Source organism: Erpetoichthys calabaricus, chromosome 2 (assembly GCF_900747795.2).
Source record: "Erpetoichthys calabaricus chromosome 2, fErpCal1.3, whole genome shotgun sequence".
Classification (NCBI taxonomy): Eukaryota; Metazoa; Chordata; class Cladistia; order Polypteriformes; family Polypteridae; genus Erpetoichthys; species Erpetoichthys calabaricus.
Window position 1 is genome coordinate 88,146,756 of NC_041395.2, and position 288,358 is coordinate 88,435,113.

At 38.6% G+C, this 288,358-nt stretch overlaps 2 protein-coding genes and 1 long non-coding RNA gene across 3 annotated transcripts in view; all 3 read right to left on the bottom strand.

Moving 5' to 3' along the window:
- Nucleotides 1-34,548: 34,548 nt before the first annotated feature.
- LOC114646078 (sorting nexin-27-like) lies at nucleotides 34,549-202,093 on the bottom strand. Its single transcript, XM_051923278.1, is given in 14 exon segments — nucleotides 34,549-39,554; nucleotides 60,686-60,734; nucleotides 60,838-60,897; nucleotides 68,367-68,495; nucleotides 68,667-68,816; nucleotides 78,938-79,027; nucleotides 103,603-103,766; nucleotides 121,321-121,399; nucleotides 124,014-124,115; nucleotides 125,549-125,613; nucleotides 128,205-128,397; nucleotides 129,898-130,129; nucleotides 201,742-201,761; nucleotides 201,763-202,093. Coding segments are annotated over 14 exon segments (1,716 nt in total). The 5' UTR covers nucleotides 202,075-202,093; the 3' UTR covers nucleotides 34,549-39,483.
- A 73,057-nt stretch (nucleotides 202,094-275,150) lies between these two features.
- The window catches only part of LOC114646079 (protein S100-A1-like), a 349,931-nt gene continuing 336,723 nt past the window's right edge, over nucleotides 275,151-288,358 (bottom strand). The window contains exons 2-3 of the mRNA XM_051923287.1: nucleotides 288,232-288,358; nucleotides 275,151-275,370 (exon numbers count right to left, since the gene is read on the bottom strand). The exon at nucleotides 288,232-288,358 is cut by the window's right edge and continues 24 nt beyond it. Of these exons, the coding sequence (XP_051779247.1) occupies nucleotides 275,203-275,370; nucleotides 288,232-288,358 (295 nt within the window). The 3' untranslated portion in view covers nucleotides 275,151-275,202. The remainder of the gene's footprint in view (nucleotides 275,371-288,231) is intronic.
- LOC127526749 (uncharacterized) lies at nucleotides 285,954-288,205 on the bottom strand. The gene is made up of 2 exons (XR_007934179.1): nucleotides 287,726-288,205; nucleotides 285,954-286,090 (listed from the first exon to the last, which is right to left on the bottom strand). It is a non-coding gene; the product is annotated as an uncharacterized LOC127526749 (long non-coding RNA).

A 288,358-nucleotide genomic window follows, 5' to 3' on the forward strand; every position in this document is an offset into this window, starting at 1 on the left:
GGCCAATTTAGAGTCGCCAATCCACCTAACCTGCATGTCTTTGGACTGTGGGAGGAAACCGGAGCGCCCGGAGGAAACCCACGCAGACACGGGGAGAACATGCAAACTCCACGCAGGGAGGACCCGGGAATCGAACCCAGGTCCCCAGGTCTCCCAACTGCGAGGCAGCAGCGCTACCCACTGCGCCACCGTGCCGCCCAAGTCATGTCTTGTCCCAGCTAAAAAGTCTCGTGTCATCCCAGGATTTTTTTATATAATAGAAAGATAGGAATCAGGATCCAGAAAGAAGAAATCTTGAATATATACAACAGTTTTTAACACAGTGGCTAGAAAAAAAAAGTGTACAGTACCCGGTTTGTTCCTCAGCTAGGATAAAATCACGCCGACCTGGGTTTATCACACTGAGGTATGAGTGATATCATGATCACAGATTTGTTCACTCCCTTAAACTTGTGTAGCACCCCTCTTGGCACCATTTTTAAACATTCTCATTGGCTGTTCAGCTTTTAATTGTTTATTGGGCCCTCCCTTCCTATGAAAAGGTAATAACAGGGAAGCTTGACTGAAGACAAAGTGCAAGCAATTGATAACGGTGTTCACTGGAATATGGACTATTTAATATGGAATTTGTGTCAAAGAATTTATAAAAAATATAGGTGAATAAGGCATTCTGTGTAACGTTACATATTGAGGAAAACACTACAATGACAATGCTACTATAACCTACAAATATTATGCTGGGTTAGCGGGTAAGTATCCAAATGTCTACTGTTTATGTTTGTAACTCATCATTTAAAGTTCTTGCTTTTAATTTAAAACACCTATGACCTGGTGCAAAGGCGATTAGGGACTCTGGGGTGTTAAGCAAAAAACTCCATGTGGAGTTAAAATTTATTAGCATTATTTTAGGGCAATGTCTAATTTATTTAAGATCAACAGCGAGAATTTAATAAACACAAATACTTTTTTGTGAAAAACAGATTATGTAAATAAAAAAATGACAATAAATACATTTGTATAAAAAATAGAAAATCAATAATAACTGCCCCTCCTTGAACCGCCACCTTATCTTGGTGGAGTGGTTTGCGTGTCCCAATGATCCTAGGAGCTCTGTTGTCCGGGGCTTTATGCCCCTGGTAGGGCCACCCAAGGCAAACTGGTCGTAGGTAAAGGATGAGACAAAGTGCGGTTCAACAAACCTTCAATGATGAATCAAAACTTTGGACAGCGTTTTCCCTCGCCTGGACGCGGGTCACCGGGGCCCTCCTTTGGAGCCAGGTCTGGAGGTGGGGCTCAATGGCGAGTGCCTGGTGGCCGGGCCTGCACCCATGGGGCTCGGCCGGGCACAACCCGAAGAGGTAATGTGGATCCCCCTTCCCATGGGCTCACCTCCTATGGGAGGGGCCAAGGAGGTCGGGTGCAGTGTGAGTTGGGTGGTGGCCTTGGCGGGGGCCTTGGCGGTCTGATCCTCGGCTACAGAAGCTGGCTCTTGGGATGTGGAATGTCACGTCTCTGAAGGGGAATGAGCCTGAGCTAGTGTGTGAGGTCGAGAGGTTCCGGCTAGATATAGTCCGACTCACCTTGACGCACAGTGTGGACTCTGGAACCAATCTCCTTGAGAGGGGCTGGACTCTGTACCACTCTGGAGTTGCCCCCGGTGAGAGGCGCAGAGCGGGTGTGGGCATACTTATTGCCCCCCGACTTGGAGCCTGTACATTGAGGTTTACCCCAGTAGACGAGAGGGTAGCCTCCCTCCGCCTTCGGGTGGGGGGACGGGTCCTAACTGTTGTTTGTGCGTATGCGCTGAACAGCAGTTTGGAGTACCCACCCTTTTTGGAGTCCCTGGAGGGGATGCTAGAGGGCATACCTTCTGGGGACTCCCTCGTTCTGCTGGGAGACTTCAATGCTCACGTGGGCAATGACAGTGAGACCTGGAAGCGCGTGATTGGGAGGAATGCCCCCCCCCCGATCTGAACCCGAGTGGTGTTTTCTTATTGGACTTCTGTGCTCGTCACAGATTGTCCATAACGAACACCATGTTCAAGCATAGGGGTGTTCATATGTGCACTTGGCACCAGGACACCCTAGGCCTCAGTTCAATGATCGACTTTGTGGTCTTGTCGTCGGACTTGCAGCCACATATCTTGGACATTCGGGTGAAGAGAGGGGCGGAGCTATCAACTGATCACCACCTGGTGGTGAGTAGGCTTTGATGGTGGGGGAGGATGCTGGTCAGGCCTGGTAGGCCCAAACGTGTTGTGAGGGTCTGCTGGGAATGTCTGGCAGAGTCCCCTGTCAGAAGTAGCTTCAACTCCCACCTCCGGCAGAACTTTGACCACATCCCGAGGGAGGTGGGGGACATTGAGTCCGAATAGGCCATGTTCCGTGCCTCTATTGTTGAGGCGGCAGACCGGAGCTTTGGCCGTAAGGTAGTCGGTGCCTGTCGTGGCAGCAATCCCCGAACCCGTTGGTGGACAGTTGTTCCTCTCCTTGCAACCGATCTGCTCCTCCACTATGGTGGTCTTTCCCAAAGGCTTCTCATTGTAATCCTTTCCCAAATTTCCGTTGTGTGTGACATCAACTTTATTCTTCTATAGTTTCTACAATACTGAATATTGCCCTTCTCCTTATAAATGGGTACAATCACATTGTTCGTCTACTCCTCTCATATTCTCTCCTGTTCATAGATCTTCTGCATTGCATCCACAACACTTTTACTCCCTCTTCTCCTAAACATTTCCACACTTCTGCTTCTATTTTATTTGGTCCTGTTGCCTTTTCTGTTTTGCATTTTCTTCAGTGCCTCCTTTACTTCATCCCTCCTTATTTTTGATACAAGCCCTTCATTTGGGACTCCATCCCCAAATACTACCCTTGGATTTTCTTCATTCAACAGCTTTTCAAAGAACCTCTTCTCTCTATTCTTGATTCTATGATGCTCACTCAAGACAAACGCATTGTTTACCTTTTATCTACCTTTGCTGTTTTAGAAGACATTCTCTTTGTCTCCAGTTTCTCTTACACCCCCTCCAAAGCTTGAGCCTTGGCTGTTGCCAATTCCCTCTTCCCTCCTTGTTTGTCTGCCTATATGTTTCTCTGTTCTCCTCCTCCCTCCTTGGTAACATGTCATCTTTGCCTGTTTCTTAGCCTTTATCACATCCAATATCTCACTGCTGATTTTGATCTCCCATCCATCAGCACCACATTATGTTGCTCTGTCACACTTTTCCCATCTATGACCTTACAATTCTTTATCTCATTCAGTTGAGATCTTTGACACATTATAAATAAATGCACATAATAGAAATTAAAAAAAAATGGCACAAAAAGATATTACTGTAACTTTCAAAATCACCATTTGCAGGCTTTCAAATGCAGCCACTGTGTCCTCCAGACCTTTGAACATTGTGTTCTAGTGAAAATAGAGCTAGGACTGAAAGCCTTTTCTGGCACAAGGTAGATCTCAAGTAAGAATTAATCAGCTTTAAAGATGAATCAACGTCTCTCACCAGAGGCAACACTGAAAGGAAGAGTCAGGACTGCCAAGGGACTAAATTTTGACTTCTTAGTGGGTAACAGTGAGACAGAGTCTAACACTTTGGGTGGATTGTTGCTGCTGCTTTTGGCCACACAGTGACTACATTGGGGCTGGAGAGACTTCCTGAAGCCAAATCAGAAATGGCCTAAAAGTTGAAGGAGTGAGAGAGATAGTTGGCCAGTTAGAGACAGGGAGTGATTAGGGGTCCAGAATGGACAAGGCCATGGTGGGCAATTTAGCCAGGACATCGGAAACACCCTATTCTTTTTGAAAGATGCCCAGGGATCTTTTATGACCACACAGAGTCAGGACTTGTGTTTTACATCCCTTCCAAAAGACACCACCTTTTTTACACCACAGTGTTCCTGTCATTGCACTGTGGAATTGGAACCCACACTAATCTCCTAATAGCCTCACCAACACCTCTCCCAGAAGCAAACCAAGCTTTTTCTAGATAGTGTTCCATCCATGTTTTGGTTGGGTGCAAACCAAAGAGTCAGCTTTGAATGGCACATCAATTTGTCATAAGGCTCACACACATTTAAATGTTTCTAGTTCATATATGTTTTTGATGTTGGATGAATATTAAAGTTCATAGAGAAAATGTTACTGTAACACAGGGAGAACATGCAAATTCCACACAGACAAGGCTGAAATTTGAATCCAGGATGCTGGAGCTAAGGTCTGTGTAACACTCCATTAAAACATTAGACCTATTCTTATTTGTTTGCACAGACTCAGGTCCTGACTACCTTGTGCAGCTGCAGACCTAATGCCACCAGATGATGTGTTATTGCAAGAACTAATGAAGATATCAGACCACAATGGTGTGTTAAAGTGTTTGGCTATTAGTGCCTGTTCACTTTGGAAGAGCCATGATGATTATAGTGTCTTTATATGCTGGGCCTTCTCTTTTTGTCTATGACCATATATCCTACAGACACCACTCAGTTCTTTAAAGTCTGCCACAGAAGTACTGACTGACTCCTTCTTTCTTGTTTCTTTTATTTTGCAGTTATCAGGGGTTTGGGCGACAAGCAATTTTGCACACTTGTCACAATTTCTGAAAAAGTATTAATGGAGAGCTTTTTCAGGAGCAGTGCAATCACAAAATAATCTGTACTTACTGAGGCTGATCAAACTAAAAAGAACTAAACGTTTCTTTCATCTCAGCCACTATGAAATATCTTTCCATTTGCTGTTCATATGTTGTTCAGTTCTTTGGTAGTTCATCAAATCCATCTATTTTCCCATTGCCCACCACAGGTTAGTATCAGTATGGTGGGTTTTTTTTTGTGTGTTTGTGTGTGTGCTGTACAGTATACAGTATCTCACAGACATTGTTCAGTTGATTGAAACATATGTGCTGTTAATTTTTTATTCATCACTTACAAAGTTATTATTGTTATTACAATCACCCTAAGACCACTTCCTAAAGAGGTTCTAAGAGAGCGCTGATATTTCATTAAGAGAAGTGACCGCGATGTTAGCTACGGTATATTGGTTATGTACTATCAGACAAGTGCGAGTAGGAAGGAGCTAAAGGGCTTAAGTAATGGTAATACCACATCCGACCATCTTTCTCAGTTCCCTGCAGACCTTTCCCGAGAAATCCTGCCAGGTTCCGGCGCCTCCAAAGACCTCACGTCTGGTTCCAGGCCCTTCGATGTAGTCACTTCCGGTTCTGGGGCCTCATGTATAAACAGTGCGTATGCACAGAAATTTTGAGTACGAATGTTTCCACGCTCAAAACACGATGTATAAAACCTAAACTTGGCGTAAAGCCACGCACATTTCCACGGTACCTAATACCCTGGCGTACACAAGTTCTCCGTTCAGTTTTGCAGACTGATGGCACCCAGTGTCAGAGCAGTGCTACTGTCCCTGTGTGGTTACCCTTTCTTTTTCAGATTCACATCCCTGACACGACTTTATAAATACACTGAAATTAACTGCATATTGTTTATTAGTTTAATGCATCTGATTAACCAGTAACAATATAATGGTCCACGGAATGGTCAAACTATTCCAAATACCATAACTGCTTTAGCGTTGTTACTCTCACTGCACCTTCGTTTACTTCTTTCAGCTGCTCCCGTTAGGGGTTGCCACAGCGGATCATCTTTTTCCATATTACTCTCACTGCACCACTCAGAGCAGCTGATTGGAAAGAGAATTATCAGTATACAGCATCAAGCACAAGCTGCCTCAGCCATGCTTTCTATTTGAACTGCTTCTCACACGGCAAACGCTTCAAGACCTTTCCTGTACGGACCTCGTGGTTCAGAAACAGTTTCAAGAGCTGTAACCCGCACTCAATCAATCCATCAACTGCTCTTTGTAGAACTGTTTGTACTTATAAGTACAATCACCTCACTGTAAACTTGCACTACAGTTATAATATTGCACAACCTGAGCCACTTTATAAAGCGCATATTTACATATGATGACGATACCATTTTTAAGATGAAATGCAGAAAAATATGTTTATTATATTATACAGATAAAACTTTAACTTCATTTAAATAATCTATATTGTTAATAATTAAAGGACACAGTGCTGCTACGGTAGCAAGGATCTGGCGCTCGTTCCTGCCTCACACTGTAAGCTTCACTGGGATTGGCATGAAGGATAGAATAATTAAACATGTACTACGAAGATATTTCAGTGTTCCTTAAAAGTTTTGAAGAATCGGCGTTATAAGCTTACAGATGGCTTAACGTCTATTACAGAGCTGATTGCATGGTGATTGGGTATTTGGAGAAAGAAAGGTAAGGACAGGAACTGGAGGTTAGTACGTTTGAAAGAGACAGTGCTGCTGCAATAAATTAATCGAAGGTCGCATACAATCACTGCGCCACCGTGTTCCCTTATTTAATAACATGCTTTAACTCCTATCGTCATGAAAATGATATCAAGTATACATCTCAGTATTTTAATTATTCAGAGAGCTGTAATATTACGAATGTAATGGATTTTGTGTCCTGTCGGAGGAAGAGAGGGCCGGTAAGCACATAGTGATTCACGCACATAGAGCACATAGAAGATCAAATACAAAACAAAGCATTTAACGTGCTACTTTAGTTACGATGGGATTTGAGAAACTAGTAAATTAAATGATTTTAAGATTAAGTTTATGATGTTCTACTTTAGTCCTGCGGTGGGTTGGCACCCTGCCCAGGATTGTTTCCTGCCTTGTGCCCTGTGTTGGCTGGGATTGGCTCCAGCAGACCCCCGTGACCCTGTGTTCGGATTCAGCGGGTTAGAAAATGGATGGATGGATGGATGTTCTACTTTAATGACAAAATAAACTACGTGATCAAAGTGGAAATTTCGAGATTAAAGTTGACATTTCGTGCTTTTTTCCACTGTGTGCCTATTTTTTTTTCTCTGTACCCTAATAAGCTTTCATATGAAACTCAGACGGTGGGCTACGACTTGGCTTTTTACGGTGAATTTGATATCTGACAATTATCAAATTGTATTTTGGGCTCTGTGCGACTTTGTGAACTTGAGTTTTTGAGTTTCTCTAACACGCTATGTCACTCGATCAACTTTCTTTTCTTGTTTATACCACTGTTTAAACCAACAAATAGTACGTTTTTCTTTGCCTCCACTTGGTATTCGCTGAAATTCTTATATTTTCCCCTGTGCTTTTTCCATTGTCTTTTCACAGAAGGCTGAGCTTAAGGGCTATTTATATCGATTTGCATATTCAAAGAGGCATAATGCTGGGAGGAGTTGGGACGGGACAGCAGGCGCGTGCACGTGTGTTATTTTTCACACTGATCGGGATTTATGTAGCAGAACGACGTGGAAGTTTGCGTACGTACAGATTCCAGCATCTGGATTTTTCTGTGCTTACGAACATTCCCGTTTTTGTGCTTGCGCACATGTTATAGTGTGAGTTCTACACACGATGTTATACATGAGGCCCCTGGTCTCTTCGATGACGTAACTTCCTATATGGGCCTTTAAAGCCACCATCTTACCACCAAGGAATCAGTTCTGTTTTGGACTCAGTCTTGTGAACAACTCTGTTATTTTCAAAAGCCATTTACAGCCAGGGATATCATACGGGTGGCTGTCCTAAAACTTTTCACGATGTCTGGTCTGTGTTTCTATCACAGTATGTTGAATTAAACCTCAATAAACATTAATCATTAATCCTGATTAATGTGGAGAGCTGAATGGTGACTGAGACATGCTGACGTACTGGTGTCATTCTTACTAGTGAAACTGGAAATAGTAGTGAGGTGTGTGTTGTGTTGTGTCACTGTTGTCTGTGAGTTAATTAAAATTTTGTGCCTAAAAACTTTTTTTTGTTGCCCCTAAAGAGCTGAGCAGGAATTTTTTTCATCCGCAGAAGAGCAAAAGTAGTTGAGTGTTTGGGGCAACATTTGGAAAGTTGCTTGTTAATTGTACTTTTCTTGTTAGTTGTATTCAGATCTAGCATCAGTGACGTGAGGAGAGGCAGAAAGCAGTAGATGAAATCAGGAAGTCTGTAAGTAAAAAAACAATATTGTAGCAGTGAATAATTTAAAATTAAGGGATATTATTGGAACTTTGGCTTCTTTCAGATAAAGAAGTTTTAATAAATTGCAATACTTAATATTTGAAAACAAAAAAAATCTGATATTTTAATATTTTGTGAGCCAGATATCAGGATGCTAGACTATCACAGGGTCTTTGGCATTTCACATCTATTTTCTGGCCTTCCTTCCCTTCAGTCATTGTCATAGCTGCCAAACTGCATTCCTGGGTCAGTCCAAGTGCCAGATTATCTCCCAGTAACCATCACTTACATCCCAAACATGTTCACATTAGGTTCACACTAAGTTGGTCCATTTGGAGTGCATGAAAGCATCTGAGTATGTTCTGAAATGACCTGGCACCCCCTGTTGGTTTATGCTTTGTACCCAATTCTGTGGTAGTAGACATTTGTTTCCATTAACCTATAATAGAATGAATGGATTCTGAAAATTCGAATGATGACGTTAACCAACCCTCAGTGCTATTACAACTCTTATTACAGAATTACCAGCTTCAACATTCTCTACAGATATCCTGCATAATATCTATTTCATATTTAATTTTCCTTCATGAACAATTTTAGACAATTAGATATTGTAAGTGCCATGTTCAAGTTCTTTCTTGAAGCACTACTAATAATTCAAGTAATATAAAAGTTTTAGAAACCAGCCTTAAAAGATGGCCTAGACTTTGAATAACTCATGATTTTACTTATAGGCCCTGCCAATATTTGTGTTCAACTTGTGTGGTACCAATAGGCCACTAATGCTGACTACATTGGTCAAGTATTTACATGGACTTTCTTTCCATATCTTTCTTGTAGTTTTGTTTGCTAAAACCATACCAATTTCATTTTCTAATGGTTATAATGACTTTCAAACTCATTTTTAAGAGTGAATAACTCTCAACAGAGACAACATTAATTGCTTTACAGAAGCTTGGCATATTCCCGATAGACTGATATTTTACTGGTACCACCTGCCCAGCCAGATGTTGGGGTTTACACTCGTGAAATTAATTTACAAATAAATGGTCCTGGATTGACTATATACCTGCTCTAATTGTATTTCTCACACCATTGAGAACCAGCTTAATTATCATACTACATGTCAAGGAGTTTAGTATGGTAGTGCATTTCAAGGATATCCAGGGCATCCAAGTCTGCCAAAAAATCAGGGCTTTTCCCTCTACACACTGCCAATTTATTTTGACTTGGATCACACCTTTCCTTTCAATAACCAAATAACAAACTGTGAAGTCAGAATGCAACAGAATGGTGCATGAACAGCTTTTACACCACTATTTTAGAGTCAACAAGTACAAAAAGTACATTAGTGCTAAAGCAAACAGCATAATAAACTGTTGTGTTCTTTATCTCAGATTCAATGTTCAGCTCATTTTCAGACAGATACACATTTTATATGGAGTTTGCTATTCAGTACATCATTGTGTATTTAATAGCGTTGCACTCACATTCAGTGGATTCATAAAATGTTCATCTTTACTTTCTACACACTTTATTGTGTTGTAGATTCGATTTTAATTTAAATAGATACATTTTCCATATTTTGCCCATAGATTTGCACTCAATAACCCATAATGATAAAATGAAAATTCGATTTCAGAAAGGTTTGCAAATTTATTAAAAATAAGAAGTGTATGTAAGCTACCATCCTCAAATGTCTCTACAAATGTTCTATGGGTTTTAAGTCTGGGCTTTGGCTGGACCACTGAAGGACTTACTTGTTCCGAAGCCACTCCAGCATTGTCTTGGCTGAACATGCTGGAAGGTGAATCTTCGTTCCAGTCTGAGGTTGCATGCACTCTGGAGCAGGTTTTCTTCAAGGATCTCTCTGTGTTTAGCTGTATTTTTAGAACATAAGGAAAAGCTAGATGTTGTCACGCAAATGTGATTAGGAAACAGTTTATGGGCTCAAATAAATGCATGTTCTCACCGGACCAGGCTGTCCTTTAACTCTGTCTCCTCTTCTCCTGCAGAACAACCTATGAACCATCAACCTAACACCACTTCCAATCCCCAGAAGACAACCTAACAGTACTTCCTGTTCTGGTCCCAAGAACCCACTTACTTCAGATGTCATTTCCGGTGCCAAGATGCCACTCTACCATTACATCACTTCCTGTTGTTTGATTATATATGACCGCCATTTTGTAATCTCTTCAGTTCTGTTTTGGACTCCTGTCTGCAAAGACATATTTTCACACCTGCATTCTCAAGTACACGGGGTGGATCCCCAACTCTTTCACGAGGTTTTGTGTCTTTTCTTACAATGTGAACAGGTCATTCAGCCCAACAAAACTCGCCAGTCCAAAGTTATTAACCTTACCTCAATTCTGACCAGCCTCAATCCCAATCCCACGGCTGTCCCAGTTGTGGAGCAGCACCCCATATCATGATGCTATCACTACCATGCTTCACTGTAGAGTTGGTATTAGACAGGTGATGAGAAGTGCCTGGTCATCACTAGGCATAGTGCTTGGAATTCTTCTGAAAGAGTTAAATTTTTTGTCTCATCAAACCATAGAGTCTTTTTCCTTATGCTGCCAGGGTCCTTAAATACCGTTTGGCAAACTCCAAGCAGGACATAATAACTAATGGAGTGTTGCTACGATGGTCATCCTTACAACAGGTTCTCCTATCTCAGCAGAGGACATCTAAAGTGCTGTTAGAGTGAACATTGGGTTCTTGGTCACCTCAACCATAATGCTTGCAATTCTGCCCAAACAATTAAATTTTGTGTCATCAGGCCAGAGAATTTTTTTTCCTCATACTCTCAGAGACTTTTGGCAAACTTCAAGAAGGCTGTTAGGTGCCGTTTACTCAATAGTGCCTTCCTTCTAGTTAACAGAGTGTTGCTGAGATGGTCAGCCTTTCTACACGTCCTCCCATCTCAGCAGAGGACTTCTGAAGTTCTGTTAGTGTGACCAATGGGTTCTTGGGCACCTCCTTGACCAAGGCCCTTTTTACCAGGTTACTCAGTTTGACTGGATGACCAACTCCAGGATGAGTGTTGGTGGTTCCAAACTTCTTCCATTTCACAATCATGGGGGCATCTGTGTTCTTGCGAACACTTAAAGCTTTAAAACTGTTTTTCTACCCTTGCCCTGATCTGCACCTCACCACAATTTGATAGCAGAGGTCTACAGAGAGTTCCTTGGATGTGATGGTTTGGTTTTTACACTGACATGCAATATGAATTGTGTCACAGGTAGACTCCAATCAAACTGTAGACACATCTCAAGGATCATTAAAGCAAACAGGACACACCTGACAACAGTTTGGAGTGCCAGAGCAAAGGGTCTCAATACTCACAATAAATGAGTGATTTCAGTTTTTGATTTTTAATAAATTTTGCAAATTTGACATAATGGATTATTGAGCATAGATTAATGGTCAAAAGTGGAAAGGTATCAATTTAAAATTAAATCTACAACACAATAAAGTGAGCAGAAAGTGAATGAGTCCAAATACTTTCTGAATCCACTGAAAATTGCCTGCTTTTGTTAAATTATTTTTCCATCTAAAAATATACATCCATCCATCCATTTTCCAACCCGCTGAATCTGAACACAAGGGTCTGCTAGAGCCAATCCCAGCCAACACAGGGCACAAGGCAGGAACCAATCCCGGGCAGGGTGCCAACCAACTGCAGGACACACACAAACACACCCACACACCAGGGCCAATCTAGAATCGCCAATCCACCTAACCTGCATGTCTTTGGACTGTGGGTGGAAACTGGAGCGCCCGGAGGAAACCCACGCAGACACAGGGAGAACATACAAACTCCACGCAGGGAGGACTCGGGAAGCGAACCCAGGTCCCCAGGTCTCCCAACTGCGAGGCAGCAGCGCTACCCACTGCGCCACCATGCCGCCCTCTAAAATATACAGTATATACATTATTTCCGAATGTTATTATTACTGCTATTATCATTACTGTTACAGTGCTTGCTTTTCCTTTTTTATTATATATTTGTATTTCTATGCCATATAAATCCATGGCAAAGTATGTTTTTGGCTCTGCCTGGGGAAAGGCTGAGAAAGTTATTTTTCTGAGAGACTTCTGGAAAAGGGGTAGTTAAGCTCCTAGTTTGTCTTTGATTGATTTATTATACAAAAACAGCATTATTCTAAAGTTACAAAAAAGAATTTCCATATCCTGCTATTTTGAGAGCCTCACCCCTACTGGTCTCAAGATTCACTGAACCACCTGGGACAGACTTTTTTGCCTCCTCTAACCAGATCTGAATAAGACAGCAGCCTGTGCGTCAAAGCACCTTAGCTATTTTAGGAAGGGGGAGTGATGAGAAAATTCCTGACAGCTGTATGAATATTCATCATATCAATATTCAAATGGAGTTCTAACTGCATTGTCTGACCTGGACTGCATGCAGAGAAAAAATTCTGGTTCCCATTTGTTGTTGTTATGGTTGTTATTTTGTTGAGAATTAGAGGTAGCATGATAAGTGGAAAGGACTTTCGACATGCTGGACATACCTCATACACTTTCAACCAGTTTCAGGAAATGGACGAGTGGCTCTTTGTCAACTGCGGTGGGTTGGCACCCTGCCCGGGATTGGTTCCTGCCTTGTGCCCTGTGTTGGCTGGGATTGGCTCCAGCAGACCCCCGTGACCCTGTGTTCGGATTCAGCGGGTTGGAAAATGGATGGATGGATGGATGGCTCTTTGTCAAGTGGTACCTATCATAGTTTACTATAACTAAGGCTTATGTTTTAGGTTGGAATTCATTATAATAGGAGTGACTGAAAACTGATGATTGCCTATATCCTTCGCAGAGCTTTTAACTTTTTCAAAGGATGTCCAGTGGGTGTCCATTTACACTATACATATCTACTCTATACATATAAAATCCTAATCCTAAAAGTGCAACGATTTTGTGCAGCATTTTTATGTCACTTTTTTGTCATGCTTTAAATCGGGCTACATATATATGTTTGGTATCATTCTTTGCAGAATTTATCGAACTTTACTGTGATGTAGTTAGATTTTCAGATTCTTATTTCGTTTTTAAATTATAAACTAAAAAATATCAAGAACTCACATCCTGCGAGAAGAGACTTTGTGCCAAACAATTTAACCACGCCCAGGGCCGGAAATAAAAGACAAAGATTAGGTCAGCTGCTGTACAGGCTTTTAAATGTTCGAAGCGCTGCATGAGAGGCAGATCATGCGGCACTTCAGCAGTAGCAAGCCAGCAGCTGATCGAGCAAAGAGGAAGTAAAAAAAAAAAAAACTGTATTTGTTTCCCATTGTATCACAGTTTAAGAGGGGGTTTTGGAGGAGCGGCCGCGTCTCCTTGGGGTGCGTTCATCCCCCCTCTTCACAATGTGAGCGGCAGAGACGCGAAGTGGCTGGCGTGTAGCACAGAATATGGGGGTTGGTGAGCGAAGTGAGCCAGGGGGAACCCCCTAGTATAATTATAATATATTACCCCTTTCTGATCATGATCACATACAAAATTATATGTTTTTCAGAAAAAAAAAGAGAGATCAAGTTGTTGAAGAAAAAATAAGTTCATGCCTAATTAAAGAAAACAAAAAACACTCTCCTTACACTCTGCTTATCCTGGTGAGGGCTATGGTGATAACATGCTGAGCTGGACAGTCCAGTTCATCATGTCCTCCAACTAGTTTTTCCATCTTTTTCCTGTGGAATTCCCTGATGCTCCCAAGCTAGTCAAGCAATATAATCTCTCCAGTATCTCCTGCATCTACCATTTGGTCTTCTCGAAATTGGTCCTCCTGGTAAACATCTAGGGTTCTTTCCAATTATGCGCCCAAACGACCTCATGTGGTTCCTGTTTATCTGAGACACAATGGCTATACTTCCAGGTCCTTCCATATTGCTCCTCACTCTTTCATGGTTAGTGAGCGCAGGAGCCCTGCTCATGAATCATATTTCAGTGGCTCATACTGAACATTTCATTCTTTTGGTCACTACCTGTAGCTTGTGGCCACAGACTGATAAATCAAAAGTCTTATGCAAAGTCTTAGTTCCTGCTTTAACACCATTCTCAGAGATAAAATCCACAAAACGGCTGCCACTGAATCAGTTCATTGGTCAATCTCCTCTTCCCTGGCTTGAGGATCAGATAGATAGATAGATAGATAGATAGATAGATAGATAGATAGATAGATAGATAGATAGATAGATAGATAGATAGATAGATAGATAGATAGATAGATAGATAGATAGATAGATAGATACTTTATTAATCCCAAGGAGAAATTCACATACTCCAGCAGCAGCATACTGATACAAAAAACAATATTAAATTAAAGATTGATAATAATGCAGGTAAAAACAGACAATAACTTTGTATAATGTTAATGTTTACCCCCCCGGGTGGAATTGAAGAGTCGCATAGTTTGGGGGAGGAACAATCTTCTCAGTCTGTCAGTGGAGCAGGGCAGTGACAGCAGTCACTGAAGCTGCTCCTCTGTCTGGAGATGACACTGTTTAGTGGATGTAGTGTATTCTTCATTATTGACAGGAGCCTGCTGAGTGCCTGTCGCTCTGCCATGGATGTCAAACCGTCCAACTCCGTGCCTACAATAGAGCCTGCCTTCCTCACCAGTTTGTCCAGGTGTGAGGCGTCCTTCTTCTTTATGCTGCCTCCCCAGCACACCACCGCGTAGAAGAGGGCGCTCGCCACAACCGTCTGATAGAACATCTGCAGCATCTTATTGCAGATGTTGAAGGATGCCAGCCTTCTAAGGAAGTATAACCGGCTCTGTCCTTTCTTACACAGAGCATCAGTATTGGCAGTCCAGTCTAATTTATCATCCAGCTGAACTCCCAGGTATTTATAGGTCTGCACCATCTGCACACAGTCACTTCTGATGATCACGGGGTCCATGAGGGGCCTGGGTCTCCTAAAATCCACCACCAGCTCCTTGGTTTTGCTGGTGTTCAGGTGAAGGTGGTTTGAGTCGCGATTTGAGTTTCGATCAAGAAATATTAAAACAAGATTAATTAATTAAAAATGCATTCAAGTAATGAAATGTAAAAAAAATGGTTCTTTGTGAATTTTCTTTAGCATTTTTATTATCTAAAATTTCATACCAAAAGACACTGCATTAGCAGTTTCACTGTTCAATATAACACAGGCTATGGGTTGAGTATAAAATAACTTTACTATTTAAACATCAATTCATATATTTTTGAACTAGCCTTTTCTGTTAAATGCTAATCATGAATCAACCCTTGATGGGTCATCAGTCCTTTTTCAGGGGTACACTCATGCATACATCCACTCTCAGATCTACTGGCCCAGTTATCAATTGAAATATATGTAAATAAATTTAAACATTTAAGATTAATTAAGAAATTAATAATTGCTTTAACACGTCACCTAATGAGTTAGATAAAGGTCATCTCTCTTCAGTTATAGCCGTCATACTGACTTAAAATACTTCAGCCTGTTTTTAGTATAATTGAGCTAGAAGCTCATTTGAAAAAATGCCAACAACTGTTAAGAGGGTAGTGAAGCAAGGATCTTTTACTGTATAGGGTATTCACTTTGCTTAGATGTTTTAATTTCTGGCTTTTAATTGCTAATTATCATTCTTATTTTCACTTTCTAAGTAGAGTTTATTAGACTTCCATATCTCTAGCAACAAGCTCCAGCTCTTTCTAGGTAATTCCAGGATTATCCTACAGTAGGTCAGAACTTCAATCCTTGCAGCATGCCCTGGGCCTGCTTGTGAGTGTCATGTTGGTGGGCCATATCCATGTCAATTCATTCATCACCAATGCCATCCATAAAATATTTTATATTATATATATATATATATATATATATATATATATATATACAGGGTGTCCCAAAAATGTCTACACACTTTGAATGATTTTGAATACAAATGCAACTGGTGCTGTTTATTTGAACTTGCTGCAGTCAAGTTTAGGTTTAAGTTTGATTAAGGTTTAAGTTTAAGTTTAAGTTTGAGAGGAGTTTAGGGCTGAGCACCAGTTTTCTTCGCTGCAGGATGGAGCACCTCCCCACTACCATCATGATGTGAGGGTCTATCTTGACAAAAATCATGGATTTGGATAAAGAGGTAGCCTCATGTTCACCAGACCTCATGATAATGGACTTTTTATTTTAATGGGGTCATGTCAAAGATAATGTTTATCTCACAAAACCGCAACAATTGATCATTTGGAACAAACAGTCAATGAAAGAGAATGCACCCAAATACCAAATGAAAAGATCTGTGATGTCTGAAAATCCATTGGTTCAAATTACCAGCAGTGCCTGGACAAGAGCAGCCAGTAGGTGTTATAACTGATTCTACATTTGTCGAAGTTAAATTACAAAACTTAGATGTTTCTTAATAAACCTTTTATGTATAATCATTCAAAGTATGCATACATTTTTGGGACACCCAGAGTGTGTGTTTCTGTATGTATATGTTTACATATATTATATATGGCCTCAGGATCAATGCTGTATACACCTGCAAACCCAATTCTGTCTTGTTGGAAATTTAGAAGCTCTCACAAAGTTGTAAAGATTTCATAAAATACTGCATATTATAAATGAGCTTGGGACTGATTTTTAAGAGTTTTGAATTAGAAGCTTGTCAATACTTGTTTAAGAATTTCAAAAAAATTGTATTCATATGCCTTGCCAAACATAATTTAGTTTACACTCTGTTATTTGGTTTGACTTGCATGTGATGAAAAAAACTTTAAAAGCAAGCTGGCATGCGGGAGGTTGGTGTGATTTCATTACAGTAGACAGGCCAGACTTGGTCAATACCACTTAATGAGAGTTGCTTGGGAATCCTTTTCTTTTGTGAAGGACATCAGTTGGTTAGTTTGTATGTCTACGGCTATTGACATAATCCCAAATAAACGACTTTAAACGTCATACCAAAACAAAGAGATTATTTATAAAGAAAATAGTATTTTCTGCATTTCAAATAAAGCTTTTTAGCTGCCTTTGGATTATGAATTAAATGCAAGTCTCTATTTTACCCTGAACATTCAGGCTTCATTAAATACGCATTCATCCCACAGTACATTCAGCCATTTTGTTCTTGACTACATTGCAGAAAGTATTGTGCTTGCTAACCATACCAATGACTTAAATAGATATTATAGAAACAGAAAATTAATTTGATTAACTCACTAATACCCTTCCCTAACTGATTTCTAACTCATCCTGACTATATCTGGCAGAGAGTAACTTAACCAAACTGGGCTAAGAGCAATCAGATGGGGTTTATGAGGCAGAGAGAGAGACAACAAAATGGATCAATCCTGGCCAAGCTGTAGTTTGGGACATCAGAATGTTTAATTAGGAGATCCCAACAGTGTAATCAAATTACTTCTTGGACCCTAGTACCTTTCCCTGGACAAGTCTCTGCCTTAGTTCTGAAAGCTGACAGTCTGTGCCATGCCAATGTGTAAATATGTTAATAGGGCTAGAATTTAATCATAAAATATATGAAGTTTGTATTAGTTTATATACAGTATTGCCCTTCATAATGTTTGGGACAAAATGCATTATTCCTTGATTTAGCACTCTACTCCAAAAAAAAAACAAAAAAAAAAACAAATCAAACAATTCAGACGTTATTAACGTGCACGTTGCAGACCTTCACCGAAGGATATTTGTAACATTTTGGTCACATCACAACACTTTTTATACAAGGTCCTCCCATTTCAGGGCATCATAATGTTTGGGACTGTTGTTGTCACAGGTTGTTAGGTTTGTTTCTACCTAAAGACTAACTTTGGAGTTTGTAGTTGCAATTGTTCAACATGAGGACAAGAGCACTGCCAATCAAAATCATTATGGGGCTGAAAAACAAGAATAAGAACATTAGAGACATAAGTAAAATCTTAGGATTACCTAAATCTACTGTCTGGAATACCATTAACAAGAAAGAAAACACCGGTGAGTTCAGTAATCTCAAAGGGACTGGCAGGCCAAGGAAGACCTCCACTCCTGATGTCAGAAGAATCCTCACTATGGCCAAGAAGAAGCCTCATAAGATCAGAAACAGCCTTCAGGAGGCAGATGTGGATGTGTCAGAGACTTCTATCCACAGAAGACTCCATGAACTGAAATACAGAGGCCACACTGCAAGATGCAAACCACTAGTTAGCAACATAAACTGGAGGGCCAGGTTATAGTTTGTGGAAAAAGTGCTTAAAAGAGCCTGCAGAATTCTATGAAATGGCCTTGTGGACAGACAACATAAAGATGAACCTGTATGACAGTGATCGCAAGAGCAAAGGGTAGAGATGAAAAGGAACAGCCCAAGATCCAAAGCACAACACCTCATCTGTTAAACTTAGCACTGGGAGTGTTATGGGTTGGACATGTATGGCTGTATGTATTGGCACACTTTGTTGGGGCGGAGTGGTGGCTCTGAGGCGAAGGATCTGTGCTGGTATCCAGAAGGTTGCCGTTTCGAATCCCCGTCACTGCCAAAACGAGATCCTACTCTGCTGGACCCTTGAGCAAGACCCTTAACCTGAAATTGCTCCAAGGGTGCTGTACAATGGCAGACCCTGCACTCTGACCCCAAGGGGTATGCTAACAAACTAACAAATACCTAATACAAGAAATTGTATAAGGCGAAATAAAGAACAAAACAAAACAAAACAAAAAAAACAACTTCATTGATGATGTAACTGTTGACAGAAATTGCACAATGAATTCAGATGTGTACAGAAATGTCTTATCGGCTCAAGTTCCAGTAAATGTCCCTAAGCTCATTGGACAGCGCTTCATCCTACACCAAGGTAATCATCCCAAACATACTGCTAAGGTAACACAGGAATGTGCCAAACCAGTCACCTGATTTAAACCCAGTTGAGTATGCCTTCCATATGCTGCAGAGAAAACCTACAGGGACAATAATAAATGTTCCTAAAGACTGCAATTCACAGCCTATTTGTAAATATGAGAGAGGTCGCAAAATCAACCGGAATGTTCAAGCAAATTACAGAAAAAAATCCAATCTAAATCCGTTAAGTAGTTCTCTTGTTCACTAGCTAAATGGAGGCAAGGTACACTCCGAAGCTGGTGCGTGAGTGAGGACAGCCCCACCTGGCTCTCCACTACTGACGTCACGCTTTCCCCACCGTTTGGCCTGCAACGTCTCTTGGATTAGGGCGAATATATCACTCCTGCAAGCGAAAAATGATTCTTAGAGTGATGAGAGATGTTGCAAAATCAACCAGAATGTTCAAACAAATTATAGAAAAAACCCAATCTAAATCTATTAAACTAGGGGGCTCTGCCCCCTGCTCGCTTCGCTCGCCAACCCCTGGTGTTGGGAATGACAAAGAGCGTGATGTATGAATGAGATATAGAATAGTGTGACGGTGTAGATGATGCAAATAGAAAGCAAACAATAAAGTGTGTGGCACAGTGTAAAGGTTTATTGGAAAATTTCTTTGTACACGCCGTTTAAGTGTAAAAGGTAATTCCAGCTCAGAACTTGTAAGGTCAATGAAGATGGTCATTGTTGTGATCAGAGTCAAGTTTGTCAGAGCTTAGAAAGAGTTGTGTCTCTCCAGGAAGTAATGGAATGACTTGGGTATTTATGTTTTCCACATTAATATTTTTTGGACCTAATATAGTGCGTTTTGTTTAAAGGGGCATTTGGTCTAATGAGATTGCTGTTCCAAATATGTCTGTAACTAAGTCGTCGCAGATAAAGGCTTGAGGAATTGTAATAATATGTGGCTGAAGTCCATCTGTATTGGTGAGTGTACCATCTCTCAGTTGTAATAAGCAATTGTTATGATCTGGTAATGGACATCGTATCTTTTTTACTAACTGTATCTTTTGAAAGTAATGCCAATTGTCTGCGTATTTTAAGGTGCACTGAACAATAGCTGAGTGCATGGCATCTGGAAGAATAGCTAATCACTGTTTAAAATCTCCTCCTAATAAAAGTACCTTTCCTCCAAATCGAATATTATTATTCATAAACGTTTGTAGAAGTTTATGAATGGTGTTGAGTAAGTGACTTCATGCCATTGAACATTCATCAATAAACAACATTTTTTGAAGACGGATGTCACGTGCAGTGCAACCGTTAATGTTCATAGTGGATACCGATTTGTAGGATCTAATGCAGTTGATAAAGATTTCACTTTCAGGTACATCGTCAGTTAGAAGCTTCTGTAGATATTCAGGATATGAATGTAAAGAAGGCAGTCTAATTTGACCCTTTTGACAACAACGTCTAAATGTATTACTTGTATTGCCAGTTGTTTCTTCAGGGAAGTGAACTGAATGACAATGATTGCAAATGACATTCATTAATCCGAATGAATTTTCCTGGTGTATGTTTTGCTTGTGCCGTTTGAGAGGCGCGTTGTTGAATATGTAGTATTTGGGACGTGTTGTTTTGGAGCTGTAATCGATTTGCCTGTGCTGTGTGAGACGCCCGTTGTAGCCTTCCTTGCCGTTAACGTATGTCTGAGACGGGAGGTGTTTCGTTTTGAATCCGTGCCTGTTGCGATGCAGCACTTTGATTGATAGTTTGCGTCATGTGGATCTAGGATGTAGATTTGTGCATATTTGCGTTGTTGATTTGTTTCAGGGTGCACTGTTCCAATGCGATGCAGTATTTGTGCACATATGGGAAAGCAGTATGGGCCATTGCCGTTTGGTGGCCTGATATTTACTAAAAGCAAATGAACTATTGTAGGATCTAACGCAGTTCATAAAGTTTTTACTTTTAGGTACATCGTTAGTTAGAAGCTTTAGTTGAGCTTTGCGTTTTTGGAGTCGAGACATTTTTTCTTTTAGAAATATGGATAAGTAATAAGAAGTATTGCACTCACTGTTAATATGGAGACTTTTCTGCGGTTGAACGGTTAATAGTGCCTTATTGTAATGAGATCCACCTATGCTGCATAGCCGTCTATTTTGTTGTTTCTTTCGTGTTCGTGTGTTTGTTCCTGTTATCCTTTCCTTTTCGTTTTGTACCCGTGACCGTGTATTCATGACTTGTGTCTTTCTCAGCATCCGAAATATGGATAAGTAATAAGGAGGGTCGCAGTCACTGTTAATATGTTTCCTTTTCTGCAGTTGAACGGTTAATAGTGCTTTATTGCAGTGCTCCGCAACCTTTTCTCACCTACGACACACCAAATTTCTTCCTAGAATTCCGCGGCACATCAAAAGCCAAAATATATAGCAGTGGCGTAGCTAGGGCGGGGAGGTGTGGCGGTCCGCTTCGAGCGTCAGCTATTTAGGGGCGTCCAAACTACGGTAGTTTCCTTTTTTTTTTTTTTTGTTCCTTGAGGAGGCACAAAAAAAAATTTCTTTCAGCTTTGGGGCGTCAAATTTTTCATCGCCCCGGGTCAACATGATCTCCAGCTAAGCCACTGATATATAGATATTAATTTAATACACAAATTTTACAATAAATTTTCATTTTTTATTAAGTATACATTTATTATAAGTATACATACATAAAAACTATACTATATTTACTTTTATGCAATCTTAATAATTATTATAACATAATGACTGATTAATGTGATACCTGCGCTTGTTTCAATGAACACAAAAGTTTTATATTCGGCTCAATATTTGACAGCGCAACCCGAAGTTCTTGGTCAAGATCTTTTAAGCATGACCGCTTATCATTTTTTAATTAACACAAGAGTTGTTTGTCTTTTTTGGCGTAACTGGGATGGTTTGAATTTAGATGGCGATTTAGTTTACTGGGTGCCATTGCCTCGTTTGATAGCTGATCACCGCAAATGATGCATTGTGGCTTTGGAGCCGTTTCGTCACCACACCACGAGAATCCATATCGAATGTAGTCTTCGTTGTACTTCCTTTTCACAATCTTCTTTGTTTTTTTTTTTTGCAACATTTGTGCTGGGTTCTTCATCATCTGTAAGTGAAGACGAATCTTTTCCATGTAAAAATTTATCCATATTTAAAGGGGTATAAAACTAAATATGAATCACACGAAGAACGTTAATCATACACAATTCAGCAACACAACTAATAGTAATGAATGATAACTACTGTCGCAAGACGAGTGAATGCGACGTAGCACGACTAATACGTCGGCTTGAATTGAATCTAGGTGAGGGCATGGAGCGATCTGCCTATCAAAGAATACTACGGAGTTGTCTGGCGACTACGTAGGGCCTACGTCGTAGGTGTCAGGCACCAGGCGATGGGATTTATTATTTCAGAGAAATGACACATAACATTATGAAACCTTTAAAAGGCTATTTACGCGAATATTTCATTGCACGTATTCTCGTTATTGTGTTTCTAAGGAGGACCGTTGAAATATTATTTAGTTAGAAAACTGTCTAATTTGACCGCGTCACACCTGTATCTGCTCAAGGCACACCAGTGTGCCGTGGCACACCGGTTGCGGAGCACTGCTTTATTGTAAGGAGATCCACCAATGCTGACACCTATGCTGTCTACTGTGAAGGTGCTGACGTTCACTTTAGAATATGTGGCTTTGGGTGTCACTTCTTATGGATGTGGGTGGGGGGGGATTGTTGAGGATTGTTGTTGCGCGAGCGTCTTCTTTCTTTTTGTGTTCCTGTGTCTTGTTGAATCCCCCTCTTTGTGTGTGTCCCGTCCCTCGCTTGTAGGGTCTGTGGGGTGGTTTTGTGTTCTTTTTTTTGTGTTCCATGGGCTTGTTGAATCCCCCTCTTGGTGTGTGTCCCGTCCGGTGCCTGTAGTGGGGGGGGTGTCTTGCTGTTGTGCGCGAGCCTCTTTTTTTTTTTTTTTTTTTTTTTTTTTTTCGGGTCTAGTTTCGTGTGCAATGTGTTTCGTGCTTTTCCTGCGTTTGACTTTGCGCCTCATTTCTCCTTTTTGTATGTGCTCACTCCTTTTTTCTGTGGTCTTGTCCGCCACTCACGGCCCCTTATCCACCTTTGTCGCCCTCTTTTCTCCGCCTTTCTCCGACTCTCGCGGACTCTTTTTGCGCCTGCGCAGTACGTCTTTTTGCAGCTACGGCCCATGGCCGGATGTGCCTGCGTCCATCATCCGGTTTAGCATTCTCGGTTAGTAATATGGATACCGTATATACTTACATATAAGTTGGATCTTGAAACCCAAAAAATCGATCATAAAATCAGACCCTGACTTGTACTCCCATTCATGTTAAATTTATGCTTACATGTCAGTCAGTCATTGTCTAACCCACTATATCCTAACACAGGGTCACAGGGGTCTGCTGGAGCCAATTCCAGCCAACACAGGGCGCAAGGCAGGAACAAATCCTGGGAAGGGCGCCAGCCCACTGCAGGGCACACACACACATACCAAGCACACACTAGGGACAATTTAGGATAGCCAATGCACCTAACTTGCATGTCTTTGGACTGTGGGAGGAAACCCATGCAGACACGGGGAGAACATGCAAACTCCATGCAGGGAGGACCTGGGAAGCGAACCTTGGTCTCCTAACTGCGAGGTAGCAGCGCTACCACTGTGCTGCCGCTTACATGTCATCAGTGTGAAATTGCTCAGGGCCCCTGTCTTTCTCCATTTTGCATTTTCACACAGAAAGGGTGGCCACAGACTCTGAGCCTTAGAGTCAACTGATCTATAAGGGAACTCCTCTTAGGTCAACTTGGTACTTTCTAACTGCAACTGCAAGGGTGGCATAGAAACAGGGCTATCTCACGGTCTCTGAGAATACGTCCCCTGACAAAGCACATGAATCTGCATGTCGTCACTGCTCAAAGAACAGCCCAAATATCTTTAAGTAAACGGCAAGAAATAACTCATGTTAAAATGACAAAAGAAACGGCAGATGATCTGCAAGTTTAATGCTTCTTATTCACGTGAGTTTGTTCATCTTCTGAAGGTACTTGCATGACAACACAGGTGTAATCTATTGAAACTAATTTGGAAATCTCACTGCTTGCTCAAATCCCCTCTTACTTGGAAACTGAGCTCTTTCCTCAACGGATTGACTGATGAACTGTGTGGTGACAAGTGAATGATAACCTTCATGATAGCAAGTAAGTTTGATTGAGAGTAGACCAAGATGCTGCCGATCTAGCTGCATATTCTTATCTGGAGGAGAGAACATCCACTGCGCATAGTGGAGAACTCAAAGGGTGAGATGCAACTGATGGCAGAGGTCTGTAAGGATTGTTTATGCTGAGCCACTCATTGTCATTCTCAAAAAAGTCTAACTGACCTCAAAAATGTGCTTTCTGCCTAATGCAGAGTTGGTGAAGTCCTCTGGTAGAAGAGAGGCAGCCAGGGTTCCGTACTCTTCAGAGATCACTGTCCATGTACAGTATATGGTAAACCCAGTACCCTAGTTCATTTTATATGATGCTAGACTGGTGAGGTGAATGTCTGTATCCAGTAGGAAATGCAGTGCCACGATGACCCAGATTCATTGTTGTGAAATGCACCATGGGTAGCTCACTCCACTGACAGTACCATCTCAAAGCCACAATGGCGGCAAAACAACACAAACAAAAAATAATCATGACGCAAATAGAAAGTTTAACTTATGAATTAATCAATCAGCACTGCTGGAAAAACACCATCTGGAGTTCAGCAAAATGAATGCAGCAGCAGCAGCAGCAGCAGTTAGGACACTCGTTTTTCTCTCTCTCCATTTCTTTGTTTGTTTGCTTTTACTTGCACCATTATGAGTAAGTCTCCTGACTGGAAAAAGACTGAGTGTGCCCAAATATAAGTTGCTACTCAGTTTTTTCAAATTTACATACAAATAGAATAAGAAAGTTTTTAAATCGCTTTCAACTTTTATAAATGATACTTTGTTCATCAATTTTTATGCACAATTAAACCCATGAAACATTTCGATTAAATCTTTTTGCAAAATGGTTTTATAAATAAGGCCTCTAGTGCACTCATAAGAATGTAATTTGTTGGAAAAAAATATGTTTAAAAAATACTCAACTCTTACTGGGCGATATCTTCTGTTTTATATTAAAATTTTAGCTGGCTCAGTCTGTGATAAATGATGAACTACAGCCGCGTTTCTCAACTTTTAAGTATTTGCGACCTGAGTTTTCATAACAGTTTTTATCGTGGCCCCCCTAATGTTTTTTTGAAAGGAGCCCACTAATATCAATTTGTTCTTTTTTAATTAATGATATATCATAGATGCATATTTTATTATACCTACTTAACTTTTATCGACATTTATCTAACTCTATATTTATTTTTCTAGTATCAGAATGTAGTTTAAGTTAATTTGTTTTGGTTTCAATTGATGTATTTTTCATATTTTCAATTCTTGTTTTCTTTTTTACACATCTTTGCGACCCCCTAGGGGGGCCCGCCCCACAGTTTGAGAACCACTGAACTACAGGATTCTCAACAGCAGTGCTACTGCATGTAATGTGCCATCTGTTGGAATGAAAAATGCAATGTTCTTAATTACTATGTGCGTGACAAAATACATTCCACTAGACGGTGCACCACTAGTAATGGGCGATTCATTAAAGATTTGTTCGTTTTGAGCTACCTTTTTTCAGGGAATTATATGATTCATAAGCTTGAATGAATCAATCCAGTGGAGCTCAATGGGACTGCTAAAGCGCATGCGTGTTCTGCGTGATGTCTTCAGTGTCTTTTGTTTTGCTGATGTCAGTAAATGTTTAAAGCACATGCACAAGAATCTCACCTCATTTGATTTGTGAACGAGTCACCACCTGAGGTCCAGCCTAATAATTCTCATTTATTTAACTCATGTAAATTAATTGAATTGATGATTGAATAAATCATCATGAGTTGCATAATTTTCATTCAACGGCGATTCTGTAACACAATGTCTGATTTTAATTATGCATTTTATCATGGTTTGTTTACTAAAATGTCATATGAATTATGTTAAATATATAATTATTCACATGCATATATATCAAAATAAGGTATGAATTATTATATATATATATTAATTCCAGGACTTCCCATATACACCAGACTCTCTAAATGAATCAAAATTAAATGGGTAGGTTGGAAGAATCGTCAGTGCGCACCATAAAGGTTAACACTTTGTACGCCCAGCAAAGTGTAACTGTCAGACAGACAGACAGAAACTGGCTCATATTATATAGTGGTACTATCCATAAGCATTATAAAAGCTACACACAGAATTACACATGAATAAATAAATCTCTACAATATGGCAACTGAGGGGCGGAATGGTGGCGCAGTGGGTATCGCAGCTGCCTCACAGTTAGGAGACCCAGGTTCGCTTCCCGGGTCCTCCCTGCGTGGAGTTTGCATGTTCTCCCCGTGTTTGCGTGGGTTTCCTCCGGTGCTCTGGATTCCTCCCACAGTCCAAAGACATGCAGGTTAGGTGGATTGGCGATTCTAAATTGTCCCGTGTGTGTGCCCTGCGGTGGGTTGGCGCCCTGCCTTGCGCCCTGTGTTGGCTGGGATTGGCTCCAACGGACCCCCGTGACCCTGTATAGCGGGTTGGATAATGGATGGATGGATGGCAAACTGTCATGCATGCATGTCACAGGACTTCCTCATAGGATCAGTTGAGGTACGTATTAACAAGCTGAGATGAGAGGGGGTGCTACCACTATCTCCTTCTTTCTTCACAGTGCTGAGAAACTGCCCACTGAGGGCAACTGACACCCCCCCCACCCCTTTCCGGTCCAGTTGCCATAAAAACCTGGACGTCCCAGAAGGAGGTATCATTAACTGACTGGAGCAACCCGTCGGATGGAGTGAATATGACTTTGGTGCTCCTCCACCAAAGGGCGTTTTCTTTTTGCTTTGATTTACTTTGTCTCCTGACAATAAAACTGGACAACCCAGCTGGCATTCCAAAATTTCTTGGAGAATTGGAGCCATCATTCCTGCACCCAGCCAGAAAACATTATAATTAGTCCTAAGTAATTTACAATGAGTTTCAGTAAAGAATAATTTATATATACAGTATGTAAATTATATGCCAACTTCTTTCTATCAAAGTATTTTGAAGTTTTAACAGCTAAAAATTATTGCTGAAAAGTTATACTGTTTTGATTTATTACTTTTTCACTTTTTGAAAACTGCCTGGGGGATACATTGTGCCCTAAGAGTCGACTCGTTGGGAATTATATGAAGGAGGAAAACGTGGAGTGATTTTTAATTATGCGTTTCACATTTCTTCTCTGGTAATTTCAGATCCTTTGAGATCCGAATGATACACATTAAAATGAAAATATTACTAATTTACAGATCAAATTTTTTGGTAGCTGTAATATAACCTAACATTCTCAGGATTCGATGCCAGCAGCTCTGGGTATACGGCAGGCAGCAGAGCTGGACGGGGCACCACTTCCTAACTCACGTATCCACTCTCTGGGGCCACAGCAGAATGTCAAGTAACCTAACCTCATACTTTGAAGGATTATCCTGGTTTAATATTCACATAGACGTGGAATTGTCTATCTTCCCACTTGACTGTTCAGGGATTTTCAAAATAACAAAAAGTGCAATGTATAATTAATATATTAAAATTAATATTCACTCATGATGTTGACATTGAAAAATCTAATTATCTCTCCTGTTAATAAAAGCATTTCAGCTCATTATGTAATTAGGGGGTTTTTATCTGCTGCTGTCCTCACCAATAAATATGCAGGAAAGAAGCAGAATTATACAGAATCCAAATACATTACCTTGAATTTAAAGCTTTCTTTTTGCTTTTTTGATTTTGTGAAGATACATTTCAATGCATCTGCGTTATTGTGGTAGAGTCCTTGGCTGACTCAATTCTCCCCTTCATTCTCTTTATTACGTGGACCTTAACAGAATGTCTCAAATCCTATCCATTGCCTTTATATGCTTATTCTTATGAACCTTGTTATCGCTCTGTTTCTTTTACATCTATTACCCCAGGCGATTAGAGTACTAGAACAGACAGGACAGAAAGTTACATATTTGTTCATCATGTATTATAGATAATACGTTTTAGGGGGTTGTTGTTTGTTTAATCACTTATGTATTATTTATATGTTTTCCTCTCTCTCAAGCTTCTTTAAATGGTATAACTAGTGCCATAAAAAAGCAAACAGAATGTGGCTTTGCAAACCTGATACAATCACACAAGCAGCTCGTCCAAAGATAGAAAGAATATACAGCAAGGATAAAAGCGAGGCTGAAACGACTCAGAACTTGCCTGTCTCCATAAATGTGGCATGTGTGATTGCTGTTTAAAGAAGTTGGATGAACTTTCACATGCTATGACAAGTCACGGACTGTTCCTGGTACTGTGGCATTTGTTTATGGCGGAGAACCGGCTTAAATATATTTCAGATGCTATTTAATGGTGGACGGTTTTCATCTGATAGGATCAGACAAAGTGCTAAAAGCAGGAGAGTGTCTGAAGGAGATGTGAGCACATTACAATTAAAGCTGATAAGTGTGATCCAGACTTCAAATAACTCGCTGACACTGAATTTGTCCACGCTACTGACTAGGAGCAGTTGCAGCATCCTGCTGATGTTTATTTTTAAACTCGGAAACAGAATGATGAGTAATGCTGAACCAACGTCTAATGGCATGTTCCTTTTTCAGACACAACAAGCTGGACCTGCTTTGTTCAAATGCCTTCAAATGAACATCTCGACAGGTGTGACCATCTTACTGCCACCTGTAGTAATTGATTGCAGCAGTTCTCAAGTATCCTAGCCTGATGTTCTTATGTGTGTTTAGGGGGCTACTGTTTGTTTTATCACTAACTAGCTGTCCCCTGTGACTCCACCAGCATAGTAGTGAAACAGAACAAACTTTAAAAATCAATAAACCAACAGGTATCACTAGCTAAGCAGAGGCAAGGTACGCTCCAAAACGTGGCCACAGGTAGACAGATTCGAACGGAGGCTGGCATGTGAGTGAGGAGGGCCCCACCTGGCTCCCCACTCCTCTCAGCCCTCTGTCTCGGATTAGAGCGAATATATCGCTTCTGCAAGCAAACTATGATACATAGCGCAATGAGAGAGGTCACAAAATCAACCGGAATGTTCAAGCAAATTACAGAAAAAGAAACAGATCTAAATTCATTAAGTAGTTCTCTTGTTCGCTAGCTAAACGGAGGGAAGGTATGCTCCAAGGCAGGTGCATGAGTGAGGAAGGCCCCACCTGGCTCTCCACTACTGACGTCACGCTTCCCCCTCCCCTCGGCCCACTGCCACGGTCTCAGATTAGTGCAAATAAATCTCTCCCGCAAGCAAACTATTATACTTACCGCGATGACAGAGGTTGCAAAAAGAAAAGAAAAATACCCGATCTAAATCTGTTAAGTACCATATATACTCGCATATAAGTCGGGTCTTGAAACCTGAAAAATCGATCATAAAATCAGACACCCGACTTATACACCCGTTCAGAAATGCAACACTTATTTTTTATTTTTTTTTACATCTTCTTGCTTCCTCCAGTCTCACACCAGTTTCTCAGACACATCGAATTTTGTTGCAGTAGCGCAGTTATCAATTTCTTTCACCACTTCAATGACTTTTAATTAAAAACCAGCTTCATATTTTGTTCTGATTGAACGCTCAATCGTAGATAAGGGATGCTCTTATAATAAAGGTGGGTATGAGGGTATGAGATACAAAAAACACAAATCAGTACAAATGTCATTTCGGAATAGTTCGGGTATTACGTTGTGGTCATGTAGGCACAATACATAGGAAAAAAAAGGCAGTGCGCTCTGTGGTTAGTCTCTCAGGTGAGCGTTAGCATTTCATAATCTTTTTAACCAATAGTGTGAGTTTTCCGCATTCGACTTATACGACCGACATTATAAAATACCGGAAATAATACGGTAAAATCAAGTCCTGACTTATCCGCGGGAGAACTTAAACTTGAGTTTATATGGAGGTTCTTTTGTGAAAAATGGACAGACATACAGACAGACATTGTCCTCGCAGGTGGCGCAGTGGTAGTGCTGCTGCTTTGCAGTAAGGAGACTGTGGAAGATTGTGGGTTCGCTTCCCGGTTCCTCCCTGTGTGGATAGCGCTTTGAGTACTGAAAAAAGTGCTATGTAAATGTAATTTATTATTATTATTATTATATGTTGGATTTGATATATACAGTATATATTATACATATAAAGATAAATTATTTATATATTTTCCTCTCTCACAAGCTTCTGTAAAGTTCTAATTTCCCCTTGGGAACATATAAAGTATACTACATCTGTCTGTCTATCTATCTATCTGATAGTGCCAGATGTATAGCTAAAGATGGTAACTTGTAGTTAAACTCGATTTTTCTCTGGTCGGCTCTCTTCTTAGCCAGCTAATCATCTACGTTTATACAACTCTGACAACATTTATTTCTATAGCACATTTTCATACACAGGATGTAGTTCACAGGGCTTTAGAAGATGACAAAGAAATAGTTAAATGTAAAGAAATCCAAATAATTATTGAAGATGAATAATAATGAACAAATAACACAAAAAATAAATACTCCACACTTACTGTACATAAGATAGATATCTAATTAAAGACTTGACTTCTCTATTATATATAGAATCAGTTTTTAAGTCTCTAAAGTTGGGTCAGATGGCCAGGGAGGACAGAAAGAATAAGACCTCTCAACAGACTCGAGCTGAAATCTTTGACTGCATATTTAACATCAAACCTCCCACCATTATAAAATCAACATTTCATAGGAAAACTAGGGTGTTGTACCGTGTTAGCCATTACGAATGTAGGGAGAAGTCAAGCAAAATGACATCTTTTATTGGCTAACTGAAAAGATTACAATATGCAAGCTTTTGAGGCAACTCAGGCCCCTTCTTCAGGCAACATGTAATACAGAGACTGGAGCTCCCTGTATTTATAGACACCAAGACAAATACAGGATTGGAAAACCATTAAGTGAGACATCTTAAATAACAGAAGACTTTCACTCTGGAACTGCTGGATAAATAATAACTAAATAAATAACTTAATGTAAGAGAGGTAACAGTAGGACATCATGTACAGTAGGTTTAGACACTTTCATCAGTCAAAATACGTATGGCCTATGGGAAGAAGCAGCACCTTCTCAGTCTCTCTGAAGTGGACTTTAGGCAGCACTACTGTTTACCTGACAACGGCACAGAAAAGAGGCCACTGTTGGGATGGCTGGTATCACGGATAATTTTCTTTGTTCTGGTCTGACGTCACTCGGTGTTGTTGTTTCTGAAGTTAGCGAGACCTCATCCAAAGATCCATTCATCTGACTGCACCACTCTCTACAGAGCATTCTGGTCCCACTGTGTGCTGTTGCCAAACCAGGCAGTAGTACATCCAATCAGGATACTTGCAATGGTGGATGTGTATAAGTTCTTTAGGATTCTTGCAGGGCAGCCCTGAAATCCCAGAGGCATCTGAGGTAGTAAAGAGAGACGTTGTGGTGCCTTCTTCACTAAAGTATTGATGTGCTTGGACCGGGTCAGGTCCTCTGTGATGTAGATACCGAGGTATGTGTTCTAAAAAGTGCACTACTAGCGATTTTATTTCTGTTTTGAGTTTGTATTGTTTGCTTAGTAAACAAATTGTATTTTCTAATTATAATAGTTGTGGCTATTCAACACATAGCCAGGACTTGCCGTGGCTGCACTGAATTGGGCACAACATAGAAAAGTACAGCAGTGCACAGACACCTCATCTTGCCAAACCAGACTTCATTTAATGAAGAGCTGTTAACAGTTCTCCGAAATAAAATGCCTCAACCACAGCGTTGGTGCCTTTCTAGAAGAGTCCTTTCTCAGTGCTGGGCCTTCCATCACTTGGATTTCAATTGGATTTGAGTGACTTTTCAGACTAGCTGTTTTCTTTCTTTAGTATGAGACATGTCTGCAATCAGTCATTCAGCCTGTTTAAATAAAGAAAAGTAGTCATTGTGCTGTTTGGTGTCATCATGTGTCCCACACTGAACACAGACCAGAGAAAGTAAATGACAGAGTTGTCCGAGGTGATCAGAAAGAAAATTATAGACAAGCATGTTAAAGACAAAGGGTATAAGTCCATCTCCAAGTAGCTTGATATTCCTATGACGACGATTGTAAATATTATGAAGAAGTTTAACGGAATGTGTACAAAACAATATTCTTAAAATTAATGATATGCATATATTCAGAGAGGATCATAAGCATATATGAAAATAAGTTTTCAATCCTAATGCACGCGAGTACAGTAAAGGGTTAAACCATGAAAAGCCCTTGCCTGCATATTTTATTATTTTGCTCTTTTCAGCTGCAAATCACCGATATCTTGTTGCTAAGCTCAAAAACTTTAGTCAAGGACACTGTGTACTTTGAGAGGGTTAAGCAGGCCATTGTTTTAGAAATGTAGCTGCTCAAAAAACTTCAACCTTGAGAGATGTGTGGACGTCAACTAACTTTCATTTGAACAGCACAGTGTCTCATCTGTGGGTCTTCCAGGTTTCGACTTAAGATGTGTTCTTGATCAATGAATTAGTTTTGGACACCTGCAGAAGTAATGATGGCAATTTCAGTCAAGTGATGGACATTAGGTAATGATGGGAAGAACCAAAAGAAGGAGAGTTTATTGCATAAGTGGTAAGAATTGTAATAAATTAGCTGAATTGGCTAATTGCTCATCTCACTTGATTCAAGTCAGTGTATGCATCACGCAGTAAAGCTCGATTCTGCTATCTTCCTGAGACTCCGTGTGCCTTCTTTGAGCAGTTTGTTTCTGCCACAATGAATGTAGGCAACTTCCCTGAACCACAAGAAGAAAATCGACCTCCGAATGGGCACAGTGGCAGACAAAAAGCCAATGACAACTTCTAAAGAGATACAAGCTGAAGTCCAAGGTCAGGGTCTCTCAGTGTCTGATCATACCATCCATCACTTTTTGAGTGACAGTGGGCTCAATGGAAAGAAAAAACATAAAAAGGCCAAACTGGAATTTGTTAAAACGCATATTGATAAGCCACAATACTCCTGGGAGAAGGTCCTTTGACAAAATTGGAGCTTTCAGGCAAGTCACATCAGCTCTATGTCCACAGATGAAAAAGTGAAAGCTTCAAGGAAAAGAACACCATACCTGTTATGAAACATGGAGGAGGCTCACTTATGTTTTAGCATGGCTTTTCTCCGTCTGGCATGGAGTGTCTCGAGTCTGCACAGGGAACAATGAAATCTCAGGACTATCAAGACATTCTGGAGCCAAACATGCTGCCTAGTGTCAGAAAGCATGGGGTCTATCGCAAGTCGTGAATCCTCCAACAGGATAATGACGCCAAACACACAGCTAAAGTAAAAGCACCAAAGAATGGCCAAGAGCAAAGCGTCGTGACTATTTCTGAAGTGGCCTTTTATGAGCCCTGATTTAAATCCTATCATCTATGAAAGAAATGAGACATGCAGTCTGAAGAAGACCCCCTTCAAGCCTGACACAGCAGGAGTATTTTGCTCAGGAAGAGCGGGCCAGAAGTCTTGCTGAGAGCTACAGAAATCTCTTATCTGCAGTGATTGCCTCTAAAGGATGTGCAACAACATATTACATTAAGGGTCCCATTATTTTTGTCCAGTGCAATTTTCATTTGTGTGATTTGAAATATTCTGTTCAATCAAAACTCTAAAGCAAAGTCTGATTTTTGTTAAACGCGGAATAAACAATCATGGGTGCCAATTACTTTTGTCACTTTCATGTTATTTTGGAGGCAATTGTTGGCTCTTCTTTTTTCAAGGTGGGGTACAAAAAAATTTGTCCACATCTGTACATCAAACTGTGAGATTGAATTGTAATCATTTATAAGGTAGCTCAAGCATAAGCACTTTTCAGGAAGCCACACAGCCCATCATAGCTCATCAGTCTCTGCTCATCTAAACTTTGAGTCAAGATGTTAAGTTCCCAAACTACTACCATCATCATTCTGTCCTGGGAGTGCGTTTTCTCAAATTTAATTACACCAAAGGCTGTCACAAGCATTTTTACAAGGAACGTAAATAACATAAGTTTTTTATTGCCATCCCAAAACCCTTCTTAATATGAATAAAAAGTGCTACTTTGTTAACTCCATTGCGAAAGGTGTCCAAAAAAAAAAAAAAAGCATCAAGGGGTCAACTGAAAAATGAACGATTGACAACGGGATGGTGTTGAACGAGAAGTCAATTTCACTCAGCCTGGGCCCTGCGTTCTAAGTCAGGATGAGCCTCTAAGTGCAGTTTGCCCGTTCTTCTGGCCTTTGGGTGTTTCCTGTTGCGATCCAAAGGCATGTCGACTAGAAGCTGACCCAGTCCATGTACACTCCATCTTTGTATTAATATGTCTTGACGGAAACTAATGGAAGGCGGCATAGCATTTCTAAGCACAACGTAAAGTGGCAGACACTTCACAGCTCGGAAAGTTTTTTCTTTGTATCTCAAAGGATGGCTGCTTTACATTGTAAAGCAAAAACAAGAAAGAGGAACATCTCCAAGTTAAAATACAAAAAATAACAACTCATCAATAAATCATTTTATTTAAAAGAATATGTTACAATTTATTACACTAAGTGACATTACCAAACAGGTTTCTTCTTCTGTCTATTTAGAGCAGTTAGGTATTTTTCTTTTTTTCATTTTTTTTTTTGTTAAACAAGAAATTAAACACTGTTAGAATTTTTCTTTAATCTTTTCACATTTTTTTAAACAGATCACAAACAAACATACCATGATGAAAACACAATTAGAATTTTTTCAAATAAATTTTAACAGTGCAGGATTGCAGTCTGGTCAGAATGCTGCTAGAGGGACAGTGTAAGGCTGCAGCCGGAGGGGACTGGAGAGCCACCCCAGGCGCAGGCTGGACCGGGCCCACCGTCACAAGATGATAAAAATGCCAACTAATTAAGAAATGCACAAGGATTCTCTTCCTTTTCTTGGTGCTACAGTATGCATCTTGAACAAAATGAAGGAGGATATGATGGCATGAGGCTATGGGATCTCGATTAACAAAAATAACATTTAGAACAGGCACTGAAATCACTGCTTTGTCTAGAATGCCAGTTACAGAGGCAACACTTTTAATGCCAAATGGTGACACTGCCATATCTAGAATTGTAATACCCAACAACTGCTTCCACCCAAGCTGTTATAAAAAGCAAATTTTTGGGAAACAGTAAATCAAGCAGTCTGGTTGTTTCTTTTAGTACTTAGGAGTGCAAAGCACCCAGCCAGTAATGGCAACGACTATTTTGGGGGTACAATTATGGGGGGCTGCACTAAAATCCAGTGCATCCAAACATCTCTGCTTTGAAATGAAGCCTGTGCTTCCTAGCACCAACATCAAATTACACAATCGTGATTAAAGAGAGTGAAACACCACGAGTCTGTGCCATCAGAACATGATTTTCATTTTACAAAACACATCAAAACTATAAAATGCGAGTATCTATAAAGGTCCATAATAACCCTGTCTGTGTAAGTAGCCAGTGACAAATGTCTCCTGTGAGCAAACTGCTAGAGTGACTTGCTCGAAGAATAAGCTCAAACACACCAAACCCACAACTGGTGCCGCAGTTTTCTGTCCCAGAAGGTCTCGCTTTTCTTCAGTTTATAAGATTTCAGTTTCTTAAACTATCTGGCTAACAGTCTTTTTTGGGGCACCATAAGAAAATGTCTTTTTATCAACCCACATAAGCACAGTCACATCTCTTTCTCTCGCTTTTTTCCATTTATGCACATTTTCTCAAACTTAGAAAAGCTCTAATTTTAAACACAATAAAGACAAAAACTGCATTTGTGGTGCTGTACTCTGCGCTTCCATCTTAACCAAAATCTCCCACTGATCAACAATAAAAAGGCAGAAGATGCTCAGAAAATATTCCAGTGATGTCAAGATGTAACTTTACTTTAAATAATTCCTTTTCATTCATTTTTAACATGCTCATTCAAGGACTGACGTTGCCTGCATGCCCAAGATCAAAATCAGACATGTTGAGCTGGGCGCTCTGTCAAAGTGTCTGGATGCCCAGCTCGTGGATCATTGACAGCTGGCTTCATTTCACATGTCTGGTTAACCCTGAGAAGTAAACTGGTAACTCTATTAGTCCACCAATCTGTAAGATCTGTGAAATGTTTGAAGGAATTTAAATGGCGTCCATTAAAAAGAAAAACGTTTCTCAAAGTGAATTCTGTCAGTCTTAAGAATTGACTGTCAAGATTTATCTAAGGATTTATTTTATTGTGGATTATTGTAGATCTATTTTTGCTAACTGCTGCCCTTTTCAGAAGTATGACAGCTCTGGATTTGTGTATCTCCGGATGTTCCAGCAGTGCCTGGCTTTTTGAAGTGTAGGTTCTGAACTCTACAGGACAAAGCTGACAGGAGTGCTCAGTTGGTTTCTGCTAGGGAGTCTGTTAGTGAGCATTGGTGCATTAATCAGTCAGCGTCCAGCTTGCACGGGTTAGCCTCTCAATCCAGCCTCAACAGTTTACAGCCCTGAGGGACAGGCCAGCTGGTGAATATTCGGCATCAGCACGGCCCTCAGAGAGAAAACTCTGCTTAAGCAGATCAACACAGATAACTTCCCCAAAGCTGACAGCAGAAAAAGACTTCAAGTCCAATGAACAAGCTCATTTGTTACTGAGCGCACTGATAACCGATGGACTTTTACCTTGATTAAGGGCTTTTCTCATTGATTAAGGCAGCATTCCATTAAAGCTTGCCTGTCTCACGATGAGTGGTGGATGTGTATTTGTGTACCTTTACAGCCCCTAAAAATCAAGGCACTGAAAATACAGAAGAGGAAACGGAGAGCAGTTTCTTTGTAGTTGGACACTTAACATTTCACTGAAGAAAAGAGTAAGCAGAAGGTAAGCCAAGGTTAAACATGTTTTTTCCTTTAAATCCAGAAGTCAGTCAATTTCAGCTTATGAAGAAAACTCTTGACACAATATCCACAAATTAAAAATTAGAAACATCTTTAAAAGCAAGAATGACTTCAAGATGAATAGTTTTCTTGCTGAGTTGTGGCTCCATGAAAAAAACGTCAGCTCTCAAACAAACCATGTGCAAGTCACAGAGCAAACTCTCAATGCTGGGGACACCTGCCATTCTGCAGTTTATTATATGAGCGGCAGGATAGGGAATTCTGTAAAACTGCCACGGAGCAAAGAAGGCGAGAAATTAACATCTGGATACAGCAGCAGTAAAAACATACAGGAAAGAATAGAACACCACAAAGTGTTCCTGACAGATGTCTGGGTCCAATAAATTGCTCTGTACTATAGATATTGTGCATTAAAATAAGGAGTGCTTGTACATACAAAGTCTTTTCTATGGTCTTTTATTCACAAAAGGGTGCATTAAATATGTGAGGCATACTACAGGATATCAAAGCAGTAATAAGATCCAGATGCATAAAATAAAAACAAGTATGGAGTCACAAAAGGCTGTGCACAAACGGCAATCATGTACAGTAGTCTGACTGCTTTGACATCCATGAACTACCAAAACTGGCTTGGAAATACTATAGAAATGTTAAGGATAAAAAAAGCAGCTTGTACATTCTTTGGTGATGAAAATGTTAAGTAATACTATTCTGGCAAGCAGCCTCAGACTGCCAGGCCAAGTCAAGTACTCAGCAGGGGATCTTTGCAAATCCATTTGTGTGCAGTAACTGTGATTACATATATTTTTTCCTGCTGACTTCAATGAATGTGATGCATTAAGTTAAAAAAAAAAAAAAAAAAAAAAACCTCACTTCAGTATGTGATTTTTTTTGACCAGGCTGCTTCCAGCACCTTACCTGCTGTGAAATCTGTAAAATGACAGAGCTCTTCAAGTAAGTCATCTCTCTCTCTCTTATCCTGTCTTGGGGTTTCTAATATTAAAAAAAAAAGAGGAGGGCTGCTCCTGCCAAAGAGAATTGTGGAAGCGGATGATTTGCTGGATTTTTGGCACTTTCGTGTTAGTAACTTTATTCGTTGCTTATAAATAGTAACTTGTGTATGGAACACACCCTACCTCCCTGTTTTGAGTTTCTCGTCAACTTACTTTATATTGGAAGCCATTTAAAATAGTGCAGAAAAAAAAAATACTCAAAGTACAGCAACATTATGCAAAGTAGCCTTTATAACCAATGAAACTTCTTCCTCCTGATCAAGCACCTCACCCAGATGACTGGGTGCAGATGGGGATGTTGAGCAATGAGATAGCGTCTAAGCAAAAACATTCCAGAGGGCCAATGCTAGAAACAGATTAAGGCCATAATGTCATTAACTCACAGAATAAATTAAAAAAAGGTTGGTGTGTACAACTTACGACAAAAAAGGTCTCCACTTGTCATTTTTGTAGAAGAATCTTTGCTTCATATGATAAATTTTTTTTTACAGGTTTCATCGGATAGCGTAATTCCATATTTCAGTGCTTAAATATGTGGTCCTCACTGTTTTGTCTGAAATCAGTTAGGGATTGAGAAAGAAAAGGTAACAACAAAACCAGGAGATTGACATATAAGTAGCTTCAGTTTCCTTAACAATTTAGCTAATTTTTTTCTTGGTTTGCAATTACTACAGAGCAAGAAAGCCCCTGGTAAAGCATTTGAGACATAACATGTAATTCACGGGGGCCGTTTTCCCAAGAAACTCTTGAATCCCTACAGTACTAGTAATGCCTGTCTACTTCAATTTACCCGATCTGGACCAAACTCGAAAACACAAAAATAAGACAAAAAGTTAACAAAACTTCAAACAAAAAACCTTTCACTTGAGGACTCTTTCTGAACGTTTTCCCTATTTACAGAAGGTCTTAGATCAAATCAGCATGAAACTACAACAAAGATTTGCTGAAGGTACAGGCAGGACAGAAATCCAGAAAGAAGAACCTGTAATACAAAATTTTAGTGTTCTAAGTATAGCAGCTGCTTGGATGAGATACAGCGAAATGTTTTCCACCATTGCTCTTTCAAACACATCCTTGGACACATTCACCTACTTGAAGCTTGTTGCTGAACAACGGTGCCATCTTTTGTGAAGTGCAGAAAAGGTGCAGATCTGCTACTTGTGTTACCTTCTGGTTCTAGGTTCACACTTTTAAAGGCCCAATATAATCCTTAGCATTTGATCTCTGCTTTGTTCCACTCTGTGGTGCCCCACTTAGCCTCCAGGCACTATGCTGGGCACATTCTGCCTATCTCCATGTGAGCCAGGACCTGTGAGAGGCTATCGAACACCTTTTGAGCGTCCTCTCACACTTCCCTTCAGTTCAGGATGCCGTAAATGACAAATGACATTTGACCAATGATACCGTTGATTCGAGGACAATTCTGGCCTGGGTTTAAGTACTCAATGAAGACAACACCTAGGATGTTCTTAATGTTTAAATCTCATTGCTCAATATTTTTTTCTTCCATGTCCGTGGATTTTTGAAACTAATGATTTATCTTTTTTGCTTTTATGATGTTGCGATCTCTCCTCCTAGGTGGCACCATCCCTTCTGTTTGATCTCAACAGCAGGAAGATATTCTGAAATAGACGAGAGAAAGAAATGTTTACTCGGACTACAAGTTCTCAGAAAGAATCCCATCTTAAAAAATAGGCAGGTATATAATAAAAATGTTAGTACTTTTGAAAGTATACCACAAAATGCACAAAACAAGGTTACAGAAGATCATACTCATCATCGTGATGTTGATTATTGTTAGTCACTACTGACAGAGATCATTCAGAACCTCTTAAAACGATTAAACTGTTGACTCAAAATACCCCAGTATATCTGTACAGCTTATGTAAGTACAGAAAATATAAAATAAATGAAGAAATCATACTAATCTAGGGTTACTGACACAATAAGTGAAAGTCAAAATATATTGTTCATTGCTATCAGCAGTCTAAAAATGATCTAAGATGGGAAGCTGATACTATTACAGATGACCAGTGGTGCAGACACACCATCTGTCATTTAATTGCTTGACGCTAGAAAGATGAATGTCATGCTGATTATGTTATTAACAATTTGAAGTTGCTAATACTGTGTGGAAAACTTTAAGCAGTAAAAGGCAGTCAAGGAAAATTTAAATGGGCAAACACAAACAAAGCATAAACAACTAGATTAAACAAAATTTCATTTTAATTTCTGTTTATAATCAAAATTGATGCCTTATGTAAAAAAAATGTTTAGGTGAGACATGAATTCTGCAAAAAAGAAAAAAAAAACTCGAAACAGAATGAATTTAAAGCAGTTACAATTTATTCCCTAACCTAATGTCTGACACTGTGAAGCTAATACCTTGTAAGAAAAATAAATATCACCTCTTAAAATTGCTTGTTGGCAACTGTGCAGATTTACTTAATTTCCTAATGTAGCTTTTTTTTTGTACATTTGGTCTAAATTCCTAGATTCATTGCAGTTAACACTTGAATGAAATGACATACACCGATAAAAAGTGTGTCAGCAGTGATGCTCACAGCAAAATGACAAATCACAGAGGGGAAGTGATTTAGCACGTCACTGAAATTTGGAAATGATTAAAGGGGAAAAAAGGCTGACTGGAAATACTGCCACTTAGTACTGTGAAGAGTTTCTGGAAAAATAACCTCATGCTGAGATAAAAGTGACAAAATTGATGGCCACCACTAAATAGTAAGGGGCAAATGAATTGTATATTACACCTTGCAAAAATATTTAGATCCTTCAAAAAATTTCAGATGTTGCTGGAGAAACAATTTAAAGATATAAATGTTTGTCAATAAATATTACAAAATAAACCAAAAAATGAAAGGTGTTTTGTGTAAGTGGAAAATGTGCATACTTATGCAACGCACAGTGTGTTTTCAGTCAAAGATGTAATTGTATTTCCTTGTAAATGAGGCAAAGGAAGACATCAGAGAACTTGAAACTCTAGACAGCCAGATAAAGGGCTTGTAGTAATCAAAGACAAAACTCTTGTGCTGAGCATTGGCTAATGTGTTGTATGCTGTGCTCAGCTTGGGAAGTAGTAACTGTTTTGGATATACCAGATATCTGAATAAACCAATCAGGAAGGCAACATTACTCACTAGCAGAAAAAGAGGATGATGGCAGAATTATATGCCAACAAGAACAATGCTTATCCTTTCTATGAAGGTACTGTAATAGAGCACATTTAGCAACCTGTTTCTCCCACCATGGCATGCTTAGAGGTGCTACTCAGGCTCTTTTTGCTTAAAGCTTTCACTGTCCTGCTCCACTGACAGACTGAGAAGATCATTCCTCCCCCAAACTATGCGACTCTTCAATTCCACCAGAGGGTGTAAACGTTGAACATTATTCAAGTTATTGTCTGTTTTTTTTTTTTTTTACCTGCATTTTTTATTACTCTTTAATTTAATATTTTTTGCTGCTGCAGCATGTGAATTTCCCCCTGGGATTAATAAAGTATCTATCTATCTATCTATCTATCTATCTATCTATCTATCTATCTATCTATCTATCTATCTATCTATCTATCTAATTCCTCCTCACATTGTACCTGTCTTTACCCAATCTGGATATAACAGCCACAATTTATTTTGGGATGTCATAAATTCAATATACACTGGCTTTATTATGAGTATTGTTCTCGTACTTGTGTATCGGTTTGCACTATGTTTATAAACACTTTCTTATACAATGTTGAACCAGGATTGTAAATTTCCCTTCAGAGATCAGTAATGTAATATTAATTTATAATCCATAATGGTCACAAATATTCTGTATTCTGTACACTAGGTGTGTGCCTCTCCATAAACACACTTGTACACAGTCTCTCAAAGAAAAGACGAGAACATTCACCTGCACTCTCTCTTCAATGAACTCCATTTCAGTGACCACAATATATGATGTGAGGTATGCGTAGGGGGGTGGGGATACACTCCTATTAGGTAACAATAGCAGGAATATTAAAACACCACTGCTGTATTTTACAACTCCCCAAAATGGAGCCATCATTACTGGAGATAAGCAACTTACATTTCTGAATGCCTAACTGTAGGACTTGGAATGCTGACACTCAGCATGCCTCACAATCTGTAACAGTAATGGAGATAAGCAGCTACCACCTATGGCACCTACCTAAAAATACAGAGCACACATGCCAACATTCTCAGTCACACAGTTTGGGGTTTGAATGCATTACACTGGGACAAATTTAGGTCTAGAAATTCTTCTTTAATGAGGCTCTACACATGAAAAAGTAAACAATATATAAAAAAAAACACTTTGGTCTGTGACCTTTCATACTGTTGGTTGATTTATTGTTACATTAAGTTTAATTACTTTATTGATTGTCAAGCTATGTTTGTAAATTTATTAGTTATTACATCTTTTCACTTGTGGCAATCTACTGTTTTTTTTTTTTTTTTGTACCTGTCCTACTACACTTGCTAAACAAACACGCCCTAGCCTAATGTTACTGAATTAAGTTTACCTGTTTTATAAGTGGATAAAAGTGTCTGCCAAGCAAATAAATGTATATGTTTTTTTTTTTTTTTTTTTTTAAGTATTATACTTAGTTATGTACTTTGTTGAACTATGTGTAGCAGCTACAGCAAGCAGATACTATTTTGAATAACACAATAAACACTTGACAACACTTAGGGCTCGTTTATACTTCATGCTCAGAACACGTACGTGCCCACATCATGGCTGCCATGCGTTATCAGCGTTCATTTGATGCGTCCTCTGGGCAGGTCCTCAGAAATTAATGCGACGCGTGTGTGAGTTGCAGTACCAGCAAAAAGTCGGGGGGCGCAGTGTGCTAAAAGTTGGAATGTGACGTTAGAGTCTCTGTTTACTATCTACATGTGACAGAAAGCTTTGCGGATCCTACGAGATCGGTGTGCGTGCTTCGATGTTTGATGAATGGTTCGATGTGGTGAAGCAAAATGCTGACATACAGATGTATCCGTGGTGCTTTTATATTCAAGCGTTGCATATTCCCGATTGTAAATGACACGATACATTTTAAAAGTCTCACATACCATCTTCTGTGCCGTCTTTTTTTCTAGGGCTTCAATCCGGTCCTGACAGCAGCGGATCGCCACATCGAGCACATTAAATGTATGATATTCTAACTCTCTGCACATTTAGAATCCTTAGATTTATACTTGATATCACTTTCATGATGAAATGCATTAAAGTATGTATGTCACATGTTACAGATAAATTGGTAATTTCGTTTATAATGAATACTGTTAATAATTACACACATGGGGGTTACAGGGTGGCGGAGCATTAGCGCTGCTGTCTTGCAGGGAGTCACATCGCTGATATTCCCTGCTTGGAGTTTACATGTTTTCCTGCTGGGTTTCCACAGTGTGCTCCGGTTTCCTTCCAAAGATATGCAGATTTGGTACACTAAAATTATGCTAGTGTATGCGAGTGCTTGTATTCACCTTGCGATGAGTGGATGCCTTGTCCAGGGATTGTTTCAGCCTTGTGCCCAATGCTAGCTGAAATGGACAAATCCCTGGACTGATGGATTTAATCATTAAACATCCTTTTCAGAGATATTGTGGTAAGGTGTCATCGGAATTTAATGGGTGTTACAGGCAATTCACTTCACAACACAGTGAAGCCGAATCTGTTCTCACCATGATAATATCTCGTACTGCCACGTGGTGGATTCCTCCTGATTTACGCAAAGCACGCACGCAAGTATAAACACTACAACGCCTGCGTAGCAGGAGCGTCTGCTGCAGCATGCGTCGCGTGAAGTATAAATCCAGCCTTGGTTAAATTGGTTGGGAAAAGGTGATGACGAGGAGTTCTGAAGTCTTGTCAAAAAAAGTGTGATGAGATTAAATTTAGGACTCTGATCAAATAATTCAATCACATCAGTATTTATTTTTTAAGCCACTAAAATGCCAATTTGGCAATATGCTTTACTCATCACCCTGATCAAAAACAAATGTGTTCCCCCAAGTCGCTTTTGGCAGTGGACAGCAGTCTTAATTCTTTTGGTCAATATGTTGTCCTCTATTCATCTTTCTCTCAGTCCTGACAAAAGCATCCCCTCCCCACTGAATGACTATGCCACTGTAAGGATTGCATGAACTGGAGAGGCCTGCAGGATTTGATTTGTTTAACATTCAGATCAAAAGTTCTTCATTTTTTTTTAATTGAGTTACTTTCACATATCTGCAAATCAGCTCTAGGGCTTCTTTCATCTGGGTCATCCATAAAGGTCCATTCTTATGGAATGCATTAATGATTATTGATCCATGACCAACATTTTTACTCATAGCCAGTGATATCTGTTAACTCTTTCAAAAAACTTCTTTTGCAGTAGCTTCCGCAAAATGTGGCCTATTCTAGGGCTATTAAGTTTATGGAAAATGCAAGTCTACACAGTAAACATTTTTTTATACTTTTGGGCTATGGACTACATAGAGCTGCAAGAGATGTTTTATCCCCTTAGAAGAAGCATTTCTAGGATACCCCAGACTTTGGTTTTTCTGTAATCAAATCTCAGACTTGGTTCCATTTTTTCAGCGTTTATTTTATATAATATATTGTGAGACCTAATAGAATGAAAGAATTTGTTTCTAACAAACTAATGCAAAGCTAGTGATAAACAATTTTCCAATAATATATTGTGTAAACTGCACAACACTGATTCAGAGCACACTTACAATTACAAAGGAGATGAAACTCCTTTAAGCAGATTATTTTTATTTTACACTTTTCAGCGCACACTTGCAATTACAAAGGAGATGGAACTCCTTTAAGTAGATTATTTTTATTTTACATTTTGGGTGAACACTTGCAAATCCTGACAAATCAGATTTAGTATATTGAGCAAAGCTTTGCAAATCACAGAAAAAAAAAATAATTCAGTCTATTACAGGTTTAAAGTCACACACAACAAAATGAAGGAATTTGAATACACTTTCAAGGACTGAATATGGAAGCAAATAAACCTCTGCAGTCCTGAGTAATTCTGCTCACAATAGACTGATTCTATGTAATATTTTATCCCTAGTGAGTAATAACTGAGTACAAGAAGAAAATTGGTAACAGGTATTTACCTCCATAGAATTACATTTACCCCAGGAAGAATGAGCCAAAAACCATGATTTTATTTTTTCAGCAAGGAAAAAAATGTTATTATGTGTAACAGAAACATGCACATATTCAAATCATCAACATAAATACTGATGCGAATTTAGTGCACGTCCTTTGTGAGGTATGTTTTGAGACAGTCACCAATGTAAAGCCTGATATTGTAATTGAGACAGTAGAATTCATGGGCCTATTAGAGCGGTTTGGTCGTACAGTGTCATATCATGTGTCAATATTTGATAACCGATTCAGATCTTCACCACTATCGCTCGATTTGAGTGGTGATTCACTTTTTTGCTTGCCATTGTGCTTTTCTTTAGTGGCTCTGCCTCACTCATGAATATTGATGAGTTACCTTAGTGTTATCATAAAGAGGCAGAAAGGACAGAAATATTCTTTTTTTGTTTTGCAGCATGATATTATATTATCCATTAGATAGCAGCAGAAAACTGTCCCAAAGGTTATTTGGTTTTAACACTAAAGATTACCACTACTCATCACCCTGAGCCTGAATTGGGTTTAACAGTTAATTGCATAAAATTCCAAGTAAGGAGGTTAAAGAGCATGAATATTGAACAAAACAAAATGTATTTCATGTATAAATAAAATGAACTGTGTGTTTCAATAGCAGCAATAATTGGTTGCCATTACCAAATTACCAAAGTCTTACACTTAAATTGTAACTACAATAATCCCTCGCTGTATCGCGCTTCGCCTTTTGCGGCTTCACTCTATCGCAGATTTATATGTAAGCATATTTAAATATATATCGCGGATTTTTTGCTGGTTCGCGGATTGCTGCGGACAAGGGGTCTTTTAATTTCTTGTACATGCTTCCTCAGTTGGTTTGCCCAGTTGATTTCATACAAGGGACGCTATTGGCAGATGGCTGAGAAGCTACCCAACTTACTTTTCTCTCTCTATCTCTTGCGCTGACTTTCTCTGATCCTGACGTAGGGGGATTGAGCAGGGGGGCTGTTCGCACACCTAGACGATACGGACGCTCGTCTAAAAATGCTGAAAGATTATCTTCACGTTGCTACCTTCTGTGCAGCTGCTTCGTGAAGCGATGCTTTGCATACTTAAAAACACGAAGGGCACGTATTGATTTTCGATTGTTTGTTTTTCTCTGTCTCTCTCTTTCTCTGCTCCTGACGGAGGGGATGTGAGCTGCCGCCTTCAACAGCTTTGTGCCGCGGTGCTTCGCATACTTAAAAGCCAAATAGCCCTATTGATTTGTTTGCTTTTCTCTATCTCTCTGACATTATCTGCTCCTGATGCGCACTCCTTTGAAGAGGAAGATATGTTTGCATTCTTTTAATTGTGAGAAGGAACTGTCATCTCTGTCTTGTCATGGAGCACAGTTTAAACTTTTGAAAAAGAGACAAATGTTTGTTTGCAGTGTTTTAATAATGTTCCTGTCTCTCTACAACCTCCTGTGTTTCTGCGAAAATCTGTGACCCAAGCATGACAATATAAAAATAACCATATAAACATATGGTTTCTACTTCGCGGATTTTCTTATTTCGCGGGTGGCTCTGGAACGCAACCCCCACGATGGAGGAGGGATTACTGTACTGTATTCATGGGGAATACAGTGCTAAGAATGAATCATTAAGTGAGTTCTTTAAAATGATTTTTTGGACTATGACAATTTTAGATGTGCATATCCAAGGATTTATATCATCAACACTCTCAAAACACTAAAACACACAACCCTACCAAATCCAGTTCAAGGTTGTGGGGGCTGGAGCCTATTCTGGCACCATCATTTTATACTTAGAAACTTTACTTTCATTAAGAAAACTTTACAATCGATGAACAGTTTCAGCTTTAGATTAGGTACTGCAAAAATATCTATAATGAATAAAAGATATATAAAGATGTTAATGACTTATTAATAAAGTTTAAGTGTTACCAACATATGTTTTATAATTTAATGACATTTAAAAGAATGTTAGTGTGCATGAACATATAACCTGTTAAGAATTATATTTGTTAATGAAAGTATATTATACAGTGTTACCTGAACAAGATCTGGCCTCTTTGAGCCATTAACGCACAAACCCACATATACATGAGGTCTAATAAGAATAGTTATTTAATAAAATATGCATATTTTAAGATTGTGGGAAGAAAATCTGAGTGCCTGGAGAAAAAAGTACACAGCAGTTTGAACCCAGAATGCTATCTCTATGAGGCAATCAATCTCAATTTTTATGGCGTCCTTCAAACCGTGGACTATCATCAGGCAACTTATAGGGATGACAAGATCTCAATACACTTTTATGTTAAAATAATTGAACCTCTCTCTATCTATACATACAACCTTCACACAATATTAAAAATACATAAATAAAATAATAGTTTCAAGAAATATACCAGTGGAAGACACTAGTAGGACCGTGGAAGTATGTGTGACATACTTTTAAACAGCAAGTGTGAAATTAAACTATCCAGGAGACATATATACATATTAACATTAGTGATACACAAGGTGACCTGAAGAGCAGAGCCAGCACAGTTACAAAATGAAACAACAAAACTGGGCACATATTTACAGACTCCTGGGACTTTTCAGTTTCTAGGCTATGAACCCAATTTAATACTGTACACGTCCAGTGAGGCAGTGACAGCAAAACCAAAATGACTAACAAAGGCCATGTGTCAAATTACACTTTTAAATAGATCTGCACAACACTGGATATTTTTAAGGCAATTAATAAAGTAAAATAAATCTGAAATACAATGGCATAATTTTTAAACATTTTTCACCTAAGCTCAAGCATCATCCTTAACCTGAAAACAAATTTTATCTTAAAATAAATAGCCCAGTACTAGATGGGATTATAATTTCATCTATTATCCTTTACTTTCACATTACTGCATCTTGTTTTATGACAATCACATGAATCTTTATGATTTCAATCTCCTATATACTATAAAGGAGTAAAAATCAACAGATTTATTAGCAGTCTAGAAGGATACAATATAAACTACCAGAGTTTCAAGACTAAATAAATCCACTGGTACTGTGGAAACGACAAAAAGACCATTTACTATCAAAGAGAATTTCAAAACTCTTTGGGAGCTTCAAGGCTGCCATAAATTCAAAAACAGCTATGTTAGTACCCAATGAGCTGAACAAACTTTACTGCCTTTTTAGGCTCAGAACAAAGAGCAATCCATCACAATCGTTATGAGCCACAGAGCTCTATACCTCACTGAATATGATGCCTACACGACCTGTAAGAAAAAGTCTGTTCAAACCATGGTATGTTGCGCATCCTGAAAATGTTTGTATATCAACTAACTCGTTCACTTGGCATTGTGATCACCTCATACATACTGTCAAGGCAGTAATTTCAGAATGCTGTTTATAGACTACAGCTCTTGCCTTAAACACAAATGTACCCACAATGTTGCATATAGAAAAATAAAGAACTGGCAATGTCTACCAACATATGCTGGATTTTTGAATGGCCACAAAAGGACTGTAAATGTGGATAGATCAAACCTTATCCAAGCATAACTACACAGTTGAGCTCCTCTGGGATGCTGCCACAGATCCAGACTATACTATTTTATATATTTAAAATTAACTATAAAGCCACCTTATTAACAGACATGATAAACTACATACAGTAGGGTAATTATGTGGCTCGGAGGCTGAGGGTAAAGGTCTAAAACAGGAGACGGCTTAGTAGGGTTTTGTTTCTAAATGCCAAGCATAAAAAGACCCTCATTATTGTTTATTGCTATTACTGCTGCAGGCAAGGAATCTTAAAAATGAATGTCTTGCACGAATGCACCGTTACTGAAAAGAAGGGGATATGGTTCCATAAACATAAGACACAAAAATCAGGAGATTCTGTGTGCATTTTATTAATATCCTAAAGTAAAGATCATAAAGCTTTGGACATCTATTAACTAATGGACCCACTTTCCAGTGTTGTCATTTCTTGAATGGCAGTAAATCTATTTCAACAGCATCAAATTATAACTCTCTCTGAAAACCTCCAGTTAGTAAAGGAATCAAAGCATTAATAAAAGTTCACTCTGCCCTACACTGAATATGCTGGCATAAACTACTACTGCATTTTCAATTTCCCAATGATAGGCATAAAAAAAAGAAAAATAATGTATTTGCAAACAACTTCTTAGGTTATCAGTGTAAATTGCTTGGAGTCTATACAACAGATATGTTTACAAAGAAGGCATGTGATCTAGCTCCACTATAAAAAGAGCAGTTATAGCTGACAGGAGTGGCACCCAGTGTGGTCTCCTGCTGCTGCAGCCCATCTGCTTCAAGGTTTGATGTGTTGTGTGTTCAGAGATGCTCTTCTGCATACATCAGTTGTAACAAGTGGTTATTTGAGTCACTGTTGCCTTTCTATCAGCTCGAACAAGTATGGCCATTATCTTCTGACCTCTGCAATCAAGAAGGCATTTTCACCCAGAGAACTGCTGCTCACTCGATATTAAACTCTAGAGATGATTGTGTGTGAAAATCTCAACAGGTACAGTTTCAGAAATACTCAGACCAGCCCATCTGGTACCAACAATCATTTCACATTTAAAGTCACTTAAATCACCTTTCCTCCCCATTCTGATACTCTGTTTGAACTTCAGCTGGTTGTTTTGACAATTCCTACATGCCTAAATGCATTGAGTTGCTGCCACATGATTGGCTGATTAGATATTTGCGTTATCAAGAAGTTGAACAGGTGTATCTAATAAAGTGACCAGTGAGTGATACCACAGTGAGCACAGCTGAAGTAAACTGTGAAGCGCCATTTAAGATTAAACATGGTCTTGAATGATACAAATTCAGTCATAAAGGATTATTGCAACAAAAAAAGAAGAAAAATAGAATCCCGAAGGACAAGGTCTGAAAAGAAACAGATTTGTGCTGCTCTAGACAATGTATTTCAGAGTTTTTCAATGTAAGCCTCTTTTATACAAATTAACATTGCAAGTATAGTGGTTTAGAAAGCATTGCTTTTGTGATCATGTAAGGGATTTGATGTAAACATTTACCATTTGAAAACACATTCATTATAGTTACAGTATGATAGAAGTAAAAGAATGATTAATTACAAATAATTAGTAATATTTGTTCCAGTTGCAAATAAACCTGACCAAGGGCCCATAGAAGTTAAGGAAAAATGAATAATGAATCATCCTTGAAATAATGCTAACAAGATTACAATATGCAATATGCACAAAGAATAACACTGCACAACAAAGTTTTTGCTTCTTTAACACTGTTGGGTGTTTCTAATAGATATTTGGGTGCTGATCACGAATATCACATCAAAATTTACCCATCACGTACCATTTCAGTTTTGTCATGATTCTTTCTTATATTCGTATCCAAACATTTTCGCTCCCGTAAGTGACTTATCAACAATGCTTTGTGCAGCCTGGACATGTCCAGGCATGGAATCAGGCCAGGTTGGAAGCTGTTCTGTGGAAGTTGACATCCTGGGCAAGTCTGAACGGGCTTAATGCTGTCTCAACATGCAATAAAGGTGGCTTGCATACACTGATCCTGCTCATTTGGTTAATATACTGTAGATAGTCAGTGTGTATAGTAAAGTATAGTATCAGTAGCAATATAACAGTAAGCAAGCTTGATGCTATAGACGTTTTGGTGTCGGGCGGTATGTCTCGTCAATGTCGTAACAGCCGCGATACATTCTGCAATATCTGGGCAAATATACACTTGCACCTCATAGACATTGGATGACTGCTCTTGTGAAGAAAAATTATCATCTGTATTTTAGCTGCATAATTGGTGACCAAGACAAGGAATGGGCACCTCTCATTTGCTGTTCGACATTTGCTGTCAGTCTGAAAGCCTGTCTCAGAGGCACTCAAAAGAAGATGACGTTTGCTGTTCCGATGATATGGCGAGAACAGAAAGACCATGTGATGGACTGTTACTTCTGTTTGACTAATGTGTCTGGTTTCTCTGCCAAAAACAAGAAGTCAATTGAATATCCTAATCTGCCTTCAGCAATGAGACCCATGCCACATGACAACAGTCTTCCAATTTCCGAAACCACCAGAGGACCTTAGACGAACCAGATGAAGAAACTGCAATGCAGGGTACTGACAGTGACACTGACCCGGATTTTGAACCGTGCTCATCAGGCGATCCACATCTGATAACAGTCCGAATAGAATGATTTGGTCAGAGATTTGGGTCTGTCAAAATCAAAAACCGAACTGCTGGGTTCGAGACTGTAGGAATGGTGTTTGCTGTCACCAGGAATTAAAATTTCTGTGTTTCGAGGCCGACATCATGATATAACCAAATTTTTTCCACAAGTCGACAGTCTCTGTTTCTGTTGTGACATTGAAGGATTGTTCTTGGCCTTGGGTTGTGATCACAAACCGGAAGAGTGGCGTCTCTTCATTGATTTGTCAATGTTAAGCCTGAAAGCTGTTCTGCTACATAATGGCAACATTTATTCTTTAGTACCTGTTGGCTATGCAGCACACATGAAAGAAACGTATGAGAATATGGAACTGTTGCTGATGCAAGTCCAGTATAGCAGGTACAACTGGAATATCTGTGGAGATCTTAAAGTTGTTGCTCTGTTACTAGAACTGCAGCTTGGCTATACAAAGTACTGTTGTTTCATCTGTGAATGGGACAGCCGTGCCAAAGAGTCACACTATTCTTGACAGAACTGGCCACTCTGTAAAAAGTTAGTTCCAGGACAGAAAAATGTGGCAAATGAATCGCTTGTCGACCCGGCAAAGATATTTTTGGCTCCTCTTCACATAAAACTGGGACTCATGAAGAATTTTGTGAAAGCACTGAACAAGGAAGGTAAAGGTTTTCGTTATTTAGGCCAGATGTTCCCAAGAATTACTGACACCAAGATCAAAGAGGGCAATTTTGTTGGTCTCCAGATCAGACATGTTTTGAGTGACAAGCAGTTTGAAGATTTGTTACTTGGGCCGGAAAAAATTGCCTGGAAAGCCTTCAAAGACATTGTGTGACAATTTTCTGGGCAATTACTGAGCCCCAAACTACATTCAGCTGGTAGACAAACTTCTCAAAGCATACAAGACAATGAAGTGCAACTTGTCACTCAAGATTCATTTCCTCCACTCACACTTGGACTTCTTCCCCGCAAATCTCAGTGCTGTCAGTGATGAACACGGTGAAAGGTTTCACCTGGACATTGCTACGATGGAGAAACGATACCAGGACAACTGGAATCTGTCAATGCTTGCTGACTACTGTTGGACACTGCAACGTGATGCACCAGACATTGAATACAAAAGAAAATCAGGAGGAAAAACACTCTTAATTCTATTGAATTTAATAGCTTATGAGAAACATAAATGTGACTAATATGTTATTGTTAGTAAACATATAAATGTCTATTTCTCTGAGTTCCTACGTGATGCAGTAAAACCAAAGCTATATTAGTGCATATACCTGTCACAATCAGCAAAAACATTTCAGGAAGCAAGACTTTAAAAAAAAATTGTTGTGCAGTGTAATATGCATAATTTGCATTAATGTCAATCTTACAACAGAATCCACCATATCCGTCTGTCCTGTTATAGAAGCATTACAGAATATTGGAAGTCACAGTTTAATAACAAATATATGCATGTTGACGTTATGAAGTTATTATGAGATACAAGCTTTGAGGGAATACAGATAAACAAAAAATGTGAAGTATCTCAATGTAAGCTCTGACACCGATCGTACAGGGACCGAACAGCCCTTATCAGGGGGTCCAGTACCCCGTACTCTCGGAGTACCCCCCATAGGATTCCCCAAGGGACACGGTACGATCGGTGTCAGAGCTTGGTCCGCATTGCTGTCAGAAAGTCGAACCCATTTCCAGTGAGAGTTGGACTCCGCCAGGGCTGCCCTTTGTCACCGATTCTGTTCATAACTTTTATGGACAGAATTTCTAGGCGCAGCCAGGGTGTTGAGGGGGTCGGGTTTGGTGGACTCAGGATTGGGTCACTGCTTTTTGCAGATGATGTTGTCCTGTTTGCTTCATCAGGCCGTGATCTTCAGCTTTCTCTGGATCGGTTCGCAGCCGAGTGTGAAGCAGCTGGGATGGGAATCAGCACCTCCAAATCCGAGACCATGGTCCTCAGCCGGAAAAGGGTGGAGTGCCATCTCAGGGTTGGTAGCGAGATCCTGCCCCAAGTGGAGGAGTTCAAGTATCTCGGGGTCTTGTTCATGAGTGAGGGAAGAATGGAGCATGAGATCGACAGGCGGATCGGTGCGGCATCCGCAGTAATGTGGGCTCTGCATCGGTCTGTCGTGGTGAAAAAGGAGCTGAGCCGCCAGGCGAAGCTCTCAATTTACCAGTCGATCTATGTTCCTACCCTCACCTATGGTCATGAGCTATGGGTAGTGACCGAAAGAACGAGATCGCGAATACAAGCGGCTGAAATGAGTTTCCTCCGCAGGGTGTCTGGGCTCTCCTTTAAAGATAGGGTGAGAAGCTCAGTCATCCAGGAGGGGCTCAGAGTAGAGCCGCTGCTCCTCCGCATCGAGAGGAGTCAGATGAGGTGGCTTGGGCATCTGATCAGGATGCCTCCTGGACGCCTCCCTGGTGAGGTGTTCCGGGCACGTCTAACCGGGAGGAGGCCCCGAGGAAGACCCAGGACACGCTGGAGGGACTATGTCTCTTGGCTGGCCTGGGAACGCCTTGGGATTCTCCCGGAAGAGCTAGAAGAAGTGGCCGGGGAGAGGGAAGTCTGGGTATCTCTGTTCAAGCTGCTGCCCCCGCGACCCGACCTTGGATAAGCGGAAGAGGATGGATGGATCTCAATGTAATTCCAATAATATGATCACAGCAACTAATCACTATGCATTTCCACTTTCATTAATATGTTCACTCACACATACCAGAAAAATGCAAAATCTAAAATTGTAGCAATACTGGGGAATAACAAAACCCTTTTAAAACTGTTGGGGGGAAAAAGACCACCAGAACAGACAGTTCAGGGAATTTTACATTATAGCAAAATTACTGTAAATATGTTGGTTCGCCTCTACAAAACACAAAAATTTTAAGAAAAAGAAAAAAAAAACCCTAAATATGATATGGAAGTCTATTTACTACTTAAACAGCACTTTCAAGTAACCTTGCAATGAAACGGCTATATTTGCACAACTGGTAAAAAAAACTCATCATTTGCCCACCATTATTTAGAGGATAATTACAATAGAACTTTCACATGCAATGGACTAAAGAACCTCACTAGCTTGGACTGTGCTTAAAAGAAAAAAGCATTATCTACTTACTCCGCAACAAAACAGACATACTGATGCCAGAAGTCTAAATATTAAGTTCTGCTTTAATAATGTCAGGTGGCTTATCCAAATTAAAAGTTTATACACTGCCATTATAAAATGCAAAAATATGCACCATATGATACATTATTGTAAGTTTAATATTTTGGGTAACCATTTCTTGACAGGAACTACTCAACATTGATTTTATCTGTGTCCTGGTAACATTATGTGCACTTATTTGGATGACCTGAAAAAAAGCAAAAAAACTTTTTAATCTCTTATGGCTGTACACCTGAATTTAGATTGTACACTTCAGTAGTCATCCATACATCCTAATCTAGCAGTCTTCTATCATTTACATTTAATAAAGCAAGTCTTAAAAAAAGCCATAAAGAGATTTACATAAAATAAACAGTTTTAAAAATATTTTTAAATGTAATAAATTACCTTCCAATACTTAAAAATTGTGACTTTTAATACTACATTGGGGACTACTTTGGAGAAAAATGGAACTTGTGCAGGATGAATTGAACATGACATTTTCATATTTTGCTTTTAGGGGGAAAATATTAAATGATAAGAACAATTAAAATAATAAATGAGAAAGCATTTATAAATACATACATTTACGGGCCTGTTCATATTCAACACATTGGCTGGTTGCAGGCTGTTCCAGCAGCACTGGGGACCAGTCCACTACATCGTCTTATGTCCTGCACCACATATGTTGGGTGTGAGGGCAGAAAATGACCCAGATGAAATCCCATGAAGTCATGGGGAAAAATGTTCACAGAGGCAATGACTGGAGAGAAAATGGCTGGGAGCATGCGCGGATAGTGTTGCCGCATCCACCACACAACAGCAAATGACACCTCAGCACCACACTAGAACAGTGTGAGCTTTTTTTTTTTTTTAAACAGTGGCTAGAGTGCCAATCTTGCCACCAACCCCCACATTTTCCCTGTGAGTTGGAAGACCTGCTTGCAGGGGTGGATGCAGATTAATGTCACACCCAAGATGAAGCAATTACCGGTTAAGGGCCGTGCTCAAAGGCCCAATGGAGTAGAGTCACTTCTGCCATTTACGGGATTCTCTAGCCTCAGAGCCACCACTCCACCCTAATAGCAATGACTGAGCATGGGACTTAAACCAGGACTTGGCAACTGCAATTCAACAACACTAACTACTATGTTACCATGCAGCTCATGAGTATACGTTTCACTTTAATGGTGAACAAATAAATAAAAACGAATAAGATAAAATATGAGGTCCATGCCCAGTGTTAGTTCCTGTCTGGTGCTTGATACTGCCAAGACAGGCTCTGGCCATGCTGACCCTGAAATGGTTAATGTGTTAAGATAATATACAGTACACTTTAGGATTTTAAGCTCTTGAATGTGGAAAAACAATTTGTATAAAACAAGTTTTACAATTATCATAAGTATAAAGTTGGCATGGTTTATAACTAAAATGAGATTACTCTGTGTGATGTCACATGAAAGGACCGGATTATAAAACAGTGCAATTGTTTAATAAACAAACAACATTTAATGGCATTTGTTTAAAATACTTTGCCGTGATTCTTTGGTGTCTAAGATGTAATTTTAAAAAGCAATGTAAGATTTATTTTTCACTGGAGACATTTACTGTACTTTATTTCTTCCTAATGAGTACAGAGTTTTGCTTAAAAAAAAAAAACCAAAAAAAAAAGATCTTTAATAAAAGTGACTTGCCACTGAAAAATCTCTAGGAACTCAGACAGCCTTATCTTTTTAAAATGAAAATATAAATGTGTCACCAACATCTGGCTTGCTGCTCCATGCTTACCTTATCATATAATACCATAACCTATAATTCATGTGAAATGTATTAATTTACATGCACTATGGCTGATGTTGATATCTGGACAATTCTGTAGGACCACAAATGATTAACACGTGAACTGTCAAAAGAGAAAGAATAATGCTGTGCATATGGATTGTGGCACTGTGAAAGGTGACAGGAAAAGCCCTTGGTTAGGTCCATTAGGATCTGGAGTGAGGATGCCACCTTGTGTTTAAAGGAATGTTTGGATTCTATGTTATAAATGCTTTTTCAGTGTCTGGATATAAAAGAAATAACAGTGTGATGTCAGAAATGTAAGGCTTTGAATGGACTGGGTTGTGCCTATAAAGATAATTAAACTTTTGTCCCCCATTACAAGCCCTGGGTATCAAAAAATGTAAAAAGTATGAAATAAAAAGAAACTGGTTTATTGTCAACATCATGTGATAGCTAAGGGAGACACAGAAAGAGAAATTAAAAGACAAATTAAAATTGAGAAATACATATACAGATAAAAAAATGACAGTGTTCTTCATAAGGGAAGGGGAAATAGCCACACTGGATCTGAGAGTACAGATGAACAAGGAATGGCTAACATGTTAAGTGATTTTGAATGTGTTTCTCATTTTGAACGTGACAGCAGCAGGGAAGTTGGACAGATTAACACTTTTCTTACGTCTGCACATGCCTGATGTTATTAATGTACTCAAACATTATATTTTAAAGCACCTAAGCCCTGCTAACATCTGTGGTTATGTGCTGAGACACTGTGCTGTTGTCTCCTGTTTTAACTTCTATTTTTAGTCTGTCAATCAGAGTATAATATCATTTCTGTGGAAAACCTCAATCATTACTTATAAAACCACTTTGGGAACTTTGTGAAAAAAATCATTACAGTCCCCTCCACAATTATTGGCACCCTTGGGAAAAATGACTAAAAATGGTTATAAAAATGCACTTTTTGGTGAATTAGCTTAATCTAACACTGAAAAAATTAGTAGATTTATGAGAAAAAATAATGCCCCAACAAGAAATAATTATTTTTAACAAAACCACATGTGCCATAAGTATTGGCAATATAATGAAGCATTATTTCCATCTATATCTGACTTTAGGTTGATCAGAGTATGTAGGAGGTTTTAAGCAATTATTCATGACTTCTGTTCACTGGGGTATAAATATGAGGTGGCACAGAGGCAAATTCCCTAATGCATTCATCAACAGGGTAAAGATATGAGAACATACAATTTAAAAGAGGGAAAGTGTGTTGACCTTCATAAGTCAGGGAATGGCTATAACAAAAATTAAAAAGATCAGATCAACTGGGACTGTTACTAACTTGCCTGGAAGAGCACCCACATTTAATTTGACCCCCATGTACAGTGAGCAGGAAGATAAAAGACATAAATCCCCAAGGATCACTGTTTAAATACAGATAAATACATAACAAAAGTAGATTCTTGTGGTCACCAACTCTCCAAATATACCATCAGGCGCCACCCTCCATGCCAACAGCTTTGGAAGCCATAGCAGAAAAAAAAACTTTCATTTAACCACACACATGGAGTTTGCCAAACGCTACTGGAAGTTTGATTGGACCCATGTTCTATGGTCAGAGAAAGCGAAAATTAAGCTTTTTGGCAACAAGCACTCAAGGTGTGTTTGACATAAAATCAAGAATGGCTACACCAAAAAAAAGCTGATCCCACTTGTGAGGTACAGTGGAGTCTCTGTGATGTTGAGGCTATTTTTCCCCAATGACCCTGGAAACCTTGTTTGGGTGCATGGAATCATGGACTCCTTAAAATACCAGGAGAATTTACATTTAGATCTGGCTATCTCTGCCAAGAAACTAAAATTGAGTTGATGCTGGATCTTCCAGTATGGAAATGATCCAAAACATATGTCCAAACCAATACAAAAATGATTAAAGAAATCAAGCTTCTGCCTTTGCTGTCTCAGTCCCAGGACCTATGTCCCATGGAAAACCCATGGGGAGAGCTGAAGAGGACAGGGCACGAGAGATGGAACACTGGATGATCTGAAAAGGTTGGAAAAAGTATTAAATGCAGTGGTGGCAATAATTCTGGCAAGTGTGGTTTTGTAGTTATAAGGAATTATTTTATTCTGTATAAATTTACTTCAGTTAAATGTTAGATTTCTCCTATGTTTTTTAGTATTTGGTTAAGGTAATTCACCAAAAGTAGACTTATTTATAACCCTTTTCTCATTTTTAATGAGGGTGCCAATAATAGTGGAGGTCATATCCATTCCTAAGAATTTATAATGATCTAAGCATAATAATTAGTATCCCATAGCTTTAACTTTCTTGATTAAGAAATGCTTGGAGAGACTCTTAAAACATACACCCAGCAGCTACTTGATCCTTTACAGTTGCCCCAGAGTGTCAATAATCCCTGTTTAACTCACATGTGCATGAAGCCTCAAAAATGCATATTAAAATAGTACTTTTCTTATGATTTTAATACTATTTAATCTTATATTTTGGTTCAGAGAGACCCACATTTTTGCAATAGTCCTTCCGCTTTCTGGTTGTAGGTTCCAGTTGCCAGCCCTGTTCAGAAACAGAGCAAAACATCCTTTTATGAATATAGCAATTAAACGATTTTTATAACAGTGTGGAACTATAATCATCTGAGACTAGGATAGTATAACAAAGTTTGCGTTTGTGTTATTTATTACTGATCATTGTGTTTGTGCATATAGGATGGTGAAATAAATGTGGTTTGATAGGGTAGTTTGAATTTCATTTTATTTGTGTTTGTCATACCTATATAGTCTATCCAAAAGGATAATTAAAGTTACTATTACTTCCAATATAATTTAAACAACAAAAACCAAAAACAACCACCTACTAGATGAACGTGTTGATCCCTGACACCTACACATCTGCCATGCCATTCAGATTTGCAAGCAGGCACAACATGCTGGAAGTGAGAGTCAGATCATTGAGGAAAGATCTAAAATCACAGGCATTGCAGGAATCTGTGGGTAAGAAATAATATGCTCTTCAACTGGCAAACATCCACCTTAATAAAAGGACACGTGTCTGTATGTGTGTGTGTATGTATCCATCCAACGGCTAAAGTTTAGGAAGAAAAATGTACAGATATGCAAATATGTACAAGACTTAAAATAAATAAATAAATAAATAAAAAAAAACAAGGGTGTAAAAATAAGAAAATTGCTTAGTCTATTCCATTGTCTGGTGTTCTATGCAGGCAACAATAGCATGATAGCAACTTTCTTACACCCGCTTGAACCACGTGACTGAAGCTCAAAGCCACAATGTTAACGATTGATATCTTCATGCGGTAGGCAACGAGTGAGTGAAAATAATGATAAATAATGGGAAAACAAAGCCCCAACACAACTAGGCTAGAACTGCTAAACCAGGCCAGTGTGGTAGCAACCACCACCACATTTCCTCAGTAAACAGTTTGACTGTAAGAGTTGTCAATTCATTGAATGACAGCGAGAGGAAGCGGTGAAAACAGGCACTCTATCCAAACAGGAAAAGGCTGTGAGAGGGAAAGGGATCGGGTGTGTATAATTATACCTTAGCAAATGGACAATCCATATATCAGATAAAAAAACACAAGGTCTATGTTGATTAATTAGATTTCAATCTATCTTAGGTGAGTAGCACAGGTATTATTATTTACCTGTGTAAAGAGTACTGTTGGCATTAATTTTGTATGAGGTGTAAAAACAAGTATGACTGTCTGAAAGTGATGTAGCAAACTTATTTATGCATAGACTTTTTTACACAGTGCTGTGTACTAGATCTCTGGCAGTTTTTTGCTCTTGTATGAATAATTTTTGCAATGGCAAAAATATGGTGGCCAAAGCCTATCCATTATTAACAAACTGAATGTACAGTGGAATTAAATGAATGCAATACATAACAGAACATCTCTCTTTAAGCATGCTATCAGGACAGTAGTTTACAACTTGGCCGGATTCTTATGGATTATATGTCTCACCTGTCAGCTACTCATGGTCTAATCCATTCTCTCTCCCCCTTTGTTCTACACTCACCAGTAAAAAGATTTATTTAGCAGCATCAATTGAAGAACTTGCTAACTACCTGTGGTTAAACAACACGAAGGGTGAGCCTCGAAAGGGATGCAATGGGAGAGGTGTTCAAACATTAAAAAAAAATGTCTTGTTCTGTCATTAATACTCACTTGTTGTCAAGAACTTACAGAATAAAGACATTAAGAAAAACCAACAGTACACAGCAAAGGAAACTTTGGACCAATTAGTTACATGGAAGAAAGCAGTTATACTGCAGTTAATAAAAACCACATACATGGAACTTGATCTTGCCTTTTCACATTAAGGCTTATGGAAACATTTCATTAATGTTCCAACTTTCCTAGAAACAGCCTTATTGTGTGACATTTAGGCAAGGCCTTACCTTGCCACACATACCATCTTTACTGCAGTTCTTGTTGTCCTTGTCAGTCACCTCCTCTTCCACCTGTGAAGATGCAGACAAGATAGCCTTATTATTATTAAACTGTTTAAGTCAGAAGTCAAAGTACTTCATTTTGGTATGTTAGCAGACTGCTACAGGTACTCACCTCCTTTCGCCACTTGAGTTCACAGAATACTCTCTCAAAGCACTCATGCATGTAGTTGAACTGCAAAGCAAGCAAGAGTGACTTTGATATAGGGGCACAAGGTTTTCAGTGGCTTTACATAAGTCAAATATGCAGTCAGATCAGTTTTGATATTCAAATAACTACATAAACATTTATTTTCCTGCAGAAATTAATATTTCATGCTTTATCACATTCATAGAACTATACTAAAAATTTAAATGATAATTGGGAACAAGCACATGTTAAGTCCAAAACATAACCTAATTACATTTTTGCAAACAATTATGTACTGTACTGTTGTAATACTAGCTCCTGGTTGTGTTTTTATGGAATCTGTACAAAAATAATAATTTTGATATTATAGTATTAATTGTAGATTTTTTAACATACATTCTTTTTGCAATAAGTAGTATTCTCCACTGCTTGTGCCCTGTAATTGCTAACTTACATACCCAACCTCAATAAAAAAATCTAATTTATTTGGTACTCATGTTGCATTTATTGTTAGATACTTCACGACTTATTCCATTAATTTAAGTATATCCACTGACAACTGAAAACAAAATCTGGCAACAGCCATGCTGAATTTAACATTTTTTTTTTAAACTGGCTACAGTAACATATGGAATTATTGAAGCCTGTTTCCACCAAACAAAGAAAAATAAATCGAACATTTCATAATTACGACAACCTACTTCATATTTTTCATTTAGAATTTTATTATTATGTTTGATGCTGCATTCTATTTGAACTGGGAAGTCAGCTTTTCCAAGTTCCTTGCCAGAATTTTCAACAGGAATGCCCACTCAAGTCAGATTTCCTACTTGGGCCTGGTCTGTCAAATCCGAGTTTGTCTGACTTCAGATTATGACATTAATCCAAAATGGTAATCCAAAAATATACTGTTTACTGAAATTTCTGTCTATTTGTGTCTAATTAAATCAGTTTCACACACAGTATTGTCCAACTTTTATCTATAGACGTTCTGCTATGGTGTTTAGATATGCAACATACAGTGAAAAGGTTGTTATCAACTAGTATTAATTCCGTAAAAGCAAACACAACAAAGGATTTCCTAGAGGGGTCCATATTAGTTTTCTTGAATGTTTTACTGGAATGCAGTCAACTCGGGTGTGACCCCATTTGCAGGTTTTACATCTGACTTTCAAGGTAAATGGAATGTAACATGAGTCTCATAATTATGACTTCCCATCTCTTAATTCTGATTTGGTATTTTAATATTAAGACTTACAAGTTCATAATTTCAATTACTGTATCTCTTATTCTTAAGACGTACCACCTCATAATTTTGATTTACTACATCATTATAAGGACATAACCATCAACCTACTTAGCGTTAGACCCAAGTGCTACTCGGGCTGTAAAAGCAGTGCTAAAAGCATTAGTCCCAAGCATCACTCGGGAAACTGTATAGACGTGTTTCATGTAAGCGTGAGACCCAAGGATTACTCTGGCTATAAAAACTCTGTAAAACACTTGCATAAGCGACAGGCCTGAGTGTTACCCAGGCCAACCATGCAGATACGTCTTCTCACAGCCTCATAATAGCATCTCATAAGAAAAGTTTTTCAGCAGCCCAGATGTTGCACGCACTTGATAGTGATATAAGCAGTGATGATGAAATGAATCTGTCTTTAGGCAGTGAAAATGAAACAGACTGTGAAATCGAAAGTGATTCTGATGTTTCTGAAAGTGATGCTTGTGTCAATCACACATGTGCAGTGTGCTGTTCAAAAGTTGATCAGTCTGGAAAGAAAATCCACCAAGGAATCACGCTACTATTGTCCCGACTGTGAGGTTGGATTATGTATTTCACTGTGCTTCAAGATATATCACACAAATCACAAATTTTGACAGTACATACGGAATTAGTGTTATTATTATTATTACTTACATCATTGTTATACTTTCTACAATTCTGACTTTGTGCTTTTAGTGTTTTGCACATTTTATATCAAGAAGATGAGATTGAATAAATATGTAATTTTTCATGCCAAAAACAATGTTTTTTCAAGAAAAAATGTGACGCTAACGAAACTACGTATCCTACTTTCCCACCCTATATGTCTCTTGTGTAATACAATCAGTGCAAGTGTTTTGAGAATGCACAGACCCTAAGGAACACTAAGAAAAAAAGTGTCGAGGTCAAAGGGTTGATGTCAGAATAGCACGCACACACATCCATTCATCCATCGTCCAACCCGCTGAATCCAAACACAAGGTCATGGGGGTCTGCTGGAGCCAATCCCAGCCAACACAGGGCACAAGGTAGGAACCAATCCCAGGCAGGGTGCCAACCCACCGCAGGACACACACAAACACACCCACACACCAAGCACACACTAGGGACAATTTAGAATCGCCAGTCCACCTAACTGGCATGTCTTTGGACTGTGGGAGGAAACCGGAGCGCTCGGAGGAAACCCATGCAGACACGGGGAGAACATGCAAACTCCACGCAGGGAGGACCAAGGAAGTGAACCTGGGTCTCCTAACTGCAAGGCAGCAGCGCTACCACTGCGTCACCGTGCCGCCCCACACACACACACACACACACACGCAACATCAAAGCAAATAAGAAAAAGTACTGTTTAAATGGTAGCAACATTGGCACACTGGTCGTTATTTGAATGACATCTGTTAAAATTTAAGATCAAAGAACAGACATTTTTTAGTTTTCTTTAATGTTTCCATCATGTTGACATCTTCTTAAGGAATACAAAGTGAATATGGGGCGGCACGGTGGCGCAGTGGGTAGCGCTGCTGCCTCGCAGTTCAGAGACCTGGGGACCTGGGTTCGCTTCTCGGGTCCTCCCTGCGTGGAGTTTGCATGTTCTCCCCGTGTCTGCGTGGGTTTCCTCTGGGCGCTCCGGTTTCCTCCCACAGTCCAAAGACATGCAGGTTAGGTGGATTGGTGATTCTATATTGGCCCTAGTGTGTGCTTGGTGTGTTTGTGTGTGTCCTGCGGTGGGTTGGCACCCTGCCCGGGATTGGTTCCTGCCTTGTGCCCTGTGTTGGCTGGGATTGGCTCCAGCAGACCCCTGTGACCCTGTGTTCGGATTCAGCGGGTTGGATAATGGATGGATGGATGGAAGTGAATATGCAAATAACTGTCAGACAAAAGGATGCCAACATCATATGTGTGTGTACTTTAATATGCTCTCAAATTGTTCATTTACTTATTAATAATACTTTTGAGGAAAACAACTCTTTCAATGATAGACTTAAAAGAAAGCATTACGGTAGGGTCTGTGGTCCGGCATTAGGTCCTATAAGCCTAAGCACACACTTTGTAGCTGTCATGAAAGCTCTGGCATGCAAAAAGTCTGTGCCACTACAGACAAGACACACCTTAGTAAGAAGAGTTAACGACGTTGACCAACAGCACATAAAACATTGCCAGCATTTAACACTATGCTAGAAAAGGAAGCACTAATATGTGTACCATAATTGTGTCTTTCAGTACAGTTATGGCAAGTATTAAAAGTATTGAAGGGGATGGTTTTCAAATTAGCACATACATTCACCGGCCACTTCATTAGGTACACCTGTTCAACTGCTTGTTAATGCAAAAAATATCTAATCAGCCAATTACATGGTAGCACCTCAATGCATTTAGGCATGTAGACATTGTCAAGACAACCTACTGAAGTTCAAACCAAGCACCAGAATGGGGAAGAAAGGTGATTTAAGTGATTTTGAACGTTTCATGGTTGTTTTTTGCCAGATGGGCTGGTCTGAGTATTTCAGAAACTGCCGATCTCCTGAGATTTTCATGAAGAACCATCTCTAGGGTTTTCTGAGAATGGTCAGACAACGTGAAAATATCCAGTGAGTGGCAGTTCTCTGGGCGAAAATGCCTTGTTGATGCCAGAGGAGAATGGCCAGACTGTTAGAAAGGCAGCAGTAACTCAAATAACAACTCATTACAACTGATGTATGCAGAAGCTTAAGGTACACAGGCTATAGCAGCAGGAGACAACACCAGGTGCCACTCCAGTAAGCTAAGAACAGGTAAATGAGGCTGCCATCTGTACGGGCTCATCAAAATTGGACAACAGAAGACTGGAAAAATGTTGCTCGGTCTGTTGAGACTTGATTTCTACTGCAACACTCAGATGGTAGGATTAGAATTTCGTGTCCACAACATGAAAGCCTGGATCCATCCTGTCTTGTATCAATGGTTCAGGCTGGCGGTGGTGGTGGTGTAATGGTATGGAGGATATTTTCTTGCCAAACTTTGGGCCCCTTAGTACCAACTGAGCATTATTTAAATGCTACAGCCTATCTGAGTATTGTTGCTTACCATATCCATTCCTCTATGACCACAGTGTAACCATCTTCTGATGGCTACTTCCAACAGGATACCACACCATGTCACAAAGCTCAAATCATCTCAAACCGATTTTCTGAACATGATAATGAGTTCACTGTACTCAAATGGTCTCCACAGTCACCAGATCTCAATCCAACAGACTACTTTTGGGAAGTGATGGAATGGGAGGTTTGCATCATGGATGTACAGCTGACAAATCTGAAGAAACTGTGTGAAGCTATCATGTCAATATGGACCAAAATCCCTCAGAAATGTTTACAGCAACTTGCTGAATCTATGCCATGAAGAATTACTGCAGTTCTGAAGGCAAAAGTGGGTCTAACCTGGTACTAGCAAGGTGTACCTAATAATGTGGCTGGTGAGTTTATACTATAACATATTATAAAGAGAAGAGACAAAAAAGGGGCTTGTCTTTCTGATGTCTTGTGCTTTATGTACCATGACAGAATGGAAAAAAGAATAAAAAAAGGCTAAAATTGCAGCTGAAGTCTTCATACCTAGAAAGCATTTATACAGCATTGGTTCCGTGTGGCAGCATGTTATTGGCTGTTAGAAACAGGTGGTGCAGTCATGATCCTTTGGATATGTCAAACTGTTCTGGAAAGTTGTTTTTGAGCCGTGTAATTTGACATTCCCTCTGACTAGGAGTTGTGTAATGTGATATCGGATGAAGTCTATTCTATTAAATAATTTTAATATTACTGCTTAATCTGTACTTGCTACTTAAGAGATGACTGCAAAATTGATTTTAAAATTTAATGGGTTTTATGTATAGGATAAACTGTCAATATATATTAACAATGTTGTCCACATCTAAGACAATACTTTTCACTATTTAATTTGGTGTGTGTGTCTGCTATTATAAAAACAATCTCAATACAACACACTTTTTTTTTTTTTTAGCTCTCTTGTGAGTCGTAAGTATTTATAAAATCTGCCTGAATTGGACAGTATAGCGCAAAGTTTACTCACACAGACAACATACTGCAGCTTGAACACTGGTACATGATGTTCAGAACATCATAACCTTTGAAAAGGTAGCAGAAATGTGACATAATACCCTCCAATGATAAGGAGAAGACAGTAAATAAAAATTATAAGTTATGTTATAGTAAATCAAAATTATGAGATAGTATGTCATAATAAAGAGATAGTAAGACAAAAAATTAAATAGTATAACATAATAATGATAAAGTCATAGTTATGCGTCAGCATGTCATATTTATGAAATTATAAATCCAGATTATGAGATTCACTTGGTTTGGTTTTTTTTCCCAGAAGAACGGGCCTCCATATGAAATAAAAAAAGGCCAACATAAGTTTAATTATTGAAACCAATGCTTTTCTTGTACACTCAATAGCAGTATACCAGTATTTCAGTGTTTACCAGAGGTGATCAAAAATCTACCATAATCCCTTGGCAGTGCGGGCTAGAAGTCAATTTACTGTAAAATTCACATTTTGAGCATTGTTTGGACTTTGCATGTGGCTTCACTGAGTAGTGTGTTATAGAAATAAAGTGAAATGGTTATGTCATAGCACAATACTTGAATGCTTTCTGAGTTTACTTCCAGAAAAACACTGAAAAGGACAGAGCTAAAACTGACTCAGAAAATACAGAGTCAACTATCAGATCTGCCTTTTTAACTCACATTCCATGCTACTTAAACAGACTTATTCTGAAAATCCAGGAAAGAGTTAAATATGTAAGTCACCTGCTGTGTAATAAGCATTTCAAAAGAAAATTGCAGCACTGAGCGTACCTGCTAAAGAAAATGCTCATTTTCCAAACAGGATTAACACAGAAAACATAAAACTGAATACACTGGAGGAACTGTATGGTGATTTATGAATTAATTTTCTGCAATGTAGTGGAGCACAAGATGTTTTTCAATTTCATTGATAACTCTTTACATGGGAATATGTTTGCCATGACCTCAGTTATTACTCATTGCTTTTCTGCTGAGCAAGCTACATTATTGTTGAGTTGCAGATTAAGTGACACCCTATATGTTGACCTCTGAAAAGGTAATGATTGTTTTTGCAATAGTGGAAAGCCTGTCTCACAGTCTGGCATGAAACAATAAGTTCCAAACTTGTTGCCCTCTTCCATTAGTATATACTGAATTGTAATGAATCCTTTCTCAACAATAATCATGATGAAAAAAAAAAATAGAAGCAGACTGACCAACACGATCAGCCAACAGATACAATAGCATGACTGTCAGAAAGGCCATGTCACCATTAAACTTAAATATTGAGAGGCTACATAAACTTGGTACAAGGCAGAAACACACCTACCTGTAGACTGTGGGCCAGTCAATTACATGGCTCATTCTCAGGCATACATGCCCATGAGCCAATTAAAAGTCAACAAGTAGTATTTCAAGCATGTGTTTGGAAATGTGAGTGGATAACCCATGCACAGGGAACAATAAAGAAAACTTGAAAACTTCATATTGACAAGACTAGACACTGCACTCAAACTCGGGATACTGGATTCATAGTGCAGCAGCGCTAACCTCTGTGCCACTGCAAAGTGTATATATAGAGCATTTAAGTCGAATATTATGTAGTGTGGGAAAGCACATTCTGACATATTTTCTAAATATTTTTCATGTTGGTTTGTGCAGTGTGTCTCTTTATGACATTTTCTCTTTCAAATGCATATACTTTGATAAAAACAGTGGACCACTGGTAGTCACGAGACCTAGCAGCGGATATTCATCAAAATATTCCTATAATCAAGCATTACTTCTTTCTGTTTTATCTTTAATGCAGAAACCTTTACTACTTTAAGATTAATTTATTTTCAAATTTTCAAACACAGTTTTTGCCATACGTTATCTGTAACTTGCACTTTCAGTAAGAAGCCACAACTGAGAGCCTTCCAAGGGTCACTCTGTTATCCAATATGGTGGACACTATACAAGGACAGACAACATTTTTAACCTGCACTGGGCCTTTTGATGTAATAGCTGTGTTAGAAATACATTTAAGTCTGCAGCCTGCTGTAATTATAACACAACAAATAGCCAATTCTATTTCAGAAAAGCACTGTGACCTGTTACTTCTTTTGCAGAACTTGAGAGTATTCATCTACCTTGCACAAAGTGTTATGGGCTTAACCTGAACATTTACACATACTTACATATGGAGTGAAGATCTTGACCCATCGTGGTTTCTTCTCGCCACGTGCGTACTCAAAACAGAATGCCATGCCCTCCTCATCTGTATCCCACCTCTGCATCTCATTCCACTCAAACGCAATTACCTGGTTCTAGCAGAGAGAAAAAATGCAGGCATTATGTACTTTATTTGCTGAAAATCCTATGAAAACTGTGCATAGGATTGACACCTGCACAGGGTGAACTTTAAGCCTATTTGGAAAATTTGCTAAAGCTTCACAAGTGTCCAGTATCTAGCTACTTTGAATAATCCAGGTACCTACCTCCAACTGTCCTTCTTCAGTGCAGGCAAGTAGTTTAAAGTGCTTAATACTAATTGCGGTGATCACGTGCCCCTTTCTCCTTGAGTCACATGCACAGTGAGGGAAAGTAATTTCATTGTATCCTTCACAAGAACGAACAATATTCAGATACTGCAAAATAATAAGATATTTTGTTACAAAGTATTTTAGCCAATTTTAAGAAATGAATACTTGGCCAAAAGAAAACACATACAATTTTACACAAGTTAAACAGAATATTAGAATGTTTTTGACTTTCACAGCTATGATCATTTAAAATGATTAGAACAATATTTGTGACCCAGGCAAAGTGACTTAATCAATCTTTACTTTTTTTTCAGCCCTCCTGCACCAGGAGCCATATAAAATTACAAGGTTAAAAAAAATTTAAATAACAAAAGTAAAGAACGAGGCTAACAAATAATCATATTATAAGGAAATAAACTGTGAGGTATCTATAAAACTAAACAAGAAATACATGGCAGAATCACATTAGAACAGGGGCCCTCAAGTCTGGACTTGGTGGGCTGCAGGTTTTTGCTCCAACCCAATAGTCAAATTAGAAGTCAATCCTTGCAAATAATGTTTTTTATTTTATTGCTACTAGTGTTTTCAAAGTCTTTAGGGATGGTGTATATCATGACAGATCAGCTGCAAGGCAAAAACCAATCCTGGGTAAAGCACTGGTTCATAGGGGGAATGGCAAACTCATAAACATACCCATAACCCACAACCCCCACATTATGGAGATCATTAACAACAAATTCCCTCTATTTATTTATCCAGGGATGTGCAACTTAATGAGTACAAATGTGAATGTAAACAATAATATCTGACCTGATACAGCTACTGCTGCACTTTGTTACTTACTGTAGAAAACACTGTTTAATACCCAAGTTACAGTATAGTTTCTATAGTATGCAAGGAGTAAATGTCCCTGATACAACATATTTTAAACAGTGTGTATTAACAACACAAATAAAGATCTGTAAGGTTTGAAGTAATCAAAGTAAATGATATTTTCCAAAATGGTCTCTGTATCAACCAACCTAGAAACCTCTACTTTGGACATGTTCATATTTAATCTTTTAAGATGAAGAACAAAATATCATACTCAATATTAGCGACTTGTTATGGGGAGGAGGCTGTCTATATACTTGAAATATTTATAAAGGGGAAAAGATTACACAGAATGCAACCGATCATATATTTCAAGCTACTTTTAATTAAGACTCTGCATTATACATATGATAAAATTGGAAGGTATCCTAATATAAAATGTATGAAGCCTGCACAAACAGAAGGTTCCTCAATTGACAATGCAGAGTTAAAAGTTTAATAAAGAATAAAGAAAATTAAGCACTTATATTCTTTGTGTACTATTAACAGTGGCAACGTTCAATCCATACATCATGAATTAGTGCAGCCAAAAAGAAAAGTCACTTCAACAGCCTGAAGCTTATTTAATGAACTAGTTTGGATTAGAAACCGAATGGTAATATTCAAGGTCTAAAAAAACAAACAAACAAAAAAGGATAAAACCATAGTTGAGTTCTGTTGAAAATGTTAAAATTAAACAAACACCATCTCAGTAAATTAGACTGGACAAAGTATGCAAAACCACAAGAACCAAGTGGTCCACGGCGTCTCTGACATATGAAGTCTCCAAACCACCACCCTGCTCTCTTGTGTTATGAAATTCTAATTTACAGACTTTAGTACAGTAAATAGGTACGCTTTTAAGTAATTAAGTCTTTGAACTTCTTGTTAACTGTCACCAAAAATAAGATAAGGAAATGTAAATAAACATGGTGAAATGTTCGCTTTATATATTTTTGCATTTAATCTACCTTTCTTTATACCTCTGCCTCTCTTAATTCTCAAGTTGCCATAAAGTGATTTTAAATAGACTGTCCTTTTAAGGTTAAATGTTGTTAAAAGCATGCACTGATACAGTATGTTGTTGTTGGCCTCTGACATGCTGCTCAGTCTCAGTATAAAGCCTGGACGACTGATGAATTTAAACACAATTCTCTGCAACAGCGATGCATAATCGCAAGACCAATTTTCTTTAACACTTGTACTTTAACTGTATTATAGAGGCTATACATTAGAAAGGAAGGACATTAGACCTCAGACCATTGTGTTTTAAATTACATGCATAAATTTGCTGTGTACTTAAATAAGAAATAAGATTATTATTATTAATCCAGCCTTGACTTTTTATTGACTTGGAATTTAAGGGCTTCAACCTAGCAACCTAGGTGCCTTTTAGGAGAAAAAAGTACAGCTATATTGAAGCTAGATAGATGGATAATCTTTATTAATTCCATGGGGAAATTCAAATGCATAAAGCAACAGAAACATAAAAAAACAAGAATACAGACTCACAGGACAGATAGTACAGCCAATCAATCAATCAATAAATAAATAAAAATAAACTTTATGAGTACATCGGGTGGAAGCATTGCATTGCCTGATAGCAGTGGCCAGAAAAGATCCAATGAGGTTCTTCTTGAATGAGCCTGTGTCTAAAAGTACTCCAAGAGAGCACCTCTGGGAGGGGATGGAGGGAATCTTTCATGACTGCATCCAATATCGCCCTCATCCTCTTTTCCACAACAGCCTCCAGGGTGTCCAGGTTTCACCCTGTGATGAAGCAGTTGCTTTCCTGATAAGTTTGCTCAGGCATTCTGCTTCTTTTGTGCTCAGGTTGCTTCGAGAGGAAACTGCAGTATACTATGGACTGATAGAATATTTCCCGCAATTTGCTGCACACATATCCTTAGCAAATTGAGTCTGCTCTGGCCCTTCTTGTACAGCACAACTGTGTTGCCAGAGCAGTCTAGTTTGTTGTTTATGTGAACCCCAAGGTACTTGTGGTTCTGCATCATTTCCATGTCTTCCACCTGAACGGTGACTGGTCTCAGAGGCTTCTTGGCATGTTGGAAGTCTACCACTAATTCTTTTGTCTTGAGCCTATGATGGAGGAGTCATCTAAAAATTGCTGGTATTGTGCTGGACGTTTGTTGTGTACAGCATAAACAGGAAGGGAGACAGAGCAGTTCCCCGAGATGTTCCAGTATAACACACCACCATTTCTGACACAGAGGTCTTCAGTCTCACTAACTGCTGTCTGTTGATCAGGTGGTGCAAGATTCAAGAGATTGTGGGAGCATCAAGTTGCAAAGCCTTGAGCTTTTTCCCCAGTGGATGAGGCAGAATGGTTTTAAAGCCAAGGGAAAGTATATATAAAAAAAAAAAAAAAAAAAAAAATTATCCTGACTGTGGTACTGGCCGTGTCCAAGTGGGTGGAGGCTCTGTAGAGCTGGTAGATGAGAGCATCCTCCACGCATATACATGCACAATTGGCAATCTACTGAGGATTCTGACGTTCTGAAACCACGGGTTGTAGCTGTTTAAGGACCAGACTTTCAAATGTGTTTGAGATGTATGAAGTAAGAGCATCTGGTCTGAAGTCCTTAAGATCACTAGAATGCCCTCTGTTTGGCACTTGGGCCACACAGTATGTTTTCCACAGCTGGTAAACCTTCTGCAAATTCAGGGATAAGGGGGACAGGTATTGAAGGACACCCCCAGACCTGGCAAGCACATGTTTTCAGCACCCTGGAGCTCATTCCTTCTGGCCCTGAAGCCTTGTTTACACAGAGTTTTCCCATCTCTCTACACACTTGATTAGCAGACACACAGTCCAGGGAGTGGAGGGGGTCTGGAGACCACAGGTGTTTTGTCATTGTAGGGGACAGTTGTTCAGAATGCACATGGCAGTTGGGATTCCGGAACCTACTTAGCTTGCACACAGAGGCTAGCAGTGTTTGTTGGTACATGTACTGATTTACATAAATATTGAATAGCATACATGGATTTGATGGAACATGTGTACACAATCTTACAGACAGACCTCAGTATGTGCGTCTCGGGAACTGCAGGCCTGACATTGTGGTCAGCCACACAGGAGCTCCGCAGGGGACTGTACTTTCTCTGGTCCTGTTCAGCCTATATACATTGGACTTCCAATACAACTCGGAGTCCTGCCATGTGCAAAAGTTTGCTGACGACACTGCTATCATGGGCTGCATCAGGAGGGGGCAAGAGGAGGGGTATAGGAACCTCATAAAGGACTTTGTTAAATGGTGCGACTCAAACCACTTACACCTGAACACCAGCAAAACCAAGGAACTGGTGGTGGATTTTAGGAGACCCAGGCCCCTCCTGGACCCCGTGATTATCAGAGGAGACTGTGTGCAGAGGGCGCAGACCTATAAATACCTGGGACTGCAGCTGGATGATAAATTGGACTGGACCGCCAGTACTGATTCTCTGTGCAAGAGAGGACAGAGCCGGTTATACTTCCTTAGAAGACTGGCATCCTTCAACATCTGCAATAAGATGCTGCATATGTTCTATCAGATGGTTGTGGCGAGCACCCTCTTCTACGCGGTGGTATGCTGGGGAGGCAGCATTAAGAAGAAGGATGCCTCATGCCTGGACAAACTGGTGAGGAAGTAAGGCTCTATTGTAGGCATGGAGCTGGACAGTTTGACATCCGTAGCAGAGCGACGGGCGCTCAGCAGGCTCCTATCAATTATGGAGAATCCACTACATCCACTAAACAGTGTCATCTCCAGACAGAGGAGCAGCTTCAGCGACAGACTGCTGTCACTGTCCTGCTCCACTGACAGACTAAGGAGATCGTTCCTCCCCTAAACTATGCGACTCTTCAATTCCACCCAGGGGTGGGGTAAATGTTAACATTATTCAAAGTTATTGTCTGTTTTTACCTGCATTTTTATTACTCTTTAATTTAATATTGTTTTTTTTGTATCAGTATGCTGCTGCTGGAGTATGTGAATTTCCCCTTGGGATTAATAAAGTATCTATCTATCTACACATGTAAAGAAAACCTACTGTTTATTGTTGCATTTGAATACTTTGTTATGTCTGCCATGTCTGTGAAAAAATTACAAGTGAGCTGCTCCACTCTCAGATTGTTCCATCCACAATGTGCATTCTGACATCTGCATGTAAAACTAATGCTGGCTGTACACTTTGTATACTGACAGCACTGCTGCTTTATCAGCCACTTGGCACACTTTGTGCAGAACATGCATTGTAAGTATGAGCATACATATTAGTTGATGAACAAGAGTTCAATTTTATATATTTGGGAAGGGAGGGTAGGGCAGCCCTATTCAATATTGGCTACTACAGCTCTGTGATGTTATGCTGGTCTCACAAAGCATCATGGGTCACTGAGGGAAAAAAAAGTCTGCCTAAGCCAGTTGCAAGGCAAACATTGAGGAAAAAAGTCAATTTAGGTCCCCAGTGAACCAAGCAAATTTGATGTGAAAAACACATTTAAGAATTTCGCTGATCAACAATATTCCTGTTGAAACTTCTATTCATGATGTTAACATTTAGAAGATGGAGTACAACTTAATTTTTTGCAATTGAAACCTTTACACTAAACTTAATAAAATGTTACACATGTTACAGTTTCTTTCAGTTTTAAAAACTAGTGAAATATATGATTTAGAAAGCAATAAAAAATCATTGAGGGTATGTAGAGCTTTAGATATCTGGTTTTCCCTTAATCGAAAAGGCACCCACAATGCTGCTTTCTCCTCTACAACTTCATGATATATGGTTACTTAAATATTAAAAGATTCTACTGGGGTTATGACAACTGCAGACTCATTTCGACTGTTCATACCTGCCTGGGCAATCCAAATCATCCATTACAATATGGGCTTAAATATTAATAATTTAGTACATTTAAACAGCCACATTGCTGTGCTAGGTTGCTTTTCTATCCAGGATCTGAATTCTTTACCAAGAATTTCACGTGTAAACTTACATTTTCTGCTTTATGCAAACTTAAATTTTATTGCCATGGTGAAAATATTGCTGTGGAAATTAAAAATACTGTACATTTCAAGCAGGAACAGAGTTAATTGTAGAGTATACAATGTGACATGATGCGTAAGACTTGAGTTTGTAACAAAAAGAAACCATGCTGATCTGTGTTTTACTGCTGGAAGGATTTTTTTTTTATGAAATTTGGTGCTTATTTATAGGATAGATCAACTTAAAAAAAAATGCTAATAAAATTTGTTTGATGTCATCTTGAAACGAAACAGAGTCCAGAACTTGACATTCATACAAAATCCAAGTATCAGTCTATTGATCTCCTAATTAGTATATACTGTATATTATACATACTGTAAATAAAAATATTGGTCATGTACAGACTGTATCAGGTACATTTCAATACAGGCTAGAGGACGATGCTCAATTTGAGCATATTCCATCCATCCATCCATTATCCAACCCGCTATATCCTAACTACAGGGTCACGGGGGTCTGCTGGAGCCAATCCCAGCCAACACAGGGCGCAAGGAAGGAAACAAACCCCGGGCAGGGCGCCAGCCCTCCGCAGGGGCATATTCTCATTATTCAATTTATGTCCTCCAAAACTGTATTCTGGGGCATGACTTTAAGTTACCTCTACACCAAAATATGGGTGTTGTGAGACAATGAAGGTGGTGTGAATTCAAATTAATAGTTTTAATTGTTAAATCCTTTTTAGTACTGGCACAACCTGTGCTACCCAGGGTGATGCGGGGGCGTGCATGTGCTGGCTTGTGTCGGTGTTAATTGCCGGGCGGTAGTTGCATGATAGTCAGGAAGTACCACCCGAGTGCAAAAGGTTGCATAAAAGGGATCACATTAGTTCAGAAAGGATAGAAAAGACAAAAAAAAAATGGAAGAGAGTGATCGCCAGTTTGGGGGAGGTAAACTGAGGAGTGCAGAATTGGGCAATGCCATACTGCTGATGAATTTATGTGGAGCAGGACAGAAGGTTGGAGGAGATCTGAGAGGTGTTTGCACACTCAGTAGCTAAAGAAGCTGAAAGGTGAAGGTGTCGAGAGAGTAAGTGTGCAGGAAGAAGGATGGAATCTCAACAAAGCGGCATCCAGGAGAGGGCATGGTGCTCTAGGAGGTGCAGTGACCAAAGGAGCTAGATGGATGTGACGTAGGATGTCTATGGGCCCTGAAGAGGACCAGAAAACAGAGTAAGAAAAAAAAAAGAACATGTGATTTTTAACTTTCCTCATTGGATTTTAACCTATTTATTCAAATATTAATTTTAAACATCCTGAGACACTTTATTAGTTTGTATGGGAAAGAGGTACAGAGCAATGAAAACCAGGACAAAATGCTTTAAAAACAGCTTTTATCCAAAAGCAATCATGGCCCTGAACTCAGAATAAAACTGCTCCGTATCATTCTCCCAATGTGCAATATAGACCTTAAGTCAACTAGTGCAACTTGTATATATAACAAGTGCAATTTGTATATTTTGTAAAGTACTTTTATTACTATTCGGTTTGTTATTATTTTCTCTCTTCGTCTTTTTAACTCTTATGCCTCACACTGAGTCGACTGCACCTTCAATTTCGTTGTTCCTTTGTAAAAGTGACAATGACAATAAAGATCTATCTATCTACAATGCATCCGGAAAGTATTCACAGCGCATCACTTTTTCCACATTTTGTTATGTTACAGCCTTATTTCAAAATTGATTAAATTTTTTTTATTTCCTCAGAATTCTACACACAACACCCCATAATGACAATTTGAAAAAAGTTTACTTGAGGGTTTTGCAAATTTATTAAAAATAAAAAAACTGAGAAATCACATGTACTTAAGTATTCACAGCCTTTGCTCAATACTTTGTCGATGCACTTTTGGCAGCAATTACAGCCTCAAGTCTTTTTGAATATGATGCCACAAGCTTGGCACACCTATCCTTGGCCAGTTTCGCCCATTCCTCTTTGCAGCACCTCTCAAGCTCCATCAGGTTGGATGGGAAGCATCGGTGCACAGCCATTTTAAGATGTCTCCAGAGATGTTCAATCGGATTCAAGTCTGGGCCACTCAAGGAGTTGTCCTGAAGCCACTCCTTTGATATCTTTCTTGGCTGTGTGCTTAGGGTCATTGTCCTACTGAAAGATGAACTGTCGCCCCAGTCTGAGGTCAAGAGCGCTCTGGAGCAGGTTTTCATCCAGGATGTCTCTGTACATTGCTGCAGTCATCTTTCCCTTTATCCTGACTAGTCTCCCAGTTCCTGCCGCTGAAAAACATCCCCACAGCATGATGCTGCCACCACCATGCTTCACTGTACGGATGGTATTGGGTGGTAGGGATGGTGATGAGCAGTGCCTGGTTTCCTCCAAACGTGACACCTGGCATTCACACCAAAGAGTTTAATCTTTGTCTCATCAGACCAGAGAATTTTCTTTCTCATGGTCTGAGAGTCCTTCAGGTGCCTTTTGGCAAACTCCAGGCGGGCTGCCATGTGCCTTTTACTAAGGAGTGGCTTCCGTCTGGCCACTCTGCCATACAGGCCTGATTGGTGGATTGCTGCAGAGATGGTTGTCCTTCTGGAAGGTTCTCCTCTCTCCACAGAGCTCTGACAGAGTGACCATCGGGTTCTTGGTCACCTCCTTGACTAAGGCCCTTCTCCCCTGATCGCTCAATTTAGATGGCCGGCCAGCTCTAGGAAGAGTCCTGGTGGTTTCGAACTTCTTCCACTTACGGATGATGGAAACCACTGTGCTCATTGGGACCTTCAAAGCAACAGAATTTTTTCTGTAACTTTCCCCAGATTTGTGCCTCAAGGCAATCCTGTCTCGGAGGTCTACAGACAATTCCTTTGACTTCATGCTTGGTTTGTGCTCTGACATGAACTGTCAACTGTGGGACCTTATATAGACAGGTGTGTGCCTTTCCAAATCATGTCCAGTCAACTGAATTTACCACAGCTGGACTCCAATGCTGCAGAAACATCTCAAGAATGATCAGGGGAAACAGGATGCACCTGAGCTCAATTTTGAGCGTCATGGCAAAGGCTGTGAATACTTATGTACATGTGCTTTCTCAATTTTTTTATTTTTAATAAATTTGCAAAAATCTCAAGTAAACTTTTTTCACGTTGTCATTATGGGGTGTTGTGTGTAGAATTCTGAGGAAAAAAATGAATTTAATCCATTTTGGAATAAGGCTGTAACATAACAAAATGTGGAAAAAGTGAGGCGCTGTGAATAGTTTCCGGATGCACTGTATTTATCTGAATCCATTATTTATTGAAGTGTTTATTAATTGTACTGTTTTGCACATCAGTTTGGAATGCACTCCATAATTTCTCCATGTTTTGAATAAACCATCACTTGTTTTTGCTAAGCAAGTCTCATTTGTTTACTCACACATGACTACTGATGCCGTGGGAAGAGGGCAGTGCCAAACAAGAAAGCACACAAGGCATCACAAAAAGGTACAAATTTAAAGGGATGTAGCAAAAGGAAATCTGTATTTATACACTGAACTGCTTTGCCTTTCCAGTTCAAACACCACCGATTGCCTATCATCTACTACGCCAGGATTATTAATAAAGTGCAGGCCCAAACTTTGAAAAAACAAGCACTGTTTCTTTCACAATCAGCTTTATGTGGCATGCCTGAGGGTGAGAAGCAGGGAACAGTTTATTTTTCATCCAAATGTAACTAAAAATGTGCTATACTTAAAAATGTTGCATTAACATAAATTATGTGACAAATCATGGAAAATATGTAGTGTAACCAAGCTTCAGGCGTTTTTGGAAACTTAAAAAAAAGATTTTGGTAACTAAGGATGACTCTAACACATTAAGATAAAACCTAAGGGATACATTTCAATAATTCAATGCGGGCATGTCCAAATAGCTCACTCTATAAGAATGTTTTAGGAATTTGCAATTCAGTTTTTAAATAGTACTTTAAAAAGTGTGTAGATGTGTAATTACCTTACCTGGTTAATAAAAAAATAACTGCATACTTAATGGTTCACTAAAGCAGAGCACCAATATCCATATTCAATTTTGATGGTTGGAAGCACTAGAAAATCAGTTTCCTGTTCAAAAACCACTTCCAGATATTCTCTACATCTTAGAAATGGACTTGGACAATGGACTGAGCATTAATGGCACAATTTTGTACATGCCTATGTTGATTTTCAAATTACTGCTAAAAACAAACACGGAGAACTGCATAAACAGTAGCCCACTGATGACACAGTGAAGGAAACAGAGCCCTGACGGTGGTAGGGGGTGGCAAAAAATGGAAGGAGTGTAAAATCCCTTGCACACAGCTCATTAAGCCCACAGTTGCACAAATAATACATACTTCACTTACCATTCCCATTTTTCTCTGCTCTGCCAGTTTCTGAAGCTGGTAGGCCTTCTCCCCAACTTTAATGTAGCCTTTTTTTACATCATCTACTGCCTACAGAAATTAAGATCATAACAATATGTGATTAAGTGAATACAGCCATTTGATTTTCACAAAATAATAATCACATTATATATGCTCTGTAAGTATGATTGAATCAAAAAGTGGCATAAATTCAATATTTGACACTCTAGAAAAATCTCTTCCACATTCTTCATCTCATTTACATTTTTATATGGTATCAGGTAGGTAAGAAACTCAACTCTTTGTTTATCCTTCTTAAAATGTTTTTTTGTGTAGAGATATTCTTTACAATACACAGAGTAAAAAACATCTTGATAAGCAAGGTATAATTGTATCAAAAAACATAAATAAACTGCCTCTGTGATTAATGCTTTAAGTGGCTTGCATATTATATAACTTGTTTATAGACTAACTGATTTATGAATTTTAAAATGCTGGGATATGTGGAATAATCTGCAATTTTTCTATTTGGGATGTTATGATCTTTCTTCTTTTACAGTTGAATGAATGGCCCATAGTTAATACTTAAAAGCATAATCAGTACAAACATTATTAAAAGGGTGGTTTCTAACTAAAGGGTGGTTTGGTATGATTTGAAACTGAGACAATAATTAAAATCACCTGCAAAGTGTAGGTAAATCACTTTCATCACTTGCAGTTTTACTGAGTAATCTATTTACAATAAAAGTCTGAAAATGACAAATCACAGGCAAACTAGCTCCAAACACTGCAAGAACAAAAACAGTCCATCATAAACCATTGGACTTTTTATGACAAAACTCTTGTCTCTCTTTTCATGCATGTATTTATTTGATGGTTTAATCTGAAGTGACTTCTAAAATCACAGTTTAACTGTCTCTATATTTCTACAGATGAGCCACTGGGAGGTTACTTGACTTGCAGAGGGCACAGAAGGCACTTTCACTTGGATTCTTGAGCAAAGTAAATCTGCTGATAATGGCAAAATTAGTGACTAGACGAGGTGATGGAAGAGCTGCACAATGCAAGAACAAAACTTTGGGATGGAAATAGGTTTGGGTTTATATTTACACAGCAGTTTAACTCCCAAATAGTTAAATAATGAATAACAATAACAGACAACATGAAGAATAAATGTGACTAAACTTTTTTTTAACAATAGTGTCAGTTTATTATGAAAAATATAATAAACTAAGCTGGAGCAGTACAGTATGCTGAAAGGGGCTTGTGTGTCAATGCTGGGAATCTAACCATGAGGTTTATCCACTAGACATCATCGTGATTCTGAAAGTGATTGTCAAGTGAAATGACTGATGGAAGTGACATACAAAACTGGCACAACAAAACAAATTCACATTTGTGTTCAGAGAAATGCAATGAGTTAAACTATTGGTCCTGTAAACCAGGGGTTCCCAACCACTGGTCCGCGACCCACTACCGGGCCGCAGCTGTCTGACAGCCGGGCCGCGAGAGAACTGCCGGCAACGGAAACTCATTCAGACTTTTCAGAATGCTTGGCGGGCGGGGCTTTGCAGCGGCACAGAGAGAGGAGAAAGACCGAGTTGAGAAAGTATTACAACAAAGTATTTTTATGGTCCTGACAGTTTCCCCATATGACACGAGTCTATAGAAATCTCGTTACTACGAAGTACATTCAGCAGATGCTTTCATTACAACGAAGTGACCTTGAAATGCTTGAATGAATCATCCACAGAGCAGTTAGATCTGTGGTCGCAGCTCAGTCGTACACATTTACACAACGATCCCCAAACAGAAACATTGTTAAAAAAAAAAAAAAAAAATCTTTCTTTGAACTTTCCTCGTACTGTTTTTTTTTTGATGTTTTTGTTTTCTGTGGTTTTCAGTGATACCTTTTGCTTACTGCTTGTCAACATTTGAAAAACATCCATTGGAATTTAACTCATTGTCAACCTCCTATAGAAACGGCAGACACGAAAAAAACGATAACAGTGTTAATGTTTGTGATGTGCAGTCTGTTGGAATGACAAATGCAAGGCATATGTCTTTGTTATATGCAAAAAAAGAAGAAAAATCTCGGGTTGCAAACATATGCGAACTGCTTAATAACTTAATAATAACAGAAATGTTATGTAAATTGTGTATAAAACTAAAACCCGCCCCCGACCGGTCCATGGAAAAATTGCATCTAATAAAGTGGTCCTTGCAGTCAAAAAGGTTGGGGACCACTGCTGTAAACGATACAGCTGGATTAGGCTTTTTACTGAAATCCTACTCTGCTTGATATGTTGTGGGACATCCATTTCATAGCCTTTTCAAATCCAACCATGGAGTCTGGCCAAGTTCAAGTTTACTTAATTAACTGGACTAGCCAAGATATTTATCCAGAGTGCACATGCTGTGATTACAGAAACAGTATGTGAGAGTTTGCCCTTATTAGGTGTGTTGTGAAACAAAGGGAAGATATTGCAGGAGGGAATATCAGAAAATATTTTGAAGTTAAACTTTCTATTAGACTCCTGTCCAAGGCTGTATTCTATACTGGTCCACTGTTTATATATTTGTCATGTGTCTATTTAAACACAAATGTCAAAATGTTACCTTTGATATAACTACAACCCCCTAGTGACTGGGTAGTTACACTGCAACTAGCAGCTCTTGCATACATACTAGGCTGGTTTCATAGCAACAATATTTCCAGACATTGCAGAGAAATCCCAAAATAGCATCATGGTTTCATACAAAGATTTTTAATTTGCTTGAATATGATACAAGATTTTTAGCATATTAGTTTAACATTGTTTGCTTTGCAGGTGCACGAATAACGCATGGTGACTTGACACAGCTATATACTCTGAATGTGTCAGAATAACAACAGAACAGAAATGCTATGTAATAAGGTTACCTAGAGTAAGAACCATTGCAGTAAATACAAAATTGTAATTCATTGGACACATTAGATACTATGATTTTGAAACCAGTCCTCCTTATTGTATTTTATATTTAATTATTTTAAAATATCTACTGTTATCATGCTGACAGAGTCCCGACCAGAACTGATGAAAGTACAGGTAAGGGAGGGAGAAGACATGTTTGGATAACAGACAACCATCTCTTTTTCTGATGTCAGTAGCAACTGCTGTATTCATGCCAAGAAGAAGTACTGCAATCCAGGAAATGGAAACTGCAGAGTTAGATATAATTTCGTTTTTCTTTAATGGTCTTTCAGCACAGCATTAGATTTCCTAATTACTGCATTTCAAAATTTAGTGCTGTTCCACAAAACAAAAGAAGAAATCAACGGTATTATTTCCTCAAATGAGAATAAGGATGTAGGGTTTTGAAATGAAAGGTCATATTTATTTTTGGAACAAAGACCATGTAAGCACATGTTTAATGTTACAGGCTATAATTTGTACAGCATTTTAGTTAGTTTATCATTTTCTAAAATAGTCCCGAAGTCCCAAAAATTATGAATGATTTTCAAATGAGAATTAAACATATATATTATCTTGAAATCCATGAGTCATCACATGAGGGAAAAAAAAAATAAAATCAACTGCCAGCATATTTGATATTAGTATATTTAAGAACAAGATCGGTTTAGTATTTGCACAGTTGGCATACACACATGTACAGTATGCAGCACGGCAGGAACCATCCCAGGATGGAGTGCTAGTTCATCTTAGGGCTTACTCATGCTTAAAAAGAAAACAGCAATGGAATGCTGAGTGTACTTCAAGGTCAAGTTTAAATTTATTGTTACGGGGACAGTGACTTCCTACTTGTATGTATGATTAACAAGCACAAGTTTGTTTTCACTTATTAAATATTTCAATGCCTATGAAGTATGTATTACAAATTTTGGGCAGTTGGTAATATTATGTAGGTTATCAGAACCTGCTTATTTGAACTTCAAACAATTAATAACTAACATTAAATCTTTTACTGGAGTTTCCTTATTTCTGACAGCCTTGTAGTTGCCTTTATTTTCTCTGCTCACTTTGCTAAAACAGGCAAACCACGCAGCTACTTTGCTAAATGAACCACTCTGTACTGAAACTCTCTCCATATCCAGGGACTGATGGCACCACTAATGCAGTGCTTTCTGAGCCTATTCATTACATCAATTTGAAAAGCTTAATTAAAATATCAAAATACTATGTGACCAAGAAATGCATTTTAAATTAGTGAAAAGATTTGTACAGCAAAATCAGAAACTCTAACCTGCCATTTTTTTTTTTTTGCATTTGCTGATTATATATACATGTTCTCAATCATTTCAAATTCTGTTATGTTGTTGTCCAAATAAAGATAGTTTGAATCTAATTTTTAATACTTCAGTTATTGTACACACACACTAATAATAATAATAATAATGATGATGATTACGGTCATAGAACTTAATTTGTCCCTGGGGGAAATACAGCCATATGAAAAAGTTTGGGAACCCCTCTTAATTCTTTGGATTTTTGTTTATCATTGGCTGAGCTTTCAAAGTAGCAACTTCCTTTTAATATATGACATACCTTATGGAAACTGTAGTATTTCAGCAGTGACATTAAGTTTATTGGATTAACAGAAAATATGCAATATGCATCATAACAAAATTAGACAGGTGCATAAATATGGGCACCCCAACAGAGATATCACATCAATACTTAGTTGAGCCTCCTTTTACAAATATAACAGCCTCTAGACGCCTCCTATAGCCTTTGATGAGTGTCTGGATTCTGGATGGAGGTATTTTTAACCATTCTTCCATACAAAATCTCTCCAGTTCAGTTAAATTTGATGGCTGCCGAGCATGGACAGCCTGCTTCAAATCATCCCATAGATTTTTCGATGATATTCAAGTCAGGGGACTGTGACGGCCATTCCACAAAATTGTACGTCTAACTCTGCATGAATGCCTTTGGAGATTTCCAACTGTATTTTGGGTCATTGTCTTGTTAGAATATCTAACCCTTGTGTAACTTCAACTTTGTGACTGATGCTTGAACATTATCCTGAAGAATTTGTTGATATTGGGTTGAATTCATCCGACCCTCAACTTTAACAAGGGCCCCAGTCCCTGAACTAGCCACACAGCATGATGGAACCTCCACCAAATTTGACAGTAGGTAGCAGGTGTTTTCCTTGGAATGCGGTGTTCTTCTTCCGCCATGCAAAGCGCTTTTTGTTATGACCAAATAACTCAATTTTTGTCTCATCAGTCCAAAGCACTTTGTTCCAAAATGAATCTGGCTTGTTTAAATGAGCATTTGCATACAACAAGCAACTCTGAGGCGTGAGTGCAGAACAGGCTTCTTTCTCATCACCCTGTCATACAGATGCTCTTTGTGCAAATTGAGCTGAATTGTAGAACGCTGTACAGATACACCATCTGCAGCAAGATGTTCTTGCAGGTCTTTGGAGGTGATCTGTGGGTTGTCTGTAACCATTCTCACAATCCTGCGCATATGCCACTCCTGTAGTTCTCTTGGCCTGCCAGACCTGGGTTTAACAGCAACTGTACCTGTGGCCTTCCATTTCCTGATTACATTCCTTACAGTTGAAACTGACAGTTTAAACCTCTGAGATAGCTTTTTGTAGCCTTCCCCTAAACCATTATACTGAACAATCTTTGTTTTCAGATCTTTTGAGAGTTGCTTTGAGGATCCTATACTGTCACTCTTCAGAGGAGAGTCAAAGGGAAGCAAAACTTGCAATTGACCACATTAAATACCTTTATTCATGATTGGACACACCTGTCTATAAAGTTCAAGGCTTAGTGAGCTAATCCAACCAATTTGGTGTTGCAAGTAATCAGTATTGAGCAGTTACATGCATTCAAATCAGCAAAATTACAAGGGTACCCAAATTTTTGGACAGCCAGTTGTTCACATTTGATTTAATTTCATACAACTAAATACTGCTTCACTAAAAAGCTTTATTCGGAAAACACGCCAGTACTCAGATGTTCCTAGGAAATGAAAGACATACCACTGGTTATCTTTTTTGTTGAAATTAAATTATTATGCAGGCTGAGAGGGGTTCCCAAACTTTTTTATATGACTGTAATAAATTCTATTTATATAGCACCTTTCCAAGGCTCAAAGTGCTACATAAAAATTCAGAAATAACAGGGTATATACAACAATGTATACGAGTAACATCCACATGAAACACTAAATAAAAATACATATAGGATATACAAGAAATATTGAAATAGAGTAAGAGACAATAAACCAGAATACAATACAAAGTGCAAATACTATAAGAAAACCCTGAATCATCCTGAGCATCTGGACAAAGACGGTAAACTAAAAGCAGGCATAGAAAGTTAAATACCTTCATCAATAAACAACTTTTAAGTTGTTTTTTTAAAAAATAATTAATCAAGTCAGCTGTCGGTTTGAAGGATTCCCAGTAACATTTGACACACTTCTACTGAATAATTCGTTGGCTGAAAGTCCTCAGTGTTATTGTGTCAGAGAAAGAATGTACAGCATTCTTCATAATGGCACTCTGATTTGTTTTAATTCTCTCCTTTGCTACTACCTCCTGAGGGTCCAGAGTGTGTCCCATAACTAAGATGTACAAACTGTCATTGATGTGGACCCCAAGTACTTGTAAGAGTGCACCATCTCTACATTCACTCCCTGAAGAGTGACTGGGCATAGAGGCTCTTAGGTGTGGTGAAAGTCAACAACTAGCTCCTTGGTTTTGTTAAGCTGCAGACAATTCTTTCTGCACCAAGAAAAAAAAATCTCTGTCTGACTTCTGTTGAGTCACTTGAGAACTTTACCTGACCTGGTGATATATTTATAGTCTGAGGTATACAGAATGAAGAGAAAAGGAGACAGAACTGTTCCTTGTGGTGCTCCAGTGTTGCTCACATCCATATCAGAAACACAGTTCTCGAGTCCCACAAACTGTGGTCTTGCGTGACAGATAGTCCATTACCCCAGACACCATAGGCTCATCCACCGATTTATCTCAGAGTTTACCCTTTAAGTGGGATGGCTTGATGGTACTGAAGGTGCTAGAGAAATCAAAAGATATAACCCTCACAGTACAGTTCTGCTGTTGTCAAATGGAAAAAATAAAGTTCCTGTTGCAAGCCTGAATGGAAAAACAGAACTATTTTTTTATAATGACTCAACACCAGTTAATGGCAGTTTGGACGGCTAGAGCCTGACACCAATCCAGACAGAGTGAGTAATGTTAACCAGTTATTTACGCACTTCATATTGGACACTATAAAAAAAAAATTCAGTTTCTAAAAATTTTTGATCCATCAAAATAACCTTATCTTTGCACATGGGAGAAAGATTTGGTGCCATTATGGTCTTAGGTAAGATTTGTTAGTCCTCCTATGGTGCTGTTTGTCTTGGTTTACAATATGGTTACTGAAACACATTCCTTCCAGTAACCATGGTTTTGTCTTGACAGCCTACTGTCATTCTAAACATTCTAAAGCCGTGTTACATAGTCATATAGCTTTTTCCACTCCACAGATGTAGGTAGAGGCTGGGGAGGTGAATGCATTACACCGAATTAACTATAACTCAAGAAAACACCACAGAGTTTCATAACTTTCTCACAAAAACAACAAACCAAACATCATTAACAAAAACCTTAATTAACAAATTAAAGCAGAATGGATCTATGTCCTTGTGAATCTGTGCCATATCCAGCACATCCTATTAATAGGCATTTGCATTCATCACGCAAGTATTGCTTTTTTAGTCCTCCAATCGAACCCTTTAATTTGGAACCTTATATACACTATAAATGACTAGATAAAACAATCATTTATCTGAAAGGATTTTTAGCCCACTGCCACACTGATCTGCAAGCTTGCTGACTATAGTTGTGTTAGCTTCTTTTGGCCTCTTTCTTTAATCTGTTCCTGACCACTGGGCTGCTGCATGACAGATGTCCATTCTCATGGTGATACTGTTGTAGCTGAAAACATCCAAGCATCAATGCAGTTCCTAATACGTTCACAAACAAAAGCAGCAGCTAATCATTTATGCATTTTTTTTTTCTTTTGCAGACCCATGTTCCCATTTCAGGTTTGTCCTGGCAGCACTGAACACAACACAGGAATCCACCCTGGACACGAGGCCAGACTATTACGGAGGAAACTTCCACATGTAACAAGAATCTATGATCTATGGGCCAATTTAGAGTCTACATTTAACCAAAAATACAAATCTTTAGGACATGGAAGGAAACTGATATAATAGGATAGAAATCCATAAACACTTAGAGAGAATGTGCAAACTACTACACAGACAGTGACAAGCCCTGGGTGTATGAAAAAAATCTCTTGGAAATGTGAAGTTATAAATACTACTAAAATATTCTTAATGGAAACATTTTGCCAGCATATGAATAGCACTGGGCCTCGGATAACCAAGTGTATCTGATTAGGAACACATGGATTTAAATGGAGATTCATTGCGTACATATCTATCGCATACCTTTTGCATGTTAGTGTATTTTTTGATAAATAATGACAAAGTAAATTTGTTATGTGTAGTATGTTTCTTGAGGTTGGCGGAAACTAGACGATGATTAGTTAAGTCATGATTTGTAAAAACATAGGAGGGCAAAAGGTGTGCATGCTTTCACACTTATATATAACCTATCTCCCTATTATAAAAAAAAAATCTTGGGGAGGGAGACAGGCAGGGAGACGAGATGTGATCTTCTCGGAAGACAATTCCTGCAAGAAACACTTTAACTTGCTCCCAGCTCTTAAAAAAACGACAAGCAGTAGAAAGCCAGCAGATGATCCGACCGCTTCTCCTTGCGTGCATTTATACACACTAACCCACCCCACAATGCGAGTGGCTGAGACACACAGTGGCAAAAGGACAGCTGCTGTACAGGCTTTGAAATGATTGGGCAGCGCAACAAGCAGAACAGGCAGCTCGCCAGCAGCAACAAGCCAGCAGATGATCCGACCACTTCTCCTTAGCGTGTGTTCAGCCCCCCATCCCTGCCCCCGATTAACAAAGTGAGCGGCATAGACACGAAATGGCAAAAAGGACAGCGGCTGTACAGGCTTTAAAATGATCGACGGGCAGTGCAACAGCAGAAAGACAGCAGATGATCAAACTGCATCTCCTTAGCATGCGTTCAGCCGCACCCCCTTCACAACACGAGCAGCGTTGTATGTCCTGCGAGAAAGATGTAACCACGCCCAGAGCTGGAAATAAAGGACAAGTATTGTTTTTACAAATGTTTTAAAGTAAAAGTGAAAGTAATGCATATGTAACAATTCCCATGAAAATAATCTCTTTAAATTGTATATCCGGTAAACCAAACCCGGGGGTGGGCGAGCGAAGCCCCCTAGTTTAGTAACAAAATCAAAAGATTTCACTAGTCCCAAAGCTTATATCACAAGTTATCAAATTGCCTTAGCTCAATGGTAATTTTAATGGACAGAGATTGTTACGATACATTTTTCGAGTTACTGTGTGTTTAATTTATACAATATAGAGAACAAAATTTTATCTTTATGTAAAGTCTTTCACACCTGCTAATAAACCTAATCTTTCTGTGATTTTCTGCTTGTTTAAACGAACCTCAGTGCTAGAGTACACTAGTGAAACTCCAATTTCCATAGCAGTGAAATCAGTTGGTGGACTCCTCAGTAATCTCAAATGCCCACCTAATCTTCTGAACATGGACTCAAAGAAGGAGTGAAAAGGGATTGTGACATTCAAACTTTAAATAAAATAATCATCATGAATTTTCCATGGGACTCTGACTGCAACTAAGTTGTCTATGGTGCCTGTTCATATTTGTGTGGTGCTTTTGTTCTTATTTATGTTGATTTGTTGGGTCAATCCATATGAAATCAACAGAGGCATTCCCGCTAACCATCTCTGATTTGAATCATACTTTATGGAAATAATTGTGTTGTTATACGCAGAAACAAGTGTGCCAACTTTTAGGCTTCAACCTTCATTAATTTCTGAGATATGCAGACTCTAAAAGGGAGCACTGCCTTAACTATTTTGAAAAGATGAGGGCTACATGCATTTAACATTTAAAATAGTTGATCCATAATTGTATATTTGCTAATTCATAGCTTGATGAAAACTGCATAAAAAAAAGAAATATCTTTCATGCTGCAGAATACCTTTTGGCTCTCTATAGCTTTACCCTAAACCACATCAGATCTTTCAAATTTTGATTTTGATTTACAAAATCTCTTAAAATAGTGTATTACTCATTTTATAGATCTTCCTTAGCAACTACATGTGTCCGTCTGATGGAAATCAAACCTTTTGATTTATGAGGAATTAAAATGAAAAACAAACAAAAAAAAAGCACGTCATGTCTATATTTCAAATACACATTGGCCATGTGTGACAAAGTCTACCATAAAAAGACTTACACAACTGGAAAAAGCTTGTTTAAATTAGCAAATAGACAAAATATTAAGTTAGTCCCTGAACCAAATTATATTTAATAAGGAATCCAACATGGCATGTTTGAATACAAAGAGAAATACAATGTACGGAGATACTATATACTGCTTATAACATAATCACAGACCTGTGTAAAATTATTCTAAAAATGCATCAGTGAAATCATAGATAGATAGATAGATAGATAGATAGATAGATAGATAGATAGATAGATAGATAGATAGATACAGTGGTGTGAAAAACTATTTGCCCCCTTCCTGATTTCTTATTCTTTTGCATGTTTGTCACACAAAATGTTTCTGATCATCAAACACATTTAACCATTAGTCAAATATAACACAAGTAAACACAAAATGCAGTTTTTAAATGATGGTTTTTATTATTTAGGGAGAAAAAAAATCCAAACCTACATGGCCCTGTGTGAAAAAGTAATTGCCCCCTTGTTAAAAAATAACCTAACTGTGGTGTATCACACCTGAGTTCAATTTCCATAGCCACCCCCAGGCCTGATTACTGCCACACCTGTTTCAATCAAGAAATCACTTAAATAGGAGCTGCCTGACACAGAGAAGTAGACCAAAAGCACCTCAAAAGGTTGACATCATGCCAAGTTCCAAAGAAATTCAGGAACAAATGAGAACAGAAGTAATTGAGATCTATCAGTCTGGTAAAGGTTATAAAGCCATTTCTAAAGCTTTGGGACTCCAGCGAACCACAATGAGAGCCATTATCCACAAATGGCAAAAACATGGAACAGTGGTGAACCTTCCCAGGAGTGGCCGGCCGACCAAAATTACCCCAAGAGCGCAGAGACGACTCATCCGAGATGTCACAAAAGACCCCAGGACAACGTCTAAAGAACTGCAGGCCTCACTTGCCTCAATTAAGGTCAGTGTTCACGACTCCACCATAAGAAAGAGACTGGGCAAAAACGGCCTGCATGGCAGATTTCCAAGACGCAAACCACTGTTAAGCAAAAAGAACATTAGGGCTTGTCTCAATTTTGCTAAGAAACATCTCAATGATTGCCAAGACTTTTGGGAAAATACCTTGTGGACTGATGAGTCAAAAGTTGAACTTTTTGGAAGGCAAATGTCCCATTACATCTGGCGTAAAAGGAACACAGCATTTCAGAAAAAGAACATCATACCAACAGTAAAATATGGTGGTGGTAATGTGATGGTCTGGGGTTGTTTTGCTGCTTCAGGACCTGGAAGGCTTGCTGTGATAGATGGAACCATGAATTCTACTGTCTACCAAAAAATCCTGAAGGAGAATGTCCGGCCATCTGTTCGTCAACTCAAGCTGAAGCGATCTTGGGTGCTGCAACAGGACAATGACCCAAAACACACCAGCAAATCCACCTCTGAATGGCTGAAGAAAAACAAAATGAAGACTTTGGAGTGGCCTAGTCAAAGTCCTGACCTGAATCCAATTGAGATGCTATGGCATGACCTTAAAAAGGCGCTTCATGCTAGAAAACCCTCAAATAAAGCTGAATTACAACAATTTTGCAAAGATGAGTGGGCCAAAATTCCTCCAGAGCGCTGTAAAAGACTCATTGCAAGTTATCGCAAACGCTTGATTGCAGTTATTGCTGCTAAGGGTGGCCCAACCAGTTATTAGGTTCAGGGGGCAATTACTTTTTCACACAGGGCCATGTAGATTTGGATTTTTTTTTCTCCCTAAATAATAAAAACCACCATTTACAAACTGCATTTTGTGTTTACTTGTGTTATTTTTGACTAATGGTTAAATGTGTTTGATGATCAGAAACATTTTGTGTGACGAACACGCAAAAGAATAAGAAATCAGGAAGGGGGCAAATAGTTTTTCACACCACTGTAGATAGATAGATAGATAGATAGATAGATAGATAGATAGATAGATAGCTAGATAGATAGATAGATAGATACTTTATTAATCCCAATGGGAAATTCACAAAATATGTATATGTATATTATGTCTAAATACTAAAAGAAAATATGCTTTTATTCTGTCATATTCTGCTAAACCCATTTCTACAACTGAAAACAGACTGCAAAGAAACAGTGTCTACTTTAAGAGTTTGAACAATGCATAGATATCCTTTTTCATGTCCTTTGGAAGTTAATCCTGCCTACCCATTTATGTAAGTAGTATATCAATGACCTTAAGGATATGCATAAGAGGGACCCATAGGATGCATAAGAAAGATGTTCATTTTGTTTCTCCTCTGATGATGCATGAATGTTGGCCTATCCACCACTACTGGTCAAAGACAAACACAGCACATTTCCCAGGAGCTGCATCTGTGAGACACTCTCCTGATTTAATGGTATTTGAAAAATTGCTTTTTGGTGATTCCCAAAACCACACTGAAGTTAGGACCACTTGACACCCTTCTGCCCACAGATGGTTTAAATGAATGGCACAAGTGGATGGTTGTCTCCAGAAATGATGGTTGATCTAGAAAATCTTGTCTGCAGCTCCTTTTTCCCCCCACTCTGTGACACTTCCTCTTTAGCAACTCAGATAAAATGGATGTTCTTGATAGTTTGATTCAAGGTACCAACTTCCTATTATGTGCATTTATTAATTAAACAAAGCTCTTTCCAGTATTAGAATTATTTTTATGATATACTTTATTATACATGGGCAATATACCTTTGAAATATAGGCCTGAAATGATTTTGTTCCATTTTTAATGATTCATAATGTCTCAGAAAGCTTGATTTCTTTCAGACAGACACTTAGTTACTAAAGAAGAACTGATATGTGACCAATACCTATCAATATTTGAAAGATCGGAAGTGGTTTAGTGTGGAGATACAGAGAGCCAAAGTTGCTCAAAAGCACCAAAAAAAAAAAATACAATTTTCAGCAAGCCATAAATTGGCAAATATGCAACATTGGATCAATTTTATGTTATATTACGTATTATAGTTTACATTAAATACTAAATAACAATCCCTTAAATTTTCATGCATCTAGCAATAACAGTTTAAAAGTTATGACTTATGGAATAATTTCATTTTATAGCAGCAAAATATAGTAAAATTATGGCCGTAGGCCCTTTTTAAAGTCTTCATATCTCAGAAACAAATGAACTGTATGAAGAAAATTGGAGATGGTCAATCTGAAACATTCTTTAAAATTATTTGACAGATTAACTGTTGTGAAAATGACCCTACACTCCAGCTACAAATGCACCACAATATGTGGGGACATTGTAGCATCTACAGTACACAAATACAATATGCTTTCAGTCTAAAACTCATTGTGAGTTGTTTTAAAACATACCTTCGACATAGACTTTAGGCAATAACATGATACCACTCCTGCCACAAGTCAAATGCATTACTGCAATTCTCATATCTTTTCAAAAATATAACTTATAAATTGATTATGTTGACATATATTAAATATTTTTGTAACAATGAGTTGTATTCAAGAATAGCTAGTGACAAAATGCTATTTGAATTATTTAAGTAGAGTATGTGAAATAGATGCATTTTAAAATGCTATTCTGTTACATATTTAAAAACGGAATATAGGTACCATTTTAAGCTTTGAATTTTGTAAAAAATGATGTATACCAGAAGAAAGCCCTTATTGACAAATAGAAACAAACAAAAACTGCAAGTCTTTCTCAAATCCTTCTGGACTTTAATAGAAGTGGGATTCTTTTAAAAATAGAATAAAAGACAAATTTCTTGGTCACAGTCAACACATTCACAAACATCGTAAAACAACATATGGTATATGTACAATGTTTTCTGTCCCTGGGTCTCTATTAATAACACAAAAATTAATCAAAAAGTAATGGCAATATGCAAATTACAGGTGGCCACAATGGATAGAAGCTGATGTACTACAACATGACCTCAATGACTTATGGGTAGTTTCAGCATGTACAGTGCAGCAATATGGTATTAGTCTAGTTGAACCCAATGTCAAATGAACACGGGATGCTACGCTGCAGTACTGAACCATTGTTGTACAAGACACCATAGTAAGATTTCTTTGGGAAGATGGAATGAAACCTTCTAAAATTCACTGATGGATGTTAGGCTCAGTACAGTGATGAAAGCAAAAATTCTCAATACAAAGTTTATGAATGGGTAGAAAGGTTTAAAGTAGGAAGAACAAGTGTAACTGATGAAAATCAATCTGGTTGACCATCAACATGACACACATAAGCCCATATTGATATGGTGAATGCCTTCATCAGAGAAAACGAATGGATTATGTTGTCCACTGATGCTGCATATTTGGTATCAACTATCTTCACTTGGCATTGAGTATGATGACTTGGGGTATTGTAAAGTTTGTGCAAGACGGATACTCAAACAGCATTTGATGTTGACTTCAACTAGACTAACACCATAGTGCTGAGCTGTGCATGTTCAAACTAACTATAAGCCATTGCGAATGTGTTACTATTGTTTCAGCTCCTATCTGTTGCAGTTCAAATTGCCTTACTTTTTGATTTAACCTCATATAAACAAACAGTATTTCATGTCATACTAGTAATGTGTGCTTGAGAAAATAGCTGTAAAAAGAAAAAGTGCTCCAGAAACACAAGGATACTTAATACTTGTTAACAATGTTTACTTTTGTACTAAATTTGTTACTAAGTTATGAATTTGCTACTTAAGGACTAAAGAAAAATAATACGTTATAATGGAATAAAGCACATTAACAAAGGAGATTTTCAGGGAGCTTACGAGTCACTGTTGGCCAATAGTTTTGAAGGTTTGTGAAGTGTATTGTTAAAACTAGTGCTACCAGCATGAGGAGGTTATATGTAGAGCTCTGTGAGCAACACTAAAACACAATTTATAACTACTGAGTAAAGATTGTGTGCAGACTGCAATGCAAAGCTCACATGCGATCAGTGACCAAAATGCATTTATACTTGTGGAAACCCATTCAATTGGTACCTCGCTATTCTCCTTGTCAGTAGGTGACAGTGTTTGATCAGTGTCACATACCTTTCAATTTCACAACAGAAGAAGTGAATTGTTTACATGGCTGTTGAGTGAAAGATTTCGATAGTGTTTCAGCTGTTTGTAAGGCATTCACATGAAAAGATTAGTGTTAATTTTCTCCCATGCTGCACAACTGTTTATGGTAAGATCCTATGATTTTTAATGTGATTTGTTTTAAAAGAACAGTAACAATATTTTTGATTAAAGGATGCATACTTTTTTTTTTTTTAAACTTGATAGTAAGCCCAGCCCTAGATCAGAACAGAAAATTGATTCACTAAGGACGAATACATTATAATTGCAGCAGTTACTCTACGTTCACCTCTTATACTCCTTGGGATGCAGATAATATTTTCAGTGACATTTACTCATTGTCCCTGTAGAAGAGGTATTTTAAAGCCAAAAGAATTGTGATCATATTCTTTAGTTAGTTTCATTTTCACATCTAGAAAGACATTACAGCTGCTGTGAAATTGTGTAAACATTGTACAACAAATATGAATGGATGAACTCTGGTTAATCCTCTCATCTGAACCCTGGCCTCTCTTACTGAGGAAGAGCTACAGAAGACTGAATTCTGGGATGTACACAGTAAATATCAAAATAGTTGCACATTGTATTAATAAAGCACCTCTTCCTTACACAAAGCACTGAACAAATATTTAAAATGGAACAGAAGTATGATCAAAAAACAAATCTCAATAAATGTAGCTGCACAGAAGTTGAATACTGGAAAATGATTAAATAACACAAATACAATCAAACCAACAAGTTAGCACCAGTATAATGATGGTCTGAGCAAAAGCCTGGTTGCTTCTGCCAGTAAGCATTGACTTTTTTTTTCATAGACCTGGAACATTTAGCATGACAACAATCCAAAACATACCTAAAATCCACAACTGACATAGATATGAAATAATGGAGAAATAAAATCAATGTTTTGCAATAGCCATTTCAAACAGCTAACTTAAACCTGCTTCAAATCCTGTGATCAAGTAAGATATTAAAAATTTGGTAACACTTTACTTTAGATACTGTAAAAATACATCTATTACTCATTTAATGTTACGAAACAAGACCTTAACAAACCCTTCTTTTTGTGTTAATGATAGTTACAAAGCATCAGTAAAATAACTCATTCATCTCTATGCAGCGTGGCATTTATAATGCTGGCAAAATTACTTATGAATATGAAGGATTCACAGACCATATGTTAAAGTATGAAATATCAAGAGAAATATGTCCCACTTAAGTCACTCGTGACCATTCAAAGTGTAGTTATTTAAGTAGGCCACATCACAGAGATGAATAAACACTTTGCTTTGTAAGTAAAATAACCCTTTTGTTAAAGTCTTGTTACACAAGATTAAATGCCTAACAGACACATTTTTGCAGCACCTAAGACTGAAGTGTTACCAAAAATTTGGGAAAAGTAACACATGGATGACTGGAGAATGTTTTGGAAGAATCTTGGACTGACCTTATTAAACAATATAAGAAAGTCTATATATATGCTGTAGCTCATGCCAGAGGTAATTGCACCAAGAACCAGGTACAGACATTAGAATACTTTTGACACAACTTTGAGAAGAAAACATTAAAAGTAACTTGTGACTTTCTTTTAATAACCCTAGGTACAGAATATACATTTTTGAAATAATAAATGTCTAGATCTATTTGAATGCTGCCAGGGTAACCTCCTACATATTAAAAGCCCTGATGTCTGAAATTACTGTGTTATGTTACAGGATAATACAATTATCCTCAAGGACAGCTCTCCAGGAAAGCTCCAAAGATAGTGTGGTGTTATGGGTCCACAGCTCTTCCAGCAAAGGCCGTTTTGTTTTAAATAAATAATCGCCGCGCTCGCAGCTTAGCGAGGGGGCGTGGTGACTGTAGCGAGCTGCAGGGTGATCTGCGGTGTGGGCGTTTCTCACCTAAGTGCACAGGTGAGAGAATGCCCACATCCGTGATCGTTCCTGTGGCTAATGGGCTGCAGCTGCCATGTCCTCTCCGCCTATATAGAGAAGCGCGAGCCGGTTAAAGGGGGAAAAAAGAAAAGAAGGAAAGAGAGAATGGGAGGTAGTAGGAGAAGACAGGAAGCAGGTGGAGAGAGCCGGTGTGAGGAACAAGGAGAACGAGCGAGGGGTGCTCCGGTTTCCTCCCACAGTCCAAAGACATGCAGGTTAGGTGCATTGGCGATCCTAAATTGTCCCTAGTGTGTGCTTGGTGTGTGTGTGTGTGTGCGTGTATCCTGTGGTGGGCTGAAGTCTCTGCCCGGGATTTGTTCCTGCCTTGCGCCCTGTGTTGGTTGGGATTGGCTCCAGCAGACTCCCGTGACCCTGTGTTAGGATATAGCGGGTTGGAAAATGACTGACTGAGTGACTGACCATTCAGGGTCAGGTACTGGAGCCTATATTGACAGCATCAGGTACAAGGCTCTGGATAGGGTGTCAGACTTGTTGCAAAGCCCTCACATACGCACGCTCACCCACCCACTTGCACAAAGGTCTAATTTTGAATCATCAATTAGCCTAAAGCATTTGCCTTTGGAGATGTGGAAGAAAACCAGTGTGCCACTGTTTCACATTTAAAACTGTTCATGTTATATGTATTATTATAATTAGATCAATCAACAGTGTAAATAATTAGCAATAAATTTTATTTTCAATAGTTGCCTTGTTACATATTAAGTATGTCATATTATTGACCACGACATTTAGAGATATGACATAAACAGAAGATATAATAATAGTGAAGGGTCAAAGAATGCAAAAGCATAGGGACTTTTTAATTTCACGTCTGGTTAGAAATCCAGGAGGACCTGATAGAAAACACTTTTGAATAATGTTTATCTCTCTCTCTCTCACAGATGGGGATAATTTAACAACACTCTCAATGTCACTTTCTTCTTGAGCTCACTGACTATCTGACAGTGCAAAATCAGAGTAATCAACTTTGGCAGAGTATTTCCTTTAATGATAGTGATGACTGGTATTTCAAGTCATACTGTAAAGAAAAAGGAGGTTCAAACTATGTGACACTTAGATCATCTCATTGTCTTGCCATTATACTGATAAAAATCAAGCAATACACATTATAAGGAACGCCTGGTGATGCTTAAAAATGTTTTCACACCTCTTCCCCTTGCTGTCGACAACAGCCTTAGAAGTATTAAACACTTAAAAATCTGCAGCAAGACTTTCTGCTTTGTACTTTTTCAGAAAATGTAACTTAAGAGCATACGTGTGCTAATGTAATGAACACTGTCTAAGGAATACAATTCTTTGAACTAAATAATTGCACTTTTACACAAATGTTGCATCAATCGAAAGTTTAGTCTTCAACAAGTGAAATGCATGCTCAATTGGGTTAAGATCAGGTGACTGACTTGGCCATTCAAGAATTTTCCACTTCTTTGCTTTAATAAACTCCTGGGTTGCTTTGGCTGTATGTTTTGGGTCATTGTCCATCTGTATCATGAAACGCTGCCCAATCAATTTGACTGCATTTAGCTGGATTTGAGCAGACAGTATGTCTCTGAACACCTCAGAATTCATTCGGCTGCTTCTGTCCTGAGTCACATCATCAATAAACACTAGAGTCCCAGTGCCACTGGCAGCCATGCACGCCTAAGCATCACACTGATCCACCGTGTTTTACAGATGATGTGGTATGCTTTGGAAAATGAGCTGTTTCCACGTCTTCTCCATTCTTTTTTCTTGCCATCATTCTGGTAGAGGTTGATCTTGGTTTCATCTGTCCAACTGTGCTGGCTTTTTTAGATGTTCTTTAGCAAAGTCCAATCTAGCCTTTCTATTCTTGAGGCTTATGAGTGGCTTGCACCTTGCAGTGCACCCTCTGTATTTACTTTCATGCAGTCTTCTCTTTATGGTAGACTTGGATATCGATACGCCTACCCCCCCGGAGAGTGTTGTTCACTTGGTTGGCCTTTGTGAAGGGGTTTCTCTTCACCATGGAAATGATTCTGTGATCATCCACCACTGTTGTCTTCCGTGGACGTCCAGGTCTTTTTGCGTTGCTGAGTTCACCAGTGCTTGCTTTCTTTCTCAGGATGTACCAAACTGTAGATTTTGCAACTCGTAATATTGTAGCAATTTCTCGGATGGGTTTTTTCTGTTTTCGCAGCTTAAGGATGGCTTTTTTCACCTGCATGGAGAGCTCCTTGGACCGCATGTTGTCTGCAACCGCAAAATCTTCCACATGCAAGCACCACACCTGAAATCAACTCTAGGCCTTTTATTTGCTTAATTTATAATGACATAACGACGGACTTGCCCACACCTGCCCATGAAATAGCCTTTGAGTCAATTGTCCAATTACTTTTGAGCCCCTTTTGAACTTTTGTGTTAAAAAAATGCTTTAGTTGCCTCACATTTTTATGCAATCATTTTGTTCACCCCACTGAATTAAAGCTGAAAGTCTGCACTTCAACTGCATCTGAGTTGTTTCATTTAAAATTCATTGTGGTAATGTACGGAACCAAAATTAGAAAAAAATTGTCTCTGTCCAAATATTTGTGGACCTAACTGTATGTGTTACTTATAACATTATAATGCATTTCATAAAACTTTAAAAAGAATGTTTCTCATGGTTAAATTATTTCTACAAGTACAAATGCACAGTTTAAAAAAAAATGCCAATGCAGATTAAGTGACTTGCTCAGAGTTATTTAGTGAGTCAAAAGTGGAGGCTAGACTGGCCATTCTGGGGTTTAAAGATAATTAGTAATTAATTGTTCTTAAACACAGAAAAATGTTAAACTCAGTTGTAGAGGGGAACTTCAAAAAAAATACTATGACTTTTTGAATGAGAGTTCTTGAGAATCATTTTTCCTGAAATAGTACATAATTTAACGGTTATCTTTGCTTATCTTTCTTTTCCAGTCTGTTTTTCTTACAGACAACCTGTCATGGTACATGGTTCTACTGTGATTTAACCAAGCTACTATTTCTGGACACAGAATGAGATGTTAGAGTGGTTATGCAACCTGTAAACAAGCAATGCACTTTTTTATGGCTACTGAGGGTTCAGGGTACAAAAACACAAGGAGCCGCAATATGGGCTACTCGCCTCATGTCCATGTAGCTAAAAGGTGGTTTACTCTGAGCCATGAAGTGATTCCTATGCTATGCTACTGATGGGGTTAGGTGTGGCTTTTTACCACTTCCAGGTGAGGTCAATCCATCATGCAATATTTCTCTTGAAGAAATTAAGAAATAACAAAGAGCTAAATAAATGAATAGCTTAAAGCTGCTGTGATACATTCTTGGGCAGCATGCTACCACCAAGTAGAGGCCACTGCAGCTTGTGCAATTAGCATAAAAATACTACTGCAAAGGTGTTTTTTGTTGAGTTGATGTTTTCAATGACCAACATAATGGCAATGATTTAAAAGGAGCATGTTGACGCTGTGGTCTTTAACTGATCAAGCCAATAACATTTTTGGAAATTACAAATTGTTAAATGTGAAATTGGTAGAAATAAATACTTCATGAAGCATATCAATCATTTTATTGGAGCAGCACACCTGAGCAATTACCCAAGTTATCAGTTTGAAAACAGTGTCTGCATTTCCAGAGCAAAACCAAAAGGTGGTGCTGAAAAGGGAATTGCATTTTTATCTTAATCAAAGTGAACAAAGCAGCATGGTGGTGTTTAAGGTTCAACAGTTTAGGTCAACCATCACTGTAATTTGTGGTTATTGCTGTTCTGCTTCCTATTCAGGCAGGCAGTGAGATAAACTACTCCAGCAGAAATGATTTGCAATACTGGACCAAAAGACAGTGAAGAAAATTGCATGAAGCAGCGCTTCCTTTCAGAGTAAAACAGCAAAGCTCTTATTCATTAAGTGTTTAGTGGTTATACCTGAGTAATGTTCACCCTTTCTCTGTGTTAAGATTAAGACAAACTCAGCATTGCACACTTTCTCTACAGGGCTTATATTTGTTCCTTCATCCAAAGAAAAACAAATTCCACCTGTTGATTTAGAAATCAAATGTGCTGAGAAAGAAATGAACATTTAATACCTAGGTCTCAACAGAACAGTATATACAACACAGCTGGGAAGAAGATCCGAGCATTCTTGTCAAATCTTTTTGTTATATATTTGCAAGCAAGATCATTGTTACTATCTGCGGTATACAAAGAGCTATTTCATTCAACAATAATTTGTTCATTTCGTAGTGCCTCCTGTTTGGCATACTATCTCAGAAAACTGAAACAATAATGCAGCAAATTATACTTCATTAAACAAAAATAGTGGAAATATTGGGTCATATTAATGTTATCTATCCATTGCTAAATTGAGGGCTACGGGAAGTAAAAACCTCACTTGACAGAAACGCACACTACAAAGAAACGGGTCAGGTATATAAGTCAAACAAAAGAATATGTATAAAAAACCAGTTTCAGAAACTTGTAGTGTAAGATTCAAGCAGGGCAACCGCATGTTTGGGACTTTGCATATTTCTCTCCATTATTCATTCTGCCTCCACTTAGCAGATTGCTATAATTTGTGTATATTTGAGGTTAAATTTATTCAAATCTATTATTAAATAGGATTAATTCATTTTGCATTAATTTAAAGTACTTCTGTCAATATCCATTAAGGATGGATATAACAGGATAAATGTCTGTGCGTCAGTTGTTATGTGTCTGTCATTCCAACAGATGGCGCATCACATTTGTCAGTTTAACAGATGGAACATCACAGATATTAAAACTGCTTTTACAAATCCCATACCAAATGACATAACAGAGACATATACACTGCATTTTTCATTCCAATAGATGGTGCATCACAAAGATTTATAGTAATGCATTTCATTACTACATGAATTACAAAATACATTCGAATAGATGGTGCACTACAAATGTTAGTGCGGAGGTTTACGTTGATTACTTAAAATTTGATCTCATAATAATAAAAAGGTACACTGTTGAATTTTATATTTATCCAGAAGGACACTGTGTACTATTACAGATGTGAGAAGAAACTGTACATCCTTAGTGGAAATTCAATTGAAAAATAAATCATGTAATTAAAATAAAATTAATTCTTTCCTAATGCAGAGCCTTGTTACTAGTAATGAATAACAAAGAATGTCAATGGCAGGAAGGATTGCCAAGAAATGACATGAAGAATGAGGGAGAGTAAAAAGTTTTGAAAACCTTCTCTTTTCCAGTTAAAGGGTGGAACCAGAAAATTAGGCAACATTGCTATGGAATGAGCTGACCGTTTTGTCAGTTGTAGATGCCAAACTGACTACTAAAGTCACTAAAGGAGGATTTTTTGTCCTTTGTTTCTGACAGTTCCTTTAAAGATCAAAATGAAGTTTGAAAGTACTGCAAATCCACAAAGTACAGTACAAAGCGTTTTAAGCACCACAGACCTCACTTTACAAACAGCCACAAGCGGTGTAGGTCACAGATGTGAAATATTGAATGAAACAGGGAGTTTTTTTTTTCCCCAATCAGACATAAGTGTAAAGGTTCTAGCATTTTGTCAGTATTGCTGGCAATAACAATGAAGGCAACCAAATAAAGGTGTCACTTCAGATCTACACATTTTTGCATTATTGTGGCTCTTGTAAACCATGCTGAAGTTCTGGAGAAGGAGAAGAAAATAAAGTTTAACAGGTTTTAAATTTCTGAATACTGTGAATTTATACCACAGCAAATACACACATACAATACACAGAAGAACAATACATTTTTTCACAGATAGGATCCTATTAAAATCTTTCATTTGAATGCACAAATATTTATTGTTCTGACTGAAATAATGACTGATGCAGAAAAAATAGAAGCAAAGAATATAATTAAAAAAGCATGACAGCCTTAATATAAAATGTTACTGGGTCTTCTGTGTACTGGTAAGTACTTCAAAACCTTTACTACTTGAATAGTTAAATAAGGTTCTGATCTTTGTGACAAGTGTTCCACTTTTGCTTAGGGCAGAATTTTTGGTTGTTATCTACACTTAATGTATGTAAAGGTATATGTTCCCTATTGCTCTCCTTAGATGTGCAGAGCATATTTGCATTTTGCAATTAAGAGAGAAAAAAAACCAATAAAATTATCTTTAACCAAGCAAAATGAAAGCCTAAAGGTACAATAGTGTTCTAAATACATATGTATTTATTCATTGCCAGACCTCCTCACCCAGTCAGCAGTAGTAGGTTCAAGGCAGGAACCATTCACACACAATTAGAATTACTTAACTTGGGAAAACTGGGTATCCAATCAACCTAACCTACCAGACATTTGGAACAAGCAAGATTAAAATGCCACAGAGACTCTAGAAGAGACCGGGCCTGGGACTTGAATCTAGCATGCTGGAACTAAAAGACAGCAGCGCTGTCCATACCACTCTTCAAAAGTACAGCTAAAACAAAATATTACTAATGGAAACATTGTTATTAAGATATTAATTTTAAGAATTTGACACTACAAATTATTATCAGTCTGCCTGCACTCATTGGCATAAATATTTTAAATTAAAATAACAGCAGAACCTTATATCAAGTAGCTACAGTAACAGTACTAAAGCATAAAACCTAAATGCCACTGAACATCTGTGTCTATTTGACCTCTCATCCATCACTCATCAAAATAATAGTTTGATCTGTATAACACAAGTACCACAATCAGAGTGATAACGCTGTCTTAGCTTTCACACACACTACTAACAGCATTTACATTGAATTCTTTTTTAATGATTAAATATCTTTATCCTTTGAATGATAACACACAACATCATTCAAGTAAATGAGATCTGTAGTCTGTTCATCAATTTGTGACCTTTGAGCAAGTCTTTTTCTAATTTATCCTCATGTGTATATGGTAAATGGCTTGAAATTACACTACTATACCATAACATGTCATCATGTACATTTTCTATGTTGCCTCTTGTTTTTTGCCACTTGCAACCTCTTAGATCCAACAAAATATTTTGAAAATGTATTGTGTGCTTGAATGTCACTTTTTATGACATTTATTGTGGTATGTGCAATTTCACAGTACTAAATTGAAAACCGATATTTTTATTATCTTAACACAATAGAACTTAAAAATAAATACATTAAAAATGTGATCCCCTGGAAAGAAACTAGATGACAGATCATGAGCATTCTATTTATAGAATCTATGTGAAAAACTGAAATGGAGAACTCTCATCTTGTAAAAGCACATGAGGAGAACCTAAAATCTGTACCTGATGGAAGCAATATGCAATGGCGAGGTCATTGTCATTTAACAACACTTCCTCCTCTGTAGTGAATAGCCATTTCCTGATTGCAAGACAAGTTCCTGGCATCGCAGAGGTGTAGTTCTGAATGTATATCTTGTGAGGAAATTCATTGGGAGCCAGCTTCCGAACTGCAAAACACCCAAAGCAAAAGAAAATAATCTAAAGGATTAATTTAGACACACAAGAAAATTACTTTTAACAATAGTTATCTATTATATATTTTTGCTTGAGAAAAAACTGTGTAAACTTTGAATAAACACAAATAAACATTGATATAATAAAAAAATAAGAAAAATGTCTTATGTTTTCCAAAAGACAGTATATATTTTGTGAGATGGCTAAAACACTACACTGCATGCTTGCCACAAACACATACAAACATATACATACACAGAGGACATGTATAATGAGCTTCACTTATCTACAGACAATTTCCAATTCTCCTCAACACCAGTGTAAAACCAATGGTCTTTTAATACCCAGTAAATTTCGTCATCAGTGATGATGGTTGGTGAAATAAGAAAGCACTTGTCCTCCTGGGCAGATAGATACCACAAGATGAGGTCATTTGCTGCTCATGCAATAAAGCACATTAACATTTAAGATCTGTTTCTTTCTAAAAATCAGTCAACATTTTTCTTGCAAAGATAAAACAGGCTCAATGTAAACAGGAATGGAATCTTTAATTCAATGCACCGTTGATACATACAGACTCCAAAATTTATTATTACATTTATTATTGCTGAATTTCCTACAGAAAATACAACATAGTGCTGAGCTACAATTTTACCTAAAATGGCTGGGCTGTAATTAGAACTGGGTTTGTTTTCTGTAGTTGAAGAGCTGCCAAGACAGTTAATTTGTGTTGCAAAAAACTAGTTGCTGATATAAAGAATTACTAAAGAAAAGTAAAACAACATTTAGTCATAATAATTTAAAATTAGATGATCATGCCTTCATAAAACTTTAGAGAATTCATGAAAGTACAAGAGAATTAAAAGTATGGACTTCACTGCCCATCAGAAAGAAAGGTATTATTGTTTCGAGCAGTGAGGTTAATTTCATCATGGAAAGTCACATTTTCAGACAGACAGACAGACAGGCAGACAGATAGACACTTTATTAATCCCAAGGGGAAATTCACATTTCCATGGCTTGTTGTTAGCATAGCAGCGCACAATTCTTACTGGAACTACAATGTCCATACAGAAGTTGATGTAGTCAGTAGTGCAGTCAACAACCTCCTCAATGTTCTCACTATGTGATCCCCTGCAGGATATCCCAGTCTGTAGTCCCAAAGCATTCTCTCAGAGTCTTCTCTGCCTCAGAGGACCACTTCCTGAATAAGCGTGTGGTTGTAGGTAGGACTCTCACTCTTGGTTTGTAGTGAGTCTGAAGCAGAACCAGGTTATGTTCTGATTTCCCAAGGGCAGGCAGCTGGGTGGCGCTGTATGCGTCTTTAACGTTTGCATACAGTAAATCAATAGTCTTATTTCCCCGGGTGTTACAGTCCACATACTGGGAGAAAGCAGGTAATGTTTTGTCCAGCGTCACATGGTTAAAGTCTCCAGCGATTAGCACAAGCGCCTCAGGGTGCTACGTTTGTAATTTAGCAACAGCAGAATGGATGATGTCACTCGCTGCCTCCACGTCTGCCCAAGGAGGGATGAAAACAATAACAACAATGACGTGTCCAAACTCTCTGGGCAAGTAATAGGGACAGAAACTTACGGCCAACAGTTCGATGTCCCTGCAGCAAGTGGAGACTTTGACGTTAAAATGTCCACAGTTACACCACCGTCTATTAACATAGAGAGCGAGTCCTCCTCCTTTGTGCTTCCCGCAGGTACTTGCAACTCTGTTCAGAGATTATGTTGTTTTTGGGTAACTTCTTTTAAAGTTTGACATGTTACACTGGTCATTTCTGCCATGAAGTTTTAGCTTTGTCTCTGGGCTATACTCATACATACAGTGCATCCGGAAAGTATTCACAGCGCATCACTTTTTCCACATTTTGTTATGTTACAGCCTTATTCCAAAATGGATTAAATTCATTTTTTTCCTCAGAATTCTACACACAACACCCCATAATGACAACGTGAAAAAAGTTTACTTGAGGTTTTTGCAAATTTATTAAAAATAAAAAAAATTGAGAAAGCACATGTACATACAGTGGTGTGAAAAACTATTTGCCCCCTTCCTGATTTCTTATTCTTTTGCATGTTTGTCACACAAAATGTTTCTGATCATCAAACACATTTAACCATTAGTCAAATATAACACAAGTAAACACAAAATGCAGTTTTTAAATGATGGTGTTTATTATTTAGGGAGAAAAAAAATCCAAACCTACATGGCCCTGTGTGAAAAAGTAATTGCCCCCTTGTTAAAAAATAACCTAACTGTGGTGTATCACACCTGAGTTCAATTTCCGTAGCCACCCCCAGGCCTGATTACTGCCACACCTGTTTCAATCAAGAAATCACTTAAATAGGAGCTGCCTGACACAGAGAAGTAGACCAAAAGCACCTCAAAAGCTAGACATCATGCCAAGATCCAAAGAAATTCAGGAACAAATGAGAACAGAAGTAATTGAGATCTATCAGTCTGGTAAAGGTTATAAAGCCATTTCTAAAGCTTTGGGACTCCAGCGAACCACAGTGAGAGCCATTATCCACAAATGGCAAAAACATGGAACAGTGGTGAACCTTCCCAGGAGTGGCCGGCCGACCAAAATTACCCCAAGAGCGCAGAGACGACTCATCCGAGAGGTCACAAAAGACCCCAGGACAACGTCTAAAGAACTGCAGGCCTCACTTGCCTCAATTAAGGTCAGTGTTCACGACTCCACCATAAGAAAGAGACTGGGCAAAAAAGGCCTGCATGGCAGATTTCCAAGACGCAAACCACTGTTAAGCAAAAAGAACATTAGGGCTCGTCTCAATTTTGCTAAGAAACATCTCAATGATTGCCAAGACTTTTGGGAAAATACCTAGTGGACTGATGAGTCAAAAGTTGAACTTTTTGGAAGGCAAATGTCCCGTTACATCTGGCGTAAAAGGAACACAGCATTTCAGAAAAAGAACATCATACCAACAGTAAAATATGGTGGTGTTAGTGTGATGGTCTGGGGTTGTTTTGCTGCTTCAGGACCTGGAAGGCTTGCTGTGATAGATGGAACCATGAATTCTACTGTCTACCAAAAAATCCTGAAGGAGAATGTCCGGCCATCTGTTCGTCAACTCAAGGTGAAGCGATCTTGGGTGCTGCAACAGGACAATGACCCAAAACACACCAGCAAATCCACCTCTGAATGGCTGAAGAAAAACAAAATGAAGACTTTGGAGTGGCCTAGTCAAAGTCCTGACCTGAATCCAATTGAGATGCTATGGCATGACCTTAAAAAGGCGGTTCATGCTAGAAAACCCTCAAATAAAGCTGAATTACAACAATTTTGCAAAGATGAGTGGGCCAAAATTCCTCCAGAGCGCTGTCAAAGACTCATTGCAAGTTATCGCAAACGCTTGATTGCAGTTATTGCTGCTAAGGGTGGCCCAACCAGTTATTAGGTTCAGGGGGCAATTACTTTTTCACACAGGGCCATGTAGGTTTGGATTTTTTTTTCTCCCTAAATAATAAAAACCACCATTTACAAACTGCATTTTGTGTTTACTTGTGTTATATTTGACTAATGGTTAAATGTGTTTGATGATCAGAAACATTTTGTGTGACAAACATGCAAAAGAATAAGAAATCAGGAAGGGGGCAAATAGTTTTTCACACCACTGTAAGTATGTATTCACAGCCTTTGCCGTGAAGCTCGAAATTGAGCTCAGGTGCATCCCTGTTTCCCCTGATCATCCATGAGATGTTTCTGCAGCCTAATTGGAGTCCACCTGTGGTAAATTCAGTTGACTGGACATGATTTGGAAAGGCACACACCTGTCTATAAAAGGTCCCACAGTTGACAGTTCATGTCAGAGCACAAACCAAGCATGAAGTCAAAGGAATTGTCTGTAGACCTCCGAGACAGGATTGTCTCGAGGCACATATCTGGGGAAGGTTACAGAAAAATTTCTGCTGCTTTGAAGGTCCCAATGAGCACAGTGGCCTCCATCCTAGACTCTAGACTCTTCCTAGAGCTGGCCGGCCATCTAAACTGAGCGATCGGGGGAGAAGGGCCTTAGTCAGGGAGGTGACCAAGAACCCGATGGTCACTCTGTCAGAGCTCCAGAGGTCCTCTGTGGAGAGAGGAGAACCTTCCAGAAGGACAACCATCTCTGCAGCAATCCACCAATCAGGCCTGTATGGTAGAGTGGCCAGACGGAAGCCACTCCTTAGCAAAAGGCACATGGCAGCCCGCCTGGAGTTTGCCAAAAGACACCTGAAGGACTCTCAGACCATGAGAAAGAAAATTCTCTGGTCTGATGAGACAAAGATTGAACTCTTTGGTGTGAATGCCAGGCGTCACGTTTGGAGGAACCCTGGCACCATCCCTACAGTGAAGCATGGTGGTGGCAGCATCATGCTGTGGGGATGTTTTTCAGCGGCAGGGACTGGGAGACTAGTCAGGATAAAGGGAAAGATGACTGCAGCAATGTACAGAGACATCCTGGATGAAAACCTGCTCCAGAGCGCTCTTGACCTCAGACTGGGGCGACGGTTCATCTTTCAGCAGGACAACGACCCTAAGCACACAGCCAAGATATCAAAGGAGTGGCTTCAGGACAACTCTGTGAATGTCCTTGAGTGGCCCAGCCAGAGCCCAGACTTGAATCCGATTGAACACCTCTGGAGAGATCTTAAAATGGCTGTGCACCATTGCTTCCCATCCAACCTAATGGAGCTTGAGAGGTGCTGCAAAGAGGAATGTGCAAAACTGGCCAAGGATAGGTGTGCCAAGATTGTGGCATCATATTCAACAAGACTTGAGGCTGTAATTGCTGCCAAAGGTGCATCGACAAAGTATTGAGCAAAGGCTGTGAATACTTATGTACATGTGATTTCTCAGTTTTTTTATTTTTAATAAATTTGCAAAAACCTCAAGTAAACTTTTTTCACATTGTCATTATGGGGTGTTGTGTGCAGAATTCTGAGGAAAAAAATGAATTTAATCCATTTTGGAATAAGGCTATAACATAACAAAAGGTGGAAAAAGTGATGCGCTGTGAATACTTTCTGGATGCACTGTACCTTCTGAGCTTTCAAATTAATTTTTATAATAGACTCATAACTATCAAAAGGTTTTTTAGCATGATTTTGATTTTTTTGGATTATAACAGAAACAAGACACAATGCTTTGTGCCTTTGAAATAACTGACAAAGCCTAGGAAACACTTTTATCACTGAGATGAATGGGATAGATGGATAGATAGGATAAATGGAGTTGAAAAATAGCACTTTATTTGTTCCAAGGGGGAAAATGTAGCATTTTACATAAGCTCAATAAATAAATTATAACAACAACTACACCCCTCAAATACACTACAGACTTACTAAAAAGAAAGGAAACCTCCCGACTTCGCCAAAGATAAAAGGAGCAGTTACAGTCACCATGAGGCATTATAAAGGCATATTGCTGTTGGTAAAAAGAACACCAGCAGCATTTGCTTGCAAACTTCTGCTGAATAATTTTTCACTAAAGGTGAATATTCAGTATTAGTATATCATAGAGAGGATGTGCAGCATTGTTTATAATAGCACTCAGTTTTGTTTTTATTCCCTCCTTCATTACTAATCATAGTAGGTTGAGGGTGCATGCTATAACTGATTACCACAATAATTGACCGTTTCTAAAATAACATATCCCAGTGGCTCAGACAGCTTTTCATTTGATATGCAGGCAGCAGTAGTCTTTTTGGGCATGAATTATGAATCAAAGCTGTAGGCCTGCTGAAACAATCTGCTGAACGGACTGGATTTGCTGTTTTCAATGATAGCAATGTATGCTTTACTTGTAGCAAATAACTTGCGAGTGCAAGGGAGTGACAATCCTGTATCTCATTCCTAATTGCTGTTTTTTTACTTCTGTGTAAAACTGGAAAGAAGACAGTCTTAACATATCATAAGTGGATATGTTTATCCAAGGGTGAGCAATGTGGATTCTGTCCAAGCCACTGAACAATGACCCAGCTCTTTATCCTCATGAGGATCCTGGGGTATGCCCATTTGGTCTATATATGTTTTATGGACATGGAGAAGGCGTATGCCCATGTCCCTCGAGGGATTCTGTAGGGTGGTGCTGGGAGAGTAGCACTTAACAATAGATATTTGGTCCCTATATAACTGCAGTGAGAGCTGTGTCTGCATACTTATATCTGTACCACTCTGAGTAGGTGTTGGAATCTGCTATGGTTGTGCTCTGTTTCTTATCTTGTTTGTGATTTTCATGTACAGAATATCAAAGAGCAACTGTGGAGGGGAGGATGTCCAGTTTGGTGGTCTTAGAATTTGTGTCACTGTTTTTTGTACATGATGTCGTCATTTTGGCTACATTGGGCTGTGAACTCCAGCACACACTGAATTGGTTTTTCACAGAGTGCAAAGTGGCAGGGATGTGAATTAGCACCACAAATTCTGAAGCCATGGTCTTCAGTAGGAAAAACATGGACTGTCCCCTCCAAGAGGCAGGTGAGTTACTGCCTCAAGTGGAGGAGTTTAAGTAGCTCAGGGTCATGTTCACAAATGAGTAGAAATGGGATAATGAGATCAACAGATGGATATAGGCAGTAAGCACAATTATGCAGTTACTATATCAACCCTTAGTGGTTAAGAAAGAGCTAAGCCTGAAGGCAAAGCCTTTGATTTACTAGTTAAATGTTTACTACATTTCTACCCTCACCTATAGTCATGAGCTTTGAGTAATGACCAAAAGAACAAGATCATGGGTATAAGTGGACAAAATAAGCTTTCTCTGTAGGAAATTGTTAAATTATTACTAATATATAATTATATAATTATTATTATATATTATTATTGGTTATATGGAGACTTGTGCAAGCTGCTGACATAATGTTAAGTTCCTGTCCACCCAAAAGACATTTTGAGAGCATTTCAATAAATGACATTGGCTTTGCTAACATATGTGAATAATAAATTATACATCAGTCATTTTAATAGTAATAGGGACTAAGGAATAATGATCTTACGCTGATACCATGCAGAAAAAAAATCAGAGTATAAGAATATAAACATTTTTTTTAACAATGACAAAAGATAAATGCTGTGGTAACTGGTATGCCAGACGCACAATATTGAAATTTAACACAGTTTCAGTCCTGTATGTTTGAAAGCTGGCAAAGCTTAACAGAATAACATCAGTATTTTTTTCTTCTTTAACAAACAAAAAAAATCCATGAATTGCATTTGCCATTCAGGGGAGAAACCATGCTGTAAATTAAAACAGATTTCACACTATATATGGATTCAAATTAATGCCGTTCACTTTAAATTCTAAATACAAAATCGAAAAACTGGTTACACCTCAGATTTTTTTGCAATGTACTGCATTCCTCCTTTCTTTCCAAAAAAATGATTTTTTTCATTTAAAGGTTCCACAAACGGTTCCCAAAAATTAATTTTAAGACATCCCTAATGAAGGCACTGCTTACTAGATATGCTATCAAATTACCAGCTAATGCTGGCAGAAAGATGTACCACAAAGTCTCCTTTAACTTCACTGCAAAAACATTTAAAATAATATACTTTTAAGCATCCAGAAATTTCAAGGGTGGTGTCTCATCTCAAAAGGAATAAGAAGAACCAGAATATAATACAATAGACTTTTATTCTATATAAATATTTGGGTGTAAACCAACGAACCAAACAGAGTAAAATGTATGCACTGATTGACACCGTGTGTAAATTCAACAGTTTATAAAATGGACCTCTATCCTTTGTTTCTCTGACCATTCCGTAATGGACTGCTTTTGAAGAATGCTCCCTCCAAGGCATTTTGCCAAGTAGTAATTAAAAGATACAATGAACAGCTTTTCTCCTGCCTGATTACTGAATTGTTCTATTAGATGATGTTTGTTTCTTTAATAAGATGTTAAATTTCGACCACAGTTTTTCGCACCCAACGTTAAGGCGATCCGTACCCCGGAGGGAACTCCCAGCAGAATATGAAAAGATGCGAAGCCGACGAGATAATTATGGTGCATCCGAAATTAGGACCAACTTGTCCCCATCTGTGCGGGACTCCCCTCCAGAGGACACAATTGTCGGACCTGAAATGGTAGGAGGAGGCATGTTCATTCATTCTTTTGGGGATAAGGGGCTGGGTTAGATGTCATGCAATAGGAGTGTTTTTTCTTAGAGTTAGGATAGTTAGTGTAGTTAGGTAAAGAGCCTTTTGCAGAATAGACAGAGCATTAAAGAATAGTGCAGAGATCACTCCTCATCACGCAGCGGATTATTTTGGGTTGCCGTCCGGAGGAAGTGACCCACTATTGTCTGGGGGAGTTGCCCAGATCTCTCTCTGGGTTTGGCAAAAGGTCTCAGTAGACAGTAATGCTGTTAAATGGATTGAGAAGTCCTGGATTCAAGTCCCAGGCACGTAGTAAGGGTGATAGCGTTCCCCGCTTCAGTAAAAAGGATGTTAAAGTTCTCCCTGAGGTAATAAGGTTGCAACCAGTGGGAGGGAGAATCCCACAGTAAGATCGGGCTAAAGGTAGAGTAAAATAAATGAATAATAACTAGAGTAAACAATTTACCCTATGCGTTATGTAGAAAATGTTAACTAGTAAGAACAAGGAATATGTAAGGTTTATGTAGACTTGGTATTTTCTGTGAAAATAAATGAGTCCGTATTTTTTTTTGTGCCAGGCATAGTGTGTAAGTAAACAGACATCTTACTGTGCAGCGAACTGAAAGAAAATAAATGGTGTAACTATTGTGACTGAGAGATTGCATGTGTAAATTGATGTTGTAGGGCTGGGAAGTCAAAGGCTGATAATAAATATGTAGAACAGAAGACAGGTCTTGAATTTAGGAAACCGTGTAATGGCCGGTGGCCGAAAGCAGGTTTAGGAAGGAAGATTTTGTACAGGGGAATGTACCTTTCTTTGACTGGTGTTTTTAACGGCAACAGCAAGTGTTCCGAACGTGAGAGTAAGTGGAGTGACGATGAAGTAGGAAGGAGGGCAAGAAGGAAGATCCTATTAACATATTGTGATGAAGGTGATTGGTTAATAAATATTTTAAAAATAGTCAAATCTGAATGCGCTGCGAAGTTGCACATGCAAAGAGTGCAGCTAGAAAGTAAGAGAAATGTATAGGGGAAGTGTGAATGGGACTTCTTTGTCTAAAATGTACTGGTATTAAATTGAGTGTTCAGAGTGTCTGCTAAAAATATATTGTGCACACAAATTTAGAAATATTTAATACATTTCCAGAGCGCTGAGTTAATTTGGGTTAAAATGTGAGTTTTGAAAATGTGTAATATTTGATAAAATGAAAACGTCTCCCCTTTGCTTATAAAAATGTTTATACCGGTATGTATAAAGCATCTTCCCTTCAGACCCTGATGAAGTCTTAGGGAAAAATGCTCTTTGCTAATTTTAAAATATAGAGACAATTTCTTTCAAGGATAAAATACTGCTGGTATATATGTGTGTGTTTGTACATGCGTGAAGGTGCATATTTGTTATGGACATTGTTTTAAATGCCTTCCATGAGCTGTTAGGTGATTGAAGTATGGTGGCGCAGTGATTGGCATTGTTGCCCCAGTAAAATAAATGTAAGCAACAAGAGGAAAAGTGTGTGTAAATGCTTTAAATAGTGCATGCTAAATAATAATAAAACTTGAGTAAGTATAATGTGTTAAACAAAGTGTAAGTTTAAGTATGTTGTGCAATGTGAAAGATCTCTATGACTGAAGTACATTTCAAGGAATTTAAGTGATTTTGAGAATATGTTTGGTTAAAGACTTTGTATTAAAATATATGGCGGTGTTTTAAATGATGAGGAAATGGACAAAGGCGTACATAAATATGTTTTAAATTTTAAACTTAAAAAGTGAATATGATTAGGTCCAATGAAATTGATTACTAAATTAAAATTCCAGGTTTAGTATAAATGTGTGTGCCTTTTTCCTTTGAGTACTGGCCATTCCCAAATGGAAGAAAGTATTATTATTATTTTTTTTTTTTACACTAAAAGACATTCTCCAGGATAGCAAGAAAGCTGGTTATGAGCAGTGGCTTCCAGTCTAGGTAATGTTGTGTACTAAGATATGCTTTACAAAAGGGGGGTTAACTAACAAAATGGGTAGACTGTGCTTTTTCTGCAGATCATCACTCTGGAGAAGCTGCAAGAAGCATCTCGGGATGACATCAATGAAAAAAGCATGCATGGACTATAGCCTTAAGAAGAGGTCATGGGTAAAAGAAATCAATAGCTAAATTTTATATATCAAAATATTTTCTTTAAAGTACTGTATGTAATGGTGTGATGCACTAACTACCCTGAGAGTATTTTTTTAATAAAAACAAGATTTTAAATTATAAGGCATTCGATACAGTATGAGATGTTGATTTCTTTTCCCATCACTCCTTGTTCACAAGTAATTTGAATATCTTAAATGTGAATTAGAGTGTTAATGTTTGAATGACTACATAGCTGATAATAGGGTTCAGCTTCATTTTCTATAACTCGATGCTCAAATGAAACATTCCGGACACTTAAATTTCTACCTGTGTCAATTTAATTAGTAAAATATTAGGTTAAAGAAAAATAGCTGGGATATGAATATAGAAACTGTTTAGCTTTAAGACTAAAAGTTGAGAGGTAATAATAGATGTATTTTAAGATAATTGTAACTTTTGAAAATAATCTGTTAGCCCTGGATGAAGTGAAATACAAATTTCTTTTCTAAATAATGTAAATCACAAGACTGCACATAATTGACCAATATTCTGTAAGTAGAGCAATTGGGAAAGGGAGTATGGAGCTTAACAGGGGTGGAAGTAACGAATTACAACTACTCACGTTACTGTAATTAAGTACTTTTATCGGGTACTTGTACTTTTATGAGTATATTTTAAAATCTGTAATTTTACTTGTATTTAAGTACGAATTAAAGTAAAGAATCTACTTTGCTACAATTAAAATGACAATTCGTTCCTGAGTACGCCAAAAATTTGAATTAATATTCAAACTTTTGACAGGCATTTCGGTAGCCAATAAAAGTATCCGATGGCAAACGGACCAATGGCCCCTGATATTTGGACTTGAAAAAAGCACCCGCCCCCGCTGATCATAATCGCACAGTGAAGGAGCTCGGAGTAATTTAAGGATTGAAGGTTTGGAGAAACAAACTTCATGGAGGACAGCAACATTCAAAGCAGTGAAAAAGATCAAGAAATACTGGAGGATGAGTGCCCCTGGCCGCACCTGGAGGAGCTGTTCACGTACAGAGGGAGGAAAGGAGACAGCGTGCTAATGCAGTGCAAACTTTGTTTGCCATCAGCGATGATTTCGGCATACAAGACTTCAGCCTCTAATCTCAAAAAACACATTATGGTAAGAAAACTTACAGCAATTTTTTTGTTATACTATTTTCATTTTTTAATATGTCTAAGGTAACTAGCTTGTCTACTTGAAGCCAACAAATGTCATCTGTTAGCCTGCGATTCAAGTATAACTGAGCTAGCTAACCTATGTACGCGCTCGCACGCGTGCATATTTTATATTAAAAAATACTATCACAAAATATTAGGGGAACCACTGTAATATTTATATGTCATTGAAATGTATTATTATCAGGCATGGTTTAGACATCTATGTCATCAGGAAGGCACCAGAAAAAGGGACCTCAAAGTTTACTATTATTGAAGTTAATTTAGAGCACGGATGCCGTGAATGTCAGAGCTGTAATAAATAAAGTTCCCCTGCATACTTTAAAAGAGTCTCGCCATCATTTCATTTTTCACAATTTGTGAAAACAAGACACCACTCTCATTATCTTAAGGTTATCTCAGTATTTTCAGTCACTTAACCCTCAAAGATCCGCTGCAGCGACAACACAGTCAGCCACATATAGAAGCTGTAGCAGGCTCAGTTTTAAAGCTAAAGAAAAGATACTTGTATCGCCTAAAACCATAAGAATAAAGGTGCCAGCTATGCACCCATGATATTTAGAGCTAATTTTTAGTGATGCCCTTATAATCTCGGGAATTAAGATATCAGAATGAAATTGCTTGTGGTGCTACCCAAGTATCAGCTTTAAAGACATGCCCACATAATACTAATCCCACGCAATTTGGGGCAAAGAAAAAAAAAATTTTTTTTGCATGCAGCATTTATGTAAAATTTGCCTCATTTTTAATATTCCTGCACACTGGGGCCAAATACACAGTATTTAACTGTACTGGAATTGCATAAATGGGTTTGACTGGAGAAATTTCCCCCCCCCCCCCCCCCCCAAAATATAAAAATGGATGTATGGTTGGTTTCTAATGATTAAACAAATTTACCACACTTCATTCTAAACAATCAAAGTTTAGCTTAAATAATTACTCTAGGTGAATGATTTTTTTAAAATGTTTTTTCTTTAGTGTTGAAAGTAGTGATATGAGGAAGTGATGTTTAGAGTCTGACTGATATATCCATCCATCCATCCATTTTCCAACCCGCTGAATCCAAACACAGGGTCACGGGGGTCTGCTGGAGCCAATCCCAGCCAACACAGGGCACAAGGCAGGAAACAATCCTGGGCAGGGTGCCAACCCACCGCAGTGACTGATATATAGTTTGGCTGATATAATTTATATTTTCCTTTGTATAATTCCTCTGTGATCTTTCCAGAGGAAACATCCATCAAAGATTGATCAGTACCATGACATCATTGCGACATCAGCTAGTCGTCAACGGAAGACCACAGCCACACCAAATAAGCTCTCAGCAAGTAAGCAAGCCAAGTTACCAGATGTGATGTTGGCACCTGTAAGCAAACGTGTCCCTCAAGCAGCTGTTGACAAGCTTATCATCAATTTCATATGTGAAGGTCTATAGCCATTTGCAGTAGTTGAACAGCCAGCTTTCAAAGAATTAATTACCACATTGCAACCTCATGCCAAAGTCATCTCCAGGTCCACCGTTCGTACCAGAATCTGTGACGCTGCTGAGGACATGAAGACAACTATAATTGCAGAATTGGGTAAAGCCAAATTTGTTGCAACCACCACTGATTGTTGGTCAGCTCATCAGAAAAGCTACCTTGGCGTCACTTGCCATTGGATAGAGGAAGAGTCCTTGGAAAGAAGATCTGCAGCACTAGCGTGCAAATGATTGAAAGAGTCTCACACATTTGACATGATTGCTAGTGCTCTTGATGATGTCCATTGCCAATACAAGATTAGAGACAAAGTTGTAAGGACGACAACTGATAGTGGATCCAACTTTATCAAAGCTTTCCATGTGTTTGGGGCACAGAATGATGCAGAGGTAGATGAGGATGAAGCAGACTTGGATGCTCTTGATGTGAGTGACCATATTGAATATCATGATACAAGTGTAATCCTCTGCGGTGGGTTGGCACCCAGCCCAGGATTGTTTCCTGCCTTGTGCCCTGTGTTGGCTGGGATTGGCTCCAGCAGACCCCCGTGACCCTGTGTTCGGATTCAGCGGGTTGGAAAATGGATGGATGGATGGAGTGTAATCCTTGATGAAGACTCTGGTATGGAATATCAACTACCTCCACATCAACGATGTGAATGTCACCTGTTAAAATCTTGTGGCAACAACAGATACAGCTCTTGCAGAGTGCATGAATGACGCCTACAAAAGGCTTTTCTGTGCAACCTTTGCAAAATGCCAGGGCATTTGGAACAAAACTGGGCGATCTCATTTGGCTAGTGAAGTAGTAGAGGACAAGGGTGGGCTACAGATCATTCGTCCCAGTGCAACACGGTGGAATTCAACCTATCTTGCCATTGAAAGAATAATACGCATCATTGACGAGAAGGGGGAAGATGCCATGAGAAGTGTATGTGACGAATTCAAGGTGAAAATGTGAGTAATATTAAGTACCATTTATGCAGTCTCTTCCTATTAAAGTCATAATTGGCTTAGTTGTTTATGTTATACACGTTTTATCTTCCAGGTTGAGTCCTGCAGAAGTTGCATTCCTCCGGGAGTATTGCATCACCATGAAGCCGCTGGTAAAAGCTTCAAACATTCTCCAGTCAGAGTCCAGCACCTACATGGGATGGCTGCTGCCAGTAATCCACCAACTTCTATCAAAACTGAACAGGCTGGAGACATCAAGCAAGACCTGCATGCCACTCATCAAAGCCCTGCAAAATGGCCTGCAGAAGCGTTTTGGACAGATGATGGCGGATCCAGACTTGGCTGCTGCTGCAGTCTTTTTACCCAAGTTCAAGACCTCCTGGACTGACAGAGCAGATGTTATAGAGGCTGGTAAGTTCAAATTTATATATTTGCATGTTGCTATGACTGCATACTGGTATAAGTGTATATATGTTATATCTCAGTCATGATAGTTCCTCAAAATATTAAAGTATCATTTGTTGTGGGTATTTAAAAATAGTCACATAAATTAAAGTAATTGTGTTCCAATTACAGCCTTGACATACCTGAAACAACATCTTGAAACCACGGAGCATGAGAGTGAGCATCAGCAGAGAGAGTCATCTGATGATGATGATTTCTTCTCCAGACCACTCTCCAGAATGATGCAAAGTCCCATTGAGCTTGATGGTTACCTTGCATGTGCATCGGACAGCATGGAGCTGCTTCACTCCTTCCCAGCCATCAAGAAGCCGTCTCTTAAGCTAAACACAGCTCTGCCTGCATCAACTGCATGCAAACTGCTTTTTAGCTGTGCTGGTCTACTATTCACATCCAAACGAAGCCGGATAGACTCTATGAATTTTGAAAATCAGCTTTTGCTGAAACTTAACAAAAGGTTCAGAAAGTGAACTGTCCAAGACATGTTTCTTATGTCCAAGGCTTTAAGGCCCTTGCCCAGCTGTTTGTTTGCAGTACTCTGGTAAAAGTTTATACTACAGGCAAAACTCCTGTTTAATCTTTGTTTGTTTAGAAAACAAATTTCTTAAATTTGATCCATTCATATACTTCATTAGTAATGTAGAAATATTTGTAGTAGCTGTTTTCCACATGGTTCTCCGATTTGATTCAATGGTTTTTGATAATTCATTAAATATCAACATCCAAAAAGTAACTAGTAGTCTGAGTAGTTTTTGAGATGAGTAATTTGTACTTTTACTTAAGTACTTTTTTAACACTAGTACTTTTACTTGTAATTGAGTATTATTTCAGCAATGTAACAGTATCTGTACTTAAGTACAAATTTTCAGTACTCTTTCCACCACTGGAGCTTAACTGTTTTGGGTTATTTTTATCTTGTTTCTAGAAATAATTAGGAATTTACCAGTCCAGACTGTGGTTTTCTTCTTTGACTTCTGCTTGCTATGCTGGCTGAGAGATGTTCTCTGGAGGACACTGGTATTATATTACATTTGTGAAGAAAAGTGGATCGAGAATGCCTGTCTAGGCTCCAGTTCAAGACTGGAATAATAAAGTAAATACTTCAAAATTTTCTACAGGAACTGCCACAGAACACAACTATTTAACTAATAACCTCCACACCACTCTACTTTCTTTCTCTTTTCTTTGGTTTGGCTTGCTACTCCTGGACATATTCGTGTTCTCTATAGGAGAACTATAACATTTGGCTCTTATGAACGTGTAATATTGTAGTGACTAAGGAGGGTGAGACACAAAACAAGTGCTGGAAACGTGGTGCTCCAAAGATGCTGAGTTTATTAAACAAGAACTGAACAGAACAGCAAAAAAAAAAAAATTCCCCAGCCCGCTATTTAGGATCGCTAGGCATACCTATAACAAAATGTCACTATTTGTTTTGTCTTTACCCATTTTTCATACACTGTTGACTTTTGAGACTTTCTCTCTCCTCATCCATACACACATGTCCCCACACCCCCTTCCTTCCTGTCTCCTCCCTCCCCCTGCGCACACACCTTCTGTCTTTCTATGTAGTTGTAAAAACGCAGAGCCTGCCCTAAACAAAGTAAACAGAAAACATTAACTACAGTACGTCGCAATATTAATGGGACTGGTTTCAGCATTCCTGCATGACTGATAGATACCATACTGCTCCACATTCCCTCTGTGGGGGGTGGGGGCTAGATTGATATTTAGTTTGCAAAGTTATCTGTATAACAGCAAATGGTGGGGGGGCTAGATTGATATTTACTTTGCAAAGTTATTTGTATAACAGCAATATAATTGCTGAGGAGTAATTAAAAGATACAATGAACAGCTTTTCTCCTGCCTGATTACTGAATTGTCCTATTAGATGATGATTGTTTCTTTAATAAGATACTAAATTTCGACCACACTATTGAGTCAACAGTGATGAATAGCGGATTCTCAAGAGTGTACCTAATTGCTCTTTAAAGGAATGTGGCAGGGGTGTTCAGTGATACTTTAATTAAAAAGTTCCTTAAATAAAAATAAACATTCGTTATTATCTGGTATTCCTACACACTAGTTGTTTGTTTTTACAGTCCAGGTTGTGCTGTATACACATGGCTGGCTACATGCAGATGGAAAACAAAAATACAGAATGGCAGCAGGAGGCCTAGTCTATTTTCTCTATCAAGCACCTCTGACAAACTCCATCTTTTATCAGTCACACAGTTTTGATAATGCCTATATGTGGATTTTAACAGTGAAATGTTTCCAGTTTTTCTAAGGGTAGTCTTATTTTAAAATGTTTTGCTCAACAAAAGATTTGCAAAAACAGGAATCAAAACACATATATTCTGTTATTTCTTATGCAAAAACTGTCAACGAACGAAGTTATTGCAATTAACATTGTACTTCATTTAAGTTTACTATCTTTGTTATGCCAAGCGGAAGGAAGGCAGGAAAGAAAGTTCTAATTAAAGAAAAACAGTATGTTTGTCCATCCATCCATCCATTATCCAACCCGCTATATCCTAACTATAGGGTCACAGGGGTCTGCTGGAGCCAATCCCAGCCACCACAGGGCGCAAGGCAGGAAACAAACCCTGGGCAGGGCGGGCACACACTAGGGACAATTTCCATCCATCCATCCATTATCCAACCTGCTGAATCCGAACACAGGGACACGTGGGCCCAGCCAACACAGGGCACAAAGCAGGAACCAATCCCGGGCAGGGTGCCAACCCACCGCAGGACACACACACAAACACACCCACACACCAAGCACACACTAGGGCCAATTTAGAATCGCCAATCCACCTAACCTGCATGTCTTTGGACTGTGGGAGGAAACCCACGCAGACATGGGGGAGAACATGCAAACTCCACGCAGGGAGGACCCGGGAAGCGAACCCAGGTCTCCTAACTGTGAGGCAGCAGCGCTACCACTGCGCCGCCTCAGTATGATTGTTTAAATTTATATTTTTTTTACAGTGGGAACATAGATGGGTTAAGTCACTTGCTCAGGGTCAAAGAGAAGCTTTTAACCTTTAACCTAGGAAAGTTAAGGTTTAAGTACAATATTTAACCATTGGACTACAATGCCATGAAAATACTGAAACAAATTAAAGCCTTGTAAGAACATTTAATATCTTCTAATACAATTTACATGATTCTGAAATAAATGAGAATACAACTAAAACTTACCAAAGGAGTGATTGATAACTTCAAACAGTGCAAAGTAACTTGCAGTAATGCTGTCCATGCCCACTTTAGAGGCGACTGCCTGTAGAAAAAACATGTTTTGAGATAAGTATTGAAAGTTACACCATTCCTTTCATAACTGGAACATCTATTTGTATTTTGTTTTACATTATTTTATTATATGACAAATGGAGACAAACGTCTGTCCTGTCTTCACTTACTTCCATATATCAATTTACAGTTCTTAGTATATAAATGTTAGTGAATTGTGTTCTGTAATTGTCAAGGGGTACAGGGAAAGTTGTTATTAAAAGAGAAGCAACATGAATGCAATTGATGCAGGCTATACCAGTAATTTACTAGTAAATTGCTGGGTCAAAGTCATGTGAGAATAACACCCAAACTGAGCATCCTGGGAAAGGCAACTTGGCAATTTCTCATTAAAAGAAAGTAAAAATCCCAAGAATCTACTGGGCCTGCTTCTGTTTGACAGATGGATAAAACAGCTGGCTGAAGCTTGCAAAATGTCCTATTGGCCACTGATAAGACATGCAAACAGTAAGGCAAGACTTTCTTCCTCCATTTGGACTGAGTCACAACTACAGAATTCTACTTAAGACTTTCTTCCTTGTATTCATAGTGTGTCCAGAGACTGAAGTAAGGGAGCTACACTTCACTAAAGCCAAGTTGATAATTTGTAAGCATTATCAAACTCTGATGCATCCATGCATTTCTGACTTCAGAGCCTCTATTTGCTAAAAAGGCAGTAGATGGTTAGAAGAGCCTGTGCTCATACATAGTCTATAATGGCAATTCAAAAAAACCAACACTCCTGAAGTTACCCTTCAACACTATTTTCTTTATTCCTTTCAAAAGTAACTGTAGAGTTTACAGCTTGGTTAACTTCTCTGTTCCCTTAAAAGAATCAATCTCGAGTAAATAAATTTATGGAAACTTACTGGGGCTTATTTCTAACAATGCCTTAGAACAATAAAATCATAATGGGTGAGGCTACTAAGTTATTACATCATAAAATAGGAGTTATTAGGCCTGCAAGCTTTGTATTCTCATTTGGGCTGCCTATGTAAACACTTCTAAGAACCATATCCCAAAAGTTTTAGTTGGCATGCCCCCAGAAAGGACAAAAATTAAATAGGCAATAACTAATATCATTGAAAAAACTTACTTATGGTTAGTAATGTAATTCTCACATTTGTTTTTAGCAATTTTTTTCAAAATCTGTCTTGCCAGAACTGCTAACATTAATTCTAGCCACAGAGGCTTTAACTTTGTCATTCTAAAATACTAAATATCTTCCCTTTCATACTTGGCAAATTTTCTGTAATGTTTAGAAGGATTTTCATGTTAGAAGTTCCACTTTTAGCTCAATTTCAATTGATACGGGCCCAGAGAGTCTTGTCTGAAATATTCTTTTAAGGCTTTATGTTTACAGCTCCCTCAATGACATTTAGATCCATGGGCAAAATAGCCATAATTAAGTAAGATAAACAAAGATAACTCCACTAATATGTTTGACCACAAGGATATGGCGAGTTTAGTGATATGTAGTGTTAAGTGTTTCTACTGTGCCAGGTAGTTTTAAAATTTCTTCTTCAGAAGACAGTGTTACATTATATTGAAAAATTCTAAAATAAAAAATTTCCTATGATTTTAAAAACATCTACAGGCAAAGCACCTTAAAGCTTCATGCTGAGGTCTTCTCTGGTCTTTTTAGACAAGGTTTCCTCTCTTAATAGAATAAATGCTGCATTCATTTGCACCCAGACTATAGTGTTTTCATATGGACTATTCAATGAAATGCGAGTTAGCTGTTGATTTGTTACTTGATCTGCCCAAAAAAATTAGAGAAAAATAAGCAGCATTTTATATGGAAATAAAAATCAAAATAAACATATTTAATGTGTATCACTTCGCTCCAAATGCAATTCGACCAAAAAATTGCATTTCTCGGTGATCAGACTATATAGTTAAATTTAAACAATTGACTAAGGTGAAAGGTCAGCGTTACGTTGCAACTTGAGATTTTTCAGGAAGCTTTGTATTGTCCGACATACATTTCCCAGTTGGTAGAGCATTCATGTAGAATTTCCAACTTGGCAAGTTGGATGTACTATCTCTTTGAGAGCATGTCAACACAGCAAAATGGTTTCACAAACTGTTCTGATTCTTATTTTTGCAGTTGGTTAAAACATACCTAATTAACTTAGCCAATGGACCATGTAGTTCAGTTTTTTTTTTTTTTAAAGCACAGGAACTTATTCTAACATTTTTCTTTATCATTTCTCTAAATTTATCTATAATTTATTGATACAGATCCTGTCTTCTGGTGGAAATAAGGTTTTGCTTAAACAATTTTACAGTAATGGTGTAACACTGACAGAAAAGTAATATGGGCTAAAGTGGCATGACACTAATTTTTTTGTCCCCATAATGAGGTTTTTGCCCTGCAACCTTTAACATGAAAACATACACAAAGACGAAATTCTTAAATGATTCTGTATGTCTAGATTTTATTATACTATTCGCAGATTTGCTTAAATCAATTCATAATCATATAATAAGAAAAAAAACAGCCTACCAAGAGAAATCAATTGTTTAGATATTGCTTTTACACAAAGGTCAGAATGCACAGCTGTATACCAAAATTTTTAACAAGCAGCAGTCAATTTACATACCTGATAGACCTGGTCTGTGGTGCTGTTCTTCACTCTGACTGTAATGGTTGTTTTATCTGGTAGTGCTATTCGAAGTTCAACATCTGATACTCCATTATAATTCTAAAAGTAAGAAAATGACGGATCAATTTAAGGTATTAAAATCAAACAAATTATGAACAGTTTACAAAGTCAAACAACTGAAAATTCTATTTTGAAAATAAAATGGTGTGTACTTTAAAAACTTAAACTTTCAACAATAGAAACAATTCAACCCAAATAAAAAATTATTTTTGAGAAAGGGAGACAGAAAAATATAACAAAACAGTAAAGCTTTGTATAGGAATAAGCCAAATCTGTGTTTTATACCATTTTATAAATAAGTACAACTAAGCGTTTAAAAAAAATACTGGCGTAAAAAAAACAGTTCCACATGAGTACAAACCTTCTACAAGATGTAAAAGCGATGAAAGCTGTTAATGCTTAGCATTAAAAGTGTTATTTACTTTTCATACAGTATATACTACAGGTTGAGCATCCCTAATCTGAAATGCCTAGCACAAGGCGTATTTCAGATTTTTGGAATATTTGTATATACATAATAAGGCATCTTGGGGATGTGAACCAAGTCTAAACATACAATTTATGTTTTACATACACATAGTCTTAAGGTAATTTTAATACAAGATTTTTAATAATTTTGTGCATGAAACAAAGTTTTGTGTACAGTAGAATCAGTAGAATACCCATATCAACTATTAAGTTGCAACAAACAACTGTAAGCTTTTAACCTCCACCTGTGTTTTGATTAAAAGGTTACTGGACATCGAGAATAAGGAAAAAACACAATGAGTAATGTACGTAGGTGTGGCAGTGACGATGGTCAATAACAGACTCGCACCAGCTGTTCATTCTAAGCTTCCTGGACTGCATTTTCCAGTGTGCCATGAAGCACTTTTGAACCGACGTGCAGGTGTTATCATGCTGCTCTCTCCCCAGCTGTGCAGACGTTTAGATGTGTTGAGTAGCTGTTACCATGCCTTTCAACCTTTGGTAATGTGCCCATGGCTCCCAAAACTCCCTCAAACACACCCTCACCCCATTCCCCCCCCCCCCCCCCACCCAATTCATATGTAATTCAAATTACTGGGAACATTGGTCAGAGCTCCATATGGGCAAATGAGGTTGTGTGTGGAACTTTCCACTTGTGGTGTCATGTTGGTGCACAAAAAGATTCAGATTTTGGAATTTGAGATTAGGAACTCTGAACCTGTATTATATTTCATAATATACACAGATCAAGGCTGAAACAACACCTGGTATTTTCAATGTACTTTCTGATATGAAAAAGATTTTTTTACAGTATGTAAACAGAATTAATAATTTTTTGTTAATTTGTTTTTGGCTGCTTTAACATCTTAGTGTGTATATATAAAAAAAAAAACACATTGTAACATGTACTGTATGTTTAGTCATTATTTTATTGGCACAAATAATGACACTCAATGAACTGGTGAAAAATGTTTTCTTGTCTTTTGTAATGAAAAATGTTTTACCTCATCAGACTCTGAAAGAAACTCCTGCATGATGTCACTTTCTCCAATCACCCGTACAGAACAAACTGCAACATGAGTAAAAACAACAACATTAGATACAACCAGTATGTAGGCCGTGAAGTACTACAATACAGAGAACTAAATTTCTCAGAAGGACCACAAACAATTCTTCGAAATAAAAGCCAAAACAACTCTAGCTTTCACAATTGTAAATGTTATATTGAATTAGTCAATCTTTATGCAATATAACACCTTTCACATTCAGCTGCATCACATATCATTTCATGATGTAACTAATCACATTATCAACATATTTAATTTGTTTTGTTATGCCTATATTGATACATCAGTATAAGCTGCATTTCATTGTTTAGAAGAAAGGTGTAGCTGAAGGGCAAAAAAGGAGAGATGTATAATAGCAGGAAAGTTTCAGACCCGCAATACTGATGTCAAAGGAATTTAACTGAGAATCAGGGTCAACAGAAACAAATGCAGACATGCAGTACATTAATGTTCATTTTTAACATTAATGTTCATTTTTAAAGTGTAAAGCTGACATATTAAGAGGAGAGTCTTAGCAATGTTGAACAAATGAATCAGTGGGAGTATTTATTTTCAAAAAGCTTGTGCATGAGGATACTTTGCTTGTCATAGTGCACCAGTCAGACACCTGGAGAAGGTGCTGCGGCGTAAGCACAATTAAGCAAAGGTGTCTGTCAAAAGAGGCAGAAACCTTGATACTGGCCATGTCCACATCAGCACAGTTATTTAAATTAAAAACCAAATATATGCAATCTTGCATTGTTTTTTGTTTTGGTGGGCTATTTCTTGACAGGATCATGACCAATGTTATAAGAATTCAAAAAATGAACAATAGAAAATAAAGTTGAAGTCTGAGACTAAAGTATTATGTACACAGCCCATAAGACATGGTGCAATATTTTTTTTTCTGGAAAAATAACTTGTGCCCACTGCATACTTTAAGGACATACCAGGTAATATCACACGTGCATCACATAGCTTGAGATGAGCACCAAATACCAAAATTCACATGCAATCCAATTGTGAAATATGAACTGTTCCTGTAATTTGTGTGAATAAGAAATTGGTTGTGAACTACTAAGTACTGTAGCAGCAAGTAGTTAGCTAACTAAATTAATTACATTTTTTCTACACAGTGGTGCAGTGCTTAGCACTACTGCTTCACGAAGCCAATGACCTGGGTTTAAATATATACTTTTATAAATTTCCAAATATCTATTTTTGTAGAGTGTAACTGGGTGCATAACATCAAAGTGTTAAGCAGTATGTTCTGTTCACAGAAAAAGATGTACAGTTGCAAGCGATGGTATTTGGTGGTCTTCTCAACATATACGATGTGCATGTAATATTACCTGGTGCAACAAAGTATCTGGTGCTCAGGCTAGAGTAAGCAGTGCACACCAGATTGTTTCCCAGAAAATAAATGAAACCATGTCCCAATGTTCTGTAACTACAAATTAAACAGGGAATGATTCATTTTGAAAGCAACGGGGAAGTGAGAGATTAGCTGAACATGAATGTTGACATACAAGATGCAGTTTAAAAAAAATAAAAAAATCACACACACACGGAGAACACCGAGAACAGATGCCACAAAGGAGAATAAAGTCTGCTATTAGGTTTCAGGTACAGATCATCTCAGCAGTCATGCATGTTTATAAGGAAGAAAAGTAGTCAGGTATGCAAGGAAGATAAATTTTAGCCCCCTCCATAGCATTTCATACATTAATGACGGTCAAGTTACACTGCATGCTTACAGGACAGGTGTCAATATTTTGAAACTGCTTATTGAAGAAAACTTTTCTAAACTATCTCAGAGGTAAAGAAACAACAACAATGGTCTTCTGAGGTGACAAGATAAGGAAATGCTCTTCACGTGTTTTATAGAAGGGACAAAGTTATTAAGTAAAAAAGGATGGAAAAAATCTTCCACTATGAAATCAAAGCACTACAGTTACTCAGGCACTGGAAGTTTGGCAGTTACTCAACCCCTGCAAAGCAAAATACAGAAATATGGACACGTAATAATGGAGAATAAAACTTAATGTTGCATATCTATAACATTCCTTAGTGTTTTTTTTTTTTTATTTTATTTTTGGACTTAAAATACTAATAACAGAATTAAAATCTGCCTTTACTTTCTAATGCTACTGTCTGAATGATGCATCTTTTTCATATTCTAGGATAGTACAACATGTTCATTTTAATTCATCAATCTCTGGGCTCATAAACTAGCATTGTTATGCTTACAATAATCAGCAAATTTTAAATAAGAACGCACATTAACAATATTTATCCACTGATTTTTAAACATGTTCAGATAGAGAATAATCATAAAGTGAGTAAGGATCTCAGCCAGTCAGTGACACAGCTTCTGCTTTTAATTGTATCCAGATGTTAAAAGAAATAGTTTATCAATTGATGGCTACTGTATATAAAAAGCAAATGAAAATGTTTAAACATGCAAAAACAACATACTGTAAACCAAGATGCAGCTCATATCATATAGAGTATTTGCTTAGGCAGTTAGCAATCATATGAGTTAATATTAATGAATCGTTTTATTTTAAAACAAATCTCAAAAAGTCAGCTTCTAGTGTTCAACTGATCCTACCTTTCTCCAGGTATTCTTCTAGACCACGTCGACGCGCATCCAACTGCTGCTCAGAAAGGGAGAAGGGCCACTTGCCTGGCAACCTTGGGAAGGTGAAATTGGTAAACTCTCTCTTCAGGTTTTGATGCAGAATAGAAAATTCACGGTACCGCTTTGAACACAATTGCCGACCCGCCATGTATATGTTATATACCTGTTATGAGGGGGGTAAAAAGTGTATTACTGCTACTTAAGGCAGACGATAAACACAAAAAAAAATAAGCACTCACATTCCTTATCAAGTTAACTTTATAATGACAGAATAAAAAAAAAAGCCTATACAAATGACTGCAAAAATGAAAAAATTTTATTGCTTTCTATGCTTTAAGTCTTTGAATAATTATTTATTCAGTTGTGGGCAATGCATGCTTCCTTTCACACTAAATAACTAGCATTTAGCCAGCAAGTTTTGCTTTTGCCTCCAATTCTGTTTTGTGCGGTAGTCCAGTTCCTCAATGATCAGTTCAATGCAAGCCTAGACTCAGAGATGCATCCAGTCTGCTAGACTGGATTATAAATGATTATATTGATTATAAATGCCCAAAGTAATACATATTTTTAAAAATCCTTTCTCAAGTACTTTCGGAGTTATCAACATCCAAAAGGTACCAGGTTTATATCGAAATCTTTAAGAAAATAAATCTTTCCAGAAAATAACTGTGCCTCACCTGATCAATTGAAATGTCAAATATCTACAGTATTTACAGTCCCATCTGTAAGTCACAGTCTCTTGAGTGGCTGTTTTTATCATTGCCTGCTATTCTGTACAAATTCAGATTAGACACCTTCTCAACAGTAGTTCTTTCCTGCTCTATTATGATTTGGAATGCTGCATACAACTGCACATATAATGCTGAAGAGGTAGGCCGCTAGCCAAAGGTTTAAGACTTGGTAACAAATAAGAACCTTCAATATGTTAATTATACAATGATAAGAAGCTATTGAAAGGATGTCTAATAGGTATGGTGCGTCTCCAGTAAAAGGACTAAGAATATAACACTGTACTGAAAGCTTTAAAAAAAATAAATAAAAAAAAACCAAACCATAATCAGATCAGCCACTCTATTCTAGAAGGCTATTAAAAGTACTATTAGCTAGTTTGCTATGTGATACCATACTGTATTATACAGTAGAATACCCACAAACAAAATGGGTAAGCGGGTAGCCACATACATTGAATATTCACATACAAAAATACCAGATGTTCATTTTTTTCTAGGTATGTTATCTGAGATGTTTACTTTTGTCTTCTCTATTGCTAATAGGAAACATCCTCTTTCGTCTTTTAAATAGCTTAAATGTTCTTACTTTGGGAACAATAAAAATATTATGGAATTTTACATGTACTGTACTACTTTATTACTAAATATTTATTAAAATACTTGAATTTCCCTTTGGGAAATAAAAAAGAATTTCTAATCTATAACAAAATAATTGAAATAGAATACTTTTTGAAAGAAAGCTTTCACAAGAATAATGAGTTCATCATGTAAAACATATTTTGATTACACAATCCATGTTTTTGCTGCTATTTCTTGTTTAATGCCAATGATTTAAGTCTAATCATGCCCACTTAAATATCTGAACAATGAAAATTCACGTATGACAAATGTAAGGCATGGACATGCAAGTTACATTTTAAAAATCCACTAACCACAAATTTTTCTCCATTTTGCTCAACATGCTTGTATGTGGGAATAGAAATGGGCACAGCCTGTTTCTCAGTGTAGTCGTAAAAGGACTGGCCAGATGAATCATCCCCAGGATCTAAACTATCTGCTTCGTGTTGTGGTACTGACAGGACAGTTAGCAGAAGCTCTTTTTCTCCAGCACGGATTAAGTCCACTACTTGCTTATGGGTTGCACCTTCCACGTTTACACCATTCCTGTAAAGCAAATCAAAAAGCAGAAATCATTTTAGAAGTATCAACTTACATCACAAGTAAACACGAAGCTCTTTATCAACAAAATTTTGCCGTCTCTATGGAAAAAATGAAATAAGACTTGCATAGATGGTCAACTCTTCATCTCACTCTAGCTAGAAGAATTAACATTGTTAAGATGAATATTCTTCCTAAGCTTCTTTTTTTATTTCAAAATATTCCAATATACATCAATAAATCATTTTTTAAGCAATTAGATTCAACAATAACCTCATTTATTTGGAACTCAAAACATCCACGTATCCAAAGAGCGACCCTACAAAGACCTAAGGCAGAAGGCGGCATGGCTCTACCTAACTTTCAGTTTTATTACTGGGCAGCAAAGCTATATATACAAGCTATAAAAACCTGGACACAAATAGTTGAACATACACAGACCTGGTCCGCAATAGAAGTAAAATCCTGCAGTACTTCTTTATATTCTCTGCTTTGTGCCCCAATAAATGCAAGGTATCGGCAATATACTAATACAGTAATCCCTCCTCCATCGCGGGGGTTGTGTTCCAGAGCCACCCGCGAAATAAGAAAATCCGCGAAGTAGAAACCATATGTTTATATGGTTATTTTTATATTGTCATGCTTGGGTCACAGATTTGCGCAGAAACACAGGAGGTTGTAGAGAGACAGGAACGTTATTCAAATACTGCAAACAAACATTTGTCTCTTTTTCAAAAGTTTAAACTGTGCTCCATGACAAGACAGAGATGACAGTTCCGTCTCACAATTAAAAGAATGCAAACATATTTTCCTCTTCAAAGGAGTGCGCGTCTGGAGCACAGACTGTCAGAAAGAAAGAGAAAAGCAAACAAATCAATAGGGCTGTTTGGCTTTTAAGTATGCAAAGCACCGCCGCACAAAGCTGTTGAAGGCGGCAGCTCACAACCCCTCCGTCAGGAGCAGAGAAAGAGAGAGAGACAGAGACAGAGACAGACAGAGAAAAACAAACAATCTAAAATCAACAGGTGCCCTTCGAGCTTTTAAATATGCGAAGCACCGTGCAGCATGTCGCTTCACGAAGCAGCTGCACAGAAGGTAGCAACGTGAAGATAATCTTTCAGCATTTTTAGACGAGCGTCCGTATCGTCTAGGTGTGCGAACAGCCCCCCCTGCTCAATCCCCCTATGTCAGGATCAGAGAAAGTCAGCGCAAGAGAGAGAGAGAGAGAGAGAAAAGTAAGTTGGGTAGCTTCTCAGCCATCTGCCAATAGTGTCCCTTGTATGAAATCAACTGGGCAAACCAACTGAGGAAGCATGTATCAGAAATTAAAAGACCCATGTCCGCAGAAATCCACGAACCAGCAAAAAAATCTGCGATATATATTTAAATATGCTTACATATAAAATCCGTGATACAGTGAAGCCGCGAAAGGCGAAGCGCGATATAGCGAGGGATTACTGTAACCCAATTGTGCTTTACAAATTCAGAATATGGAATCAATGTAGAAAGCATTTTAAGATGGAGAAGCTTCTATCTGTGGCACCTCTGCAAGAGAACCACCTCTTTCAACCCTCGCAAACATATGCAGTTTTTAATATCTGGAAAAAATTTGGGATTAAATTGCTCAGAGATCTTTATATAGACAATATCTTTGCATCCTACAAACAATTACATTCCAAATTTAACTTTCCAGCTACACATTTCTTTCACTATCTTCAAATTAGGAACTTTGTTAAACAGAACCTGCACCCTCGTCCATGCTGGAAAAAATACTGCTCAATACTGGTCACATGTTTTGGGCCTGCGCCAAATTAACATCATTTTGGACCAAAATTTTTAAGTGCCTCTCAGACAGCCTCGGTGTCACAATCCCTCCTAACCCATTAACATCTGTGTTTGGTGTTCTTCCAGATGGGTTTAAATTGGAGAAAGACAAACAAACGGTGATTGCATTCACTCCACTTTATAACGCAGACTTATTTTGCTAAACTGGAAGACTCCTAACTCTCCTCTTTTAAGTCAGTGGGTAACCAATGTTTTGTACTATTTGAAATTGGAAAAAATCAAATATTCAGTTAGAGGATCTCTACAGAATTTTTTTTAAACCTGGCAGGATATAATCAATAAAATTTTAGAATAAACCCTTAAAGCACCGAGGAAGTAATTATCTCCGCATTTCTTTTTCCTCTCCATTCATCTCTACTGGCCTATTAAACTCATCAATTTAAGTTTTACCCCGTTGGCCATGCTCTTTCTCTCAGGAGTGGGGGTCGACTTGCTTTTCAATCCTATTTTTTGTAAAAATTGATCTTTTGTATGATTACAATAAAATTAAAAAAAAAAAAAAAAAAAAGTATCAACTACTGAATATGGAAGTCCCAGTTCTAACTTTGTACCACTGTACATAGAATCTCAAATTTCCTAAAATTTTTCCTGTGAGAGAGATTGTGAGTATTAGTATACCTGTAAAAACTTTGCTTATGAAAAAGGCAGCTTTTTGAACTGGACCAAATACTAGAATGGCAAAGATGACATCACAGCAGAGACCACAAAACATAAAAGAATAAGGTGGATCATTATTTCATATTAAAGCATACCATTATTTTTAAAACGGTGTACCTTATCTTGATAATTCACTTACAGTGGCTCCCAAGGCACTTTAGTAAGAATAAATGTACAATAAATGACCCTTGCCTAATAATTGGGGAAAAAAATATTAAGAAGTCAGGTGCAACTTTTCTTTTAATTCTGAATAGATAATGTCTCACTTTTAAAGAATGAGTAATAAAATCTAAAACACATGAAAAGAATAAATCTCTTCTACTCGGCAACCCCACACTCAAGCATTAAACAAAAGGTCAGCTTTTCATTTTCAGTGATAGTGCTCAGAGAAACTAAACTAAATGTGCTTATGAAAGAAAGCATACACATGACTTCCTCCGGTTTGTCAAACCTTTCATTTTCACGAAGGCTGAATGCTGCTCAGGCCCATACTGCACTTGCATTACAGATGGGTAAATGCAAAATTCAGCAATGCTATTTTATGTTTATACAAATGCAACTGTGAAATAGTCTGTTTTATAACATCTACACAGCCCAATCATGACAGGCAACATTATACAAACTAGCAAACCCAATTTCACCCCAAAAAAACACAAGCTATACAATGCTTTTAGGCAGACATAAATTTTATGTCCACATAAAATAACATTATCTGATCACAGTGCTGTTAAAATAATACAATAATACAGTTTTCAATTTCTGAAACAAGGATAAACACAGATTATACTAGAAAGAGTCGGGAAAGTACAATATAATGGCTTGTCTTTAAATATGTAAACATTGCAGCTTCTCTGAAGGACTGAGGATGTCCATTATTAAAAGAGCAAGAATAAAATTGAAAGAGAGGAAAAAATCTTATTTATTAAAAAAAGACAAAGAGGATAACCAATTGTAATGATCTTAAGTAATCTGAAAAAGGACAGGAAGAGGGAAAGAGGCTGTGCCTGGAACCTACAGTAACTTTGGCAAGAGATACAATTACATAAGGACAAGCTTATATACCTGTAAAGTCTAACTGAATGAAACAGCACGTGCATGGTGTACATATGACATTTGCAGAATGTTTCAGTGTAACCCTGAAAGAGAGTTAGCAGAATTGCACCTAACAAATGATCCCTGCTGTCTGCTTCTGATCTTGGGCAGACAAGCTCTACTTCACGGATTTTTACACGGCACTTGGTTAATTTTCACATTCCAGTTCTATAAAGGGGCAGCTGGTCCCATGAATATTGAGAGGTGCAGAGCCATTACAGACTCTCCATTACCTCGGCAGCAGGATGTTTATTCCAAAGAAGGAAAGAAAAAAAGTTGGAGAACAGACTCGCCCAGTGTACTGAAAACAGCTTCTATTAGTTCACACGGGGGTGGGGGGGTGGGGACTTTAACAGAGCGGAAAAGGATTTTACAGTAGAACGGCTATATAAGAGGGAAACACAAAAAAACAAACATTTCAACTTATAAACCCTCACAGTAAAATGTGATTAGCAGTAAATTACTGCTGAAGAAGAGTGGACCAATATGAACTGTTTTGTTCTGGCACTCCACAAAAATTGCTTTATGCTCAAAGAGATTTTGTTTTAGAGCAAAAATTCATCACTTGAATATGCTAACCAAAAATTAACTAAAAAAGTAAGAACACATGCTTAAACACATTGTCTAGATCTACAAGTATGGGCAAACAGGTTATAAGTAGCTTCTACTGTGTTAGTTTTCACCTCAAATTATCAGCTTCAGTTTGACACGTCTTTGCTTGGAGTATGAATATAAAATTTTAAATACACGACATCCAATACAGTTTTTTAATCCTATTTTACAGTACCCCAGGCACACAAGAATACAATAATAGTAACACGCTAGATGATAGATTTCTGATAAGGTGCTTTGTGTATAAATAAAGCAGCCTGTTACTGAGCAACAGCTACTGAAAAACACATCTGATTCTGGTTTAAAATGTTGCTGAAATCCAAACATATACCAACAAATATAATCTATCACCACAAAAAACTTAACCCAAAAGAGCATCCTGTCTGAATGAGCATTACTTTCCACAAACAACCAGCCACTACGCCTCTGTTATGCCCAATTTCAAGAATTCACCATCTGCCAAAAGGTACTTCCATCTGTTGATATTTAGCTGAAATTAGTACTTTTCTTTAAAAATCTCTTATAATTGTACAGACGTTTCTTACCCTCCCACACAGAACACTACAATCACAAATATGTTTTATCTTTAATTTTTGTCCGTCTGTAAGAGAAAAGTGAGTCTTTGGTAATTTTTTAATGTATAGGCTACACAAGAAACTTTAGTCTATACTGGTGGTTTCTTGAGAAAAAGAAAAAGAAAAAAAAAAGAAGAAAAGGACACCCTTCCTTCCAGGAGACAATTACAAAAAATTCTACTTTATTAATGCAAAGATAGGGGAAGCAAAATGATTCCCCCATCATAGACAAAAACAGAGCACACTATAGCCAGATTGCTTCAATTTGGTTCTTATAGCTAAAAAAAGCCAATTTAAAGATTCAAAGGTTTAACTTAGCAGTAGAGGATGACAAAACAATATCAGGAAAAAGCTAATTCTAATATAGATTAAACTAGTAGATTATTCATTCTGAAAGTTACCTCCATAGAGTTTTGAAATATGAGCCAAAAACTAGAATTTTTTTCAACAAGAAAAAAAATCCTATTATGTGTAATAGCAACATGAAACTGTGATAATGTCAACATAAATACAGTGAGAAATGCATGTCTAGGACCCACTGCTGTACTGATGCAGATTTAGTACACATCCTTCATGTCACAGGTTTTAAAAATTCACCAACGCAAGGCCCAACATCACAACAGTGACAGCAGATGCATGTTTCTTTGCACACTTCTCTTATGTTTTTTCTGTTGCTTAAGCATAAGAGGGTAGAATGACAGTGCCTGATCTGCATGGCCAACACACCCCTTGTGTTAGGTTACCATAGTGCAAGACTTACTGATGTCTACATCCCATCTGACAAGAATGACAGCTGCTGCATTGTGAACAGTGCCTTTCACTCTACGTAATTGCAATCATTTTGCTTTACATTTAAATTAGCATTGGAAAATTTAATTGACTTGCTGTATTGCTTTGACTGATACAGACTTACTTACAGTACATTGATAATTTAAATAGATACAAGAGCAGCACTTAAGTTATACATCTGATAGTTTTACATTATGAAAAACATAGATGCTGTCAACAAAAATAAGGTGTGCTAAATCGGGCTTGGATTGAGAGCATTTTGAACAGAGCGACAACATTTTCTTTCAATCTATGTAATACTCGCCTGAAACACAAAAGCTGTTCCCCTACAATGTATTACCACGTTAACACTAAAATTACCAGAGCCTATGAAAAAACTTGTAAATCCGGCCCACCTTAAATCCCATCGCACATCTTCGTCAGCGTCTTTTGTCCTGTAAATGTGTTGATAAAGACAAGCAGCCTGCTTTTCCATCCCCCTACCACCACAGAACGTGCACAAAGTACTCCCACCTCATACCTTGATTATCTGGGAGTGAAGTGCTGGAGTTTTAGAGTGGAAATAATAGATCGTTATTTGGAACAAATGCATTTCATGTGTGTTCCGTTTCTACAATAATCTGTGTAAACACATTGTTAAAACAGAAACGTTTTTCATATTTTAGTAGTAAATGACAAAATGTTGGCATAAACTATATAATGTGTGAAGCCTGAAGTCCAAAGATCAAATAAACACTTTCACAAAAGGTTCAAGGATAAGACAACAGCTTCCGTCGTGTAGCGGTAAGATTTGCTGACTGAGATTTGCTGATAAGCTGCTCTTATTGTTAATATTATACAATAAACACATACATTGAGTTTGCACGCGGTCACTGATTACAACCAAAAGATGTTATGCGAATGAATATGAATAATGTTGCATCCGTGCCACAATGTTTTCTGAAATGTACTATACAGGTCATAAAATGAATAATTCCAAATATCATTTATAGCTATGTCTCTGTTTTTTTTTTTGTCAGTGCGGCTTTGACATCATAGACCATAACGTGCATACTAATTCAGAGTGAGCAGGAACATTCAATAAAACTGAATAAAAAGAAATCAAGTGACCATGAGATACCAATAAGGCAGATTCACCAGTGTTTGTGTGTCAGCTTTTATCCCTCCAGATCAGAGAATTTCCAGTTCCATTGCCTCAAAACACCACTCACATCTACAGTTATTCCCAGTTTCAAATAAAAAATCACAGCATCAAATCCCTAGGGTGGTAGGTAGTATGTATCGTGATCGTGACAGAAAATAAAAGTGAAAAAAAAAACCTGTAACTTTTACAAGTACTATAAATGTACACCGTCTGTTACAGACGCAAACCAAATGTATGTGTGTACTGCATAATATTAACAAGAGCCGCTCACTACTGAAAACGGCAAACACAGGAGTCAGTCGGGATCGAACCGGGGACTCTTGATTACAAGTCAGCAAATTTTGTGAAAATATTTATTTGATCTTTGGACTTCAGACTTCACACATTATATAGTTTATGCCAACATTTTGTCATTTACTACTAACATATGAAAAACGTTCCTGTTTTAACAATGTGTTTACACAGATTATTGTAGAAACGGAACACACATGAAATGCATTTGTTCCAAATAACCATCTATTATTTCCACTCTAAAACTCCAGCACTTCACTCCCAGATAATCAAGGCATAAGCTGGGAGTACTTTGTGCACATTCTGCGGGGGTGGGGGGATGGAATAATAGGCTGCTTGCTGCCTGTCTTTATCAGCACATTTACAGGACAAAAGACGCTGATGGCGAGGTGTGGTGGGATTTAAAGTGGGCCGGATCTACGATTTTTTTCGTAGGCTCTGGTAATTCTAGTGTTAAGCTTGATAATAAGAATAACCAACACTAACTAATGCTTAGTCTCAGTCAAAGGAAGTCAGAGCATGTGCACAATGAATAAATAAGGCATCTTACCAGTCACCATAGTAATTGACAAAGGCTTCAAGCAACTAACCAGGTTTACCTTGAGTCAGGGTAGCACACTGCACCTAGAAGCACTGTTACCAACTGTATAGAAAAACATTCTGCTGAAAACTCAGCTAGCCACAGCCAAAAACATTCCACTTCCAGACGATTTTCAGACTACACTAATAAAACTGATGGTACTACAGACACTAAATATTCCAGTGAGATACACAAATTACAGACTTACTAAGTATCTAATTGTTGTGATTTAGACATGGGAACTCTCACACAAAGCAGTTGGATATATTCAAGACAAAATATTGTGGCCAATATTTCAACCAGTCTTGTGAACTTTAGCATGTTCTGCTCATACAGTGTAACTTAACATGTATCTTAATTGTAGCAAAAGGCTACCTGGACATATCTGGACATTGGTTCCATCATGGTGGGTTTTCTCAACTACCATCTTAACAATTAATAGAATGATCACAAAACAGTCTCTTGAACATGCGGACATGATAATATTCCTAAATGTTTTTCAATAATGTAAAGAGATAATTTGCAATTAGTTTGCACTTAATATTAAGGGACATTCTTATACATTTAATGCATAACTAAAATTTTTTCTAGGAAATGTATACTTGCATGTTTGTATGATATAAAAGTGTGTATTTTTTAAACAAATAGCATTTAAAAATTAACCAAAGTGGGTTAGTTAGGGTCGTATGGTATACTGGTAGTAACAAGACACCAGTAGAATTATGTCAACTGGTAGAAATTCTTTTGCTCAATCGCAATAAAAATCATACATATAAAGTTTTGTCTTGTGACATAGCGTCAACTTTGGAGATGAAAGCCCAAACAGGCCACATCTTGCTATAGCTAAATTTGAATGTTCACAAGCAATTACGTAGTATATAGCCTATATATCCTAAAACTAACAGTGTGTTTGTTTATCAGCAGGTGAATTTAAATAGACAGATGTATTGCAGAGAATGCATGCTATAATAATAATCATGGCCACATTAATCAGACAGCAGTAGAATACTTTTGTTAAAATTTGTATTTTACGTCGTTATTACAGCGGCTCTACCTGTGACAGAAAGGGTACAAGTCTCTGCAGTGGGGAGGGCAAAGCCGTGCATGCTAAAGTAACTTAAAAGGAGGTGTGATGAATAGCACGACAGGTCAGATGGTCCAACTTGGATTCGGCAAAGGAAAGAAGGCATCTGGTGTGAAATAAAGGCTCATGAGGACAGCGATCCCTTTGAAGAGGAAGAGCGGGGTCTAAATGAGCTAACAGTGGAGCTGATCATGGTCCTTTCTTGAAAGAACAATAAAAGGTCATTTCAATTAAACAATCATTTCATATTAATCAGCAGCTTGTGTCTTTGTTTCAGTCCTTCCCCTGCCGTACCTCAGGTTGTTACATTAAATTTCTTGTGCTGCATGATGTGATAGAAAATTACCGTTTCTCTCTCATCAAAACTTAAAACACTTAACTTGTGAATAGGGTCAGTTCAAACTCACCACTCGTTCAAGTTATCACACTCTTTATACACTTTCTGTAGAATGCTCACATATGCATTTTATAAACATTAAACGGCAGAGCAGATGAAAATAATGTGATGCAAAAAATTAGGAAATAAAATACTACAAAAACCAATGCCAGTTATTCTGTGCTGCCAATAGAAAATAAATTTGTAATTTGATGTAGATAGTTGCATGCATATAAGTGTTTGTTTTTGTTCAATGGGAAACCAGAGCAATTGGGAAGAAAATCTTCAATCTTATTTCATGTTTTACTATTTAGTCTATACAGTACACATATTTTCTAAGATTCTGTGTCTTAAAAAGGCACGTGCAATATATGATTGCTTACTTGTTGTTCAGTTCTTATTTTATAATTTTGCACAGTACAGATGATAATTTAGAATTACTTCAGTGATTAAAATGAAAAGAAACATCACAGTAGAACTACCCACTGTTAACCTATGAAATGAGACTGACAGAAGCACCTAAACTGGATTAAATCTCAAAAGTATATGCACATAAATTATGTCAAAATTTATACTATACTGTGATCACTTTTGATTACATTGTAATAAAATCGTCTGGCCATACCATAACCTCTAAAGTCAACTAGTGAATAAGAAATTAACATTTCTATCTCTAGTTACATCACATTCTTTAATCATGTATGAAACATTTTATGAACTAGCATGATAATAGTATAAAATAAAAAAAACCTGTGATTATTGTTTTTTGTTTTGAAAGAGCAGTGGGATTTCCTGCTTTATTAAAGTAAACTATACAGTATAGGTAGTGTTCCATAAAATGCTTGATTTAAGCAATCTTGTATTTACAAATACAAATTTTTCTCATCCTTGTTATGACACTTATAAACAAGTTCAATACTGCCAGTCTTAGGTATGTTAGTACTAAAATGGCATCTCAAAAAGGAATATTGAAAATATAACAGTATAAGATGCACTCTAAAGAACTAAAATACTCAAGTACAAAAAAAAGTATAAAATGGCAAAAGAAACAGTTAACAGTATGAATGACAAAAAATACAAACTTATAAACGGATACCAGTCATGTGGCCACCAAGAGGCATGTGGAAACGGTACATTTTCAAAGACTAATGACAGAAATGGTGCTAACATCAATAATTGATAAAGTGTTAATAGATACAGGCTTTTTAGGACAGTAAAAATAATAAAACCTAAACCACAGTTTGCTAGAAAAAATGCAAGTGACCAATTGTAAGAAATTTTAATAGACTGATGAAACCTTCATAAAATTGAGCATAGGGCAACAATATGCTATTGACATGCTTCTCTTTGTCAAGACTTGAAATGCTAGAAACACAGAAGGAAATGATGAAGCAAGAAAATGTCTATGCTTGCTCGTTTTCCCTGCAACTACTTAATTTTCACAAAAATATTCATTACTACAAATGCTTGAAAACAGCTATAAACTAGTTAAATATTCCTATGCAAAATTCAAAACTTTTTAAGTGTCACAATGATGTTACAAGTAGAAAATTCCATGCTGGGGGTCACTTTTAAAAAACTTTGCTTGTATTTGAATGTAAAAATAAGCATCAGAACAAAGAACATGAAATGTGCAAAAAAATAAAACTTTTTAAAAAACCTGGCATGTACACATTTTTGTACAATTTACCTTTATAAATCTGAATCATCTTGTAGTGTGTCCCCTGTGAAGCTTAGATACACTATGAACATTCCATGGGCTGGGATATCGCACGTAACATTCAGTGCAGGGAGGAAAGAACACACAATCAACTATCAGGCAGTCTTGGGGATCGGAAACTCCAGTGAAGCATTGGAGGTAACTAAGCAATGAAATGCAGTTGACAAGCTTTGTTCTCTGTGAAGCGACATAACACCTGTATGGCCGTTCAAAAGTGATGTGCAGTATTGCTGCACAGTTTAATAATAATAATAATAATAATTAGAGGGAACATTAATTGTAGTGCTTCTCCTCTGCATTCAAGGGATTCATAAAATGTCACTATTGCAAATTGTCTTTTTATGTTGCCAAAAACATTTTATGTTTTATGTATTTACAACCACAATGTATGAAAACTGAATGTAGCATCTTGGTTAGTTGGTTAATGGCTTCAAGCACGGTGGGCCTGATGGCGTGAAGCTTGGCTGAGATATTCCTTACTTTTCAGCCAGTTCTCTGAGAAAGACAACAAGTAGCTGATATAAACTGACAGCAAAAACAAAAAAGCCAAACTTTTCAGGTTTAGTATGTTTGAACCAATGAGCGCAGAGCTACCAGACTCACCCAGAGAGGTATGCAAAAGGGAAAGCGACAACTGTAGCTGGATGAACATTATGAGTGACAGCGAATGGAGAAAAAGTCTCATTTTAGTTTGCCGTGTATTATGGGTTTTCAAACAAGAGTTAAGTGTAGCCAACACATCTTGGTGAAGGTGTTCCCCTCAGCCAGAACATTGGGGAAGAGTGTATATAATTTAGTTTGCCATTTCTTCTGAACCAGTTCTGTCCCCCACTACGCTTGACTCCCTTATTTTGAACCTCTTACCCTAATAAACTGTTCTTTATCTTTTCTTTTTTTTTTTCTCTGGCTCTTGTGTCTTCATTTCCTTTACCCATGAAGAAGTCACTACAGTAATGGCTGAGTTCTGTGAATTAGAATATGTAAGAGTCATCATTTAGCTGGTTTGGCTGCATTTCCATACTTGTTGTCCCACGATATTTCATAATGTATATGCAAATATTAAAAAAATCTGAAAATATTGAAGGGCGGCACGGTGGCGCAGTGGGTAGCGCTGCTGCCTCGCAGTTGAGAGATCTGGGGACCTGGGTTCGCTTCCCGGGTCCTCCCTGCGTGGAGTTTGCATGTTCTCCCCGTGTCTGCGTGGGTTTCCTCCGGGTGCTCCGGTTTCCTCCCACAGTCCAAAGACATGCAGGTTAGGTGGATTGGCGATTCTACATTGGCCCTACTGTGTGCTTGGTGTGTGGGTGTGTTTGTGTGTGTCCTGCGGTGGGTTGGCACCCTGCCCAGGATTGGTTCCTGCCTTGTGCCCTGTGTTGGCTGGGATTGGCTCCAGCAGACCCCCGTGACCCTGTGTTTGGATTCAGCAGGTTGGAAAATGGATGGATGGATGGATGGATGAAAATATTGACATAACTTCTGGTCCCAGTAATGTCGGATTTAGAACGCTCAACCTGTACTTTGTGGAGTTTACTTTGTACATCTGCCCATGACAGAGTGACTTTTTCACGCTGCCAATCTTTTCCCAGGTTTTTAAACTGTGCATGTATTTAATGCTTTTTAGATTATCAGGAAGAAGTTCTCCTCTTTCTTCAGAAGATTTTACTTTCACCTATCAGACCACTTTTAGCTGAGCTTCTTTGGAAAGCTTTCATGTTGAATGTAAACATATGCTTTTGTTTACAAATACGAGTGTCAAAATGTGTCTCTACGTAACCACCAATTGTTTTGATGCAAATAGACTGTTTAATATGCTACTATTAATAGGTTACTGTTTAACATTCTCATCTAATAGGGGAGAAGCACAGGCGAATATAAACTAGCAGCTACTGGAGAGATTAATTTCAAGAAATGTGTGGGAAATTTTCACATTACAAAAGATGCATGGGTGGGACTAACTAAAGTTCTGCTAGGTACCCACAATCATGCACTGAAATTAAAATCCCATTTGCTATTAAAAACCACTTCCCAAGTATGAACAATTGACCTAAAGAAGATCACTGAACCCAGAAAATATCAATTACTAACACTGATGTCTAACACTAGAATTACCAGAGCCTACGAAAAAACTCGTAGATCTGTCCCACCTTAAATCGCTTCTTAAATCCATTCGTACCTCTCCGCCATCGTCTTTTGTCTTCTAGATGTGCAGATAAAGACAAACTGCAAACAACAGACTATTCCATCCACCCACCGACTTAGAATGTGCACGAACTTCTCCCAGCTCATGCCTTGATTGATTATCTGGGAGTGAAGTGGAGTTTTAGTGTGGAAATAATAGATCGTTATTTGGAACACACGCGTTTCATGTATGTTCTGTTTCTACAGTAATCTGTGTAAACACATTTTTAAAACAGAAACGTTTTTCATATTCTAGTAGTAAATGACAAAATGTAGGCATAAACTATATAATGTATGAAGCCTGATGTCCAAATATCAAAGAAACACTTTTACGAAAGGTACAAATATAACAGAACAAGTGTGCTTTTATTCAAAAATATAACTGCAGAAAAAAAAAAAAAAGCATTGACACTCCTTCAATACAATGGCCCCGTGGCGCAACAGTATCAGTTGCTGACTGGGAATCAAAAGGTCACAAGTTCAATCCTGCACAACTCCCTTTTGAGAAGTGAATTGCTCTTATTTTTACTATTTTAGAATAAAAAGATACATTTGATTTCAGTCTGTAACAGCCGGTGTAATTTATGATACTGTATTTGTAAAGGTTAGCTTTGTTTTTGTTTTGTTTTTTTTATTCACTTTCCATTCTCTCAGTCGCGTTCAGGATCCTTCCCTACCCCATCTGACACTGCTGTTTTCACATAAAGACGCACTATAGCTCTGCAGTGTATCACGATACATACGACCGTGTGTTTTTTTTTCCCCAATCTTGCCAGTCCCTACATGTTGCTGTATGCTGTTTCTTTTGTACTCCAGGACATGCTGAGGAAACATAGTAAAGAGCAGTAACTTCAGCACTATATGCAATCATCAGACACTCCCCATCTGACACTGCTGTTTTCACATAAAGACGCACTATAGCTCACCCAAGGAGCGCCCTTCCTACATTTATGACATGTGTACTTGTTGCAGTGTACATACCTCTCTGTGCTATGGGTCCTATTACACTGAACAAGCACCTGTAATTTGCAGCTCTATTCATTATCTCAAAACAAATATGTGTGACGTTTTGAAGAAATCATTTTATAACACGAATAGTACCAATCAGAAAACATCGTCGAAGTAATGCAATATTATTTGAAAACGAACAGCGTCAGATTGGGTGTGATTTATACTGGCGCTGTTACTTAGAGTCAGATCAGAAGCTGACTCTAAGTAAAAAAGCATGAATTAATCAACAGAAATAACTGCGATCGACATTTTAAATTTAACGATTTACAGTGCATACCAATTTATAAATTTTATGTCCGTTTGAGGCTACAAAGAAAAAAAAAAAACACTTCCTCCTCAGCAGGGAATTGAACTCGGGTCTCTACGGCACGGCAGGGCTGCTCGGAGTCAGCAAATCTAAGCATTACGCCACGGAAGGTGTTGTGACATTCTTGAACCTTTTGTGAAAGTGTTTATTTGATGTTTGGCCGTCAGGCTTCACACATTCTATAGTTTATGCCTACATTTTGTAACATTTATTACTAAAATATGAAAAAGTTTCTGTTTTAACAAATGTGTTTACACAGATCTATATTACTAAACCACAGTTTAATCTATGCACGGACGGCGGACGCACCGCATGTGCACTGTGCCTCAGAGTCAAACCCAGCGGCTTCCCAGAGTCAGTAGGTGGCGCACAAACAACACAACCTGTGAACTAAACCTGCTCTAATCCACTGTGCCAGCGGTCTGTGTGGCATATTTGAGTTACACAACGGAAAGAGCTCAATGATTTGTAATACAAAACCGAGCCCGTAGTTCCCAGAGTCAGTGCGTGGCGCCCAAAGACCACAACCTGTAAACTACACCTGCTCTAATCCACTGTGCCAGCAGTCAGTGTGTGTAAGTTGGAGTATGCTTCCTAACAGTAAACGACTTCTACCTAACGACACAGCCACAGAACAACAAAGATGAGACCGCATGGATAAAAACAATACACGGAGGCTCCTACGACGCGCCTCAGACACACCAGAAGCAAAGATGTCACGGCTCCACAATGAAAGAGCTCAACTAACAAAAGAGCTCAACAATTTGTAATACAAAACTGAGCCCGTAGTTCCCAGAGTCAATGCATGGCGCCCAAACACCACAACCTGTAAACTACACCTGCTCTAATCCACTGTGCCAGCAGTCAGTGTATGTAAGTTGGAGTATGCTTCCTAACAGTAAACGACTTCTACCTAATGACACAGCCACAGAACAACAAAGACGAGACCGCATGGATAAAAACAATACACGGCAGCTCCTACGACGTGCTTCAGACACACCAGATGCAAAGACTTCACGGCTCCACAATGAAAGAGCTCAACTAACGGAAATACAAAACGTGCCCGTATGGATAAACACAATGAATGAATGCACCCACAACGCGCTTCTGACACAGCAGAGGCAAAGGAGTCACGGCTCCAAATGGAAGGAGCTCAACAATTAGTAATACAAACACGAACCTGTATGGCTACAACCTGTAAACGAGCCTGTATGGATAAAAACAATGAACGAAGGCGCCTAAACAAAGAAACCGCTTTAGTACAAATATGTTTATTTAATTAAATGAAAACTTTACCATGGCTACGACCTGTAAACTAAACCTGAGGTAAAGCGTGCACGCCAGGTTGTACAGCCACCCGAACGTGACCGCCCACACCACCGCATATACCATGTTCATTTAGTAATGTAGCCCTCCATGCCCGGATCCGCCACCATGGTCACTTCAGCACGTGAATCCGCTGCCGTCAGCAAACGACTTCTCGCTGACGACACAGCCATAGAAAAACAAAAAAGAGACTGCATGGATAAAAACAATAAACGAAGGCAACTACAACGTGCTTCTGAAACACCAGAATCAGATGAGAAACAGCTCCAAAAAGAAACCGCTTTAGTACAAATATGTTTATTTAATTAAATGAACTTTCCCAGGACGCACCCACCCTCCATGATATTTCATCCCTCCAAGTATCGGAGGGAACAGAAAGTGATTGCCATTCTTGGATTTGCGATTCTTTCGAGAATCGCGGGCTTGCTGGTTACTGTAGAAACGGAACACACATGAAATTTGTGTGTTCCAAATAACGATCTATTATTTCCACTCTAAAACTCCAGTTCGGTCACTCCCAGATAATCAAACAAGGCATGAGCTGGGAAAACTTAGTGAACGTTTTGCGATGGTGGGGGATGGAATGGCCGGCTTTTTGCTTCTCGTCTTAATCGGCACATTTAGAAGACAAAAGAGAGGTGAGAACAGTTTTAAGGTGGGCCGGATCGACAAGTTTTTTCGTAGACTGGTAATTCTAGTGTTAAAACATTACTCTTACTATTTATACTAACTCCATTTGGCTCTTCTTTCCAGGAAATGTACGCAACTGAGTTACTCAGAAGCATGTTATGGTCTGTAAAAAGACAAATAAACCTGCAGTACAGTAAAAACTAGACATACTGTTGGAAACATAAACCTTCCTTGTTAAATGCATAAACGTATTAGAAACATACATGGAGAAAATCATTAAGACTTAAAATGCCCAATTAGGCCATTAAGTGATAGCCATGGAGTAAACACACTTGTAGTCTAACTTAATCAACAATTACTGCAACCACCATGAACATCTTTAACCACAGCTCAGATATACAGTAAATCTAGTTACAACCAAGAAGACGAATGCTTTTCTTTAAAACACTTATGTATTTGTGCCACACAACACTAACATTGTGTGAGAACTTGCATACAGATACACGAGTGCAAAAGCTGAATTTGCTCAGTGAAGTGGGCAGATGTGCTTCATGAATACAAAACTATGAACAGACTTCTGTCCCGTCCTATGAAGCAGTAAATAAAATTACTTAAGTGACTGGACATTATTTACTGGGACTAATCAGCCTTGCAAATATTAATTCTAAACTCTCTTCCTTTTTCCATTTCATAATTGTTGAAAATTTTACTTGGGCAGCTCTAGCTGCAAAACTGAACCAACATTCAAGTTTTCCTAGATTCTTCTGGCATATTGCCAGAAATCACCAGCAGGCGCTCAAGTCACTTACTTTAAAGTTATAAGTCCTCATATTTAGTTTCTGCTTACTAAGTTTAGCAAACTTTGCCTGAATGTTTATTAATTGCATGGTTTATTACATCCATGATCTGAAGCGAGGTTAACATTCACAGCTAAACATCCAAAATACATATGTACAGTATAAGATATACAACTGCTTTAAAATGCAGTTTAATATGATTACTAATTTGCAAACTTTTGTTTTAACACAAGCAGACACTCAAGTCTGTCTTAAGGCAATTTCTGCATGTGCTCAAATAAACGCCTAAATGTTTTAGATAAATTTTGATGCAACCATTTCTTGCAGCTATAGTCAGGTGCATTTTTTCACTTGAACTATCAACTACTGTGTTAATGTCTGCGTATTAAACACCAACATCAAAAAGAAAAACAAAATCACAGAAGGTATTCTTCCAAATCTTTTATTTTAAATTCAGAGAGTTATCAGAGATCAGTCTTCTGTCAGCTAGCTGCATGAAAAAATATTTGATTCTGGGTTACAGTATATAGAAATAGTCTATCTATTATAAAAAGAAATCCTGTCCCCTGTCCTGATAGTCTACGATACGTGATCTTCTCGGAAGATAATTTAAAGACCCGCGAGACGAAAGAGACCTGCCACGGTACGTCTCATGGGAACATAGAACGAGAGTCTTGCAAGACACACCCTACTTACAAGCAATATCAAAAAAATCAAATCAGTAGTGTAAAGGCAGTCATGCAGCACACACAGCTCCAGGGCTCTCAGTGCATATAAAGTGTATAAAGTCAATAGGGTAGAAATGAAATGTCGACGATTAAACGAAGAAGAAAGAAAAGCGTGGAGAAAAGAGACTCAAATGCGTTGGACAGAAAAAAAGAGCAAAAAAGAATAATCGAGGTGCAAATTCAGAAAATAAGGAAAGTAATTATCAGCCCGAAACAAGTCGAATTGAAAAAAAGCACGTCCAATCCGGCTCAGAATTAAATGACAGTGAGTAAAAGACAAAGTAGAACTTCATAAAGACGTTTACAAACGTTGGCGCTAAACACATGCAGAGCAGGTTAGAGACTATGAAACCAGGGAAATTAGAAAGGCTCAAAAAAAAAAACGTTGGCACTATACACATGTGGAGAAAGTTAAAGGATATGAAATTAGGAAAATTAGAAAATATAAAAAAGTAAAGATCGCAGTAGCGCAAACAAACAAACTGCCTCATTTAACTATGCACTATGACTTTTTGTTAATCTAACTGATATTCTTCTAACTTTGCACAGTTTTTGATAAGCGGATCAGGATGCATTTCACTGCATGTTGTCTTGTATAACTATGCATGTGACAAATAAAGAATCTTGAGAATTTCAAAAACGGAGCTTACTGCACATGCATTTATTGGTTACTTTGTTAATATATATATATTTATCTGTCTGCTTATTTAAAAACCTAAATTTACCGCAGGAGTCAAAAACGTTCTGTCTAGCCCTTGTACAAAAACCTAGACAAAAGCTGGGGTATCACCTTGGTAACCCCATGTACTTTTGGAACTGTGAGAGGAAAACAGCAGACCTTGCTAAGCTTTGTCAGATTTCACTCATCATTCCTTATGACCTTTTTCCATCATGTTTAATGGTTTGCCTATCTGACATCCAAAAATGCTCTTCTATAGTTTGCCACCTACCTTTAGTACCACACTTTACTCATCCAGATTGGACCCTTTCACCTTTCCTCAAGGTAGGCCCTTATTACAACCAAGGCAGACCATGTGGATGCCTCATCTGTACCACTCAGGGAAGGTGAGACTAAGACTTGCCCCATGCATGATCCAAGTGTGTTGCTTTACAAAAACAATCTCCCATAAACCCACTTGCTTGTGCAATAAATGTGATTAACAAACTTTTTTTTTTTTTTTTTTTTTTTTTACACACCAATTACTAAACAGGATTCCCATTTATTACATAGTGTATGGTCCGTCTCAGCCCTGATCACTATTTCTTTGGTCCTGAATATCCTTTAATATTCCATCAAACAGTATTTATAATAAATAAATGTTTAGAAAAAAAGGTGCATTTTATAATAACATCTGGTGAAGCATATCGTGATTGTACATAACATGAAGTAATTGAAAGTAGAAGTTCAGAAGAAACACTGTAGAAAAATTATCTGAAAAATGTACATTGTTAAAAATACAGAATAACCTTTTTAGTAACATTTAAAAAAATATGTTTTTCAATAATAAGAATAATAAAAAAAAGTGTTATTTAAAGAAACTTTCACACTAACTGTAATCCAGACTGTTTTATTTTTTAAAACCACAAACATACTAGGGTTAAGTTTTTTTTCAAATTACACTTTCAAAAACAGTTTGAGCTTCATGGTTAAGTAGCAAGGCCAATGTTTGTGGCTACAAAAAGACTATCAGTAGGCAGAATTCATTAATGCTGTGTTTCACATGTAGAAGGATAATGAATTTTACAACAAACATTCATTCTTTGTTGTCAACACAATTTCACCTCATCTACTGCCAACAACAAGCAGAAAAGTATGTGTTTCTCTGCCCTATCTTTGATCACATATTTTTGTGCATGGGGAGATGCCAAAAGTTGCCTCTGCACAAAATACACAAAAAACCTACAGTTATGTATACCAGTTTAAATACTACGAATCTTTCACCAGACTCAGCCGTTTCCTCTAATAGAAAAGAAGGCTCCCATCAACAATTCTGTCTTTGAAAAACAGGGAATCCACCTTAATAAAAAGAAATATATGTGCATCTGTGTGTCTATCCTGTTGCTGTGTGCCTGTTATATGCCATTTAGTATGGGATTCGTAAAAGCATAGCTAATTTTTGTGATGTGTTGTCTGTTGAAATGAAAAACGCAATGCATTTTATTAATACATGCATTAAAAAATACATTCCAATAGATAGGTCACTGAATACACTGAGGTCTACATGGATTACTTAGATTTCAACTAGTCTCAGAAGGTACCACAGTTAGTTCATTATGATAGTTTTGTCAATTTGTATAGTACCTATTCAACAAAAAGTACAGGCAGGCAATGGTGTTAAATAGCGACATTGGAAGTTCCATGAAGCTGATTTGAGTCTTTTAAAATATATACAGAGACAAATTCTTAAGCAAACAAAAACCACATAGGGTAATGACATAACAGAGCAATGCAGCTCATCATAACAATTCAGGAGAGTCATGTGAGATTTAGTGAAGATCAAAATTATAATAGTATCAAAAAATAAACCTTCTTTCTAGGAATAATTTTTGTTTAATGTATTAAATCTAACACTTTATTATTTGTTTCCCATCTGATAGTTGGACCTCAGATGAAGGAGAAGCAATACTGACTCACTCCATGCTGGAAACAGTGAACCACCTTTTTAATAACAGGAAGTCACGGGAGTTTGCCAAGTACACATATTTTTTTATTTGTAGAATGCCTGTGATTTCAGGCCCTGAAGTTTACATTAACACTGACGTGGGTAACTGACTACTCAAACAATACTGAACAGAACATCACACACGTTCTGGAAAGCCCAAGGGCATCTCCTTCAAACAAACAGTATGATGCATGGCTTGTAACCTCAGTGCATCAAGAAGTACACTATAGGGTAGGTTTAACAGTAAGATGATACTGTAGATGTGCATCAGTGTAAAAGAACATGTTTAGCACAGAAATTGATTCAAGACCAAACCAAGCCACCTTTATACTGGACATGGGTATTCATGCAAGGTGAAATCAGTCCTTCACAGATTGCCTTGGAGAAATAAAGTGTCAACTGCCTGGCACTGGCACAATAACAGCTGTGAGAAACCCATCAACAAATCTAAAATGTCCCCAAAAGTTTTTTGCTTTTTTATGAATGTATTAAATTGGCCCTCAAATACCACCTATGGATGTCTAAATACAGCATTATTCAAACATTGTCATCACTATTTCCTTGTTTGAGATGGAACTAAAATATGGGTTTTTCAGGATGTTGCTTAATTTTTCTTGGTACCTTTATTAGCAGAACAGGAGTTATTTTTACATTTGTACCTTTAAGTAGAATGCTATTAAAAGACGTGCAAAACTCGTGCATCCACTAGAGCAGTGTTTCTTAATTTTTTTTTTCTTGTGACCCAATCTTGCCCTTCTTAGTGGCTTTGAGATCCATTCCATGGTGAGTGTCAGATCATGGGGCCCTGGGAGAATTACCTCTGACACGGCAGTCATATCGAAGCAATGTCAATTGCTTAAACTGCTTGCGGTGGCCCATCTTGAGAAACTTTGCAAATTGTTTCCCATTGAATAAAATTCTGAGTGACGACCAAAAAGGCAGCGACCTTCATTTAGGAAACTATGCTCTAGAGGATTTCATAAACAGGATACCTTTGTGAAACCACACCTTAGGATCATGCACTTGCAAATAGTACCTTGCTGCTGGCTGTTAATGGTTGGGGGAGCATGTTCCCAGAGTGCAGTACTTTAACTATACCTGAAAAAAGGGTAACAGGGATTATAAGACTGACCAACAGATTAGTGCTACGATAGCATTACTGAGAATTTAGTCAGAAAATGAATTTCAGGCAAAAACTATAAATAATGACAAAATGTTTTGGCACACAGGAGGAAAGAAACTTGTGGAACAACAAAAAGGAATTTTATTTGTAACACAGCATAGCTGTTTTTTTCAATCTAAAAAACTGTTGTAATCCTGATCCAAGTTGTTATAACAAAACAAGCAATAAATGTGTTCAGCAACTGAAACATTACATTTAATCATTTGCCCTTCTTTTATATAATTCATAATACAAGGTTTATAACTTGAACAGTACACTTTAGCAATTCACAAGAGGCTATAAATCACAGAACAGCAGCTACACATAAAATAGGTTTTAATAAATGCTCAGAATAATATGCAGCCACTTTCAGATCCAATAATCTCGTCTATATTGCCAGAAAGGTAATTTGTTTGTTTATAGAAAAATAAATTGGTTTTGTTGAATGAATTATTTGCATTATATATTCAATTATTAATGTACTGATTTATCATTTTTATGTTGGACTTCAGGTAAAGAATTTGCAGAAGTGCCATAATCTTAAGAAATGCCATTATAATAAAAACCAAGTAGGCATGGATTATCTACTTAATTTAGTTCATATTGTCAGTGGGGCATAAAAGACCTGGCAAGATAGCGGATGTCTGCTAGATAGCAGCTTACTAATTTCAGAGAACACTCTGCAACAGTTAAATTAGATGTGCATATGTACAATGCCTAAGTAGACATGGCTAAATGTAAAGCTGAACAATAAGAGAATGTGGAAGTATAATATTCGCTGTTATTCCTGTTCATCAGCAGTATTCATTATGATAGGCTGTACTGGACTGAAGAAGTGACTGACAGGAAGTAAAAATATCATAGGAAGTGTTCAAGGCAAAAACAGAGTATGTTAATAGTAAGAGGAAACAGAGAATTAAAAAATATTTCTTAAAAATAAATCACTTTGGTAACAGTAATATGGATGAAGGTTGTTTCTAATCACATCCTTATGAGATGGAAGGCCAAGCTGTACCCAATACTTGGCACTGAGTCTTCAATTTCAGGAGTGAACAGTACAGCATTTAATTTAGAAGAAGTTGCTTCTGTATTTTTTGGTACACTAAAGTCTATTCAGAGTCTATATTATACAATTCTGGACAAGCAATTAAATTAATATTTTTTTATTATTATTTAGGTTTTCTAAACCAAGCAGCCACACAGTACAAATAAGGAATCCAACTATTAATTTAACTAGGTACTATATACAAAATATTTAGAAAAACTGTGATAAAGGGGAACTGATTAATTCCAATTTTCAAAAAATGTTACTTTTCCTAGAAATGTAAAATATGCACCTGTAGAAAAGTCTTATGCAAGACAATGATAACTAGACCAAATTATCAGAATTTCCAGTTAATAAGAAGAACTTGTTTCTTACTGTGAAATATTTTGGAGAAAATGTCTAAAACCATTGTGCTCCCCCAGTAATAATCACTAAAGTGATAAGAGTGTATACTCTGATTCTGTAACAGGGAAGTTTAATTAAAATTTTAACTTTTGATGATACTTTATTAATAAAATTATCAGCAGCAGAAAAACTGAATTTTTGAAGCCCAAAAACTTTACATTACCTTCTAGTAAATATGAGGAATTTCCCAATGTTCTCAGTATTTAAAAAATGTTTTCCCCAAAAATGAGGACAACCACTTCATTATTTGTACAAAAACAGTTTTTTAATACCTTTATTCATATTATTATGTGCTACAGTGAATGTGAATTTTCTCACTTAAGACTAAGTTTGTGACTGTTTTCAAATGAACCTCTTGTGATAAGGCCTGATAATTTTTGCAGTTTTTCCAGACAGCACAGAAGTGTTACCAGTACAGACATCTCCTAAAATACGAGGGTTTAAGTTATGAGTTTTCTTGTTTACAAGTGGTTTTATTTAATACCCCTTTTAAAGTCAAGAGACGTCTTCTTCACAGTTATGACAATTGGCATTTTCCACTGATTGTGCCTGTTAGCTATGCGAAACAAATGTACAATAAGCCAAGAAGACCAGCATGTTGTTGTTTTTCATCTAGCTAACACATCTGCTGCTCCTACCACAGCCCGTGCCTTCAACGTCTTGCTGGTCTGGTTAAGGGTACTTTATGTATTTTACCCATGTATACATTATCTACTATTAAATATATACTCATCTACTGTATAAACTACAGTTAATCAAAAAACATTTGTATTATGAAACATTGACTCAATTATTGGACAGATATCAAATCTAATAGACAGTGACTGAACCACTAATCAGTCCTAGCTCCTTTTGACTGTGAATGCAGCATTGTTAACTAGTGGCTCACTGTACTATTCTTTTTACAGATAACTAGAGAACAACCACCACTTCACTTCAGAATTGAAACTTTTTGGGCCTGTATACAGTCATATGAAAAAGTTTGGGAACCCCTCTTAATTCTTTGGATTTTTCTTTATCATTGGCTGCTTCAAATCATCCCATAGATTTTCGATGATATTCACGTCAGGGGACTGTGATGGCCATTCCAGAACATTGTACTTCTCCCTCTGCATGAATGCCTTTGTAGATTTCGAACTGTGTTTTCGGTCATTGTCTTGTTGGAATATCCAGCCTCTGCGTAACTTAAACTTTGTGACTGATGCTTGAACATTATCCTGAAAAATTTGTTGATATTGGGTTGAATTCATCCAATCCTCAACTTTAACAAGAGCCCCAGTCCCAGAACTAGCCACACAGCATGATGGAACTTCCACCAAATTTGACAGTAAGTAGCAGGTGTTTTCTTGGAATGCGGTGTTCTTCTTCCGCCATGCAAAGCACTTTTTGCTATGACCAAATAACTCAACTTTTGTCTCATCAGTCCAAAGCACTTTGTTCCAAAATGAATCTGGCTTGTCTAAATGAGTATTTGCATACAACAAGCGACTCTGTTTGTGGCGTGAGTGCAGAAAGGGCTTCTTTCTCATCACCCTGCCATACAGATGTTTTTTGTGCAAATTGCGCTGAATTGCAGAACGATGTACAGAAGCACCATCTGCAGCAAGATGTTCTTGCAGGTCTTTGGAGGTGATCTGTGGGTTGTCTGTAACTATTCTCACAATCCTGCGCATATGCCGCTCCTGTATTTTTCTTGGCCTGCCAGACCTGGGTTTAACAGCAACTGTGCCTGTGGCCTTCCATTTCCTGATTACATTCCTTACAGTTGGAACTGACAGTTTAAACCTCTGAGATAGCTTTTTGTAGCCTTCCCCTAAATCATGATACTGAACAATCTTTGTTTCCAGGGGCCTCATGTATAAACTGTGCGTATGCACAGAAATGTTGCGTACGATCGTTTCCACACTCAAATCGCAATGTATGAAACCTAAACTTGGCATAAAGCCACGCACATTTCCACGATACCTCATACCCTGGCGTACGCAAGTTCTCCACTCGGTTCTGCAGACTGGCAGCACCCAGCGTCAAAGTAGTGCTACTGTTCCTGTGTGGTTACCGTTTATTTCTTAGATCCACATTCCTGAGGCGGCTTTATAAATACACTGAAACTAACTGCATATTGTTTATTAGTGTAATGCATCTGATTGTAATTAACCTGTAACAATATAATGGTCCAGGGAATAGCCATAGCATTCCAAAAACAATAACTGCTTTAGCGTTGTTACTCTCACTGCACCTTCTTCTTCTTCTTCTTCTTTCAGCTGTTCCATTAGGGAACACAGTGGATCATCTTTTTCCATATTACTCTCACTGCACCACTTGGAGTATTTATATCACTATATTGGAGTTTGGAATCACAGAGATACAGCATCAAGCACACGCTGACTCAGCCACGGCAAAACGCTTCAGAGCCTTTCCTGTACAGACCTCGCGGTTCAGAAATAGTTTCATCCCAAGAACTCTAAACGCACTCAATCAGTCCATCAAGTGCTCCTTGTAGAACTGTTTGTACTTATAAGTACAATTACCTCACTGTAAACTTGCACAACAGTTAAAATATTGCACAACCTGCGTCACTTTATAAAGCGCGTATTTACACACGACGACGGTATCATTTTTAAGATGAAATGCAGCAAAATATGTTGATTATATTATACAGATAAAACTAACTTCATTTAAATAATCTATATTGTTAATAATCAAACATGTGAGGACATGGTGCCGCAGCGCTGGCTAGTTCACGGATTATTCTATACCTCGTGCTTTATTCTTGCTGGGCTGGTGCGACACTGGTAGAACAGATAGATAGAATAATTAAACACGTAATACGAAGATATTGTATTTCAATCTTCCTCAAAAATTTTGAAGAATCGTCGTTCTAAGCTTACAGATGGCTTAATGTCTATTACAGAGCTGATTGTGTGGCGATTGGGTATTTGGAGAAAGAAAAGTAAGGACAAGAATTGGAGATTAGTATGTTTGAAAGAGATCAGTACTGCTGTGATAAATTATTTCATTGAAGGTCGCGCATGGCGCAGCAAACATCTTGCATGAGACATGAATAAGCACTGTGCTACCGGGTTCCCATGTTTAAAAACATGCTTTCATTCCTATCATCATGAAAAAGATGTCCCGTATACATCTCATTATTTTAATTATTCAGAGAGCTGTAATATCAAAAATGTAATGGATTCTGTGTCCTTTCGGAGAAAAAGAAAGCCCGTTTAAGAAGCAGGTACAGTAATCCCTTGCTATATCGCGCTTCGCCTTTTGCGGCTTCACTCTATCGAGGATTTTATATGTAAGCATATTTAAATATATATCGCGGGTTTTTTGCTGGTTCGCGGATTTCTGTGGACAATGGGTCTTTTAATTTCTGGTACATGCTTCCTCAGTTGGTTTGCCCAGTTGATTTCATACAAGGGATGCTATTGGCAGATGGCTGAGAAGCTACCCAACATACTTTTCTCTCTCTCTCTCTTTTGCTCTGACATTCTCTGCTCCTGACGTAGGGGGTGTGAGCAGGGGGGCTGTTCGCACACCTAGACGATATGGACGCTCGTCTAAAAATGCTGAAAGATTATCTTCACATTGCTCCCTTCTGTGCAGCTGCTTCGTGAAGCGACATGCTGCACGGTGCTTCGCAAACTTAAAAGCTCGAAGGGCATGTATTGATTTTAGATTGTTTGTTTTTATCTGTCTGTCTCTCTCTCTCTGACATTCTCTGCTCCTGACGGAGGGGGTGTGAGCTTCTGCCTTCAACTGCTTTGTGCGGCGGTGCTTCGCATACTTAAAAGCCAAACAGCCCTATTGATTTGTTTGCTTTTCTCTCTCTCTCTCTGACATTCTCTGCTCCTGACGCACACTCCTTTGAAGAGGAAGATATGTTTGCATTCTTTTAATTGTGAGACGGAACTGTCATCTCTGTCTTGTCATGGAGCACAGTTTAAACTTTTGAAAAAGAGACAAATGTTTGTTTGCAGTGTTTGAATAAAGTTCCTGTCTCTCTACAACTTCCTGTGTTTCTGTGCAAATCTGTGACCCAAGCATGACAATATACAAATAACCATATAAACATATGGTTTCTACTTCACGGATTTTCACCTTTCATGGGGGGTCCTGGAACGCAACACCCCGCGATCAAGGAGGGATTACTGTAGTGATTCACACACATAGAGCACATAGAAGATCAAATACAGAACAAAGCATTTAACATGCTACTTTAGTTACGATGGGATTTGAGAAACTAGTAAATTAAACGATTTTAAGATGAAGTTTATGATGTTCTACTTTAATGGCAAAATAAACTGTGATTAAAGTGGAAATTTCGAGATTAAAGCTGACATTTTGTGCTTTTTTCCCCACTGTGTGCCTATTTTTTTTTGTCTGTACCCTAATAAGCTTTCATATGACACTCAGACAGTGGGCTACGACTCGCCTTTTCACGGCGACTTTGATATGTGACTTCTTTTTTATTTTTCGGTCACTGTGCGACTTTGTGAACTTGAGCATTCGAGTTTCTCCGACACTCTGTCACTCGATCAACTTCCTTTTGTTGATTATACCACTGTTTAAACCAACAAATAGTATATTTTTCTTTGCCTCCACTTGGTATTCGCTGAAATTCTTATATTTTCTCCTGTGCTTTTCCCATTGTCTTTTCACAGAACGCTGAGCTTAAGGGCTATTTATATTGATTTGCATATTCAAAGAGGCGTAATTCTGGGAGGAGTTGGGGCGGGACAGCAGGCACATGCGTTACTTTTATGTAGCGGAAGAACGTGGAAGTTTGCGTACGCACAGATTCCTGCATCTAGATTTTTATGTGCGTACGCACATTCACGCTTTTGTGCTTACGCCATGTTATAGTGTGAGTTATACGCACGGCATTATACATGAGGCCCCAGATCTTTTGAGAGTTGGTTTGAGGATCCCATGCTGTCACTCTTCAGATGAGAGTCAAAGGGAAGCACAACTTGCAATTGACCTCCTTAAATACCTTTTCTCATGGTTGGACACACCTGTCTATGAAGTTCAAGGCTTAACGAGCTAATCCAACCAATTTGGTGTTGCAAGTAATCAGTATTGAGCAGTTACATGCATTCAAATCAGCAAACTTACAAGGGTACCCAAATTTTTGCACAGCCAATTTTTCACATTTGATTTAATTTCACACAACTAAATGCTGCTTCACTAAAAATCTTTGTTCGGAAAACACCCCAGTACTCAGATGTTCCTAGGAAATGAAAGACATACCACTTTGTTGTTGAAAGTAGAGTAAATTATTATGCAGGCTGAGAGGGGTTCCCAATCTTTCATATGACTGTATATGAATTAATATTAGTGTGGGAAGTAAAATATTTTTCCAGTATACAAAAGAACTATGATTTAATATTACCAGTTTAATAAGAAAAAATATTCTTATCTAATATATTTTAAGTGCGTTAAGGATGTCTCTCTTTTAACAAAAAAAGGACGTCTCTCTTTTAACAAAAAATTGATCAACATCTCTTAACAGGAAAGCATTAGTTAATGAACCTAATAATGATGTGCACATTACCTTCAGAAAAAATCAAAATAACATTTGCTACAATTAAGCCCATGCATATATGTATTCAAATAACATGCTGAGAATTTGTAGAGACATAGCTTTCTGAAATAAAGCCAAGGCTGGAAATTTGATCACAGTAGTGAAATGCATATTTTGGACTAGACTCTGTATGAAATGGGAAATAGGAGTAATGGATAATGGGTTGAGCCACTGACTAAGTAATCACTGTGCGATCTTACAGCTTGGCATTGTAAAATTTTTTGGACTGTTGAAAAATATCAAATGTCATGGCAGACTACATGAGTATCTTTGTAAGACAGCTAGCTATGCAGTCTTCAACAGTGGACAGCTTCATTGTATTTAGAAAACTGTTGCTGTATTTGCTGTGAATCTGTAGAAATGTGTCTGCTCTGTGACAGTGGTTAAGTTTTATATCGAGTATGACACATAATTTGAAACATTATAAGTGCATCAATGACAAGACATACATAATGCAAATATTTCTCTAATATCTGTAGACATGCTTTTTCAGTAATAATTACATACAAATCTGTGGCTCCACTTTTGCAAATGACAGAAGGTATCTCAATATTTCTTTACTAGGTGGAATAATCAGTGAAGTAAAATTATACCTTTTATTGGCGAACTGAACAGATTACATTATGCAAGGTTTCAAGGCAGGTTAGGCCCCTCCCTCAGGCAAGTATTTTATTTTTTCATTTCTAGTCCTATCTGGTAGGTTACTAAGTGAAGGTCCATATCAGAAAAAGGAAAAGTCAGGATAAATTCTATACACACTAGGGGGCTCCGCCCCCCTGCTCGCTTCGCTCGCCAAATCCTGGCGTTGGGACATGACAAAGAGTGAGATGTATGAATTAGATATAGATTAGTTGTAATTTCTGTCCATTTAGGATTGCAGGTCATAGTGATAAACAGATCCGGTTTTCCAAATTTTCTTACGATAGCCATGGCATCTTGGTAATGTTGTTGCATATTGCCTGGGCTGCCTTGAAAGGATGATGGTAGAATAACAGGTTTTCCAGCCGGGTGCTCCATGACGTCAGCATCCCGATTAATGTAGTCCAGCAGCGATTTGTATTTATCGGCTGTAAGTGAAGGCTGGTTGTTTTTTATCCACTGCAGATCATTTGATTCCGCTCGAACATAAACGTCAACGATGTATTGTTGAGTCAGCTTTCCTGCATTGAGTAATGGATTAAAGTCGTCCCTTACTGAGAGTCTGTAGGAGAAATATTCTTTCATGGATACACGTGATCGTCTCTGCGCCTGCTGTTTTTTAATTCTTGAAATTGTAGCACTCCATCCTTCCTGTCCAGTTGGAAATAATATGGGGTATGTTAAAGTATGAAGAAGCGGAAAGCAAATGTCCATGCGTTGGAATGCAGGTGTGTTGTTTTTATCAGGACGTAAATGTAGAACAATATCTCTGTGAAATGGAGGCTCACCATCTTTACTTTGAAAGACAATTGCCACTTCATTAACGACGGGCAGATTGTATCGTCTTGGATCTTGTTCTTTGTCCTTTATCAAGACCAAAGCAATTGTAGTTGCCGCTATACCTTCTGCATTTGCTTTTGTATTTGCCTCCTTTTCAAGTTCATGTAGCATTTTTTATAGACTTAGCTAATGGGTGATTGTTTATGACATGAGTGACGTTTCTCATTATAAGCTCTGTGCATTGTTTGTTTTCAGGAAGGTTCATGCGTTGATAGATTGCCTCATCTGGATCTAGGATGTAGATTTGTGCATATTTGCGTTGTTGATTTGTTTCAGGGTGCACTGTTCCAAAGCGATGCAATATTTGTCCACATATGCGAAAGCAGTATGGGCCATTGCCTTTTGGTGGCCTGATATGTACTCCGGTAGATGCAAAAGCAAATGAACTATTGTAGGATCTAATGCAGTTCATAAAGTTTTTACTTTCAGGCACATCGTTAGTTAGAAGCTTCTTTAGATATTCAGGATATGAATGTAAAGGAGGCAGTCTAATCTGACCTTTTTGACAACAACGTGTAAATTCATTATTTGTATTGCCAGTTGTTTCTTCTGTGAAGTTAAGTGAATGACAATGATTGCAAATGACATTCATTAATCCCAATGAATTTATTGTTTGTATCGAGCCTTGTCCGTTTTTGTATGTCGGTCATTTGAGCTTGGTGCTTTTCGCGTCTTGCTTTTTTTTTTTCTGTCAGTTCATTTGCGCGTTGTACACGTCTCCGTTCATTTATTCTGTCTCTTCGCTCCCTTTTTTGTATGTCTGATACGCGAGCTCTTTCGGTTTGAAATCGTGCTTCTTTCGATGCAGCACTTTGACACGCGCGCTGAATGCGTCTACGTTCATTGTGTCTGTACATTTGGGCACGTCTCTGTAACGGTGTCACTTGTGCTTTGCGTTTTTTGATCCGAGACATTTTTTCTCCCGGTGTTTCAGAAGCGCGTTTTATGCGCCGCCGTCTATTTTCTTGTTTCTTTCGTGTTCGTGTGTTTGTTCCCGTTATCCTTTCCAAATCGTTTTGTACCCGTGACCGTGTATTCATGACTTGTTTCTTTCTCAGCATGCGAAATATGGATAAGTAATAAGGAGGATCGCACTCACTGTTAATATGTATCCTTTTCTGCAGTTGAACGGTTAATAGTGCTTTATTGAAAGGACATCCACCTATGCTGACACCTATGCCGACACCTATGCTGCCTAGTGTGAAGGTGTCGACGTTCACTTTAGAATATGTGGCTTTGGGTGTCACTACTTATGGATGTGTGGGGGGGATTGTTGTTGCGCGAGCGTTCTTCTTTCTTTTTGTGTTCCTGTGTCTTGTTTGAATCCCCTCTTTGTGTGTGTCCCGTCCCTTGCTTGTAGGGTCTGTGGGGTGGTTTTGTGTTCTTTTTTTTTGTCTTCCATGGGCTTGTTGAATCCCCCTCTTGGTGTGTGTCCCGTCCCGTGCCTGTAGGGTGGGGGGGGGGGGGGGGTGGTCGTGCCTTGCTGTTGTGCGCTTGTCTGTTCTTTTTTTTTGGTGTGTTTAGTTTCGTGTGCAATGTGTTTCGTGCTTTGCCCGCGTTTGACTACCTTTTTTATGTGCCTTTTCCTTTTTTCGGTGCTTGTTCCGCCTCATTTCTGTGACTCCTTTTTGTATGTGCTCACTCCTTGTTTCTGTGGTCTTGTCCGCCTCTCGCGGCCCCTCATCCGCCTTTGTCGCCCTCTTTTGTCCGCCTTTCTCCGACTCTCGCGGACTCTTTTTGCGCCTGCGCCTCTCGCGGACCCTCATCCGCCTCTCCCGCCCTCTTTTGTCCGCCTTTCTCGGCTCCTCAGCCGACTCTCGCGGACTCTTTTTGCGCCTGCGCAGTACGTCTTTTTGAAGCTACGGCCCATGGCCGGATGTGCCTGCGTCCATCATCCGGTTTAGCATTCTCGGTTAGTAATATGGATTATTGCAATGAGCGCGCGTCCACACACACACACACACAGATCCATATTACTAACCGAGAATGGTAAACCGGATGGACGCAGGGACATCCGGCCATGGGCCGTAGCCGCAAAAGACGTACTGCGCAAGCGCCCCCCACAAAACCCCCCCTTCCAAGCAACGGAAACCGGATGCAAAGCAACGTAAAATAAGAAATGAGGCGCCCATAGCACACAGAAAAAAGGAGTCAGACGCGAAATGGAACATACACAAAGAAGAGAATTGAGACCCACGACACACAAATGAGGCAACGCCCCCTAGCACAAAAAAAAAAAAAAAAGAAGTCAGACGCGAGTGCCACACAAACCCATTGGACACAAAACGGGACAGACTACGGACATAGCACACGAAACATACACAAAAAGCAGGATTCGGACCCACGACCACACTAACATAAATAAGAAATGAGACACAAAGCACCATTACTAAACGAACCGTCCGTATTAAATATACGTCATCTGAACACATTCAAATTATGCAGCATAGGTCGATCTCATTACACTGATGCACTATTAACCGTTCAACCACAGAAAAGGCTCCATATTAACAGTGAGTGCGATCCTCCTTATTACTTATCCATATTTAGACACCTGCTAAACGATTGCGCCACTTAGCTGACAACGCGTTCAATAATGAGTCCACTATTCATGAAAATTCATTGGGATTAATGAATGTCATTTGCAATCATTGTCATTCACTTAACTTCCCTGAAGAAACAACTGGCAATACAAGTAATGAATTTACACGTTATTGTCAAAAGGGTCAAATTTGACTGCCTCCTTTACATTCATATCCTGCATATCTACAGAAGCTTCTAACTGACGAAGTACCTGAAAGTAAAAACTTTATGAACTGCATTACATCCTACAATAGTTCATTTGCTTTTGCATCTAATGGCATCCACTCACTTACTCAACACCATTGATAAACTTCTACAAACGTGGATGATTAATAATATTCCCTTTGGAGGAAAGGTACTTTTATTAGGAGGAGACTTTACACAGTGCTTAGCTATTGTTTCACATGTCATGCGCTCGGCTATTCTTCAGTCCACCTTAAAATGCGCAGACAATTGGCATTGCTTTCAAAAGAGTTACGGAGATATTTGGAACAACAATCTCATTACACCAAATACCCCTTTTAACACAACGAACTATATTCTGTCCAAAAAATATTAATGTTGATCACATTAATAACCAGGTCATTTCATTACTTCCTGGAGTGGCACAGCTCGGACCCACGACCACACTAACATAAATAAGAAATGAGACACAAAGCCCCATTACTGAACGAACCGTCCGTATTAAATATACATCATCTGAACACATTCATATTATGCAGCATAGGTCGATCTCATTACACTGATGCACTATTAACCGTTCAACCACAGAAAAGGCTCCATATTAACAGTGAGTACGATCCTCCTTATTACTTATCCATATTTCTAACGCTGAAGAACAAACAAGTCATGAATTCATGCTCACGGGTACAAAACGATACGGCTCGAGTGACGGGACCAAACACACGAACCCGCATGAAAAAAAAAAATACATGTCGGACGACTAACCGACATACAAAAACGGGCAAGGCTCAATACAAACAATTAACGCCGTAAACTGCAACGGGCTTCTCACACAGCACAGGCAAATCGATTACAGCTCCAGAATAGCACGTCCCAAATCCTGCACATACAACGACGCGCCTCTCAAACGGCACAGACAAAACATACACGTCAAGGACATCAACGACAGACACCTGCTAAACGATTGCGCCAGTTAGCTCACAACGCGTTCAATAATGAGTCCACTATTCATGAAAATTCATTGGGGTTAATGGATGTCATTTGCAATCATTGTCATTCACTTAACTTCCCTAAACAAACAACTGGCAATACAAGTAATGAATTTACACGTTATTGTCAGAAGGGTCAAAATTGACTGCCTCCTTTACATTCATATCCTGCATATCTACAGAAGCTTCTAACTAACGCAGTACCTGAAAGTAAAAACTTTATGAACTGCATTAGATCCTACAATAGTTCATTTGCTTTTGCATCTAATGGCATCCACTCACTTACTCAACACCATTCATATACTTCTACAAACGTTGATGAATAATAATATTCCCTTTGGAAGAAAGGTACTTTTATTAGGAGGAGATTTTACACAGTGCTTAGCTATTGTTCCACATGCCATGCGCTCGGCTATTCTTCAATCCACCTTAAAATACGCAGACAATTAGCATTGCTTTCAAAAGAGTTACGGAGATATTTGGAACAACAATCTCATTACACCAAATACCCCTTTTAACACAACGAACTATATTCTGTCCAAAAAATATTAATGTTGATCACATTAATAACCAGGTCATTTCATTACTTCCTGGAGTGGCACAGCTCTTTCTAAGCTCTGACAAAGTTGACTCTGATGACGACGATGACCATCTTAATTTCCCCTTAGAATATTTGAACAATATTAACCCAGCCGGATTACCACAACACAATCTTAGCCTTAAAAATGGAACAATAATCATGCTATTAAGAAACCTTAACACTAAACAGGGTTTATGCAATGGTACACGTTTAGTCGTCAGCACCATGCCACACAATGTTATTAAAACAAAACTTCTTACAGAATCACATGCTAACAATACTGTTCTAATTCCTACAATTACCTTACAACTTCTGACCTGGAATTACCTTTTACACTTAAACGGCGACAGTTCCCCATTAGACCTGCCTTGACCATAACCATCAACAAATCACAAGGACAAACCATACACAAACTTAGCATCTACCTCTCTGAGCCCGTTTTTGGACATGGACAACTTTATTTGCTTCCTATATGCGTCATCTACACCTTCACCCTATGCTATATCTCATTCATACATCACACTCTTTGTAAATTCACAACACCAGGGGTTGGCGAGCGAAGCGAGCAGGGGGCGGAGCCCCCTAGTATAATTTTAACAAATTTACTTTATCAAATAAGTTTAGGGGAAATATCTTAAAAATGGAAAGATCAAGGACGCCTGAAAACAGCTCAGAGAAGTTTTGGAAATGCATAAATATTCTAGGACTCGCCAAAAGATCCTGGCAGAGATCAAAGCTAACTTCTAAAACAACATATCACCTGTGGTCATATTTATTACTCTTTATGTTATGTATTCTAAACAGGCTTATTATCTTATTTAAAAAATCATTATAACTTTGTCCCCAAACACTATGTTCTGGGGTCTATTTTAGAACGGAGGATTAGTGTGAAATCTGGCTAATTACATTCCAGAAAAATCTAGATTTAGCCAAACCTATATTTCTGGAACATACTAAACCTGAATTAGGTGATCCATGAGACCAATGATGAGGATTATTCGCTAATTCTTCTTTTTGAAACAGACTCGGGCTAGCCCAGTAATTGAGCTAGATTTCCTCAATCTTTGTTTGTGGAACAGAGAAAGCCTATGCCCTGAAACTGACCTGCAAATAGCAGGTTTAATGTGAATGAATAATGCTTTGAGGCCACAATAATTAATAAGCAAAGAATCTAAATCACAGGATGAAATATTGAAAATGTCAGAAATGCACATCCCGGCTACACTATTTAAGAAGCAGAAAAAGCTGATGAAATGTTGAAAATGTTGTGGCCCTTTGCAATCAAAACTGAAGACCAATTTCTTTTCCTAATACTGGCAAGGGAGAGGCTAGAGAAATATCAGAACTTGATCAGACATTCTAGAATGCCCAGAGAAGATCCTGTAATAAAGTTATTATACAACATCAGAAACTGTAATATATCTCAACAACCTTCTAAAGTATGACATCTCCGAAGTAACACATATTGGCTGTGAGCTGACATTGATGAAAATCCTATGCACTGTTCAAACTAACTTTGAAACGGTACCTGCACACATAGCTTGTCTTTCCAGCACAGAAATATGTCCACAATTAAAGAGAAATTACAAGAATCTTAGGTAGGTCAATCCAATTTAAACATGTTCAGCATTTCTAAGCAAAAGTACGGATGATAGGCTACCTGGTGGAACAAGCTGCCCAACTTCTTCCCTTCAGCAGAGTCCTTCAACATCTGATGAAATGCCTCCAATGACTTACCTCTTCCATAAATACCTATACCTACATGCTTATCAATGCAGTTTTGATTTGGGTATCTATAATGGGATAACGCTGCTACTACTTCTGTGTTTTATTGTAATTAATTTGTTAACTGCTTTTACTATTGAATACAATACTTCTGGCTACAAGTTTAGTTTTTCCATTTTCCTCATTTTTTTTCCTAATCATTTAGGTACCTTGCTTTGAGACATTTGTTGCTATACTAAAAAGATGTTTACTCAGCTAAACTTTAACCCTTGTAAGCTGCTTTGGATGAAAGAGTCTTCTAAATGGCTAAGGGTGATGGAACACAAATTTGTACAAATGCACCAACCATGAACAAAGAGAGACTGTGTTCTTCTCTTTCATGAAGCACAAACAACAGAATCATGATGTGACTTTCAACATGGTTCTTCTTTTACTGTTTGTTTCTTTTATCGTGATCAGCTTAGAATTATTTATCTACTGTATAAAAGTGCAGCAATAATCATGACTGCAATGTACAAAAAATACATAGGGCTGAGCTGATGATATAGCCCAATGCCAATTGGCTAGACACATTATCAATGTGAATCAACATGGTTGATTGGCTCCAAACATTTGCATTTCCCCAAAATGCAAAACTGCAGTGTTTTTTTTTTTATTTTAATGTGCAATTTTCAAGGAAGTTGTCAGGCACTTATATTTGCAGCAGGAAACACGTGAAATTCCTGTGCTTTGCTACAAGCAGTTAAGCAGCAGTGCATAGTTAGTTGAGGGGAGGCAGCCTAAACAGTGCATCACGTGAAAAGTTTGAATAGAAAGAGCACAGGTACTTGTATACTGTGAAATTCAGGTGACAGACAAGGAAAGTTGCAGTGTTGAACGACAAAGTGAGCACTGACTATTATGCTAGGCTTTAGTGGCACACCACACCTGTTAAACCAGCAGATATAAAACACACATCCAGCAGCGTAAAACCCTCATTTACATTCCAAACTAACTGACTAGACTTCAGCACACACCAGCATAACTGAATACCAGTACCGTAATCTGATAACTAAGGTATACATTAGAGTTGAACTGACATCTTTGCAAGTTTTTTTGGGCCAGATGGCATAATAAAAAACTCAAGCCAGAACACCTCAGGCTAGGTTGGGGAAGCATCCACTGGGACAGCGCTTTGTCACACCCATCACATGATGAAACAGCTTGGGATCCCAGTTTGCAACCCTCCAGGCAGACACGCGGTCCAGTCCCACCACCCGGAATTGACCATCTACAGTAAACCCTTGTTTATCACGGTTAATCCATTCCAGACTCTACCCCGATAAATGAATTTCCGCGAAGTAGGATTCTTTATTTATAAATCGAATATTTTCGCAGTTAGAGCATAGAAAACCTGTTTATGGTCTTCTAAATACATTTTTTAATATTATTAGAGCCCTCTAGACAGAAATAACACCCTTTAGTCAAAAGTTTAAACTGTGCTCCATGACAAGACAGAGATGACAGTTCCGTCTCACAATTAAAAGAATGCAAATATATCTTCCTTTTCAAAGGAGTGCACGTCAGGAGCAGAGAATGTCAGAGTGAGAGAGTGAGAGAGAGAGAGAGAGAGAGAGAGAGAAAAGCAAACAATCAAAAATCAATACGTGCTGTTCGGGCTTTCAAGTATGCGAAGCACCGTGTGGGAAGCATATCGTATATCATTGAGGAATTTTATTCAATACGTATGGTTGGGTAGCTTCTCAGCCATCTGCCAATAGCATCCCTTGTATGAAATCAACAGGGCAAACCAACTGAGGAAGCATGTACCATAAATTAAAAGACCCCATTGTCTGCAGAAATCCGTGAACCAGCAAAAAATCTGTGATATACATTTAGATATGCTTACATTTAAAATCCGCGATGGAGTGAAGCTGCGAAAGTCGAAGCACGATATAGCGAGGGATCACTGTATTTGCCACAGCCAGATGTTACGTGGGCATCCTCTTGGCCGGCTCCAACCACTTAGGTCCTCAACAATGAGGGTCCTGTGAGCCATATCACCCTCAGGGAATTGCGCCACATGACCACAGTGCCGTAGCTGGCACTCCCTCACAATGCAGGTAATGTGCCTCATTCAGGACTCCGTAAGCAACTGCTCGTTAGACACAACATCAAGGCAGTGGTACCCAAGGATTCCCCTTCTTCAGGCAAGATATAATAGAGACTGGAGTTCCCTGTGTTTATATACACACTCTAGGACAAGAAACAACATTGGTAAATCTTTAAATGAGAAATTTTAAATGTGAAAAATTAATAGATTCATTCAGGCTAGGGTTAATTTAACAAGAGAGAAAAGAACAATGTATTGTCAAGATCTCTGGATAAGATAACTGTCCAACAAAGTCTTTTGAAGTTTGTAATGAGTTTTTTCAAAACAATGTGGATCTGTAGACAGGTTGTCTGTCATTCTGAGAGATGTAAACAATCCTTATATCTGGCCATAAAACTCTTGTCTCTGTTCAATCCATGTTGTAATATATTAAATTTTAGCATGAGTTTAACTTCCCATTCTTTTCTCTCTTGCTGTGTTTTGAAGTTGCCCATAAGCACTGTGACTTTAAAGTCCCTCTCAGTGTCTATGGCTGTTGAAGTGGGCCGCTACAGGAACTGTCTGCTTTAGGTCCCCTTACCTGACGGAATCTTACTGGCCACAATGGATGTTGAGGCACTTTACACAAACATCCCCCATGATGATGGCATATTGGCATGTGAAATGTACCTCAAACAACATGATTTACCCACAAAGTCAGTAATAGAAATGATAAAATTCACTCTGACACATAATCTATTCTCTTTTGGACAAGATTGCTACTTGCAACAAATGGGGACTGCAATGGGCTGTTGGTTTGCACCTCACTATGCAAACCTATTTATGGCAAAATTGGAGGAAGATTTCATGTCAATGTGCATCGTAAAACCAATGTTGTATCTCCGTTACATAGATAACATCTTCATAATCTGGACTGCCAGTGAGAAGGACCTCCTCCATTTTCATAATGAATATAATTGTTTTCACCCCAACATAAAGCTGAAGCTGAATTACTCAAAAACAGAAGTCCGCTTCCTTGACACCACCGTTCAACTGAAAGACAACACCCTTGTAACTTCTGTTTTTCACAAACCGACAGACAGACGGACCTACCTGAAAAGTGATAGCTTCCACCCCAAGCATATAAGGCGCTCCATTATTTTCAGCCAAGCAATACGGCACAATCGTATTTGCTCAGACCCGACAGACCGGGAACAACATCTGCAGGAGCTCAGACAAGATTTCATCAGACAAGGTTACACCCCCAAAACAACAGACACTCAAATAAAAAGAGCTACTGCCATACCCAGAGACAACCTTCTGGAATATAAAAACCAAAGACAACAAGAACCGCATTCCCCTTGTTGTCACCTACAACCCACATCTTGAAACACTTCGAAAAAATTATAAAAGAACTTCAGCCAATACTAAACAATGACCAAACACTGAAAAATGTATTTCCTGAACCTCCTCTCCTGGCATACAGACAACCACCAAACCTTCAACAACTAATTGTCCGACGCTCCCTAAGTGAACCAACAGAAAATGGCACATCTCCATGCCTACAGAAAAGATGCAAAACATGTGCCCACATCTATGATACAGACCGTATAGTTATACCACACTGCCGACTTGAACATCACATAAAGGGATCATTTTCCTGCAGGTCATCTAATGTAGTCTACCTAATTTTCTGCATGAAATGTCCTGACACTGCACTCTATGTGGGAGAAACTGGACAAACACTCCGCCAGAGAATGAATTTACACAGGTTCCACATTAAACATGGCAACACAGATGTTCCTGTAGCGGCCCACGTCAACAGCCATGGACACTGTGAGAGGGACTTTAAAGTCACAGTGCTTATGGGCAACTTCAAAACACAGCAAGAGAGAAAAGAATGGGAAGTTAAACTCATGCTAAAATTTAATACATTACAACATGGATTGAATAGAGACAAGAGTTTTATGGCCAGATATGAGGATTGTTTACATCTCTCAGAATGACAGACAACCTGTCTACAGATCCACATTGTTTTGAAAAAACTCATTACAGACTTCAAAAGACTTTGTTGGACAGTTGTCTTATCCAGAGATCTTGACAATACATTGTTCTTTTCTCTCTTGTTAAATTAACCCTAGCCTGAATGAATCTATTAATTTTTTACATTTAAAATTTCTCATTTAGATTTACCAATGTTGTTTCTTGTCCTAGAGTGTGTATATAAACACAGGGAACTCCAGTCTCTGTATTACATCTTGCCTGAAGAAGGGGCCTGAGTTGCCTCGAAAGCTTGCATATTGTAATCTTTTCAGTTAGCCAATAAAAGGTGTCATTTTGCTTGGCTTTTCTCTACACAAAAGACCTATAATGACAGCAACTTAAACAGACACTGCTAATGTAAATAAGATATGAATCCAAAGGGAATAAAATTCTAATCATAATTAAACTACAGTGCATAAACATTACAGTCTGGATAAATAAACTGCTCTGCTGTAAGGCGAATTGTGCAACAAACAAGCAAGAACAAAAATCTAACATATTGTACTAAAGTGTAAAAGTTCTTTCAAATACTATAGTTTCTTTCATATGCAGTATTTGTAAACAAGTTCTGTCGTTTATTGCACAAAGATACAAAAAAAAACCCCAAACCTGTAACATTTTTAAACAATTTTACTAACTTCAAGTTCTGTCCAGTATTACACAAAGGTATCAGAAAAAATAAAACTATAAAATTCTACTCAGGAAACTTCAAGTTGTGTGACAGAAACATGAGTCTGTCCAGAGCATCTGAGTTATATGTTACAACATTTAGTCCGGTTCTGAAAGCCCTCTCAGAAGGGCTGCTTGAGGCAGGGATGCACAGGTACTTTTTTTCAAGTTTCCTCAATTCTAGGAAATGTACTTCTTGTGTTTTCCACCACTCAAGTGGATTTACATTACTGTCCACTTCAGGTATCGCCAAGTAGCTCTTAATCTCTTTTTCAATGTTAGTGTACTGAGACTCGCCTTCTCTGAATTCCTGTACTTTTTTTTTTTTTTTTTTAAACAGCTGCTAAAAGATTATTTTCTTTTTTTGCTCCCTCACTTGTGTCATCACTTGCTCCAACTTCTGCAGCCATAGGGGCAGGATGGAGCAGGTCAAGGAAGTGGGGATCATTGCAAGTGTTTTAAATAATGAAAGAAAAATATGTGCTTTGGAATTGGGGACATCCAACCAAGACGGCATGTGAAATAAAATGTGCACAAGAAGCATATGCTTCTTATGGAAATAAAATTAATCCATTTGAACGGATTATGTAATTTTTTTTTTAATAGATTAATAATTTATTCTGTCCCCACCCCCCCCCCAAACACCTACAGGGCTCCATACTAGACAAAATTCACTTAAATTGCATTTTATCGAGGAACAACACTTTTCCCCATGCCAACTCTATATGCCCTTACTCATTCATTTTGATCTCAGTTTATTACGGTTTTGACTAAATTCAGTTACATTTGTCTTACAATTACAGGAAAAAAGGCAGTTTATATTGACATAAAAATGAAGGTGATCTGGCTTTGAATCCAGTTAACCTTTGAAGCTTCCGTAATGTGATTCACAATGTGCCACTTTGAGCAAACCACCATGAAGGGGTAATGAAACTACACTAAACTCCTTTATCTGTTAATGTTTATTATTAACAGTCTGAAATGTTAAAACTGAGAACATTCGAGTGTTAAAACTCTGCCGGTACAACTCCTCCTCTCACAGTTAACACAATGAACAGACAAGAGGGAGAGGCTCATACTGATGACATAAGATAACACAGACAAAGAAGTGTGTTTTTGATTGCTTTTTACAAAATAAGGGACATACTAGATAATTTCAGATTGCACATTGTTAATACAAAAATTATGATATTATATATTTACATTCCTGTAAATCATCTTGACATATGAAGTATGTTTTGTGAATAAATTGTTTCCGCCATTCAAATGTTAACATCATTTTTACTCGCCCTGTATAAATATACACACACACTTATATTTCTTTAATCCTTGAGTTTATCAATAAACTGTATTATTCTGTTTCTTAAAACGAGTGTACTTCAGCTACCTTGATATAAGTCCAACAGGTGGACACCATCTCCTACAACAGAGAAACGTAAGGTAAAAAAAGTAGGAGGTGCTTTACGGAATCATTTAATTAATTACCGGCATTACAAAAGACCAAGACTGATAATTAAATAACCAAAGTTAAATTCTCATACCAGTGCTTGAAGTTGGAAGGCACCAGCAGAGCTCAAGGGGACTCCCACTCCATTCTCTTTTGATATCATACATACCTCTGCTTCAGCATCCAAGGGAAACCTTCTATCCCATTGTGTAAAAGTAATAACAAAATCGGGAGGAGGAACAATGCGCTGACTAAGCAAATGACTGCCAGTAGTTTGGTTCCACTTCAAGCACTGCTTGCAGGCAAATAGGAATGTAATTGTACTGTGCACACAAGATAATAAATCTGAAATAAAATTATTACACTATATATCAAAGCAGTGCCTTACATTTTTTTTTTTTTTTTTTTTACAAAGCCAGTGCTATTGTCCTCCTGCATGCACACTGTACATTGTAAGCTAAGAATACCAATCAACATTCATCTTTATGAGCTTTTTTGTGGCATGTTGTCTGCACGCATAATGAGTAAAGAAAAAATATGCAATATCCATGGTATGATCAAACAACTTTTTTTTTCTTTAATAAAGCGTTGTAGTGTTGCTTTTCTGCTTAAACGGTGGCAGAAAGTGAACTGAGAACACTGTGTTTAAGTAAGTAAAAGGAATATTAGTAACTTCTATTTTCTTAAAAAAAAACAAAAAAAAAAAAAAAACACTTAGCTTCCTGTTGGTAGACATTTATTCAAGTCTGTTTTATGATGAGGCAGATCTAATTTTAGAGATTCATTAAAATATGGGATCGTGATTTGTACCAATTTCAAATGAATTTGCAACTAATCCCCATTGACATCATACAGAACACTGCTACATGTATCAGATTGCTACAGCCCAGTATCACGTCCCAACCTAAAATGCATATGCAACATTCCCATCACCACAGTGTAGATGCTTTCGGTGGCATATGGGCAGAGCAGCTAATTATTCTCTCCATCTTTCCACCCATGGACTCCCACATCAGCCCAAGACAATAGTATCATACATTACAAGTGTGTTGATCCTGCAGCACTGAATAAGAGTGCGTGAGCTTATTCAGTGCTGCAGGATCAACACACTTGTTGATCTTTTTTTCTTTCAGTAATAGCGTCAACATAAATCCACACCCGACCTGACACTGTTCGTTTTCAAATAATATTGTCTCTTTCTTTCAGGTGTGTAATAGGAACCACAGCATAGACAGAAGCGTGTACATCGTAACAGGTACACACGTTGTAAATGTAGGAAAGACTATCCTTGCGTGTGTGTGAACAGTTAAAATTTGAATCTGAAAGTGGTAGTATATATTGTGATTTAGAGAGAAGTAAAAAAAAACGGTAACTTTTACAAGTCCTATAAATGCACACCATGTGTTACAGACGCAAACCAAACGTATGTGTGTACTGTATAATATTAACAAAAGGAGCAGCTCACTACTGAAAACGGCAAATATAGGAGTGAATGGGGATCGAACCGGTGACTCTTGATTACAAGTCAGCAAATCTTACCGCTACGCCACCGAAGCTGTTGTATCATCCTAGAACCTTTTGTGAAAGTGTTTACTTGATCTTTGGACTTCAGGTTTCATACATTGTATAGTTTATGCCTACATTTTGTCATTTACTACTAAAATATGAAAAACGTTTCTGTTTTAAAAATGTGTTTACACAGATTACTGTAGAAACGGAACACACATGAAATGCGTGTGTTCCAAATAGCGATCTATTATTTCCACTCTAAAACTCCAGCACTTCAGTCACTCCCAGATAATCAAACAAGGCATGAGCTGGGAAAACTTAGTGAACGTTCTGCGGCAGTGGGGGATGGAATAGTCAGCTGCTTGCTGCTCGTGTTAATCGGCACATTTAGAAGACAAAAGAGAGGTGAGAACGGTTTTAAGGTGGGTAGGATCTACGAGTTTTTTCGTAGACTCTGGTAATTCTATTGTTAATTGTTTTATGTATGACCTCTGTCACTGTTATTCCTCCAGACAATCTCCCTTTCCTTGCACGTTTTTCAAACCATGTGCCAATAACCTTCATTGAGTTGACACAAGTGTCTCTTGTTCTGCTGGCATTAAGGCTGTTGCCAAAGGTTTATCATACTTGTGGTCCATAACTCTATGGCTGTTCAGTGCTCAATGGTTTCCCGTGAGTCCATGAGTTTCCAGGGTCGCATGAGTCAACAGAAATCTAAAGTTCTGACACAGGAAAATCTGGTGGTGTAAAACAGCACTATTTGTTTTGAAATCCAGAACTTTCTAATGTCTCTTTCTGAAATAGATCCTAGGTAATTTTTCACTCTGCTAAACTAAATTGTTCAAAAATGTGATCATTATCTCAATAAGAGAAGCTATAGAAAAAAAACAATAGGAAAGACTTTTTAATGAAAGAAAGATTACTCTTCAAAAAGGTGCAGGTGAGGCAGTTTATACTACATTTGCTGGTAATCATTACAGCCAAGTCTGCTAAGTTACAATAGGTACTTTCGCATTGCAGGAACTGTGCTTTAAGGAACCAATGAGCCCCCTGCATGATGTGAGCCCTAGGCCACTTGAGGGCCCTAGCCACTTTGATGTGTTGTGTTCCTACCACACAACAGAAGCTGTAACCTTTATGTAAAATATGTGACGTGCAAAGAAGACAGTGAAACAGTGAGAACTGAGATAAATTTGGAAGTTCACAGTGGACTTACTGCTTTGATGCGGTGCATGGTATGGCACACCACGCAGGCAGCTATGAAGAGTTATGAGGTGTAAAATGCGAGCTCAATCAGAGGTTATCGGAAAAATTACTGCTTTGATGTGGTGCATACTGCGGCACACTAGGAAAGCGCCTATAAAGAGTGATGCAGTGCGAAGTACGCCGCTACATCTTTGCCAATAACTCTCCAACAACTAACAGATATGTAAGTTGTCACCAGTGCACTTGGTCAACTAATTAGCAGAATTCATTGCCTGATTCCCACCCACTATAGTTCCTGGTTGAACAAAAAAGTACATACCCAGAAGTAGGAGCTTAAAATAAATCCATCCATCCTCTTCCGCTTATCCGAGGTCGGGTCGCGGGGGCAGCAGCTTGAGCAGAGATGCCCAGACTTCCCTCTCCCCAGCCACTTCTTCTAACTCTTCCGGGAGAATCCCAAGGCATTCCCAGGCCAGCCAGGAGACATAGTCCCTCCAGCGTGTCCTGGGTCTTCCCTGGGGCCTCCTCCCAGTTGGACGTGCGCGGAACACCTCACCAGGGTGGCGTTCCAGAAGGCATCCTGATCAGATGCCCGAGCCACCTTATCTGACTCCTCTCGATGCGTAGGAGCAGCGGCTCTACTCTGAGCCCCTCCCGGTTGACTGAGCTTCTCACCCTATCTTTAAGGGAGAGCCCAGACACCCTGCATAGGAAACTAATTTCAGCCGCTTGTATTCGCAATCTCGTTCTTTCGGTCACTACCCATAGCTCATGACCATAGGTGAGGGTACGAACATAGATCGACTGGTAAATTGAGAGTTTTGCCTTACGGCACAGCTCCTTTTTCACCATGACAGACCAATGCGGAGCCCACATAATTGCAGACGCCGCACCTATCCGCCTGTCGATCTCACGCTCCATTCTTCCCTCACTCGCGAACAAGACCCCGAGATACTTGAACTCCTCCACTTGAGGCAGAATCTCGCTCCCAACCCTGAGAGGGCACTCCACCCTTTTCCAGCTGAGGCTTAAAATAAATAAATAAAAAGTACTAGGAACTACAAATGGGCAACTTTCCTGCAGTGGAAATGCAACAAAATCGAGTTTCCAAAAAGGCCCTAGATCCTGAAAAATGTTTGTGCAGTGGCACAGTGTCAGAAGTCTTTTTATATTTCCATCTCTTCTGTGTCCTGAGGTGATGCTTACAGTATATCATCATTGCAATTAAGCACAAGTGATTGGAATGGGACCTTAGAATGGATTTGTCATCACCAGTGAAAGAACTAACATCAGTATTTTTCATGTTTAGCCAAAATTATTGTCATATGGCCTCACTGCATTATGTTGGTAAATGCTCTTGGAGGGGCTGGACACACAGCTGGTCAAACGCAGATGGAAAGCATTCATATATATTTAAGTGCTTTAAGAGTCCAACTAAAGAAGAATATGCAGATATGTATATATTTGGATATTTATGTACATATTGTACTTTTTTTAATTTAGCATTGCTTTTCTTGTTTGGTTGAATCATATTTTAATATTTTATTGTATTTATAATTGTGCAGAGCACACTGGGCTTGTAAATGGAAATGTGCTTACAAATAAACTGAATTGAATAGTATAACTTCTATATGGAAAAATCATTCTTCAGTCAATGAGAAGTTTTAATTTGCTTCTTTACAGAACATAATTTGACATCCTAAAACAACCACCTTTAATTTAAATATTTTGCACTCATAATCAATAGAAGCCTGCTGGGCTTCTTCTAAAAAGCCTGAGAGTACACATTCTCTTCATAACATTGACCATATTTGACTGTTAGTACTGCACTAAGAAATGAAAAGTGCTTTAATTTAGTGTGGATTAAACACCGATTTCATTAGATTCAATTTTTTGACAAATATATACTGCTCTAAAGGCTAAGGGAAGAAAACATTAATTTTTCTAGGAACACAATTTTGTGATGAAGAATGGGCAAACCTTAGAAATGTCAAAACATACTATAAAACCTTAAAAAAAAAACCACAGTCCCTTCCAAAGCTAGGGTAAATTTCTTATAAAAATGTTCACTTCCCCTTTGGCCACATGGAAGAAGAGTGTGGGCGTTTACACTTCTTTTTTTTTATATAATCGTCCTTGGCCATATCAGCTTGCAAATGATTTGCTTTCTTGTAATATATTTTTCTTTCCAAGTATTAAATCTGGGCAGCAAAATGGCACAATGTTAGAGCTGCTGTCTCATAGGTCATGTTTGGAAATGTATGTCTTCTACTTTCTGTATGTTTTTTCCTGGGTAATCTGGTTTTCCTTCTTCCACATCTCCTTAATTTACTAAGTATTTTCAGCAACACAGCTCAAAGCCAATTATGATTATTATTTATTATCTTGGTCACAAATTACATCTAACCTATTTTTTAAAATAAACTATTGTGAACAATAAAATAGAAAACATCAACATACCAATAAAAACAGATAATGATTAAAAAAAAACTAATTCCAGAATAAACAGATGAGCCATACATCAGTCCACCACTAACTCCCCCTTACACTCCTCCTACTCCACACTTTAATAAGAATATTAAATTACCAGTTCAGCACGAGTTCACCTCCTTTAACAGCACACAGTACCTGTCCTGTCCACTACGTTTCATTGAACATTTCTAATTTGTTAGTTAGATTGCGGTACATAAATTCAAGCTTCAGTCTACCAACACATCTAACCTATTTGTTCTTAGGGCTATCTAAAGTTAGTTAATCTGATGCTCTGTTCAAAACCGGCATAGTTTAAAAGTACTTCTTTTGGTTTGCAGACAAACACGTGCCTATGTGAAGCTAAAGAAGCATTTAGAAGGAGGTTTCAAAGACGACATGGTATTGAGGATTAGCTTTTACAACAGAGAATTTTTCTGAATTACTGAAATATGAATTCAAGGAACCTTTAATATTTAGGGAAAAATAAATATTTCTGCCATTGCCTGCTTTCCTGAATATTTTAAAATCACATTTCATTTATTGAAATATATCAGAGGAAACATACAAACTCCATTTTATATTTATAATAGCCAAACCATCTGCACCATCTGAACATTGGCAATTAAAGTGATGTGCTCAGGATACGAGACCAGGCAGTGAGAATGACCTGACTTGAAGCAATAAAATTTAAGGCCAGGACCCCTAACAAGTCTACTTCTGCAAGGATTTCCACAGATGCTTCTATTTATATCACAAGTCTTACAATTTCTCTTTAATTCTAAGTATACTTTGTTTTTAGACAAAACAATGAGAGAAGCATAAGGAAAAAAATAAACATAAAAATTGACAAAAGTAAAAGAAAAAAAAAAGTATCACTACAGAAAATTGTAAAATATCCAAGGAGGCACAATAGAGTTCTCATATAAAGTGGGCTCTATAAATACAGGCCTGACTGATTTGTTAGCAGATGCTGAAAACAGAAAGTGTGGTTGCCTTGGTGATGCTGAAAACAAAAGCACACCTGGCTGAGGTTTTAGGCTTCCTGCAGACACCACTGAAAATAATTTCTAGATAATTAATGAGCCAATATAGCTAAGTTTCCATCCAGTTTTTTGCGACGTTTTGTTATCGACAAACAGAATATACGTAAAAAAAATGTGCGAAATTTGCTGTCTCCAGCCTGTTTCCATCAAACTGGCTTTTTATCGATAAAATGGTGTGCGTGATGACGTCACCCCCCCCCCCCAAAACGAACTGTCGCATAACTTTTGTTGTATCGCGAAAAAAATCTGTCCTTGAGCCGTTTCCATACATAATTTTGTGTATGTCGCAAATTATCTACCTTTTGTTTTCCACGTTACACCCCCTCCACTAAACAAAGAAACAAAGAAATGGAGAGATTATTCAGACAGTTTTTTGAAATTTGTCAGCTTACTGTTATTTCAGTTTCACAAATAACTGGAATTGTACATAATATCCGAAGACGACAGCAGAATGAAGCAGTTGCTTGTCTGATAGCCCTAGAAGAAAGTATCCCAGTGCGACGAAACCCACGGGTATGGGAGAGACGACGGAATAAGACCTTCTGGGAGGAGGTGGTGGAGAGACACTTAACAGAAAATCTCTGGCTGCAACATTTTATAATGACACGGCCGACGTTTGAGATGTTGTGTGGATTCATCAGTCCTGATGTTGCGCCCATCACAGGTTGCCACCGACCACCGGTTCCAACCCAAAAGCGGATTGCCATCGCCCTTTACAAGCTGGCAACCTGCGCCGAGTATAGAGTAGTTGGAGAAACTTTCGGGGTTAGTAAAACTACCGTCCATCGATGTGTATATGCTGTGTGCACCGCTATTAAAGAAAAATTAATGCGGCGTTATATCAGACTTCCGACTGTAGCGGAGGCCAATGAAATTGCATACCGCAATTCCTTGGTGCATCTTGTGCCACAGATTTACGGTGCGCTGGATGGCACGCATGTGCCTATTCTTCCCCCGACAGAAGGCTACCGCGATTACATTAATCGCAAAGGGTGGCCATCTATTGTTCTCCAGGCCCTTGTTGATGACAGGTGCATGATACGAGACATTTGCGTTGGCACTCCTGGAAGTGCCGATGATGCAGCTGTGTTTGCAGCATCGGATCTGTACAGGTGAGCCTACCTTTCAACATCCCTTCACAGTGCGATAACAACTGAATTAACCTGCTTCCCTTAAGGTTTTTAATTAAAACTGAAATTTGAATTAATACAAAATAACGACGTTTAATCAAAAAAAAAAAACTCTCTTCATCAGACCATGCGAACCGCTCCGCCATTCTCGTTTTGATTGCACGTGATGAAAATGTGACACATTTATTTGCGTTAAAGCCCTTTTTTCCGACAAAAACTGTTTCCAATGTAGTTTTTGCGACATCTGAAGTATCGATATGGAATTTATGCGCTAAAGTTAAACGGAAAAATATTATGTCGACATGTACAACATTTTATCGATAATTAGCATTTCCATCAGCTATATCGGTAAAAAATTTGAAGCGCTAAATATTTTTTCGCAAAAACTCCTTGGATGGAAACCTGGCTTATGACAGTGTTCCCTGATATTACAGTCATACTGACTACTGAATGTTATATTTAAACATTGATTCCAATTGATATGAAATATGTAATACCACAAATAAATGTGCTGTCATCAGCAAATAATACTTAGCATACAATTTTTACAAACAATTCCTTTTAGGGAAGAAACAACCTTACACATAGCAGGGGTCTGTTCCAGAAAGCAGAATTAGTGTAAAATATGATTAAAGTAAGTTGGGGTTCACATAAATTGTGCCAATTCTGTTCAGAAAACCTGAACTTAACCAAGCCTGCATTTCTGGGAGAGGTTAAGACAGAATTATGTGATACATTAAAAGACATAAATGCAAATAAGTTGCTAATCCAGCTCAGGATTTATCTGTTCCAGAAAGAAAGAGTTGATGAAATCCAGCTTCTTCACTGGGGCAACCAATGCCCTGAAACTAGCCTGCAAAAGAGTAGTTTAGCATGCAGGATTAACGCTGTACAGCCTCAATAATTAAGAAGCAGAGACTCCAATTAAAAGCAAAGGTTATAAATGTCCTGTCAAAAATCAAAAAAGCTGACAAAATGATGAAAATGTTGTGCCTTTCTTGAACAAACAATTGGCACAGAAATACAACTTCTTTGCCAAATTCTGCACAGAGAAATGTAATTAGACCTGACAGAGCAGTGCTTGCATGGATGTTATCCTTTTACATCCCATACTTTGATTAAAACAGCAGCTTCCTTTACAACACTGGAGATGCCACACATATTGGCAAGGTGTTCACAGAAGTGTGCCTAACTTTGGAGCGGGGTCTGCACACACACAGGCTGAAATAAATAAACACGATCAAAGTGTAATTCTACAGAATCACAGACAGTGCAATCAAATTTAAACAGCAGCAGTTACAGTATTTCTGAGCAAAAACAATTGACAATAGATTCACTGCTGGAAAAAGCTGCCCAATTCACACCTTTTGTGGAGCCTCTTGCTTTTTAAAGAAAAAGACTGTTCTCTTCCACAAATCCCTAAAATGTTTTTTTATGCAGTTTCAATTTGGGGTACTGTAAAGGAATAAGGCAATGATATGACTTCTGTATTGTACTGTAATTCATTTGGCTGATGGCTTCTATAGCACTTGCCATTTTCCCCCTCTCATTTTTACTAATTGAGGCAGCTAGCTGCATGGCACTTGTAGCCATTCTCACCCCGACAGATGGTTACTCTGCTAGATTTTATTCCTTGTAAGTTGCCTTGGATAAAATCCTTTATTAAAGGAATAAGTGTATTACAGGACTTTCCAATGCAATTGGATGTGTAGTTAGAACACATATATTTACCAAAGCACTGAATGTGAATTAAGGAGACAATTGCACTGTTCTTTTTATGTTTTTTTTTTTTTTTTTTTTAGCACAAGCAACATATACATTAGATACATTGTCAATCACTAGTAATGAGATCAAAACAGATAACCTTACAAGCTGTAAAAATATTTTTTAAGATTTATATAAAGAAAATTACATGAAATCAGCAGACATGCATGAGAATATATGTAAATTCTGCTAAAAAGTCTTTGCGTCACTGAAATATGCTTATACACAAGTCAAGTCTGGGAGCATGCACTGGTACAGTGCGTTACCGCACAACACTACACGTCGAAACAGCTCGGGATCCCGGTTGGCAATCCCCCAGCAGACACGCAGTCCAGTCCCACCCTCCGGAAATGACCCTCTATCTGCCGCAGCCAGGTGTTACGTGGGCAACCCTGGGGCTGATCCAGCCATTTGGGTCCCCAACAATGAGGATCTTATGAGCCGGATCACCCTAGGGGAAACGCGCCACATGGCTGTAGTGCCATAACTGACGCTCCCTCACAATGCAGGTAATGTGCCTCATTCAGGACTCCATGAGCAACCGCTCATTCGACACAAAGTCAAACCAATGGTACCCAAGGATTTTCTGAAAAGACACAGTACCAAAAGAGTCCAGTCTTCTTCTCAGGTCACTGGATAGCGTCCATGTCTCACAACCATATAGTAAGACAGGAAGCACCAGGACTCTAAAGTCTTTGACCTTCGTCTAGGGGTGGGCGGTATGACCAAAATTCTATATCACGGTATTTTTCAAAATTATCCCGGTTTCACGGTATTCGACGGTATTTTTTTCCCCATGCACGAGTGGATGTTAACCACATTTTCCACTGCAATTACTGGCTAAGAATAACCTATTCCACTGTCAAGAGCACTGTACATTGTACAAAAAAACCATTTTAATATGCACACAAGTATTAATACAGGTTTGCATGGCCCCATAAAGTGATAGTTTTCAAGGGGGTGGCACTAATGAAGAGAAGGAATCACGTTGCATGACAGATGCAGTCAAAATATAGAACCTTTTTATTGAACAAATTTTGCAAAAACTTAAACTATAATTTTGACAACATATTTTCAACCATCCAAAGAGGCATTTAGACTTAGTAAAATATCCAGAAGTGCTTGTCAAAAGATGTATTGCACTGAACATGTCTTAGAAAAGGAATAAATAGTAAATATTTTTTGTAAACCAACTACACTTTCTGTTAATGTTAACAATCTCTGTCCACTGACACGTTAAAGCGACTTTTTAAACAACTTCACCATCATTAAACTGCATAATATTTAAACTAATAAATAATAACAATTAAATAAATAATAGTATTACTACTGATAGTTGCACTATTACTTCAAGGCTTCAAGCCCAGGTGCATTACACAGTATTCACCAAATTAAAATAAAAGAAAACAAGTACAACTTGGTGATGACATCTTTACCAACTAAACCATCATTTAGGCAAACTGCATTAATACGGACTGCAACTTGCATTTATAATGCTATTTGTGGTATAGCGGTACGGAATCATATTAGGGCCATGGTGAAGAAAAAAAATACGGACACAGGGAAGAAAAAAACAAACTATATGTCGAGAATAAAGTCGACATTTCCACTTTATTCTCATAGTTTAGTTCATAATTAAAGTAGAATGTCGTAAACTAAACTTCTTCCTAAAATCAATGTTTAATTTACTAGATTTTGTCAAACTCCGTCATAAGTTAATGCAGCACATTAAATGCTTTGTGTTAAGTGTTCCCCGACCCAGTTGTTAATCACTACGCTTCTTAAACTGACTTCCTCCGCACTAAGATGAAACAGCGATCACCGCACAGAATCCATTCACTTCATTATATTCTTGCTTTCTGAAAATTTAGAACGCTAAGATAAATACTTGATATCATTTTCATGATGAAATGCATTAAAGCAGGTATTAAACATGCACGGTAGTGAGGTGGTAGTGCTGCTCCCTCGCAGTAAGGGGTCCCCAGGTGTATGTTCAGTGTAGAGAACTTTATGGCAGGTGTGACGAGGCTCCAAAAAACTGGATGTATGAATGGGTATTGCACAGGTTTAACTTAAATATTATGTAAATGTTGGGTTTGTGATCTGGTGGTCGGAGACACGAACACAGAATTCAATGCATGTTCTTCTGAGCGGGCTTTCTTTATTGCACGTGTGCTGTCTCTATCTGACATACCAAAACCCCAATTCCTATCCTTATTTTTTCTTTCTCCACATAAAAAAAGAAAGAAATCACCACACGATAAACGTCTTTGTGAAATTAAAACTAGTTATAAACTTAGCCCATCGAGTGTTCAGAACTTTAAAAATATCTTCGTTATACATGTTTAATTATGCCATCCATTCAGGGTTGTGCCCATCCCTGAACGAGTCGCCAGTACATCGCAGGGTGAATACGAGCAAAACATACACTAGCAGGGTCAATATAGCATAACAAAACCCCACATTCTACAAGACTTTGAAAGGAAACTGAAGCACGCCGAGTAAACCCACCAGAAAAACATGCAAATGCAAGGCAGGGTACATCCGAGACACCCGTGCTGTGAGGAATCAGTGCAACCTCCACGCCGCCATGCCCCCACATGATTAATGCAGGCTTTAATGCATTTCACCATGAAAATTATATCAAGTATTTATCTTAGCATTCTAAATGTTCAGAGAGCAGGAATATCATGAAGTGAATGTATTCTGTGTGGCGATCGCTGCCGGCGCCTCCTCTTAGTGCAAGAGGAAGTCAGTTTAAGAAGCTCGGGGAACACTTAACACAAAGCATTTAATGTGCTATATAACTTATGACGGGGTTTGAGAAAATCTAGTAAATTAAATATTCATTTTATGATGAAGTTTAGTTTACGATGTTCTACTTTAATGACAAATTTCGAGAATAAAGTCAACATGTCATCACACTATTATACAGTACCCAGGTAAATTACACTGTATTGAAAACAAATAAAACAAGTACAACTTGGCTTGCAGTATTATCCAGTAGTATAGAAACAGTATTTACACATTTGAACATAATGGTCCATATCCGACCTTTTAAAACCAAAGTATCTCCAGGAAACGGACGCAATTCCTTTTTTTCGGCAAAAGTTCTTTTGTGTCATTATGTTCAACTTTATCGTCAGCTTCAGTTTCGGAATGTTCTCTGTCCATTTTCACCGCGCAATACCTACACTACCACTACCTATTTAGTGGAGTAGCAGTGAAAAAGAGCCCCTGTGCAACAAATCTGTGTTTAGCGGTGTAACAGTGAAAAAGGTCCCCACTTGAACAGTTTCCCGCTGCGCCACGTTCCGAATGTCGTTTAGGCAATTTAAACCGGTGTTGCAGTATAAGAAAAATCCTTATCATAAAAAAAATAAAAAGCGTTTTTTGGTATGAACCGGTATACCGCCCAGCACTACCTTTGTCCTTTTGCATAGATATCGGGAGCGCCACATCCGTCTACTGACTTCACGGGAAGAGTCACCAGAGACATGAATGTCACTGCCAAGGTAAATAAACCTCTCAACAAGGTCAACACTCTCTCCGCAAACAGACATACTGCTGATGGCTGTGCCCAAAACATCATTAAAGGCCAGGATCTTGGTTTTTATCCAGGACACTCGCAAGCCCAGACACTCAGACTCCTCGCTCAGTCTCTCTAACGCCCCGATCAGAACCTCCATTGACTCCGCGAAGATCACAGCATCGTCAGCAAAGTCAAGATCTGATCTTCTGCTTATACACACTTCAATTAAATTAAGGGTATGTCAGTTCAAACAATGCAAAGGGCAGATCTAATGCCTTGATGCACTCAGACTTGCCTTTGACTCTGGGCTATTATATAAATAAGAACTAGCTGGTCCAAAATAAATAAAATCTCCTGAGTGAAGTATATTTTCACAGGAACCTGGTTTCTACATTATGGTTTAAAGACCTCTAAAGACTCATCAGTAGACTGACCCATCCTGAGTAAGTGAGGTTGTCTATATGCCCTACACTTGACTTGCATTCTGTCCTGGAAGCTTTCCTTGTTTCTCAGAAAAATAGGAACATAAAAGGAATGGATTTTGAATGAATTCACAGTAGTAAAAGTCAAGGACCAAGATGTTGAGGAGTTTCTTCCCTTAAGACTGATAAACTTCTTTTGATTCACTTTGGTAATCTCAATGAAAACAATAAAATCAAAAATTAGTTTTGGCTTGAGTTTGTTCAATTTATGATAACATGAAATTTTATCTATAAAATGATTATTGTATACAAATATTTTCAAATAAAAATACATTTATTTACACTATAATGGAAAAGTATATAGTTTAAGGTTAGTTTTTACATTGTGAGAGCTAATTCATACACAGGAAGCGTCATATTCTGAGGTCACCCAACAACTTTAGTTGGCTTTAAATGGCTTTAATCACACTGACCTATCTGTCTGTCATTAGTTGTCACATTGATATATATTAAACAATAGTTATTTAGTAACAGAAAAAGTATAATATTATTATATATATATAAAATATTCTCATAGATAAGTGCATAGTTGTTGTGAAATGAATATTAATGGAAAAAGGGTTTGCTCTTACCACTTACAATTCCTCAGTCCCAACCTGGGATAGTGTTATTAATATCTACAAGGGCAGAAGCCATCATTGCACCAGAACAGACTTGTATGGTGAATACTTAGTAACAGCAGAAAAGATCTCTACACTGAGAATTGTTATGCCATCCTATACAGAGTCAGAGTATAGGAGTCAGCTGTAGAATTTTTGTTACTTGATGTAGAAAGAATTGTCTGCAACTTAACATCAGCAAAAATGAGCTTCTTTGTCAATGAATCAATCAACTAACTAAAAAGTCAGGCTCAAGTATAAGACACACTCTTGATCCACTGGAGGCAGTATGAAAACAAAACTGAGTACCTATATGAACTATGCTTCATGTCCTCTCTCTGACACATTAACATGGAGTAAATTTTAGCCGATGAATTATTCGGCAGAAGTGTATCAAGAAACACTACTGGGGCTCCTTTATATACCAGCAAAAATATGCCTGTATAATGCCTCACTGTGACTGCTCTTCTTGGGCCTCATGTATAAACGGTGCGTACACACAGAAATGTTGCCTAAGAACGTTTCCATGTTCAAATCGCGATGTATAAAACCTACACTTGGCGTAAAGTGACGCACTTTTCCACGGTACCTCATACCCTGTCGTACGCAAGTTCTCCGTTAGGTTTTGCAGACTGGCAGCACCCAGCGTCAAAGCAGTGCTACTGTTCCTGTGTGGTTACCCTTTCTTAGATCCACATCCACGAGTGCTCCTTGTAGAACTGTTTGTACTTGCAAGTTACCGTGAGGTAATTGTACTTATGATACAGTTATAATATTGCACATCCTGAGCCACTTTATAAAGTGCGTATTTACATATGATGACAATATAATTTTTAAGATGAAATGCAGCAAAATATGTTGATTATATTATACAGATAACACTTTAACTACACGGTGCCGCAGCACTAGAGAGCTTGAGCTTCGTTCACGGTTTGTTCCTACCTCGCGCGGTTTTCATGCTGTGGCTGGCGCGACACTGGAAGGATAGATGGATAGAATAATTAAACATTACGAAGATATTTCGATGTTTCTTAAACATTTTGAAGCTTACAGATGGCTTAACATCTATTACAGAGCTGATTGTGTGGCGATTGGGTATTTGGAGAAAGAAAAGTAAGGACAGGAATTGGGGGTTAGTACGTTTAAAAAAGACCGTACTTCTGTAATAAAGCATTTCACTGAAGGTCACACATGGCGCAGCAAGCATCTTACTGTAAGACATGAACAATCACTGCGCCACCGTGTTTCCATGTTTAATAACATGCCTTAACTCATATCATCATGAAAATGATATCACGTATACTTCTCAGTATTTTAATTACTCAGAGAGCTGTAATATTACGAACGTAATGGATTCTGTGTCCTGTTGGAGGAAGAGCTCGTAGTGATTCAGGCACATAGAGCACATATAAGATCAAATACAAAACAAAGCATTTAACGTGCTACTTTAGTTACGATGGGATTTGAGAAACTAGTAAATTAAACGATTTTAAGATGAAGTTTATGATGTTCTACTTTAATGACAAAATAAACTACGTGATTAAAGTGGAAATTTCGAGATTAAAGTTGACATTTCGTGTTTTTTTCATACTGTGTGCCTTTTTTTTCACTGTACCCTAATAATCTTTCATATGACACTCAGACAGTGGGATACGACTCGCCTTTTCACGCCTACTTTGATATGTGACAACATTTTTATTTCGGGCACTGTGCGACTTTGTGAACTTCAGCTTTCAAGTTTCTCCGACACGCTATGTCACTCGATCAACTTCCTTTTGTTGCTTATATAACTGTTTAAACCAACAAATAGTACGTTTTTCTTTGCCTCCATTTGGTATTCGCTGAAATTCTTCTATTTTTCCTCGTACTTTTGCCATTTCCTTTTCACAGAACGCTGGGCTTAAGGGCTATTTATATTGATTTGCATATTCAAAGAGGCGTAATTCTGGGAGGAGTTGGGGCGGGACAGCAAGAGCGTGCACGTGCGTTTATTTCCACGCGGAGCAGAATTTATGTAGCGGAAGAACACGGAAGTTGGCACAGATTCCTGCATCTGGATTTTTCTGTGTGTAAGCACATTTCGGCTTTTGTGCTTACATCATGTTATAGTGCGAATTCTACGCACAGCATTATGCATGAGGCCCCTTATCTTTAGCTAAATAAGGAATTTTCTTTTTGTATTTTTTAGTCATTCTGGTGTGTATTTCAGAGGGGGTTTCTTTTTTGTCATAATATAATAGTATTTTTTTATGTTCTGAGTCTCTGTAAAAAGTCAAATTTCTCACCGGGGGACAAATAGAGTACTAACAATCTGTGTTTCTTTCATCCTTATGCAAGTGGACTCTTGTCTTCTAAAAGACCAAAAATTGTACAATTACAAACTCCTATAAACATGTGGCATGCAAAGATTGAAACTAAAGTATCTATCTATCTATCTAAGCCATGAACTCAAAATTTAAAACTTTAGATTGAAACAGAACGTACTGTAGGTAAATTAAATAAATGAGCAAAAAATGATTTTAATGCCTTTAGGACTTTACCAATAGATTTGATTAATTAGTATGTCAGAAAACCTAATTTAAAGCACATTGACAAAATAAAGGTTTAAAGAAAAACATTAATACCAATAGTCAATTACATTGTACACGGTACCTTAACAGAATTCCAGGATTTTTTTTACATTATTTAGTTGGTGTGAATGTGACATAATGAGGAAGGAACTCAAGTGGCAATATGCAGTTCTAAATTTTACAGCTTACACCCTAAGAGAGAGACAAGTGTGAAAGCACTGCATTAAAAATAAATAAATAACAGACAATATACATTCCTCATTATTTTTGGATATGTTTGCAGCTCAGTCTCCGAAAAGCATCTGACTGAAAGAGGAACAAAAAAAAAAAAAAAAGCACAAACACAACATCATATAAGAGGAACATAATAGTGCAATAATCATGTTCTACTCTTGCCTTCTTCAATTTGCCAAAAAAACAATCTTAGATTTATCACTGTGTTACCATTTAATTTGGGCCTAGATAATAACAGCATTTCTAAATACTGCCTTTACAAGATGTGCTAAGGCTCAAATAAATAAATTCTGTTTAAAGGAACTTGGTTTTCATCCCTGTCCTCACCTATGGTCATGAGCTGTGAGTAATGACTGAAAGAATTAGAGTGTGAGTACAAGTGGCAGAAATTAATTTTTTTTGCAAGTCTGCTGGGCTGATACTCCATTATAGGTTGATAAGCTCAGCTACTTGGGACAGTCTCAAAATAGTTACTGTTGCTCCGGATCGAGGAGAGCCAGTTTAGGTGGTTTGGACATGTTGTAAGGATGCTCCAGGAACACCCTCTTGGTAGAGACGTTGCAACAGGCCCAGGACAGCTGGAGGGGTTATATCTCTCAGATGGCTTGGGAATACCTGGCAAATCCCAAAGAAGAGCTGGAAACTGCAGGTGGGAACAGGGAAAGCTGGGCTAACCTGCTGCCACTGTGTACCTTACCAAGAAGAGTAGTATGAGATGATAAGATGAAATTAGATGTTTGAAGACAACATTACCACTCCTTTTAGAGGTGGGCATCGGTCTGGGTTTTGTAGCAGTAAAAAGATGCATTTTTGCAGATCTAGGTCATTAACTGGAGATTCAATAAGATTTGTGAATTTATTAGTATTGTCATTAGCAATCATGGGCTATACCCAAAAACCTTTCTTCAGGTTTATTATGGCAACGCCTCTAGTCAAACTTCCATGTCTAAATAAACAACAATAATTAAATCTGGAGTTTTCCTTCATTGGAGCATTTACTTGTGCCATTTTCATATATTTCAAAATCAAACAAAACACTGGGCATACTGCTTCTGTATCTTAGCCTATAATGAGCCTGAAGTCAACAGAAAGCAGCAATAATGCAGTTACATGATGATTCCCCATTTAATTACATGGTAACTTGTTACTAAACAAAAAGTACATTCATATTCAGAAAAATCACTTTCACAGTGTTTTGCATTTCCTTTTATTTCCAGTGGAGATACTGCAAAAACTGTTAAAAGTGCAGAAGCTACCAGTAGCAATGGCACAGTATGTCTGACCCTCTTCAATCTGCCTTCTTTCACCATCAGTCATTTAAAAAAAGATGTGTACAAACTCGTGTACAATTATGCTGAGCATGAATGGATCTACAGAAGAGCTATAATTAGAAGTTGACTCCTCCTGATGCATAAGGAAGATCTCAAGGTCTAGCAAACTGCACACTAAACTGCACTGTTTTCTCAAACTAGTCACTTCACTCCACCTTGTTAGGTCATCATTTATATTTTGTTTTGAGTGACAAACCCTAAATTACAGCAGACTGTTTGTTAATATACAAATAATCTACTAAATTAATATATAAGCAAGCACCAAAGATGACTGCATATTTTTCCATAAACTTTATTTGAAATTATTCCCTAAACATCCATATATTATATTAATGAAATACAGATAAATTATAATGTATTTATTTATTTATTAGCCTAATGAAAATAACAGCCAAAACCAATAAGCCAAATAGGATAAGATAACATCATTGACATTGATGAAAACATCACATGCTACATGGTCATTGCAAGCTTACTGAAAATACTATCTTAATGTAACATCCATAAAAACCTAAAAATTTAATCTATTTTAAAATTGAACTGCATTTTATTCATGCAGATTATTAACCCTTTTCAACCCAATGCACTGTGAAAATAAGAACTCACATATTTTTTTCTTTTTTGAATCAAAATGTGCATCACAGCCAGATGCTGCCTTCATAACACTGAATACAAAGCAGTACATAGGAGGGATATACAGTATTTGTTCAGACTATTTCATAAATGAGTCACTATGGTTTTTAGTTAAAAAAAACTTACTGTATTCACATAATTTTCATTTCTTCTTTAAAAACCTTTCACAAATACAGTGGTGTGAAAAACTATTTGCCCACTTCCTGATTTCTTATTCTTTTGCATGTTTGTCACACAAAATGTTTCTGATCATCAAACACATTTAACCATTAGTCAAATATAACACAAGTAAACACAAAATGCAGTTTTTAAATGATGGTTTTTATTATTTAGGGAGAAAAAAAATCCAAACCTACATGGCCCTGTGTGAAAAAGTAATTGCCCCCTTGTTAAAAAATAACCTAACTGTGGTGTATCACACCTGAGTTCAATTTCCGTAGCCACCCCCAGGCCTGATTACTGCCACACCTGTTTCAATCAAGAAATCACTTAAATAGGAGCTGTCTGACACAGAGAAGTAGACCAAAAGCACCTCAAAAGCTAGACATCATGCCAAGATCCAAAGAAATTCAGGAACAAATGAGAACAGAAGTAATTGAGATCTATCAGTCTGGTAAAGGTTATAAAGCCATTTCTAAAGCTTTGGGACTCCAGCGAACCACAGTGAGAGCCATTATCCACAAATGGCAAAAACATGGAACAGTGGTGAACCTTCCCAGGAGTGGCCGGCCGACCAAAATTACCCCAAGAGCGCAGAGACGACTCATCCGAGAGGTCACAAAAGACCCCAGGACAACGTTTAAAGAACTGCAGGCCTCACTTGCCTCAATTAAGGTCAGTGTTCACGACTCCACCATAAGAAAGAGACTGGGCAAAAAACGGCCTGCATGGCAGATTTCCAAGACGCAAACCACTGTTAAGCAAAAAGAACATTAGGGCTCGTCTCAATTTTGCTAAGAAACATCTCAATGATTGCCAAGACTTTTGGGAAAATACCTTGTGGACTGATGAGACAAAAGTTGAACTTTTTGGAAGGCAAATGTCTCGTTACATCTGGCGTAAAAGGAACACAGCATTTCAGAAAAAGAACATCATACCAACAGTAAAATATGGTGGTGGTAGTGTGATGGTCTGGGGTTGTTTTGCTGCTTCAGGACCTGGAAGGCTTGCTGTGATAGATGGAACCATGAATTCTACTGTCTACCAAAAAATCCTGAAGGAGAATGTCGGGCCATCTGTTCGTCAACTCAAGCTGAAGCGATCTTGGGTGCTGCAACAGGACAATGACCCAAAACACACCAGCAAATCCACCTCTGAATGGCTGAAGAAAAACAAAATGAAGACTTTGGAGTGGCCTAGTCAAAGTCCTGACCTGAATCCAATTGAGATGCTATGGCATGACCTTAAAAAGGCGGTTCATGCTAGAAAACCCTCAAATAAAGCTGAATTACAACAATTTTGCAAAGATGAGTGGGCCAAAATTCCTCCAGAGCGCTGTAAAAGACTCATTGCAAGTTATCGCAAACGCTTGATTGCAGTTATTGCTGCTAAGGGTGGCCCAACCAGTTATTAGGTTCAGGGGGCAATTACTTTTTCACACAGGGCCATGTAGGTTTGGATTTTTTTTCCTCCCTAAATAATAAAAACCACCATTTACAAACTGCATTTTGTGTTTACTTGTGTTATATTTGACTAATGGTTAAATGTGTTTGATGATCAGAAACATTTTGTGTGACAAACATGCAAAAGAATAAGAAATCAGGAAGGGGGCAAATAGTTTTTCACACCACTGTAAGTGCAAAGCAGTGAGGAAATTAAATTTGATTCATTAGAATTTTTTTCATATTATTAAGGTCTCTCACTCAATGACATACCTATCACTTATTCATGTCTATGTCTGCTACTAGAGTTCAAAGTCATAGGGAGAAGAAGCCAATTCTGTCAGCAATGGAGGGAAAGATGGCAGAGAACAATCCCAGACAAAGCCAGCAGATGACAAAGGACTTGCATATAGTTATTTCTGAGCAATTTAGAGTCATCATTCAATATTACAGTATATATTTATGAGTAAAATATGTGGATGAAACTAATGAAAACACAAAGTCTATGCAAGCTCCATAGATAGGATATACAATGATCAGCCACAACATTAAAACCACCTGTCTGATATTGTGTAGGTTCCCCTCATACTACCAAAACAGCTGTGACCAGATGAGACATGGACTCCACAAGACCTCTGAAGGTGTTCTGTAGTATTTGACGCAAAGATGTTAGCAGCAGATCCTTAAAGTCCTGTAAGTTGCGAGGTGGGGTCTCCATGGATGAGACTTTTTCCAGAAGATCCTACAGGGACTGGATTGAGATCTGGGGAATTTGGAAGCAAAGTTAACACTCGGACTTTTTTGCTCTTTTCTTCAAACCACTTCTGAACAATTTTTGCAGTATGGTAGGGTGCATTATCCTGATGAGAGGCCACTGCTATGCGGGAATACGACTGCCATAAAGGGGTGTACTTCATCTGCAACAATCTTTAGGCACATGGTATGTGTCAAAGTAACATTCATATGAATGCCAGAACCCAACAGTTCCCTGCAGAACATTGCCCAGAGCATCACATTGCTTCCATTGGCTTACCTTTTTCCCCATAGTGTATCCTGCTGCTGATTGGTATATATAGTAATTGGAAGTGATCCAGACTACATGTCAGTTTTAACTATTATATAACAGTGTCAAAAGACTAAGAATTAAATTACCCACAAATAAATAAACTTGAATTAAAGGCAAACATACTTCTTTAAAGAATCTGTACACAATGAATGATTTTCAGCATATGCACTCAAAAGCAGCATGCCACCAGTAGTAAACTGTTGCCACTATTTCTCAAAGGAAAACCAGCCAATTACTGATACACACTTTAGACAGCCATACCCTCTTATGCATATTAATCACTAAAGAGGTCCCCATGCTTTTGTATTTGTGCTTGCATTTGGCAAAAGTCAATTCTATTCTGACTACTGACGTGGATGCCCTTCAACCCCCCAAAAAAGGGGCACACCTATTTTGCCTGGCTAATTTATTAAATTTCTTCAGAAAAGCTGTCATAAGTGTATACACCTGTATAAATCAAAACTGCAAACCAAAAAAAAAAAAAAAAATCACCTTTTTCTTCCCCTCTTAAAAACAACTCGGCAAATAACCACAGGCAAATATTAATCTAAACAGAAGAATACTTACAACCTGACCCCTGCAATGTATCTGAAAAAAAACAGACTAGTTTCCAAGAGGTGCCATTATATTTTTATTTACTTTTACCATATATGCTGACTCTTATGCATGAGTATATACTGAATGTACAGATGTAAACATTTTAACAGTAAAAAAATATACATATTTCCCTCTAAATAGAAGGGATGGATTTTCAAACTTGTTTTTAGAAGACAATTTACAGACATTCCCTAGAGTCAGTAATCAATAAACAGAATGCTAGTTTTTTCTGTCAAAGTTATGAAAGGCTGAAACTGACATTTTATTGCAAAAAAGGGCATAACAGATGACAAGCACATACCCAGCGTCTTTTAAAACTATCTAGCTTTCTCACTGTAAGCAGAAAAGCAATTTATTTACAAGTTTAAAACAAACAGGGGGCATTTGATCAGATAAACTACCTGAGTGTAGGTGTTTGATGGTAATTAAGATCCTTTGTCAATACTTTGTTGGTAAAAGTATCTTTCAATACACAAAAACTGCCTGATGGTGAACACAAATTCAGTACACAACATCGCACTTTCAGATATTTTAATTTCATATTTCTCTTAGCTACTTCTTTAGAAGAGAAACAGAATGCAGATAACAAAATGGACTTAACATTATAGAAGTAAGCAAAAATGCAATTCTTTATTTGTATCTTTCCAAATAAGCCTCAATTTACCTATTCCAAAACAGCATTAAAATCCCCATTTTTGCCAGATTTTTGGTGCCACACTTTTATATTATCTACAGATGAATCTTCACAAGTGATAAGCAGATACTTGAAATGAAAGCCATGACCTCTGAAAATACAGTGTAGTAGTTGTTAAGCCTAAGCAGGAAATTGGTTTATTAGGCTAAGTATTAACTACAAGTACTGAGGCAAACAGTGGAGAAATGAAGTGTTTAAAAAGTCAATATCCAGCATACCAAGGTCAAATCTCTCACTCAGTCATTGTCTGTGTAGAGGATATATATTATGTCTGCATTTATGAGTTTTTTCCCCAACATTTCATCCCACATTTTTCATACATACATAACAGGATGATTGGCAATTCTAAAATGGCCACAACAAATGTGCATTTGTTCAGAAGTGGTTCTCTCATAGTGCCTTGTTCAGGATTGATTCCTGCCATGTCTGCCTTCACCAACCCTAAACTGGATTTTGAGTTTAAGAATATTACATTATGTTGCTATAAAAAGGATGCAAGGAAGAAGTATGTATGCTCGTACTGCACTTACAGCTACACTTTTGATGCCCTAACAGCTTTAATAAAAGAAAAGGACTGTCATTGTATTGTGAAAATTAAGATATCTTACATCACTACTTGTAGTTGGCCTCTCAAAGTATTTGCAATTTCAAGTGTGATGGTTACTTAATAAAAACTTGGTGAACACAGCTAGTTGCCAAAAGCACCATATAAGGAAATAATCTATGTTGGAAACTATGCTGTGTCAAAAGCAAGATATTATAATATCAATGGATTATTATAGTATTATTTATTTTGGTAACAGCTATTCTCAGGTGACAAGAAGCAGATAAATTTACAAGTAGTTCATTATTTCTACGATTCCAAAAGTTAAACTACAGATATTGTAGATTTATCCTTGTACAACATCAACTAAGATACTTAGATACTAAAATACTACTTCTTTGTCTTGTCTTTGCAAAATGTCTTTTCTTGTTTGTGTTTTCATTTTTAATTTTAATCCTATTTTTAATTTATTATTTGCAATTCATGTTGTTACACTGTGAACCCTGAGCTTCGCAATTTCGTCTCTCTGTATACTTGTATATGGTTGAGATGACAATAAAGTTCGTTTTGACTTTGACTAAAGTAAGGGTTTGTTCTTTCTTTCTTTCTTTCTAAGTTAGCATGTCACACTTCTTTATAAAGGACAGAGACACTGGCCTATACAATTAAATATTAATTTGTATTTTAATTACTAATAATGAAAGCCAATTTCTATTTTTCACCTTTCATCACTGTCCAGGAAATTACTATATCCTAAAATTGTAATTTAAACAGTTTCACCCAGAAGCACTAAAGAATGGATGCTTCAAATGGAAACAATAGACCAGGGTCCTTATGTATAAAGTGTCTCAGATTTACCAATAGGAATTGCAGTAAAAGTCACACTAGGATAAGAATTTGTCCTACCTCGGAGTAGAACCTAAGAAGTATTTGCAACACGTCTTAGTCCCTGACCCAGTGATAAGTAGGAATTCACATCTGAGAATAAATTCTGTTGCGACTTTACAGCAGGCCTTGTCATAAATTGACAATTATAATTACATTTTGTCATTTTCTCAAACTAACACTAAGGCTTCACTATAAAAATAATAATAATAATCATTATCAAAGTAGAATATGTAAAACACAGTAAGTTAGGATTGTACGCTAAGCTGCATGTAATTGTTGCCATTTTGCAATATCATGAGTTATACAGTGATCCCTCGCTATATCGCGCTTCGCCTTTCGCGGCTTCACTCCATCGCGGATTTTATATGTAAGCATATTTAAATATATATCGCGGATTTTTCGCTGCTTCGCGGGTTTCTGCGGACAATGGGTCTTTTAATTTCTGGTACATGCTTCCTCAGTTGGTTTGCCCAGTTGATTTCATACAAGGGACGCTATTGGCAGATGGCTGAGAAGCTACCCAACTTACTTTCTTTCTCTCTTGCGCTGACGTAGGGGGGTGTGAGCAGGGGGGCTGTGTGCAGCTGCTTCCTGAAGGACATGCTGCACTGGTGCTTCGCATACTTAAAAGCTCAAAGGGCACGTATTGATTTTTGAGTTTGTTTTTCTGTGGTTCTCTCTCTCTCTCTCTCTCTCTCTCTCTCTCTCTCTCTCCCTCTCTCTCTCTCCCTGACAGAGGGGGTGTGAGCCGCCGCCTTCAACAGCTTTGTACCGGCGGTGCTTCGCATACTTAAAAGCCAAAAAGCCCTATTGATTTTTTTTTTTTTTTTTTTTTTACTGCTTGCTTTGCACTCCTTTGAAAAGGAAGATATGTTTGCATTCTTTTAATTGTGAGACAGAACTGTCATCTCTGTCTTGTCATGGAGCACAGTTTAAACTTTTGAAAAAGAGACAAATGTTTGTTTGCAGTGTTTGAATAACGTTCCTGTCTCTCTACAACCTCCTGTGTTTCTGCGCAAATCTGTGACCCAAGCATGACATTCTAAAAATAACCATATAAACATATGGTTTCTACTTCGCGGATTTTCCTATTTCGCGGGTGGCTCTGGAACGCAACCCCCGCGATGGAGGAGGGATTACTGTATTGTAATGAACACTGAGATGGAAAGACTGAGAAACATACCCCAAATGAGAGTAAAGCCTGATAATGGGCATGTTTATTTAAAAATGAATGCTCCAGGGATTGCTCCTGCCTCAAACCCTTGCTGGAACAGATTCCAGCTTCCTCACAACCCTGCTCAGGTTAAAGCAGGCTGGATGGATGGGTGATCTACAGCCAAACTTTCAGAAAATGCCTTATAAAGTAACAGTCTTACTGAAACTAGCCACAGTAATCTTGCGCTGCTTCTGTAGTCACATTCATTCTTCCAGTGTTAATCATTTTCCACTGTACCATGCTATTCCTTTCTCTGGAATTTTTTTTTTTTTTTTGTATGTGGTGGACTGCATCATTCCCAATAAACCCAACCCTTGGTGAGGCTCTATTTATCCAATACCCCAGGAGTCTCTTGAACCTCCCAACCTTGTAAAATGTAATGGTGATGTTCCAAGGGTTCATGGAATGCAAAGTTCGGAGTAACTGTGTGGCACTTCGGTATCACTCATCAACCAAGCCCTGTCTATCTTCAGATTAATATGTTGGCTACTAAAGTAGAGTATGCAGATATGACCACCTGTGTGTTAATACAGTGATATCACTTGTGTTTCACACATGCTTGACCATCCACACTTGGGATGATGATTTTTATATGTGTACCAATTTACATGAACTCAGCTTATTTTAACATTGCCTTACACAGAGTTGTTGGAAAATTTATAAATCTGTGTATTACCTCACGCGTTGTATCAGTATCTTTTTATTAGTTCATTGTTGTCCAGTATTTCCAAAACAGTCAGCCTTTCCCAGGATGTGCATGCTGAACTCTGTCTGAACGCCATCCTCTGGCAGTTTCTAGCAAGTTAGGGCAGCTCAAGAGCTCTTTACATAGGTTTAGTTAATTTTAACCCGCATTTATCTTACAATGTACATTTCAGCGTGTACATAAATCCTCACTTTTGAAATAAAATAAATAAAAACATTTATAAAACAGCTCATTGCTGACAAAGTGCTTTGCACTTGATGTTTTCTATGTAAAGACTGCACATTATCCTGAGGACTATCTAGATTTTCAATTAATATTCATGATTTCTTCCAAAAATGTGTTAGGCTACACTAATAAATCTAATAATGATCTAAACTCAACACTGAGTTATGGCGAGACATTGCCTATCCTGGCATCATGGGAGGCCTAGTAGGGACCAGAATTGAAAAGGACACCAAGTACTCACATGTAGCAAATTTGGATAATCCAAATTACCTAAAACTCATCCAGAGTATAAATCCAAACAGATACAGGAAATGTATGCAAATACCGCACAGAAAATAACCACTGCACCACCATGTTAGGTAGGATCTCTAAACTAGTCCATTGAGAATGAGTGAGTGTGTGTAAGAGTGTCTTTTGTAATGAATGGAGACACATCCAGAGGTGGTTCCTGCTTTGTACCCAAACAGGCAGGAACAGACTCAGGGTCTCCATGAAACAGAGGTTAATTTCATCAATCAATGTGATGGGTCATAATCATGGCTAAACCTCAGCTCCCACTTTATTACGAATCTTGTGCTTATGCTCACTCTACAACCAACCATAAGTTCTTCCGGGGCAGCTCTCTGCCATGCTGATTTTTGAGTGTATACTCAAAGAGGAATGGTTAGGAGGTGAGAGGAAAATACATTGTCTATCCTGAGGTTAAATGCTAAAATAACTTTGCAGTCTCTTTTGGAGTAAGGGACAGTAGTATAATGTCATTAAGTCATCAGGAGCTTTGGAAGCTGCCACTTCCACTTCACTTCTGAACCTTTTCCTCATTGCTGCGAAAGGTCTGCTACACCACAAAAATCAAAGTCCCAGAGTTGCCCTAATGGGACCTGCAGGTGTCAAATATAGGCTTGGGGAAATGATAGACAGTCATGTTAAACTGTGCATAGCATTTTAATTAGCACATTGCTCCAGGTATATATTACAGAATGAATGGCCCTAAGAGGTATGTGGTTAATTACTCTAGAATCTTAAAAAAGTTGTCCATTAACAATGAAGCTTGTTATTTTGGCATATGGCAACTGTTGAGCCCTCATCTTGTCTCAAGCCCACTGTACCCCTGGCAGAGCTGCACTAAACATACATACTTTTAAATCTCATTCAGGTTACATAAAACATTTGAAAAACATAATACTTGCAGTGCAAAAGCAATGTTGCATGTATATAAATGATGAGAAGCTTTTTTTTATTTTCATGTCAATGAGTTACAGTATAAAGCAAAAAGTGGCAAACTTGGCTTAATAAATGACTTAATTAGCCAGACTTTTTATTGACTCTAGGCTAGGCTCAGGAAAAAGTGACACAACTCTTAATGGGCCATGGAAGTGATAACAATCATCAGATTGGTGTGTGTTTAAAAATAAACAAGTCTTAAGGCAGCCTTTTACACTTGCTGATGGCAATTTGCATTGAAATACCAGAATACAATAATCAGTTCTTTCAGACAGGGATCATTCTGTCAAAAGGACAAAGAGGTGCACACATTTTTTTTTCATAAGAATGAAAATAAATAAATAAATAAATAAATAAATAAATAAAGGCATTCTCAACTTTAATCCAAGCTTGTTTTGACTAAAAAAAAATCAGTTCTATAAAAGGTAGTAATGCTTATATTATTTCTGTTTGCTTTTGTTCTCTCACTGACTGATCCTGGAGAGATATTTTAAACAAATTTGTTTGTAAACCCTTTAGGTTGTATGGATGAACTGAACACTTGGACTTTCTAGTAGACTGAAACGCTGGAAACACTTCTCTTAAAAAAACATTACGGAAAGCTCAACTTGGACATGGGTAAATACTACAATACATTACATGTCCCAAACACTTTTTAGGACACAGAGAAAATACCACATATGTAATGTGTTACTGTTGTGCTTCTTCCTGAAGAAATGGCAAAAATAAAACTTTCAATGTTTAAGTATTACTTTTCAATGTCACTACCTTGCATGACCAAGCATTAGCTTAATTGTGTGTTGGGGTGCCTTCTGTGTCAGGCATAAATGCATGTTTCATTGCAAAAATCTTGATAAATGTACTGGTGGCTCTAAACTGGACCACAGTGATTAAGGGGTGTGTAAAAGACTGGAAAAGTACCTGTAACCATCAGGACTGGTTCTGGTATATGACTGGTTCTGGTATATGGAATTGGAAAATGAACAGGAAAACTAAAGCATAGCTAACAAAATATCCATTAATTCTTATTTTTGAAAATAACTAAAAACACTTGCTTTAGTAATTAGAAATTTTACAATTCCTAAGTATCTAATACTAAAAAAATAAATAAAAAAAAACCTTTGCCCACAAATACACAATATCTCCTCACATATATTTCTAATGATAACTTTTCCCTCCACCTCTGTCCAAGTCCACAAAACAATGCGTTATGTAGGAATTCACATAAATACCAGCTGCTCTATACTAAGTGTGAACACTGGGTGGAAAGGTAACTGTAGGTTATCTAATTACCACTGTCATCACAATGATGATATACTCGAGCAGCCACTGACGGCTCGACTTACAGCATTTAGATGAATATAACTACTTGGGCAGTGAAAAACAGAGGCAAAATTTAGGCTTCTTAGATATAGATTTGGCCATGTCAGGAGGAAGCATCAATTTAATGGCGACCATTGCCGAAATGCATTTTAAGGAGTGCTGTGTTATACAAGCATGTGGCTGGCTGGATTTCACAGGGCTCGGAATGCCTGTATGTGCAGCTGTTGGCAAGCCAAACTCGATGACAGCCATCGAAGCCACCATGAATGCCTTCCTGTATCGGGGTGCAAGGAGCTATGCACGAGACACTGAAAGATAAGCTATTGGGGCTCGCGAGCAGACGGTGCACTGCCCAGAAATTTTAACATAAATCAGCAACCCATCTGCGATAACACACTAGCCATTAACTGTCCGAGTGCATCTCGGAGATGTAATGCATAAAACAAACCCAAGTTAAATTAATCATTCTTTTTTTGGTTCCGTTTTACTTAACGCATTAGTTACTTAAACGCTGCACCTAAATGTGAGATAACTAACCAGTGTCACTTGTGAAGCATCCCCTTTCTGCTGCAATAACTTTAAAAGAATACAGTCTGATTTCAAACATCTAGCGGTCATCAATGAATGCTGTGCATGCATACCAAGATACTTACACTTCCAGAATGCGGTCCCCCCTTGGAGATCCCAGCTCGATCTGCGGCTCCCCCGGGCAGGACGGCACTGACGTGCTGCAGCGGTGCGTATAGCTCGCCGTTGATACTCCGGAGCTGACCCCCTTCGCTCACCTGGCCTCTAACGTTAAATCCATACCCCGAATCCGATTTGACAATTCGTACTAGTCTGGGCCCTGAATTGACCCCAGGAGATGGGAGACCGGCTGAGCCGGTACTCGAACTATTTCTCGGCAGCGGCGGCCCGGAGCGGATTCCGTCACCCACTTCATCCGCCATCTTCACAACAACATTCCCGTCGCCAGCTGCCGTCATCACGAGACCGGCTCGAAAGCCCGCTTTCTCCCCCCTTATCCGCACTGATAGCTTTCAAGGGAAATGTAGTTTATGACTTCTCTAAGGTGGTTTAAACTCGATAAATTTGGGGAAGTATGAACTTCATTTCCCATGAACGCTTGTAAGTAGTAGTGACGCAGAGCGCCGCTCTTGATAGCAAAGGATCGTGGGAGTTGTTGTTTTGGCAAAAGGTCAGCTGTTGCTGTATGCCTAAGTTTATGCTTTACGATGCTCTCACATGAATCGGTCAATGCACTTGTTTCATGATAGTACCAACAGAGACACAAATGCAGATATGCACTGCACCAACACCAGTATACCATTTTCACCTGATAAACCCTTATAAAAACAGTATTTAAAATCTCACGAATTATAGGCATTTCAAACACCTACATGCCAAACTACATTATGTCAATTACTGTATAGTTATATTTTACTTTATATTTATAAGTTCACATTTTGGAGACAGTATTTTATATTTGACATCATATAAATAAATACATTTACCAATAAAGGAATGCCACAGCTTCAACCAATGCCCCCCTGGAAGCACGAATGGTGAAGCAATTGAAGAAAAGACATCAAACAGTAGTGAAGTTTTCATGCTGTAATGCAAGTGAAATTCACAAAAGCGAGAATATAGATTGATTGAATGTCATGCCTAAGTTGGAGAATAGTGCCAAAGCCTGCTATTGGCTTCATGGGAACGAAGATTGTAAAATGTCTTCATACCAATCCCCTTTGCTGTTTTAATGACGCTAAAGGTATGATACATGTACATCCCTAAATTAGATGTACTGGTAGTTATGATTTCATGAGTAACAAGAAATGTTCAAGTATAAGTGATAGGCCAGATCTTATAAAAGGCTTTTCATGGCTTAGAACACAACAGAAGGTAAATAACAGAAGGATGATTTTTTTGGGGGGTGGAGATGGAGTTTGGGGGGTGTGGTCAAAAAGAGAGAGAGAGGAGGGGATTTTAAGGTGCATGAAAGGGAGACAGCAATTTTTAAAGTTAAAGTAAGTAGCTGAGTACTTTTCTGAATAAAATATTTTTTCACTTAGGGGCTAATATTATCAGTTTACTGGAGCTCCTTAATCATGAATTTTCCATACTATTTTGCTTAATCTTGACCCAGGGTTTCAGGAAACTGGAGCCAGTAAGCACAAGGCATGAATCAAGAACAATCAATGGACAAGAAGCCAACCCGTTGCAGGGTGAACACACATACTTACACACCACGGCCAGTTTAGCGTTGCTAACCCACCTATCCTGCATTTCTTTGGACTGTGAAAAAAACTTCAACACCTAGAGAAAACCCATGTAGACACAGGGAGAACATGCAAACTTCACACAGATAGGTCCCAGGACGCGAACCCTGGCCTTCTTATTGCTCCACCGCGCTGCCCACTCTTGAACATGCTATACACAACTGCATATAAGTAAAACATTCCTGTCATCGATCAAGAATTCTTGCTTTTTTTAGTGACTTGGCTTTTGTTGATGGTCAATACAAAACACAATTTCAGAGGAAACTATTCTTTTGAAGAAAAATGTAAGTAGTAAAAATATAATTAGTAGGAATAATAGGATTTTTGTCCATCCATCCATCCATTTTCCAACCCGCTGAATCCGATCACAGGGTCACGGGGGTCTGCTGGAGCCAATCCCAACATGGGGCACAAGGCAGGAACCAATCCCGGGCAGGGTGCCAACCCACCGCAGGACACACAGAAACACACCCACACACCAAGCCCACACTAGGGCCAATTTAGAATCACCAATCCACCTAACCTGCATGTCTTTGGACTGTGGGAGGAAACCGGAGCGCCCGGAGGAAACCCACGCAGACACGAGGAGAACATGCAAACTCCACGCAGGGAGGACCCGGGAAGCGAACGGTCTCCTAACTGCGAGGCAAGGATTTTTGTGCATAAATATAATTTTATCCTGTAGCAGATCATGTAAATGTGATAGCTTCAGTAAGATCTAAATGTAACACTTTGATCTGTAATCTTGTACTATTACAAAGTTTTGGAGGGTGTATCACACACAGCATTGACTGTTTGCAGGCTGCACATTTATGTGTCCCATGGAATTAACTCAGCGTTTTATGAACTGTACAAATAAGAACAAGTGAAAAAAATACCATAAACTACATACGATGCCCTCCTCCTCTGTGTTCTATACGTGAGGAACAGCCCTGTTTCTCACAGCCCTGTTTCTCTGTGAGATTCCAGCATCACCTTGCACAGTGCACTCTGCGAGGTCTTGGAATGGGTGACACATTCTGTTCGTACATTAGCCTGATGTACCGAGACATCTCCAGCACGGTGCTGGTGAACGGCTGGAAAACTGACCCCTTCTTGGTTCTGTCCGGGGTCAGACAAGGCTGCCCTCTCTCCCCTCTTCTCTTTGTCTGTTGCATAGAGCTCCTGGCGGAACGGATCATAGGAAGACCGGAGATCAGAGGGATCACCGCACCGGGACCGGACAGGCGAGAGATCAGATGCTCCCTCTACATGGATGACGTCACAGTGATATGCGTGGACCAGAGATCGATGACGGAGCTGGCGGAGATCTGCGAAGCCTTCGGATGAGCCTCGGGGGCAAAGGTCAACTTCAGGAAGTCAGAGGCAATGCTCCTCGGGGAATGGCACCTGACGCCCTCCGCCCCCCTCCCCTTCACCATCAGATGGGACTCCATCAAGATCCTGGGCAGCTGGTTCGGCGGAGAGAGAGCGTCCCTGAAGACGTGAGACGAGAGACTGGCCAAAGTCAGGCAGAAGATCGGGCTGTGGAGCCTCAGGGACCTCACCGTGGAAGGCAAAGTGCTGGTGCTGCGGAACGAGATCCTCCCAGTCCTGCAGTACCCAGCACAGATGTGGCCACCCCTCACCACTGTCTGCAGAGCCATCACCAGGGCAGTCTTCCACTTCATCTGGAGCTACAAGATGGACAGAGTCAAGCGGGCAGTCATGTACAAGGAACCCCAAAAGGGTGGGAAAGGCATCCCTGACATCCCCACCCTGCTTAGGGCTTTCTTTGCCTACAACTGCATCCGCAGGACACTGACGGAGTACAGCAGCGCATCTTCCGGAAACTCCATGTCCCGCTTCTTCCTCCTGCCAATCTGGAAGAGGCTCGGCTGGGACAAGTGGGACAGCTCCTACCCTTATAACTGGGACACTCCATGGTTCTACATGGATGTCGTCCGCTTCGTAAGGGAACACGGACTTCAGGAAGTCAAGCCGGACTTGTGGAAGCCGAAGACCATCTACAAGCTCATCAGAGCCAAAGACACGACGGAGACTATTGGAACCCTACCATCCGCGACAGCCACGGTGGTCTGCGAGAACATAGCCTCCAAGCAACTGACAAACAGGCACAGGGACCTTGCGTGGATGGCCGTACGGGGGGGACTGCCTCTCCGCTTGTTCATGCACGCCAGGAATCTGTGCAGATACAGACATTGTCTGTGGTGCATCCTGCGGGAAGAAGATGCACTGCACCTCTTCTGGGAATGCCCAGTGGCACAGTCACTACTTGATGCCCTAGAAGAGGAATTGGAAGAGTCGGTACCCAGAGACAATCTTTCGCACCTTTCGGTGCTCTATGGACTTTTCCCGGGTACCCACTCACTGGAAGCCACCGAGGAGGCATGGCGTTTCATGTGCTGCGTGAAGGTCGCTCAATGGGTCGCCAGGAACCTCCTCGTCCTCAGGAGGGAAAGGATGACAATACAGGACTGATGCAGATACATCCGCAGCCTCCTCAGAGACTATTCTAACCTGGACTCCTTGAAGAACTGAGGATATGCAAAGCCACCTCTCCCTCCAAGAGGTTTATTAATGTAACCTTTGTTTTACCGCAGCCCTTGGCAAAGCCCCCCGCCTTGAAGACAGGCCTTCAAAGATGGGGACCAAGTCGAGACTGCAATAACTTGTAAAAAGTAATAGGATGCAAAACACTGTATTGAATGTAGTGAATAACCAAATGTTATTATGGCTTGTAAGATTGTAAAGGACTATGTTTTTTTCATATATATTACCAATGTACAGTATATGTAAATAAGGTGTAGTAGGTAAGGGATAGTGTAAGACTGTATTAGACTATAGCTGAATACAGTCATTTCTATTTTGAATTAGTAGATAATTATAGATTGTAAGAGTACTAGATTGTGTTTTATATATATCACCCAAACATATATGTAAATAAAGAATATTTTTTCAAAAAAAAAAAAGTGGTGCTTGCTGCTTGCAGTGTTCATTTGTATATACCTTGTTTCCCTGAAAATTAGACCTATCCCAAAAATAAGCCCCAGTCAAGTTTGTCAGCTGAAAAGTAAGGCGCCTAAGATCAGGTTTATACTTCACGCAATGTGACGCGTGTGCCCGAAACATCCATTAAATTCTGAGGACACCTTGCCACAATGTCTCTGAAAAGGATGTTTAATGATTACATCCATCAATTCCAGTAGCATCGGCGAAAGACAGAAACAAAATTCCTGGAACGGGGCATCAGCTCATCGCAAGGTGAACACAAGTACACACATACACTGGCATCATTGTAGCTTCACCAAATCCCCAAACCTTCATGTCTTTGGATGGAAAACTGAGCACACTGTGCAAACCCACCAGGAAAACATGCAAACTCCAGGCAGGGATCACAAGGGATGTGACTCCCTGCGAGACAGCAGCGCTACCACTCTGCCACCGTACCACCCTATATGTGTAACGATTAACTGTATTCATTATTTAAACAAAGTTAACAATTTATCTGTAACTGTAACATACACATTTTAATGCATTTCATCATGAAAGTGATATCAAGTATAAATCAAAGAATTCTAAATGTGCAGAGAGCTGGAATATTATAAATTTAATGTGTTCTGTGTGGTGATTGCTGCTTGGAGCATGTTGCGATTAACAACTGGGTTGGTGTTAAGATGACGTTTACAACAGCCTACTTTAATAACAAAGTAAACTACGGGATTAAAGTGGGCATTTCAAGTTTAAAGCCGAAATTTCCACTTTAATCACAAAATAGACATTTTCATTATGTCATTTTTTTTATCTGTGGCTCAAATACGCTGCCATACATTCTGATGGTATTATAAGGTACAAAAAAAAAAAAAAAGACGGCACAGAAGATGGTATGTGAAACTTTTAAAATATATCGTGTCATTACTTTGGGGAATATGCAACACTTGAATATAAAGGCAACATGAATACATTTGTATGTTGGCATTTTGCTTCACCACATCAAACCATTGATCAAACATCGAAGCACGCACATTGATCCTGGAGGATTCTGAAAGCGGCTGGAGTAGCAAGAAATTCAGGCTGAAATTCAGGGTTTGAATGTGGAGAGTTATGACGATATTCCAGAAGATGACGACATGACTGTATTTGGATAAATGTATATTGTTGTACTGTACATGAATAAATATAAGATATCCCCTGAAAATAAGCCCTAGTGCATCTTTTGGAGCAAAAATTAATATAAGACCCAGTCATATTTTCGGGGAAACATGGTATATACTGCATATATATACTGCATATATATATATATATATATATACAGTATATATATATATATATGTGTGTGTGTGTATGTGTGTATGTTTGTGTGTGGGTGTATACTGTATATATATCCGTCCCCCGCAGCTCTGCCCACGTAGAAGTGAAACAGGACAGCGAGGAGGGCCCTGTCCAGCTCCCTACTCCTGACATCAAGCTTCCCTCTCCCCAGTGCCTGCAGCCTCTGTCTCGAATTAGCATGAATATATCACTCCTACAAGTGAATGATAATTCTTAGCATGATGGGAAAAGTCACAAAATCAACCGGAATGTTCAAGCAAATTCCAGAAAAAAGCCCGATCTAAATCCGTTAAGTAGTTCTCTCATTCGCTAGCTAAGTGGATGTAAGATATGCCCTGAGTCTGGTGTGTGAGTGAGGAGAGCACCACTCCCTCCACCCCACCCCCTCTCCTTGGCCTGCCGTGTCTCTCTCAGATTCATGCAAAAAAAGTGGTGCCTCAAGCGAACTATGATACTTAGAGCAATGAGAGAAGTCACAAAATCAACCATAATGTTCAAGCAAATTATAGAAAAAAACCCAATCTAAATCCGTTAAGTAGTTCTCTCGTGAAAAGCGGACAGATGTACAGACCGACAGACAGACATTGGATTTTTTATATATATAGAGATAGATAGACAGATAGATAGAGTTAGGGGTAACCCCCTAATTGATAAACTAAAGACTCCAAAATCTCAAAAAACCTTGACAGATTTGACTGTGTATCAAATTTAATTAGTGTGTGTCTAGTCCATCAGAGCAATATGATTGGGTAGTTTGGCTTTAGTGTGGTTGGTCAGTTTGTCTTGGGTGATGTGCTGAAAAAGGAAGTGTGAGTGTGAGACATACACAGTTGAGTAAAAGCACATGTTAAAAGAGTTGCCTTCAAAGACAGAAAAAGTATAAAACGAGACAGGAGGCAAGAAAGGCACTTTGAAAATAAAGATGGCGTCTGAAGAACAGGCTTTATGGGAACATGCTCAAGAAAAGGAAATGCTGATAAAGAAAGGTTCATATACATGCGAATACAGAGGAAGGGTGTTAAAAGTACATGTAGGGCAAGAAATAGCAAATATTTTAAAATTCTTCTGTTATCTGTCTTCAACAGGTACTGTGGCTAGTTTAGTAATATTATGCAAACTTAATGTTCTGTGCAAGCTTTATGCAAATGAAGGACACAGCAGAAGTAGTGGATGGGCTACTCAAATAGCACCACTAACCAATAGGGTGGAGGGACAACTGATGACGGGGTGGTGTTCTAGACAGGAAAAGAGACCCGATCATGTTGTAAAATGTAAAGAGAAAGTTTGGTTAAGCTCAAGGAAGATGCAAAGCTCAATGATTAGCAAGCACTGATTTTTTTGCTATTGAATACAGCACTTTTGGATGCGTATCATCTCTCATCATGGTATTCGTTCCACTCTGTCAACCTCCAGCCCCTAGTCATGGCGCTATAAACCGAACCCCCTCATACCCCAACTGTGGTGACTGTGGTGCTTAAAACATTAAGGGAGAACTCAGCTCTTTGATTTGTGGTGCTATAAACTTAACAAGTCTTCGATAGTGGCATTTGAATTTCTAATGGGGAAGCCACAGAAATTGTGTTGTGATAGTCAAAGCTAATGATCCACTGTCCTTGATCTTTACGATAATACATCAGTGTAACACATAGGTTTTGTGTATATACATTTCAAGCACTGCTTTTCATATACATTAACAACTGTGGAATTTAAAGGGGGACTACAAAAATGAAAATCATAAACATTTAATAATAATAATACTACTATATACTAAATTTGACAATATTCCTATGATTACCCATATAAATTCCAAAAAATACACTTTCGTGTAAAATGTTATTTTGTATTGATCATCAACAAAAAACAAATCACTAGGAAATACAGAAATTGATCTAACGAAAGGAGTGATTTTCTCTAGGACAATTGTGTATAGCATGCTCAAGAGTAAGAAGCTCCAGTGAACTAATACTACTTATTATTTGACTGATTCTTTTATCCAAGGTGACTTACAGCATTTGAGGTACAATTGGTTACATTTCTTTTGTTTTCTCAATTGGAGCACAAGCAGGTGAAGTGACTTGCTCATGGTCTCATGGTCACACAGTGTCAGTAGCAGGATTTAAACCCACAACCTCAGAGTCTTATATCCTTGGTTCAAATCCTTAACTACTACACCACACTGTCTGCCAATAATAAAAGACCTTGGCAAAACTAAAAAATTACAAATATTGTATACAGAAAAGCACTTTGTTACATAGTACTTCTAAAACACCTGATTAACCGATGAGACTATAACAGAGGCCCATTGTCTTATGAAATTTCCTGGGTGAAGCTGGGTAACAGAGCTAGTAATTCAATAAATGAGGCCATGTGTGCCAGTTTATCTTACCTCCCCACTAGCTTCTTATGGTAAACCAGGGCTGAATAGCATAAAGTATTTTTACTTTACCTTACTTTATTGCCATGACAACAACAGTTGCCTGAAATTTAATTTGCTTAAACTCACACAATAAAACAGTACAAAATACAACATAAGGACACCAGTAATCTTCATTCCCCAAATATTCACAAGTACCTAGTTTAGCAAAAGCCTCACAGATGTTTATCAAATTATTTCAGAAGGTTCAAGATCAAGTTATTAAGTTTATGGATCTCACTGCTTGTGAGTAAACACTGTGGGACTGGGCCAGGGAATAGTTTAGAGAATCAAGTCAAAAAGACTCTTCTTCAGATTTTGAAGGACAGACCTGTGCTTCTTCCATTGTATTATATGCTAAAGGAAGAGAACTGAAGAGCTAAAACAAACACTATCACCTTTATACAAATGACACATGCACTTTGTTTATTTCTTTCCTTCAACCTGCAGATCTCCAGTTGTCTCTCTGCCATCTCACCATGGATGAATGAACATAATCTTAACCTTAACTGCTCTAAATCCAGCATCTTTTAATTTTTTATCACTTTTCTATCCACAGATGATTCCTTAAGAATTATCTTTGATGGTGTCAACCTTTCATCACTGGACACTTTCAGAAATGCTATCATGACTCTGGATGATTTATTCTCATTTTATCAACCCGTTGTCACACACACGTGTTTAGGAGACAACTAAAGGGCTTGAGTATATGTAATTCCACACTGGACCAGGGGGTGGCGAAGTGCACTAATTCTCTCTCTCGATCTTTTACAGACCATTCTAGGGAAATCCCGCCCAGTTCTGGGGCAGCCAACGACGTCACTTCCGGTTCCGGTCCTGATGACATCGCTTCCCCTACTGGCCTTTAAAGCTGCCATCTTGTGGATAATAAGGCAGTTCTGTTTTGGACTTGATTGTGTGAACATGTCAATGTTTTGCAACGGTTTTGCAGCCGGGAAAAATTATACAGATGGCTGCCCCAAACCTTTTCAATGTCTGATGGTCATTCTTCTTACACCGTTTATTCAAAGATCCAGTTCTTTTGCTTCTTTCTTAATAACACTCATAGGACTTGACCCATCCTCACTGTTATACTGTATCTGTACTTCCTTGCACCTATGCCATACTTTATGCATTCTTGCTTGCCTTCAGGCGGTACATGCCTTTTAAACTTTGGTGATGAAGATACAGCTTTCATTCTCAGAAATTTTTCCATTCCCCCGACTGTCAGATAAGTCCTCAATGCTGTGGATTCACTGGGTTGAATTTTTCATAAGAACATAAGAAATTTGGTAAATGAAAGGGGACCATTCAGTCCATCAGGCTCATTTATTTAGCAAATAGCTAAGCTGTCCAAATATCTCCAGATTCTTTTTCCAGGTCGTCAAGGTTTCTGCTTCAACTAAATGTCTTGGTAGTTTGTTCCAGAGAAATGCATTTAACAGCCATTGGTTTGAACAAGATAAGCGATGCACTTAAAACAGCCACACTTATAAACTGCCTAGACATAGAAAGGCAACATGTCTTTAAAACCCTTGAAACTGTGGCTAGACATTCTGCATAGATGAACCTCCTGGTATCTAATTTCTCTACACCTTAGAGCATCATCATCCAATGAATCCTCTTCCCTCAATGCTATCAGCATCCCTGCCAGTCATTCAGTTTAATGGCTGACTTGTAGGGTTTAGTCAGTTTCTGGAAGTTTAGTGAGTTACAGGACAAATTCATCAAGGGTTAACTTGCAGAACATGCCAGTAACTCTAGAGTTCATGAAAAACTGCTGATGGCACTCGATGACCTGGGCCTCGCAAAAGATATTGACATGACATTTCAAAGTGAATCATTCATCAGACTCCTCATTAAATTTGTCATTTACTTTATTCAGCACTAGCACAACCTTTGTTAGGTGTGATGCTTCTAGTACAGTGCTGGCCGTAGTGCTTTCCCAGCTTCAGAATGGTATTAAATGACCCATTGCCCTCCTGGTTCTCAAGTTCAGCTGAATGAAAAGACTCTGAAGGTGAGTGAAAAGCTCTAGTTTTTACTTTCTTGTATACATAATATAGAGAAAGTACAGGAATCGTGAAAAAATTTGACCTTGAGATTTTGATGAATGTTGATGTTTTATTGTCTGTGGGCTAGTAAGCGATGACACATGTTCCTCTATGAGCAGGTATTCGCTTTATACCCTGACTATCTATTGATGACATCAGGCACTGGGCACAAACCCCTCAGGATTTTTTGCTGAGTAAGGAGGTTCCAACAGTAAAACCTTATATTATAATTCACCCATAGCCATGAAAATGTGGTGGAAGATCCACTGTTCCATACCTTTCTCTACTTGGCCATAGACCCAGTTGAATTTGAGTCAAATGTAGTCTTGGCAACATTTGAAACTGTATGTTTATGAAGAACTCCATTTGGGTTCACATCACCAGCACCTCTTCACATGTGCGACCTGTAGTCCAAATGCTGTAAAGTGCTCTCTGCAGGGTCTAATGGAACACGGGCAGTGACTAATTTCCTGGAATTTTCTTTTGCCCACTAGGCAACATAACATTGGCCCCAAGTAATCTTAAAACATATCATTAGGACTCATTTGGCTGAACTTTGCCTGTTCTCAACTGCTCTTCTCCATGCTCTCCTCCAGACATGAACTGCTACTTCCTGTTGATCCATAGTGACCTCACTTTCTCAAAGCTTGACCGAAGCACAGTTTACAAATACCAGCACAAGATAAAGTTACTTTTCTTATGATTCTGGCTTTTGTTTAAGATTTTATGGATTTATGTATCACTTAATTCATGTTCTGTGTCTCTTGTTGGGTTTTGGAATATGGAGAATCAACATTTAAAGTTTATTTTGTGCTAAAGGTAATAAATTAAATTATTAAAATATTATTGTAACATCATTTTGTTTCCTGTGGGTGCTTCCATTTTGGACTTGGCTTCTGTAAGGCTGCTAGCCATTTTGCTATTTGGGACAACCATAGATCATTACATTGAAAAGATTTAATTGAAAAGAAGGTCAGGGGTCATGCACTTCCTTATTATCCAAATTGGATAGAAACCTAAAATCTTTCAAAGTGTCTCTATAGTTATAGTCTTCTTGGTTTCAGAATTTGTGCAGTGATATTATTATTAAATTTTGATATTTTGACTACATCTTTGTTTATTGGTTTGGCTGTTATGACAGATAGGAGAGATTCACGGTTTTGACCTTTGCTCATTTTGTGACTTACTGTACATCTCTTCTCTTGAACTCTATTCAAAAAATGTCTCTGCCTTTACCCTCTGTAAACCATAACAACATTTTAAACAGATGCATACATTGAGGGTTTCAATCTTTATAGCTCTTGATTGGGTCTGTGTTTCTCATCTGCAATCTTTGTAATCCTCACCACAAATAGTTCTTGAGCATCTTCTGCCTGATACTTCCTGTCTCTTGAATGGATCATGATAGCATGCAGACTACTTCCACAAGGTGGCTCCACCAATCACTGCTGATACAGAGATGAATATAGAACTGAATCCTTTCAGCCCTACCAAATGCCCATCTGAACTCCCAACTGCACCTAACCTTCAAACAGTTAGAGCTCAGTCTGGCTCAGCCAACCTCAAGGACTGTATCACTGACTTTTATAATAATTACTAGTGATGAGCGAACTCCATACTCGGTGAAATGCATTGAAGTCAATGGGGAAGGACTAACTGAACTAGATTCGACTGGATTATTATGGTGCAATCATCTTTGAATTGTCACTGAGGGCTTAGAAAACATCTGCCAAGTATACTGGAGCAATTATTGTGGCCGAAAAGGTGTACCCAACCACTGCACTACAGTGCCTCTGTGAGATCAGAGAAGAAAGAAAGCAGTCAGAGACATGCAATATTATACAGTATTTCATCAAAACAAAGCAGAAATGCCGAAATTGTAGTTAGAAGTCAGAAAAAATATGTACTGTATGTCTTTTAAAAACAGAAAATTCAAAGAAGCTTGTTATGATTGAAGCCATTGGCTCTCTAAACTGTATGTGCTGATGCTTTGCACTTTTTCTTCTATCAAAAAGATAGAAATATCTTGTAAATAGAAACAAATCTTTTGTTGTTATTATTATTTCATAGACTTTCCTGTGTTTGGTTCAGGCTCTTTTAAGGTTTGTTATTTATCTCCTCATGGCCAATTATGCATGCCAAGGGCACATGTCTCCTTCTCTTATATTGACATGGAACACAAAGATTCACCTGCACATTTGACGACAAGCACAGGTAATTTGTTATTTATGCTGTACATGTTCCAAAAACATAATATTGAGAACCTGCATTATTTACTTATCTGTTCTATCACTAACTAAGTCCTACAGAGTCTGTAATGCAAATGATCAACATTATATACCCGATGGGCGGTCACATTTATTGTTGGCTGTTACAGCTCTGGGGATGTCACATTGGCCTCTCAAAGCATTATGGGCGCTGAGGAAGAAAGGATCTCTTAAACAGGCTGAATAATCTGTAAATAATTCGCCCCGAACAAGGATGAACACAGCAAATTCACTACGAGTAACGCTTTAACAAAATTTGATGGTCAACACTAATAATCACTCTTTGTGGATTCTAGTCCTCTTGTTTCTGTTTTGCAAGTTTGTGAATTGTTTGTGTGTCATGAACTTGTGGTTCCTTAGCACAATAAGTTTCAAAAATTATTCAAAATGCCCACTACAGAGGTACAAACCATCAAAAAAACATTGTAATAATCAAAGCCCCAAAGAGCACAAAAGGCAAAAAAGGAGTTGTTTAAAATATGCAATCCTATAACAAACTATGTCCCAAAAACACAAATCCAAAAAATGGTTAAAAAGTCAGAGCACAAAGGTCAAAAATCTAATTCACAAAAAGCACAGAATAAACACAAGAGAAACTCACCAACGCAAGCACAATCAATGAACCACAAGGGACTGTGGGTTTTTCTTATCCTTTAGAGGGTTCAGGGCAGTTGGTCCTGTTCTTTGATGGACCACCCACAAAACGCATGGTGCATAGAAAAAGATACAGTACATAGACAAATACAAACTGAATGATCAATAATGTAAACATAAAAAAATTAAGAAAATAGACATACATAAGACATTTGAACTCCAGCCAGTAGGAGGTTTATCTGACTGAAACATAACATTGGAAAGGAAGCCAAGTTTTTTTCTGGCCTTTCTTGCTTGCCTTGGGGCAACATGCTCTTTTTTGAATGATAAGACACTGTATTGAGGAAAGACCTATGCATGTAAACTAAGTGTTCTGCTGTCTTCATTTTGGCAATATAATACTCACCACATTTGACACTTAGCTCCTCTTTTAGGCTCATGTTTTCTTTTAGCACCTATTACCAGACCTCTCTGGCTCACCTAAAATGCAGCTGCTCAACTGGTGTTCCCTGTTTCTCATTTCATCTTCACTCTTCTTTGACTTTTTCTCTCCATTGGCTTCCATTTACAACAAGAATTCAATTCAAAGCCTTTGTCTTGACCTACATAGCTCTGTTCCTCAATACTTTTGTTCTCTGTCATCTCCTTATGTGCCTTCAGGAGATTATCATCCTGCTACAGCCAACTTACTAACTGTGTTTCACCTCACTGAATGTGTTAAAATTGTGAAATGGTTCTCAGTTCAAGGTACACAATGAGCTTCCTATGACTATCAGAAATTTTTCCAAATATACAGTGCATCCAGAAAGTATTCACAGCGCATCACTTTTTCACATTTTGTTGTGTTACAGCCTTATTCCAAAATGGATTAAATTCATTTTTTTCCCTCAGAATTCTACACACAACGCCCCATAATGATAACATGAAAAAAGTTTACTTGAGATTTTTGCAATTTATTAAAAATAAAAAAAACTGAGAAATCCCATGTACATAAGTATTCACAGCCTTTGCTCAATACTTTGTTGATGTACCTTTGGCAGCAATTACAGCCTCAAGTCTTTTTGAATATGATGCCACAAGCTTGGCACACCTATCCTTGGCCAGTTTCACCCATTCCTCTTTGCAGTACCTCTCAAGCTCCATCAGCTTGGATGGGAACCGTCGTTGTACAGCCATTTTAAGATCTCTCCAGAGATGTTCAATCGGATTCAGTCTGGGCTCTGGGCTGGGCCACTCAAGGACATTCACAGAGTTGTCCTGAAGCCACTCCTTTGATATCTTGGCTGTGTGCTTAGGGTCGTTGTCCTGCTGAAAGATGAACCGTTGCCCCAGTCTGAGGGTCAAGAGCGCTCTGGAGCAGGTTTTCATCCAGGATGTCTCTGTACATTGCTGCAGTCATCTTTCCCTTTATCCTGACTAGTCTCCCAGTCCCTGCCGCTGAAAAACATCCCCCACAGCATGATGCTGCCACCACCATGCTTCACTGTAGGGATGGTGCCAGGTTTCCTCCAAACATGACGCCTGGCATTCACACCAAAGAGTTCAATCTTTGTCTCATCAGACCAGAGAATTTTCTTTCTCATAGTCTGAGAGTCCTTCAGGTGCCTTTTGGCAAACTCCAGGCAGGCTGCCATGTGCCTTTTGCTAAGGAGTGGCTTCCGTCTGGCCCACTCTACCATACAGGCCTGATTGGTGGATTGCTGCAGAGATGCTTGTCCTTCTGGAAGGTTCTCTCTCTCCACAGAGGACCTCTGGAGCTCTGACAGAGTGACCATCGGGTTTCTTGGTCACCTCCCTGACTAAGGCCCTTCTCCGCCGATCGCCTCAGTTTAGTGGCCCGGCCAGCTCTAGGAAGAGTCCTGGTGGTTTCGAACTTCTTCCACTTACGGATGATGAGGCCACTGTGCTCTTTGGGACCTTCAAAGCAGCAGAAATTTTTCTGTAACCTTCCCCAGATTTGTGCCTTGAGACAATGCTGTCTCGGAGGTCTACAGGACAATTCCTTTGACTTCATGCTTGGTTTGTGGTCTGACATGAACTGTCAACTGTGGGACCTTTTATAGACAGGTGTGTGCCTTTCCAAATCATGGTCCAATCAACTGAATTTACCACAGGTGGACTCCAATTAAGCTGCAGAAACATCTCAGGGATGATCAGGGGAAACAGGAGCTTCATGGCAAAGGTTGTGAAATACTTATGTACATGTGCTTTCTCAGTTTTTTTATTTTTAATAAATTTGCAAAAATCTCAAGTAAACTTTTTTCACGTTGTCATTATGGGGTGTTGTGTGTAGAATTCTGAGGAAAAAAAATGAATTTAATCCATTTTGGAATAAGGCTGTAACATAACAAAATGTGGAAAAAGTAATGCGCTGTGAATACTTTCTGGATGCACTGTATTAAGACTGCTTAGACTTTGTACTTCTCTGCTCTTGTGGATATCAGTGGTTTTACTGGCCCAATTAATTCAGGTTTTCATTCTGGAGAATAACCCATAACAGAGATAGCACATGCCTTATGATCTGTTTGAATTCTGCTCTCAATTGCATGTGATCTTTGTACTTCCCAAACAACTCATATTGTATGTAGTGTATTGTGGTTTGCTGAGTGAACCCTGCTTAGGTAAAGGCATGCTTCTAAAAAAACTAATTATAGAAATAAACTAATACTGCAGTGGGAGGGTTGGGAATATTCTGGAATACCAATGCAGATGAAGGAGAGCAAGGCAGTCATTAAGTGAAGCATGATTTATTTGAGTTTTTTTTTGAATATGCACACAGATTTCACTTTGCAGATTTGACTTTTGATCTAGTAACTAGTGAGAAGAGATAAGGGATCACAAAACATAAAATATCACCCCATTACCATGCTGTTCCTGATTGCTGAAATGTGGGCTAAAAGAGGAAAAGCATTTAGTCTAAAAAGTGAAAGTTCTGGTAGCTGGAGGAGGGCAATTAAGATTTGGGATTAAAAATATACTGTACTGTGCCTGTTATGGAGGGTTGCTTATCTGGCAAGAAGTTAACAGTAACCAAGAGGGTTTGTCACAACACAGTATTCTGTTCCACAGAAAACTGCCTAAAGAGTGAGTGACAGAATTGTTCTGCGGCCCAGAAAGTGGAGTAGAGCTTGCACCTATTACCCATGCCCTTGAAGTGAAACCTCTTGGGATCTTAAAAACAAGAGAGAATGTGGGCTGGAAGGGAAGTTAAAGGAGGTTCTCCCCAGATACTAAGAGACAGGCAACACACACAATACTAGAATTACTAATCACGGAGCAAAAGTTAGAAACATATCTTGGCATGAGGCTAGAAGACCTTCAGCTTGCTAGGTGCTTGTTTATGTTGGTTAGCCAGGAAATATAGACTCTGTTGCCCATTTAAGGATCAGGACAAGTAGGAATTGCAAAAGGCCAGCACTTTACTGCCCAGCAAGTAATGGGGCAGCACATAGTTTTTAGGTAGGATGAATTAAACTATTTTGTGACCTTAAGACACTAAGTTACAATAGGTTCAGAGGTGCATAGAGACAGTGAAGTTTTAGTCTGGTGTTAATGAATTTAAAGAAAGCCACACTTGACTCTAGAAGTTATTTTCAGGCATGGTGTGGAAAAAAGTCAAGATTCTGTCCAGAATTTGCCTTTTTGTCTGATAATCATGAGGCTTAAAATAAGAGGAGAGCTTAGGAAAAGGCTTATTGCAAAGTGGAGCAGGATATAATCTTGAGTAAGAGAGACAAAAGATGAGAATGGAGCACTGAGGAGGTAGTTGACAAGATGGCAAGTGAATGGGTCTCCAATCCAAAAAAAAAAAGCATTAAAGCTTACATACAATAGGGAGGTATGGCAGGTTCTCTTGTTTCCTCTGTATGTTTTGTATTTTGAGTTCTCCCCTGTGCCCTTAATTTGAATACATGCAATCATTTTCAGAGGTAGAGGGACACTGTTATGGCAATCTCATATTACACCATATCCAGGTATCTGAAATGTGAAACAGCAGAACTGTTATGAGAGAAGTCAGAAGACTCACATTTTCAGTTCAGGTTGGGGAATCGTACTGTACCATGACAAAAGGAAACACAGAGTACAGCTGAGCTAGAGCAACTTTCAACTGATCCCCTTTTTAGGCATCTTAAGACATCATATACTGTACCACATACTGAAGTCCATAATTATAAACGTATGAGGTTCTAGTACTAACCTCTGGCACCAAGGGTTCACATGTACTCTCATGTCCCATTCCTTAGTCATTCACAAGAGAATTTTGAGTAATTCATTTTTTTCCCATCTATATAGAGAGCAGCTCAGACTAAATTAACAAAAATGTTAATATTAAATAACAATTGTGATAACAATGGATACCTGAGTTGCCTCGAAAGCTTGCATATTGTAATCTTTTTAGTTAGCCAATAAAAGGTGTCATTTTGCTTGGCTTTTCTCCACATTTACTAAAATATATTTAATGCATTTACAAAACTGAACAAATGAAAAAATTGCAATGAAAAAACTTGTATGTCACACATAAAGGGGAATAACATCAAGAATAAACAAATGTTATTAAATAATCTCTTGGTTTTGCAATAGGAACTTTGATTAACTGATTTAAAATACAGGAAAATTATATTTGCTGGTGTGCCATAATTACCACTCTAAATACAAAGAGAAACACACAGTAACTTAAAAGACATGAAATACAAGTAAGGAAGAAGAAAATAGTTTAATTTCTGGGGTCAAGCCAATACCTATCAAAGTGTACAGTCCTGTCTTCAATGATCATTTACAGTCACAGGAACTTTTGATAATCAATAAAGATGTATTATTTTTGTTATTTCCACTTATTTTCTTAAAACCGCTTTATGCAGTACTGGTTGATTTCATTTTAAAAATCAGAATATCCTACACTGTTATTAATTAAAATTACTAAGGTGATAAGCATGAGAAATTATATAGTCTGACTAAAATGTTTACATTTTCAAACTGATTTCCCTGTCTGTTGTGTAAACTGTCTTCTTCATCACTGGAAAAATAAACAAAATCAATCCTACTTACATTGGTAGGAATTGTACCTAATAGTTTAGATTTTTATTTTCTCTAATTATTCCCTTTTCTCTACAGTATGTGAAGGTTTTTTTTGTTTCCATGTATTTAGAGTAGTATTGAGAGCAGGCCAAAAAAGAGATTTCTTACATTTTTTAACACTGTCTGCCTACGCTATTAGGTAAACCTGCAATTTAATTGTTCTCTATCTAAGAGGAGGTCTACAATCATAAACTTTGGTAAGTTTCTTTATACTTTAGGAACTTTTGCTTTGAGATGAGTTATCCTTTTTTTTTCGTCTCTGGTTCTACTAGTCATCAAGGCCCTTAGCCTCCTCAACTATCCCCATCCATGCTTCCCTTTTACTAGCTCTTCTTCTGTAATTCCATACACTGATCTTTTGGAGGTCATCTGTTGCATCATCCAATCCTTCTTCTTTTCAGTCTTCCTGTTCTTCCTTGTCCATCTGGGTAACCATGCAGTGCCTTCCTGGGTCTGCAACAAGTTTCCATCCTTCCTAGGTGGTCACCTAATCTGTCTGATGCCAACTAGGTGGGGGTTCTATATACTGTAGTTGTTTCAGCTCATCATTTGTTCTTATTCTAAACCCTTGCTCTATATCAGGATCATACATGCTCCTTAATATTTTCCTTTCCCAGGTATTTATTTTCTTTTCATCCATTTTGGTCATGACCTACACTTTACTACCATATAAAACTACTTCTCTTTTAATTATTTTGTATATAACTAGGGGGTTTTGTCCCCTGCTTGCTTCGCTTGCAAACCCCCCTACCTGCACTGTCTACAAGTCTCCAACTTAAAGTGTAAAGCCAAACAATATCTACATACTTCTGACATATCACCTATATCCATATATTCAATCTCTTTTCACTTTAACCTTTTCGTCAATATCTCATTGAATTTTGATTCCATGTTTGGAATTACATCGTGACAACGCAACGTATAACTGCCCATGAGTGAATATCATTTCTTTCTCTTTACAAGAAATTTGTCTGACAATAGCATTCCCACAAATGATAAATGATTGAACTGTGTACGTGGTTATGTGGGCAGGACTTTTTCCAAATCTATTTGCATAAGCTTCTTGTCTCTCTGGGTTTGAAATTTTCTCTTGTGGGATTTCACTTTCATCCAACAACAAATCTTTTAATTCTTGCGGATATGCCTCTTCATTGGGAAGAAACACTACTTTTCCCTGATGGCAACATGAATTAGACAATCTACAAGTCTCCGACTTAAAGTTTAAATCCTAACAATATATTCAATCTCTTTTCGCTGTTCCGTTATTTCACCAAGTAATAATTTCTGTTTGTTTGCTCTAATACGATCTTTACTATAATTTTTTTGAGACTTTCGAATTTTTGTATTTCCATTATCTCTAATCTGCTCTGCATGTGTATCGTGCCAATGTTTTTGAATTCTTTACGACGTTCTACTTTGTCATCTACTCTTTGTCTTTTATTTCCCACCCCAGGCGTGGTTAAATCTCTTGGCACAAAGTCTTGTTTCGTGGGACATGAAATTATCTCTCTGAAAAAGTCATGTGTTGTCTCTCTTCCCAAGATTTTTTTTATAATAGAGAAATGTAGTTTATTTAATCTCCCATGAGGCTGACTTACTGTAGTGCAGGTGATATTCTGAAGAGCATTGTAGCACATGTCCCCAAGGTGCAACTTTGCCTTTATTTCTATTTTCTGTGAAGTGCACTCCCGAGAATGGAGTCAACCATTTTGAAGATGTAGTGATTGATAATACCAGAACTTCTGCCTTTAAAAATCTTCCTAGATATGTACATACTGTATTGTAAGGTTTTACTTTAACTGATGCAGAGATCTAATTATCTAGCAGCAAGTTCAAATTGCTCAAAAGCCTCATGTGATGCCTTACCTTCTATTATGGTTAAATCATTAGTGTATGCTAGGTGTTGGCAGAATCTGGTATAAATTGAATCATTTGGATAGAATGCTATTTTCTGATGGCCTTTTCTAACAGTATATTATCTAAACTATTGTGGTAATAATGGATCTCCTTCCCTCAGGCCACTATTCACTTGAAAGGCCTTCATGGTTCTTTCAGTAGTCTTACTTTCCTTTCATGTTAGTGTAATCCTTACTAGTTTTATGAGCTTGGTTGATACATGACATTCTTGCAATACATTAACTATCTGTATGAAATCTAAATACAGATGATGTGGGCTGACATCATACTCATGGAATTTCTCCATATTCAGTCTAAGAGAGAAAATGAGATGTATTATGGAGTAGCCAGGTCTGAACCCATACTGATAATCCCCTAAACTCTTTCAGTATATTTAAAATACACTTTGTTAGTACTATTGAGGATATCTTGTATACAACATTAAGAAATGCAATCCCTCTGTAATTTTCTTATTAAATTTTGTCTCCTTTTTATGTATAGGATGTATTATTGCCATATGCCAATCCTGAGTCATTTCCTCTGTCCCAGATTTGAAAGATTAGTTGGTGAATCTTCTCATGCACTACTTTCTCCTCATATTTAATCATTTCTTGAGTGATCTTATCTTCCCTGGAGCTTTATTATTTTTTAGTAATCAGATGCATTCTTTGAAATGAATGCTGTGAGGCGTATTATATTATTATCCTCCTCCAGGTCTGCTTGGATTCCATCATCTGTGTTACCCTTTCTTCCTAAATTCATGTTAAGCAGTAAGTGAAAATATTCTGTCCAGCTTGCCACTATCTTCTTCTCTCTCTCCCATTAAATGGCCTTCATTTTTCTTTGCAGATACTGGTTTGGGATTCATGTTTTGATTCAACACTCCTTTGAAAAACCTTTGGACACCTCTGATCTTTTATTATTCTGTCAATTAATTGGGGAGTTCCCATTCCCTCACTCTCCAATTCTGGTTACAGATGGCATGTCTTATCCTGTTTGTTCACCTGAAATGCCTGGACACTTCCTCTTCATTTCTTTTGGAGAATGATGAAGCAAGGTTCTAGTCAATCCACACTTCCTGGCATTCCTTATCAAACCAATATATTCTTTTCTTCTGCTGTTAAAGGCCAAGTACTTCTTCTGTGCAATCTTGTAAGGTATGCTTGAGTAGTGCCCATTGCCTTTCTGTATCCAGTGATTGCACCTGCCATTCTTACCTTAAATTCCTTTTTGATTTCTTCATTATTGAACACCTTAATATTGTTTATTCTTCCCTTTTTTAGGCTTGATTTTTCCACCCCCCAGGTTGTTCAATGTTTAAACTTTGCATAACTAGAAAAAACTGGAGTCCATGTCAGCCACTCTGAAGTTGATTATATCATTTGTTTGCCATGCTTCAATAAGAACGTTGTCAATTTCATTCCTTGCTTGTTAATCTGGTGACTATATTTGGTACTGCTGATTCTCAGATTTTTTGCAGATGCAACATCAATTAGCTATGTCCCATCATCATTACTCTCTTTGTGTTTGCTGTGTATCCCAATAATATATCAATATGATGACTATTATTCTACTCAGGGCTGGCTCTGCCATATTGGCAAACTAGGCAATCTCCTTGGGCATCTAAGTTTTTGAGGTCCGGCATTTTTTTAAGTAAAGTAGACATAACCATTGCCATTGAGAGCGAGTGGCTTCAGATGTTGGTGCTAAACTCCTATTTGTGTGACTTGCATGAATCTCCAAGGGTGACCATGCCCTTTAGTATTGAAACATTCCAATAACAAGTCAGAATAATTTCCAAATTATGAATTTATTTCAAACTTTATTTAAACAACAAATGCTATACAGTAATCCCTCCTCCATCGCGGGGGTTGCGTTCCAGAGCCACCCGCGAAATAAGAAAATCCGCGAAGTAGAAACCATATGTTTATATGGTTATTTTTATATTGTCATGCTTGGGTCACAGATTTGTGCAGAAACACAGGAGGTTGTAGAGAGGACAGGAACGTTATTCAAACACTGCAAACAAACATTTGTCTCTTTTTCAAAGTTTAAAACTGTGCTCCATGACAAGACAGAGATGACAGTTTCTGTCTCACAATTAAAAGAATGCAAACATATCTTCCTCTTCAAAGGAGTGCGTGTCAGGAGCACAGAATGTCACATAGATAGAGAAAACAATCTCTAGCAAACAAATCAATAGGGCTGTTTGGCTTTTAAGTATGCGAAGCACCGCGGCACAAAACTGTTGAAGGCGGCAGCTCACACCCCCTCCGTCAGGAGCAGAGAGAGAGAGAGAGAGAGAGAGAGAGAGAGAGAGTTTCTTTTTCAGTCAAAAATCAATACGTGCCCTTCAAGCTTTTAAGTATGCGAAGCATCGTGCAGCATGTCGTTTCAGGAAGCAGCTGCACAAAAGATAGCAACGTGAAGATAATCTTTCAGCATTTTTTAGACGAGCGTCCGTATCGTCTAGGTGTGCGAACAGCCCCCCTGCTCAATCCCCATACATCAGGATCACAGATAGTCAGTGCAAGAGAGAGAGAAAAGTAAGCAATCTAGCTTCTCAGCCATCTGCCAATAGCGTCCCTTGTATGAAATCAACTGGGCAAACCAACTGAGGAAGCATGTACCAGAAATTAAAAGACCCATTGTCCGCAGAAATCCGCGAACCAGCAAAAAATCCGCGATATATACTTAAATATGCTTACATATAAAATCCGCGATGGAGTGAAGCCGCGAAAGGCGAAGCGCGATATAGCGAGGGATCACTGTACATAGTTACTCCTGCAACCCTGAGTAGACTGGGGCCTTCCTACACTTAACCACAAGTATCCCTGCTGCCTAGTATGCCTGCATACTTGCCTGATTAATAATCCAACAGATCATCCCTTAAGATGACTTTACAGTCTCAGTAATGCTGAATTGGAGAAATAAAAAAATAATAATAACAATAACAACAACAACAATAATAATTTATCAACTTCCTGTGCTCAGTTAAGTGCACTGGCTTTGCTAACCACCTATAGAAATAAAATAATCCCGTTCATGTTCAGAAGTAGTCTTTCCAATAACCTGGGGCCTCATGCATAACACCGTGCATAGAATTCACTGTAACATGGCGTACGGACAAAAGCGGAAATGTGAGTACGCACAAAAAAATCCAGATGCATAAATCTGTGCATTCGCCAAATTCCACATTCTTCCGCTACATAAATCCCAGTCAGCGTGAAAAGTAACGCATGTGCACGCGCCTGCCACCACTCCCAAACTCCTTCCAGAATTACGCCTCTTTTGAATATGCAAATCAATATAAATAGCCCCTTAAGCTCAGCATTCTGTAAAAAGGCAATGGCAAAAGTAGGGGGGAAAATAGAAGAATTTCATGGAATACTAAGTGGAGTCAAGGAAAAACATACTATTTGTTGGTTTTAACAGTGATATAATCAACAAAAGGAAGTTGATCGAGTGACATAGAGTGTCAGAGAAACTCGAAAGTTAGTTCACAAAAGTCACACGAAATAGCTCGAAATAAAAAAGAAGTTGTCATATATCAAAGTCGCCGTGAAAAGGCGAGTCGTAGCCCACCATCTGAGTGTCATATGAAAGCTTATTAGGGAACAAAGAAAAGAAAAAAAATACGGAGAAAGTGGGAAAAAAGTTCGAAATGCCAACTTTAATCTCGAAATTTCCACTTTAATCACATACTTTATTTTGTCACTAAAATAGAACATCATAAACTTCATCTTTAAATAGTTTAATTTACTAGTTTCTCAAATCCCATTGTAACTAAAGTAGCACGTTAAATGCTTTGTCTTTTATGTGTTCTTCTATGTGCTCTATGTGTGTGAATCACTACGTGCTTCTTAAACAGGCTTTCTCTTCTTCTGACAGGACACAGAATCCATTACATTCATGATATTACAGCTCTCTGAATAATTAAAATACTGAAATGTATACTTGATATCATTTTCATGAAAATAGGAGTTAAAGCATGTTGTTAAACATGGGAACATGGTGGCGCAGTGATAGTGACGAGCTGGCGCCCTGTCCAGAGATTGTTCCTGCCTCCTGCAAGATGCTTGCTGCACTGTGCACGATCTTCGATGAAATAATTTATTGCAGCCGTACTGTCCTCTTCCAAATATACTAACCCCCAATTCCTGTCATTCCTTTTCTTTCTCCAAGCTCTGTAATAGATGTTAAGCCATCTGTAAGCTTAGAATGCCGATTCTTCAAAACGTTTAAGAAACATTGAAATATCTTCATAGTACCTGTTTAATTATACCATCCATCTGTCCATCCAGGGTCCCGCCAGTCCCAGCAAGCCTACAGCATGAGGCAGGAACAATCTCTGAACGGGGCACCAGATCGTCGTTAGCACTGTGCCAAAGTGTCCTCACATGCTAAATTATTTAGTGCAGCCACTGAAGTATAAGGCGAGATCAAGCACGGGTAAAAACACATGCCAAAAGAAATCTCTCAGTCCAAAAGGTTTGTTTTAAAAATATTTAGTGAAAGTTAAAAGCAAATAATCCATATTGGAAAGAATAAATAACTATTGCACTATTGGGTTATTACACATAATTTAAATATTACACAATAATGATGATCATGTGCTGTGAGTAGTGGATGTTGGACCCTGAGAGTATTGATACTGTACAGTATACAGATATTACACAGTTATTATCAGTACAATTTAGATATTGGATATTGCACAGTTGATGGATAGAAGGAAGTCCAGGGGTTGGGGGGTTAGACTGTGTAGTCAGTGCATGTGTGAGTTTAGAATGGTTATGACTTTTGGGACAAAACTGTTCTTGAGTCTGTTTGTCCTTGTTGTGATGCACCTGTAGCGCCTCCCTGAAGGCACCAGGTCAGAAAGATCAGAGCTGGGTTGGGAGCTGTCCTTGATGATGTTTTTTGCTCTGTTGAGGCAGTGGGAAGTGTAAATGTCCATCAGGGAGGGGGAGATGGCAGCCGATGATCTTCTGTGCTGCCTTTACTGCTCGCTGAAGCCTCACCCTGTCTGCCATGGTGCAGCTGCCGTACCATACTGTGATACAGTATGTCAGCAGGCTCTCGATGGATGAACGGTAGAAGGTCAGTAGCAGGTTGGAGTCCAGGTTGTGCTTTCTGAGGACCCTCAGGAAGTGTAACCGCTGCTGAGCCTTCTTGATGACTGCTGTGATGTTGTCTGTCCAGGAGATGTCAGCGGAGATAAGGATGCCGAGAAACCGGAAGGTGGGGCTAAGTCCGTGCTGTGCCTCCTGAAGTCGACAATGATCTCCTTGGTTTTCCTGGTGTTCAGAGCCAGATTGTTCTTTGAACACCAGGCTGCCAACTTCAGGACCTCCTATCTGTAAGCTGCCTCGTCTCCCTTTGAGATGAGTCTGACCACTGTGGTGTCGTCAGCAAACTTGACAATGAGGTTGTTGTTATGGGCCGGACTGCAGTCGTGGGTGTAGAGACAGTAAAGAAGGTGGCTCAGCACACAGCCTTGTGGGGTACCGGTGTTCAGTGTGCGAATGGAGGAGTGGTGGGGGGCCGAGTCTCACAGTCTGGAGCTGGTTGATTAGAAAGTCTTTTATCCAGACACATGTGAGAGGGGGGAGGCCAAGAGTGACTAGTTTGGTGATGAGAATGTCAGGAATGATTGCATTAAAAGCTAAAAGCTGTAATCCACAAAGAGCATCCGGACATAGCTGTGCTGCTGCTCCAGAAGGCTCAGCACAGAATGGAGAGCTACGGCAATGGCGTCTTCTGTGGATCTGTTCGCGCAATATGCGAATTGATAGGGATCGAAGTCTTGGGGGAGATAGTCCTTGATATGGTGGAGAACCAGTCTCTCGAAGCACTTCATGATTACTGGAGTGAGGGCCACAGGGCGATAATCATTTAGGCTGGTGATGGGAGACTTCTTCGGCACTGGAATGATTGTGGCTGATTTTAGGCAGGATGGAATGACTGCCTGGGCTAGGGAGAGGTTGAAGATTTTGGTAAAGATAAAGGTGAGCTGGTGGGCACGCGCTCTGAGCACCCTACCAGGCACTTCATCTGGGCTGAAAGCCTTCTTGGGGTTCGCTGCCAGGAGCACCTGTCTGACATCGTGCCCCTTTACAGTGAGTGGAGTAGTGCAGGAACCCGGTGAGGGTGGGAGCAGGGCTGGAGCAGGTGAGTGCTGCTGTTGTGATGATTCAAAGCGAGCAAAGAAGCAGTTTAGCTCCTCTGCTAGCTGCGCACTCAGATTTTCTGTTGTTGCATCACAGCCTCTGTAGTTTGTGATGTTTTGTATTCCCTGCCACACCTCCCGTGTATTGTGGCTGGACAGGTGGGACTCTATGCTCCTTTTATGGTCCGTCTTGGCTTTTTTAATTCCACTTTTCAGAGCGGCTCAGGCAGCCCTGTACAGAGCTCTGTCACCTGACCTGAAGGCAGCGTCGCGGGCTCTGAGGAGTGTACGGACCTGGCTGGTCATCCAGGGTTTCTGGTTTGGGAAAACCCGAATGTTTTTGTCCACAATCACACTTCTGATGCAGAACCTGATATAGTCCAGTACCGTTCCTAAGCGTACGGCTTTGCACTTAAATAAGCACGAGTTACTTCACACACTTAAAAGGTTCATAGGACAGTAGGCACATAGGCACGGGCATGGTTTAAAACCTTGTGCCCTCTACACCTTACACATGGCAAGGCTGGTCACTAACTGAAGATTAATATTAAGTCAAAGCTATAGAAATGGCAAGAATATACCAATACAATTTTACTTATGGGGGTTATAGGAACCTCCCATAGATTATGCTTTGTCATCTAGTAAAATATTATGAATCTTATGTAACTAGGAAAATGTCTCTTACATTAACAATATAGATTATTTAAATGATGTTAACATTTTATCTGTATAATGTAATAAACATATTTTACTGCATTTCATCTTAAAAATGATATTGTCATCATATGTAAATACGCTCTTTATAATGTGGCTCAGGTTGTGCAATATTACAATTATTGCAAGTTTACAGTGAGGTGATTGTACAATCAAGTTCTACAAGGAGCACTTGATGGACTGATTGATTGTGTTTATAGTTCTTGGGATGAAACTGTTTCTGAACCACAAGGTCAGCACAGGAAAGGCTCTCAAGCGTTTGCCGTATGAGAGCAGTTTCAACAGACTGTGCGCATGGCTGGGGGCAGCGTATGCTTGATGCTGTATACCGATAATTCTCTTTCGATCAGCTGCTGTAGAGCTGTGATTCCACACTCAGGTACAGTGGGGGTGGGATAAATACTCTGAGTGGTGTATTGAGGGAAACAGCGCTAAAGCAGCTATGGTATTTGAATAGTTTGGCCATTCCATGGACCATTATATTGTTACAGGTTAATTACAATCAGATGCCATAAGCTAATAAACAATATGTGGTTAATTTCAGTGTATTTGATAAAGCCGCGTCAGGGATGTGGATCTAAAAAAGAAAGGGAAAACCATACTGGAACAAAAGCACTGCTTTGATGCTGGGCGCTGCCAGCTTGCAAAACTGAGTGGAGAACTTGCATACGCCAAGCATTTAGCTGGCGTGAAAATGTGCATGGCTTTACGCCAAGTTTAGGTTTTTTACATCATGATGTGAACGTGGAAACGGGCTTATGCAACATTTTTGTGCGTACGCACCGTTTATTCATGAGGCCCCTAGTGTTTTCCTCAGTTGAACGGGATATCTTTGAACTGCTGAACTGTCTCTGTCCTGCCTTCATTCTCCAAATGTGGGCCACTAGACCCTAATGAAATTTCTTGCATAGGAAAGGGATTAATGACTGGGCTGTCTCCTGCATGTTCTGTCCTCTGACCGTCATCCACCAAAGGGGCCAAGAAGTTATTATGCGTCACTGCTCACTGTCCACTGGGTTGGGTCATAACAGGGATGGATATGGTCTTGGTGTCATTTAACCACATGCCCATTTTCTGTCTCCATTCTCCAAGAAAATAGGCCCAGTCTGCTCGATTACTGTCCCACATATCCAACATTTCCCTGATGTCTAGAAATTCTAAATATAAAACAGGTTGTCCCACTGAGAGTGTCCTCTCCTTTGCACGATTGTCATGATGGCTCTTCATTTTTCACTTGCTTCTCTGCCACTCTTTCCCCCAGCTTCAGATTAACTAAGCCCAAATGTATCTGTAGTTTCTGCCTCATTTATTAACTCACCAGGGGATAAGCCTGTGGTCATCTATGGTGTTGTCCTATAGCGTAACAGGAAACATGATAGTCTAGTTTCAAGTGACCCACTTATTATCTTCCTCTGGCCTTCTTTAAATGTCCTAACTGCTCTTTCTGCCAGGCCATTTGATGCCAGATGATAAGGGGCTGATGATACATGTTTAATGCCATTCATTTAAAAAAAAAGTTAATCTCAACACTTACAAAACTGCTTCCATTGTCTGTGACTACAACTCTTGGTAAGCCATTTTTGGCAAAAAAAGTTGAGTACTGTATACCGAAACAGCCCTTTGTTTGTATTGTTTGTGGTGAACTTGCGGGACTCTAGCACTAATAGTTGATAGGCCTTGGAGAGGGCTAATTTCATATACTTCTAACCATCACCTAACTCTGCCAATAAATCCTCTGTTTTAGGAATTGGATAATTATTCAGTCTGGAAACCCGGTACACGTTGAGCTTGTTACCCTCCACAGATGCAAATTGTTCTATCAGCCTTTACTAAGGCTACTATCAGTGAGGCCCACTCTGAACAATATACAGGTTCTATAACACCATCACTTTGAAGCCTCTGTAATTCCTTTTCTACTTCCTCTTTCAAACTGCAATGGCAATGGATGAGCTTTGAAGAATCTGGGCTGAACCCCCCAATCCACATATAGCTTTACCTCTGTTCCCACCAGAGCTCCTAGTCCTTCCTTTCATACTCTTCTATGTCAGAAATTTCTAACTTCTTCTTCTTCTTTTGGCTGCTCCCGTTAGGGGTTGCCAAACAGTGGAACATCTTCTTTCATATCTTTCTGTCCTGTGCATCTTGTTCTGTTACACCCCATCACCCGCATGTCCTCTCTCACCACATCCATAACCCTTCTCTTAGGCCTTCCTCTTTTCCTCTTCCCTGGCACCTCTATCCTTAGCCTCCTTCTCCCAATATACTCAGCATCTCTCCTCTGCACATGTCCAAACCAACGCAATCTCACCTCTCTGACTTTGTCTCCCAACTGTCCAACTTGAGCTGACCCTCTAATGTACTCATTTCTAATCCTATCCCCAGTGCAAATCTTAGCATCTTTAATTCTGCTACCTCCAACTCTGTCTCCTGCTTTCTGGTCAGTGCCACTGTCTCCAACCCATATAACATAGCTGGTCTCACTACCATCCTGTAGACCTTCCCTTTCACTCTTGCTGATACCCGTCTGTCACAAATTACTCCTGACACTCTTCTCCACCTATTCCACCCTGCCCGCACTCTCTTTTTCACCTCTCTTCCACAATCCCCATTACTCTGTACTGCTGTTACCAAGTATTTAAACTCATCCACCTTGCTCCTTGCATCCTCACCATTCCACTGACCTCCCTCTCATTTACACACATGTATTCTGTCTTGTTCCTACTGACCTTCATTCCTCTCCTCTCTAGAGCATATCTCCACCTCTCCAGGGTCTCCTCAACCTACTCCCTACTATTGCTACAGATTACAATGTCATCAGCAAACATCATAGTCCACGAGGACTCCTGTCTAATCTCGTCTGTCAACCTGTCCATCACCATTGCAAATAAGAAAGGGCTCAGAGCTGATCCCTGATATAATCCCACCTCCACCTTGAATTCATCTGTCACTTCTACCGCAGACTCTTACCACTGTCACACTTCCCTAGTACATATCCTGTACAACTCTTACATACTTCTATCAGAAATTTCTAACACTGACTCCAAAGTCACAGGGTCAGAGTCTACTCTGTATATTTTACCCCATGAGATTTGCCCCATTACTTCTCACAATCAACAAAGGCAATTCCTTCTGCTGTTCTTTGAATTTAACCCGAGCTCATAGTCTGCCTAACACCGGGACAATATCTCCAGTATATGTCCTTAATGTCACCCTAACTTCCTGCAGTTCGACAACACCCAGTCGTTTGCAAGTCTCTTTACTCAGTATGGTGAAAGATGCACCTGTGTCAATTTCCATTTCAATGTTCTATCCATTTATTTCTTTTGTGGCTTTATATGGTGAAACTTTGTTGCTTGTTAGTTGGTAGAGTGAATGCCTTCTTGTCATCTTCCAGAAAATTTGCTGTCTTTTCCTTTTTTGCCATCCTATTTTCTTGTTTGTCTGTGTGTTGTGCTCTGGTTAAACATTTCCTTTCTAAGTGCCCCCTCTTGTGACGCAAATGGCATACTGCAATTATGAAACAGCACGAAACACTATTGTGTCCCCCATGCCCCCCCAAAGACAACAGGAAACTGTATTCTTCTCCTTGCCCTAAGATGTGTGGAGTTTATGGACTTCTCCAGTGCTTACAAGCTGCTGTTGCTGTTATAACTCCACTACATCTCTGCTGCTTCTATAACCAGTGCAATTTCCACTGCCTTTTTCAATGGACATTCCATTTCTGCAAGCACAGTAACCAACTTTGCATTCGATCATCATTAATCTCTAGGTTTCCACCAAACTCACAAAACCCAGCTGTCCTTCACAGTTCGGCTACAAAACCCAACACAGATTGGCCTGATTTCTTCATTTTGGAATGAAATTGGTATATCCAAACAATCATGCTAGGTTTGGGGGGCAAAATGAACCATAAGTAACTTGACTATTTGAATAAAAGTGAACTCAGATGGTTTGGAGGGCTGACATAAGTCTTTTAAAAGGGAATACACTTTACCACAACATGCACTTAGAACTATTGCTCTTTTTTAGCAGTCAGTGATGTCATTGGTTTCAAAATACAATTCTAGTAATTCTATAAATTGTTGCCAGATGTCTGTCTCTGAATCAAAATCAGAAATTTTCCCGTATGTCACCATTCCATACGGTATCACTATCTCTGGAGATTCCACAACCTTGTCGCCAATGTAATATTCCAATAACCAGTCTGAATAATTTCTAAGTTATGAATTTATTTCATACTTTATTTAAACAACATTTGCTACACATAATTAATCCTGCAACCCTCAGTCGACTGGGGCCTTCCTGCATCTAACCACAAGGACCCCTCCTGACTGATCTGCCTGCATAGCTGCCTGATTAATAATCCAACAGGTATAATACACATGTACCACTTGTTTGTATCACCAAGATCTCCTGTTTCTACTTTATGACGTTCAGTTAAGAGAATCTTCAAGGGGGACTCCCTGTCCTGGTATTCGATCTGACATCAAGGGGAAAGCTCTGTATGATCTGCACTAATATGTATGCCAATTGCCTTCAAGACATCATGGTTTGAGTGCGACACTAATTTTTGCCTATAGTAGCAAAAAAGCTATAGCTAGCCTTGGTTCACTGAGCTTAAAAGTAATTAAAGCATTAAAGTCATTGAGGAGTAACCTAATATTTCTTGTAGGTGATTTTTTAATAAACCATACCCATGGATTAGGAGCCAGACCAACCAAAGGCACACTCCTCGATCATTTATAAGAGACCAATTCAGAGTCTCCAAATAATCTCACAGAAAAATCTTTGGGATTTGGAAGAAAAACTGGAGTACCTGAAGAAAAAACAATGCAAACAAGATTCAATGTGCAAACCTCTTACAAAGAGTGGTCAGCTTTGAGTCAGATCTAGTATCTTGGAGCTTTGAGTCATCCAATTAACCATTGTTGTCATGCGTATATCCATCCATCCATCCATTTTCCAACCCGCTGAATCCGAACACAGGGTCACAGGGGTCTGCTGGAGCCAATCCCAGCCAACACAGGGCACAAGGCAGGAAACAATCCTGGGCAGGGAGCCAACCCACCGCAGGACACACACAAACACACCCACACACCAAGCACACACTAGGGCCAATTTAGAAACGCCAATCCACCTAACCTGCATGTCTTTGGACTGTGGGAGGAAACCGGAGCGCCCGGAGGAAACCCACGCAGACACGGGGAGAACATGCAAACTCCACGCAGGGAGGACCCGGGAAGTGAATCCAGGTCCCCAGATCTCCCAACTGCGAGGCAGCAGCGCTACCCACTGCGCCACCGTGCTGCCCCATGCGTACATCAAAAATAATTTTTTTAAGTAAATAAAATGTTTTAGTTGTTTTTACCATCATTGTTTATTACATTTAAAAATTTCTTTTGATTAACTCTCACTTTCTCCCTCTACTGATTTGATGTGGGTAATTAACAGTACCACGTGTAGTACAGGCAGACGATTACATTTACAGTATATCTTTAACATTTTGAACTCACACATTAGATGCCTAATGATGTATTCTTAGAAATAATAGAGTAACATCTTTAATATGGTAAGTATGATGAGTGGAATAATACAAATGAATACATTAATGGATGGATATTACTTAGGTGGCGCAGTGGGTAGCGCTGCTGCCTTGCAGTTAGGAGACCCAGGTTCGCTTCCCGGGTCTTCCCTGCGTGGAGTTTGCATGTTCTCCCTGTGTCTGCGTGGGTTTCATCTGGGTACTCCGGTTTCCTCCCACAGTCCAAAGACATGCAAGTTAGGTGCATTGGCGATTCTAAATTGTCCCTAGTGTGTGCTTGGGGTGTGTGTGGGTGGGTGTGTGTGTGCTCTGCGGTGGGCTGGCACCCTGCCCGGGGTTTGTTTCCTGCCTTTTGCCCTTTGTTGGCTGGGATTGGCCCCAGCAGACCTCTGTGACCCTGTAGTTCGGATATAGTGGGTTGGATAATGGATGGATGGATGGATATTATTCTGAATACTGGAAAAGGGAACTTAGTGAGTCTGAGAATAACAGTGATATTGATGAACTTCCTTGGCTGGAGGCTTTTACCTTGGAAGAGGAGGCGATATATGAGATTAACAGTTGGGGAAAAATTAAGTGTCTTTACAACATTGATAATAATCTTTTTTTAAGAATTTGTGCTAAAGAAAAAAAAAAACACACGTAAGGCCATTTTAGAGAATTAAAAGCTTTTTCAACACCTGGGATTAGGAGTGCAGCAGGGCTTTTAGAACTAAGTAAAGTAATAGTATTTATTGTCAACAAAAATTACCTGACACTAGATCGGAAAGACTAAAAACAATTTGATTGTGCTGCACTAATTTATGAACACTGATTTTGCTAAAATTTCTCTAAACAATTTGGTCTCCTCATTCATCAATGGGATGGTCCTTTACTTCCCAACCATTGTAGGTTATTCTGTCATTATTTAAAGTTATGTCAGCTCAGTGACACCTTATTAATATATGTGCAAATTATTGCTAACAAACGGACTAAAAGTTCTCCAAGAAATCAGAAAGAATCTTTAAATGGAAGTTATCAATGCCCTTACTTCATTGAGGACAGCATATTTATAAAATGCTGCCTGGAGATTCAGGTGCAGTGCATAATAATTTCCACCACTAATATGCACGATAGTATAACTGTGACAAAAATAAGAATTAATGGCTTTGGGTATTAAGTGATTATGTGCAGATAAACATTGAATTAAAGAAATTCTAAATCAATGCCTGTATGTTAGTTCTCTTTTAATTGTCTAATCAAAGTGAATTAAGTGGCTAGACTAATGTATTATACATTAAACAAACATATATAATATTTTAATAATTAGTTCATTAAAAAAATGAATGATAATAACAATTAGTGAATATCAAAGGAAAAGTTGTCAGTCGATATTTGATATTGGGTTATTGCTTGTTAGAAAGTGTATACTTTTGGCTGCCACTAGAGGGCAATAGAGTTTTTTCTTTTCTGTAATATGAATGTAGAGAAAAGCCAAGCAAAATGACACCTTTTATTGGCTAACTAAAAAGATTACAATATGCAAGCTTTCGAGGCAACTCAGGCCCCTTCTTCACCTGAGTTGCCTCGAAAGCTTGCATATTGTAATCTTTTTAGTTAGCCAATAAAAGGTGTTATTTTGCTTGGCTTTTCTCTACATTCATAATGGCTAACACGGTACAACACCCTAGTACTGTAATATGAAGATATTTACTGCAGGTTAAGGCAGGCCAATTGGAGAATTCTGTCAGAGCCAGAGTTAATTATTCATTGTACATGGGTTCATCTGGGACAAGCAGGTGAAATACTCTTTCATTCCGCTAGACAAAAGATTTACATTTATCTTGGGCTACAGTCCTCCTAAAAGAGTTTTAAGAATGAGAAGTGTAGTGTTTCTTCAACCACCCATCTATTATTGAACCTGAATAATCCAGTTGACTGATAAAAGGGACCAAGAGGCTAAACTATCAGCATCAGGCACAAGGCAGGAAGTCATTCTGGAAAGGGAATATTCGACCGCATCGCGCATTCACATACACACTGACATTTGCTTATTTTTATTTCACATTTGTTCTGCTTTTCCTTCTCAAGGTCATGGTACCAACATGTCAAAGTGGACAGCCTTGGCCAATCTATCCTCAGCAACATTTTCTGCTCTTCCTGGGGAATTCCATGATGCTCCCATGACAAGCAGAGAGCTACAATCCCTCTAGGGTATCCTGGGTCTACCCTGGCCCTATTCCCAGTGTGCTGAAACTTAAAGAATGTAGTTTATTTCAATTTAATTTATTCTTATTATGGACACTTCCATTTATTAACCTGGCATGCTAGACACTAATTGCAAAAATACGAAAAAGTGACTGAAATATAGACACATACTGTATAATGTTTTTTTTCAATATAAACAGAGAAACTCAATATAATACTGTATATACAAAAATATAAATCAATACTGTATACATATACTGTTGACAGGGAGTTGTATGTCCAAATTCTATCCCTCCTTTGACAGCTGCATTCTGAAAATGATTTTTCATTGACAACTGGTAACAATTTCATTGAAGAGATGTGCAAAAACAGATCTATTATATATGTGCATTCTGTCAAAATCAGATGAAGTGCTCCTAAGGATATTCAAAGGAGAAAGAGATAATCCAGAACTATTACTTCAAAAATTCAACAGCAGCATAAAAGAGTTATATGACACAATCTAAGCAGCAGCTATAACAAGAGTCTGCTTTACTAAGCCTCTAATTAAATTCTGAAGCTCATGGGGCTTCTCTAATATTGTTCCAGACTTAAGGTGCCCTATAGCTAAAGACTCTTCCTCCTTTACTTGTTTTACTTATCCTCAGACTATTAAGGATCCCTTAATTTTCAGATTGCAATGTACTCCTTGGAGTATAGAAACTAATAAGGCCTGTAAAGTGAGTGAGGATAAACCAACTACTGCTTTATTAGTGAGAATAAGGGTTTAAACATGGTCTCTAAACTTAACTGGAAGGTAGTAAAGAGATTCAAGAACTGTAGTTACATTGCCTTACATCTTAGTTTAAATTATGAACGTAGCTGCAGTGTTTTAATGAACTTCAGTGCCATAACTGAATGGCATGAACAGCTTAACTATAAAGAATTATGCTAGTTAATTCTGCCTGAGACAAGTGAATGAAATACTTTGTCAATATCTTGTATTTTATTGTCTGGTTTCTGTTAACATACTGAACATTATTATTACTTTCCAACCTAAGACACTCCTCTCTGCCTTAAGCTTGTCTGGCCTCTTCTCTTCTTTAACTCTTGTTTCCCTCCACAGACTGCAAATACACATTAAAGGTCCAGTGACTTCAGCTAAGACTAGGTTACCTTCAAGAAACTGCTCCTACTCCATATACTAATGAGCTATGAGAAGGTGTTATGAGCTTCTGACTCAAAATAAAGCAACAAACAAGAAAAATGTAAAGCCTAAACCTCCAAGTGAAGCCGCAGGATTCTTTAATAGTAAGCGTCTAGCTCACAATGCTAAAATGCTTTCCTGAGGCCTAATCTCTAAAGTGGGCCTTTCCCCAAATCATGAGACACACAAAAACACCTGAAACAACCCTTGGTTAATATTCAAAGGAAGGTGAGGAAATTGTGAAATTAACTAATTAAAAATAATTAAATAAAGTTGTTTGCAAATTTAAAATATTGCAAAAAATAAATATATACAAAAAAAAATCAAAAAAGTAACAACTGAAAAGTTCTGCCTAGAAGCAAACAAGTCAAGTCCACAATACAGAAACCAAAATCCAGAAAATTCCACAAACCAGAGTATTTACAATGATTATTCTCCAAAACTGCCTATCTGGAGGACCTAATCCTCTGCTTGGACTTAAATAGGTAGAGGGTGGTCCTCCTTCAATACGTCATGGTGGTCCTGCCCTCTGAAACTCTATTTTAAAAGGAAAGGGCTCAAAATTAAATACACTAAAATATAATACAAAAATAAAAAACAGTTTTCAAAACACAGTATAAATATGACAAAAATATAATCTATGGCAAAATATGCATAATAATGATATTTAAAGAAAAGCAAAAGATCACAGAATATAAAATTGCACTTAGGCTGAAGCACAAGAGAAGGTTGGTTAGAGTCTGGAGTGAAAATGAAAATGTTCTGCTGTCTCTGTCATTAAATGAATCTGGCCTTTCCACCTTTGACTCTACACAAAACAATCACCTGCTGTAGCCAAGGGAAATTGTGTGATAAATAGGGAACATGGCAATTCTATCATTTGATTTGAGAATATCACTAGATTTTTCATCATCTTTACCATTCCTGGATTTTTCCTTATTTTTTTCAAGGTAAGACTAATGCTGTTTCTTATTACTTACTACTTTTTTGTCTCTACTCAGCCTGTGCTCACTTGACAAATCCATGTTTAATGCTTTCATGATGTGCTAGATCTCCTCTGTCATTCCAGTCTGACCACTGATCCTATTCAGTGTCCTATTGCCCATCACTTAAAGCAGTTTTGATTAATTCATCATAACCCCCCCAAAACACACACACACACACACACACACACACACACACACACACACACACACACACACACACACACACACACACGCACACACGCACACGCACACACACACACACACACACACACAGTCTGTCTATACCTTCAGATGTGCAGTAGGTCTGCTGCCCTCAGGTTTACAGAGGTGATGCCAGTGCTCTAGTAATCGACCGCCAACTCCTTTAGTGTACTGACTGCCATGAGTTGCAACAGTTTAGAATGGAAACAGAATCAGGAGAAGTAGCAAAATCAAAATAACAAACCTAGGGTCATAACTGTGAATAAGAAAAAAATGTCAAGAATCTAATACAATTGGCAGTTTTTGTTCATTTTTTAAATTAAATTCTGGAGGCTGTTGGGTTAATGTTTATGCTCTTTCTGAGGTTTCCAACTCATAGAATTCCTTTTTGAATTGTATTATTTTTTATTTTGCTGCTTTTAAATATTGTTTATTTTTTCAGTTATTCTGCAGCATGATTTTGGTTTTCTGATGGGCACTGCCATTTTCAAGCTATTGTGTGATTCATTTCCTTGATTTGAGTAGTTCTGTGGCTAGACAAAATATAGACTTACATTCAATCTTTGCACAGCTTCTGTTTATGTGTCTTATTCCTGGTCCTTAACTAAAAGAATACTTTGCAGTTCTTTGAGACAGAACAAAATAAGAGTAGGGAAACTGTGTGGAATAACTGAAGGCATATAGGGAAAACATAACCAGTGAAACATCGACAGCATGAATGAATACTAAAGGTTTTTGTAGGAATAATCCATAGTCTCAAATGACCAGGAAGTGTACTGTATAACACCAAACTTGTGCAATCATAATAATGTCATCACATGTTGCACATTCCTGGTTATTTTTCATAAAAGCTGCAAAGCAAATATTAACAAAAACAAAACTGGACAACTCTATGGGAGAACATAGTTAATTTTCAACATTGCTAAGAAAGTCTTGACATAAAAAATAAATGTAACCAATAAATTGCTTGGTTTTCAAAACAATGGAAATGAATTTCAAAAAATGTTAACAGACCAAATAACCATCAGAAAAAAAATTTAAATTTCAAGACATATCATGACATCTAGTCTTACTGACTTTCATATCTTTTTGTCAGTCTAAAACTATTTTCACATATTTCTGGGATACTTGATTCACTAGCCTGACCTCAAAGGCAGATGATAGCTAATATTATATGAAGGTTACTCCTGGATGTGCATCACTCTTAAGTTCACTGCCTACCATGGTGACCTTACATTAAGAACATAAGACAAAAACATATGAAATATAACAAATGAGAAGAGACTTTTCAGTCCATCAAGCTCATTTGGTTCACTAACTTGTCCCAATATCTCATCAAGATACTTTTAAGGGTTGTAAAAATTTTGACTTCCATTTTACATAGTTGAGGTTTGAGATGCTGAGCCTGTCAGAGTAAGGCATGCCATTTAATCCTGGGATACACTTGGCTGTTTCCGTCTGTACAGCTTTAAATTTTTCTGCACTATGTATTGTTTGCAGCACAGTGACCAGGACTACACACAACATTGGGGGTAGCACTTTATTCATATTGTGTGTAAAGCCTTCTATGGATTTTGGGCCCTGGTACACCTTCAGCCCATAAAAAGTGGATCACTGCTTGGTACTTTTCTTGATGCAAACCAAGAGAAGACTGGCCATGTTTACTTCTATAAAACAACAAGAGGCAAACAAAGGCATAGAAGAGTTTTTCAACTTAAAATTACATATTGAGCGCATCTCTCTTGTTTAAAGTTGTCCAAAATGTTTCCAGGGCAAGACCCAACCTGCGAATGCTGCAATCAAGTTCCAGCCTCACTGGGTCACATGTTTTGGGCCTGCACCAAATTAACATCATTCTGGACGAAAATCTTTAAATGCCTTTCAGACAGCCTTGGATGTCACAATCTCTTCTAATCCATTAACAGCTGTGTTTGGTGTACTTCCAGATGGGCTTAAAGTAGAGAAGGACAAACAAACTGTAATTGCCTTTACTACACTATTGGCATGTAGACTTATCTTGCTCAATTGGAAGAATCCTAACTCTCCTATTCTAAGTCAATGGGTAACTGATGTTACAGTGGTGTGAAAAACTATTTGCCCCCTTCCTGATTTCTTATTCTTTTGCATGTTTGTCACACAAAATGTTTCTGATCATCAAACACATTTAACCATTAGTCAAATATAACACAAGTAAACACAAAATGCAGTTTGTAAATGGTGGTTTTTATTATTTAGGGAGAAAAAAAATCCAAACCTACATGGCCCTGTGTGAAAAAGTAATTGCCCCCTGAACCTAATAACTGGTTGGGCCACCCTTAGCAGCAATAACTGCAATCAAGCGTTTGCGATAACTTGCAATGAGTCTTTTACAGCGCTCTGGAGGAATTTTGGCCCACTCATCTTTGCAAAATTGTTGTAATTCAGCTTTATTTGAGGGTTTTCTAGCATGAACCGTCTTTTTAAGGTCATGCCATAGCATCTCAATTGGATTCAGGTCAGGACTTTGACTAGGCCACTCCAAAGTCTTCATTTTGTTTTTCTTCGGCCATTCAGAGGTGGATTTGCTGGTGTGTTTTGGGTCATTGTCCTGTTGCAGCACCCAAGATCGCTTCAGCTTGAGTTGACGAACAGATGGCTGGACATTCTCCTTCAGGATTTTTTGGTAGACAGTAGAATTCATGGTTCCATCTATCACAGCAAGCCTTCTAGGTCCTGAAGCAGCAAAACAACCCCAGACCATCACACTACCACCACCATATTTTACTGTTGGTATGATGTTCTTTTTCTGAAATGCTGTGTTCCTTTTACGCCAGATGTAACGGGACATTTGCCTTCCAAAAAGTTCAACTTTTGTCTCATCAGTCCACAAGGTATTTTCCCAAAAGTCTTGGCAATCATCAAGATGTTTCTTAGCAAAATTGAGACGAGCCCTAATGTTCTTTTTGCTTAACAGTGGTTTGCGTCTTGGACATCTGCCATGCAGGCCGTTTTTTGCCCAGTCTCTTTCTTATGGTGGAGTCGTGAACACTGACCTTAATTGAGGCAAGTGAGGCCTGCAGTTCTTTAGACGTTGTCCTGGGGTCTTTTGTGACCTCTCGGATGAGTCGTCTCTGCGCTCTTGGGGTAATGGTCGGCCGGCCACTCCTGGGAAGGTTCACTACTGTTCCATGTTTTTGCCATTTGTGGATAATGGCTCTCACTGTGGTTCGCTGGAGTCCCAAAGCTTTAGAAATGGCTTTATAACCTTTACCAGACTGATAGATCTCAATTACTTCTGTTCTCATTTGTTCCTGAATTTCTTTGGATCTTGGCATGATGTCTAGCTTTTGAGGTGCTTTTGGTCTACTTCTCTGTGTCAGGCAGCTCCTATTTAAGTGATTTCTTGATTGAAACAGGTGTGGCAGTAATCAGGCCTGGGGGTGGCTACGGAAATTGAACTCAGGTGTGATACACCACAGTTAGGTTATTTTTTAACAAGGGGGCAATTACTTTTTCACACAGGGCCATGTAGGTTTGGATTTTTTTTCTCCCTAAATAATAAAAACCATCATTTAAAAACTGCATTTTGTGTTTACTTGTGTTATATTTGACTAATGGTTAAATGTGTTTGATGATCAGAAACATTTTGTGTGACAAACATGCAAAAGAATAAGAAATCAGGAAGGGGGCAAATAGTTTTTCACACCACTGTATGTACTATTTGAAGCTGGAAAAAAATCAAATTCGCACTTAGAGGATCTGTACAAAACTTTTTAAAAACCTGGCAGGATCTGATAAATAACATTTTAGAATAAGCATTTAAATTGAGGAAGCAGGTTCTCTCCCCTCTTTTACTCAATTTATCTCTATTCATTTATTATTTTATCTATTCATTTGTCTTTACTAGCATGAAGTCTTACACTTCTGGCCTAGCTCTCTTTTTCAGGGGTGGGGGTTGATTTGTTTCAAACATTTTTCTTTTTTTTTCTTTTTGTAAAACTCGAGTTATGTGTATGGAGTGTTATGTGATTTTAAAAAATTAAATAAAATTTAAATATAAAACAACAAGAGAAACTGACTGACCAAGATTAAAATTTTACCACTTGACCACAAACACACCATGTTGTCACACATGCAGAGGGAAGGCTGTACAGCCAACCCAAACAAAATTATCACAAAAGTGTGGATAATTATTCATTTATCGTCATATAATAGTTTTTTAAAAAAAATAAATTTAAACACACTCATCTATATCTTAATGCAACATTGCGTAAGATTATGGGGGCTCCTCCTCCTTGGCTAACAAGCACCTTCCAGATACTGACAATTCTCTTTAAGAGCCAAGAAGTAAACCTGTGATCTGCTGTTTTGATTTAAGGATTATTTTTTCAAATCCCCTCTCATTTAGTAATCATTATGGCATGATATTTAACTTTTTTCTTAACAGGGATATTTAAAATTATTAAAAAATCCCTACATGTTTCTACAGAGTCAAATTCACACTTGTCAATATTTAAGTGCAGATCTGATGCCAATGGGAACTCATTACAATACTCACCTCTAGGATTTTTTTCTTCTGTCTTTTAAAAACAAAATGCTGCCTTCTGCTAAATTACTGATAAGGATAGATAGGCCTAAGATATTAATATATTTTAAGTATAACCAGAGAATCTGAATATCAAAAAGAAAGAGATAAAGTGTTATAGGACATCCTTGGTGAATTTTTTGCATTATATCTATCAGTTGTGCTACTGGATGTGTTAACAATGTGTGGGAAACGGAGCAACGACTTTTTTTCTTTTATAATTTAGTATGCAAATGTGTTCACTTCCCAAACCCCCCATACACAATTAATGCACATTAGTTAGTACAGTAAAATAGAAAGGGAGAAAAAAAAGGGACTGCAATAAAATGATCTACATTAAACAGCCAAAGTTTATGGGAAAAAAATTATTATACTAGATGGAGCTAAATGAACCATTTTGTATATCCAGAATTTTTTTAAATTAAATGTCAGCTGCATTAATATATTTTATTTATTGTGATTTACAGCCTTTTAGGCAAGCATTTACTGAGGCAAAAAAGTTTTGGCTATCCATTCATATAGGATACGGTAAGCGTTATGTGTCATAAAATGTAGCAGCATATCCTGACTGTGTACTTTTACTCCAGTTTCCTCCAACAGTCCAAAGACATGCAAGTTAGGTGGACTGGCAAAACTAAATTGGCCCTAGTGTGCGGTTGTTGTGTGTGTGTTTTCACACTGTCCAGGGTTTCTTTCATGCTTTGTGCCCTATGCTTGATGGGATAGACTCCAGCACTTCCTGCTCAGGACTAAGCAAGTTAGAAAATGACTGGCTGGTAAGGTAATTGAGTCTTTACGTTAATTGTTAATGAATTTAAGCCAGTTAATCCCAAAATAAAAATGTGTTGTTTTTTATCGCCCCATGCCTTTTTAGGTGTGTTTGCATGCAATGCGCCAAAGCACCTAATGAGAAAGCCCATGTCTGTCTGTCTGTTTGTCTGTCTGTCTGTCTGCATGAAACAACTTGGCCATCGACCATCGACCATTGACCAGTATTGGTGAAATGTGGCACTCTTCTTTCTTCAAGGAATTTTTGTTGAGATATTTCAAACAGATTGCGATTTAAACAGTTTTAAAATTTCAAACGTTCCCATTGAAAAGCATTGGAGAATTTGTGAACTCGCCATCTTGAAACGAATAAACATTGTGTACGACTTTAGCTATGAATTAGTTTACTGTATCAATTTTTGTCTTCACAGTAGTTACACCAACTTATAAATTTTGAACATTTTGGTGTGTGGCGGGTGACGGGCCCGGGGGTGATGAGCTTAGAGAATCTTGCTCTGTGTTTTCGTCTGCCTACCTCCTAGATGCCGAGGGACAGGATACCCGTTGGAGGCCGGATGACGTGTGTCTGTGGCGTGTCGGCGGAGTAAGCTCTGGGGAGAGCGAGGCCGACCTGGGTCTTTAATTTGGCCTCGGACATCCCTCAGTGGATGAAAGCCTGGATGATCTCCACGGCGCGGTGTCCCTTGCAGAGGAGCAGGGAAACCACCCAGATGCAGGTAAGGGGGTGGGGGATGTGTGTTGGCACCCCGCTGACAAAAGAGAAGAAGCGGTCTCCACTCCTGGAGACCTCCCGAAGGGGCCTGCCGGGACCGCGGAGGACAATTTGAGTCCGAGTCCGTATAGACCTTATTCCAGGTCTTCGGATTGCTACAGGAAACGCTGGAGAGGCTGGAGAAGAAGGTTGGTGCATCGTTAGGAGCCATTCTGACTTGGCTGAAGTGGTGCGACGCTGGATTCCCCAGCCTGCAAAATGTGGCGGTACAGGTAAATGACGCCTGTGCCGTATATGAAGGGGGAGGTTGGAGCGAAATGGCAGCAGTATTGGTTAGTTCTGCTTACCAGGTAGCCCCACCTCCTACACAAGATGCAGCCGTGATGACTGACAGCACGGCAGAGGAGTATGCGCGGAGGCAGCTGGTGGATATTGGCTGCCAAACAACCTTTCCCCGACTGCCAGCACCGGTCTCGCGGGCGTCTAAAGGGGTGCAGATGGCACAGGTCCCTCCTTTTCCCATAAGGGGACCCAGACCGTCAATGCACCCCAGAGAAAGAGGAGGACCCGGAAAGGGAAAGGGGCGGAGTCACCAGGTGCCCTCAGCTATATGGACGAAGGGGCAGGAGTTTCCATCCTGCTTCCGTTCGAGGATGTCCGGAGTGTGTGGACATCGGGGCAGCACCCCCAGACCTGTTGTTTATGTTTCCACAGGGCAGAGCCGTGGACCCGAAGATGCCGACTCCCCATCCTGGAGAAGACCTGCCCTCCACGGGGCTTAGCTGATGGAGGAGTAATATGGGGGATGGCCAGGACTCTTGCCCGGCTGGGACACCCCTGCACTATATGTTCAGGGGGAGAAACCAGGGTCTCTGCAATACTTCCCCCTGGACGCTAGATGGCAGCCCCCCTGGGTTGGAGCAGTGCCTCAGCTTCCCGCAGGGCACCATGGGAAATGGAGTTCTCCACAGCCCTGTTGGGATCTGGGGTGGCCACCAGGGAGCACTGCATGGGTCCCTGAGCCTGGCTGGATGAGTCTTCAGCCCCACCTGGAAGTGCAACTGGAAATAGGTGATCAAGCACCAGGAGCACTTCCGGGTGGGTCATAAAAGGGGCCAGCAACCACCACTTAATGGTCAGAGTCGGGACGAAGAGGACGAAGCTTGACGGGAGGAGTGGTGGTGCCAGAAAGGAGTGTGTTTTTGCTTGTGCTTGTTGGGACTGTGTTGAGCATGTGGGGTCCATGGGTGAAGAAACAATAAAAGTCTTTGTTTTATTTTCACGCGTGCCTCCGTGTCAGTCTGTGTCGGGTTGGGCGCAATATAGTGCCTTACGTTACAACTGTTTTTTACCAATAGCTGCTACTGACTGTGATCGACTTTTCATTAAATAAAGAGAAATTGACAGGATATGAACGGAAGCAAACATACAGTGCATAGGAGCACAACCCACCCAGCCTAAGCCAAGAAGTAAAATAAAAATGTAATTTGAGAAAATCCAGTTAACAGTGAAGAGAAAAAACAAACTAAAGAATCATGTCACAGAAGAACAAAGTCAAGACATTACAAACTGTGGGAGAATATATGATCGATTTGTATGTGTCTCTTCAGGGTTTGTATTCTGCTCTGTTAGCTTTTAATCCTATTACTAGGAAAATGTATATAATTGTTTAACAATAAGTAATGAACTGGGTTTCATATATGTTAAATTGTTTCGTACTAGCTATTTTCTTCAAGTGTTGGCCAAATTTGATTTTTTTTCAAACTCTTTAATTTGTAGGCCCTTTCTTTAAGTCTGACAATTCTCTTGTCTCTTCAAGTCGTATCTTCTTGATGAACCAATTTGAGCTTCAGGTCAGAAACTTCTTGGTGGAGCACCTTTATCTCCAAATTTTGATGGGATAAGGTGGATTGTAAGGCTCTGACATCATTATTCAATTTTGCCTGTTCCTCTTTAATAGCTTTCAGCTGGCCCTGTATCTCAGTGAAGTTGATCTGCATTGTAGTATTTAGTGTGCTGGTGTGTTCAAGGAGGAGATTTCTCATTGAGTTCCAGTAGGTGTCCATATTGTCACTGGATTCTGCTGGAGGATGTTGTGGCTTATTTAGAAAATTAAAGTACTTGGTGACATTAGGGAAATATGGTGCAGTCTAATGATTTACTATTTAAAGTAAGTGTAGCTGCTCCTGAAATTTTTTTCCTGGTACAGATGAGACCACGCTCTGACTGATGTTTGAAGAGTATTTATTTGCTGTCTCTCTCTTTTTACAGCTCTCAAACACCATGAAAAACTAAAATAAAATAAAACTAGTAAATTAAACAATAAATGAGTTACACTGGTGTAGGGATAACAAAATTAAAACATAGTGTGTGCACCTTCTGACCAGAAATTCAGGAGTCTTTATTACAGTCTCTCTGATACTGAACTTATGTCTATTTTTTTTTTAAACAAACACCTTTCTTCAGCTCAGCGTCCACCATGTGTGTCACTAAGTGCATTTCTGCTCCACCAATGACCTCATCACGTGACCACAGCGCCCTTCCATTCAGACCAACTTTGTAAACTTATGTGCAAATACAATGAGATCATAGAATAAATAAATTTACAATTAGAAAAGAAAATATTATCAACAATAAGATTGCACCACATTATTATGATATACAATATAATTTACAAAATATATTTTACAAATTCAAATATCAAATTTACAAATATATACACACACATATTTTGCGACAGCTACAGTAAGGTTGGAGAAAAGGCTGAAGATGGTCTCTATTGGTGTGGGGGAATGGAGCTCAAGCCCAGCCAGTCATCAAAGTGAAATGTCACATGACTCCCCTGACCGTCAATACAAGTTAATGAAACACTAGCAGACTGTGTGCAAGGGTTGGAAGTTGCTGTCACTGGCTGATTGAGTGAGCGTGGGTTTGAGCGAAAGCAGCAGAGAACAACTGCATCAGCACCTCAGTTCTCCTGATATTTTAAATCGTAACAGATAAGTTATATGATCTTCCTAACCAGGAAAGTATAAAATGCAATCTAGGAAATCTATCTATCTATCTATCTATCTATCTATCTATCTATCTATCTATCTATCTATCTATCTATCTATCTATCTATCTATCTATCTATCTATCTATCTATCTATCTATCTATCTATCTATCTATCTATCTATCTATCTATCTATCTATCTATCTATCTATCTATCTATCTATCTTTATGTAAATAATGGGCCCTATGGCATGTAATCCATTATGCACAGAGTAAATGAACATTTACTCAGTATTAACTGTACACTCGCACCTCCATTATCTGCAGATTATGATTAACTATTTCACTGACACTATAACATACTAGGGTGACTGAACATGACAGGGACAGTCCCAATTTTACGTTACCCAGCGTCAAAGCTTTTGTTCCAGTGTGGTTTCCCTTTCTTTTTTAGATCCATATCCCTGACGTGGCTTTATAAATACATTGAAATTAATCACATATTGTTTATTAGTTTAAGGCATGTGATTGTAATTAACCTGTAACAATATAATGGTCCACGGAATGGCCAAACTATTCCAAATACCATAGCTGCTTTAGCGTTGTTACTCTCACTGCATTTTCTTCTTCTTCTTTCAGCTGCTCCCGTTAGGGGTTGCCATAGCGGATCATCTTTTACCATATTACTCATCACTGCACCACTCGGAGTATTTATATCACTGTATCTGAGTGTGAAATCACAGCTCTACAGCAGCTGATCGGAAAATGAATTATTTGTATACAGCATCAAGCACACGCTGCCTCAGCCATGCTGCCTATTTGAACTGCTCTCACGCGACAAACACTTTAGAGCCTTTCCTGTATGGACCTTGCAGTTCAGAAACAGTTTCATCCCAAGAACTATAAACGCACTCAATCAGTCCATCAAGTGCTCCTTGTGGAACTGTTTGTACTTATAAGTACAATTACCTCACTGTAAACTTGCGATACAGTTATAATATTGCACAACCTGAGCCACTTTGTAAAGCACTTATTTACATATAATGATGATATCATTTTTAAGATGAAATGCAGCAAAATATGTTTATTACATTATACAGATAAAACTTTAACTTCATTTAAATAATCTATATTGTTAATAATTAAACATGTGAGGACACTGTGTCACAGCGCTAGCAAGGAGCTGGCGCCCGTTCAGGGATTGTTCCTGCTTCGCGCTGTATTCTTGCTGGGGCTGGATAGATGGATAAAATAATTAAACAAATACTACGAGGATATTTCAATGTTCCTTAAAAGCTTTGAAGAATCGGCGTTCTAAGCTTACAGATGGCTTAACGTCTATTACAGAGCTGATTGTGTGGCGAATGGGTATTTGGAGAAAAAACAGGAAGGACAGGAATTGGGGATTAGTACGTTTGAAAGAGACAGTGCTGCTGCAATAAATAATTTCATTGAAGGTCGTGCACGGCACAGCAAGCATCTGGCATGAGGCAGTCTTTGGACAGGGTGCCAGCTCATCACTATCACTGCACCACCGTGTTCCCATGATTAATATCATGCTTTAATTCCTATCATCATGAAAATGATATCACGTATACATCTCAGTATTTAAATTATTCAGAGAGCTGTAATATAACGAATGTAATGGATTCTGTGTCCTGTCGGAGGAAGAGAAAGCCCGTTTAAGAAGCACATAGTGATTCACACACATAGAGCACATGGAAGAACATATACAAAACAAAGCATTTAACATGCTACTTTAGTTACGATGGGATTTGAGAAACTAGTAAATTAAATGATTTTAAGATGAAGTTTATGATGTTCTACTTTAATGACAAAATAAACTATATGATAAAAGTGGAAATTTCAAGATTAAAGTTGACATTTCAAGCTTTCTTCCCACTGTGTGCCTATTTTTTTTTTCTCTGTACCCTAATAAGCTTTCATGTGACACTCAGATGGTGGGCTACAACTTGCCTTTTCACGGCGACTTTGATATCTGACAACTTCTTTTTTATTTTGGGCACTATGCGATTTTGTGAACTTGAGCTTTCGAGTTTCTCCAATACTCTATGTCACTAGATCAACTTCCTTTTGTTGTTTATACCACTGTTTAAACCAACAAATATTATGTTTTTCCTTGCTTCCACTTGGTATTCGCTGAAATTCTTCTATTTTCCCCCGTGCTTTTGCCATTGCCTTTTCACAGGACACTGAGGTTAAGGGCTATTTATATTGATTTGCATATTCAAAGAGGCATAATTCTGGGAGGAGTCTGGGGAGTGGCAGCAGGCACGTGCACGTGTGTTACTTTTCATGCTGACCGGGATTTATGGAGCTGAAGAACATGGAAGTTGGTGAACGCACGGATTTATGCATGCTTGATTTTTTTGTGTGTATGAATTTTATGCACAGTGCTATGCATGAGGCCCCATGTGTTTTCTGTTTGTTTTATTTTAAGATACTAAGATTTAGTTTTCATTAAGAATTCCTTTGGTGAACTAAAATCCTTTGCTTGCTGGTTCATATGTTTGAAATGGCACAGTGCTAATGCAAGTTCTGTAGATTACTTGTTCATCTGCTCAATTCATGTTGTTTGTAGGCATCATCCTGGTACTTTTCAAATGGTGCATATTTGCACAAGTTTAGAGATTATTCTCAAAACTAAACCCAGGAACCAAACTCAGAACAACACAAAAGTCAAAAACCGGGAAACAAATAGATATCTTGTCAGAACTTAAAATCGATCAAAAATTCAGAGTGATAAAACAAGAGCAGTGATTGGGCAAATTGGAAATAATCAAAAAAAGTATCAGTAAATCAGGCAGAGAAGTGTCAAACAAATTTAAATAAATAAATAAAATAAGAGTACACAGGATCAGGCATTGTACAACTCTAATATGATACTAGCATACAGCAACTTACATGTATAATTAATGATGTTTCAAACCTATACGTACTGACAGAAGCAGCATAACCAAAAGTGATCATATCACAAAACAATGCACTGTAGACTTTTTCCATACACTGTTGCTAACATGAAACATATATTCATTTTTGTAAAACGCACAAGACTAAATGTACAACAAAGTTTTCAAAATGAAAGGCTGAAGATCAAATACACTGATGGCCTGATTTGTAAGTACCTGTAAGCAGTACTGTAATGACAATTCGGTTATTGACCACAGGAGGGCAAAAGAGCTCTATAGATAGGTGTTCTCAACCTTTACTTAATGTGAACCAATGAGACTGCTGCTGTCCCTCCCCTCCAATTTATTAATGCAGGTGTCACACCCAATTAAACCACACTCAGTGAATTTCTATACATTTAGTTTTTCTTAATACAAAATAATATAGCAAAATGAACACACCTTTTATGTTCATAAATCCATGCAAAGCAAAAAAAGGAGTTCTTTAATTCTATAATAAACACAAATAATGATACATTTTTCTGTTGATACTTATTTCACTTTTTGGACAAAATTCTATCTATGTACCGTAATGTAGTGTCCTATCTATCTATCTATCTATCTATCTATCTATCTATCTATCTATCTATCTATCTATCTATCTATCTATCTATCTATCTATCTATCTATCTATCTATCTATCTATCTATCTATCTATCTATCTATCTAAGATGGAAAGGCCATAACAAAAGCAGTGAGAGAAAAGATTGCTTTAAAAAGTTGCATGTATCAGGTAGAAATCAAAACTGGATTTCCTGAATGAAAGATAATCATGCTAACCTTTGCATCCAGCACACCATTGTTTTTCTATTGATGGATTGCACACTAGTGTATCTTCTCACTTGCACAAATTCCCCTCAGGGATTAATAAAGTATATCAAACTTAAAATATTAAAAATGTGATTACAAAGACATTTGCGCCTAATTGATATATTAAAGGAAACTTTAATAATGCTTGTAATACTCCTAAAAACATTTATGTCCCCAAACCCTAATGTATGCATCAGATTGGGAGGTGTTGATGTACCCTTCATTTGTATAAAAGTATTTGATAAAGTGGAAACCAAGTAAGGTATAATCTGTTTGCAACATGTCCCAAACTAACAGGTGGTAGCAAAGAAGTCAGAAGAAGATCTAAATGTCATTGTATTGGCAATAAGAAAGTGGCTCAGGAGAAGTTCTGTATGCTTGGCACATGTGCAGGACTCCATGATGCAGGGATCATGGACTGAGGGAGGGTATGTGTGACTCTTTTGCCCCATGTCCTTAGGCTAAACCTCTAAACCCAGTAACAACTTCTCATTATTCTGTATGCAAAGTCTAGGGATGGCTATAATATTATATTTTTTATCCTTCTTGGAGGTATGACAAAAACACTCATTTCACAGAGAGTATGATGTTTATTATGTTTTACCAGTCCATAGTAGCCAGTGTGTTGTTCTTCGTGTGATCTCCTGGGGAAGGAAGTCACGCTCAAAAGTCACACAAAAATGATCAGAAGAGCCTGCTTCATCACAAGGCTAACCCTGGACACACTGGAAGCTGTTGTGGAAAAGAGAAGGTTGGCAAAACTGGATGCCATCGTGAAATATCATTCCATTGCCTCTAGGAAGCACTTTCAGAGAAACTGGTTTTAGCCACAGGCTTATTCCTCCATGGTGTACTACAAATTGCCTCTGGGGATCTTTTTTGTTCACTGCTGTCAGGCAATTTAATACTTTCTCCCAACATCCAAGACTAAATGCTTATACTTTTTAAGTTCATTTTGATATTTCTACACAATGCACTTTATTTATTTACTATTTACTTATCCATCTATCTTTTAATTTATTGATTGTATTATTTGTACTGTGAGTCTGTATCTTTGTTTTTTATGTTTCTGCTGCTATATTTAACTAACTTTACCCTGGGAGTAATAAATCGAATCTAATCTAATATTTATGTACAGAAAACATGAAAACAATGTCAGCAATGACAGCTGAAAAGAAAATTTTATATCAAAACCTGACTTCATTGTTACTGACAGTTTTATGTTAGTTTACAAAAACATAATTTAACCTTCTGTTTATTAGCTAGAGGTGCAGATAGTCAACAGTCTGAGAAATTAATGAATTTTTCACTTAAACAATGTTATGGGCACCTGAGGATCACCTTCCAGGATCAGACAAGGTATGTCATACCCCCAAAGGGGAAAAAGGGAGTGCCAACACTAACAATGTCGTCATAGCTCTGAGAAGCTGCGCAGTGAGGGTACCTAAGCCACATCCTCATTCAGCTAAAGGACGGCTCTTCCGGTCGGAATGACATAAATTCAAGAGCTTATGGATGATGATGTTTCAGTCTGAGGAATACGATCCCACATGATGGAGCTTCCCAACCTAGACCTGCTTGACTGAGATGATACTATTGAGAAACCACAGAGGCTAGCAAGGCATCTGTTGCGCTTCACTTCCGTTGCACCACTGCACATTGTAATCTTTTCAGTTAGCCAATAAAAGGTGTCGGCACAACACCCTAGTACTCTTTGGAAAAGACTTGGAGCGGCATTTTTTAAATGAGAATGTGATATAGTAACAAAAGTTGTTGTTGTACTGGCCCATAAAATGGCTGGAATAGACAGTACTCATATCCAGCTAGTTCTCAATAATTTCATAAATGTGGGGACCTAACTTTCCCATCTAAGGGTACTGTTCCAGTGCCTATTGGTCAGCAGTTCTTGTGACTGCTTGCCGGCCATCAACGTCTACTCTCTCTCTTTTTTAAATAAGGTCAGACAAATTCTGAATGCCCTGCCATACATACAGTGTTAGAATAGAATACTATGGCTTCCACCCCAGCTATATCTCTTTCTCTCCCTGCTGGTTATTAATTGTAGTGGTTTACACTGTCTTATGATGCCTTTGCAATGCCTTTTCCAAACAACCTCTTGCAATCTGGCTACCTCTCATCTGAAATAACTGGATGCAGTTAATGAACATAGCATTAAAGTTTTGCTAAAGAGTTTAGCTCAATGAAAGTATTATTTATTTGTTCAGAGCAGTTAAAGAGCCACTTTATAAGCTGAACACCTAAAGGCACCAGCAAAATACTGTTAATGTTGAACAGATTGTGTTTTATCTTAAATGGAAAATCCAAGAAAATTAACCTCTTGAAAATAAGTTAAATCAGATGGTGCCAGAAGCGTAGTGACTCAAAGTACAATTAAATCAAGGAAATCCAAAGAGCTATAGATGACCCTTAAATCAGATGTGATGAATTAAATGGAAGGGACCTCAGGATAAATAAGTTGATTGCGGCTTCATGTGACTGCATGTGTGACTCTTACCAACAGAATTTGTCTTTTTAATCTAGTTCTAGCAGAACATGAGTCACAGATCTTGGCAAGGACTTTCTTTTGAGCAGTTAAAATACTGTTTTATTGGTTTCATGAGTGGAAACATTTTTTGAGTTGTATTTCTGGGACAAGTCTGCAATTCTGTGGTACATTTGAACATTCTAGTTTTTTTGTGGGACCAGGAGGAATGATAATAAATAGTAGATTTCCTTTGACTACCTCTGTCTTCCAAGATATGGACCAGATGTGATAAAAAAAAATCCATAATAATAGTGAACAATTAATGTTAAATATATAGGCCAGTATGTATACCATATATACCTAAATTAAAAATAAACAACAACTATAATTCACATCATGTTGGAAACACAAAAAAACAGGAAAATACAAAGTAGCAATTACATCATACCAGTAACGGCGTACTGTATGATAACATGCAGTGAATACGCTTGACTTATACTTTTCATACTCTCTCTGTACATTTAGCATTCGTTTGCTCAGAGGCTGATGCTCTTGCTGGTTACTGAGCAGCTCTTCTTTTCTCCACCCTAGCGGCCCGCTTTTTCTCTTCTTCCGTCACACTCTTTTTGCGTTAAAACTGATTAAGTCAGTGTTTGTGTTGCAATTACTTAAATTTTTCTTAATTGTTCACTTAAGCTCGCACTTAAGTCATCAATCTGCCTCAAGAATGATTTAAGATATGAAGTGGTCGGTGAAGTGACGGTGAAGGTGGTAGGGATGAGAACAGCGCCTGTACACATATGCCGCATTGCTGCCCACTGCAGAGAGTTGATTCTACAATAAAATAAAATAAAAATAAAAAGAGTAATAAAAGTCATCACTCCGAAAGCAGATAGTAGACGTCACGTAGTATATGTGTACCAAATTTCAGGTCTACAGTTCAAACAATTTGCAAGCTACAGGTGATTTAAAATCCTGGACAGACAAACGGACAGCCACGGCAGAATATTATACTGTATAAGAAGATATTCTAAACATAGAGAATGATGATGTCTCTGAAAACGGGCACTTAGTGTTTCAAAACAACTGAGGAGTTCCTAGACATAACAACATTCTGTCACATGATATGCTGTTTATTTGAAATATTTCTGTTTTTTGCGGATTTTTTGATACTTTTTTATTCTTGGATTGTGTCTATTGGATTACATTTTGGGACTCGTTTTCCTTGGACTGCTTTTTTGCTATTTTTGTTCTTTTTTTATTTATTTCAAATTAACACTTTAAATACTGCAAAAATGCATTTATTACTCATTTAATCTTTGTAACAAGACCGTGACAAATACTTCTGTTAGTCGTAATTACAGTTATAAGACATCAGTAAATAACGTATTCATCTCTGTGCATTATGGTATTTGAAATGCTGATAAAATTACTTATGAATATGAAGGATTCACTAGTCTTAGACTTAAGTATGCAATGTAAATAGACTTATGTCTCACTAAAGCTACCTCTGAACGTTCCAAAGAGAAGTTATTTTAGCAGGTCACATTGCACATTTAAATAATCGCTTTTGCTTCATAAGTGTCATTAGCATCAAAAGAAGCCTAATTTAAGGTCTTGTTACATAAGAGTAAATGAGTATAAATGCAATGTGTTACCATTTCAATAACTATTTTAATGTAAAAGCATTTATTAGTAGAGTGTTTCTTAAGTCAAGTCAGGCTGCCTGATGTGAGATCTATTTCTAGGCAGGCTAGAATAGGCCCTGGCCTATCTTATGGGTCTTTTATGAAGCCTCACGCCATTTTGCTATTTTTGTGCACTCAGTTATACCAAGGATCATTGTGTTTTGGAGTGTTAGGACTTTTATGCAAGTATCATTTGGATTTTCTGGTTTGAGATTTTTGTTTTATTCTTGATTTCAGATCTGGACTTATTTGTCTTAAATTGCCTTTTTAGACATACCTGTTTTTCATATTGTTTGCTTTTTATTTGTATTTCATTTTTAATTATTTTTGAATAAATTACCTATTTATAAAAATTCGTCATTGCCATTGTTTTCTCTAGCTAGAGGTTTTCAGTTTTCTCTCCCTTGTATGGCCTGTTTGTAGAATTGGGATATTTAAAATAAATTTTAAAACTTTACAAACCTAACCCCCATTGTGGGCCTGTGCAGGCCTCCTGCTTGTTGAGTTTGGAGTCAAACCTGGGTTGAAAGCCTGCTTTAGTATTTTAAATGATGGGAGGTCTGGTTTAAAATATTTTGAGGCCTGCATCCCATTTTGGGTGGGTGTCTTGCTCTTTATATGCTGAGCCTATTTAGCACGTGTGGTGGTTGGCTGGGGGCTATGCCCAGTCGCGATACCTGGACGGGAAAAAGTGAGACCCCACACTGTCTGCGTCCCCGTAGAGCGGTGTGAGACCGACGCTCACATTTATTAATAATAAAGTCCACAGCACACAATGCCCTCGCACCAATCACCCACTTCTTCAAGTCTTCACTGCCTCCAATCCTCTCGCCGAGCTCTGTCCTCTTCCTCCTGACTGCAGGTCCTGACTGGAGGGAAGCAGTCCCTTTTATATCCACCCAGATGTGCTCCAGGTGCTTTCAGATGGACTACCTGCGGCACATCCTGGTGTGGCGGAAATGCTGCATGAGCACCTGGAAGCACTCTGGGTGTCCTCGGTATACCTTCTGCCAACACCTCCAGGTGTGACGGAAGTGCTGTCATTGGAAGCTTCACCATCGTCTGTGCCACCCCAGGTCCATGAGAGGGCAGCCGCCCTGCCTGGTTTGGGGGCCACGGGGTCTGAGCATGGTGGAACCTCGGATGATAGCACTTCCGCCACACCTGGAGATGTTGGCAGAAGGAATACCGAGGACACCCGGAGTGCTTCCGGGTGCTCATGCGGCACTTCTGCCACACCAGGAAGTGCCGCAGGAAGTTCATCAGCACCTGGAGCACGTCCGTGTGGATATAAAAGGGACCGCCTCCTTCCAGTCAGGAGCTGCAGTCGGGAGGAAGAGGACAGAGCTCGGTGTACATGAGTGGAGGCAGTGAAGACTTGAAGAAGAGGGTGATTGGTGCAAGGGCACTGTGTGCTGTGGACTTTATTATTAATAAATGTGTACTTTGTGTAACCATCGGTGTGTGCCTGTCTGTGTCCAGGGCTGGACTTGCACACACTATTTAAGAGACATCAGTCCCTAGAAGGGCTGTTCCTGCATTGTTAATGTTAATATTTCTTTGCATCTGCTCAATTCTTTGGATTTTCCTTGATTTCTGGTGGATTCTTTGGTTTACTTCCTGGTTAAGTTACTCATTTCTGGACTAAAGGTTAGCCTTTAGTTTAACTGCTGTTGTCATACTTTTTTGGTTTTGAGCACCTCAGCTTTGTTTTTGCTTTGGAAGTTTCTCTTTTTTAATAATAAATCTTATTAAAAATCGTAGTTTAAAGCTTATCTACTTACTTTAAGGATTTAAAGGAATGTTTTTTAAATGTTACACCAGTCTACCTTTCTGGGTATTTTGACTTTAAAATTCTCAGCCCTACTTCTGGGTCTGTGCAGGCTGCCATGCTGTGTGTTGAGTTAGGGCCCAGACTGATCAACTCAGACCTGTGTGGTGGTACACGGCTGACCTTCTTTTCCAAGGCCTATCACTGTTTGGAGTTTTGTGAGTAGGTAGAAATCTCAACATTAGTGTGCTACTGAAATTTTCAAAGAGGTAAAAACTAAAGAAAACAAAAATATTGAGCATTTGATATTTGCTTTTGTTTACATTTTATAACCCCCAAAATGCTATTGATACTCCTCCCATGCTGTAATTGTGACCTTTTATTTACTGCTAAAATACTAGAAGAACCTGTTATGTCTGTTCTTGCATTTCTCTCAGCTGCCTTTTTGCATTTTCCAATTTGCTTTTTAACAATTGATCTCATGTTCTTTTAGTTTTTGTTGTTAGTGTTGTTATATATTCTGCTCTTTTTTCAGATGGATTACCTCATTGGACAACAGCCATTTTCCTTTAAGATTTTTATTGGTGATCTTTAGTGGCTTTGTTCAGCTTTTTTGAATAAACAACAAATGATGAGTATTTGTGTGGTAGAAAATATATAGGAAGGATTTCAAAATTGACCAGATGTTATAAATGCATTGGCAGAAGATATTTTTTACTTCAATTTATTTTTACATAGAGTCTCTGCCATCACATCACCTTAGAGAGTTGTACACATTTTCAAACAAACTACATTTAAAGTAAAACAATGTTTTCATTACTTGCATAATCTGAGTTTCATTTATTGGTCTATAGGAATGCAGTTGCCATTCACTCCATGTCTTTCTTGTTAACAGTAAGATGCTCTCCATCTTAATAAAAGGATAAATGCCTGTCTGTCCATCCAGTTGCTATGCCTGTGTCATTCTAACAGACAGGGTGTGCATCACAAACATTAACGCTGCCTTTAGAGCGCCTAATATTGCTTTTCACTTATTTGTATGGTGTTTTTCTCTCACATTGTGTCTTGTCACTTTTCAGCTTATCATGATGGTATTTATTAACCCAGCCACAGGGGATGCACAAACCAGTGTGTTTCTTCGTGCCGGTCCCAAGCCCAGATAAATGGGGAGGGTTACATCAGGAAGGGCATCCGGTGTAAAATTTTGCCAAACCAATATGCGGACAACAATACAAATTGCCATTTTCCCCGGGTTAACAATGACTGCCACCAGTACTGTTAGTCAACAGGGTGCTGATGGAAATTGGGCTACTGTTGGCCGAAGAAGAAGAAGAGGGGGGAGACGTGTCTGGAGGCAGGAGGAGAGGAGGAAAGTAAAGAGAGTGGAACTGAGGGTAGGAACTTTGAATGCTGGCAGTATGACTGGTAAGGGGAGAGAGTTCGCAGATATGATGGAGAGAAAGAAGGTTGATATATTGTGCATGCAAGAGACTAAATGAAAGGGGAGTATGGCCAGGTGGATCGGAGGTGGATTCAAATTGTCTATCATGGTGTGGATGGGAGGAGAAATGGCATAGGGGTTATTCTGAAGGAACAGTATGTCAAGAGTGTCCTGGAGGTGAAAAGAGTGTCAGACAGAGTAATGATTATGAAGCTGGAAATTGGAGGTGTGATGATGAATGTTGTTAGTGCATATGCACCGCAAGTTGGGTGTGCGATGGGTGAGAAAGAAGATTTTTGGAGTGAGTTGGATGAAATGATGAACAGTGTACCCAAGGGACAGAAAATGGTGATTGGAGCAGATTTCAATGGGCATGTTGGTGAAGGGAACAGTGGAAATGAGGAGGTGATGGGTAGGTATGGTGTCAAGGAGAGGAATGAAGAAGGTCAGAGGATAGTGGATTTTGCCAAAAGGATGGACATGGCTGTGGTGAATATGTATTTTAAGAAGAGGGAGGAACATAGGGTGATGTACAAGAGTGGAGGAAGATGCACACAGGTAGATTACATCCTATGCAGAAGAGTTGATCTGAAAGAGATTGAAGACTTCAAAGTGTTGACAGGTGAAAGTGTAGTTAAGCAGCATAGGTTGGTGGTCTGTAAGATGACATTGGAGATCAAGAAGAGGAAGAGAGTGAGGGCAGAGCCAAGGATCAAATGGTGGAAGTTGAAAAAGGAAGACTGCAAGGTTGAGTTTAGGGAGAAGGTGAGACAGGCACTGGGTGGTAGTGAAGATTTACCAGACAGTTGGGAAACTACAGCAGATGTAGTAGGTGCAGATAGTCAACAGTCTGAGAAATTAATGAATTTTTCACTTAAACAATGTTATGGGCACCTGAGGATCACCTTCCAGGATCAGACAAGGTATGTCATACCCCCAAAGGGGAAAAAGGGGTGCCAACACTAACAATGTCTGACGGAAGTGCTATCATTGGAGGCTCCACCATCGTCTGTGCCACCCCAGGACCATGAGAGGGCATCCGCCCTGCCTGGATTGGGGGCCACGGGGTCTGAGCATGGTGGAACCTCGGATGATAGCACTTCCGCAACACCTGGAGATGTTGGCGGAAGGAATACCGAGGACACTACAGCACTGCGAAACTACAGCAGATGTAGTAAGGGTGACAGCAAGAAGGGTGCTTGGCGTGACATCTGGACAGAGGAAGGAGGAAAAGGAAACCTTGTGGTGGAATGGGGAAGTACAGGAGAGTATACAGAGGAAGAGAATGGCAAAGAAGAAGTGGGATAGTCAGAGAGATGCAGAAAGTAGACAAGAGTACAAGGAGATAAGGCGCAAGGTGAAGAGAGAGGTGGCGAAGGCTAAAGAAAAAGCATATGATGAGTTGTATCAGAGGTTGGATACTAAGGAGGGAGAAAAGGACTTGTGCCAATTGGCTAGACAGAGGGACCAAGCTGGGAAAGATGTGCAGCAGGTTAGGGTAATAAAAGATAAAGATGGAAATGTACTCACAAGCGAGGAGAGTGTGTTGAGCAGATGGAAAGAGTACTTTGAGAGGTTGATGAATGAAAAGAACGAGAGAGAGAAGAGGTTGAATGATGTGGAGATAGTGAATCAGGAAGTGCAATGGATTAGCAAGGAGGAAGTAATGACAGCTATGAAGAAGATGAAGAATGTAAAAGCCGTTGGTCCAAATGACATACCTGTGGAAGCATGGAGGTGTCTAGGAGAGATGGCAGTGGAGTTTTTAACCAGATTGTTTAATGGAATCTTGGAAAGTGAGAGGATGCCTGAGGAGTGGAGAAGAAGTGTACTGGTGCCGATATTTAAGAATAAGGGGGATGTACAGGACTGTAGTAACTATAGGGGGATAAAATTGATGAGCCACAGCATGAAGTTATGGGAAAGAGTAGTGGAAGCTAGGTTAAGAAGTGAGGTGATGATAAGTGAGCAGCAGTATGGTTTCATGCCAAGAAAGAGCACCACAGATGCGATATTTGCCCAGAGGGTGTTGATGAAGAAGTATAGAGAAGGCCAGAAGGAGTTGCATTGCGTCTTTGTGGACCTGGAGAAAGCATATGACAGGGTGCCTTGAGAGGAGTTGTGGTATTGTATGAGGAAGTCGGTAGTCGCAGAGAAGTATGTAAGAGTTATACAGGATATGAGTCCCCGTGGACTATGATGTTTGCTGATGACATTGTGATCTGTAGCGATAGTAGGGAGTAGGTTGAGGAGACCCGGGAGAGGTTGAGATATGCTCTAGAGAGGAGAGGAATGAAAGTCAGTAGGAACAAGACAGAATACATGTGTGTAAATGAGAGGGAGGTCAGTGGAATGGTGAGGATGCAGGGAGTAGAGTTGGCGAAGGTGGATGAGTTTAAATACTTGGGTATTTGATTTGTGACAGACAGATATCAGCAAGATTGAAAGGGAAGGTCTACAGTGAGACCAGCTATGTTATATGGGTTGGAGACGGTGGCACTGACCAGAAAGCAGGAGACAGAGCTGGAGGTAGCAGAGTTAAAGATGCTAAGATTTGCAGTGGGTGTGACGAGGATGGACAGGATTAGAAATGAGTACATTAGACGGTCAGTTCAAGTTGGACGGTTCGGAGATAAAGTTAGTGGTAAGATTGTGTTGGTTTGGACATGTGCAGAGGAGAGATGCTGAGTATATTGGGAGAAGGATGCTAAGGATAGAGCTACTAGGGAAGAGAAAAGAGGAAGGCCTAAGAGAAGGTTTATGGATGTGGTGAGAGAGGACATGCAGGTGATGGGTGTAACAGAACAAGATGCAGAGGACAGAAAGATATGGGAAGAAGATGATCTGCTGTGGCAACATCTAACGGGAGCAGCCGAAAGAAGAAGAAGATGATGGAATTTATTGCAGATGATGTTCAACAAACTTAGAAATGTCTTGTACTCTTAAAAAATCAGCCTCCATTACTCCCCCCCCCCCCCCCCCCCCCCACCAACCTTCTTCTAATCCAGTTCTTTGCTGAGATTTTGTATACCTTATTTGTTTTTAGAATTCTGTAAAATAAACAGAGTAAATGTATTCTTTTTAAGAACCACTGTTAGGTATATACCATTACCGTTTCATATAACCTGCTAGAGAGTCGCAAGACTTGAACATTTTTAATTTTGATCTGTTTCATAAAACTTTTCAGTTTTTAAATTTTGCATTAACATTCCCAATTAATGAATGACTTGATTACAGATCTAGCCACAGGGATATACAATATGTTTATACGTAAACTCTACAAACACATGTGTTGGTATGGTTGATTGACCATTGTGTGTTAAACCGTCTATATTGAGACATCCTGGAATAGCATCTACCCAGTGACTAAACTATGTCTGTAGTGGTGACAGTTCATTTTAGGGTTAGATTAACGAAAAGGTACAATTTATAAAAACTCCTAAGAGATTAGGGGCTGTTTTTTAATTTCTTTAATGTTTACTTTACATTGCCGTTACATTTCTTCTCCAATGCTGTACTTTTTGTTTTTACTATCCAAATATTTTTTTCACCCCAATCCCCTTTATATTGTAAAACATTGTCTATAATACAAATGATAAAAACCATAAGTGGGTTCTGAAATTCACCAGGTTTATACAACTATACAATTTTTTGTTGCTTGTAATTTATTCTAGAATTGTTTGAAGACACAGTAGGATAATTGGATAGACTTTCTACACATCTCATTTTTCTCCGTAATTTCCAGTTCAATCAAATTCAATAGCCTTGGACCAGTTGTTACAGATTAAGTAACTTTGGGAATAAACTAATAAACAATATCCTGTTGCTTTGTCCCTCAAATAGGAATTTTTATAATTGTTTAGTCTAGGAAACATTAGGGAACATTATAGTAATGTTACTTTTCTGCAATCTTGTCTTTGCAAATTGATTAATATTATTAAAATGATGTTTGTTTGCTTACTGCATTGCCATTTTGTTTTCTAGTGGGTGCTACCATTTCAGAGCTCTTCAGATGCTTTCACATGACTCAATATTGCTAGAGCCAATGCTCCTTGTTTTTTGGTGTCTAAGACTATGGATTGTTTGCAAAAGACTGTTGACTTTATACATGCTAATATTCCTTAGTTCATTTTTTTCCTTGTGCATGGTTTTGACTATAATTCTTGGTTAGTTTTTGTTTAAGAAGCTTACAGCAGGTTATTTGGAATTCCCAGTGACAAATGTAGCTAGTCTTTAGGTACTTGCATATCTGCTTCTCCTTCTACTCATACTTGTGCCATGTCACTGTAAACACCAATGAGAACTGCATGTTAATGTAAGTTTCTGATTTCATTTTTTCCAAGAGAAATTCAATAACATCCTGTTTGTTTAAAATGCACATCATCACATAAGAGCCTTTTGAAGGCCATCTGCTCATGTGCTAGGAAATAAACGATCTTGTGGTACTGCTGTAGAAATTAGGACATTTGAAATTAACTACAGAATAAGTTATATATATTTCTCAGTTAACTGAAGTGCGGAAAGTGTTGCAACTTTCATATGGAGTATGGAACACTTGCATTTCATTTTCTAGTCTATAAAGTGCAGATTTTCATTCCCTAAAGTGTACTAGCTTTAACATTCAATTTCTAAAACTGTCATTGCTGCAGAATTCAGTACTAAAACATTTGTGCACATTACCAGCAGTCTAAAAGTTATTTTTACTGTCTGTAAGAAGGCTCAGAGGTCAAACTGGAATCTGTTCATCTCAGAATGGGGAAAGGAGTATCAAGTTGACTTGCACAGGTGAGAGAAATGAACCTGCAGAAGTCTGTGGGAACAGCAACGGACTACTGAGGACAACAGTTGTATGTTTATGACATAATGTCCCCCCCAAAAAAAGGATAATAAGAGTATAAGAAAAAAAACAGGACAGCATGAAGTGAGATATGATTTTGCATTTCTGATGCTTTCCTGGGCCAACACCCTTTGTATTCTCTTATCTGCTTTAGATTTCATATAATCTAAATGGTATAACACAAAAAAACTAGCTCAACCTTAGACATTTAAGAATCAGTGAGGTTCTAGTAACTGATATTAAACTCCCTTTTATTGAGTCAACTTAATTTCAAAAACTTGTCTGCATATTTGTGGAAAATGCCTACAAAGATTGCCCACATGTCTATCAAGTTCACTCCTCATGTGTCCATTGTGCTGACAGGAAGATGAGAAAAAATATATTAGCAAAATGTATTTCAGTTATGACCTTGCTTTCAAGGTATGTATATGCAATTCATTTGTGGAAACATGTGAAAAATTCCTCACATTTCCAAAACTTCCTATGCTGCTGGGGTAAGCTCCAACTTTCTACACCCTGAAAACTAGCAAGCAAGTAGATTCAGGAAATGAATGCATGGAATTTTCCAAAATTTTCTCAGAGTAATAATTAAAATTCCCACCTTCACTTCTATTGTACTGAGTGTTCCTAGATATAGTATATGCTCAGGTTGCATTAATGTGCAGAAGGATCACAGAAATGTTTTGTTTAGGGCTTCCCTAAAATACACTTTCCATCCACCTCTTCATTTTTTAGATAGATTGATATACATTTATTTGCATAGTATTGTATTGTATTTGTATATATATACTATTGTCTTTACACACAGCAGTATGAAAGTCAGGAACATGTACTCTTTTGTTATATCAAAAGTGGTCAAGTATTGGACTTTATTGAATTGCTCAAGGAGTTCAACCACATGTAGTGTTGGTTAAGTGTCAAATTGGATTAAGTCAATGGCAATCGGAAGGTTGCCGGTTCGAATCCTGTAAAATGCCAAAAGGGACTCTGCTTTGTTGGATCATTGAGCAAGGCCCTTAACCTGCAATTGCTAAGTGCTTTGAGTAGTGAGAAAAGTGCTATATAAATGCAAAGAATTATTATAATGGAAACCATTGGAAAAGTGTCAACTACCTTTTGGGACCAGGATGATAGGACATTCTTCTTATCTCAAGTTTCACTTCTACTCATTTTGCCTCCAGGAAGCAATACGGGTGTTCTAGATTGATAATCCCTGATTCAGTAACAATGTCATGTGCAATTCTTCCAGGTCGCTCATTCACCACTTCCAGGACAGACATGATAGCTGCTTCAAGCTCTTGTTATTTGGGCATCAAAGTGGTACCGAAATTAGGGGTTGTTTTCAGAACGGAGTAGGAACTAAGTTGTCTGGAGTAGGGATCAGGTTCCCTGTCATTCTACGGTTTCAACAAATTCATGTGGTAAACTCATTCCACTGGCTGGCATTTCAATTGTTTAACCAAATAGTTGATTGATCCATTCTTCTTCTTTTCTTCTATGGGCCTTGCCAATGCAACAATAATTTGTAGTGGTAAGTGGGAATAAGGACCATGACTTGGTCTTCGGGGTGGAACTCATGAGAGGTCGAGCCGTGATCATAGAAGCAAGCCTGAGTTGATTGCCCATGTTCCATGTTCTCTTTTAATACTGGCCATTTTTAGCAAGTCTATTGCGTAATTATGTGATATATTAAAAAATATTAGCAGAGGGGAGCATCTTTTCTTCCTAACCTTCTTTTAATATGTCCAATAATCCCTGGGGTTGACATCCATACAATAATTCAAACAAAAGCCAGTGGATGTTTGTGGAACCTCCCAGTAGGCAAATGGCAGAAAGGGGAGTAACTGACCATAGTTCCTTACATTCTTGCTGACCACATTGTGCGGCATTTCTACCATAACCAAGATATATTTATTGCCACCTGCACAGGGTTCAAGGGGTTCTGCAATATCGACCCCTTTGCACTCAAATGGAATATTGATGAGTGGGACAGGAATGAGAGGAGCGTGGTCCTTATAAGGAAACTGCTGCAATTGACACTCTGGATAGGAAGCACAAATTCCTGACCAATATAAACAAAATTTAAGAAACACGATTTAATTTATTTCTATGTTTTCTCGGTACCCAAGTGGACTTGTAGGTGATTGGTATATGCCAGTTTGCAGACTTGTAAGTTCATGGGACCAACAACAAGGACCTCATCTCACCCTCATGCTTAGCTACACAATACAATAAGTCATTACTAAGCACAAAGTGCAGACCAGGTGGCATTGGACAATCCATACATTGTCCATCGATCAGAACAACTGCTTTCTATGCAAACTGGAGAGAATCACCTATTCTATTGCTCTGTTTTGAACGAAGCCAGAGTTTGCCTGAATTGAAAATGTAACTTCAAGAGTGAGTCCAGGATGGCCTCAGGGGGCAGAGCGATGCTCCGTGATATCATGCCTTTCGTCTCCTTAGACATGTCCATGCTAGGCGGTATTACACTGTTTGCATCATATTGGGTGGCCATGTGACCTCATTCTGTTCTGACAGCGTGGCATGGAGATGGTTTGAGACAGATTATCACCATGTTTACCAAGGTCCAATGTTTTATTTGAGGTAGTTTATGATTTTTGATTTGTGACCAGTCTCACCCTAGTATCACTGGATAAGATGGGCTGCTCATGATGGCCAACATGATTTTAAAGCTTATCCCCTGTTAAATGATGATACAAGAAGCAGACCTATACCACTTTTTTTCCCCATGGATACAGGATAGACTGGTCGATCCAGATTCCCACTGTCACGAAAGCACATAATGGTGAGCAACAATAAAAATGTTACTGCCAGAATCTATAAGTATCATGATCTTGCGCCCATTTATTACCACCACCTCAGTGTAAGGAAGGAAAAGGGGATTGGTGGTGAAACAAAACCTTTCTCCTCACACCCAGCAGCAGTCTATCAGCTTTCTGAAGCTAGGGCAGTTGGGGATGGCATGGCCCAACTCCCCGCCTTTGTAGCAGCAGGAATGCATCGTGTGTTTCTCCTTGGATTTAACTGAGGGTTCCATCTCACGACAAATAAGCTCAGAAGTGGTAACATGTGTTATCTAGGACTTTTTCAGATCAGCAGACCATTCCAATCACTCGATTTGCGCGGATGCACAGTGTTGCTCGAGGGCTGTAATGAGGATGTCTAGTCTTAAACTTCTGTTTCTGGACTGGCTGGGCAAGGAACCTGGGGAGGACGTTCACAAGAAAGTCAGACCACTAGTTTGGTCAGCTTTTAAAATTTTTTTTCGTTTAATTTGGGAAGTAACCACCTTCACATCTTCTATAACTCTGTGATGGCCAGAGTTATATAAGATAACTATGATTGCTCATAGGGTTATCAAGGCTAAGTGATTTTATTTGCTGTTGTGTGCAAGCTCAGTAATGAGTGTCATTATGAACATAATTTCTCTGAGACACTAACACTGAGTGCTTTCAGCCAACGAATTATTCAGCAGAAGTGTGTCAAAAATAATACTGACTGGGGCTCCTTCAATAAGTCTTGCATAATGCCTCAGTGTGACTGTGACAGCCAAGTCAGAAGTTTTCTTTCTTTTGATTCTTCTTGCCTAATAGTCATTCTAGCGTGTGTTCAGACCAAAGTGTGTGTTCATATTTATTTATTTACTTACTTATACAGTATATCTAGTTGTGTATTTATTTATTTAAAGTGCTTCTGTAAAAAGCCAAATTTCTCCCTGGAGACAAATAAAGTTATATCTACCTATCTATAATTGCAGCTATATCCTGTTGCTTTGTCATCTTTGCAATTCTTCAAAACAGAAATAATATAAAGGCATGGGGTACCCAAAGGCAAGCCCTGTATAATTGAGATTGAAAAAAAAAACACCATTGACAAGCGTTGTAGAAAAATCTTTTCAAACAGGAATCTGGTTTTGACCAACTAAGATTGCAATTCTTCTGCTTAAAATTATCTCTGGCAGGAAGAAGCTAATCCTGGCAGATGGACACCAGAACTGACAAATACTAGCAAGTATATATTTTATATAGTATTGTATTATCGTGGGTTCTGTAGGACTTCCCAAGTCCATTACTAGATTGGTCCACTCTCCTTAAGATTATACAGATACACATACACATAGGGATCCTGTAGACAATGTCTCAGGTGAAAGCCTAATTGTTAACGCGCAATATTCTAGTAAGACCCCCCTCACATTCATATATAGACATCCTAATTTAAACAATGGTAATGCATTACACAATATTCAATAGGAATCTATACTTAAGAACTTACTGTCACTGACAAACATAGGGATGTCATCACAAAACAATTAAAAGTGGAACTCTTTTCGTTATTCATTATTACCATCCAAACAATATGCCTTGCTTTTACCGCAGTTGTCTTTCTTTTGAGGAGCAACCTCTTAGCCTTGATAACCCTATGAGCAAGTAATGTTGCTAACTCCTCATATATGTGTCTTAATTTTCAATTTATTATACAAGATACAGGAACAAAGTATAGGAAATGTAAAAGCAAAATGGTATTCATTAATGAATAATAAAATCTTATAAAATAAGATAAAATAGTAAATAAGACTGATAGTAAGAGTCTGGATATAGCCTTTAGATAAAATCTTACGGAGAATATCAAGGAGTGGAAGTTGTCCTGAGATAGCTTTTGATCTAGTGATCGGTGATATTCATAAGATGCTTTCGCTGACATTCAGATGAAATGGTCGCATGTCTCTCTGTCTCTTCTGCTGACAACGCCTTTGCTCTTTCTTGTCCTTTTTGTTGCAACATTTTTTGGTCCATCAGACAAGCCTTATTTATGTTAAAATTCCACATGGAGCTTTGAAACGTGATATTACACACATTTGATTGGCTGATTGTCTGCATGATGGATGACTTTGTTCAAAGTTTTTGATATTTTTATGCATCTCAGTTTCCCAAACAATAAAGCAATCAACACAGCCCATGGCATCACAGCTATTTCCTTGGTCATCTGCTTGTTTACATAGATGTTTTAAGGTGATAAATTACTGGTACAATTCAAGAAGAGAAAATGTTTTGTTGTTAATTGCTTCTAAGTTTAGTTAATCTTGTTCGTCATAGCAAAATAAACAAAAACATAATCCTCCATTATTTAAAACAACTTGCTGATTTGCTGATTTGACACACCGGGACATTCCACCCTTTTTTGGTCAGACAAACTAAACGTGAACTGTGGACTCTTTAAATCCTTGGATGTATGGATTGATAGTATGTTCTCATTCCTTTCTAGTCACCTCCACTGCCGGATACTCAGTCCCCCAAACAGATTTGACTCACCAAGGACATTTGAAGTACTTCACAGCTCCAACAATTAGAAGAAAAGACACATTTTATCAGATGATGTAGTTCTTACATTAGTATCCCATTAGATATATTGCAAAATTTGCCATTGCCATTTCATATTGATTCCTTAAAATTCCATTTATCCTTGGCTAGTTGAATCTAGTTTGACTTTTTAACTCCTGCTGTGTTCTATTATTTCTGTACTTCTTGTCTTTTTTATTTTTTTCCAGGTGATTGAGATGCTGTAAACAGGATGGAAGCTGGACTGCCAAAGTCTCAACGACCTATTCCAAGTTCAATTGAAAATTAGTGTTTGCCATATTGCTATCTTGCACCTAAGCTATTGTAGTTAACTTTTCATTCCACCACTGGACCCCCAAACATAAGTCCATCTATCTAAATTGCAATATTAGGAGTTTCTAGGCAAACAGCAGACATAATTTATGTCTTTGCATCTGATGAATAAATGAATGGTCATAGGAAGGAAACCCTTTCACAAATGAGGCTGTTTTGTCTTGGTAGAGTAATATATTGCTCTACTTTCCCCTTTTGTATTATTAATAAATAGCCTTTGTCAAAATTTTCTTCCTTTATTCCACTACTTTAAATTAATATTAAATTCCTTCTTCCGCTTCTTAGAGTCCTTCTTAATGTGGTCATTTTCCAAATTAACTGTGGCCTGCTGCAATGTACAATTCCATAGTTTCTTATACATTTTCCATAGTAAACCTTACAGTCCTGCACTCCATTTTAGACAATGTAGGAGCCCAGTTTGTCAAAAGGCCCAAAACTTGTTTAATCATAGTTGTTCTTGCAGCATTTTATTCAAGTTTTCTTTACCTTATTGTTTTTAACTTGTAGAACAGACTGTGTTCCTGTCTTGGGGATTCCTAACTGGGATCGTGAGCTATTTCATTGTGTGGTGAGTGTGGCAACGTGCTGTACCAGTGCATGCTCCTCAACCTGACCTGACCTGACATTTTTTTATTGAACTCAATTTATTCATCAAATAATTACATAACATAGCATCAAATCTAAAATTGTAATTTAGCTGATAATTACCAGATTAATTTAGCTTTAATGTTCAATGTTTATGGCTTCTGTTGAGTCCTGCATTTCGAACAATTCCTAATTATGGAGCCACAAAAGGCATACCAGCTGTGGAGTGATTTGAGGCGTGATGGTTAGCTCAGCTGTAGTTATAGTGGGACTAGCCTGGCGGGATCGCAAAACTTAGTGCCCTTTGCCACCCCTTCAAATGTAGCCAAGATTATAGTAAAACTTGAGTACAAATCTTTTTGCTGGAGCACCACTTCCACAGTCATAGACAATGTTGTGCAGGTACCTGCAGCACATCCTCCTGCCTCTAAGTGCATTAGATTATAGTCCTTAGGGCATCCAGTATTCCATTTAAGTGCATAAACCCCATCCAGGATGGTTACCACTGTAAGTAAAATTGTTACCCAATTCAGCAAAGTGGGCTACAGGAATCAAAACAAAATGCTATAATAAGGCATAATTTGTCTGTTGGGCCTTTTGGACAAAGTGATAATCTTATAGCCTTTTTGATTGTCTTATTCATTGTCCTCCCTTGGGACCTATGGAGTCCCAAAAATGTGTGCTAAACTGTCCTGTCTTGTCCTTAAAAACCAGCTTCCCTCTTTATGCAGTATTATATCCTTTTGGTAAAGAGCACTTAGCTTTTCTCAGTGTCCAGTTGTCTTGTCCTATCTCCAGTACTTGACAATGATGGTGTAGTACCATGGCATCCTTCAGCAAGATTCTGGTGCTTGCTTATAGGGTTCCAGTTTCAAAACTTTCTTGCAAACAAATTCAGTTAGAAATAGTTCATTCTGCTCCATATAGAAGTCTGTAGAAATAAATGCAAGAAAGAATTTGCCTGGCCTTCAGTCATAACGAACCTGATGTCCTCTTTGCCAGTAGCCATTGTTTCTCATTTTCTGGGCACTCTTCCAGGACTATTAATCCAGACCCAGTTACCGGGTGTAATTATTAACAGTGAAACAATGCCTTGTCCACCTAGCTAGAGTGATTGAAGTATCACAGTCACTTTTTGTTTTGATTAGCATGCTCCGCCAGCGTTGTGTTTCAATGACTGTGCTTACATGTCCTATCAAAACTTCTGTCTATGTTCCATAATGACTCCCAGAGCTAGTCACTTCACCAAAACAGACTTAACACGAAAGTATCACCTATCCTTCTCTCTACTTTGGTGTTCCTGTAACAAGACCCTGAAAAAACTGTTGAGGTGTTTGTATAAAACACAAGAGGCCTTTCTGAATTCCTTTTTAAAATCAAAGCAACAACTTTCAGCATAGCCCACTGAATGGATTTTTCCATCCCTTTTTTTCTATGTGCCAAGTGCCAGAAACTGAATGGTATGCCACTGCCTTCCATTTTCTTATTCCGCTACATGAATTTGCTGCTTGAAAAGCCAATAGGCCAATCTAAATAATACCAGAATGGCTGACTGTTGTTGCGGGAGTTTCACTACCCTATAGTCTATAACAGCTGTTCACCTTCAAAGTTATCAGGATCAATGTTACTTCTGTCCTAATGTCAATTAAAGTTAAAAATGTGCCCTTTCTCAAAACTATTGTCAGACTCTTACATGTCCTCCACTATCACTCCCCTTATCTTAGTGGCAGGGGCCAGCCTTTCAAACACTGGGTTTTCTTTTCACCCCTTCCCAAGACCAGGAAATTGCTTCTCCCTGTTGTGTTCTATGAGTGTATGCATGGCCTCACCAAGACGCACGCACGCATAAATCACTTCTGCTTGCATTTCTAGCACATGTAGCAACCTACCTGAATAAGTGCCACTTGCCTCATCAACAATCTGCTCTGCTATAAGTTGATCTCCCCTGTGTCGAGTAGAAACTGTGAACAGAACAGAAATGGCTTTCTTATCAGCAGTCAGATGTGAGAGGGCAGTGACCTGGCTTAAGGGCGACTGTTCTCCTGCATTATAGTTCAAGTCAGTGTGCAAATTAGTCTTCACAAATGAGCAGTCAGGTGCTCTTTTAAGAATTTTAGGACTGGTGTCACCATAGGAAAATGTTATCATTAGCTAATCAACAGTTTTAGTTAAGGTGAGGTTTATAGGCCACAAAGCAAATATTACATTGGAATTTTAATAATAGTTACTTATTTAACCATTGTACAGCAGCACCACTAGAGGTGTTTATAAAATGCATTAAGACTACCCTGCAGTAGTGTGAGCTACTTACTGTTTAAATGGTAATAACTTTGCAGGGGTTCTTATTTGCACACTGTATTATAAGGTTGCTCATCATGTCAGATGTTCCAGATCCCCAAGGTCAGCCCCCTGTACGCATTACTTACAATATTCCCAAATTATATAGTAGAATGTCTTTATTCGTTATTGAATGGAAATTAAACTGGGTTGAAACATCCAAACTCCGCAACTGATTGCACTATACAATATGCTCATGGGAAAAAATCTATACACTAGGCATAAGAGAATCAGGTGAATTCGGACATGTCTCACTTGTGTCCTTATACACAACACCGATTATAAACATCCAAAGAACCTTCTAAACTGGGACTTTGTTTTACTTTGTTTTAGTAAGAAGCAAAATTGTTATTGCAGACAATAGTCATAGCACAGGCATAATATTTCTATTTCTCCATCCTTATTTGGTTTCATGATTTTATCAAGTTTACTCTCCACGGAAGAGGCATTATGAGTTGAGTAATTGTGAAGCTGAGGTTGGAATACAAGAGGAGAACTGGAATTTGTGGAGAAAACCCCACACAGCCAGTTTGAGAAGGTTTGTAAACAGAAATGTGCTGTGATATTACATAGCTTTATCTCTGACGAATTATCCTCAAAACAGTAAAAAATCTAAAGGCAAACAATATGGGATTGTGTTGTAAACAGTGTGAAAAGTTCTGCACGCATACTGTAACTGAGCAACAGTAAAGCTGAGGTTAGTTTTAAAGTTATATATTATGTGAAACAACTTAGCAAAACCTGCGGTGGGCTGGCACCCTGCCCGGGATTTGTTGCTGCCTTGTGCCCTGTGCTAGCTGGGATTGACTCCAGCAGACCCCCATGACCCTGTGTTAGGATATAGCGGGTTGGACAATGACTGACTGACTTATCAGAACCTTTTTACTTTTACTTACCATGGGCACCTGTGTCAGTTCTTATGAGGGACCCTCCAAGGCTCTGCAAACCATTGCAATGAGTTGTTACAGTGGTCAGCACTGCCTTCTTACATCTCAAATGACTGGTATCTGTTTCCCGGTCAAGTCGCTGCACCTTACAGTTTGCCCAATCTCCATATGCTCTTGTGTGTGTGTGTGTGTGTGTGTGTGTTTTTTGTATTTTTTTTTGTGGGTATTCCATACCCTTTTCACAGTCTTTAAACTTTTTTAGGTGAATTAGTGAGTCAGCATTGCCCTTTTTTAAATGAATGTCGGTGTACAGGTGAGTGTGCCTTGTGACAGACCCATTGCTTACTTTGTAACCTGACTTTGTTATAATTCATTCTAAAACATGCGTGAAGTACAAGATTTTCAAACCTGAAGACTCTTGACATAAGGTGTTTTTCATTATCCTTGCTTAAATATGCCTAACATGTCATCTTTCCTGTAGTGTCATTAATTTAGTACTGTCATAAAAGTTTATTTATTTGTTTTGTTTTTGAAACATAATCTTGTAGGCTTTGGAAACCACTTTGAGACACTGACTGTTATAATGAGTAATAATTATCAAATAAATGTCTGATCTAAATGCTTCCTTTAAACCGTCTGTCAGAGCACGTTGGCATTGTCCTCAGCAGACTTCTATCAAAGAAACTCCTTCAGTACCATTCATTTAAATACTATAATAAGCGTTCAGTGATTAACTTTTTCAATGCTCTTTTCACTCTCCTGTTACAGTTACGCATTAACAAACATAAGTGTTGTGACCACCAGGGGGCGTTGCAGCACCCCAAGCCCCAGACACAACCTCACAGACACAAGTCCCCATGTGAATTAAAGGTTTATTTTTATAAACACCTTGTACAAAGGTTTGAACAAGGCATAAACAAACCATAACACACTTCTTTACTTCTCTTTCTTCCTTCACACCTCCAAGGTAAGCTTTGTCCTTCTTCCTCTCAATTCTGGATGAGGCTGAGTGGTCTCTTTTATCTTGGACCCTGGAGTACTTCTGGAGCTAGGGCATAGCCCGATGGAATTCCAGACAAATCGGAAATCTCACAAAGTAGGATTTCTTAATCCCTTCAGCTTCCCCTGGTGGCCCCCACAGAACTCCACAGAGCTGCATCATGGGACTACTGGTTCAAGCTTGCCCTGTAGGAGTCTGTGTGGGAATCCTAATCCAGGGGGGCTGCCACCTAGCATTTTGGGGAAGAAAATGTCCTGAATGTATTGTCTTCCCCGGTCCTTCCATTATACTGGCCTCTCGACCGGGTAAGGATCCCTGCTCAGTCCTGGCCAGGATGCCAGTTTCTGCATGCCATGCACTACAGCTACTGTTTTAGGGGCACCTCAGGTTCCCAAGATGTTGTTCCTTGTATTGTATAAGCTGGAAAGAATGTTGTTTCTCATCTTGCGTATGTCTGAGTTTTGTTACAGTAGGAAGTAAAGCTGCACTACATACAGTAAGTTAAAGTGTACACCATAGGAATCCAATATAATTTATTATTTGAAAGAAAACAAATTCACACTTTTGTAGCTATAATGGCCTTTTATTTGATTTTCTTATTAATTATCAAAATACAAAACATCTGAAAAGCAAATACTTAGTATTGTTTTTCATTTATTTGCATGGCTTCTTGCCCCCTTTCAAGCTTTCAAGAAGGTATTCATTGCACACTACTGCCAATGAAGCTAGAAATGTCATGTACTCTGTGAAATCAATTTCGCCGCTCTTGTCGCGATCCAGATCATTCATGAGTTTCTGTATTCCTTCTTTGTCTTTAGAGTTCTGCAAAATAAACAGAATGCATTTATTCTTTTTCAGAACCACTGGAAGGTAGGTTTTTACCATTAGTCTTTCATATAACCGGCTAGAGTGCTCCAACACTATCAGTATGTTTTAATTTTGATCTGTTTCATAATGCTATTCTGAAATTTTGCATTCACTTTCTTATTGAGTTAATAAAGATCACAGGTCCAGCCACAGAGATATACTTTACACACGTGCGTAACTTCCACAAATACACATTGTGAAATGGTCAATTGACCATTGTGTGCTAAACCTTCTACTAGATATTGAGGCATGCTGGATTAGCATCTCCCCAGTCACTGTCTATGGAGTAGAGACATTTTGACTTATGATTAGGTTAAAGAAAAATATGTCATTTATCAAAGTCATTGTCAATTTTTAAAAATCTCTGAGCTTCCCTTCCAAGTTAGATTCCCTGACATACTCCCTGTTTTTCCTCTTCTTTAAATATTTAGTTTACATTAACATTACTTTTCCTCATCAGTGCTCAGACAGTTTTCCTCTTGGGACATGTTCTTCATAAAAGGAAACCCTTTTATTACATATTTCTGGTACAGATCTCCTTTTTCCCCATAATCTCAAATCCAACAGCCTTTTACCAATGAGAAGCAACAGCTTTCATGTCTCCATGTAGCAGTATGAATTCTGCACACTTAGCAATTTCTTCAATAACCTCATCATCACGCCCAAACCTTTTCTCTGAGACTAACAATTCTTTAATGAAAGCAACATTTTAACTGCCTGTGAGTGTGTATTCCTTTTTTCCAGAAAAAAAAAACCTCCTACATCCTGTTGTTTAAAATTCACATCACCCTATGATGCAATTTTAAGTGGCTGCTACTTCTCTGCTAGGTAATGGATTATGCTCTGGACCTGCAGTAACATGTAGGACATTTCAAATTAACTACATTGAAAGTTGCAGGACTTTCTTATTTATTTTGAACTAAATGTAGAAGGTCTCACAAACTTTTTTGGGCAACTCTCATATATTGAAAACTGTTATTGCATTTACGAGGATGTAAAAATAGAAACTCTTATTCTCTAAACTGTACAGCTTTAACACCCAGTTGCTAAAACTGTAACTTCTGTAACACAGAGTACAAAATAAACTGGTATAAATGTATGATGCCCGATGTCCAAGTCAACGTGACACAATTTTTCGTTACTGATTTGGATTTCAGCCTACATGAACTTGTACTCGTGACAAAAGAGATGGATGCCCGAGTCAGTTAACTTAGCAGCCAAATCAGAAGTCAAAAGGCAGTTCTGGACACCATTTAGGAGGCCTCCATGTCAAACTGGAAATGTTCATCTCAAAACAGGGAATAAGTTGACTGGCAAAGGTGAGAGAAAGGCTCCTCCAGAGGCCAATATGAACAGCTGGAGGCAGGAGCTCCTACATGTACAAGGGGTCCCCTCAAAAGAAGATTATTTGAAAACTTGTCAAAACAGGGTGACCTGAGGTGAGCCGTAATTCTGCTTTTTTAACATATGTGCTGCGCCAATACCACTTCTGTTATGTTCTCTGTTTTGTGGTTGTATATAACTTAAATACTACAATGTCAAAAATGCTAGTTCTGTCTCAAATAGTTAGCATCCAGACAGCTCTTACTAAATAACGTCACTTAGATGCAGATTTACAGTTACACTTGGGAGCTGACAGCATGTTCTGTAAACTCTACTGAAGCAATTATTTCTTAAGCACATGTACATAACTATTGTTTGAGTTAGCCATTGCAAATCTGTCATTATTTTTCCATTTAGCACTTACCTGAAACACTTGTGGGAACTGTGCATCGATCAAGTCTTTAAACTCTCCTTTATTCAGTGAACATGCATTTCCATCCTTGCCTGCGTATTCGTGGAAAATGCCCACCATTAATGCAAGGGCATCTGGCAGAGTTGGTCTGTTTGCCATTATGCTGCCACACAATACAAAGAAACAGGTTAGCAAGATTTCCTTCAGGTATGACACTACCTGCAAGAACTTTAAGAGCTGAATGCCAGACCTTTTGCACCTTTTCAAAACTTCCTGTCCTTCTAAACGCTGCTGGGTTAGGCTGCAGCCCCCTGCACTCTTATCAGTTTCAGTGTACTGACTACACACTGTTGCTGCATTTGTGCTTTTGTTTAAATTCAGCTATTCTGTTAATGTAATGATAGAACCACGTTACTGGTAGCTGCTGCAGATTGTCACAAATATTTTTATTTTCTACCTGCCTGTTCAAGTCATTTCTGTAGCTGGAAAGTAAACAATTAAATAATCATTTAAGAAAAGCAAAACAAAAATAAAGTAAGAGCATGTTAGATGTAAGAGGTTTATTGCAATTTGGATCACTATGTTTTATTTTTAAGCTTAATTTCAAAGATCTTATTTGGATTAAGCTAGGCATATGCAGTTTTATTTCTTTATACTGAGAAAAATCTTTAAATAACACACTTTAAACAGCCAGATTTGTACAGTGTTGAAACATATTTTATAACAGCACTCTGCATTTCAAATCAAATAATCAAAGATGTTAGCTGAAATATTTTTAAATTAACTACCAAAATTGAAAACCTTCCTGCACTACTACCATAGAATGCTTGTACAGTAGTTAACGCGGTGTCTTGGGTGACTTTGGCGTGGATTCCAGTTTACTTTAGGCATAAGAATGAGCAGGCGTCTCTGCTGTTGGGCACTCGCCATTCAGACACATTTGGACCAAGAGCAGTGTTGTTTAGAACAGGTAAGATGCTTTAAGCCCCACTCATTCTACAACAAGTTCTGCCTCAGTCAGGCACACATTCATAAAAAAAACAGATAATTAACACAAATTAGACATATACGCAACCTGAATTCTTTACAAGTAGAAATATGACTCAGAAGTGCAACCGGACAGAAATGAAACCAGTTTTAAACTTATTGTTCTTGAAATGCCAATAGAATAATTCATTATTTAATTCATTAATTCATTACAATTGAATTAATATTTAATTAATTAAAATGCTCTAAAGAAAATATTGAACAGGTGTCAAAGAATATTTAAAGAAATCTACAATCATTTATCTGTTTTGGCCATTCTTGCAGGGAATAACACCTGTACATTCTGGATTGTACATGTATACCTGCATCGCATTTATTTTAAACTTATGCAAGTTGCACAACATTTGCTATATGAAGGAATTCAGTTATTAAATATGTGACTAGTAATCCATTGTCTTCATCAAATTTTGCAAGGAGTGCAGCTACCTTGTGGGGCACTCTGGGTACACTCACACGAATGTTTTACACAACACTTTACATGTTATATAAGACTCCACCCTAACTGTCAGGCATTGCCAGTAAATCTGTACAACTGTTGATTTGCAGAAGGAAGGCTGGACCCCCGGAGAATAGTGCCGTATTCTGTGATGATACTGTTAAAGTATGAAAGAGTCCTCAACTCACTTTACACACAAGAGTTAAACAACATTAATTACTCAACAAAGGAAAGGAAAGACAAAAAAAAAACCCCACAGTGATACTCCAAAAGCTACGGCATGTGAAAACAGATTTACCACAGCTGCGTCTTTGCTTTCTGGCTGCTAGTACACCTTTGAAATTAAAAATATTGCATATTTTCATTGCTCAGCCAAGACTTTTAATAGCAATTCTTGGGAGACTATGGAGGAGTAAGAAAGAAGTCAATACCCAAAAATGCAATTTTTATTTTCCTTCTAAATTAGATAATCTCATTGAAAACAAATTTCACATATTCAAAAAAACAAAAAAGGCTCTGTTGAGAAATGCAATTCCACTTACCTAAATATACGTAAGTCAGAAACAATCACAAGGGTGGTGAAAGGGTAAGCAGAAGGTTTTTCCTCACAAGGCTGGCTTTTATTCTCAAAGAAGACGCATTGCCCATCCCTTTACCCACCCCTTTGATCTGCCTGTGCTGGTGAAGTGAGGAGGGGCTTGTTGAACGAGTGACTAACACAAGAAGGGCGTTGGCTTCTTTGTACATTCAGTATGAATATAGTGAAGCACGAAGATCAAGAAGTTTAGAACAGGAGAGGCAGGAGGCTATAAAAGTAGAATCCTGCACCACCCATTCTTGAAAAATTCAATCAATCCACTTTCTAACTTATCCTGTCAGGCAGCTTACACTAATTCTGCCTGCTTTGAGATCAAAGCTGAAGCACACTGGAGACAGAGTGTCTGTCCATGCAGGGCATACTGAAATAATTTAGAGTTGCCAACTTACCTAAACATCCAAGTCTTTGAAAAGACCCATTCTGACAGTGCCCACAGTGCAATTTGAACCCAAAACTCTGAAAGTGAAAGACAGCAGCACTAACCACTGCATCATAGTCTTAGCAAAGGAGCAGTCAGATAATTCATTAAGTGCTTTAGCTTGAAGTCACAATAGGAAAATACTCTTGTCAGTTAAATCACAGTTTTGGATAAAGCAAGATTTAGCGGCCATAGATTAAATATTACTTTATAATTCTGAGATTGCCTGCTTATTTAGCCATTGTACAGCAGCACCATGATGTTTGCAACATGTTCTTTATGGCTGATGGACACGGGTTGCTGGACTTTTTGTTAAACCCATCATGACTGCCTGCATTAAAACAAACTACATGTAGAATGCATTGTAACAGCTTGGCAGGGGTACTTACTATAAGGTTGTGCACCATGTCAGCTATTCCAGACTCCAACGTCAGACCCCTGCATTCATATACCTACAGTATTCATAGATCATATGGTAAAAATTCTTTAACCATTGTAGAAATGAAAGTAAAATGAACTCCACGGTTTACTGAATGAATCATTCTACTTTGCAATGTGCTCATTGGAAAAAAAATCTGTACACTATACATAATAAATTGAGATAAATTCAGATATGGTTCAAATATTTGCTTACACACAGAACAGTTTATAAAGGTGAAGAGGAAAGATATTTCAAACTGGGACTTTGTCTTACTTAGTTACAGTAAGAAGAGAAAAAAATCATCGCAGGTCACCGTCATAGCACAGACTAAGGTGAGATACATGTTGCTGAAAATGACTTCTCCATCCATATCTTGAGTCAGAGTTTTTATGATTTTCTCAGGCACATCAGTTTTACCCTGCACAAAAGAGCTGTTAGGAGAAACTTAAATTTATGCTGGCGCCCATTAACACACTTACAAGTAAGAGAATTTCTTTGTCTGAACACATTTGCTCATAATCATATGCAAATAGTTCAATTAAAAGTATAACTCTCCATCCATCTTGAAATTCATTTCAACCAGGTGACATTCATGGGCTCAGAGTCATAAAATTAAACTCTCAATGGAGGAGCTCAGATTATTTAGAAATATATCTGTACAAATATATATGGTGTGGACTATGGCCGGCAGCTTATCCCGGCAAATATCCCCAAGCCGCCAGGTGGAGCCCTTCCTGCAGCATGGAGATGCCCCGCATTCCAGCAGGGCATCATGGACCTTGGAGTTTTCCTTCACAGCCCTGCTGGATACCATGGGGGCCACCAGAGGACGCTACGGGGGGGCTCAAGGATGTGTATTATACGTATAGCCTGGAAGTACTTCCATGTCATGAGGACGGAAGAAATAAAGTACTTCCGGGCTGAAGAAAAATGAGGAGTTTTTACCTGACCCGGAAGTGCTGAATAATCACATGGACTGAGGGATCAGAAGCACTTCCGGGTCATGGACTATAAAGGACTCTGGGAAATCCCAGATGGGCAAGCTGAGTCGGGAGGAAAGGTTGGAACGCATCTGGGAGTGGAGGATTGATTATTGATTTATTGTATTGATTAATTATTGAGTATTGTGGAGTGGAGGGTGCTTTGTGCACTGTATTGTCCAAATAAAATAATTATTGGACTTTTATCTGGTGTTCGGCGTCTGGTCCGAGGGTTCAAGGGAGCAATAGCGCCCCCTATCTGTCACAATGGCAATGCATTAGATTTTTGTTCTTGTTTCTCTGTTCTGTCAATTTGTGTTAATGCAGGCTGCTTTAGTGACATTTCTTCAGGATATATCTGTTTAGGGTACTTCATTTGGACCTAAATCCATTTAACATTTCTCAACATTGACTCTTAAGCAAATAAAATAAACTAGAGAGAAGAGCTTTTCTAGCAGGGCTTTGCTTTGGGCAAATTAAAACATTTTAGAATGTTAGAATGGCCCTCAAAGAGCTGCTCAAATTTTGTGTGGTTCTTAGGCTTCTGTATAAGGCACAGGAAGTGACTCAAAGTGCATGCGGTAGCAAAATGCAGACAAACCAAAGGAGGTAAATAGCAAAGAGCATATCCATTTGAATGAAACTCGTTAGATAAAATACAGCATATCCACCTTTTTTGTGGAAAATAGGTGGCTAGTTTTTCCAACAGCTAACAGTCTTAGACATTTTAGAGACAATAGACCAAAGCCAGACAGAGGAAGAAGGGCCAAAAAACAGGCAAAGGCTGGCATTGGACAGAAACCCATAAGGCTTGCATTTTAGTCCCCACTACGTATTTAATCTGTGATCTTGACACAGTTCTTTCACCTGCTGGCTTGTACACAAATCACATTTAAAGTATTAAACCAGCAGTCGTTTATTTCTATGCCTGTAAAGGACCTTGACATTTCATTGGTGGGTACGTGATAACACAATTTGAGTAAAGACATGCTCCACTGATTGCCAGGACAAGTGTTAGAACCCATGCTTTAACAGCACTTACAGATGTTCCAGCATCACAGTTATTACCGGACCCAATATTTACCCATAAATTTTCTAATTACCACTTTACGCTGCTGCAATTAGGACACTAAATCCACATACCGCACCTAGTGATGGTTGAATCTCTGTATGCACCAACTCCATCAAATCCTGTTTTCAAAGTGTTTCTTAACTCATTTCTTCCATGATTTTTATAGAAGGTTTTGGTGATGTCAACCATTACCTCAATAAAAGTATTGTGGTTGGTGTTGGTCAGTTGTGGTTTATAATGCGGGGCACTGGGGCACCACCACTCTCAAATATTTTAAAAACTCAGATTAATTAGGTGATGTGAAACAATCAACGTGCCTGGTGTCAGTGCATGTCAACTTCCATTAAAAATTGGTTCCAACTTGTATTTGTTTAATTTCTGTGTGAAAAAAAATCTGTGTGAATACCTATATTTCTGGAGTGAAGGACACCGGCCAAATGAGACTGTATGTAAGGCTTTTGGCAGGCAGGTGACCTGAGGTTGCCCTTTAATTGGTTGCCTTCAGATTTCTCCAGTTCTTGGGCTTTGATGCTCTTTGTTCCATGCTGTGTTGTGCAATTGTCTTCTTTCTTTTCATATTGTGCACAAAAAGAGATCTACTCTGGCATCTGAAAATGTGAACAAACTTGTGTGCTTTAGCAACTGGTTGAACGGTAAGTAGGTAAAATAATGATGACAGTGGCCTTGAGCAACATTATAGACATGTCCAAAATATGTGTTTTGCTTGTCATAATTTTGACAATAAATGGAATGTCTGAAATCCTCTGAGAATTATTTACAGTAAATCACAATACTGACATTGTTATATTTAAAGCTGATCGGACGATGTAGTAACTGTACATGTTTACATAATTCATAGAGGACTGTCATACTAAACACCATACTGTATAATTACAAAACATCCAAAGACTTTTCTTTTCATACATTGTGTGTTTTATTCCCTTAGTGTGCTTTAGTAATAGGCCTACTGTTTGTTAAGGTCATGTAGCTTAAGAAGGCCGAACTGTGCGAGAGCTTGAGAGAGAGAAAAATATTCATTTGACACTGCAGACTATTACTGGTGTCTATAGTTTAGGTCCTATCATGCCAGTTAAATGTTTGCTTGTTTGTTTTTTTTTTTTTCATCATTGTAAGGTCATACTTTTAGTTTTCTTCTTATATTAGCCAACTAGATTTTTATGAATTTCTTTTTTAATTTGTGTGCATCTTGCAACGTTGTGTGCATTACTGAGCAGGATTTTATTAGAGTATCCCCCTCGTTCAGCTGCTGAAGATTATGTTCTATAAAACTTCATATCTGGGTGAAATTTTATTCGCCCACTTTGTTTCATACATGCCCACCCGCCAACAAATTTCTGGCTACGCTACTACTACTGTTGCTATTAATAATAATAATAATAATAATAATAATAATTACTATTAATTAATAGTAATTAATTAATAGTACTTATTAATTAACTATTAATTAATTAATAGTAATTACTAAATGATATAGAGCTTTTCTCACTACTCAAAGTGCTCTGTGTGTAGACATCATTACAGTTTGTGTATGTGTTTTTTCTTTTCTTTTCTCCTGAGCTATGAAGTGCTGCTTTAGTTTGACCCTCCAAAAACTGTGCCCCCTCCCAAATTTGTTTTCACCAGCCGCCACTGGTGATGGTATCACCATGGACTGCACATTACCACAATTATTAAAACTGAGTCAGAGTCTGTGCTGACAGCATTAGGCACATGGCAGATACCAACCCCAGACAGAGCACCCCTGAACATTCATGCACACTAACTCATAATGGGCCAAGTTCCTGTTGTCGGTAAACCTAATGCACATCTTTGGGTTATAAAAGGTAAAATGGACTTTGTGGTGAAAAATCCACACTGGCAATCTGAGAAGGTACAAATGTCACCTCTTTGTATGAGAGACAACTGTTTGTAAATGGAAATGTGCTGTGAAATGTCATTGATTTACCTCTGGTGAATTATCCCAACCTCATCCAATATGGCATTGGATTGTAAACAATATTAAACTCCTGCAACTATTCTGTAGCTCAATAATAGTGAAGCCGAGGTTGGTTTAAACTTATATGTGTAGGATTTTTTATGATTAATAAATCTTTATAGATGATGTCTGTTGTTGTGTGGAGTTGCTGCTTTGTTGTTGCTTTGGGTTCATGTGGAAAAATCTTCATGCGTTGGAGGGCACTCTTTCTCTTTGCTGTATGATACCAGTCAGTGATGTGCTACTCCTTCCTCAGCTTGCTTTCTGCTGTCTTTGGCCCCTTCATAAGGAATCAGCATTGCTCATTCTGGCCCATGAGTTCCCTTCTTGAAGTAATGGCTTCTCAGCCTTGTCAAGCTACTGTCACAAACTGGGTCTCAGCTTCAGGTTCACAAAGGGAGGAAAAGTTCACCTTTCCAGCTTCTCGTGGAGAGGGTGGCTCATAACTTCTTAGGTTTCAGAGACCAGGTTTCAGAAGATCATTTTATGTATTTCCTCATCCCTGAGAGAATTCCAGAAAGGGTGCCCCAAGAGAATCCCCAGGGAGTTCAGCAAGTGTCGGGCAAATATCCCAAACAGCTTGATCAGGATGGTGCAAAGGCTTTTAAGGGAATGATAGAACCTTTTTCTGATTAAAGTATTTTCTAATAGGTGAGTTCTTTTGTCTATCTTAGATATCAGTGCAACTCTGATTTATACCTTTGTTATTAAATGAAGTCCAGAGAGATCCTGGTACAAGATGGAGTTCAGTCACTTAGTTTTGAATGCAAGTGGGGGAAGACACAGCTGGATGTCTGCGTCCCTGTTAAATCTGCTTTCTTAACAGGCCTGGTATGTCACAAAAGCCTAGCAGAATGCCCACTTTGTCCTTCATGTGTTATGTGATAGGACTGACCAAAGCCTTTTCATTTTTATTAGGGCAGCTGTGTCAGATCTCATGAAGAACCCTCCTAAACTGTACTAACTGCTTTAATGAGGTGTTACAGTGGTCAGCCTTACATCTCAAATGACTGCCATATGTCCCCTAGTCTAGTCACTATATATAGCTTGCACAATCTCCATATGCTCTTGTACGCTTTATCTGAGTATGCCGCTATCTTTTCACATTCTTTAAACTTTTTTAGGTGAATTAGCAAGAAAGCATTGACCATTTATAACTGACTGTTGGTGGATGGGTGAGCGTGCCCTGTGGCAGACCCAATGCTTGCTCTTGCCTTGCACCTAACACTGCTGGATGGATTCTATAGTGAAGTAAGAACCCATGATGGAAGCAGAAGTAAAAAAAATGCATGAACTATCTATCTATCTATCTTTTTCATGCTTGATTATTCATGATAAAATCTATTATTTCTTTATTATCCTTGCTTAAATGTTCCCATTATGCTTTCTTTCCTGTACTATCATTAATTTAGTACTATCTAGAAAGTTTATTAATTTAATGTTTTCTTGAATTCTTATCTTGAAAGCTTTGAAAACCACTTCAGCAATGAACTTTCTCAATGCTTTTTGCACTCTCTTAGTACAGTATATAGCAGTCTTATTGGCCAGTATAAGTGTCCTGTTTAGGCAAAGTGTCATTTTTATTTCTGGGATTAGGAAATTTCATTGCACGAAGACCAGTCTCTCAATGTCATATTCTCAAGAGCTCTGGGAGAAGATGTTAATCTCATTATCTCAGGTTCTTCAGATGTTGTTCCTTGTAATGCATAAGCTAGAAAGAATGTGTGAGTTTTGTTATCATAGGAGGAGGTAAAGCTGCACTAACATAACTTGATGTGCGCACCATAAGAGTCCAATATGATTTGTTATTTAACAGAAAACAAATTCACACTTCAGAAGTTATAATGGCCTTTTATTTGAATTTCTTATTAATGATTGTCAAAATACAAAACCTGCGGTGGGCTGGTGCCCTGCCTGGTGTTTGTTTCCTGCCTTGCGCAGTGGTAGCGCTGCTGCCTCACAGTTAGGAGACCTGGGTTTGCTTCCCGGGTCCTCCCTGCATGGAGTTTGCATGTTCTCCCCGTGTCTGTGTGGGTTTCCTCCCACAGTCCAAAGACATGCAGGTTAGGTGGATAGGCGATTCTAAATTGTCCCTAGTGTGTGCTTGGTGTGTGGGTGTGTGCGTGTGTGTGTGTGTGTAGGTGTGTGTGTGTGGGTGTGGGTGTGTACGTGTGTGTGTGTGTGTGTGTGTGCGTGTGTGTGCCCTGCGGTGAGCTGGCACCCTGCACAGGGTTTGTCCTGCCTTGCGCCCTGTGTTGGCTGGGATTGGCTCTAGCAGACCCCCTGTGACCCTGTAGTTAGGATGTAGTGGGTTGGATAATGGATGGATGGATGAAAATACAAAACAGCTGAGAAAGGAATACTTAGTATTGTTTTTCATTTATTTGCATGGCTTCTGGCACCCTTTCATGCTTTCAAGAAGGTATTCATTGCACACTACTGCCAATGAGGCTAGGAAGGTCATGTACTCTGAGAAATCAATTTCGCCACTCTTGTCACTATCCAGATCAATCATGAGTTTCTGTATTCCTTCTTTGTCTGTAGAATTCTGTAAAACAGACAGAGTAAATGTATTATTTTTTAGAATCACTGTTAGATATTTACCATTGGTGTTTCATATAACTATCTAGAGTACCCCAAGACTGTTACACATTATAATTTTGATCTGTTTCACAGCACTCTTCTGATATTTTGCATTCACAGTCCTATTGAGTTAATAACAATCACAGGTTCAGCAACAGAGATACACATTATATATGTTTGGGTGGCTTCCCTAAATGCACATTTTGAAATGGTCGATTGTGTGTTAAACCTTCTATACTGAGGCTTCCTGGAATTGTGTCTACCCAGTCACTATACTGTGTCTGTAGTGGGGACATTTCATTTTAGTGTTACGTTAAAGAAAAAAGTAAATGAATGAAAGTCAATGTCAATTTTGTTTTTGTATCTCAGAGCTTCCTTGAGAAATTAGGGAGTGTTCTTTCTTGTTTTAATGTTTACTTCCCATCGGTATTACTTTTCCTCATCAATGCTCCTCTTTTGCTTTTAAACATCCAAACTTTTTTTTCCTTTGAAATTCACCATTCATTTATCAGAAGAAAACATATTTCCCTTCACATTGTAATACCTCCTCCAAAATGCAAAACATAAAAATCAGAAGTGGTATCTCAAATATACCAGGTTTGTCCAGCCGCACTATTTTTATTCAAACTAGCAGTTGAACCAGAAGTCTTAAAAGCAGTTTTGGACACTATTTAGAAAGCCTTTAGGTCAAACTGGAAATGTTCATCTCAAAACAGGGAATAAGGAGCCATGTGTCCAGTTGACTTGCAGATGTGAGAGAAATGCTCCTCCAGAGGATGATATGAACTGCAAGTGAATGCTGGGGGCAAGAGTTCCTACATGTATGATAATTTGAAAACTAAAAAAACCAGGCTGACCTGAAGTGAGCCATAATTCTTCTTTCTTGACGTGTGTGCTGGGCTTATGCCCTTTATGTTCTCTTCTCTGTTTGTGGTAGTAAATAACTAATAATACAATGTCAAAAAGCTAGTTCTGGGCGGCATGGTGGCACAGTGGTAGTGCTGCTGCCTCGCAGTTAGGAGACCTGAGTTTGCTTCCCGGGTCCTCCCTGCATGGAGATTGAATGTCCTCCCCGTTTCTGGGTGGATTTCCTCCCACAGTCCAAAGACATGCAGGTTAGGTGCATTGGCGATCTTAAATTGTCCCTAGTGTGTGCTTGGTGTGTGGGTGTGTGTGCCCTGCGGTGGGCTGGTCTCTGCCTGGGGTTTATTTCCTGCCTTGCTCCCTGTGTTGGCTGGGATTGGCTCCAGTAGACCCTCGTGACCCTGTAGTTAGGATATAGCGGGTTGGATAATGGATGGATGGATGGAAAAAGCTAGTTCTATCCCAAAAAGTTAGGATCCAGAGAGTGTTTTAATAAACATCACTTCAACAGAGACTTACAGTTACACTTAGGAAATGACAGCATGTTCCGCAAACTCTATTAAATGGTTAAACTTTGAAGGCATTTATTTCTTGAGCACATTAAACATAAGTGTAGTTTTAGTTAGCCTTTGCAAAATAGTCATTGTTTTTCCATTTAGCACTTACCTCAAACACATGTGGGAACTGTGCATTTATCATTTCTTTAAACTCTCCTTTATTCAGTGAATGTGCATTTCCATCTTTGCTTGCGTATTCGTGGAAAATGTCCACCATGACTGCAAGGGCATCTGGC